The sequence below is a fragment of the Ambystoma mexicanum genome, chromosome 9 (assembly GCF_040938575.1).
Source record: "Ambystoma mexicanum isolate Mex_15411 chromosome 9, UKY_AmexF1_1, whole genome shotgun sequence".
Lineage (NCBI taxonomy): Eukaryota > Metazoa > Chordata > Amphibia > Caudata > Ambystomatidae > Ambystoma > Ambystoma mexicanum.
Window position 1 is genome coordinate 235,623,451 of NC_090931.1, and position 243,793 is coordinate 235,867,243.

At 45.5% G+C, this 243,793-nt stretch overlaps 1 long non-coding RNA gene across 1 annotated transcript; it reads right to left on the reverse strand.

Moving 5' to 3' along the window:
- Nucleotides 1–53,670: 53,670 nt before the first annotated feature.
- LOC138489623 (uncharacterized) lies at nucleotides 53,671–222,087 on the reverse strand. The gene is made up of 3 exons (XR_011274835.1): nucleotides 221,956–222,087; nucleotides 206,142–206,358; nucleotides 53,671–54,240 (listed from the first exon to the last, which is right to left on the reverse strand). It is a non-coding gene; the product is annotated as an uncharacterized lncRNA (long non-coding RNA).
- Between the last annotated feature and the right edge of the window lie 21,706 nt (nucleotides 222,088–243,793).

The following is a 243,793-nucleotide window of genomic DNA, read 5'->3' on the forward strand; positions in this document are numbered from 1 at the left end:
AATAGATGCAAGTGTGCATTGGGACTCTGACTCACCCTGGACACCCTTTATAGATATTATAGCAGGAGTGCAAGCTAAGAACTAGAATCACAGGAATCTTTTGAATTGGACTTTAAAAAGTATTGATGTGCTAAATATGGCAAATTTGGAATTTTAATTCCCCCTTCTGAGCTGTAATCAAATCAGCATAAGGGGTCTCCTTACTCCACTGTGCAGTCGAAAGATCATTGTGAGCATTTGTCTGGGACCTAGTGATAGCAGTGACCTGGATTTCCCCCAACAGGGACTCTATTTCTATTAGATCCCCTTAGATGGCCCCGGTTTTGGCCAGCTGATCAGCTAAGTCATTTCCAGTTTTGTCTGGTCCCTCTACTTTGGAATGACCTTTGATCTTCTTCCAGTAGATGGTCATCCCATTCGATGTGACCAGATCATCAATATTTTGGATTAACTTCCCAGGTTTCAGGGGTTTGTTATTGGCACATAACATGCCTCTGGTTTTCCAATTAACCAGGTGCTCCAGAAACCCGTTCCGTACATAATCCGAATCTGTGATTATGACCAGTTCGTGGAGTTGATGTTGGACAGCAGTGAGGATGGCTTGATGCACAGCCATCAACTCTGCTACCTGACTACTTTGGGGAACGATTTTGTACCCAGCGGAGGGTTCTGGAAACTCCTTCACCCATGCATTCCCTTCGCCGGCCACCAGTTCTTTCTCCCCGTTGTTGTCAACATGGCAAGAGCATCCATCCACATAGACAGTGGGCATTCCCTCACACTTGTCTTCTTCAAAGACTTTGTGGTGGGAATTAAGGTATGCCTCCATGTTGTCCTTGATTTTTAGACTTTCGTCCTCAAGACAGTTTTCTCTGGCACAATCATGCAAGTCAGCCAGACCTTAAGCGAGGGGACTCTTCTTGTTTTGGCCATATCTGACCTCCACAGGAAAGCCTTGCATTGACAGAATCCAGGAAGTAATTCGGGAATAACTCACATTTCTGGCCTGGATTCTGTCACTTTGGAGGTATTGCAGAGGCTGGTGTGGAGTCTCCACTATGATGTGTTCCCCCTGGATGAACGGGCGGTAATTCTTCAATGCCCACACCGTTGCCAGGAGTGCCTTCTCACAATCGTTGAATTTCTCCTCCACAGAGAATAAAGTTTTGCTCGCATAGGAGATTACTTTATTGACCTTGTCATGCTTTTGGTATAATACTGCAGTCAAGCACGTATTAGAGAACACTGTCTCCAGGAAGAACTCCTTGTTTCTGACAGGGTAAGCTAGGCACGGCGCTTGTGAGAGGCTTCTTTTGAGCTGTCTTACTGCCTCAGATTGTTCTGGACCCCATTCCCACTTGACCCCCCCTTCAAAAGATGAATCAGGGGTCTAGTGATCTCTGCGTAGCCCTCAATGAACTTTCTGCTGTAATTAGTCAGTCCAAGGAGGCTCCTTAGTTCCCGCAGATTTGTGGGATCCTTCAGTTTCTGAAGTGCTTCCACTTTCTTTTCTTGGGGACAGAGACCCTGAGGAGTAATCTCATGCCCCAAGAAATTAACACAGGTTCTACACCACTGTGCTTTCTGAAAGGAAAGTTTTGCTCCGGCGGCCCTCAACTGTGTCAGAACATAACAGATCTCTGCTATGTGTTCCTCCACAGATGAACTTTTGATGAGGACATCATATACATAAGCCAGGTTACCCCTCACACCCAGGTCGGGCATGGCCTTGTGCAGGAAAATGTTGAATTCATTGCCAGAGTTGAGGTATCTGAAGGGAGTCCGGGCCCATGTGTACTGCTGGCCCCCAAAGGTAAAAGTCAGTTTGTATTGGTCCTCCCTACTGACAGGCACGGTCCAGTATCCATTGGTCAGGTCTATTGCAGCAAATACCTGTGACCCCTGAATCTGGGCCAGCCCTTGGTCAATGTAGGGCAGAGGCCATTGGGAAGTATGGACCCGTTTGTTGAGCTCCCTAAGGTCGGCACAGAGTCTCCACTGGCCATTTGGCTTCAATATTCCCAGCACCGGATTATTGAAGGTGCTGTGTACTGGACGGATTATTCCCCGGGACTCAAGGTTCTTAATTATTTCAGTAAGGGACTCCATGGATGCGAGAGGCAAGCGATATTGCTTCACAAACACTGGAGTCATGCCAGGGTCCGTGGGAATTGTTTTTGTGTGGATGTCGGTACGACCACAGTCATATGAGTCTACCGCAAAGAGATCTTGGAAATCCAAGAAAACTTGTTTCAACTTTTGCTTCTGTTCCAGAGTCACACAGGCATCAGCTAGGTTGACTCTCTCTTCCACCATCTGCCTGAAGCCTGGAAAGACTTCTGGTTTCGCTATCTCTGTGGCCTCCTCCAGCTGGGTGGAGAAGTCCCTGGTCAGAGTGCTGTTTTGGACTGGAGGCTTCAGGTGGGAAAGGCAGCCGTCATGGACCTGGAAAATCACCTCATCCCTTCTGAAGTCACAAGTCACGTCTTCCTTACCATAAGGACAAGAAGTGTACTCCAGGAAGTTCCCTCCATGCCGGGTAAAGATCCTGTCTGGTGTTGTATTGTCATCACTGTCACTGTCAAAACAGTCCCTGTGGATTGGTCCTAACAGTTCATTTCCTAAATCAATGGAGAAATGTCGGTCATCAATCGCCATTCCAATAATGGTGCCTGCGGCTAGAGTAATACTCTTTAAGTCGCTGTTATCCACCTCTATTGGAATGGTGTCATGATCTATGTTGACTAATGGTGTTGGGTTTACCCCTAACCCTTGCTGTTGGAGAGAAGCATTTAGATGAATATAAGCATCAGGGTTTTTCAATTTTTGTCCTCCTTTAACTTTCACTCCCAGGGAGAATTGTCGGGTCCTTTCTGGGATAGTGACTTCCTCTTTAATCTGAATTTCAACTCCATAAGGTAGCAATTGAGCTGACCTAAATGTTTTTTCTTGATCATCAAAGCCCATGGGATTATCCGCTAATCTGGACCAAGCTTTGAAGTTTATTAGGTCCAAACTAATGGCAAAGCAATTGAGAATGTCACTGCCTAAGTAAAAGGCGGCAGTGATGTCTCGCATGACCCAACAATTATGGACTATGCTCTTGTTGCCAATCGAGATTTTGAGCATACACCTGCTTGACAGGAGATGTTTCGAATTGGGTGTTTCCAGATCCATTTCCCATTTGTCTATCAGTTTAAATGTGGGAATGGCTGGATCTTTTGGGAGTTGGCAGAACATGGCTTCGCCGATGAAGCTCTTACCGTTGTTCACACACACTCGAGCGAGAACAGAGTCCTTCCCATCATTTAACTGAACAGGGATGAACAACTGCTCTCCAATTTGCTGAATGTCAGCCAGGCTCTGAGCTGATTTCACATCTTTCGGCACTATAGGAGTGGGAGTGTCTGATTGTGTATTGGTAAAGAATTTCAGAGTATTTCCTTCCAGTGTGGAATACCACCTTAAACTGGAAGGAAGGTTGATTTTCAGAAATAGAGGGGACCCCCCATCACCAGTCTGTTGTCCTACTGCTATTACTGTCACATCTGGAATTTGGTTGTTCTGGAAGTGAAATTCTACTTGGTCAGATTTCTGTTCAACCATGTGGCAAGTGCCGTTTAAACTAACATGGTTGACACTCTGTTTTAATTTTATTGGCCGGCTAGTCTGGGTCCAGAGGACCTTGTTTACGCAATCTATTAGGGGTGACAACCTTCTCAGGAGGTCATTCCCCAGTAAACAAGGGGTGCCCTCTGGAGTCACTACTATGACCGGATGTTTCACCTTGTGTCGCCCAATTTTCATGTCCAAACATGCAGTCCCCTTGACAGGAATTTCCTTCCCGTCAAAGTTCTGGAGTTGTCCAGGAAGAGAGGTGAGAGGAATACGATAATTCTCCCCCCTTCCTGCATTTACTTCATCAAAGGCCCTTTTGTACAGAAGGGTAGCTTGGGATCCAGTGTCCACCAGTGCCAAAATTGTACCCTGCCCCTGTACTTGTAGCGGGGAATAGTATCTTCCCTCCTTTTCCTCAAGGGGGCACATATAATGCACATTTTTGGACAACTGGAGGGCTAATTTTCTGGTTTTGGACATGGCGGGAGAAGAGATTTGGGCAGAATTCTGTGAAGAGCCTGGGGAATCTGAAAGGAAAAGTTGGCAACTGTAAATGGTTTTGGGTTCTGGGCCGCCCCCCCCTTTTTGGAGGCAGTCACCTGGATGGGTTTGAACCAGGGGTTTTCGGTCTTGTTGGTTCTGGGATAGAATGATGGGCGGCGACAGCTCAATCCCCACATCTACCCAGTCTATTGATTCAGTTTTAGGTTCCCCTGGTTCCGGTTCTGGGCCGCCCCTGCCTTTTTGGAGGCAGTCACCAGGATGGGTTTGAACCAGGGGTTTTTGTGTATTGTTGGTTCTGGGATAGGATGATGAGCGGTGACAGCTCAATCCCCACATCTACCCAGTCTTGATTGGAATCTCTTGCGACCCATTTTTCCTTGGGAGGAGTTCCCCCATCTCTGAAGGAGAAGATTCTTTTCCCAGCATCCTCTGAGGATCCCTCTCTCTCAAATTGGAAGACCTGTACCTCCTCCACAAAGTGGGTCTGTTTGGGTCCTTTGTTTCTCCTACCTCCTCTCTGCTCCTTGGGTGGCAGACCTTCAGGGGTAGGAGATTTTGTTTCCGGTTCCTGGTTTTCCAGGGGCTGTTTACAAGTTGGGAAGGAAGCTTCCTCCAAGGCTTTACACCCCCCTTTCCCTTGTGCCTCCTCCCTGGGAACCGGTGGGTTATCGGGGTGCTGCCCCCGTCATTGTTCTGGAGCACTAGGTCCAGAGTTTGGGGCATTCTGTGCTGGCATGCCCATCTGAGGGTTCTGTTGGGCCCTCAGCATGCGGCCCAAATCCTGTGCCATGTTCTGAACCTGGCGCTCTAACTGGGAAACCCGCTCAAGCTGATACGGGGTCCGGTTTTCTCCCCTGGGCTGATCCCGCGAAGGGTAGCTATCCCTTCTCTGGTAATACCCTGGGTTGGGAAGATTTGGGTACCCCTCCACCCTTGGCCTCCCCTCTCCCGGATTCGGTTGTCTGGGCTCAGGGAATTGGGGAAAGAAGGATGGATGGTTTTGGGGTTGGAAATTGGGTGGATACCTGGGAGAAAAGTTCTGCCCAGTGTTTGGGGAATTTCTGCCCTCCTGTGGGAAGTTAGGAGGGAAGTTCCCTGGGTTAGGTGCTTGGGTGGATCCCCTCCTTGGCTTGGAGGAGTCCACACATAACCCAGGATTGGTCTGTTTCCCTTATAGCGGGGACTTACATAGTCAGGGGAGCGGGGGACCCCATTTGCGGGATTACCTCCTTGTCTCCCTGTCTGTGACTGGCCCGAGGGCCTTCTGGGCTTAGAATTATTTTGTGCAGGCAGGTTTTTTAGGCCCCCCATCTCCAAATCTAAAACAGGGGCAACCTCCTTTACCTCCGCCACCTTGGCAACAGCAGGGGTGCTGTTGGTTTTGTTTTTTTTGGCTGATTCTTGTTTTCCACCGGTTTCTGCACCTCATAGATGCGGGTGGCTTGCTCAATGACCCAGTCTAAAGATCATTTCTCGTGAAAATCTCTCACAAGCTGGGTCATTATGTATTTGGGGAGAGCATGGAAAAATGTGTTGATGAATTCTCTGCTGTCCGTGTGCACCCTTCTGGTGGTCTGCGCAAAGGCACGCTTCAATTCTTGCACAAATTCTTGTGGGGCCTGATCCTCACCACATTGCAAATTGTAAGCTGCCTTGCAAGCCTCTTGGGGATTTCTATGCACAGAAAAGTGTTTCAAGATGGCCGCCCTATAGGTGGACCATCTTGAATGATTTTGGTCCTCCAGCCCCGCAAAGAAACTGGAGTATTCTGGGGAGAATGTCCATTTGACGTACTGGATGCAGCTACTGCTGTCCTTCAAATGGAAGGTCTCCATCATTTGCTCAAAGAGCTCCAAGTGTTCCCACGCAGAATACTTGGAGTTCTTGTGATAAGGCGTGATGACACTCCTGATTGCCTTAATCTGTTTTAAGGGGTCCTTAAGCAAGGCCCTTTTTGCCTTATTGGCCTTTTTGGTTCGGGTAACCCTGGTCCATTCATCCTCCGACTCCGAAGCACTGCTCCCAGAGGTGCCTGTCTGATCTTCCAGGTTTTCCCTGATTCTGCAAGCCTGGGAATGGCTGGCAGAATGTGGGGACCTGGTCTCCTGTGTCCTGTGACGCTCAGAGGAGTCTTCAGATCCCTCCTTGCTACCAGGATTTGCTGGGTACCCCCCACTGACCTAACTGGGCAGAGGTTTTCAGGATGCCCTTAGTGGGCCTACTCTCCTGGGGTTCCCCACTAAATTGCACTGAGCTTGGGTGCCCATACCCGGATGCCCGCCCATCCATTCCTGGGTGGTACTGGCCTATGAGCCCCATCCTTTTGGCTGGATAGTAATCTGCCATCCCTGTGGCCCTGTGCTCATGTGCGCCAGGGGACATGAGGGTGGCAGAGTCCAGGGACTGGGAGAGATGAAGGCCTCTGGTACTAGGGCTCCTGAGGTTATGCTCAGGTGTTTCCCTTTCGCAGCGAACTTCATCCCTGTCAGCCCCTGCTCCCTGTTGCAATGCAAGAGCCTGGGCTTTCAGTTCCTCAACCAAGGCCTTACTAGACTCTATCAGTCTCTCATGCATGGCTACCTGTTGCTGGAGCCTATCATTGTGCTGACAGAGAGCCTCATTCTCTCTCTGTGCCTGGAGTACTGGGCCAGTCTTTGCTGCAGGAGGGTTACCTCCTGAGTCCCATCCCTACTGGCCTGCTCCTTTCTCGCCAGAGCATCTTCCACCCTCCTGGTGTGCTCTAGCAAGTTGTGATGCTCTTTTTGGAGGTCACCCAGCCCCTGGAGGGCCAAGTGATTTTCTTCAATTTTTTCTTTTAATTGGCAGACTTCCTGGCCTAAGGTGTCCCTTTCCTGACTAAGAGCCTGCCTCTGTGCCGCCAGGTCGTCCCTCTGCCGTTGAAGGGCACCAGCTTTCTGGCGCTCTTCATCAAACCCTGCCTGGGTATCCAGGTCTTTCAAAATCATTTTATTGTTTTCCTCTTTCTCTCTGTCTAGTTGGATTTGCAGCGTGGCTACCTGCTCTGTGCATGCCCTGTTGAAATTGATCTTTTGCTCCAGCTTTTTCTGGCACTACAGTAAGGAGTCCAAACTGTCTTGGTACTCCTTCTGCAAAGCCAGGATTCTGGTATCCTGGTCACCCTTTTCCTGTTGCAGGATATCCATATCCTCCTTTATTTTACTAATGTACTGCCTACTATCATTTTCTGACTCCTGGCTCCTCTGCAGCCTCTGCTCAGAAGAGACCAGATCAGATTGGGCCTTCTCTAATGCCATCAGTTGCCTATTTGCCAGATCTTGGCCTTCAGCACATTTGTCCTGCATGGCTCCCATATATAGATACAAATATGCCGCTATCCTGGCAATCTTATTGTGTTCATCTTTGGCCTTAGAAGCCATATATGGTTCACTCAGGACCACATGTAAGGGACCCTGATCTCTCCACATATCTGATCCAGTTGTAGTGACCTGTTGTGTGATCGCCTGCAACCATACATTTTGGTCCTGTTCAGACCATTCACCTCTCACAAACAGTTTATGTAAGAGGTGCTCCCTAGCTATCTTCATATCTACCAAGGTCGTCATTCTGTAGATTGATTTCCTTCCTGACTTACAGAAGTTTGTATTTTATTTTGCAAAACAGACCGTTTCCTTAGAGCGTTCCTTTGAGGAGTGCTTTACAGCGTAACACAGCGTGGTGATCTAACCGGATATGTATCCTGTCAGCTGGCACACTGTATTAATCTGCACAAGTGATAGATCTAATCCAGAATCCCCGGCTACGAGCCCCCACTTTGTTAAATGACTCCAATCAAGCAGTCCAACTTAGTCAGTGCCTTGTCTGGGATTGCTCAAGGGAAGCCATTATTTATATATTTTTATGTCCAGTTTGTGTACTCTGGATGACAACCCTTATATAACACCCCTCTCTTAGAATCCCCCTGACCCCACTGAACCAAGAAGTAAGTTTGTTTTGCAAATTTAAAGGTTTATTTGAGAATTAAACAATATATATATCACACTTTTATAATAAATTAATAATTGATATCACACTTGTGAATAGGAGCAGTAATCAGCAATAGGTAATCCTACAATAGCACAGTTCTGGTGACTTGTGACTAGGAACAGGGGAATAAGGTATCAGAGAATGCTTTATGGTTTCAAGGAGATGCAAAGATAAATAAAAGCAACACAGGAATAAACTTGATATGATTTCAGCAAAACATAATATAATCACTTTCCCCCTTTTGGCAATTCACCCCCCTCTATGCAATGTAAGGAGGTGGAAGTGACACACACAGTTCTTCAGGAATACAATCACAGTACAATCCCAATTCAGTTCCCCCCTAGCAAGCTTAGATCACAAGGATGATTTTAAACACAGGCAAAATCCTTTTACATGTGGTGGCAATGAAGTGAAAAATATACTCAAATTGCTTTTAATTCCCTATAGGAGGTTCAGGGTGAGTGAGAGCTACTTTGTATTAGTTCAGGATCACTTTAGCAATGCTCTATGAATGATTGTCATGTTGCAAACGAATTTCAGCAAAGGAAAGCAAGGACAAATATTTTTACACGTGGCTGAAATGAAGCAAAATATCAAATTGCGGCAATTTAGTCGTGTGCGTCGAGCGCAATTACGGAGGAAGTATAAGGAGTAGAAAGTCGCTTCTGGGTTCGTTGGAAAGCCCAGAATCTTAGCTTTAAGATGAAAGTTTTGTTCCTAGGACAAACAGTTCCGGAGATACGGACGATTTTGTGAAGGTAAATTCTCAAAAGAAAAGTCAAGCTCAGAATGACAGATGACAGTTTTCAGGTTTTAGATCACAGAAGGAACACAAGATTTCTAGGATGCAGTTCTCAATAGGTTAAAATAGTTTGAAGTAGATTATTTTAAACTAAGAGATTGGGTTTTGCACAGTTCTGGTGGTACTCACACTATATTTTGGACAGGAATGCGACTTCACCACGGATCAGGTCAGGATTGGACTGTGGTTCCCTCGCCACGGACGGTCTCTGCCTGGTTCTGCTCACAGCGATCTGAGTCAGCTCTGCTAGCGGCACTGCACAGCGGTCTGGATCTCTGGTTCTGGCAAAAGTACTTGGCACTGCACGGCGGTCTGGTCTCTGGTTCCGGATACAGCTCTGCTTTCTGGGTATTTCTGGCACAGGGTTTTAGGCCAGAATCAAACAGCTCAGCCCGGCTGTTTTACTCTGATGTGCCCCTTGTAAGTCTGGGGTGAATCAGTTTGCAAAAGATTTTGAGGCCTGCTGACAAATTCTGAAGTCTGAATTCAAAGTTCTGGTCTCTGTCTGGATTTGAAGTCTAAGTGCTGGATCTGGTGTCTTATGGCAAAACGCTCCGCAAGAAATCAGCTTGAAGTGGGAAGTGAAAAGTCCCTACCTGTCCTGCACAGTCTCCTTTTATGTGTTTAGAAAGTGAGAGGGTCGGCTCATCTTTTATGCCCAACCCTCTCAACTTATCATTGGCCAGTTCCTCCTCTCTCCCTTGATTGGGGGAACTGGGTTGTGAGTCAGAGTGATGAGGTACGTTTATGGTCAGAGGATCCTCCCCTTGTCAAATTGCACACAAATCTATTTCTGATCCAAATACATATTTATCTATGTACCATTTTTCTAATATTATACGTCCAGTTAACATATTTTCTGTAGCACCAAACCATCCGATCCCTGTCTTTGTAAGATGTTGTGTCCACTTATGACAGAATTCTGCCCTTTTCATCCAGATAATGACCTCTAAACCTTTCCAGATTTTACACAAATGTGCACCAGGGATATGGGTTTCAGATGATAAAGTGTCAGATTTTTAACATGCATACATTTGGAGTAACAACCTTTTTTCCGCTACTATCCCCAAGAACATACCACAGGGTCCTAACACCTCTTAAAATGTGCACAGAAAAATCACAAGAATGATGATGTTATTTATAGAATTTTTACAAGTCCGCACTCTGAATTATCCATCTTTTTAAAATTATGCTCTGGCCCCAAATGGGTGTGGTTTTCCAAAGCACATGGTGGAATTTCTGGTTTATCCACTTCCCCCAAGCTCAGCTGGCTCACAGATGCAGTGCCCCTCCCCGTTTCCTTCCAAGAGGAAGCCATTTACGACCCCCCTAATTTAACATTTGCCTGGGCCAAGGACAGTGCTTTGTTTAGTTTCCTGCAGTCCCCAGGTGCTCCTCCCCTGATTCAATCAGGGAGGTGTCATGTCCTTTTGGTGGGGGCAGCAGAATGCAGCTAGGCATGGGAAGAGTGGCTGAGCAAGTTTCACTGCTGTCGGGGGTAGTTGCCGGGCAGAATTCACTCTCTTCAAGCCAGGCTTCAGCTAAATGTCACTTTAGTTCCCAGTTTTCTACATTCAAACTAAACTGACAATTTTTACACATGCAGCTAGAACGCTGATTCTAAGTTCATAACTATGACATTTCAACAGTTGCAAACTATGTGACACTCAACAGTAGGTCACTCATTTATTTTAAACATTTAGATTTTAGTGTCTTTCAGTCCAATTTCACTTCAGCTGCTGACATCCACAGCTCAGCCAGTTTTGTTATAAACATTGTTTTGGGCTCTTTCTCTTTCCAGATTTTGTATGCACACAAGACTACATTCTGCCAAATGTCTGTTGGTGTTCATTGAGATTTTTGAATATCTTGCAATGTTTAAAATAGGCATTTTTAGCTTGCATTTCAGAGAAACAAAGGTGATTTCAACGCGCTTTTTTTATTTTAGCCACCAGCACTGCTGTTTTTCCTTTGGCACACATTTCACTCACGGCACTCCTGGCCCCTCACACTCGCACTGGTGGGTGGCAGGTCAGGGGACCATTTTGCTGTGCCCAAAACTGCACGGTTCTCGAGGATTCTGGTGCAAATGTGGGCTTTTCCGCCCTCTTGGATTTCCTAAGCCCACAGCACAAATGTAGCAGCATAATAATCCAAAAGTGGGTCAGGACACCCAACACCATTTAGGCCTACAGTGTTAGTTAGCCATGATATGATAATGATATGATATGGCATTAATAATGCGCCTATACACAAGTGTTTCAAGGTGCGACGAGGCAAGAGAGGGGGAACAGTGGGGAGACAGAGACAACGATCCTACTAGGCCAGGTGTCATTCAGATCACGCAAGTGCATGGGTAGGGGGAAGGGGAGAGTGCAGTACATGGGAAAAAGAATAAATAACAATAAGTAAAAAAAAACGGCCCATTGGTGGCAAGTGCAAGGATAAGTGCAGACAGCAGGTGGTGGTGGGACTGTTAGGGATACAGAGAACAGTCCCAAGTGCTGGGGTTGCCAGGAAGGCAGTGCATGGGTGCAACTGGCAGGAGGAGGGGACCTGGACCCGAGATCAGAGGTTGGTCAGGTAACCAGTGCAGAATAAGTTTCAGCCAGGAAGTCATCAGGGGAGAGGAGGAGAAAAAGCAGAAGCAAAGAGAAAGGTTTTGACGTGCTTCCAGAACCGGAGATGTTTCTCCTCAAGTTTCAGAGAGGAAGGGAGGCCCCAGCCGAAGAAAGAGATCTACCGGAGTGGCGGAGAGTGGCAGTCTTGGTCTGCTTTCCACACTTCATTCCAGTCTTTCTACAGTGCCTATCCAGTCTTTCTACAGTGCCTTTAAAAACCTACTACCTCCGCGGAGCGGACGCGGAGTGGCGGAGAGTGGCAGTCTTGGTCTGCTTTCCACACTTCATTCCAGTCTTTCTACAGTGCCTATCCAGTCTTTCTACAGTGCCTTTAAAAACCTACTACCTCCGCGGAGCGGACGCGGAGTGGCGGAGAGTGGCAGTCTTGGTCTGCTTTCCACACTTCATTCCAGTCTTTCTACAGTGCCTATCCAGTCTTTCTACAGTGCCTTTAAAAACCTACTACCTCCGCGGAGCGGACGTGGAGTGGCGGAGAGTGGCAGTCTTGGTCTGCTTTCCACACTTCATTCCAGTCTTTCTACAGTGCCTATCCAGTCTTTCTACAGTGCCTTTAAAAACCTACTACCTCCGCGGAGCGGACGCGGAGTGGCGGAGAGTGGCAGTCTTGGTCTGCTTTCCACACTTCATTCCAGTCTTTCTACAGTGCCTATCCAGTCTTTCTACAGTGCCTTTAAAAACCTACTACCTCCGCGGAGCGGACGCGGAGTGGCGGAGAGTGGCAGTCTTGGTCTGCTTTCCACACTTCATTCCAGTCTTTCTACAGTGCCTATCCAGTCTTTCTACAGTGCCTTTAAAAACCTACTACCTCCGCGGAGCGGACGCGGAGTGGCGGAGAGTGGCAGTCTTGGTCTGCTTTCCACACTTCATTCCAGTCTTTCTACAGTGCCTATCCAGTCTTTCTACAGTGCCTTTAAAAACCTACTACCTCCGCGGAGCGGACGCGGAGTGGCGGAGAGTGGCAGTCTTGGTCTGCTTTCCACACTTCATTCCAGTCTTTCTACAGTGCCTATCCAGTCTTTCTACAGTGCCTTTAAAAACCTACTACCTCCGCGGAGCGGACGCGGAGTGGCGGAGAGTGGCGGAGAGTGGCAGTCTTGGTCTGCTTTCCACACTTCATTCCAGTCTTTCTACAGTGCCTATCCAGTCTTTCTACAGTGCCTTTAAAAACCTACTACCTCCGCGGAGCGGACGCGGAGTGGCGGAGAGTGGCAGTCTTGGTCTGCTTTCCACACTTCATTCCAGTCTTTCTACAGTGCCTATCCAGTCTTTCTACAGTGCCTTTAAAAACCTACTACCTCCGCGGAGTGGACGCGGAGTGGCGGAGAGTGGCAGTCTTGGTCTGCTTTCCACACTTCATTCCAGTCTTTCTACAGTGCCTATCCAGTCTTTCTACAGTGCCTTTAAAAACCTACTACCTCCGCGGAGCGGACGCGGAGTGGCGGAGAGTGGCAGTCTTGGTCTGCTTTCCACACTTCATTCCAGTCTTTCTACAGTGCCTATCCAGTCTTTCTACAGTGTCTTTAAAAACCTACTACCTCCGCGGAGCGGACGCGGAGTGGCGGAGAGTGGCAGTCTTGCAGTCATGACAGGCAAGCCGGCAAAGACGCCCACTCTACCGCAGGCACAATCAGACCGAGAAGACGCCATGAGCAGACGCTTGAGAAGTGCTAGCGTGAGTTCTACTTTCAAAAAAAATACAGCTATAGCCACGCTAAACTCCCCCCTCGATACAAGTTTGCCTCAGGACGATTCCAGTCTAGATTCAACACAGACAAACTCACCAAAGAAGATCTATGCCACAGCCCTGACATCAACGACCATAAATTCTCTCCTGGGCCAGGCTATGAGTGCACAGGACTTACCTAGTAATACACGGATATCGCCGCCCAGGGGGTCTCCCCTGGAGGTTAGAGAGGAGTCGGAGGGGCCTGTGGACGATTCAGCGAATGCACGACAGCGTACGGAGGCTCCGTCTCCCTCCCCCCATCCGCGTCTCTCCCCGGCCACGACCGGTGCTCCGCCACCTCCCAGAGGGGAGGTGACGTTGAGATCCCGGAACGGGCTGTCGGAGGATGGCGCGGATGCCGAGGTGGTGGCGAGGCCGCAGACGGGGCCCCCCCTCGGGGCCGAGGAGGAGATGGTGGCTCCAGACGGGGCCCGACGGTCCTCTCCGGCGCTGTTGATGGGGCGCGATCCCGCCCGACTCTTGGCCGCCCAGGTGGCCGCCTCACTGCAGATCCCGCCCTCGTCAGTGTTGACGGTTCAGGCCCAGATTCACCAGGGGGTGGGGAATGCAGTCATCGAAGAGGAAGACACGCAGATTTGGCCCAATGCGGACCTCACATCAGCTTTTACTCGAGCTAATCAGAAAAAAAGACCACGATTTACGGGTGTCCCCCGGAAAATAAACTATAAACATACACAGGAAAAAAAAAAGAAATCGAAAAAAAAGATTGCTACTTCTCCAACAAAGCAAGATTCAAACGTCCAGGTCGAATACGTAAACAAGACCTGTAACGTAAACCCTACAAAAAATTCGAAAAAGGGAAGTAAACAACATCAACAACCGTTGAAGCTCCTGACGGACTTCTTTCGCAAACATTCAACAGCCCTCCAAGGATTAAGACAAGACTTGACCGATGAGGAAATATTGGAGGCGACCTCTGAAAGCTCGCCCCCAAACAAACAACGTAGATTGAATTCCTTACTCACCGTTCCACCATTGAGGCAATCAAAAGCAGTAGACGACCTCAAACCAACCAAAGAAAACGACCACTCCGTAGATCTCTCTCCAACTATGTTGGTCTCCCAAAAACTGACATCTCAATTCACAAACTGCAATACAACGATGGAAGCTGCCACATCAACGTCATTAGCACAGGGGAGGCCAAACGGCTTAGACACTACCGTGGTCGTGCTGGTGCCAACCGAGGTCAACAGCGATCCATCGTGCCCCAAAGAGAGAAATTCAACACACCCGGTCACTTTGCAGCAGGAAGGAGCTACCCAGGAGACGCTCCTAAACGAGCCCATGACTAACCAAAATCTATCTATCACAGCCAAATCTCCAATGACCTTCCCTATTCCCACAAAAGAAATCTCAGAAAAACAAGTCCAGACCGGTCAAGTAGAGGAGTTGATACCAGGGAAAACTTCAGCGAGCAAGCCCCTTCCCTTGAGGAGTGACGAATGCGCTAGACCGTACAACTCATCCCCGGAGCTCTCGCAGACGAAAAAGCCTCCTCCTGTGCACAAAGCCAACTTAATATCTGAAAGGCCCTTGGACACCTTTTTCTCCAACCTCGATACTTACAACCTCCATAGAAGATACTCACTAGATCACCCCCCCAGAAGGTCAAACTCAGGAATTACACCAATAAACCCATCGACCACACGGTGCAATAGCCCCCCCGCTCAAAGTTCAACAATCCCAAATGATCCTCCACCAAAAAAACTCGACATGTGTACTTTGATGTCGGCCCTGACAATTGCTCTCGCCCCATTTACTAAACTTTATGAGACTATCGGCGATACCCTGAAGGACCAAACATCACTACAGGCGGCCATGTCAACTAAATTGACTCTCCTAGAAGGATATATAATGGCTCGCGAGCCGAAATGGCAACAGGGAGATCTTCCGGAACCACAACATCTCTCATCATCAACTTCCAAAGGAAACGACTGTGAAAAAGAAGCGCGCGTGCTACCCATCCATATATTACGCGAAGCAAAATCCACTCAAACGGTAGCATTTATAGATTTAACAACGTCCTCCAATTCACAATTAATGGCCGAAAAAACTATAAAAGATCCCCTTGAAAGTGTAACAAAACTCACGAGTAATGCAAACCCTGAAGCATTAACTCAAAACCAAGCATCTTCTAAGGGTAAATTACCACCACTGATAAAACGGTTAGTAACTCAATCAATTCCACAGCCAATATCGAAAGGCAACAAAAGACCACCCCGGGAAGAAAACGACCAACCTAATCCTTCACCGAGAGGGGTCCAAGAGTTCTTAAATCACGAAGAGCTGATGAATATTACACAACACTTAACAGAGAATTTGATATCTCCTCCAACAAAAGAAAAACTCAGATTCGACACAGCCACACCACTGGCACAACACCAAACTAGATCGAACGCAGAGGACCCAGGACTCGACTCCCCACCCTTTACCCGAAAGAGCAGTAGAAGGACCATCACCAAGAAACAAGACGACGACAGGAAACATCACGTTTTCCACGGTCACTGCGACATAAGGAGAATGTCGTCACCCCAAAAGGGTGAAGACCGATCGCGCTCTTATCGTCAGCTGAAACGAAACCACCATTATGACGAAACAAACCGTGCTCTTTTCGAAGCCGGACAACTACCAGCTCGCCCCGATAGAACCTACAACAGACACATGACAACGAAGAAGACACCCAGAGCCCTATCGCAAAAAGACTCTCACATTAAATGGATTCTGAAGCTCGAGCAAACTCAAGATAACCAAGACAAAGTCATCCTTAATAGAAGATCAATCCTTGACCTTTCCAGCTACATTCCCAAACTACGTGCGCTGAAATCTGCCGACATCCAGATAGTCGACCCGAGTCATAGGCACCACAAGGCAATTTCCCATCTCTATATCTCATCCTCTGCTACGAATAAAACACTAAGAGCAGCAGTTGAAGATCTTCAAACTATGGGGTACGATTTAAGAGAATCTACAAGGGAAATAAAATCCCGTAAAAACGCAACACCTGAACCTACCACGATACGCTCAAAGGGGAAAACCGACATAAAGCATGCTCACAAACAGCAGCATGATAGTATAAAAATTACTAAAAATATCAGAAGAAGGAAAGATTCCTCAAACCCAGCGATTTTGAAATCCCCGGTATCGCATAGAACCATCCAAGAAGAACGGCAACCAACAGATCCAAGGAGAATGCAAAGAAAGGTCCAAAACGAGACCTACGCTAATGTGGTAAAACCAACACCAGTCTCTACTCTTGGGACTATGTGGTCCTGGTTGCCTAAGGCCCTGAAGTCCCAGCGTCAAAAATAGCCATCAGCGAACCACATCAACGGCGATACGCCCAACGACCATCACATTCGGACACACGACCGAACAAAACTATGCTCATGGAATACCAGAGGCTTTTACCATCTCACCACCTCAAGCGCAATCGATTGGCAGGAATACGACATCATCTTCCTCCAAGAGACTTGGTTGCTCCACCCTCCGATTATCGATGGATTCGTGACCCACATAGCCGCAGCTAAAAAAGGATTAACAGGCAGACCAACCGCCGGCCTACTGATCGCAATTCGTAATGGCCGTGGTCTAACGAATATTGAAAAATTGAAAGAGACCCAAGATACGCTGATGATAAAGCTAAACTGGTCATTCGCAACAGAGCAATCGGAGGGCTACTCAAAGTCGATGGTCATCATCACTACATACTGGAACCCGGCCACGACTAATACTTCGAAATTTATTAAAGAAATGGAAAGAAACATCGATGGGATCCACTTAAACCAAAAAATCGACCACATTCTTATATGCGGGGACCTCAATATTAAATGCCACAACCTCGACAATCCACCTCTTGCCGAATCGAAAGATCCACTTACCGACCAAAGGGCATCTAAATGGCTAGAATTAATGGAATCAAGATCTTTCCTAACCTTGACCACGCTTTTCCCGATTTAAAGAGACCCCCAACTTGGGAAAGAGCCAACTCTAAATCTACAATAGACCACATTTTCGTCTCGCGGCCTCTACTAAACCTGGTAACTACATTCAACGTGAAAAGAACAGAGGAGAGTGATCATAACCTCCTAGAAACTACTTGGACCTCAGTGGCGACAAACAAGATCATGATGCCAAATAACATCGACTTAACACCACAAGGCACCAGATTGAAAATGACGGAAAAAGCAATAAACTCGTTAACAACGACGTACAAAGCTCTCACAACACAAAATCAGCAGCCACCGGCTGACTATACGCCTCTGTTGGTAGCCTTTAGAATCCCACGTGGAAGTAAAAGGGAAAACCACCCGCAGTGGAGGCACACATTCGATAAACTTATACAGGAGAAAAAGAGAGAATTAAGGAGATCTAAAAGACTCGCCTTGACATTAAACCAACCCGTAGCTGCCTTAATAGCTGAAAAAACCTACAACAATTGGCTAAGAAGTTATCGACATAACCTGTTCCAGCAAGACGCGGAAAATATCCTTAGGGCAATTAATGGCAATCATGCCAGAGACTTCTGGACCCTCATCCACTCGGCTACTCCGGGTGCCCTTCCTGACCAATTAAATGGAATCACGGCGGCAGTATGGGAGGCCCACTTCGCAAATCTATTCAAAGAGCCAACACCTATTGAGAATAAAACATCCGAGACCACCTCTCCATGGATCAACATCACCGACAAAGATGAGATCCTGTCACAGATAAAGAAATTAAAACCATCCCGCGCCCCTGGCCCGGACGGGATAACAAATGTCGATCTTAAAACTCATCCTGAAGCGTGGTCACACCTCTTGAGTATAATCGTTTCGCGCTGTGTAACTTCCAGATCAATACCGCCATCGTGGACCCGTGCGAACATAGTCCCGATCTATAAAAAGAGTAATAGAGCCGACCCAGCTAACTTCCGTCCAATAGCCCTTTTGGATTCAATAGGGAAATTATTTGGATCCCTCCTCTTGCAACACTTCCTCAGATGGGCAACCAACGCCCCCTGTCAAGACAACTTTCAAACAGGATTCAAGAAGAACCTGGGTACGAACGCGAACATCATGATACTGAACATACTGAAAAACAAGATATTCGAAGGCAAACCAGATTTATACATCACGTTCATTGATCTAACACAGGCCTTCGATAAAGTGAACCGTACCAGACTATGGCAGAAACTAACCAACTGGAAATGTCCACCAGAGATCCTGAATCCGATCAAAGCCTTATACTCAGATACATCAATGAGAGTAAGGCTAAACCAACAAGGGTTCCTGTCGGAGGAGATAAAAACATCGAGAGGCGTAAAACAAGGCTGTCCCCTCGCCCCCGCGCTCTTCTGGACTTACTTGGGGGACTTTCAAACCTCCGAAAAACTAATCCGTTCCTTTCCACCTAAAATGGGAGGAACTTTGATTAGCCGTCTATTCTACGCCGACGATTTGATCCTATTGGACCAGACTCCGATAGGCCTCCAACGGCAGTTAAACAACCTGCAAAGGTATACGGAAGAAAACAACTTGGAAATCAACGTGTCCAAAACTAAAACAATGAGACTCCAAAAAATTCAACAGAAAGCAGAAAAGACCATCCTCTGCCTCGGCTCGACCCGAATTGAAACGGTGTATAGTTTCAAGTATCTGGGAGTCACACTAGACAGCTCTGCGAATGACAAATCAATGCAAGAAACCCTCATCGACAAAGTCAAGAACCTATCGATCCAGGGAAAGGCAATCGATCTTAAATTCGGTCGATACTCCATAATCCCAGTAAGGGACTTCTAATAAAAGAAGGTCATCCCCACAGTAACCTACGGTACAGATGCTATGCCTAATCTACCGGCAAAACTGTGGCCTAAATTGGAGGCGCTATTCTGGAGGAAAATCCTGGGTCTCCCGAAATCGACACCGATAGCACCGCTCAGGAGAGAACTCGGCTTGCTATCCTTGAGTACCTCGGTGGCGTTGAATAGCGTCCTACTATACAGGAAATGCATCATGCCAGGGACCCCATACGCCTATTGCCTGATAAATCAGGAACTGGAAATGAAATCATGCAACTCACTGTTGAGATGGGAATCAACCATGTTGGCCCTCCTTCACTCAGCCGAAAGTTGTAAGGAAGAGCTGATAACCAACCCAGTTAAAACTTCTAAAAAAATTAAAGAGTGGGACTGGATCCAAACCATAGAATCAGCAAATAAATGCAAACTTACCAGCCATCTTCCGCCGTTCTTCAAAAAACAGGACACACTGCAAGTATACCTTAAACTTTTTCCAAGTAGAGCAGCTCGGCTCTATTTTCTGAGAATCCGTTTAAATCTCTTGGAGACAAACGAGATCTTGGCAATAAGAGGCAGATCAAACACAAGCCAATGCCGTCACTGCAAAGTCCCAACAGAAAAAGAAACGATTCGCCACCTCCTGTTGAACTGCCCTAAGACTCGAGAGATTCGTTATATTTATTTGAAGAACTGCATCTCCGACTTCACAGCAACCGACGAGGAAAACTGTTGGAATAAGTTGATTGCAGGCGACAAACCGGGCTGGGCTTTGGCTACTGTAAACATTATGCAACACATTATCAACTTAATGTGTTCTGTAGAAGCACAGCCGCTAGCTGCCCGCCTGTAGAACGCGCAAACATAAACCAGTTACAAGCCAGATCTCACTTGATCCAATGTTTTCGCCTGCTTGCCAAGACTCTAGACGAGTTATTAACAGCCGTTTGCCTCCTTCCTCGTTGAGACTCGATACCTTCTTGGAACCAGATACTAAACATTGAAAAATATTTGAGGGGAACTTCAGCTACTAATTTTTTTTGTTTTGTAAAAAATCCGAAGTGATTAAACACAATAAAAAAAAAAAAAAAAAAGAAAGAGATCTACCACCAACTCGTTCCTTGGTGAAGCGACTGACCCTGAGGGAGTTGGAGGCGGATGTGCGAAGAGCTCGAGAAGGGAGATATTTAGTAAGTGAGAGTTGAAGGTATTGAGGCTCCAGGCCCCAGAAGGCCTTGTGGATAATGCAGAGGTTTTTAAACTTAATCCTCGCACCCACTGGGAGCCAGTGCAGGGATTTCATCCCAGATAGATACAATCCCTGGGCTTGAGGCCAAGGACAAGTCTCACAGTCCTGTTCTGGATGGGTTGCAGAGGGTGGAGAGTAGAAGCAGGCAGACTTATAAAGAGGCTGTTGCAATAGTCCAGCCTAGAGAGTACCAGAGCTCTGGAGTCAGTGAGCTTCTGGGGGAAGGAGAGGAAAGGAAGAATACCTTGTAGGAGATGCAGCTGGTAGTGTGACTTCTTAGAGATGTCAGAGATGTGAGGAGAGAAGGAGAATGTGGAGTCGAAGACCCCGGGGTTTTTAAGATCACAGGTGGGAGTAGGAAGAGGGCCAGCAGAGGCTGGCCAGAGAGTGACAGGAAAATAGGGAGCGGTGGTGCCGATGAGGAGAATCTCGGTCTTACTGGCATTAAGCCAAAGATCATTGGTGGCACACCACTCCTGGATGGAAGACAGACAGTCAGAGATGAGAGAGGGAGAAGAGGTGGCTGAAGGAAGCCTGAAAATTAGCTCAGTGTCATCCGCATAGCGCTGGAAGTTGGAGCAGAGCACAGTAATGTGGTGGGCAAGAAGTGCCAGGTATTGGTTGAACAGCCAGGTAGAGAGGTTAGACCCCTGGGGAACACCACAGGTAGAGATAGAGATAGAGGAGAGGAAGGACTCAAGTTGAACCTGGGAGGGTCGATCAGAGAGGAAAGAAGCCAGCCACGCCAGAGCCTGACCGGTGATGCCCAGGTTATCACGGAGACGGTGGAGCAGGATGACATGGTTGACCATGTCAAAGGCAGAGGAGAGATCAAGTAAAATGAGGACACGGGGGGTGTAGGAATCAAGGTTGGAGAGCAGGTCTTCACAGATATTCAGAAGAGCAGTTTCCGTGCTTCTGGCAGCTCTGAAACCAGACTGATGATCATGGAGACAACCAATAGATTCAATGTGAAGATTGAGTTCGGAGATGGCCAGCTTTTCCAGGAGTTTGTCCAGGAATGGACTGATAGAGATTGGGCGATAGTTAGCTGGGCAGGACGGGTCGGCAGAGGGTTTCTTAAGAAGACGGTGCACAAGGGAGTGCTTCAAGGGGGAAGGGAAGACTCCAGTGGTGAAGGAGTGGTTGCAGAAGTCTGCCAGAGCAGGAGTTAATGTGGTGCTTGATAGTTTTGGAGGAACAGGGATGGGCCTGTTTTGATGAGACGTTCATAGATCAGACTTGTTTAGAAACCTCATCTGGGGAAAAAAGGGGAAAGGCAGAGAAGCAGGGAGGAGAGGTGGCCGAAGAAGGGCCGGAGGAAGAGCAGGGAGTTGAGGGAGGAAGGGGAGAGGCTGAGAGATAGGACAGGAGTTTTAGAGATGAAGTGAGAAGCCAGTGTCGTGCAGAGGGCCTGGGAAGGGACAGGAGAGGTAGAGACTGCAGCAAGATTGGCCAGCTCCTTGCAGATTTTAAAGAGTTCAGCCGAGTTTTTAGATGCCGCAGAGATGCGGGCCTGGATGTGAGCTCTCTTCTTGGTGAGGATAGAGAGCCAGTATTGCCTTTGGAGCAGGCATCAGGCCAGTTTGTCAGAGGATGTACCTGGAGCATGACATTTCCACTCAGCCACCCTGCAGTTATGTTTGAGGGTGACAAGCTCTGAGTCATACCAAGAGTTTCACTTAGCTTTGGGCTTCAGGTGGATCCTCATGACAGTGGCAAGAACATTGAGAGTATCAGATACAGCAGAGTGGAGCATGGAAAGGGCTGTGTCAGGGTGTGAGTCAGCCAAAGGGGGGGGGGGTGAAAAAAGTAGCAGCGAAAGCCTCAACTGACACGCGCTTCATGGGTCGGATGACCGAGAAGGTGGGTGGCAGTGATGGAGTTGGCTTGGCTTGAGGGGTAGAGAAGGTGAGATGGGAAGAGAGGAGAAAGAGATCACTCCATGAGACAGGAGTGGTAAGAGGGATAGAAAGGGAGAGGTCTGAGGAGATCAGAACATCCAGAGTGTGACCTGCAGAGTGAGACAGGCCAGAGGGGAGAATAGTGAGTGAGAGAGACTTGCAAAGGTCACAAAAGAATCTAGAGGAAGGACAGGAAGCATCCAGGTGGATGTTGAAGTCTCCAAGAAGGAGGAGTTGAGTGGCTGAGATCAGGAGGGAAGAGGAGAGGTTCGCCAACTCAGAGAGGAAGGACGAGATCTGACCAGGTGCCGATAGATAGTAGCCACCATAAGGGAATGGCTAGGAGAAAGAGAGAGAGAGCTTGCAGACGAGGCATTCAAACGAGGAGGTCTGCATAGGAATGACAGAGGATGGGATCCACTCAGGGAAGATCAGGGCTACACCCCTTCTGGCTGGAGCAGTTGGACATGGGTACGGAGAGGATCTTGTAGCCATCAGGGAGGAGAGTGTCAAAGCTTGTGACAGAGCTGGCCGTGAACCATGTCTCAGTGAGAACTGAGGACATTCAGGTTGTGTTCCTCCAGAAGGCGGCAGACGTCGGAAGAGTGTTTGACAGCTAGCGAGAGTTTATAGTGGCAATATGGAGAAGGTTGCCATCCTTGAAAGACTTCTGGGGAGGGGTACAAATCAGAGGTACGCCCTGCAGAGGTATAGAAGAAGCCTGAGGGGGGGCAGAAGAAGAAGGAGGAGAGGGCAAGGTAGCCAAGGAGGAGGCAGCAGGGGGAGGCGAGGGAGCTGTGGAGGCAAGAGGGGGGGACAGCAGGAGAAGAAAGGAAATTGATGAGGCATAGGAAGCTTCCATCAAAGAGGAGAAGGTTGGCTTCAGGGCCTTGGACCAAGACGATACCATTCAAGTAAACATTAATGATGACCTTAGAGGAGTGGAAGGAGGCCTGGACGGCCTCTCACCGGGTGCCCCCATTAATGGGAGAGGAAGAGAAGAGAGAGAGTACAGAGACCATATGCAGAGTCCATAGGTCTGATAAGGGAACGACAAAGAGGATGTCAATGAAAGTCTGCCTGGAGGAGGCGTTGGTATAGGTGTCAGCGATAGGGAGGCCTGGGTTGGAGACAGGATATCCTTTTTAAACTTCTTCCTACCAGATTTAATGAGGCGAGCAGGATAGTAGATAGAGAAGCAGTTAGAGAAGATAGGAGAGACAAAGGGTACCATAGAGTAGGTAGGGAGAGGATAGAAGAGGATTGGAGAGAGGGAAGAACACTAGGGAAGGACACAGGGCAGAGTGCAAGCAGAGAGGGCAGAGTGCAGGCAGAGAGGGCAGAGTGCAAGCAGAGAGGGCAGAGAGAGGCGAGACAAGTTGACAATTGGATAGGACGACAGACACTCAGATTTTAAAGACTAGCACATGCAATTTTAAGGACAGGAGAACACACCTGGTTGGAGAATCCTAGATAGAGGATAAAAGGTCTAGGTTTCACAATGCAATTTTAAATAATTCAACAATGCAATTTTAAATAATTCCACAATGCAATTTTAGAGTAGGAGAAAAAACGCCTAGGTTTGAGAGTGATAAAAATGGGGAGAAGGCCTAGGTTTCACAGTGCAATTTTAAACACTTCCACAATACTTCCATATCTACCAATTCGGCTTACTGTGTTAGTTAGCCATATCTGGGATTTAGGCCTACTGTGTTAGTTAGCCCCATCTGACATTTAGGCCTACTGTGTAAGTTAGCCATATCTGTCCTTTAGACCTACTGTAGTAGTTAGCCACATCTGGCATTGCTGTAGAGTCCTCTATCTGGGTTTTCTCCCACTTCCCAGGTGTCCCAAATCTAGGTTTTACTGCTTTTATTGTTGAATCCTCAACCTAGGCCTCTCTCGCACTTGCCAGGTGTCCCAAATCAAGGTGTTGCCACTTTTGTTGTTGTGTCTGGGCCTTTCTCCCAATTTGGACCCAGATTGGGAAAACACTGGCAGATATGGTAACACCTACCTATGCTTATTAATCATAATCAGCATTCACTGCGCTAGTTTAAGGTAGGCATTTTGAAACTAGCCTCAATGTGTAAGGTAACCATACTTTGCATCAAGACAATTGTTTTAGTCAGCCACAGTTTGCATTTGGGCAGTTATGGATGAGGTAGAATTGTGACGATTAGCCTTGTGTCACAACTAGACAGAATTGTAAAAATGTGCATGCTTCACATCAATATAGCATTGTGAAGATTAGCATGTATCACATCTAGATAGAATTGTGAATATTAGCATGCCCCCATCTATATAGAATTGTAAAGATTAGCATGTGTCACATGACTCACATCTAGACAGAATTGTAAAGATTAGCATGCTTCACAACTAGATAGAATTATGGAGATTAGCATGCATCACATCTAGACAGAATTGTGAAGATTAGCATGTGCGCCAGGTAGATAGAATGGCGAAGATTATCCTTGCACCACATCTAGATAGAATTGTGAAGATTAACATGCGTCACACCTAGACATTAGTGTGAAGATTAGCCTTGCGTCACATCTAGACAGAATTGTGGTAATTAGCCTTATGCCACATCTAGACGGACTTGTGAAGATCAGCATGCATCACATCTTGATAGAATTGTGAAGTTTAACCATGCTTCACTTTTAGATAGAACTGTGAGGATTAACCATGCATCACACTCAGAGAGAATTATGAAGTTTAGCCATGCGCCAGACTTAAATGGAATTGTGAAGATTAACCATGCGTCCCATTCAGATAGAACTGAAAAAAGTAAGCATGCATCACACTTAGATAAAATTGTGAAGTTTAGCCATGCGTCACATTTAGATAGAATTGAGAGGATTAACCATGATCACACTTAGAAAGGTTTGTGGAAATGAGTCATTTATCACAACAGATAGGACTGTGTAGATTAGCCACATAGAAGAATTTATCGAGTAGCCAAAGCACTAATTCATCCCACTTTTACTTCCTCATATACACCACCCAAACACTATACATGCCCACTGGGCTAGCCAACCTATATCTAACACACACCCAACACAAGCAACACACACAACAAACAAAGCCGGACATTGGACCTTACCCCTACGGATAAAACGAGCCAGTGCGCACAACCCTAAAGACCAGCAATCTACACATAAACACACAGACACACCCTAAAACAACAAACAGTCACACAGAAAACATCTCAGGCATTGGACCTTACCCGTACGGATACGACAAGCCAGTGCATGCAACCAACCATCTGCAAGCCAACATACACAGACACCAGTTTCTCCTGGTTCTGACCTATCCTATCGTTCTTCCTTCACTAACCAACCCTGCCCTCTTTCTTGCAGAGCCACGTGAGGGCCTGAAGACTGCCCTTGGTTGGTATCGGTGCATGGTATAAATCAACATAAAGTAACCCTGTCACCCACCCATACATACAACACCCCTCCTTTAATCCACCCCCAAGACCATATGGTGACGTGCCCACCCAGCATAGCTAACAGCAGTCGTGTCCCAAAAGACATCCATGAAGGGCAGAGAACAGTTACAACACCTCCGCAGCATCAGGCAGAGACAATACTTGCAAGACCGGATGCAGCTGCTATTCTCATGTTCACCCACAAGGGGGCGGAACACACAATGATGAGCTACAGAAGAAATTGGCAGCCACCCTGAACACACCTTTGGAATGCTGGCTCCCTTTAGGGAGCCATGCTTCCAAAACCTCATCAAAATATTTATTTTGGGTGAAACACATACAGGATGCATTTCATACATTATTAATACATTCCTCGCACTTACTTTAGACGATTAGATTTAAACATGTTTTACATAGCACTGTTCATACTTTCCACAATATGTTATCTTGCATATTAAAATGTTGCGTTATGGCAATATTGGTAACATTAAAATATAATGAGGCTATTTTTTAAATTGAAGTAAATTGCCCCTATGGGACCAGATACCCTTTAGGTAATTTTCATCATTTGAAAGGGTGACCGACTCACCTTTACGCCTCCCTTTTTCACTCTGCAGTGCAAATGATTAAATGCCCTCTGCTATTTACACGTAGTAGGCAGTGTTTACAATGGATTTTTTACAGAATCGGCCTGTTTAGCACCTTCATGTACGCTCCGGGGACTTGGAAAATCCCTTTTGGCAGAATTGATCTTATTAAGTACAGTATCAAGGCTGAAGTAAATGCAAGACATAGCCATGTGCCACGATTTTGGAGCACTGTTAGGACCTTGTTCCAGTCATTTGGCCTGTTCTTATTTGACAAATATATATTTGTTTAAAAACCAATCAAAGGAATGTTTAACCCTCACCATCCTCAACAATTTAGCAAACACTCGTGCAATAAATTGCCATCACCTGCTAGCCCCTAATGAAGCTAAGTCGTCCTTTCTATGCCTGAAAGGTAGAACTTGCTACTGCATTTTGCACTGGGATAATCTTTGCATTTCTGTAAAATAAAAGTGCTTCCCAAGATAGACGATTTGCATAATGTTTTATAAATTGGATCCATAACAGACTTTCTGAATCGTGCATAGAGAGGAAGTGACACATAATGGCCTTCCCTGTTCGTATAGCAAAACTCAGTGGGCCCGATTCATGGAATATTTGCCCGGTGCAAAGAGACTTTGTGCTGCTGACACAACCCCTGATTCATGGAACCGTGCAAAGTGTATTTTTGCGTGCAAAGTCCGGGCAATCTAGAGGAAACATTTAACACAGGCAGAACTTTGTAGCAGGAATGTCTTTGTAGCAGGAAGTTGTTTTACTTTGTGGCAGGAATGTCGTTTACTTGGTGGCAGGAATGTCGTTTACTTTGTAGCAGGAATGTCTTTTGCTTTGTAGCAGGAAGGTATTTTACTTTGTAGCAGGGAGACGTGTTACCTGGTAGCAGGAATGTATTTTACTTTGTAGCAGGGAGGTATTTTACTTTGTAGCAGTGAGACGTGTTACCTGGTAGCAGGAATGTATTTTACTCTGTAGCAGGGAGGTATTTTACATTGTAGCATAGAGGTATTTACTTTGTAGCAGGGTGATCTTTTGCTTTGAAGCAGGAAGGTATTTTACTTTGTAGCAGGGAGGCGTTTTACTTGGTAGCAGGGAGATCGTTTGCTTTGTAGCAGTGAAGCAGGGAGGTATTTTACATTGTAGCAGAGACGTATTTACTTATAGCAGAGTGGTATTTTACTTTGTAGGAGGGAGATGGTTTGTTTTACTGTGTAGTAGGAATGTCTTACTTTGTAGCAGGGAGGTATTTTACTTTGTAGCAGGGAGGTATTTTACATTGTAGCAGAGAGGTATTTACTTTGAAGCAGGGTGATCTTTTGCTTTGTAGCAGGACATTATTTTACTTTGTAGCGTTTGCTTTATAGCAGTGTAGCAGGGAGTTATTTTACTTTGTAGCAGGGATGTGTTTCACTTTGTAGCAGAGTGGTATTTTACTTTGTAGGAGGGAGATGGTTTGTTTAACTTTGTAGCAGGGAGGTGTTTTACTTTGTAGCAAATAGGGTTTTACTTAGTAGCAGAGAGGTGTTTTACTTTGTAGCAGGGTGATCGTTTATCATTACTTTGTAGCAGGAGTGGGGCAGAGTGCTGTGATCTGCCGTGGTCGTGCTGAGCTGCTGTGCCGAGTAAGGTTTCAATTCCCATTGTTGGATGGTGATGCTTTTGTCCAGGAGTCACCAGCAAACATATTTTAACTGCAAAACTGCACGCAGCACCCTGCGTAGTGGTGCAAAGTGGTGTGGTCTGCCGTGGTCGTGCTGAGCTGCTGTGCTGAGTATCGTTTCCGTTACCATTGTTGGAAGGCGGTGCATTTGCCCAGGAGTCACCAGCAAACATATTTTACCCACAAAACAGGGGGAGCGCCGCACAGAGTTGTGGAGAGCGGTGTGGTGTGGTCTGCCATAGACTGCTGGGGATCCGCACCACGGAACCCCCACACACCTTGTCGAAAAACATTTGCAGCCAGAAATCCATCTCATCTTAAAGTAACTGGTAAACAATTTGTGGTCACGGCACGACAGCAAACAACCATTGGCAGCTAGTTCACTCTTTTTTACTGTGCAAGATATCCAAAAATGTTAAACAAAACACGACCCTAACGGCAAGAGTGATATCTAAGCAGAAAACCGCAAAACCGCCTTTACCTCACGCTTATGCGTTCAGGAGCCAGATTAAACGCCAGGCGGCTCCAACAACATAAAAACCAAAAACGAAAAAATGCACAGCAAAGAAGAATGCGAGGCTGTGTAATGGAAAATTCTCATTGCTGATAGCACAGCAGGCCAGGACAGGAAACTTGACACGAACTTTAGGGGCAGTGCCAACACAAATACCAAGACAAGTTTTTTCTCACAGGTGGCGGCTGGCCTTGGAAATTCCAAACACGCAAGGCGGCCTCCCAATGCAGCTGCTTTCCAACTTTCAAGCAGCACCATAGACAATAACAGTTGATTCTTAAATGTATGTCTTAATTTTCCACGTGAATCCCTGGGAGGTGGGACTGCAAACATTGAATCCGCCGTACAAGCCAAGTGGCCTCATTACGGGGTGGCTGGTAAAACCCACGGGTAGGTGGCGTGCTAGCGCTGACCCCGTAACATTGTTTCCACCACCTGCCATCCCGGTGCCACGGGGATATCGTAGGCAGTGGAACGGTTATTTCCTATTCCCATGGAAATGGAATACCAGAAAAGCCTGCTGGTAGGGGCCTGAACTCCAGTTAGCTAAGGACAGGCGTGCCGGGAGTTCTGTGCCCCTATCGGCACGCTCTTCATTTGGAGGTCCTGAAGGAGTGTCAGTACGTTGCTAGTGGCACCCTTATTTCCGGACCGCAAAACTTGTAATGAAGACTAATATTTCGTAACGGTTTATTGAGAAGCCACCCTCAACACAGAGAGTTCCTACCCGCCCCACTCAAGTGGTGACACAACAAACTGTTTAACAGATAATTTTTTCGTGCCTCCAATGGTGGGGAATGCCTCCATCGTCCTTATGTAATACCAGCGTTGGCTGGCATTTGCCTAGATGGGGCTGTTGCGCAGGACATGTGGCATTCATTTTGTGCACCCTCGACTCCATCTTTTCTGACTAGGCCTCACTGCGATAATACGAAAAAGCTTCTCTCCCCTCAGCAGCAATACGCACACCGCACACAAAGCCCCCACCCTTTCTCACTGCGTCTGAATGCTTCACAGCTCTATTCTCACGCTCGTGCCGGATGTAATTGCAGCAAAAACAAATGTAACATCTCTCTCTTCCTCTGAGATCACTGTCCCGTGTGTGAACCGGCTTGAGCCAGGCCCTGTAGCCCATCCATCTCCACAAACCTGCCCATGCCCCCTCACCCTCGCTATTGGAAAATGACTGCCTGTATAACCCTGTGTCCTTGCAAGGTATTCTCTTGATGTACCAGATATGTGACCCCGCCATGATGCCCACCCTAGCATGCCCTTAGCTAACATCAGACCTTTGTCACAGTATATTGTCTCCCACTACTAACAAAAGTCAACCTGCCTCAGCCTCTTTTATGAGTCCAGACACTCAGCGCAATCAATGTTATCATACTGGTCAAGACCCTTAACCTGGTACCCCCAAATAAGTCCCAATAAGTAATGATGTAAATACACAAATGAAATGTATAGGTTTGCGATGATTTGCTCAAAGGAGTTGTGATTACTTTTATCTAGTGCATGTTTTATTAGGTTGTATTATGTTAGCTTAGTTAGTGGTCACCCCGCCTCACAGCAACCTGACCCTCACCCTGCCCAGACAAAGGCAGATGGACCTCGTGATGCTCGCCCTCCCACCACTGGACAACCAACCCGGACAGGGCAATACCCAAGGGACCATATGATTCCATACTGCCTATCCAATCCTGAACTGGCCTAGCACCCTATGTTAGTTGCGTCATCTATGACGATGTTTCACTTTATATTGTCATGTACTTGTAATTTTTGCCAGAGCGCTCTCGGGCAGCAGAGTTCTCTGGGTGCCAATTCTAGATAAAACATTCAAACTCTCGCAACCTGTCATCTTAGCCTTATTCCCCACCTGGGGTGTGTCTCATGTATTTGTATTGCACGTGGTAAGATGGGGACGGGCTCTTACATTTGGTGACCCCTCATGACGTGATTTGAGACAGGTGCCCTGAGGCCAGAGCCGTGCGGCGAGATCCGGGACGCCCCCCAGCAAAACCGTCGCCTCCGCAGTCGACCAGCCTGTGAGCACAATGAGAAGGGTACAAGGGTTCCCGTTTATCGAATACCCAACAAAAAAACTGCTCGCCGAGGCGGGCCACGGCTTGGTTGGGGTGCGGACCAAATTGTGGATAGACTGTGAACGGTGACTCTCAGACCACCCGACTGAACACGTGAGTACCAGTTGTGAAAGTTTCCAAGAGGTAAAGGAGGGGTTGGGGAAAAAGGGAACAGGTGACAGAATGGGCAAGACGAAAGGTAGGGTCTGTGTGAATGATACTGATGCTTTTTCTGATCTATCCTTTATATGGCCATTAGGTTCTGTGGAGATAAATAAGGTAAAAGAAGAGTAAGGGATCCAAGCCCCAACGCGGTAGAAGGCGGTGCCGCATAGCATTGTCTCGTCCAGTGCAGGTAAATAAGTGAAGATAAAGAGAAAACAGTAGGAGTCTCATATATTTAGTAGACTCGGAGTAGTAATTTAGAATATTCTTTTTCTGTATGAGCAGAATTCTTGGTGAGGTAGTGAGAAGGGGGTCAGAGGTGGGGAGTGCATGAGAAAGTTAGAGCAAGGGGTAACAAACTGAAGTAATTAAAAGAGGGAGTCAAGTGCACAGGTAGTCCATGTTACATGTTACATGTTTCATGTTTTTACGTGCGTCAAAGTGTTAAATGTTGGTCTGTTAGTAAATGCTTATGTGTCTGAAAGTTGAAAACACTTAAGGTTAATTAAGAAAACTGACAATGCAATGTGTACGTAAATGAAAAATATTTTGGACATCTATAAATGATGAATATTGACAGTTGAAATAATTTACGGTCCCAGTAAAATGGTGTAAGTGAGAAGGTTGATGAAATATTGTTGGTACCAAAAGCTAAAAAGAAAGTTGAAAAGAAGTATTGGAGCAAAGAAATTGTTAACTGAGTGTCCGTGCACCTGCGCGCAGGAGATTAAGTAACCGCAAATAAGGGTCATAAATACATTATCATGGGGAACAACACCACTAGCACATATTTGCCAACACCTCCCTTTGTATAGTGAAAAGATACAGAAATATCACGATCAGTGGGTGGCGGAAATAAAAGGAGACAGCACAGCACGCATATGACCGGAGGGAGGGTCTTTTGAAAAGAGGGTACTGGATCTAGTGTCTACACACTTGCTGGTAAGGTGTAAGGGAAAACAGTTACAGAACAGAAGGGAAGTGCTAGATCTGTGACGAATGTTCGAGGAAGTAGCACCCATAAGTGAGGTAAGTAAGGATACGACAGCTGAGAAAGAGAAGGTGCTGGAAGAGGGAAGCAGGGCCACGGAGGGGAATGCACGACAACCACAGCAAAAAATGACACTACTAAAATATACCCACTGATGACAAGGCCTGCAGTGGGATACAGTGAGCCCCAGTATGTGCCCATGTGCCCCACCCACACCACTCCGGCAACGGCATCAGCCACCGCACCACCCCGTATGACAGGGGAGGGCTCTACGGCCCAACCAGCGCCCCTCTGGTGAATTTAGCACGACTAACGGGAGATTTAGACAGGCAACTTGCACATGCACAATTGGAAATAACACGATTAAGAGCGTTATGTGATAGGAGCCAGATGTTGCCAGGGGGAGGAGGGTGCCACCATTGGTGGAGGCAGACCACAGGCCTCTGCCAAGCATTTGTCATGGTGCGTGCTCCAAAACCCCTGGAGCTGTTGGGCCTGTTCCAGTCCCCGCCAACCAGATGGACTTGGCAGGCCCCAAGGAAGTGCCCCAGAGTCTCATGGACTCAGTCTTGGCACCGTTGGCGCCAGGCTCATGAAATGGGCTGAATTTATGGACTACTTAATCTATCTGCCTGTGAGGCTGAGCCTTCTGCTTAATCCAGGGTGTGGCAGAGGGACTATTTTTCCTGAGAGACAGGGTGTGGTAAAGGGACTACTTTACCTGGAACTACTTACAAGGCTATATAAGCCACACCCTGCAAGCAGAACACGCTTCGCGTTATTCTGCACTCCTGCAGCATAACACTCACTGTGTCTGCTCTGCCCTCGAGCTTCTTCAGCCACGCCCGTTGGTGCTTCCATCCATCGGTGCCTGAAACAAGATAAGGAGAAGGACAGGAGTTACTACAGCGACAAGCCCTTACCTGCAATTCCGGCCATCGTTCTCATCTCCGGCTGGTTCTCTGATTGCCACCCCTGTTGGAAAAGGACTCCCACGCAGATTCCCGATACTCACCTGGGATTCTGCATCCTCCGGGTTTCTTCGGAACGGTTCTTCCATTCTTCATCTTGGGGCCGTGCCACGCCTGCAAAAGGGAACAGAAAACAGCAGGTTAGTCGCGCACCATACAAACGAACATTTACTCTGTCATCCAGCGCCACTCATTCGCACCTATACTCACCTGGAGGCCATCAGTTCAGCATCCGAGGAGGGCCGAATCTTCTCCCGGACGACGCACGAAACTGCATCTGTAAGAAAGACAAACACGTTTAATGCCTTGGGACAATATGAGCATCTATACCAAGCTGTTATTGAGATAGAGACTCACCTGATTATCCAAGCATTCCGAAAAAGCAGCAACAGCACTCTGGAAAAGTGAAGTAACTGCACCCAGAGGAAGACTGAGCCTATCGCGCCCCTGCTGAAGGTCAGGCAGGACGGAGCGCCAATCTCACCAAACTCATAGGTGAGCAGGAGAGGAGTCAGACACCAGGAGGTGGCAGGTAGTGGGGCCAATCCAACCTACTCATAGCTAACTTCTTGTTTCAACATTACAGGCTAACGCCTTCTGGGGAGATAACAAGGGAGAGGACACCACTATAGCATCAAAACTACACCAGTGCAGTTCCCGGTCATACGACTACGTGCTACGCCCCCGTGGAGACCAGGTGAGCGTGACAGAATGCGAAGCCCTCTACAAATTCTCTACCTGGGCATCACGGAAACCTCAGAGACTGACCAACTGGGCCAACATTTGGGGGAACTCAGGGCTGAGGTACAATCGGCCTGGCAGGAGACAACTGCTTTAAGGAGGGAATTGATCGTGGCTAAAGACCGTACCGATGAGCTTGCTAAACAACTGCTTCAATCCCAGGCAGGGCAAACACCGTTGCCTGGATTGGTGTCAACGGTTCCGACTACACCCAGCAATGCAGTTCAAGTGGTCCTTCCAGGGGCCGTACCTTTGGCACATCCAGAACGCTTTGCAGGAGACCCAAAAAGGTATGCGGTTTTTATGAACCAGTGCCGACTTCATTTTCTATGTAGGCCAGGGGCCTTTCCAAATGACCAATCAAGGGTATCCTTTGTATTGTCTTACCTCGGTGGCAGTGCTGCGGACTGGTCGATTCCTCTAGTTAATCAGGACAATCCCATCTTGCGAGACTTCCAGGGGTTCCAAAGGAACATGGAGAAGTTGTTTGCCCGCCACTCTCAGGGTCAGGCATTGGATAATGAACTCTTGTCCCTGCGCCAAGGCAACCAGGATCTGTTGTTGTACATTGCAACCTTTAATAGACAGATAGTAGAAACCGTTTGGCCAGACGATAAGAGAACAACTCTGTTTCACCGATCTTAAGAGGGGAGCTGAAGGACGTTTTAGCCCAAGAGGTCAACCCCCCTAGTGATTGTGCGGAATACATAGATCTGGTGGTTCAGCTTGATCATAGACTACAGAACCGTAAGGCGGATCGAGCTAGGATGGACACTCGGGTGTTTGTGCGCCCAAAGGAGAATGCATCCAAGACTTCCGACGTGGCCGAACCCATGCAAATTGGGGGGGGGGGTGCGAGGGCCATTAACCAAAGCAGAAAGAGACAGAAGAAGACAACAACAGCTATGTTTGTATTGTGGCTCTGCTGGCCACTTTCTTCTAGACTGTCCTGTAAAGCCACCCAAGAAAGCAGTCGGAGTTGCCGGCAAAGTGGAAATGGAGCCGGAGTCGGAAAACTTCCTCGCTCGACAAGCGTAGAAGTCCGCTTGCCGAGCGAAAGGAAGGACTCTCAGACCTCGCACCTCGTCTTGCCAATGATCCTCATAAATCACCAACAGCCTTCTCAAATGCATGCAGTCAGAGCATATATAGATAGCGGAGCCATTGGAAATTATATGGATCACGATTTGGCTACAAGGATGAATCATCCTCGGTGCGAAAAGGCAACTACAGATTTAGTCACCACTGTCGATGGAACTGAGATCGCGTGAGGGCCAGTAACGCACTCGACAACAGAAATGACACTTTTGTGCCAAGACGTACATCAGAAATACATCGTATTCGATCTAATCAAAGCTCCACAATTTCAAATAATTCTGGGAATGCCATGGTTAGAATCTCACAATACTTGCATCGACTGGCGTGCTAAGAGGCTGACCTTCTCAGTCGAATATGCTTGTACCTGTTACCAAACAAAGGAACCTTTGGTTAAGGAAGTAGCAACTGTCTCGAATCAGTCTAATCCGCTACCTCCAGAATACCAAGACTATCAGGACGTTTTCCAGAAAGATTGAGCGAATACCCTCCCCCCCATAGATCGTACGATTGTCAAATCGACCTTATACATGGCGCTCAGATTCCATGTGGCCGAATCTACGCACTTACAGAGCCTGAAAATCTGCATTAAAAAAAGTATTTGGACCAATACCTGGCTACCGGCTTTATCCGCCCATCCAAGTCCCCGGTAGCCTCGCCTTTGTTCTTCGTGCCTAAAAAGGAAGGAGACCTTAGGACTTGCATCAATTACCGCGCATTAAACCAAGTCACAGTTAAAAACCGTTACCCCTTGCCGCTAATTCCTGAACTTTTGGACCAAGTTAAAGATGCCCGAATCTATACCAAGCTCGATCTTAGAGGGGCATATCATCTGGTACGAATAAAAAAAGGGGACAAATGTAAGACCGCCTTCCGCACCAAATATGGATTATTCGAATACCAGGTGATGCCCTTTGGTCTTTGCAACGCCCCAGCGGCGTTCCACTACTTCATGAATGACGTCCTGCGTGAATTGATTGATGTGTGTGTCGTAGTATACATAGACGACATCCTGGTATATTCATCGTCTGTACTGGAACATGTGAAACACGTCCGTGTAGTTTTGGATAAACTTCAGCAACATAGACTGTTCGCAAAACTGCAAAAATGTTTCTTCCATGTTACGGAGGTCAAATTCCTTGGGTTTGTCCTAACCCCACATGGTGTACGCATGGATTCCCGGAAGGTCGACGCCATACTCAACTGGCCTTCCCCAACCTCGATTAAAGGAGTTCAAAGTATGCTCGGATTTGCGAACTTCTAACGCCGCTTCATTCCAGGCTTCTGACAGCTAGTGCATCCCATTACCTCTCTACTACAAAAGAGCAAATGTTTCCAATGGTCAGAGGAAGCCAAGAAGGCCTTTCAGGACATGAAGCAAAAATTCATCTCAGCCCCGATCTTGAAACACCCACGTCCAGACCTCCCTACGTGGTTGAGACCGACGCTTCCAGTTCAGCAATGGGAGCGGTCCTCTCACAAAAAGATCCCGAAACGGGTCAACTCCATCCAGTGGCCTTCTGGTCACGAAAATTCACGGCACCTGAATTGAATTACGCCATTACGGACAAGGAACTTCTGGCCATTAAGGCGGCCTTCAAAGCTTGGCAGCATTACCTTCTGGGAACAAGACATACAATTACAGTAATCACTGACCATCGCAATCTACAGTATTTGAAGGTGGCAAAGGCCCAATCATCCCGCCAACTCCGATGGGCATTATTTTTTACCGAATTTGACTTTGTGATCACTTACCGACCTGGTTGTCGAAATGCCAAGGCTAACGCCTGCATTGGGGTAGACGAGGAATCCACCAACCCAGACCCAGTGCCCATCATTCCCGGAGAAAAAATATTAGGAGTGACAACATCTCTAACCTTAGACGACATCCACAAAGAAATCACACATCTCATGGATACAGACACTCTGAGAGACTGGTCTACTAAAAGTGTTCATCATTCGGTCTCAAACCACTTACCGTATTTTCAGGGACGTCTCTACCTACCCAGTAAAGAACTTCAGGAGAGGGTCATCTCCATTTACCACTAATCACTGGTTGAAGGCCATCCTGGGATAGCTAAGACCGGAGCCAAGAACAAGCGATACTATTGGTGGCCAACATGGAGTAAAGACATCAAGCAATTTGTATTATCCTGTGGAATTTGCGCACAAAACAAGGCCTCGAAGAAAAGATTACCAGGTCAACTGCAACCACTGGATATTCCGCCTACGCCTTGGCATAAGTTGTCTCTTGATTTTATAACTGACCTTCCCCCTTGTAACGGGTTCAACACAATTCTGGTGGTGGTGGACTTATTTTCGAAAAAGGCTCATTTCATTCCACTGAAAGGCCTACCCTTAGCCGCAACCTTGGCTAAAGAATTTTTAGTGCAGATAGTCCGAATACATGGATTCCCTTCCATCCTAATTTTGGATCGTGGCAGCCAATTTATCTCACGCTTTTGGAAAAAGTATTGCGAATTAGCGCAAATCGATGTAAGACTTTCCACCAGCCACCATCCCCAGACTGATGGTCAGACTGAGAGGACCAACCAGACCCCAGAACAATATCTCAGATGTATGTTACACCAGTCTGAAAACAGTTGGAAAGACATTTTATGGATAACCGAGTACGCCTACAACAACTTTCTGCACTCCAGCATTGGTAAGACCCCCTTCTACACCATTTACGGTTTGCATCCACTAACTTCCAATCTTGACTCACCTCAACCTTTGGAAATGCCAGCAGTAAAATGTTTGCACTCTACCATCACCCAAGCTTTAAAACAAGCAACGGATCAGCTGAAACAAGCCAGGGAAAGGTACAAGAAGTCAGCAGACATCCATAGGAGTGAAGCTCCAAAGTATCAAGTTGGAGATGAAGTCTGGCCGGCATCTAAGCACTTACCCATGAAAGGAACCCGAACCTTCAACCCCAGATACATAGGCCCATACACCATTAAGGGCGGCTATCATCAATCCGGTAGCAGTGAAGCTGAATTTACCCTCACACATGAAAATTCATCCCGTGTTTCATGTATCACTTCTAAAACCAGTACAACCAGGAACCCGAGTTCTGAAACCACCAAAACTGACCATGGCCGACGGAGAACCCGAATTTGAAATCAAGGATATTCTGGACTCGAAAATCGTCAAATCAAAACTGTTTTATCTAATAGACTGGAAAGGATATGGACCACACGAAAGATCATGGGAACCCAATGAACACATTCTTGCACTACGATTGTTGAAAAGGTTTCATCATAGTCACCTGAACAAACCAGGACCAAGGGGAGACCCCACCTTTAGGGGGGCCTTGGGGGGTAGTGCTGTCATGGTGCATGCTCCAAAACCCCTGGAGCTGTTGGGCCCGTCCCAGTCCCTGCCAACCAGAAGGACTTGGCAGGCACCAAGGAAGTGCCCTAGAGTCTCATGGACTCAGTTCTGGCGCTGTTGGCGCCAGGCTCATGAAATGGGATGAATTTATGGACTACTTAATCTGCCTGTGAGGCTGAGCCTTCTGTTTAATCCAGGGTGTGGCAGAGGGACAATTTTTCCTGAGAGCCAGGGTGTGGTAAAGGGACTACTTTACCTGGAACTACTTACAAGGCTATATAAGCCACACCCTGCAAGCAGAGCACGCTTCGCGTTATTCTGCACTCCTGCAGCGTAACGCTCACTGTGTCTGCTCTGCCCTCGAGCTTCTTCAGCCACGCCCATTGGTGCTTCCATCCATTGGTGCCTGGAACAAGATAAGGAGAAGAACAGGAGTTACTACAGCAACAAGCCCTTACCTGCAATTCCGGCCATCGGTCTCATCTCCGGCTGGTTCTCTGATCGCCGCCCCTGTTGGAAAAGGACTCCCACGCAGATTCCCGATACTCACCTGGGATTCTGCATCCTCTGGGTTTCTTCGGAGCGGTTCTTCCATTCTTCATCTTGGGGCCCCGCAGCGCCTGCAAAAGGGAACAGAGAACAGCAGGTTAGTCGCGCACCATACAAACAAACATTTACTCTGTCATCCAGCGCCACTCATTCGCACCTATACTCACCTGGAGGCAACCAGTTCAGCATCCGAGGAGGGCCGAATCTTCTCCCGGACGATGCACGAAACTGCATCTGCAAGAAAGACAAACACGTTTAAAGCCTTGGGACAATATGAACATCTATACCAAGCTGTTATTGAGATAGAGACTCACCTGATTATCCAAGCATTCCGAATCAGCAGCAACAGCACTCTGGAACAGTGAAGTAACTGCGTCTAGAATGAGCCTACCGCGCCCCTGCTGAAGGTCAAGCAGGACGGAGCGCCAACCTCACCAAACTCATAGGTGAGCAGGAGAGGAGTCGGGCACCAGGAGGTGGCAGGTAGTGGGGCCAATCCAACCCACTCATAGCTAACTTCTTGTTTCAACATTACAGGCTAACGCTTTCTGGGGAGATAACAAGGGAGAGGACACCACTATACCATCAAAACTACACCAGTGCAGTTCCCGGTCATACGACTACCTGCTATGCCCCTGTGGAGACCAGGTGAGCGTGACAGCATTGCAGGAGAATCAATGCCAGCGCTGCCACAGCCGGTGCCAATACAAAGAGGGCAAGAGCAGGAGTGGCAATCAGGTGAGTTTCTGTTCCATTTAAATGCGAAACCCGTGAGAATATTACCGGCAACAACCCCAAATAGCCAGCACAGGGAGGGTCAATACGAGAGGGAGCAAGAAGAAGTAGAAGAGGTATGGAGTGATTTAGATGAATATAAAGAAGGGGTAGCGGCGGCGGGGTCTCCGCTGCCATTCCCATTCGACCAAGAAGATTAAAGGGCTGCACCAAAGTGGTAAGGGAGGTTAAGACAACAAGTAGGACATATGCTGGTGAGTAAGACAAAGAAGGGAGTGGTAAGTAAAACAGGAAGAAAACACAAACTACAAATGCGGCTAATACATAAAGGGGCAAGGAGGCCGCACTACATTCCGTGGGCCCAAATGGATAAGAACAACTTGTTTAAACTTCTCCCCCCGCTTTCAGGTGGGGCGGAGAAATGGATACACACATTTGAAAAGAACACAGCAGATGTTCCATTAGCAATGGGGATGTGAAGAGTTTGTTGGTGTCCGCTGTTGGTGATCAAGCAGACACAGTGTGGGTGAAGGCGGGGTTCCTGGGAGTGACGATGAGCTGTGACCGCCATGATGGATCGCCATTCAATAACGTTAGAGCACAGGTATGGGATGCACTGCGGAGAACGATTCCAGACACTCCAGATTTACACTTAGTGATGCAGTGCACGATGGAAGAGGAGGAGGAGCCTACGCAATTCATCCTCCAGGTACAAGACCTGTTGAGAAGTGAAATGGGTACGGCGTTGGATCAATCCACCGCCTTGTTCTATTTCATAATTAAAAAAGGCCTCCCGAAGGAGGTACAGAAGGCCTTCGATAAAATAGCTGGGATAGAAGCCAAGGGCTGGCCTGAGATCCAAAGCATAATTGTGCACTATTGTAGGAGGATCAAAGAGAGAGAAAAGGAAATAGCATAGAAAAGGTTGGCAGACGAAGCAAAGTTAGTGCAGAATAAGTTAGTGAAGGTCACAGCGCTGAATGCAGCAACATCAACTGATAGGAGCAGTGAAGGGGATGACGGAGTAGGAAACGCACCAGCCAGAATGGCTGCAACATGGGCTGCAGGAGGACAAGAATAGTGGGAACGAGAAGAACAATATGGAGGGCCCCAATGGCAAGGAAGACCAGCAAGAGGACGAGGTGGGTACAGAGGACCAAGAGGGGGACTCAGAGGAATGGGAAATAGAGGATTTGGTGACCCTGGGATGAGAGGAGAATCACAGGGATCATGTTGGAACTGTGGGAGGTGGGGGCATTATTCAAGAGAATGTAGAATGTGGCCTATGGGTTACTTCCAAGGACAGCCCCCTATGGGAAATTAACAGCAATACGGTCATCCACACCCGGGTAGTCCATACGGGTTACCTATGGGAGAGGGCGGACAAAATGAGCAATATTACAATGAACCCCAGATACCACAAGGACAGCAACCCCAGCATCAGCAGCCACATCAGAGGAGTATACAACAACCTATGGCAAGACAAAAAACAGTAGGGAATGCGAACAATAACATTTTTGCAACATCTGCTAATGGTGCACCTGCACCTTTTCGCGGCGCAACGGTGGTAGGAGATAATGTTTTCTCCGTGCCAGGAACTGAAACGTATGTTGATTAGAACAACCCAAAGAGAGCCCTTGCGTGTCCAGTCCTATCCACTACCCTACGTGCAGAAGAGGAACCACTAGTGGGAGCAGAGATAGGAAAGAAGCAGTTTATTTTCATGGTAGACGCAGGAGCGGAGAAATCATGTCTCATGGAAGGGCGGTTTCTGCTCTCATGGAGAAATTTGGAAATGCAGGGGTTCTCTGGGACTATTTTAAAAGTTCTTTAAACAAAAGGCCTTGACATAATGGTGGGGGGAAAAACAGTGTGCGCACCCTTACTGTATCACGAAGATGCGCCAATAAATTTGCTGGGAAGAGACCTTTTGAGCAAATTAAACATGACAATCTCCTTTACTAAAAGGGGGATAGTGTGTTCGACCCCAGGAGTGTGCCCCGTATGAGCGATGTTGATGATTAGCACCATGACAAACGAAGTTGCAGTAAGAGGGGTACCCATTGACATGGATATGTTCAATTATGGTATCAAGGTCTTAGCACGAGTGGTGCCAGAGATAACGAGGAAAGAATGGAAGGTACCCTCAGACTTTATCTTTCGGCCAATTATAAATGCAGAAATAGTGCCAGGTACCATCTTGTCTATTGATCTAGAGGGGTTCAGGTCTTGAGCAAACGTATCGCAGTGATAGGACTGGACACACATGGGTGTGAGTGAAGAACAGTACTATGCATAGATCCAAACATAATGCTGCACGACTTAACTGATGAAGCATTGTTCACGGACAATGAATGTGATGGGGAGATAATAATGGAAATAAGTATACTGTGTGACATCATGGTCCAACACAGGGAAATACACAACCCTCTCATGACTAGTGTCTACGTGCCACCCACAATATTTGAGAAAGACATGGAAAGGGTCCTACCAGAGATTTCGACCACAGGTCCCCATGATGTAGGGTTATTGCACCGAGTAACACCAATCAAAATAAAATTGAAGCCAGGTGCCATACCTCCAAGAGTTAAGCAGTACGCACTATCGAGGGAAGCAGAAGAAGGGATTAGAGAGACAATAAACGCCCTACTAGAGCAAGGGAGAATAGTGCCATCAAATTCACCATGTAACACAGCGATTTTTCCGATCAAGAAAGTGAAAGGTGGGGCGTGGAGAATGATACAAGACTTACGCCCACTTAATGATGTCATCCAGAAAGAATTCCCATTAGTGCCTAATCCAGCATCAATATTGTGTAGCATACCTAAAGATGCCACATGCTTCACAGTAGTGGATCTGAAGAATGCTTTCTCCTCTATTCCAATCGACCCAAGCTCTCAGTACCTCACAGCGTTCATGCTAGGGGGGAACAGATATGAACATTGCAGACTACCACAGAGATATTGTGAAAGCCCCAGCATTTTCAATAGGATCCTACATGAATAGCTCAGAAACATTGATGCACAATAATACAATACGTAGATGATTTACTTGTCTGCAGCAAGAGTGAAGAGAAGTGCAGTGCCGTCTCCATAACATTGTTGAATTTGTTGGCCACGAAAAGGTACAAGGTAGATAAAGGAAAACTGCAATACTGCCTAGCAGAAGTACTGTACCTAGGGCAACTAATTTCCAAAGATGGCAAGAGGATACTGCCTGACAGGGCAGCTGCCATACGCCATATGATAATACCAAAAACAGTAAAAGACATGCAAAAGTTTCTCAGTATCTGCAATTACTGCCATGCATGGATACTTGACTACGTGGCATACACACGGCCACTGCTGCAAGCGCTAAAGGAATCGCAAAAGAATAGTGTCCCGATAAAATGGACAAATGAAATGATGACACAATACTTCAAGTTGCAAGATCTGATTGCAAACGCACCAGTTCTCTTGAACCCAGATTATGACAGGGAATTTTACTTATTCTCACACTGCAATGATACTTTAATGAATGCAGTGCTAACACAGAAAACTTCATTAGGCCACAAGCCATTGGCCTATTACAGCGGAACATTGGATTCAGTGATGCAAGGCACTTTGCATGTGAACAAGCTCTCGCTGCAGTGGCCTTCGCCATTGAGAAAAGCGCCAACATCGGAATGGGATGCTCAGTGACACTGTACGTGGAGCACTCACTCTTTGCAATTCTGCAAAGATCCAAATCAACCTTAACAACACAAAGGGCAACCGCCTACGAAATAATAATCTCCAGCCCAAATGTCCATGTGGTCAGATGTAAAACAATAAACCCAGCCACGTTCATTACAGAACCATGCACTGTAGAAGACTTGCAGGAACACGACTGTGCTACATATGAGGGAGAGGAGGATGACATCCCCAAAGCAAGTGAAAACGCACTACAAGAAGGAGAAATATACTTCATAGACGGTTCAGCATCAATAGATAGTGAAACCGAGAAAAATCACGTGGGAGTAGCAGTTGTAAGAATGGAAGAAGAAGGATATGAAATAATTATACAAAAACGCCTTCCTTCTCATTACTCCGCACAAGCGGTGGAATTGGTAGCACTAATTGAAGCACTGCGCACCGCAAAAGGATGCACAGTGACGATATATTCAGATTCAGCCTATACCACAACAACAGTACAGTCAGGGTTGTCACGATGGCGACAAAGAGGGTTCCGAAGGGCAGATGGGTCACCAGTACAACATGCTACATTACTAAATGAACTAATACAAGCATTAGCAGAACCATCAGTAGTGGCAGTGGTGAAATGCAAGGCCCTTACCAACAACACAGATGCAATCTCATTGGGAAACGCGGAACCAGACGCAGCAGCAAAAGATGCTTCATATTTCAATGCGCCCCCAACAATTGAATGTATTGCCAAAACTTCCAACACAGAAACATTAGAGGAGGTGTACAGCAATACACTGTTAACACAAATAATAGAATTGCAAAGAAGGGCACCGATAGAAGAGCACTAATTGTGGGCCAAACGAGGGTGCAAGCAGTCACCAACAGATCTGATATGGAGGCAGGAACTAACCAGGAAGGTAGTAATGCCAATGGAATTACTAGAGGTAGCATTTCAACAGCTCCACTTTCTGACACATGTAACAAAGCAACACATCGCAGCAGACATAGAAGAGCATTGGTTCGTTCCGAACCTACAGGAACATTTGTCAATATTTACCATAGAATGTATCACATGTCAAACATACAGTTCAGGAATGACACTAAGAACACTGCGAGGAACACTGCCATACCCAGTGGGCCCATTCAGAGAGCTTCATATTGACTATGCGGACATGGGGGAGAAGTGTAATGGGGCAAGATACTTGATTGTGGTGGTATGCCCCTTCACCGGGTGGGTGGAAGCTGGACCATGTCCCCACCCGCACACGAAGTGTGCTGCCATGTTTTTGGTGTGAGAGGTGTTCTCAAGGTGGAGCATTTGTGACATGATAAGATCAGACAATGGCACACACATTGTGAATGACCTCTTTAAAGAAGTGACATCACTCCTAGGGGTTAAGCACAAACTGTGTTCGATTTATCACCCAATGGCTAACGGGATGGTGGAAAAGATCAACGGCCTGCTCAAAAGTAAATTGTCAAAGTTGTGCAACACACTCACAAAGAATTGGGTGTATTGCCTGCCCCTAGCACTGTTCCAACTCAGAATGCAGCCAAGCAAGACCCATCATTTGAGTCGCACGAAATAGTGATGGACAGGCGTATTCATATGCCACTCTCCCCAGTAAGAAAAGCATCAGATGCGCACAGGGCTGCCACAGTGCTGGGAGAAGAATGTAAGGAATACCTTACACAGTTAATACGCACAGTGCGTAGCATAGCACGACAATTGCACCACCCTTTACAGAAAACGCTGTGACAGATACAGCAATGCCAGCGCAAGACAGTCCGGAAGGACCATTGATGCCAGGGGAAAATGTGCATGTGCGAAGTTTTGTTCGGAGGTGGAACTCTCCAAGATTCCATGGTCCATATGAGGTGATTTATTGCATGCCTACGGCGGTAAAAGTGAAAGGATTGAAATATTGGGTGCATCTCTCAGATGTGAGAAAGGCACGCGATAGTGCAATCACTCAATGTGAGCAAACAACCAGCAGTGAAGAAGCAAGTGGGCAGGAAAAGTGATCATGGGAAAAGTATAAAATGACAGGAGCAGAAGTAACAAAAAATAATGCAGAATGTTTTATGAATCTCTCTCTCTCTCTCTCTCTCTCTCTCTCTCTCTCTGTTTCATATCTATATTCTCCTTCTATCTTTCCGGCTCCTTAGTAAACTTAATGAAGAATACAAGAAACAAACAGTGTACAGGAATGATGCCTAAAGATTAAGATAAAATGATGTTTGTTACAAATAAGTATAAAAGCAATACCGTGCAAAAGAAATATAGAAAAATAGTACCAAGGTGTGCACACCGTAGCTAGCATAACGTAGCAGCAAAAAGAAGGTAAATAAGTAACATGAAGAAAAAAAAGAATAATAATGTAATAAGAAAATTGAATGTTTGCTTGTCACTTAACAATTTTATATCGCCATTCCAGGTGACACAATGACTGAAAGAAATGCACTCACAGGCACCAGCACAATGTTAGTTAGCGATAGGGCAGTTAATAGAGCGAATAAATATTATAATATTGAATGTGGACTGAAATATTCGGCAATATTGTTTTCTACAGTGCTTTTTTTATGGCTTGGTACTACACCGTGTTTTTCATTATAGAGGATGTGAAAAAGGGGGGAGTGGGGCACAGCTAATACGAGAAGGGTCAGTACTTAGATGGACAGATGTGAAAACAAGGTGGAGACATAATTATTCTGTTAATGATTACCCTGCCAATACAAACCTCACCATGTTGCATATTAACCGCACAGCAACAGCCCCCCTCCTTCCACTTGTTGCTATAAGCGTAAGCAATGACAATGAAACAAACAAATATGATGGTGATTACTTTTGGGTAAGTGAACCTAACGTGATACATGTTAATGCACAGACAACCAGAGAACCTACCTCGCAACAAACCATAACGCATTTTCATGTTGCTGCTACTCAAGAGTCCCCAGATTTATCAGCTGGGTACACTGTGAACAAACTTAATGACACAATATGGGCAGAAGTGTTTTCCATACACTATCGAAAAGTAAAACGTATGAATAACCGGGAAGAGGGGAGGAGTAGACGGAAAAGGGGGGGCGGGAGGGAAGAGATATGATATCTACCACAGCCTAGGATTATATGAAATTGAAGATCCCCACCACCCCGACCAATCAAATAAATGGTACTCAGATATGAGTGCCACAGCAAAACAAGCCACGAATGAGAGCTGCTATGTCTGCTCGCTCATACCGCACGTGTCAGGCACACCCAAAATACTAGTGCCACAAGAAGTACCCTTGTCGGACGCCCAGTGGTTAATTCATCACGTATTATGCAGAATTCGAAGCACCTTCCAGGCACACACAGTTACAATAGAGCTACTGCAGAACGAGAGAACATTCACAAGCAGGCACCAAGGAGTAATCTGCATTAAAGAACCATTCTTCGTCATAAAAGGAACAAGATTCACAGAAAACAAGTGGCATGACAAAACGATCGAGTGCAAACCTGAAGCACTCAGAGGACTAACGGAAGAAAACATTCAATGGGTCAAAGATACGTGTGCTCCAGTCTGGTCCCAGCACATTGCAAAACTCACTTGGGTCACAGCACTAGAAAAATCCATCAAGACGCAAAAAGAAATATCACATGAGCTTTGCTTTCATGGAGAAGGGAAGGTGCCTATGGGTGTCAGCAAACAGTGCAACAAAACAATCATTATTCCGGACATGAAGAAAGGCACTGCTGCGCTCATGAACATGTACTGGGTCTGCGGTAAACAAGCCTACCTGCATCTCCCGGCTTCATGGAGAGGTAATTGCGCCCTAGCCACTCTACATTCAGCGCTGATGGTAATCCCAGAAAGTCATATCCAAGGAGGTGAAGGTTCGGCTGGCATATCGGCAGCAGGGCAATCAGCTGGCACATCATCAGCGCCCCAAGTAGCAATAACAGAGCCTCCTTCGCATGACCTGTTGTCAGAAAGTGACCTAAAAGACAGACTCTCTTGCACAAGGAGATCATCAAACTATATCTCCACTGAATTATCTGCTCTTCTTGCCGAGATCCGGGCGAAGTATAAACTCTTCAATTCTGCAGAGTCATTCTTTGCTTCCCTCTTAACTCCAGGGCTCCAGGCCCGGACTAACACCAAGTGGTTACAAATCATCCACTGGGAGCTGATCCAACTGGCCAACGACACTGAAGAAGGGTTCAATGTGATCAAGGTGGAACTTTGTGCGTTGCGCCTAATGACAATGCAGAACCGGTACATCCTAGATCTCCTCACAGCAATGGACGGCGGTGTTTGCCGAAAAATTTGGAGCACATGCTGTACATTCGTACCTTCTGAAGATGCAGACAATGGGACCCTCTCCCACTTCCTCTCAGCCTGGGGGAGAGGATGTCGAAAGAGGGAGGAATAGAACCAAGCAACTGGTTTGACAATATGTTCAGCTGGGTACCATCCTGGTTCAATGCTGTGTTGAAAATGTTTGTTCCTGTCATCGTCTTCATTCTGCTATTTTTCTGTGTATGCCAACTAGGTATCCGATGCTGGCAAAATCTATGCCTAACTCAACTATGATGATGGTAACACTGGGCCGACAGACAACGGTAACAACTATGATAGACGCACAAATGCAAACTGGAGAACCCAACCCACCCTAGTATCGCATGACAGCTGTATACCGCCAGAAGGGGGACAGGGTTGACAACCTATACCACACCACCATAAAAGAACCAAGAGAGCTGCAATGGTACAATGAAGTATGGGTGGACCTGGATGGGGATGGAGGGATATACATGATATGCACCCCAGATGAATACGCAAGGAAGGGCCACAGCCTGAAAACTGTATGTAGAGCATGGATGCCCATAAAAGGTACACCTGCTTGGGATGAAGCGGTAGCTGAAGCTGAGTACTATCGAAGTGAGAACAAAAGAGATAATAGTTTGTTACTTCAGATGTAACGAAAGGGGGGAATGTGTGGGAGTGAGTGGCCATTAGGCCCCCCCTTCCCCCATGCATTCAGTACAGCTTGGACCATGTGCCTCCAATGGTGGGGAATGCCTCCATTGCCCTTATGTAATACCAGCGTTGGCTGGCATTTGCGTAGATGGGGGTGTTGCGCAGGACATGTGGCATCCATTTTGTGCACCCTCGACTCCATCTTTTCTGACTAGGCCTCACTGCGATAATACAAAAAAGCTTCTCTCCCCTCAGCAGCGCCGTGCACACCTCGCACAAGGCCCCCACCTTTTCTCACTGCATCTGAACGCTTCCCAGCTCTATTCTCATGCTCGAGCCAGAAGTAATTGCAACAAAAACAAATGTAACATCTCACTCTTCCTCTAAGATCACTTTCCCATGTGTGAACCGGCTTGAGCCATGCTCTGTAGCTGATCCATCTCCACAAACCTGCCCATGCCAACTCACCTTTGCTATTGGAAAATTACTGCCAGTATAACCCTGTGTCCCTGCAAGGTATTCTCTTGATGTACCAGATATGTGACCCCGCCATGATGCCCACCCCAGCATGCCCTTACCTAACATCAGACCTTTGTCACAGTATATTGTCCCCCACTACTAACAAACGTCAACCTGCCTCAGCCTCTTTTATGAGTCCAGACCGTCAGCGCAATCAATGTTATCATACTGTTCAAGACCCTTAACCTGGTACCCCCACATAAGTCCCAATAAGTAATGATGTAAATACACAAATGAAATTTATAGGTTTGCGATGATTTGCTCAAAGGGTTGTGATGACTTTTATCTAGTGCATGTTTTATTAGGTTGTATTATGTTAGCTTACTTAGTGGCCACCCCGCCTCGCAGCGACCTGACCCTCACCCCGCCTGGACAAAGGCAGATGGACCTTGTGATGCTCGGCCTCCCGCCAACTGGACAACCAACCCGGACAGAGCAACACCCAAGGTACCATATGTATCTATACTGCCTATCCAATCCTGAACTGGCCTAGCACCCTATGTTAGTTGCGTCATCTATGACGATGTTTCACATTATTTTGTCATGTACTTGTAAAGTTTGCCAGAGCGCTCTCGGGCAGCAGAGTTCTCTGGATGCCAATTCTAGATAAAACATTCAAACTCTCACAACCTGTCCTCTTAGCCTTATTCCCGACCTGGGGTGTGTCTCATTTATTTGTATTGCACGTGGTAAGATGGGGACGGGCTCTTACAAAATCCAGCTGCATCTCGGAACACTCTGGAAAGATAGGGCAGGGGTCTGGTCACTCCACTCTCAAAGATGGCTGTTAGGGAGAATTCTCCAGAATGGCTAATTTCCCTTACCTGTTGAGTTCCTCAGCAGCTTCGCTGGATTTCTAGGGTTTCATTGCTTTGCCTGGTAAGAGTGTGAGCCTCTTTTTCCCACGTGTACATGTGTTTTGCTGTGTGTTGTAAATTTTTCTGCTCATGGGCTATGGAGTCTCACCCAACCAATAGGGATCATCTTTTTACTGTGTGTCACCCAGCACCTTTAGTGCAGTGACACAGGGTTGTCTTTTCAGACTTTGCATTTTAAACTCTATTTTCTGGGACTGACTGCTGTCTCCCAAAACATGTAAAGTTACCATTGACTTTACTAGTCTTTTTAAATTTACAGACCCAGTACACCCTATCTTACAATAGAGTACTGGAAGGGTTAATAGTTATCCCCTTTTGTCTGATTCTCATGGAACATTAGTATGTTCCCCTTTCTCTAAGATTTGGCTGGTGGCATTGGTATCTACCATTTTTATTCTACCGCAGACTATGAAAATAGACTCGGCATGGTTAGAGGCTATGGTGGTAGCCTCAAACTCAAACCCGGTAATCCACGTTTATTTTAACTTGGTTCCAGTCAAGTTATTTCACCATATCTTTTTGTAAAGGTCTTTCTAGTGTTTTACTCTGTGTGCCAAACCAGTTTGGTTCCTTTGTCCGCCATCCTTTGGCGGGCTTCTGCACAGATACCCTCCTTAGGCGCCTGAGTGTCTGGGTGGACAGGATGTGAGGGAGGGGTCTGAGGCCCCCTGCACAGGGTCTCCTTGGAAACCCAAGTCACACTCTTGTTTGATTGGCCAGGTGGCTGTCCTGCTAGGACAGCCACCCTGCTGCGTGATTGACAGCCAGGCTGTGTGAATGGGGGATTTGGTGCATAAAAAGCCAGTCTCTGGGACTGGAAGGCAGAGTCACCATTCGAACGAGAGAACCAAGGAGAAGCTGAAGGAAGACGGCGGCTGCAACTGCTGGAGACCCGGTGAAGCCCTGCTGCAGGTCCGAATCGCCTGATACTTCCTCGACAGAGGAGATCTGCAAGGAATCTTCTCCCCTTGAGCTTGGTGGAAACAACTGGCTCGCCAAACACCAGACACCTGTCCTCATCCTGGTCGAATTTGCTGGCTGTGCATCGCTGCAGTAGATCGTATAGCCAGTGGGAAGAGAACCAGTTTGGGTTTTAAGGAGTGCACCTTTTATTCGTCATTTTGTTCTGCTCGTGGCTTCTTCCCTGGGCAGTGAAGAACCCTCCAGCCATCCTCCTTCTTGTCACCACTAATAAAGCTTCAGGAACCGTGAGTCTGCAGGAACAGCCAGGAACAACTACCTCAGCTACACCATTCTTCTTCTTTTAAGGTACTGTGCAAACTCGGTCATTCTTTCCATCTGACCACAGTGAAAGTGCTTGAAATCTGCCGACTCTCTGAAGGCTTGGCTTTCTCTTCTCATTTGAATAACTTTTCCTTGACCAACTTCGTTATGAACTCTTGGCAAAGACTTAACCGCAAACTACTTTGAACTATGTGATCCTCTGCAAAGACTCTGAACCATTAACATTGGCCCACATCTATTGACTTGAATCCTAGTTATAGTAGCCTTTTCTAGATTGCCCTGCCTATAACTTGTTGGTGCTATTGATTTTGAATAACCTTGGCTTTTCTCCCTTCTAAATTACTGGAGTGCCATTTTGCTCACACTTCATTTTGAAAACAAAGAAAGAGGGGGGGGATTTGCCCCATGAGCAGAAAAGGAGGGGACAAAAGACCAAAATAACACCGTAGATCCCTTACTGCTATGTATCAAAATCAACATGATTAAATTGTTCAAAAAAGTACCAAACTCTGGTATCATGCATTTTTATGAAATTCTCTAAAAGAGAATTTAATAAAAATGCATGATACCAGAGTTTGGTACTTTTTTGAACAATTTAATCATGTTGATTTTGATACATAGCAGTAAGGGATCTACGGTGTTATTTCACACTTCATTTTGAGCCTAACTTGTCCAGAATTGATTGGGTGTTATTGTAGTATATTCAGACTGTGCTTTTCTGCTGCTTTATGATAGTGAACTTTTTTATAACTGATGGTGTAAATAAATGTATATTCTTTTACTCAGAAACCTTGAATCAGTGTTTGTTTGAATCATAGTAATTGTTGTCCTTTGTGTTATCTCGTGTACTCCTCACTTTACTCTTGAGATAAGTCTGGCTGCTCAGCCATCGCTACCACTTTACTGTGTAGTACAGGCTTGTACCAAAGGTGAAATTCTACTTACACTTGTAGTCTTAATTGTGTGTGGTGTTCCCAAAGGGTATTGCATATAATTCTGCCTAACAATGGCCTCCCGATCTCCATCATAGGACCCAGTCAACTTTGAGGCCTTCCTAGAGATAGACAGCTCCACCCAGATGCACTCTCAGCAATCTCCTCTGATGTCTCCTTACAGCTGTCAGATGGTAAGTTTCAGCAGCCTTTCTGATGGTCTGTCCCTTGTCTGTCTGTTCCTGTCATTCTCCTTTTACTGTGTCTCTGCCCTAGTGCAGTCACCTTATATAGCAGCAATGACACCACCAATTTTACAATCTTGGGGAAGTACCCTGCAATAATCCCTGCTGCTGAGATTGGATAGTTACCCTTCTCTCTCATCTCAAACCAAGCCTCCATGTCAGGATTGGTTTAGGGGTTTGGAGCAACATATGGCCATTCCCATCATCCTTTCTTCTCATTTCAACTTTTTTGGCAAAAACTAGTTATGTATCACAACTTCATAACTTTGCTAGAAACCTCCAGACTAAACATATTTTCTGTTTCCGCTAATCATAGGAACTAGATAGCACCTTGGCTTCATGTAAATATCTGCTAGACCTGTAAATATTGTACATTATAAATCATACATTATATTATGTTATATGTTCGCTTACTTCTATGCATCTGTAACAATGTCTGCAAATATCTGGCCAGCACCCAGATACCTATGGGTTAGGCGCACTTTACAAGTGTTAAATAAATAAATAAAATGGGGAATTAGATAAGCCAACCACCAAATCTGTATCATGTAGCACGGCCATGTTACATATTTCTGCCGTTTCCATAAAAAGCACAACAGTTATGAATATGTAAGTTATTAAGCATATCCCTAATTTCAATTTCCACCCGCTCACCTACTGTCACATTTGCAACATGTTCAGATTAGCCAGAAACCTAGTCTAACTGGCCCTTACAGTTCCCAGAGTCACAGGAAGATGCATTTTATATTCCCAAAATCACCTGGAAATTACATTAAGATGGTACATAGATGAAATCCATCCGCCTTATGATGGCTGAGAAAAAGGCCTAAATGATAATCGTTTTTAAAAATAAATTGGGAATGGTCATGTGGGACAAATGGTCCGGCTCCTGCTTCCAGCCATTTGTTTTCACTGGGTCAGCTTGTACATTTATCTGTCTCCTTTGTGTTGGAAGCTAGCTCTTTGAAGTGGGTGCCCCCATTTTCACACATATTAGTCATGCTCCAACCAAGAATGTCATTTCTTGAAGTCCCTGCTTTCAGAGCCAGCAGGTCTGGAGAACACTGAATTTCAACGCCTTTAGCAGGACATTTTCATTGCGGTTGGTCATTAGCTTAGAGATGTGACATTCAGGCTGGAAGTGGGAGATGTCCTTGTGAAGTTTTGCCCACAGCCAGTAAAAGGGTCTGCCTTAGGCTGACACTTTCCATAAAGACAAAGTGGTTCTTCAAATGTCACTGGAGTTTTGTTGGTGAAACGGTTGTATAAGTTTTGGCCGTGGCACAATTGTCCGTGGCCAAATTAACCGTGGTCAAGTGAATTTTCCCACAGCCAAACCTGCCCTAATTAGAAAAAAACACCAACCCCCACACCCACCCACTAATTACCTTTTTGCCGTCCGTACATGTTTTGAACCTGCAGCGTCAGATTTTTTTTGTTCCCCGCCTCCAGACCTCCGGAAGCGGTGGACCCCCCTGCTACTATCAAACATGGGGAGCAGGGGACACCCAAATTGGTTGTTTCCAAACGACCAAATGGTACTAGGCAAATTCGTCCAGATGTACCATACGGTCAATTGGAAAAAACATTTTGGGTAATACCGGTGAAACATAATATACATTGCTCTTTGTCAACCCACACATCGGCCCTCATTACAACTCAGGCGTTAAGGGTTTAACAGCGCCGTCGGCGCCGTTAACCCTTAACGCCTGATTACAAGTGTCCCTTTGCGGGTTGCTGTTTAACGCCTGCTTTTAGCAGGCGTTAAAAATCCAACCCGCAAAGGGACTTTGGAGCTAATTACGGCACTGTAATTTACGGTGCCGTAATTAGCGCCTTCCCCATTCCCGTTATGCCCTATGGGGGCAAAAATGGGAATGGGGAAGGACAAATGGTGAATGGGGAATTACCGCCCCACTCACCTTGGAATGGGGCAATAATTCCGCCATCCACCATGGTGGAATCGTAACCTTAGCGGCATGGACCATGGTGCTAATAGCACCATGGTCCTCCGCCAAGGTTGTAATGAGGGCCATCATGTTTTGTTTTCCTGACATTTTTCTGTGAGTAGTGATATTTTTTTCACTTTTACTTTTTCAAACCGTCTTTATTTGCACACACATGTGCAGGGCATTTTTGTTTTCAATGTGTAAAAATCCTGTTTTCCATCTGACACAGATCTTTGATTCCTCCTTCTTTTGTAAATTAAAATGCTACTTGTCCATTGGTAACGACAGATAGGCCTCTTTCCACATAGCTCTTTAACTTTACTTGAAAAACAAAAACAAATGCCAGGCCATTTTTGTTTCAGTGTTAAAAATCTTGCTAATCATGTGAATGGGACTTCTGTTTGGGGCCTTAAAATGCACCCCACATGTCCCCTCTGTTCTTCCATGACTCTTTGTTGCGGAAGAGCAGGGCAGAGTGGGATTTCATTGGGTGTAATTTCCTTCATCAGGGAGTGGGCACTCATGTCTCCCCTTCCATCTCTGGGTTGGGGGTATGGCATGGCACCCCTTTTTCTTCCTTCTTTTGGGAGTGGGCACTCCAGCATCCCCTTCCATCTTTGGGTTTGAGGGCATGGCACGGCGCCCGTTTCTTCCTTCCTTTCGAGGTCCCTGGGGTTCTCACTAGACTCGACTCTCACCTCCAGGCTTGAAATTAAGGAGGCTAGTTCTCTAATAAAAGATAGAAAAAGAGTTTCAGTACTTTTTACACATATTTTTCCCCAGGAATATTTACATAGAATTCACAATAACAACAACATACAGTTATAACATGACATTTCCATTTTAGAAAACACATTTTATTTATTTTCTTCATTTGTACAATAACACCAAGTAAATGACTCCGTTTTATATATATGTATATATATATATATTCAGTGAAAAAAACTTTATCAAAGAGACGTTATGGTTAAGTTGCGCTACTAAAAACCTATGAAAATCAGTAAAAAAAAACTTTGTTCTAGGGACGTTATGGTTCCAATTAAAACTGAAAAACACCAGAAATTCGCCAGTTATGGTAAGCTAAGTGTTGTATTTCTTTAAGTATTTATGTAATTCATCTTAGTTGGAATCTTCATTCATTGTATGGGTCACCCTGCCTGCGGATGCGTGAGATGGAATGTTGTCATTCGAGATGTGAGTGAGGTTCGAGGAATGGTGAGAGTGTGGATGAATGGGCCGCGAAGCAGTTGTATGCAGTGCAGGGCGCCGGGTCAATTTCGTTATAAATAAACTTGAGTTGCTGATACCTTGTTAAGAGTCGTGCCAATACTTCAATTGGTGACGAGGATTTCCCCGGCACCTGAGCCCACGACGGAGGAGAGAGCTGTTGCTCTGAGCGAACATTAAAGTTTGTTTGTGGTGTTTTCTTTGTGAAGCCGCCCCAGAGGCAACAAGGTCGGGTGTTTGCATTCTCAGAGTGGAGGTTTTCTACGGAGGACTTTGCGGTGACGCGCGCGCGCATAGGACAACTTTGTTTTGTTTTGTTTTGGTAAACATTTTAAAAGAAAGGACATTGTTGAACGTCACGCACGTCACGTGACGCAACACCATTTTGTCGCAAACAAGGAAGTCATGCGTAGATGTTGCGAGACAAGCTTCAACCTCATCCCAGTACTTAAAAAAAATATATATACATATATTTTTTTTTTGTTTTTTGCTTTCTGAAATTCGGTTTCAGCCACTATTATAAAACTCCACAGTGTAGCATTTCTTTGGGTTTCTGTTGGTACTCTTGTTCAGAGGAGAATTGCCTCGCATTTCGGTGCTGGACTGCCTCAGGGCAGGACAAAGACTGATATGTCTGGGATATTTCTTCTCTGTGAAAGATAGTGAGCTAAAGACTCTGGGTAAGTCTCTCGTAACCAGGACTAATGTCTGGCAGAGGGACTCCCAGGACCCCCCTTGTTAAATCTGCATTTCTTTTGCAGACAGAACTTACATTAGCCAGAGACTGGATAAAGCAATTATCAGTGGAGTGGACTCTACCGGAGTGTTTGGGAAATGCATAGACCCCGACATCTATCCAAGCTATAGTAAAAAAGAAAAAAAATTGACTCATGAATTATTTTTTTGGGAGAGAGTAAATTTGGAAGTAGGTCTTTGGACACCATTCAAGAAGAAGTTAATGGTAATCATCAAAGTGTAGAGTATGGCGATGCAGAGTATTAGTATTCAACCACCAGCGAGTTTCCTTCCTACCCCTGGTCAGCCTATAGTAGTTTGGTCCGAATGGAAGGAGTTTTGGTTAAACTACATTCAGACAGTGGAACAAGAAGGACTGACTTCTCGCAAAAAGAAGCTTCTACTATTCCATGCTTTAGGTTTGGAGGGTCAAAGGAAATATAGAGAGCTTCTGGAATTATCAGTCAATGAGGCTGGTGATAGTGATGAGCACGATAGAGCCCTGAGACAATTGGATAAATATTATGCCTCAGAGACGAATGTGGCAATCAATAGGTACAATTTTTACACCAGGGTTCAAAAAGAGCAGGAAAACATAGAAGAGCTGTTAACGTTTGTGGTGGGTCAGTGTGGAACTTTGATAGGGTCAGTAAATGGAATTGGAAAGGTGAAGGTAACATGGAAGAAAGGATGAAGAAGAGAGATAACAAAAGGGCTATCGAGCTATTTGAGGATGATGTGTGCTCACAATATGGTGTCATGAGTGGGCAACAAGGAGGTGAAGTGGGAGAAGTGTATGTGTATCGAGAGAACAATTCTGTTGTTGTTGGTGATGGAAGGATTGTTTGAGATGCAAGAGTTAGGAAACTACCTGTTTGGTCCAAAGATTACGCCATGGACAATTAATTATGTTGGTTCATGGGATTACGTCTTGGACAATTATTTGCATTCTATTGTAACATATTTATTGGGAGCCATGTATATATTTATTCTTGTGAAATGTTTTGTTTCTTTGTTTTTTTTGTGGTTAACTTCTGGTTTATCGTTTTGTTTATTTATTTTAAGGAGGGGGATAGTGTTGTATTTCTTTAAGTATTAATGTAATTCATCTTAGTTGGAATCTTCATTCATTGTATGGGGCACCCTGCCTGCGGATGCGTGAGATAGAATGTTGTGATTCGAGATGTGAGTGAGGTTTGAGGAATGGTGAGAGTGTGGATGAACGGACGGAGAAGCGGTTGTATGCAGTGTAGGGCGCCGGGTCAATTTTGTTATAAATAAACTTGAGTTGCTGATACCTTGTTAAGAGTCGTGCCAATACTTCACTAAGCAACCATAACTCGCGCCACCACCGTGCACTGCTAAGACTAACACACAGGACATCAAAAATGACATCACAAATGTCATTGATGACATCACTGATGACATCACAGTTCTGGTTTCCTCTTTTTCTGTGCACTGACATATGTAGGGCAGGTGGTTTTCTTCACTAACAGCCAGCAACTAAACATGCAAAAGGTACTATGTTTGTAGATCTTACCTTTCTCATATGTTGTTACACTGCTTTCCTTAGGTTGCAGGCACATCATATGATATATATACAAAGGAGAAGCACGAAGCCTGAAACACAGCAATAATTGAATAAGTGAAGGTATGAACACTGTCTGGTAATAGTGCTGGTTTTTTGCTTACTTTACTTTCCCTGCACATTCTTGTATTTGTATGCATTGTAGTCTTGTTATGGTTTGTTTGTAGTAGAACAATTATACAGTAAGGGAGGCATTGTTAGGTACTTATTACATGTTTCACACTATCCAAAACTCTGAAATGAAAGCATTCATCATTTTAGTATCCAACATGGAAGGTTTTGAATATTGCACATCTATGGCGCATGCTGCAGAGAATGCTTACGTGGGTACATGAGTGTGTTCATGTACTAGAAAGAACTCAGTAATGCAATAGTTTTTATAGCAATGCAGCGCTTAATAAAGTATTTACTGAATGACAGTTCTTCCAAAGATCTCTACATTTTCTTTCCAACATTACAATGACAATCCTGTGTGGAGGCTGTGCATGAAAAATAAATGCACATGTGATGTCATCAGTGATGTCATCAGTGATGTCATCAATGACATTAGTGATGTCATCTTTGATGTCCTGATTGTTAGTCTTAGCAGTGCACGGTGGTGGCGCAAGTTATGGTTGCTTAGCTTACAATAACATGTGAATTTCTGGGGTTTTTCGGTTTTACTTGGAACCATAACGTCCCTTGAACAAAGTGTTTTTTTACTGATTTTCATAGGTTTTTAGTAGCATAACTTAACCATAACGTCCCTTTAACAACATTTTTTTCACTGAATTTCATAGGTTTTTAGTAGCGCAACTTAACCATAATCTCCTTTAACAAAGTTTTTTTCACTGAATATAAATATAGATAATGGAAATGTGACAAATGTTTACTAAGACTCCCTTACCTTACCTTTATATAACATAGAAAATACTAAACCCTTTCCCCACTAGTGATTTTGATGTCTGCAGACCGTGCGCATGTCCGCAGGTGCACGCAGTCACCATCAACACTATCCAAAAACTTAAAGGGTATCTTCCATTATTATATCATACAATAAAAACACACAAACATATTCAAAAAGCACCATATACATACATTATATTTAATAATAAATAAAAAGTGGAAATTGTGTATGTAACACACCAACCATCCACTGAAGTCGCATTTCCAATATAATGGAATATACCAAAACAAAATAAATATGCCTCACAGAAACTGCACAGCAAGAAGCAAGAGCATATTTACACACCAGTAACAGTAAAGGTTTGTAAAAAAGTAGTAAGTACACTACATTTATTTCATATACTTATACATTTTCTGTATTATGTACACTAAAACTAATATTTATTTATTTTAACACAGAAATGTCCAGTACTTTGGAATGGCTGGAAGAGAATTTCCCACGAGATGAGATGAGTGAAGAAAGTGATGATAATGGTAGATACAACAGTTCTCTATATAAACCAATTAATAACTATGCCTTTATATGTACTTAACACATTTCTTTAACAGACTAGACAATCAATAAAACTAATATACCAAAAGAGATAATAGAAGATCCTCTCAAACGAATGGAACTGAAAATAGAGTTATTACTACAACACTTCAACCAACTAAAAGAGTGTATTGTGGACCACATTGAAGAAAACATTAAATACAACTGTCCCACATGTTCCTGTTCCCCCTGTCCATGTCCCAGCCAACTATCCCCAAACCCTCCCCACCAAGAAAAATGGTACGATGAAACTTCCATCCCTTGCTCCCCTCCCATACATCATGTCCAAACCCCTAATTCCCCTATATTTGTTTCAGTTTCTGCTTCCCCTCTCTTTCCTATTTTTCCTATGTTAAACAATAATAACATTTGAAATGTGTTCTTAGTATATACCTGTGTCTTTTTTTTTAAAAGGCAGTCAGGGTGTCCGCGGACAGCACGGCTGTCCGGGATGTCCCCAAATACCCAAAATGGGGTGTCCCAAGGACACTATACCTGTCCGTACTGTCCGTAATTAAAATGGAGGTGTCCTTAGAACACACAAGATGTCTGCCTGTCTGTATGTAAACAAAATGGGGGTGTCCTAAGGACAATATACCTGTTCATATTGTTCGTAATTGAAATGCCTATGTCCTCAGAACACACAAGATGTCCGCCTGTCTGTAAAGTTTTGACGCACATTTATTTTATTCGGGGAGTTCAACATTGTTCGTAGAACCCCCACGCACATGCTCATCACACACTTGGGGCCTACAAACATCGCGCCTCTCTGCAACTGTCTGCCGCACGTGTGTCGCACATTTAATTAGTTCGTAGACCTGAACACTGTCCGCAGAACACCCGCGCGCATGCGCACAACCGGCACTACGCATTTGGTGTTCTGCGGACAGCCGTCCCATTTGCGAACGTGTCCGCAACGTCATCATTTGACCGCACCCACGCTGAGTGTCTGTCCTTATTTCCGGACACTGTCGGGGTCTGCGAACATTTAAAAAAAGTGCTTTTAACTAATCCAAGGTATTTTACAGTAAAAGTTCACCATTGCACATGCCCCAGACAATGTCCCTACCAATCTACATACTTTTTGGAACTTTTTGAGCCCATTCTTGATGTTCGAAGTGTTCGGGGACGGTGCGGGTGTCCGAGAAAGGCGCCTGAGCACCCCTATAAAAGGCCACACCCCAGAGCTGATCCTGATTCTGCTTTTGGATTTCCAAGATTTACAACAGGACAATTGTGCAAGTTGCTATTCTTGGTTCCTGGTTATTAACCTTCCAGATGGCATCCCAAATTGCTTCACTGCTACTGCCTCCACATCAGCACCCCCACCCCCTCCACCACCACCACATCCCCAAGGGCCTGCAGAGGGGAACAGGCGTGAGGATGCAGAAGAGACAGGTGAAGAGGATGAAGAGGATGAGTTAGTGGAAGTCGCTACTATTAGCACTCATCATGAGTCTTGGGTGTGGTGGTTATTTACCACCATTGATGGAAAGTCAAAAGCTCATGCGAACAAGGTGATGTGCACTCAGTGTCGCATGGTGCTGAGTCGTGGCAGGCCTGGTTCGTATAGCTATGGTACTACATCAATGAAGCGACACCTAAAGTCGTTCCACGATGTGGCTACTTGTAAGGTTGTACCTTGCGATACACATAGTAGGTTGATTTTCTCTACAGCATCCTCCGTTTCTGCTCCTGCCACCACAACACACACTCCTCTGGGACAGCGCATCCCTCCAGCTGCCTCACAGGCCATTCATGATGCTGTTGACCCTTAACTTTCGAGGGTCACAATGTTGTGCATGTACTGCAACGCAGTACTCTGCAGGGGGGAGAACCTTTGGAGTGTTTTTGAGACTGGGGTCAAGGAGCACCAGAAGAACTGCTACCTACCTAAGTAAGGCCCACTCTACATCTTCCGCTCTCCAACTGCCCTTTTTTTTATCCCCGTGGTTGGTGTCTCTTCCTTACCCTTCTTTCCCCTCCTTTCCTTCTGTGTCATGTTTAAAAAACACAAAAAAATATAAAACAACAAAAACAAAACAAAAACAAAGGCTCTTTTCGGAGCCGCCTTTCACAGTTAAAAAATAGAAGTGACAAATAAATAGTGCAGGGCCCTGTACATTTTTTAGATGTCCACGGGCAGTCCGTGGACATCTAAAATTTTGGGGTACTGCCCTATCAGAACCATTGCACCTCTGGGAGGAAGAGTTGGCTCTGAAAAGAGCCTTTTTGTGGTGTTTTTTTTGTGTTTCGAAAACTTCAAATGGTCAACATCTACAGCAAAATGGATTGCTCCAATTCCAAAAAAGGTCACAATGCATTTTGTATATTTCGCAGAAAAATCTGATTGCCAGCATAAGTAAGATGTACTCCATCTCTGCGAAAATGTGTGTGCTACAAAACATAATGTTTTCATTCTGAAAAGAGGACATACCAACATCTCTCAAAAAGGCACAATGAGCCTTGGTAACATTGCACCTTGCTTTCTCCATTTGTTGACCAAATGAAAAAGAACGCAGCCACATTTGTCTGTACGCAATACGGGCAAAAATTACTCTGTAGTTTGGATACAAATTGCAAGGGATTCCAGACACATGTCCTAAACTGTTCCCTCCACAATGAATAATAATAATGTCTGGATGACGCTGTGTCACCAAAGAAGCACAGAGAGGTACCAAATCCACCCACTTCATTCCACGCACTCCATGCCAATGCACTTCCATATGAGAGAATCATGAGGGAATCCAAGATGTGCAGCCACTCCACAGCGACCTGCATTCACCGCCAACCAATGTATCCACAAATCTCCCAAAATCCAAACAATCTGCTTTCTGAAACACACAGACATAGCTATCTGCTCTTCTATCAGGAAAAAGACCTACTGACAAACTCTCTCCTTACACAACACACCCAGTAAACCTTATTGACCAATCCCTTGTTCTGCTCAGTTTCATTTGCATACCACTCAACCCCAAAATCCCTGTATGTAATACGCGCTGTCCTCTAATAACCGCGCTGTCCGTGGACAAATCAAAAAATCTGAGCTTAGGGGATGAAAAATTAATTAGCGTGCCCCATTTCCCCTTTGAGGTTGGCTTTTTTTTTTTTACAGTTGCTTCAGAAACACCTTTTATTTTCATTTTTTGGGGGATTTTTTGCTTATTTTCCTCCAAAAATCTTCACATTAGCTTCTCCAAAGCAACCCTTATGTTCCAAAACAGCATGGCATTTCCCATAATAGATAAAGAAATGCCATTTTCCTGAAAGTAATCGACATTGCCAGAGTCAATGTTGTCAATGTCGCAAAACAACATGCCAGGTCTAGTCATAAAACCAAACATGCCTCGGTTGACTAAGCACCTGGCAACATTTTGCTGAGGACAAAAAAACAGAACTATTGTCCCATATTGCCCTAGGTGTCACACAGAAAAAAAATAACCTTGGCATTTGGAAGGACTTTCATGATTTCCTGAACCAAATTTTTCAAATCTTGCAACAAAGTAGGGCAACTAACATAGCCCAAATGCACAGCACCACAGTGTAGGACAACTACATGTGGACTATGTAACCTACCCACATCCTGACAAACTACTAGAATTGCCTGCAAATTCACATCAGGCACAGTGCTTCACACCACATCCACTCCTTTTGTGTCACAATAGTTAGCCACATTTCTAGATTTTGCATACGGCTCCAACCCATTCACAAACATATCTCCAACCACCAACGCCCTGACTTTCTGCACCTCCACCATCTTCACTATACACAGCCTCTCTCAATATGAAGCAGAACCTCAACATTGGCTAATCCTCAAAATACACTCCCACTTCATGCTTGGAAACCCCGGATGCAAGCATGTCCTGTCTCCGAACAGCCGCGCTGTCTGCGGAGCACTTAAATAACACTGAGGGCAGCCCTACTACCCTTTCCACTGCACTCACTGCACCATTTCCTCATTGGCTACTTTTAAGCAGTCACACAATCATACACCAATCACATCCAAGAACTCTACATCTAACTCTGTCATCACAGTTCAGCACTTTAAATGTACTATTGATCACTCTCAGTACAATTCGGCTGTGACTGCAAAGCACCTACAGCAACAACTACTATAAAACTTCCCAAGATTTCCACTTCCAGATTGATGCACATCCACATGCATGAACACAGACTACAGGTATGAATATTTTCTACACAGTACATGTACACCTCTTCTAGAAATACAACACATTTCGGGAGCATAGCTCAGCGGCAACGTGCGCGCCTTGAAAGCAAGACGACACAAACCAACACAGATTCGATCCCCGGGTCCGTGCTTAGACACCTCTGGGTGTTTAAGCGCATTATAAATATGCAACTAAGACAAAATAATTACGCAACTAAAAAATAAACCATTCCTGTATCAGCGCCTCAACGCCTGCAGGCTGCATAAGCACTTTAAAAATGTAAAACAAATAAATAAAAATATGAACAGAGTAAATGCCACTGACCATGTATAAATTGTAAAATGAAGTTACTGTCATTTCTCCCTTCTGCTATGATGAAGTGTCACTTGCAGAGCTTTCATCTCTCCAAATGTTTGTTTACACACACACCTATCTAAAAAATATTGTTTCATATTATAAGATGTGAAAAATAACAGTATAATAATGAAAATGACTGTCCATTGTTATAAAATTACACACAGCCAGGATGAGCACATACATCTTCATTCAAGCACACACACACAGACAATATTATTAGAAAGGCCCCCAGATCAAACAACACTACTGCTTCTATATCAAATCCTTCTGCTTTATTACCCAAACCTTCACAAAGGCATACATTGAATGCTTTTATGTACAATCTTTGCCATTTACTCTGTAAAAATAGCACAAAATTCATATGATTATTTGTTCTATCTCGTAACATCCATTAACATAATATTAAAAAAACAAGTGTGCTCTATAGGTTTACTATTAGACTCATTTGAAAAACATATTCAACTAACAGATTCTAAATAATATATATAGGATGCACATAGGCAAAGAATAGTGCAACACAATGTCGACATTAACAAAACTGCTATAAACACACATATGCACTAACTTCTTTCTTTTACACTTTCAGTGAACACCACTCTCCTGAAAAGCAGCAGCGTCTGAAGTACGAACAAGGACTTAGAAGAAACCTACACTTTCCACACAAAAAAGTAAGTACAAAACTAACATAATGTTCTAACTGTTACTCAAACACACTAGCATTTTAGTGTTGTAGAAGAAAAAAACATATTAACCCTTTGCCATTAGTAGTATTAGTGCTTCCCCTTACCAGCTACATGCTGTATATTGTCATCTGAAGCCCAGTATAGTAACACGCAAATGGAAGAATAGCCTCCCAACTTAATGTACCTGCCCATTGCACAATCACACACCTCCACAATCATACTTACCATCATACTCAGACACTCATGCACAAAGCATGCATACACTGCACAACAGCCCAACCCACACTTTCTTTTTTTTCTCCAACAGACCCCAAAGACTGCCTACCAAAAAGCAACGCAGAAGCAGAGCAAATCAAAATAAAAGTGTCCAAAATAAGCATCCATCTCTAGCAGATTTTGTACAAAATGTTCAAACAAAACAGCTAATATATTCATTAAGCGAAAAAAAACAAGCTTCCATTACCAAAACTTTCCCCTCCCCTATCAAAATGTAAAACCAAACAGAAAGTGATTAACAAGACTTCAGCTACCACTACTGCTAACACCAGACCTATAAATCTCGATGTAGTGACAAGTATGCATACCAAAAAAAATGTTTTACAAACATTTGTAAAACCTACCGTGGAAAATTAATCCTAGAAGCTCACGTAGACAGTGCAATCCTTCTCAAAAATAAGTTATTTATTTTAGTTTCAAACAGGATGAAACCACTAACAAAACTAACTACTAAACTACAAAAAAGACTTCTCAATAAACGCAATATCACCAAAAATAGCTTCTTAAACATCTGTGGAGGTGAATGGAGTCACACCACGACCACAGAACCATATTTTAATGAACAAGCATATAAACAAAAGCAAACAAACCCAATTGCCATACATAGCAGTGGACAAGGGTATGAAAAACTTAATAACATCCTTATAGAACAAGACACTCTGCTCACAAAAATATCCCCAGAAAACTCAGCATCACCTACCCAATCTCCTGAACCAAAATGTGCAGTCTACAAATGGCCGTGCACATCAATGTGTAACATTGCCAAAAAATCTTTCAAATCTTTACGCCAGTTCCTCAATCAGTATGTAAAACGCAAAGACAAATTGAAAATGAAACTACTACAAAATATGGATGCCTGTCCAGTGCACAAAAACACAGGACTACAAAGCCATTTGTTAGCCTGCATTTCAGGACCTATATGCAAAAGCAGCTTCCATCATATCAAACTGATAACAACACATCATTCAACTATAAGACATCTAGTCCAAAAACTCTACTATGCTAAAAGTCCTTCTTTAGCACTAGCCAACTTAAATAACAATCTTCTACATGGTACAACCAAACAACTACTCAAAGAAATAGACTATATCCAGAGAAAATATTTTGGAATTGAAATCCACTCACAAAATGAAATAGATGTACAACAAACTAGCAACTACTGTACAAATAGCAACATTCTATTAAACACATACAAAAAAGAAATACTAAAGTTTAAAAGTACCTTAGCTGAAGTACCAAACCATGTGTGTGTGTTGCTGCAGGATTTTTTATAAAAGTACCACAAAAACTATAGACATAACAAAATAGAAGACAAGGAAGATTCCAAATGGTTCCAATTAGCTCTCTACCTTATAGGTAAACAAATACGACATTCCTGACCCCTTAATACTTTGCAATTACTGCACTTCAAAACTTGACAACAACCAAATGCCTTCACGTGCTATCACAAATAACTTGGAATTATTCCCAGTACCAAAACCCCTGCAACAGCTAAATTTATATGAGTGCATCATAATTCAAACAGTGAACCCATTTCAAGCAATAATACACCTCCAACCAAGAACAGCAAAATTACCTCTCTCTGAATTAGTCAAAGGCATTTGTGGCAAAGTAGTTTATTTACCATTAGATCTCACAGAAAATGTACACACTCTAGGAGTGCAAAGGCCAATAGATCAATCTTTAATTGTCTTAGTAAATGGCGTACCTACAAAAGCCAAAAAAAATTGGCAACAACTCATGGACTTACATAAAGTTAGACAAGCCCTGCAATATCTAAAAAAAACAATGAATACTACAAAGAAATTAATATTGAAGAAAACCTGAGAGAAACCATAGACATAATTCAAGAGTCACCGGAAACTGGTCAATTTGAACTTCTAAATCCTACTACAGAATCCAATATTTTAGACCATTTTACAATTCATCCTTTACACTCTAAATACACTATAGATGATGCACTTGAAACTTCCCAAATGCAACAAGCCAAAGGATCTACAATCAGTATATGGGAAAAAAGTATAGAAGCCCGGGCCTTTCCCCTACTCTTTCCTACTGGAAAAGGAGGAAAGTACGATGATAGACCCATACAGATAACAGCATCAGAATATCGCTCCCTATGAATGTGTTCTGATGACCCCAGATTCAGACAAAACGTGGAATACATATTCCACCTTCGCGTTGAAAGTGAACTCGTAACTCTATGTTTGGAATGCAAACATAGATGTGCAGTACATTGCAGAGAATTCCACTGCAGTTGCACGATATGTCACAGCCTACTTAACCAAAGCAGAGAAAACAGAGCTTCAAGACCTCTGGGATGACATATCATCTGACAAAATACTATCACAGAAATTGTACAGTTTAGGAATAAAAATAGAGAATGTGGCTGCTATGAAGCTGCAGACCGCTTAACCGGTACTGCCTTGTATGGAAAACCTGACAATATAGTATGGCTAAGTCTTGGTCCTACTAAATCTAGAAAAAGAGTTCTCAAATCATATGGGGACATAGAAACAATAGCCAAAAATGATCCCAACAGCCAAGACATTTTGAAAAACAATTTACTAGACACGACTACCCAAACAGGAGTACCCCTTTGGAAACCATGTGTCTCTACCACGTAGCCCAAAACTTCACATACAAAAATAATTTTAAACCAGATGAAAAGAAAGGTAGATACAGAGTGGTAAATTGTGAAGGCAGCTTAGTGAAACTTACCAAATATAGCTTAATTAATCATATCAAATTGTCATTAAAAACTCCTCACCATAATGAAATGTATTACATGTCCCTGCTACAACTTTTTAAACCATGGAGAAAAGAAGAAGAGTTACTGGATACATATGACTCCTATGAAGATGCTTTCAAAGCAAATGAAAGCACTATAGCAGACGTAAACTTTACACAGTAACAAACAATGTTGCACAATGAACAGCAACACAAAGAACTCCAGGCCCAACTACAAGTGGACACTCCCGACAGTAGTCAACCTTCTGTAGCAGGAAGCCAAGAACCACGTGGACAGCCGCTAATAGCAAATGAGGAAGAATTAGCCATGACAGAAGTAGAAAAGACCATGGGCCTCATTACACGGACGGCGGTATGGGTTAACGGTTACCGTTAATGGTACCGGAGACCGTTAACCCTTACCGCCTTACTACAAGGCGTTAAAAACCAACCCGCAAAGGGACCAGGGAGCTAATTACGGTATCGCAATTTGCGGTGCCGTAATTAGCACCTTCCCCATTCCCATTATGCCCTATGGGGCAAAAAAGGGAATGGGGAAGGGCAATGGGGGAAGGGGGAATTACCGCCCCACCAACCTTGGAATAAGGCGGTAATTCCCCTTTCCTCCAAGGCGGTGCTGGTATTTTACCGGCATGGACCAAGGTGCTAATAGCACCTTGGTCCACCGCCGTCCGTGTAATGAGGCCCCATGTGCCAGTATGAATATGCTACAGAAGACTTTGCTGTACTGAAATCACAACTGAACAATGAACAGCATAGCATTTTCCAAGAAATAACAAAACAAATTGAACATGGTGTGGAACATGAAAATAAAACCTATACTGCTATATGTGAGTGGTTCAGGCAAGAAATTCTTAATCAAAATCATCAGCAAGTTCCTTCAACAATTGACAAACAACAAACTGTCAGCTGTTGTAACTGCCTACAACATAGGTGGTGTCACTTTGCACCGATTACTACTCTTTCCAGTGGAACACCAAAACAAATTAGACTATTACAAACTTTCCACAGAAGCTGCAATGGAACTACCCAGAGTTTTCAAACAAATGAAAATTCTGCTAATAGATGAGGTGAGCATGGTCTCCAACCTAATATTGGCTTTGATTCACCTCAGATTACAAGAGGTCCTCAAAACACACTACGACCAGCTCTTTGAAGGAAAACACATTATTGTTTTCGGAGATCTTCTTCAATTGACACCAGTGAAAGCTGGACCTATTTTTAAAACCTTAGGGCACAAACTGTGCCGTAAAACTCTTGGCAGCATAGGAAATGTAAACCTTTGGCAACATTTCCAATACAGAGAATTAACTGAAAACATGAGCCAATCTGCAGACCTCACATACGCCAACATTTTAAAAAGTATTAGAGTTGGTGTACTATCTCAAGAAGCACAATCAGTATTAAAAGCCAGGCACATCCATGCACTCTATGGCCATAACTCATGTGCTACTGATGTCATGCAACAATAAGCACACACAAATGTCAACTGTATGATGCCATGATGCCTTGATGCCAACTCTTGCAAGCTGTTCCACAGATAAACTGGACGTACATGGTATGACACTACCCATGTGTCAACAAGCCACAACAAGACTAAATACCCTAGAAAACTCTATCTCCAACACAGCTGGTTTGAAGAAAATATTAAAATTATCTTGAAACTGTAGAGTAATGCTCAAACGTAACCTTGACGTGGAACAAGGACTAGTTAATGGAGCACTTGGTACAGTTGTTGGCTTTCAACCATACCCACGTGACAACAATATTCAATTTGTCAATATTCTCTTTGACAAACTATCAGAAGTTAAAAGGATAGGACGTTCAACAGCCCACTTCCTTCTTTTCAAAGACATGTATGTACGCAGAGAACAATTTTCACTAACTCTAGCATACGCAGTGACCATTCACAAATCACAAGGTCTTACCCAATATAAAGATATTAATATAGATATATTAATAGATATTGGTAGCACAGTCTTTAAAAAAGGCATGATCTGCGTAGCACTATCACGCTTACGTACACTCGACAGGCTATTTCTAATCAACTTTGATGCAAGTAAAGTAAATGCTGATATTCCTTGCATTCTAGAATACAATAGGCTGCGTTCACTCCACATACCCCATCTGAAAACCTATCCTGTTCCATTACAAGCAAAACGTTGTAAAAGAAAACTACTTCAAACTGAAACGATACAGGGTATCACTACAATTCCTCCAAAGAAAAAAAAAGAAACTAATACAATCAAACAAGAATCTAGTGGTCAAAGTAACTCAACTACTTCTTCAAAGAAGCAACACAAACTCCAAACAAATTACTTCCACACAGAACTATCAGGTCCATTTAAATTTTCAAATGTAACTGCTGTAAATTGCTATGCAAATGTAGCAATAAATATTCTATTCCAATTGACACCAATTATTGAGAGCATTTACTTACACAATACACAACAATTGTGTTTGCAAATGTTAGTCCTCCATAGAAATGCAACCACCAATCCTGACAACATTTATAGTGTTCATGGAATAAGACAAGAATTGGACTACTGTGCTGGAATTGTCAAATTCACTATAAGCTCACAAGAAGATCCACAAGAATTTCTAATGTACTTACTACAAGTACTGGAAAACAAAAACATACCTATAAATGAAATCTTTCAGATTTCATACATGTGGAAACATACATACACTCTCTGCAACCATGTGTCACAGGAAGAAGTTTTTAATGAACGCTTTGTGTATGTATCCATGCCTAACTGTGAATCCATTCCATTTCAGCAACTTGTATAAAATGCAAACCATGATAGATTATGTACTATCTGCAATTCAGATAATCGCTCCACCTTACAAATACAGACAAATAGTAAATACGTAATAGTAATGCTTTTACGTTACAATGCAGATGGTACCAAAAACAACTGTAAGCTGACTCGATTCACACATGGTCAAGTATCACTTGGTAAGAAAACCTTCACAACAATAGGTATAATCTACCACGCAGGAGCCACAACCAATGCAGGTCACTAGACTGCATATATAAAAAAGAATTGTGGATGGTTCGAATGTAATGATAGTACCATTACTCTAAAGCAGAGATTACCAGAAAATCTTCTAAATGCTTACGTAATATTCTTAAAACCAAAATTTTATACGTAATCTGTGTATGAACATAAGCAAAAGTTCAACTTCAAAACTGTGCACAATTCGAGTACACAAACATGTATCTAACTGCCCCAAGATTCTGCAACAAGCAAACAGATAAATAAATACCACTAAAATGTAACAAGATATACACAGTTAGAATACGCCAACAGTATCTAACTGCCCCAAGATTCTGCAACAAGCAAACAGATAAATAAATACCACTAAAATCATACTAGGAATATACAGTTAGAATACACCAACAGGTAACTAACTGCCCCAAAACATCTGCAACAACCCAACAGATAGATGAATAGAATAAAAGTAAAAATAAACAGTTAGAATACGCCAACAGGTATCTAATTTCCCCACAAATGTACAACAAACCAAAGATAAAAGATTAGCATGAAACAAGAAATAAACAGTAAAACAATGAAAGAAATGTATTATACCACACCATAGAAGTTTCTTTTTTTTAATACAGCATGATTTTTTTTCCCACAGGGCCAATGATTTAGAAAACAAACAAAGAAACTGAGCAAATTGCACAGTACACTGGTTTGAACTATGGTACTTGTAAAGTACTAAATACGAGGGTCCAAAAATACAGAAATGTCTATTATGCAATGCAATAACTCATTATGAACTACCTGCTCTAACATATGATCTTTTCTTTTATCACAGAGATCGAAATAGTATGTCTGGTCCAGTTACACATATCATGAAAAAACTTCATACAACCACAAAAAACTCAACCAGTAAGTATCCAATAAATCAACTCAGAAAAACTGCACCCCTTGTTACAAACTCTACAATCTTAACTGCATAACCTAGCCAAAACTTCACATACAATCTCTACAAATGAAACAGTACACAAACTTTTGGGTTGTGGATATTTGATGGGTGTTAGATTCTATGGGTGTGTTATGCTGTGGTGGTTGTGGCCAGGGCCTAGAATCTTGGGTGCAGTAGGCCATGCACCCAAGATTCTAGGCCCTGGCCACAACCACTGCAGCATAACACACCTATAATAGCAAACATTTTGACTGTGTTATGTGGGCTGCTTATAGATGATATTAATTATAATCAATGCTGTTCTAACAACCCAAAACTAACATCATACTAAAATAAAATAACTAGCAGTGCTTTCATTATGTCCTCGGACAGCTGCTATGACCGCGGGCATGGCGAACACATCAAGGGCACCTGCCACCTAAACAAATACAATATTTGACCCATCTCTTACTCCTCAACCCTCCCCAAGCACTCCTGCACACCAACACACTCTCCAAAAAAAATTGCAATTTCCCTATGTTCGCTGCCATGCTGTTAGTAGATCCAAGATGGCAGGCGCATCAAAACAATGTGCCGCGCCTCATGCCTCACTCCAGCAAATCGGCAGAAATGTTGCATATCCGCGGACATGATGCAACCCGATCAACCAATCGGTGTTCTGTCCGTGGCGCGAACAGGATAGTGTGTCCATGGAGCGGACATGGATATCACTAATGTTTTTGCTTTAAATTTTGGCCATTTAAAAAAAACTACTGGATGGATTTGCACCAAATTAACAAAAGCACACTTTCGGGAGAAGGCTACCGCTCCTACCGCAAATTTGGTGAAAATCCGTCCAGCGGTTTGAGCTCTAGCTGTGCGCAAAGTTTTTTCCCATTATGTCTATGGGAAAGAAAGACATTTTGGGACCCCCATATAACTTTAACCCCCGCTAACCAAACCTCACTAAAATGCGCAAATAAATTCAGAGAGGGCCATATACTTTTTTGGCAAAGATTGGTGAAGATTCGTCCAGGGGGAGCGAAGTTATAAGCTGCCCAAAAAGTGCAGTGGCTGTGTAATATATATATATATATATATATATATATATATATATATATATATATATATATATATATATATATATATTCTATATGATTTTTCATCCTTTCTTTTCATTCTTCAGACAGTTCCTTTGCTCGACTTTCATTTGGCTCATCAATCAGTCGTAAAGCGTGGCTGGGATGAGAGCTTTTCAACTGGTTGATGTGGACCCATTTTTCTTCTGTCAGTTCTCCTTTTGGGATGTGGTTCTTGTAAGCAAAAGGTGATATTTTATCTACAATTTCAAAGGCACCACGCCAAGATGGGAGGAATTTCCTCTCCTTGGCCTGATTCCTTTGGAAATTGTACAGGTAAACATTGTCACCTATTTCATACTCTTTCTTGGTCATCTTTAGATCATAGTAGGCCATCATTCCCTCAGCTGACTTTTCAAAATTGCACCGAGCATAAGCAAAAGCATGCTGGAGGTGCTTCCTTAAATTTACAATGTACTCATGAGTAGTGGACGCATTTATCAGTGTTTGCTCCTGAGTCCTATAGAGCAGATGCTCTGGTAACACAATTTTGTTCATCCGGTCATGAGCTCAAATGGAGACAACTTTGGTGCAGAAGATGGTGTAGACCTAATAGCCATCAGGACAAGTGGCAATTGGATGTCTCAACTGGGTCCAGAGTTGGCCACACATTTCTTTAAGATTCTCACAATTGTTTTGTTATATATCTCGACCCCCCCAAACTCCAGGTTGAGGCCAGGTGGTAGGCAATGTGGAGTTTTTTTTTTTATCCCCTAGAATCTCCCACATCTTTCGCCATCACCTCACTGGTAAAATGGCTTCCTCGGTTTGACTCAATCCTTTGCGAGAGGCTGAAACGAGAAAAGATGTGGTTGATCATTAGTGCAGCAGCTGTCTCTACCTTACAATTCGGGACTGGAAGACATTCTACCTACTTCGTGAACAAGCATCTCACAGTCAACATGTACTTGTTTCCTCTAGAGGAGCGAATCAATGGCCCAATGAAATCGCCTTCAAATCTGACCAAGGCAGTATCATTCCCCTTTTTTGTAAGGGAGCTCTGTGTGTGAGTGAACTGGGTTGATATTGATCACATACAAGACACACCTTTAAGTAAGTGTTGAGGTACTGGCCCATCTATGGCCAGTAGGCAACCTTGTGCAAGATTTCCAATGTCGTATGAAACACACTATGACCGGCAGTGTCTGCATCATGGGCGTGGTTCAACATCAGGCTTCGGAATGAGCTAGGTACCAACCACTGGTCACAGCCAGATAGGGCTCTCCTTACCAACAAACCATCCTGGATCTGGAACATCTTGGAAAACTTCATCAAACCCACAGAGTTCCTCTTTACCGCATAATCCTACTCTGTTAGAAGAAAGCTTACAGGGTCTTCAATGTGTCGGTATCTTTACTCCACTGGGCTGCCATTTGTATTTCACCCAGCAGGGATTCCAATTCTATGAAATCCCCCTACAGAGCTCTGGTTTTAGCCAGCTGGTCAGCCAGGTCATTCCCAGTCTTATCTGGCCCCTCTATCTTTGAATGACCTTTATCTTCTTCCAATAGATGGTTTTCCAGGGTTTCATTCACCCTGGCATTCCCAATGCCAACCACCAGTTCTTTTTCCCTGTTGCCATCATCATGGTAGGAGCAACCATCCACATAAACTGTAGGCCTCCCCGGACATGTGTCCTCTTCATAGACCTTGTGTGGGGAAGTTAAGTATGCCTCCATGTTGTTGTTGGTCATTAGACTTTCGTCCTCGAGACAGTTTTCTTGAGCATAATCATGCTAGTCTGCCAACTCTTGCACTAGGGGACTCTTTTTGTTTTGGCCGTATCTGACCTGCACAGGAAAGCCTTGCATCGACAGAATCCAGGAAGTCATTCAGGAATTACTAACGTTCCCCGCCCAGATTCTGCCACTTTGTAGATATTGCAAGGGTTGATGAGAAGTTTCAACAATGTGCTCCCCCTGTATGAATAGGCGGTAAGTTTTCAGCACCCACACTGTTTCCAGGAGTGCCTTCTCACAGTCATTGAATTTTTCCTCCAGAGAGGACAAAATCTTGCTTGCATATGAGAGGACCTTGTTGACCTTGTCATGCTTTTGGTACAATACCGCTGTTAGGCAAGTATCTGAGAACCCCGTGCCCAAGAATAACTCCTTGTTCTTTATGGGGTAAGCCAAACAAAGAGCTTGGAAAAGGATTGTTTTCAATTGTTTAACTGCCTTGGATTGCTCTGGACCCCACTCCCGCTTGACTTCGGCCTATAATAAATGGACCAAGGGTCGAGTGACCTCTGCTTAGTCTTCAATGAACTTTCGACTATAATTAGTAAGTCCAAGAAGGCTTCTTAATTCTCACAGAGTGGTTGGGTCTTTTACTTTCAATAAGGCTTCCACATTCTTCGCCTGGGGATTAAGAACCTCAAGTGTGAATCTCCTGCCCTAAGAAGTTCACTCGCGTCTGTGCCTTCTAAAAGGACAGTTTTGCTCTGGCCTTCTGCAACTGGGTTAGAACATAGTGGATCTGCTATATGTTCTTCCACAGTTGAGCTTTGATCAAATCATTATCCACATAGGCCAGGTTTCCACCTTTCACCCAACTCGGGCATGGCCTTATGTAGGAAGATGTTGAACTATTTGCCAGAGTTTATGTATCAAAAGGGGGTTTGATCCATGTGTACTGTTGCCCCACAAAGGTAAAGGAAAGCTTGTGTTGGTCTTCCCTACTCATGGGTACTGTCCAGTAACCTTTGGTCAGGTCAATGGCGATGCATACCTTTGACCTTTGGATCTGTGGCAGCCCCTGTTCAACTCCATCAGGTCTGCACATAGTCGCCATTGGCCGTTTGGTTTAAGGATCCCCAGTACCGGGTTGTTGAAGGTACTGGGGACTGGACGAATTATCCCATGGGATTCTAAATTCTTAATAATCGCTATGAGTGTCTCCAAGGATGCGAGAGGTAACCGGTATTGTTCACAAATTCTGGAGCCATCCCGGGGTTTGTGGGAATGGTGGTTGAATGAATGGATGTGCGTCCACAGTCATATGAGTCCACTGAAAAGATATCTTGGAATTCCAGGAAGACCTGTTTAAGCTTTTGTCTTTGCTCCTCGGTCTCACAGGCATCAGCAAGATTGATCCTTTCCTCGACCATCTGCCTGAAATCTGGAAAGACCTCAGACTTGGCAATTCTGGTGGTACCCTCCAGTAGGGTGGAGAGATCTCTTTTGATGTTGTGGACCTGGACAGGGGATACGAGGTAGTGGCCCCTGACTCTGAAAACTACCTCCTCTCTCCTAATGTCACAAGTCACCTCTTGCACACCGTAGGGGCAGAAAGAGTATACCAGGAAATTCCCCCCATGCCTAGTAAAAATCTTTTATGGAGGAATACCATCGCTGATGTCAAAACAGTCGCCTGGGATTTCATTACCTAAACCAATAGAATAATATTGGGCATCAACTGCCATTCCAATAAAGGTATCTGTGCTCAAAGTAATACTTTGAGGGTCGCTGTTATCCACCAATATTTGAATGGTATTGTGTTCTTCATCTTCTAGAGGTGTCGGATTTAAATATAAACCTTGTTGGAGATGGGAATTTAGGTTTATATATGTCCTGATGTTTGAGGTTCTGTCCTCACTTAATTTTGAGGGGAAGAGTATATTGTCGCATCTGTCCTGGGATGGTAACCTACTCTCACACTTGAACTTCAACCACATAAGGTAGCAATTGAGCTACCTGGAATGCTTTTCAATGTTGTCAAAGCCCATGGAGTTACTCCCCAGTCGAGACCAGACTTTATTATTAATTAGGTCCAAACTGATTGCGAGACATACATTGATACAGTTACAAGTACTTCATAGAAAAAACATGACACCTGAGATGGTAGCTAGATTTAACATTCGGCCTGCCCTTGGTGTGGCGTTGAGCCGGCAATTCTTATGCACATGTTTTGGCAGTGCTCAGTTACACAAGATCTTTTGGAAACGTATCAAGTTGAAAGTGGAAGGGGTAGGCATATTGTCATTCCCATGGACCCCTTGGGCTTGCCTGTTGGGCACATATCCTCACTCGAAGAAGGGTCAGCATGTAACTAAACTTATGAGTTTGACCTGTATACTGGTGAAACGCAGGACAGCCATGGCATGGAAGAGGCTGGAGGGTCTGACTTTTGTGGCTTAGTAGCTTGGTGGCTTGGTGGGTGGACATGAGGAGGTGGAGAATGGCCGAAACCACTGTGTTGTATAAGGCTATCAAACAGGGAGTGCATGAGACGAATGATAATATGATGGCGTTGAATGCTCTAATACAGGCCCTATTTTGCCCCTCAGATGACAGACCTCCTTGACGGATAGCTGTTTTGACAAAGGGAGTACTGGTATGGCTGACAGCGCGTGAGGCATTAGGACGAAACTGAAACAATGGAATCGAGGGGTTTAAACTGCAGCTAGGGCTCATGGAGGTACGGAGGGAGGGATGACTTCAACTTGGTATATATACAACAAGCTGTTTTGCTGTTTGTTCGCTTATGTTGAGACTCTGTTCATGTCTTTTTGGTATACGCTGAAATGAGAGCAATTCCTATTATCAACATGTAATCTGACAAAACATACAATAAAAAGATTTTCTTTTTTTTAAAAAAAATTGTACTCTCATCCTTCTGATCACTCCCAGTACCCTTATGAACCTGAAATCTAGGTATTCAAAATGAGTTACTTGAATTATGCTGTCTCCATTTCTGGCAGCCTTGAGCTTCAATTGCTTAGAGCAAGGACAGGCCACTGCTATGATTTTAAGGTTATTAACTTTAAAACCTCTTCCTTTGATAAAACAGTCAATAGCCTGAAGTTTTTTCTTATTCCTTGTATTCCTTTCAGCATTTTAGAAATCACTGCTGTATTATCTGCAAAAAGAAATAAGCCCATTGTTCTTTTGTTTAGTTTTGGTGTTTTGGCCTGTACCTCTAAAATTATGATAGCCAAATCATAGATATATAACAGCTCATTGATGTATAACAAAACTAAGAGTGAAGCAAGGATGCTTCCCTTTCCGAATGCCGACATTTAAATGAAAGTGAGCAGAGGATTCTCCCCTTCACCGTATCTTGTATGGCGACAAGGAATGAAGAAACTGACCAAGTGGTGCCATAGAAGTTGCTATAGACTTTTATTAAAAGAAAAAACCAAACCTTTCTATCCCTACAGATAAGGGGATTTTCCTACCAAAACTAAAGAAACTTGGGTGCTCGTCAGGAAGTATGTGTAAGTCAAAACAAAAAGGCACCGTCCCAGTCACAAATTTCTTATTCTTATTTTTATTTTTTTGCTTGTTCGACACTTATATAATAAGAACATACTGTTTCAAAGCACCCACAGGGCAGGGAGGGAGCAAGGGCGGGAGGGAAAACATTTAAAAAATGCAATATTTAAGAGCAGAGGGGGGAAAAAGGTAAAAGGGATGAACCTACTATGCCTTGTGAGAATTCAAAACATGCAAGTGCAGCAAGGAAGTGGGAAGAGGGGGTAAATGCTGGGGAGTCCAAGCTCTTGGATGAGCCACAGGTGAAGTGCTGGGAATGTTGCGTGCTACACGGACTGGGGCTGCGGGAGGTGTAAGTGCAAACCTCCAGGGCAGAAGGTGTGTAGATGCAAGTGCTGTGGATAGACAGGTGCTGGGCAGAATTGGTGTGGGAGGTCTGGGACCCGAGAATGCATAAGACCCCAGGACAAAGATTGCAGCAACTGTGGGATTAGCAGAGGAGAGAAGAAGGGAAAGAGGAAGTAAAGAGGAAAGTCTTAAGGAGCTTCTGGAATTTGAGAAGATCCTGCTCAAGACGCAGAGGGAGGGGAGGCTATTCCAAAGGAGGGACCCCGCTGAGGAAAGTGAGCGACCACCTACTCTCTGTTTAGCAAAGCACTTTACACATAGAGTTGGTGCCAGAGCAACATAGTAGTCTAGAAGGAGAGTATTTGGTGAGATAGAGTTGAAGATAGTGTAGTCCCATTGCCCAGAGAGCCTTTTGGATGATGCAGAGGGATTTGAATTTAATCTGTGCAGCAACCGGGAGCCAGTGAAGACTTTTTAGTGCAGGAGAGATGCTGTCCCTGGTTTTAAGACCAAGGATAAGTCTTACTGCCCTATTCTGGATTAGTTGGAGAGGTTGCAGAGTTGAAGATGGTAGATTTAGGAGGAGGCTATTGCAGTAGTCAAGCCTAGAGAGAACCAGAGCTTGGGTCGCATTGAGCTTCTGAGGGAAAGTGAGAAAAGGTAGAATTCCTTTGAGGAGGAAGAGCTGAAAGTGGGACTTCTTGGCAATGTCCTGAGTGTGAGGGAGGAAGGAGAGAGAGGAGTTGAAGATGACTCCAAGGTTTCTGGCTTCAGTTGAAGGTGCAGGGAGAGAGCCCAAGGAGGAAGGCCAGAGTGAGGGGAAGAAGGAGGGAGCAGGGGTCCTGATGGGGAGGATCTCAGTTTTACAGTCATTAAGGCAGAGATTGTTGGAAGCGCACCAGGACTGGATGGCAGATAGGTAGTCAGGGATGATGGAGTGTGCAGAAGGTTCAGCAGGGAACTTGAAAAAGAGCTGTGTGTCATCTGTGTCACACTGGACGTTGGAGGGGAAGGAGGCGATGAGGCGTGCAAGGAGAGCAAGGTAGATGTTAAAGAGCCAGGGGAGAGTATAGAGCCCTGGGGGACACTACAGGTGGAGAGGGAAGGAGGAGAGGAGAAGGTGCCCAGGATGACTTGGGAAGAGCGGTCAGTGAGGAAAGAGGCCAGCCAGACCAGTGACCCTTCCAAGTTACCGAGGGTATCATGGAGCCTTTGTATGAGGATGGAATGGTGACTGTGTCAAAGGCATATGAGAAGGATAAGGAACGCTGGGGAGTTGGAGTCCAGAGATGCGAGCAGTTCTTCACGGGTGTTCAGAAGAGCAGTTTCCATGCCTCTGGATGCTCAGAATCCAGATTGATGGTCGTGGAGACCACCAACAAATTCAGTGTGTGAGTTGAGTTGGGGCAAGGCCACCTTCTCAAGCAGCTTCCCCAGGAATGGGGTGATGGGAATAGGGCGGTAGCTGGCAGGGCAAGTAGGGTCTGAGGATGTCTTCTTTTTCAGGAGTGGGTACACAAGGGAGTTCTTAAGGGGGAGGGGAAAGATCCAGTAGCAAAAGAGTGATTACAGAATTCAGCGAGAGCAGGGGCAAGAGCCGATGTTATCCTTGATGGTCCTGGATGAGCAAGGGGAGACCTGTATAGAAGAGACTTTCATGGAGCGGACAACTCTGGTAACTTCTTCAGGTGTGAAAGGGGAGAAGGAGGGAAAGGAGAAAGAAGGTGGGAGGGTGAAAGGAGATGAGGGAGAGTAGGATGGGTTGTGAGGGAGTGTAGAAAGAGTGGTCAGGATGTCCTGAGTTTTTGTGGCAAAGTGGGAGGCCAGTGCATTGCAGAGGGCATGTAAGGGATAAGGGGAGGAGACAACTATGGAAAGGTTTCCAAGTTCCCTGCAGATTTGGAAAAGTTCAGCGGTGTTGTTAGATGCGCCGGTGACTTGTGACTGTCTCTTTTATTTTGATGGATGGTAAGTCTGTATTGCTTTTGGAGTAGGTGGCAGGCCAGTTTGGCAGAGGAAGAGCTTGAGGTTCGCCGCTTCCATTCTGCTGCACTGCACTTTCATTTTTGCGCCGCAAGTTCTGTGTCGTACCATATGTCATGCTTAGAGGCAGGTTTCATGCAGATCCTCATGACTGGGGCAATAATGTCGAGAGTGTTGGTGATGGACAGGTGGAGGTTGCTGAGGACAGAGCCTGAGGTAATGTCAGAGGTGGGGGGCTGAAGGGGGGGTGAAGGTGGAGGCGAAGGCAACCACAGTCACTCATTTCATCGGTCCGGATGTTAGCAAACAAAGTTGGTGGGACTTTAGGGGGGGCATACAGTGGGACAAAGGGACCAAGGTGGGCGGAGTGGAAAGAATGGTCTGTCCAGGAGAAAGAGGTGACTAGTGGGGTAAGAGAGAGAGGTCAGAGTGTATGATGGCATCCAGAGTGTGTCCATCTAAGTGGGTTGGCCCAGACGGGAGAATGGAGAAGGAAAGCGAGGTGCAGAGGTTAGTGAAAAGCATGGATGCAGAGCCAAGGGAGTCCAGTTAAATGTTGAAGTTACCCAGGAGGAGGTGGTTAGAGGTGGTTGAAAGTAAGGAAGAACAGAAGTCAGCCCTTTCAGAGAGGAACAGGGTGGTGGTACATGGACCGGTAAATGGTAGCAATGGTGAGCGTGGAGATGAGAGAGATGACCAATTTGCAAACCAGGTTTTCAAAGGAAGAATAGGACTTGGTAGGTAAGATGGAAGCAGGAACTTACTCAGGGAATATTAAGGCAACCCTCCTCGCAATGCAGTGAGGTTGAGGCTTGGAGATGATCTTGAAGCCATCAGGGAGGTGGGAGTCAAAGCAGTGACTGAGCTGACATTGAACCAAGTCTCAATAAGAACGAGAATGTTGAGGTCAATGTCTTCAAGAAGGCGACAGATGTCAGAGGAGTGTTAAATTTCAAATGCTCCTACTCTATCCCTGTTACTACAACAAAACACCAAAAAAGTCCAGCTACTGTTTGTAATCCAGAGAATGGCTCTCTTCTCCTGGATGCAAAGTGCCAAAACACCTTTCGAGTTGTTCAAAGCAAATGTTCCATAAAGGTTTGGGTTCTCCGCAACCCAACAGAAAATCTAATAATTGCACAAAGTTCTTGGGAACTACGAGAATGACTCCCTTCTTGAAGCCAGTTCCCCAATGTCTTTCAAAGTTCTTAACGAGGTTTGTAGGTCCATTATGGCAGTTTTCACAATCTCTGGGTTTTGCACTTCTCTTGCTCCACCCCCACTGGGACGACAAAGCCATTCTTTTGTGGAATTGACCTGGGAACTGTATCACAAAATGCTTTACGGTTTTCTCTATGTCTTTATAGTTTACAGAACTGTAACTTCCGGCCGCCTCCCTGACTTGCACATGTTCTCGTGACCATCTCCCTGGAACTCTTCACCGGTTTTGCCCATGGTTGTGGTTTTACACATCCTACTTCAACATCTTCCTTTAGTAGTCCCCTGTGTCTCGACTCCCTCCCCCTCGAGTTGTTGTGGACCACTTCAGCATAGCGGTCGGACCCCTCAGTTCCCACTCCTGATAATCACCTACACAGTTCTGCTGTAGGCTACGGTAGGTGGTCTCAGCACCTCTGTCGGACCAACCGGACCAACAGGTTGTGCCACCACCTCTGAGTCTCTGCAGGTTTATCATGCTGGTTACCAACCTACTCACAAGACACTTCTGGGGCGTCTCGCTATCCCTCTTATCAGCCTTGGACATGAGCCTTGTTGCAGTCTCTTGAAGGCCTGCAACAGCTCTGCAGGCTACGCTGTAGCCTCCTCGGTCACCTGGTTCTCCTTCTGGTCATATCACAGCTTCCACCTTGCCAGAACCACACAGGCCATTGCCGGATGGGTCAGAGGATGACGAGGAACACAGTCCTTCTTTGCTGATCAGTTTAAATGGCAGGGACGGTCCCAGTGTAACACCCTTCCAACTGACAGCAGCTGTTCTAGCCTTCGTCCTACTCGAATGTAGCATTTATGAGCACTTCTTTGTCTCAGTACCTATATCAACAGGAGGGTTTGATGTTTTACAATAACACATGGTTTTGGAGATAATCTTATGTTGATAAGATTTGTGCGTTATCGTCAGCCTATGTGGTGAGGTTTTAGAGGGACCATGCCTCCCAATGATGTCCTCATCCCAAGGAGAGGTGTCCCTCTCAATGAGATACTTCTGCATGTTACCACCCCTAGGGGGACTGTTGGGTAGCGGCCTCACCACCCTAGCCTCACCTCACCACCCTATCCTCATGGAGAGGAGGGGGGAGAGGTGACGCCATTGGAAAGATTGTCACACTTATTATTATACAACAAAGCAATTACCAAAAATACAAGTCTTGATAACGCATTCCAAGGTGTGGGCCTGTCCACAATATCAAAGGTCATCTTTAGGTTTTTGAAAGCTTTGTATATGGTCTCTTTTTTAGCGTTGACACATATTTGCAAACTTATGTGCAAACAAAACCATTCCAATTGCACTATGAATACTTACCTGAACATCCAAAATAAAATTATTATTGACGCAGGCATCCTTATGATATAAAAATATCTTGCCATGCACTTTGGCCAATTCATCATTCAGTGAAATAGGTCTACCATTCCCTAGATCTAGTTTGCATTTTTTCCTATGAATCAGAGCTATTTTTGATGTTTTCCAAGACCCAGGTATACTCATAGTAAACATAATAGCATTCAGTAATACAGTTTAAAAATGTAACCCAATGATAGGCTGTTCACTGAGAAGCTTAATAGGTATTGAACCTACCCCTAGCACTTTATCTGTTTTTTTTTTTTAAATGGAGTGCATGCTACTGCTGCTCCAGAAAACTTCAGAGGAATACGATCCTCCGTAGGAGAACCTCTGATCAAGGAGTTCCTCATGTTCACAATATGGGTTACCTCCTACATATGTTGCTAAAGGTGTTGGCCCAGGCTTGCTCAGAAATATCTTTCTTCAAATCTAAACTGAGGTCAGTGTCCAGGGTAAAAAATTCTACTATTAATCACCAAGAATATTTGTGGTTGTTACTAGCAGATGCCCCAGGGAAGAATTACCTTGAAGACTGCATGTCACTTTTTTCTTCGCATTACTATTTTATATACAGCTCTATGACAAAATTGTGGGCATCATCATCTTTTCACTAGAGGGAGCCCATTTAAATGAGAACTCAGCCCCTTCCTACAACCCTAAGAACAATTAAGAACAACTACTTCCCTAATAAGTTCATAACTTGTAGTTCCCCTACCATTCCCTTAGAAAGTACTGGGGCGAGGAAGAATAGGAGTTACCTAATTGAAGATTCCTTTCCCAGTACTATGATGAGGACAAACCCAAATGACTCACACAGGAGGCCTAACTTCAGTACTGTGATGAGGGGGGCATGAGAATTACCTGTAGGAACCAGGTTGAGTGGTCTAGTGTCTTCCCAAGTCCTATTGACCAGAGCCAGCATACAAGGGAAAACAGACTCAGGAAGTATAAGAGAAGCTCTTCCTGGAAGAGCAAGGAGCAGGAATGTTGTGCTGATCACAAGAAGCTGTGGAGCAGAGTCTCTGTCAGAAGGAGGGGGGCCCTTTGCCTGCCGGCGAAGTGCTGAAGACTGTGGGGAGCGCAGGAGAAACCCTTGCCAAAGGACCTTACAGAGAGCCTAACCCTCCCTGGGGGAACCAGGGGTACCACTTGCTGCACAGCTGCCGCAGCTTTCCAGAGAAGGCGGAAAGACTGTGGAAGCCCAAAACCGAAGCAGGTAGACCCCAAGACTGACCAAAGACTACCGGGAGTGACCCAAGACTTTCCTTTTCACCTCTTCCTTCCCCCTCCCTCCTTTGCTAAACCTCACAGTCGCTGAGATTGGAGACCAGGGCCCTTATGTGTCCACCTGAGCCCGGACGCCCCAACCGCAATCGCCTCCAGCCTCCGCCCGCTCCCAACACTTGCCTTGGTGCCCAGTGGACTGTGCTATCACAGGCCTGCACTTATTTATTGGCAGTTGACCACTCTTACCAGGTGAGCTCTGCGAGTCACTTAACAGTTGCTTGCAATTTACTCCCTATTACTTCCCTCTGTGTTACTCCTAGCACTTAACCCCCTCATCCCTCTCTCTCTCTCTGCACTTGCACGTTCTGAATGCTCACAAGGCCTACTAGGACCGCCTCTCTCTTTCATTGTTATGTTTGCCTTTCATTCCCATGTTCCCTCCCTGTTTCCCTGTGGGCGCTTTGAAACACAATTTCTTGATGTATAAGCGCCTTACAAATGCACAATAAATAAATAAATAACATAGACTAAAGGTACAGGGACTGCTAGTAGGGACAGAAGGGAGCAGCGGGGTACCCTGACCCAGCCAAACAGGGGAAGGAGGGAAACTCGGGTCTGGGACCCGCCCCAAATGAAGTTTACCATCATCAGTCATTTTCATGGTCGTAGTACTTGGCAGGATAGTGGCCCCTTTGCACCTTGTATTTAGTTATTAGTGTGAGGGTGAGAGTTAGGGTTCTGACACAATGGTGGACTTACCTTTATTTATGACATTCTGACAACCCCCTTTAAGATTTGTGTTGAGGCAGAGAAGCTGCTCTTTGCATTAGGGCTAGCGAGGCTTTTTTTCCTTTAATTGAAGTCTATATCCAGAGAAACATTCCAAAACACCTATGGCCACATGTGTATTGGTCAAGTGCACAAAGTGACAACATGAGAAGCAGCACATACACGAAGCACACACCTGTCAATGGTGGCGTGCATGCACTACGACCAATGTGCTCCCATGTAACACACACATGCAAGCATGCATCAAAGCTGTCCTGACATCATGACTCCATGTACAGGAAGAATGGCACATAATGACGTAACTGTATGTTGCAAGTCCATTGGATGACACAGAGGTGATTACCGGCATGCCCATCTCATCCCCACAGGTGCCTTGTCTATCAGCGAGCATGGTGGACCCTCGACATCACAGCCACCCACGCAGAGGAAGATGTCCTCACCCTGCGCCACCACAGCCGAGACAACACCAGCCCCATAATGCATCATACAGGCCTTGTGCCCCAGCCATCATTCACCAAGGCACAGTCATCTGCCCTTATTATAAAATGTATAAAGTGCAGACTATGATCCGAAGACCCTTGCTGCACAGTCATTAGCCACAGAGGCACAGTCACCCGCTCTTGCTGCGCAGCCATTAGCCGCAGAGACACAGTCCCCTGCCTCTGTCATCCATCCATCTGCCCCCTCCCCCAAGATGGGCACTGGCCACCCAACACCAATTCGTCCTATTGCATCATATGACAGGCAATGCAGGACATGCTGTGTGTTCAGGGACTGTCACCCAGGTATGGGTTGATGGGGGTCGATGGGGCTGTGTTGAGATGCACTGGGTATTATGACATGGCTGTGATCCATTCTGGTACCTTTATTGCATTGCTGTGCCTGTCCATCTGTGCTCAGATTGTGATGATGTATCCATATTTTGACACAAGTGGTAGATGTTAGTTGTGGCCACCCACTTGTGCATGCTGATTGTGTCCCTGCATTGGCATGGTGGCTGTGGGACATGCATTGGTGCCAGACAACAACCCCCCACCCCTGTGGCCTGGTACCATTCAGCAATGTGTGTGTGTTGAGGCTTTCACTCACGCAGTAGCCAGGTCCCCTGTCCCCCATAGCGCACCATGTACACAGGCAGGCTGCTGTTCCGCAGAACCATGGAGTGGTGAGTTGATCCTGGGAAGCTGGCACAGCAGTGGGTGATTGCTAGGTCCTCATCGCATATGACCTGCACATTCAGTGAGTGGTACAGTCTATGGGTCCTGTACACCTCCTCAGTTGCTTGGAGAGCCACAAGCTCGATATGTGTGCAGTACACTCCTCACAACACATTTGCCATGCCTGCAAGTGGATGGAAGCGAGCCTTGGTGGTGTTGACCTGTGGCTGTGTGGTTGGAAGGGCAATGTGCACTCCAAGACCTGCACCAGCACTGTTGAAAATGCAGACTGCAAAATGCCATGCAGTTGGCTGACCGAATGCTGAAAAGTGCCTGTGGCAAGGAAGTGCAGCACTGACACCACCTTCAACAGGAGTGGTATGGCTGTCCAGATGCCTGTGCTGCTCTGGATTTCGTCCTGGATGAGCTCCACCAGTTCCAGGATGGTCTCCCTGTTCAGGCGGTATAGGGTATGGATCTTCCCTACAAAGTTGGGTGCCAGGGTGTTGCCCTTGTGCAGGGTATTGGTGCATGCCTCTGGGTTACCATTTGCATTACATTGTTCCTCCTCCTCCTCTTGCCAATAATGTAGCTCCTGCTCATACAGCTACACTCCTACATGCAGCACCTCCAGGTCCACGACTACTTCTACGATAGGCAGCATGGTTGTGTTGGCCAGTGTGTGGTGTGGATGTTGTTCTTTTCAGCAGTCTCAGTGCTCATTGTGTGCAGTTGGGTGCATTGGGTACACCTGAGCCTGTTCTTCCCCACCTGGGCCTGGTTAACGCCTGCTCCACTGTGCCAGTGTTTGCAGCACAGTTTTCCCGGTAGTACAAGCATTTTTGTGATGCTGTCTTATTACCGTTGTGCCGGTGTTTCCGGCACATCTTGTGGTGGCTCCGTAGTTTACGTTCACTGTGCTATTGGGGACGGTAGCACAGTTTACGCTGTTACCGCTGTCATTGGCACCAGCATTGCTTGTCATAGTAGTGCGGTCGGGAAAAAGTGCCGGTAATCAGAAAATTACTGGCACATTGTTTCCGGACCGCACCACTTGTAATGACCCCCATTGCCTTCTTACTTCTTGCTACCAGACATCTGGCTCATCTTGAAGGTTAATATGACCTGCTATCATTATGTGTACCTATTTATAATGATAGTTTTTTATTTAGCTTCAAGCCTTTCAAGTTGCTTGACTCCCCTGAACGGTGTAGATGGTCTAAAAGATAAGTTGCGAATAAAGTAAACTGATTGCAATGGATAAGTAATTTCAGGAGCAAGAAATTAGGGGAACCTGTTTCAACCATGACCATATTTGGATTTACATATATATCTAATCATACAGAAAGCCCTCGACTTGGAAGCTCTCTTGGATACCTAGCAGTGGCGATCCAACCACTACTTATGTATTTGTGTCTTTCCGGTTTTGGGTAGACATGTAATCTGTTAGTCCTCAATTTTATTTCTGCCAATAAGGGTGAACTGGATAACCCAGCCCTTCAAGATGAGTAGCAATTACCATGGAGATGGATGGGGATGCAGATTTTTATTCATACATCACTAATCAAACGACTCAAGTACTTAGCAAAAGGAAAACTGTTTTGATATCAATTATCTAAAACAGGGAGTACAACGAACATCAACGAACTCGCTCGATCCTCTTAATGCATTCTAGTAAAAACTGAGATTTTATACACAAAAGTTGTCATCAGTGACGTTAACCTACGTTTTACTAACGTCATCCTACGTGGAAAACCACAAAAACCTATGAATATGGGTGATAGGCTCTCAGTGAACATCTTAGTATACGATCCATACTAGTATGGGATAATGAGTGAAAGTAATTGGTTACTTAACATCAGGTGGGGCAACTAAGCCCTACCCTAAAAATGACCACTATGAACGTCACTAAATACACAATATCCTATTGGTTACACAACTATATGACCCTTAATTATGCAGTCCGCTATCATTGGTTGGCACTCTAACGTCCGTCTGTACTTTTCCACCTACATCTAGCAGCATGCAGATGCAGCATGGAAAGTATTTTTGTAGTGAAGTGTACAGGTTTTTGTTAGGGCAACTTAACCATAACGTCCACTCAACAAAGTGTTTTTTTAGTGAATTGTACGGGATTTTAGTAGTACAATTTATGTATAAGGTGTACCTAAGAAATGTTGTACTGCATGGCACAGATTTTCAGTAGTGCAACATAACCAAAAGGTTCCTTTAGGAAGGGTTGTTTGGTAAACAATATATAGCTTCCGAAGAATGCCCCATGAAAATATACTGTCGTACAGCACCGTGACATGTCCCAGAATCAATACACACTTACCTGAACGAAGTATGCCTGTTGGGCAATGGGGAAATAGATTTTATATTCATATAGGAACATCCACCTTCAACATTTGCCTTAAACAACGCCAACACGTACTGGTATGCAGCGACGGCGAATGCACTACACATTATATTTTGGTAGGGAAAGTTGTACTTATCTGAAAAAGACATCAGCTAAATGCAGCCTTCCTCCCTATGAAACATCAGCAGTGGTGTAATGCAAAAGCATAAGAAACTGTGTTGCTATCTTGCACATAACAGACGGAAACAAATTGTTGGCACACATACAGTCACTCATATTACCGTTTGATGCCTTTTTGCTCAATGCCGGTCGCATATTACCTTATTGCCTGTCGTGGCAAAAAATAAAGCCACCCGTAAACAAAGTTAATAATGGGTTAACAACGACCTTTCACAGTATAATTGAAAAAATAATAAAACTTGAATACACTCCACGCACTCCTTATTTCTCTGTAAAGTACATAGGCGCAATAATCTTTGCCAGCAATAGTGTAAATTACAAATGCAGTAATGTGTGCTACTAAAAAGGACGTGTACTTGTTGTAATGCGAGGCGACTTTGGCAGTAAGGATCACAAAAGAAAATCCTCTTTCAAGTTGGCCGCCATAGAAAGGGAAGGCGGTTATTGCATACATAGCCCCTCTTCCCTTTCCATTGTAGGTTGCAAAAAGCACAAGGACGTGGCATGACGCAGAACCTGTAAATAAACATTCAGCGACGTACAAGCTAATAAATTACATTTGCAAATAAAACAGAGGAATGGTAAAGAACACGTGACCATTTTACAGGTTACAAACTAGATTTATTTAATAACAAACTTGCAGAGATCATCAGAATAATCGCATAATCAATGCAATGATTACAATGCTGGTTACGGAGGCATTGCAAATGTTGAAGATAAGGAGGCAGTTTTTTTGCGCAAACAAACATTTTGGGGTCTTTGTTGAAGCAGTCGCTTCGTTTCCACAGTTATTTCCCAAAAGTCGTCATGACGTTGAGCCTACAGCACCATAAATGATGTCACGTTGCTCCGAATAACGAGTTCAGCGAATGGACAAAGCGGGTTTACAGTGTCATTCCACATTATTGTTATGGACAGGCAACCGCTGACCAGCAGTTGTATTTGCCTTCCGAAGAAGCCCTCACTCTGGATTTGAAAACCATGGCACGCATAGTACGGCAAAATATACCTAGTCAGGAAAAGTTACAAAAAATAAGTGTCAGTAACCAACCTGTACCAACATTTTTTAAAAGATCAAATAGAAAATGCGCAAAGTGGTACACAAAAATACTTGCTCAAAGTTGACATTTTAGTAATATGTTACTAATGTCCAAATGTAACTATAGGTGGAGGTTAGAAACGGCGAGATTTGCATGCGCCGTAAGAGAAAACAAAATGGCAAGTACACAGAAAGACGATAATTTAGGTATGAAACAAAAAAGAGTGGAGAAATAAAAAAAAATTACGTCTCGTAATTTCAAAGAAGACCAAAAAAACGTGCAAAGTTATACACAAAGCTATGTGGACAAAGTAAGCGTTTCAATTTAGAAATATAAATAGTAAAAAAAGGTTGAGTGCAGTCATACCCTGCAAATGAGCAACATGTGCACTCTGCAACATTACAGGAAAATTGTACAAGGGCAGAAAAATAATACGTTAATTATATTAGCACAATTAGATGGGCAGTTATGTAAAAATAAAGCATGGATTGCTGTACAGTGGGCCAAAGTAAACTTACAAAATATTTACAGCCTCCATTCTTTTTCGGCAAATCAGTCACGAATGTGTTTGCAGCGAAGAATCTTCCTTGACTGATATGCATGTCACTTACAAACTTTGTAAAACATAACCTTATCAATTGCGTTTTTTTTTACCCTTTCATTCTGTGAATAGCGGGCAAGTTTCTCTTCGGCTCATGGTAAAAAAACAATTGCCCCTTTACTTTCACTCGGATGCACGGGCGTACTGAGCGGTCAACCAAAAAAGCAACTTGTGTGGCCTTCACTCTGAAGGCAAATACATTCTTGCTTTGAAGAAACATAATGAAATCTAATTATCAGAACCTTTCCTCCCATACAGCTTCAGAAGCGCTGTTTCAAGCAAACAGTTCAGATGATGGCCTTAGTTCTCAAAACTGTAGAGGCCAATCTGATGGAAATATTAGTGCAAAACACATTTTAATCCACACGCTGTAATTGGTAGTGGTGCAGTGAGCATGAACTTCCATTAAGCGTATCATTTTGCAGACAACAAAACTGCACTTTTTCACTTTGTGCTTCCACAGCTCATTGGGCCCGCTCAAAGGTCACCTTGTGAAATACTATTACTTGAGTGTAAGAAGTCTAATGCTCTCTTGTTTTGGAGCTGTTTCTAGCGGTATCCGCGCACACGAAAACATTAGTAGAAGAGAGGGGGCCACCGAACAAAGCTACCTTACTGTAGCTATTTTGCAAACAATCTCGGAAAGAGCCACATGGTTGTGAGCACAACCTTTTGCCCCCGTTCAGTGTAAGAGGAAAAAAGACGTTTTGAGAACCCCTCCCCCTTATAACTTTCGCCCCCTGCACCAAACATGACCAAACTTTCCAACCAAGGTCAGAGTGGGCGATATATTTTTTTTCCAAAGTTTGGCGACGATTAGTCCAAGGGTAGGACATTTATAAGGCAGCCAAAAACAGTTCTTTCTATGGAAACAGCCACTCCACCAAAACAACACAGTCACTAACGTCCCTCTCGAATGTGCTGCAGTGGGTGCCGGCAGGACCTAGAGGTTAAGATATATGTCCACGTACTTTTGAATGTATAGGTGTACAATGGCTTATACCTCCACCGCTAACAAGGTCGTTACTGGGTTCATGGGCTTCGGCCATGCAGCCAAGACTGTACACCCTCCCCAGAACCATCTGACATGCTAACCTATAGGACAAGTGTATGCACTGCAGTAATATGAAGTGGTGTTTCTGGGCAGGGCCTATGATGTATGGGCTACATGCTGCAGCCATGGAAGCAAAACTCTACATCCGGCCCACAATCACCTCAGTGATGTACAGCAGTACGGGTGTGTTGCTAGGTGTGCTATGCTTCATTTATTCTGGCCAGACACTGCACTCCTACCTGTTTGTACATAGATATTATTGCAATGTGTTCATGTGCACTGGCTTATAACTCCAGTGCTTCTAACTTTGATGTTGGGTGCATGGCCTTTGGCCATGCACCCAACACTGTACACTCTCCCCTCAACCATGTAAGCGATAATCAATACTACATATGTAGCCATGGTCGTGACATGCAGCAGTGATTGTGGACAGGGCCTACAGTCTTGAAAGTATGGCCTTTGGCCTACGGCCTACGGCCATGCATCCAAGACTCTAGGCCCTCTCCACAACCACTGCAGCATGTCACGACCATGGTGGCATACTAAGGAATAAGACACCCATAGGAAAATGTAATGTAATCGGGAAATATACTCAAAATTAATGGTCACTAACGCCACACGTGTCCTGCGAACATTTTCAAGGTGCCTGTACACAGCACAGCACAGACTCAAATAGTAGCCTTATTAGATCCTTCATTTTCTGCACGTACAAACATCCTGAAGAAGGCGCCAATGCAGGTTATCTAGGCCCTGCCCACAACCACTGCAGCATGTCACAACCATGGTGGCATACTAAGCATTAACACACCCATAGGAAAATGTAATATAATAGGGAAATACACTCAAAATTAATGGTCACTAACGCCACGCGTGTCCTGCAAACATTTCCAAGGTGCCTGTACACAGCATGGACTCAAATAGTAGCCTTATTAGATCCCTCATTTGCTCCAAGTACAAATCCCGAAGAAGGTGCCAATGCAGAATATATGATAGACAATTGCCGGCCAAACAAGTACAGTATTTCATCCGTCCCTTACTCTGTGATCCTCCCCACGCACTGTAGGAGAGCAAAACAGTTTTGAAAACAGCATTTCGCCTCTGGTAAGAAGCGTGCTGTCTTCGGATCCAAGATGTCGGGTGCATTCACACATTCTGACGTACATCACGGCTTGCTGTAGCCAATCGGCGCAGACATTGCATGTCCGCTGTGATGACGCCACCCCCCTGGCCAATCGGTATCATGTCTGCGGAGCGAACAGGGAAATGTGACTGCAGAGCGGACATAGATATCACTAATTTATTCAGACATATTTTTTGGTTGTATTAAAGGAAAGTACTAGACGGATTGTCCAAGCCCCTGCTCCTGGCACAAATTTGGTGCAAATCCGTCCAGCGGTTTCACCTGTAGCCGTGCGCAAAGTTTTTCCCCCATTCAGTCTATGGGAAAAAAAGACATTTTGGGACCCCCCTATAACTTTGCCCCCCCTGACCCAAACATCTCCAAACGTTGCAAAAAAATCAGAGTGACCCATATACTTTTTTTTCAAAAGTTTGGTGAGGATTCATCGAGGGGGAGCGGAGTTATAAGCCACCCAAAAAGTGCTCTTCCTATGGAAACAGCATATATATATATTTTTTTTTTACAAAAAAAAAATGTTTATTGACCTGGCCTGGAATTGTTCATCTATCTAATGTTTCTTTAAAACATTTTTTTAATTTTCATTGTTTATATTATCCAACTTTTTTTGTTTAGTTGGTGAACTTTGGCTGTTTTGCCCCAGTTTTTTTCTGTGGTTAGGGGGCTTGAAGTTTGTGAGTACATGATTGTATCTGTACCCTCAAACTCTAGTGGTTGATATTGCTCCTCCACTATATAATTGCTTGTACCTTTTTCATAATAAGCTCAAATATTATGCCATGCACTTGCACTGTATGATTACCTAACCTTCTTCAACTAGGCTATGCTGCTAGAGTGATACGTGTCTGACCTCATGCTTTTGCACTTTATACAGTAGTATGCTACAGGCTTTCATCTTAAAGGTTGCATTCACTGATTGATAAACTTTCAATGAATAGTGCACTTGCACTTTATGATCATTGAACCTTTCTAACTAGGCCATGCTGCTAGAGTGACAGGTTTACGATCCACTGCACTTGCACTTTATATTGTAGTTTACTACATGTTTTATTATTGAGACTGTATTCAATAGATTATTTTTTAAATCCTCAATGATATGCTTATGTTAACCTGGTTGACTAGGCTACTTGGTTAGAATGATATGCTCATGGCCTAATGCACTTGCACTTTATATTGTAGTTTGCTATATGTTTTTATCTTGAAGGATGCATATAGGTTTGTCCGAGCTGTGTTCTTATCATGTACTATATATTATATACGACCATGGTTAGCGCAGATATGCACTTGCATTTCATACTTCTATATTTTTGTATTTATATTTGCTAGCTATTGGCACGATTAGCCTCCAAGCTTCCATAGGAAGATATTTGTACTTTATGTCACAGCTGCGGTCTTTATATGAATTTTAATTTTTGCTTGTGTGTACTAATTTACGTACAGCAAATGTTATTTACAATCATTATATTGCCTGCTCCTTTCATTTATTCACCTTACATTTCCACATTTCTTATGTGGGCTTTTAACGTGCTTTGCATTTTACTGCTGTGTCTAAACTTGCACTCTTTATGGTTAATGCAGCTTTTGACTACATTCTAAAATGGCCGCCATGGTATCATGCAAGGTTGTGAGCTTGGGTTTGTTGGCAACATGGAAGAAGGACCAATCTGCAATATCTACCTTCATTTTCTACACGTTCTCCTAACGTGATCAAGCGCTCAGGGAAGCGCGAAACGCGTCGTTAAGGACACTGTCTAGGCGTCCTGTATTGCTTGCTGTGTGTTTTTGCCTTGTATTTTTTACCTCCCATTAAACTCGGTTTTTCCTCTTAACTGGATTCGAGTTTTTCTCATTTTTGTTGGGATTTATAGACCTCATGCATGGAGTGCAGGTTTTTTCCATCCTCCATGTGTTAACAGATATATATATATATATATATATATATATTACACGCCGTGTAGTTATGGTTAAGTTGCTAATCCCATAGGAAGAGCATTTTTTGGGCAGCTTATAACTTCACTCTCCCTGGACGAATCCTCACCAAACTTTGCAAAAAAAAGTATATGGCCCACTCTGAATTTAATTGCACAGTTTGGTGAGGTTTTTTCCAGGGGTGGCAAAGTTATAGGGGAGGTCCCAAAATGACTTTTTTTCCCATAGACTGAATGGGGAAAAAACTTTGCACACGCCTACACTCCAAACCGCTCCGTCCAGTAGTTTATTAGAAAATGACCAAAAAGTAGGTCACAGAAAATGTGTGATATCTATGTCCGGTCCGCGGACACACTTCCCTGTTCACTCCACAGACAGTGCCCTGATTGGCTAATCGGCTTGCGTCATGTCCGCGGACATGCAACGTGTTCGCTGATAAGATGGTGAGGAGCGTGAAGTGCGTCAGATTTTTGGAAACGCCTGCCATCTTGGATTCACGGACAGCGCCCGATGTCCGCGGACATCGCAGTAAAAACAAATGAAAAAACACAGCATTCCACTTGTCAAACTTATCAAAATAATCCCTGGGGAGGTGAGGGGTGATGAGGATGGGATGGAATATGGCTGCGAGAAGCAAAAAAAAACGAGTGTTTTTTGCAGCGAAAGTCCGAGAACAGTCCTGATGTTCGCGAACAGTCCTGTGAAAGTTCGCCTTAGCATTACAGGGTTGGTGAAATGCAGTTCTTGGATGGCTTATAACTTTGGCGCCACTTAATGGAACTGCATGACATTTTGCATGTATATTCCTGTGCTGATTTTGAGTGAGTATGCAAAGTTTGGTGGGATTCTGTCATCAGGGGGCAAAATTAGAGGGGGGGTACCAAAATAATGTAAAGGCTTATAAATGAGGTGCCATTTGATGAATCCTCACTTAATTTGGGAAACTGATAATACATTTAGATATTAATGTTTTTCCGAAGTTTGGTAGGACTTTGTGAAGAGGAAGCAAAATTAGAGGGGGGGGGTCTAAAAATAATGTAAAGGCTTATAAATGAGGTGCCATTTGACAAATCTACACTTCATTTGGCAAACTGATAATAGATCAAGATATACATGTTTTTGTGAAGATTGGTGGGATTCTGTCGAGAGGGAGCAAAATTAGAGTGGGGGTCACAAAATATTGTAAAGGCTTATAAATGTGGTGCCATTTCACAAATCTACACAAAGGTTTGCAAAAAGATTATAGATCTAGATTTAGATGTTTTCGTAAAGTCTGAATGGATTTTGTCAAGTAGGGGCTAGGTTATATGACGATTGTATGTGCATACATTTGACACTTTTGAAAAAATAAAACATGGGTGGATTTCCGGCAAACTTGCGTAAGGAGCATTGGCGAGGACCTACAAGCATGGTTTTGCAAATGCGCCAGTGTTTTATTATTTGACAAGTGTCACAATGTAGTTACAAAAAATAGCGGTATACCTTTAGTGACTGAGGGGTAGCCTATGGCCATGGGCAGTGGCCAGATTGTCCGGGTAGGTCATGATCCGGACAATTTGGCTACTGGCCATGACCACAAGGGACAAAACATAGGATTAAAGTGGACATGTCCACCTGGGACTGGCTTTGTGGTAAAGTTATTCGAAATTAGGATAGATTTGAAAGGGAAGAAAAATGTGCTTGTGGTAATATGGTCATTGAGTTCTCTTTTTGCCTTCTGCAGGCTGCTATGGAAAGCGAAGAGGGGCCCTTTATGGAACCCTCACCTTCCCTTTCCATGGTGGCCATCCTGGAAAAGGATTTTCCTTCCTACACCGGGACGCCGCAGGCATCCCTGTGTTGGAAGAAAAATCCTATTTTTTAACACTCCGGGTTCCCGCTTTGGGCACCTAGGGTGCTAATGGCCTTCAACCCCCATTTCAGGGGCTGGAATGGGGGGATAATGGTCCAGAGACCTCGTTATCCACCCTTGCTTCGCTTGGGCTGATAACTTGGGCTGCTGGGCCAGTATCCATCGTTCCAGGAGCTGGAACAGAGGATGAACGCCACAATATTCCCATTAGCATAACACAAAATGCAAATGGAAATGTTGGAAAATCTTATTTAGTCTATGTACTTTACTGAGAAATATAAAGTAGATGGAGTCTATACATTTTTTTTTAGTTCTATTTTTTAACTCAGTGATGTCATCTTTGATGTCCTGGGTGTTAGCCTTAGCAGCGCACGGTGGTGGCGCGAGTTATGGTTGCTTAGCTTACCATAACTGGCGAATTTCAGGGGGTTTCGGTTTTACTTGGAACCATAACGTCCCTTTAACAATGTTTTTCACTGAATTTCATAGGTTTTTAGTAGCGCAACTTAACCATAACGTCCCTTTAACAACATTTTTTCACTGAATTTCATAGGTTTTTAGTAGCACAACTTAATCATAATGTCCCTTTAACAAAGTTTTTTTACTGATTTTCATAGGTTTTTATTAGCGCAACTTAACCATAATGTCTACGAACATCTGACTTCATTGCACACCTTCCGGAGAATGTCACATGACCATATGCTGGCGCACAGCATGATGATGTGTTCCTAGAACCCATGCGCACTTCACAATAACATCTGTGCCTCGTGGACAGTTTGGAACTACATTTTCTACTGATGTAGGAACTTGCAACTTCAACATTTCCCTTGCACAGCTCCAACACCTATTCATACTCATGCATTAACAATCTAGTACACAGTACATACTTTTAGCAAAACGGCTATTTTTGTTAAAATGACATCAGCTAAGGCCATCCCTCCTCCCCAAGAGACACCACCACTGCTGTAATCAAGGAGCATGAGAAACACTGCCCCCTAGCTTAGAAATAACACACGCGCAACATTTCCCCCTTTCCACCTGCCCCTCCATATTAGTATTTGGTGCCTCTTCCATCATTTCCCTCCCCACCTTACGTTCTTAGCTCTCCTGCCAAAAAAAATCCACCCAAAAAGAAAAAAATGTTTCCTTTAGGAACCACCTTTCACAGTTCAAACATAGAACTAAATAAAAAAACGCATAGACTCCATCTACTTTGTATTTCTCAGTAAAATAAATAGACGCAATAAGATTTTCCAACATTTCCATTTGCATTTTGTGTTATAGTCATGGGAATATTGTAGCATTCATGCGCCGTTCCAGGGACTGGAACGGTGGATAAAGGCCAGGTAGCCCAAGTTATCAGCCCAAGCAAAGCGAGGGTGGATAACGAGGTTTCTCGATCATTACCCCCCATTTCAGCCCCTAAAATGGGGGATGAACGCCATTAGCAGCCTAGGTTTCCAAAGCGGTAACCCATGCTACTAAAAAAGAGGATTTTGCGTCCTCTACCGGGACGCCTTTGGCGCCCCGGTTTAGGAAGAAAATCCTTTTCCAAGATGGCCACCATGTAAAGGGAAAGCACCAATTCCATACAGGGCCCCTCTTCGCTTTCCATGGCAGCCTCCAAAAGGCGAAAGGAAATCCCTCTAACCATATTAACATGAGCACATTTTTCTTCCCTTTCAAATCTATCCTAATTGCGAATAACTTTAGCACAAAGCCAGCCCCAGGTGGACATGACCACTTTAATCCTATGTTTTGTCCCTTGTGGTCATGGCCAATAGCCACATCATCCGGATCATGACCTTATACCATGACCCCGACATTCTGGCCACTGCCCATGGCTACAGCCTACCCCTCATGCACTAAAGCTATATCACTATTTTTAATTAGAAAACACAGCCACATTTTCAAAACCATGTTTTTCGATTCTTGCCAATGAGCCTCACGCAAATTTGCTGTAAATCCACCCACGTTTTATTTTTTCAAAACTGTCAAAAGAATACACAAATGATTTGTCATATAAGCTGTGTACAAAATCCCAACAAACTTTGTAAACTCATTGGAAATCACGTCAGAAATATTCCACCCATCATCATCACCCATCACCTCCCCAAACATTATTGCATAAGTTTCACAAGTGCAATGCTCAGAAAGTATTTTTGACCTGAGGGTTCGACCATGTATTTTTGTACATACGTTGAGCTGCACCTCCTCAGAGGTATTTTTCCTTTCCTCTCCTTCCCCCAGAAGCTCACTGTCTCCCGAGCCCTGGTTCTCTCGAAGCTGGACTACTGTAACAGCTTCTATCTAAATCTGCCTGCCTCTACTCTCCGCCCTCTGCAACTTATCCAGAACAGGACTGCGAGACTTGTCCTTGGCCTCAAGCCCAGGGATCGTATCTCTCCAGGATTGAAATCTCTACACTGACTCCCAGTGGCTGCGAGGATTAAGTTCAAAACCCTCTGTATTGTCCACAAGGCCTTCTGGGGCCTGGGGCCTAAATACCTTCAACTCTCTCTTCCTAAATATCTTCCTTCTCGAGCTCTTCACTCATCCATCTCCAACTCCCTCAGGGTCAGCCGCTTCTCCAAGAAACTAGTTGGAGGTAGATCTCTCTCCGAGGCAGGGGCCTCCCTCTGGAACAGCCTTCCTGCCTCTCTGAAACTTGAGGAGAACCATCTCTGGTTCCGGAGGCACCTCAAAACCTTCCTCTTTGCTTCTGCCTTCTCCCCCTTCTCCCCTGCTAAATTCTTGACTGAAACTGCACTCAACCTGCAACTGGGCCGCTCTCCACTTGCACTGCCTCCCTGGCAACCCCTGCACTGCGCGACTGTCTCTGTATCCCTACAGCCCCCCTACCAGCACTTGTCTGCACATACCTTGCACTTGCCACCAGTCTGGCCCTATTATTTATCTGTTGTTCCACTACCCTGTACTGCACTTTCCCGTCTCCCTTTCCCCTTGCACTCTTCCCTTCCCTCCACCCATGCACTTGCACGATCTGAATGACACCTGGCCTAGTAGGATCGTTGTCAGTCTTCCCTTTGTTCCCCCCTCCCTGCCTCGTCGCACCTTGAAACACTTGTGTATAGGCGCGTTACAAATGCCATATCATATCATATCAAAAATATTTCCAATTCACCTTAGCTCATTTTTCTTCTTTGAGAAACATACGAAATCTGGCAGCAGGCCGCGTCCATCTTGTGCTATTGTTATCCATTGCTGCATCGGCCTAAGGTAAACTGGCCTGATGTCACTAAATCATATGCCCCGCCCCTGACCCTCACATAACCAACCCTAGTGATAATGAACACCTTTCTCTGTGACGTTCCTCTTCAGCGTAGCCAAATGCGCCCATAATCACGTACGTAACGTGACGCAGAACCGAAAATCAACACACATCGACTAACAACATAGCACGTCACAATTCGAAATATTAAACCGGTCTTTAAAAGAAAACAATAACACTGTACAATTTGTAAAGTACTTTTATTTCACAATAAACTCTCTGAGAACATCCAACTATTGCCATATTCAATCAAATTGCAAATTTGTTTCTTCGCTCGTGATCGAAAATGTTAATCGTGAGGCACACGTTGTTCTTTTTCCATACACAAAGTGTTTGTTTTGATAAAGGAACCGCTTGGGTTGCACATTGAATTCCAGGGCGTCTGCATCAACTTGTGCCTAGACCACCACAAAAGATGTTATGTTACTCCTAATCGTTAGTGCAGCATACAGGAACATGGGCCCTGGCCGATTGTCCCACAAAACAGTCACAGTAATACAGCCGTGGACGACTACGTGCACCTGACGAATGAAGAACCCATCAGTTGGCATCTGGAATCCATGGCAATGGCAGCATGTAGCTATTTGGAAAACATAACAGAAAATATCTATCAATACCCCACCTTTATTACAATATATCTATTGTTTTCTTAATTCGGCATAGAGTTTAAACGAACGATTAGCACACACATCAAAAATGACAAAAAGAACCTGGAAACTGATACACAATTCCATACGGTCATGCATGACATTTTAAAGAAATATTAGCGTTGAACCTGGGTGAATCTAATAGTCGACATACACCTAGATTCTGCACTCCCATAACCACATAAAAAAGACAACCACACAGAAAAATAGTACTTGAGTTACAGTGCCAAAATAAATCTTCAGATAATAATAAGTTAAAGTTCTTTCCGGTGTACAGTCGTCAAAAGCAAACTTACATTATATTTACCGTCTCCATTCTCTTTCCGTAGCTCAGACCGTCATGCGCAATGCGCTCGCATCAAAGATTCTTCATGAACTGATTTTACATGTTCCGTACCCACTTTTGGAATGTATAACCTTATCAAATATGAATTGTTACAAACCTCCTCTCACTCAATCTGCACGAAATATTCCCTTTTTCTCAAGGTCAAAAAACAATTGACCCTTCTACTTTCTGTCCCATGCGTGGGCTTCCTTAGCTCGAAACCAAAAAATCAAAGCTGGTGACCTCCTCTCAGAATCTAAATACATTCTCACTTTGCAACAACATGGCTCAACGCATTCATGAGAACTGGTACTCGCATACTCGTGCAGGACCACTGTTTACATCAAACACTGCAGGTGGCTGGCTCAGATGCCAAACTCTAGGGGGCGCCAATCTAACTCCAATATTATTTTAAATACATTGTAACACAGACACATTAGTCCTTCGCCGGTACTTGACGAACATTATATTGAGGAACACCTCCAAATAGGGTGGCCAACTTTGTCACATCCCTTTGCGGGACAAAAGGTGGTGATGACATCACGGCGTTATTCACCTGGCAGAATCAATGCATTGCACCCGCAGCTACTGACATGACAGGCCTGCAAGACTGTCACGTCAGTAGCTGTGGTTGCAATGCAATGCAATAGGACTCTTATTTACAGATTAGCTGCCACTTGCCAACCACTGTTATTCCCATTCACAGGAAATGTATGGATATGACCCACTCCCCGCTCGGCCCAACCCCCAACATGACTAATTGTGACTCCTGACTTACTCTGTTAGATCACAAATTGTGCTCAAACAGAGCAAGTCGGGACAACCCGCGTCCCGCAGAGCCACTCGGACAATCCCGCAAAGTACGGGACAATTGGCGACCCTACCTCCAAATATACCGTATGACTTTTGTGACAAAAAAACACCACTTTTCTCTTCTCGATGCCACATCCCATCCCATCCTCATCAACCCTCACCTCCCCAGACAGTATTTGATAAGTTTAAGTGCAATGTTGTGTTTTTTATATGTTTTTGCAGCAATGTCCGTGGACACCAAAACACGGATCAAAGATGGCGGGCGCATCGGAACAATCTGATGCACTTCACGCTCCTCACCATCCAATGAGCGAACGTGTCACATGTCCGCGGACATGACCCGCCTGATTAGCGAATCGTTATCTTGTCCGCAGAGCGAACAGGGAAGTGTGTCCGCGGAGCGAACATAGATATCACTAATTTTTTGAGACCTACTTTTTGATTGTTTAAAAAAAACTACTGGACGGATTTTCACCAAATTTAAAAAAGCTGCTTTCCGGACCAAACCGCTGCTCCTGTCATAAATTTGGTGAAAATCCGTCCAGCGGTTTGATCTGTAGCTGTGTGCAAAGTTTTTCCCCCATTCACTCTATGGGAAAAAAAGAAGTTTTGGGACCCCCCTATAACTTTGCCCACCTGTAAGGATAACTCTTGTATGTCAGAGTAAAGACACTGAGCCAGAGAGTAGATTTGTGGGTTATGTTTGTTACCCAACACTTTTATTTAACAGGAACTCTTTTTTCTTTCTTTCTTTTAGGAAAAAGGATGCATCTTGGTGCAGGTTTCTTCAACACGTCTCAACCAAGGTCTTCTTTCTCAGAGAAGATATTCAGGTAGGTGGCCTGGAAGGTTTTCACTGTCCCACTATTCTTTTATTACATTTCTCTATTCCTGTCTCTTTTCAACAAGTTCTATTAAACTGCTTTCTCTTCTTTCCTTTCAAGTCTGTTCCTTTATCTCTTTTCCTATCCCTCTTTTACTTATATGTTTCTATTCTTTATTATAGACTTAGATTTAACTGACTTCTTTTCTTCACCTTTAACACTGTTACCTTGTCTCTTTTCTCTTGCTCTTTATTACAGTCTTTGCTTTAGTTGCTTTCTTTTCTTCACATTCTACAATGCCTTTTCCCCTACATTCCACCCTTCTCTTTCTGTAGTATGAATTCTCTTGAAAAATATAGCATTCTGCCTTTAATATTCTCTTATTTATATGAGGTGACGACCACAGAACTAAGCACAATTGACAAAACAGTACATCGATAGTCACTCAGTAACTGGCAGTGTAGCTTCTTTTCCGTTTACAGAATCAAAGGGTTTTCCTTCCTTTAAACACTTCTGAAACTGATGCTGTCAAGTCCATGTTACGATCCTTCATTCACTTTCACAACTCAGGATTCACGTACCTTTCTCCGTGATCTGCCTTCTCAGCTACTTGCTTCAACCTCTGTCGCGATGTCAGTTTCTTTTCGTGACCTTTTCCGATCAGCTGTATCCGTTTTCAGCATCTTGCTGAACGCGCCTCCTCGGTCTCCTCTTTATCTCCTCCGCGATCCCATCTCATCGAGGCGTCAGCTGCAGATCAGCTAATGATCAAGCAGCGCTTCGCTACGGGCCGTGAAAATGAGAGACACACCTCTGCCAACATAACTTCTCAGACAGCGTAGCTTCTATCTCGTCGAGCATCGGATTCTTCGTTTACTACCTCATGCTGTGACGAGCATTCGCCAAGTCAACTGGAAAAACCTTTATGTAAAAATAGTGCAACGGGCGCGACAAATTCAGCAACACTTCTTTAATATTTCTCCTTCACCGTCCGTCTTCAATATGCCCACACATAACCGTCACTCTCTGTGTCTCCCTCTTCCTCAACGGTCATCTAGCAACCAAAAATCAAGCAACCCGCGTTTAGAAAAAATCACATGATGAGGCTTCTTACCTTCTTAACATAAACACAGCAGGATACTAAGACACTCGGGGTACTAAAGCACTTGCTTCTAGATTTATACTTATTTTAATAACCACTAACCAGTACCTTGTACCTTGTCACACCCCCCTGGACCAAACCTCACCAAACTTTGCAAAAATTATTCAGAGTGGGCCATATACATTTTAAGCAAATTTTGGTGAGGATTCATCCAGGGGGAGCGAAGTTATAAGCTGCCCAAAAAGTGTTCTTCCTATGGAAACAGCAACTTAACCATAACTACACAGCCACTACTATGGCTGTGTAATATATATATATATATATATATATATATATATAGGCGCTTGCCGCAGTCTATTCACTATAAAGCTAGCCTCAGGATTACTTCATCTGCTTGTGTTCCTTTTGCATATGTACACATGTAAAATAGCTTGATGTCTACATCTGTTTCTGTGGCATAAGCTTCTTCATCTCAATCCCGAGATGTCACTTATCCTTGGTACTTTCTTGATGCCTTATAGAATATCTTCATTCTCTTGTCTCTGCATCTCTTCTATGTACGTCGGCTCAGCTCTGTGTGACGTATACTGGTTATGGTTGGTGACGTTACCACTCTTCTTTGCCGTTTATTTGCTCTGCTTCTTCTGGAATCTAATTTAAACAACCATCATATTTTCTCATATGCAGGTAGGGTTTTCTCAATGGGAATCTTGCCCCGAGGATTCCCTTCGGCCTTTGTCGTTCCAACTGTTCTGTGCATGTCATATACTCTGGTTTCCAACATACAGGTAATATGGGCGGGACGGTTAGGTGGGGGTACTTCGCTCCTCCTCTACACTGCCCCCTCTGGACGATTCACCGAGCACTCTCTCATCATCCTTCACATCCAGGCATCCTCTTCTGAAAAAGAGCTTCTTAGGGATACATATTTTTATGATGCCTTTTAGGCATCCTGCTGATTTGACGTGCTCATCTTTGTTCCATGTCATGAGCATGCATTGCCCACTTGGACTGCAATAGATCCATCTTCCTACATACTTCTTATGATTCTTTGGATACAGGAACTTCGTTCCCTCAGGTGCATGGATACTGGCCTTCACGAAGTCTCTCATTACTTCATCTGTCAGGTCTTTGGCTTTCCATCCCAGTTCGGCATTGATCATGATCTTTATCCCTATTGCTCTCTTTGCCGTCTTCTTGCATTACGAGATTATTATCTTGATCACACAGAATACAAGCAACACCAACACGATCAGGACTCCAAGGAACTTAAACATGTCTGCCATTCATTGTGGAAACCAAGAAAAGAGCGATCCAAACCAGCTATCATCAGCAATGTCTTCTACTTCGTCTATCATTTGACCATGGAGCTTCGTCAGCATGTCTATGGCCTCTGTCAAGGTTCCATTCTCACCATCGTGAGAAGGTATAAATGTGCAACATGATTCTCCAATTGTTGCACAAACACCTCCATCCATTGCTGTGATCATATCCAAGATGTATCTGTTCTGGAGAGTCGTCAGTCACATGGCTCTCATCTCTTCTCTGATTGCATAGAATCCCTTTATAGTCGTGTTGATCATCTGTAGCAATTCACATCTGGTGATCTGCAGCCGCTTGGTATTTTCTTCAACCTGGATTCTTGGCATGAAGATCATCATGAATACTGACGAGGTCTGGCTGAACAGCCTGTGCTCATATGGAATAGCATCAAAAGCTTCTATGGATTTTGCTGAAAAATAGTTCTCTCTTTTCATCCTCTTCATCAGCTCCATAAATCTCCTCTTCCTCAGGTGAGCATCTGCTTTTGGAAAACTGTCAAGACTCAAGTCACTTTTAGGAATCACCAATGCTAGAACATGGACATTCACTAGTGAGCATCATCCTTCCCAATCCTTGGGTAGCTTAATTTATGCTGTGGATCCACAAGCCCACTAAAGATTCATGATTACTGCAGTTCCATATATCATTCCTGGTACATCAAGGATTCCACCACAGTTCTTATTTTCTCCAACTTTTCTTTTACCATTATTTCTGAAGCATAGTTTTGTACTCTCCAAGGGCACTGTCTGCAAGGGTCCTCCCCTGTCTTCGACCCAAGTCAGTATCTTAGCAAGTCTTGGCCATAATGGCTTGCAGCCATTCTGTACGATGTCAATGGCAGGTTTATAACAACCAATGACCACCCAGGCTCTGCAGATTACAACTCCTTCTTCCAATTTGTCTGGTGATAACACTGATCTCCAGATCTGCATCTGTCCTCTGCTCTTTCATCTTCAAACATCTTCTACAGATGTTCCTATACTCTCCAGTTTTTATTTACTTCTCATCTTATTCCAGCTCCTTTTACTCCAGGCTTCTCGTATCTGATCACATGATTCTTAGTATTCTTGTCTTTGTATCCTTGATATAGCCATCTTCATCTTGAGCTGTCCATTCAGTTGCCCATTTGAGGTAGGCATCTTGACCCATGAACTGGCCTCTGGTTCTGCAAAGTGCTATGTGCTAAAGACAATGAGCTTCTGGACATTTATTTCAATAACTATGCATATTTTAGACTTGCCCATACTATAAGGCAGGAGTGCAGATACGAAGCATTCCTGCTTCGAAGCCCTTCTTCCCACTTCCTTCATATGTTGATACCATATGTTATTTCCCAGGTGAGCTGTACTGTCCAGGTAATCATTTAGTTCGAAAACATCTTCCTTGGTGCTTCTTTTAGGCCTCATTCTTCTCATATGACCTTCTATAATCATTTCATGAAGTTTGTCAGCATAACTCCTTCTAACTGGATCAATCTAGCAGTGGACTGGGTACACCTATATGTGCTTCCTGAGTAGGAGAATGTTCAGAAAGTTTCATCCTCTCAGCATACCTTTTAGGCATAAAAATGTCTCACAGAATCTCCATGTGTGACTTCCTTTTAGAAACTACACTCGGGTCATTTATCACAGGATCAGGTGTCATGACCACTGTCAGGGGCCACAAGCTGTGCCACAAGCAAGCCCCCATATTTACTCCGAGTGCCTCAAGACTTCTGCAAAAAGGCTCCTGGAGCCAGTCCTGGTGCATCTGGCACCAGGCTCATGTACTGTAAAGAGATACTTACCAGGCTTACTTTCAATTGACTACATGGGTCTTTAAATCCAACATGGAAGCAACCACACAGCCTAGTTCATAAGAACCAAGCCATGCGGTCTAGTGTTCTGGGTGTGGCAGGCCTGGAACTACTTTCCCTGGTACTATTTTACCTGGGCTATATAAACCACACCCAGACTGCAACTAGCAGCGTGACACTCACCGTGCCCAGCTCCTGGTCTTCAACATCTTCCTGTAGCCCTGCAAGAACAAGAACAAGATTATTCTGTCTTACCTGAGAATACACGATCCAGCACTCAGCATCTCAACCGGGCTGCAATTCGTGGAAACCAAGAGAAGAAGAAACATCACTCACCTGTGAGTACTAGCTTAAGCACTTCCGGCTAACTGCTACCACAGCTGCTGCTCGAACATCGCGACCTCCAACGAGAAAAGAAGAAAACAATATTAGAATGCGTGTGCTTCCAAAACACTGAATTCTGTCAGTCTCACCTGAATTCCATCACGCTATGCTGCGCTTCCATACGGAGCACCACAGCAACATCCTGCAAAGGAAAAAGAGACGTATTCAGGTTCGCTGTCAGTTTTTAACAACCGCACATCGCTTAACTTACCTTAACGGATTCCGGGGGGCCAGTTTTTTCATCGCGCTCTCATCCACTCGCAGCACCACAGCAGCCTGTAAGGAGAAGAAGAAGAAAACACAGGTTAGCTTTAAAAGACAATAAAGGCACCACGCTTCACGCTTTCTCTTACCTAAAAACGTGCCTCTCCATCCCACACGCCAGCAGCAAGACCTTCGCACCTGAAAAGAAGGTGATAAAGACATTAACAAAGTCCCACCACAAACAGAACAAAGACTTCAGATTCGGGATCACAGCAGGTCTGGGCCCAAGGAAGGCACACTGCACCAGTGAAGCAACTCGGGCAGCTCGCCAACAAACGTCAATCGCCCCTGCACAAAAAACGCAGGACAGATAGCTCACCCTACAAATAACTAAGGTGAGGAAAAACCAGTGGGAAGGGGATCGGTCAGAGGGAGCTAGGAGATTCACCCATTAGAGACAGTTATCACAGGTCCTCCCTTCTGTAATTGCAGATTCATTATTCAGCACTGGGCAACTACGCATCCAGGGTTCCAGATCTCAGAGCCTTCCAGACGCCCCCGGGGATATCAAGTGAGCGTAACATCAGGTGCATTTGCATCCATTACTTGTGTGGGCTCACCTTCTCTCAACCATTTCTTTTGCCTCTATTGTAATGGATGTCTCTGGTGTCCAAAAAGAGGCTCTAAGACACTTCATGCATGTGAACAATTGTTAGTAACATTTATCTCAGGCCCAGGCAATTTGTCATCTTTCTTTAGAACAGGAATGACTACATAGGGTCTTGGCTGCCTAGTAGTTGTCACGATTGTACCTTCCTTCTGCTCAGGAAGATTCACAGGAATCTTTGCTCCATTTACATTTATGCGATATGACGTACGCACTGTGAGTGAGAGCAGTATTATTGTGAACAAGATACAAGCATAAATGATGCGTAAGTACGACCATATACAGCAACGACTTCTTTCACATCGTGGACGTCTGCCAGAATCTGGCATGACAATATTGCTACTAACACTTCCCATCTTTATTGCCTAAGGAAGGAAACAGTAACTAATACAGTAACATCATGTACTGCTTCTGAAAGCTGCTGACTCGGCTTAGCAACTTATCCTTGATCAGCCGTCAGTTTTATCTGGATTTTTTCCTCCAAAAGTTTCATACAGAGTGTTCTCAAGCTACTTTAGTTGTTTAAACCAACTCGATAACATATACCAGTTCCCAGTCAATGCCTCGCATCTGCCTTAGACCAGACGACATGATGAATTTCTTTAAGCATGAATCAAAAGTTCTGTCTGGCCAGCAACCTCTCGATCTATCCCTCGTAGGAAGGTTTCACTCTCACTTGGAATATGATGTCTCTCAAGATTTTGTTTAATGCTGCATTATTTCTTGGATCCCTTAGGTATGTATGCACATCAGTGTGTCTTCCAACAAGCTGTGGGCACTCTTCAACCAGGTAATAGAAGACCAAAAAGACCAGTCTATGTGCGTTATCAGCTTATAGGGGCATGTGTCCTTTCCCCGCTGTATTCAGGAAGCTGCAGAATTTCCTCGTCATAGACCTTGTCTGCATTTGCTTAGGTTCTTCCCTGACGGTTGTTTCTGAAGGGTGCAGGGGTGAGGGGGTCTCTCCAGTATAAACATTTATGTCACCTAGAAAGGTCCAAGCACATCTGCCTTGAACTCTGACTGCAGACGGGGTGACGTCTTCCACAATGAAGGTGCTGCTAAATCTGGGCTTGTGCCACTTCCTTGTAAAATTGCGGATTAGGACCGCTTCTCTGGGGAATAGTTTGGGAACACAAAGTTCTTGAATTATACTTGTTGAAGCATCTCCTTCTGTGTTCTGTGCTGCCCCACACCCTTTTTGCCGTAGCTAACCTGAATTGACGGAGATACTTGAAGTCATACACATAAGATAGTCACATAGCTCCATTCCCAACAATTCAGAGGTAGGCTGAGCATTACTTCTAACTTTGGATGGAGGTGTGAGGGATGTCATCATTCGCCGGCTGTCACTATCTCATGGGGGATGAGGTGGTGGTCCGAGCTGGTTGGTTCCGCAATGCATATGATGCCAGTGGTAGGCAATGCAACCACCCTTTCTTCAACGTAAGCTTCAACGTGGCTATCCATTCTTTAAGCAAGCCGTTGAGTCATTCACAGATCCCATTTCCTTGTGGATGATAAGCTGAAGAAAACGTATGATTTATACCATGCAACAAGCTGATCTGCTCAAATGTTTGATTCACAAAATGTGGGCCATTGTCTGACCTCATTTTGTCACATATTTCTCATGCCTGCACACATTAACTAAATTATCTTCCCTCTGCACCCAGGATCTTATTGTTGACTCTACCACACTTATACTGTATGACTCGGACTCCGCCCCAGACCACATTCAGATGTTACCAGACAACCTTGACTCTGCCTACCTTAACGTAGGAAAAGGTTACCAGACTTAGATACAAGTCTTGGTTTATGTTATAACACGAATGACCTTGAAGCACAAGGATTTCAGTTATGCATGGTGCATTAGAAAAAGTATTAGCCACATTATGTAACCGGGGTGTAAGCTCAAATATCGGGTACTGACTGTAAGTAACCAGGCTACTAGGATATTTAACCTCATCCCATGCTTCCTATTCTTTGTACATATGTCATACAAGCACTTTGAAGAGCCCCCTTGCAAGTTCACACATTATAAAACTCAAACATTTATTTGCCCTCTAACGATTTTGAGTAAACAAATGTCATGCTCAGTGTCACCTTCTTTAGCATTGCTAACATTGCCCAATGAGTAGAGAGCAACATTGCAATATCATTTACTTGGTCTGTAATGGATAATTGATAGGGACTCTGCCTGGCATTATTCATATATAAAATTAGGGCAACAATATTCACATAACTAAAATGCTTTTCACACAATCTGCAACCTTTCAAAGTTTTCAGAGTTCCATGGGGCATAGACCTTAACAAATTATATGTTAACTCTCTCCTACACAAAAATGGTTTCACTGAGCACTTGTCGAAATATACTCAACAATTGAAAGGTGGGGTATGTTGCAAACAGTCTCGTAAGCACTTCATAGTAATTGTGCACATGCAGATTTATGACATTTTCTTAAACTGCACATAATATCATCATGAGGCTTTAAATTGGATTTGCTTGCAAAGTATTGTGGGTATGCAAATATCCCATTTAGAGTTTTACTTCTACAATCCCTCACTTTTTACAGAGTCCTGTCAGCTAATATTGGAGGCTAGCACAGGAGCCCAGGAGAGGAACGGGTGGAAGGGAACAGGAGAACACTCCTTTGGGGTGAAAAATAAATCCGCTACTTTCAAAAACCAAATCAGATGTTTTGGCAGTACTGTACAGTGATGAAAAAGTGTTTGTTTGCTCAAGGCTAGCAAACTATATTAAAAGCCTAGGAAACAGCACGTTCTATTTCTTTGTATGTTCAGCTGCTGGGGACTTTTCAATATATTCATGGGTTTGTATTTATTGCTTCTATCATCACCATGCATCTTGTTCAACTGAAGAGGGGTACCTAGTTAAAGAAGAAGGTACTCATTATGCTGTGGGTGTGAGCATTGCTGCTATTGACTTAAAGGGCAAATATATGTGATTTTCTTCAACGGGGTGCCAGAAGAAACCTTGTTGATTTTTGTATAGGCTGTGGTGATCAAGGGTGGGCAAAACTATAGGGTGTATTATGTGCCCTGTAATTTCACTTCCTATGTCAGGGTTACAGTCAGGGCTTCGATACGATTTTACACCATACTTGGAATCAAAAGATTTTTCAGGGAGTAAGAAAGTTGCCAGTAGGGATATTTCATGCTTATTGAAATATGTTCTTTCCGCTTAAAATTCCTCTTGAGATCGGGCAGTTACATTATTCAAGTTCCTACCAATGATACTGCTCTGCTGGTCACTGATTCGAAATGAGATCAGAGGAACTTTGTGGGTAGAAGCAGGTGATAGATTCCTATATGTTCATGGTTTCCCATTTTTGGTGGGTGCATTGCCCTTTTTTTTAGTAAAATAGTATATGCCTACTAGCTGTAAGGCTGGTTTTGAGGGTGAGATCAAGGCAGTAGAATGGAGACCAAAAAACAATGAGGAGGAAGGACGATGCAGCGGAGTGTGAGAAGGATTGCTGAAAGCATCTACGAGGAAATAGTAAAAATAATAATTGACAAAAAAAGAATTTACAATAAGTGGTATGGTTAACGCCCTGAAGAAGGAGATACACTCCGAAATGCATTGGCATTAAAACAACTGTACACAAAATGAAACAAGTCTGCTTCTTATTTAGCAAAACACCCAGCTGTTGATGCTCCTCAGATTCAGGATTATACTCTTGAAATTCTTCTAAGTGGCTCTAAATACGATTTTAGATATCCATGAGCGATGATCTCTAAGCTTATTAAACATTAAAACAAACACAATCTGAACAGTGAGCTCCAGAAGAGCTCCAACAGAGAGCGCCGGACTTAGCTGGATATGTTCATCCAACTTTTTCTCATATGGTTTTGAGTAAATGTCACAACTCGCAGAACAACATAATGTGGATAGTAAGCAGAGGCCCAGGAATGCAGATCATCATATTCTGTGGTGCAGTTATTCTGATGCAATTATCACCCTTACATAAATTATGAGAGGCATTATCTCCTGGCCCTTGAATTACTCCATTAAAGTGGCACATGAAATCTTATTGCCATGTTTTCTGGCACATTCCTTTCAGTTGCAATTATTCCATTTGCAAAAATTGCATAATGTCTGAATTTTTTGACAACCACATCAGTGATTAGCGATACTTGTTTTTTGTAATAAACATGAGTTTTTCTCAATGGCATTAACCACTTTCTGCATTGTCTCTGAGCAGTGTTGACAAATGAATAGCCACAACTAAACCTATTGTTTATCCTGAGCATGCAAAGCTTTTTTGTGCATACACGTTTTTCTCTCTGCGCAGTAGTACTTTTGGTAGGTACTATGGACTGGTTGAGGAGCTCTCCTTATAATCACATACAAAATATTTGATTTTTTAGCCTATATGTTTGGAAAAAGAGTTGTAAGATGCTCCTTTTACAATGATTTGTAAAGAATTGTGGTGGTTGGGAAAGCGAAATTTCCTTCCAAACTCTTCGGAGATCGTATCTCACTAACTATGAATGCTCACAAAGTGGCTTACATCGTTATTCAGTTGTGCACATGGAAAATAATGTGTGCACGAAGGCTAATCATTTCCGCACTTAGGGAAAAATAATTAGAGGGAACATTGATCTCTGTCCATCATTTTGATAGATCCTTGAAGAACCGTCAATAAAAACTATTTCTCCACTTGTCAATGCATTTTCTTTTATCCTAGGGATTTCATCATAGAACTCTTCATAGTTTCATCATAGAACTCTTCATAGTTTGAACAGTCATGCACATGCTCGTCTTCTGCCAGTGGTTCAGCTATAAACATGGCAGGATTCACTATTCTGCATTGAACTATTTTGATTGCCGGATTTGATATGACTACCTCATAGGCGGAAGCCCTTTGAGAAGTCAATGTGCCTTTTGGTTTCTCTAAAATGGCAAATACTGCATGTTCAACAAATAACGTCATGGAGCACCCCATCACTATGCTTGCAGCCTTCTCTATGGCAAACGCGGTGGCTGCCAAAGATTGTTCGCACGGAAAGTGATCCCTCATTACTGGGTTTAAGATCCCACTGTAATATGCAAGGGTTCTACCCCAATGTGGTTCTCTGTGCGAGGACTGTTGTCATAACAGTGCCATCTGTATGTGAGAATAAAAATAATTCCTCAGGATAATTATGACTCCCTAAAACTGGAGCTGTGAAAATTGCCTTTCTCAATTCGTCAAATCCTTCTTCCATTTCCTCAGTCCACACAATATTTTCCTGCGTTGCCTGTGCTTTCTTTAAAGCCTGTAATAAAGACCATCATTATGAGCTGTAGTCAAAGACGAATGCTCTCACATAGTTACATAATCCCAGAAATCTCTGCATGTGTTTTATCATGTTTGGCTTTGTGGTTTTCAAAATAGCCTCAGCTCTCTCAGGAGTAACCTTCTTTCCTTCGTGTGAAATCACTTGGCCTATGTATAACACTTCCTGTTGACAATACTGTAAGTTCTCTTTGTAACCTTATATCCTTTGTCAGCAAGTGTAACCATCATCTGAACAGAATAGCATCTGCACTCTTCCTCTGAAGTGCTGCAAACTAAAATGTCATCTACGTATTGCAACACAACACTTTCTAAATCAATATTGCTTAAGTCCATCTGGAGGACTCTATTGAAAAGCGATGGAGACTCACAATACCCTTGAGGTAGACGAGTACTTTTCAGGTGAGTTTATCTGAACGTAAATGACATCAGATCCTGCAAGTCCTTGTGCAATGGGATTGAGAATAACGCATTTTTCAAATCAATCACAGTAAAATATCATGCTTCAATAGGTATATTACATAAGATTGGAGCAGGATTAGAAACTAGAGGGAACTCAGCCTCTACAATCTGGTGTATCAGCCTCAAATCTTGAATTAGCCTTCATGACCCCCCTTTCCCCTTTTTCACAGGACAAATCACTGTATTACAGGGTGACTCTGATGTCACTGAGATACCCTGATCCATCATGGTGGAAATTGTCTTAAAAATACCTTCATCTGCCTCTCAAGACATGGGATACTGTCGTGCTTGAGGTAAAATTGCTCCTGGTTTCAGTTTAATCTTCACTTCTCCAACCCCCTTCAACAGGCCTATATCATGGGGCATGTGGTCCATAATGAAACTGGCACTTTCGCCAAGTCTTCATCAAAATACTTCGGACGTTTTTGTGCGAACATCATTTTCTGAGAAACTTCTCGTTTGATTGTTCTCATCCAATAAGTAATACTCATGTCAAATATCACTTTGTCATCAGATGGATGATCTCCAAATAGATCATCATCAGTGATGTCAGTCAATTTGTAACCTTCTCCGATGGCAATTACTGCACACCATTGTCTGCCCTCATCATCATTTCCATCAAGCAAAGCCATTTCACCTCGCACTATTGCTGCTTGTAGCACTAAGGGAAAAACTTGTCCTCCTTCTTCAAGCATAAGTATTTTTGGTCTAAATAAAAATTCATCATGTTTTCTCATAGCTCTGCCTACTAGGCCTGTTAGCCATGGCAACAGAATGTGTACTCCATAATGAAAAACCTCTGGTTCTAAAGGTGTTGCTCTCATGGCTATCTGGCCTGCAAATGCCATAATAAATGCACTCACGTTTAAATAGTGCATTCCTGGTGTTGAACACACTATGCCTTCATCACTAAACGAGATTGTGTTGTTCAACTTTGTCATTAAATCTCGACCCAATATATTGACAGTTGTCTGCCTTGAATATAGCAATGGTACCAACTTGTCACACTCTCTTATACAGACTGGTAATTCTTCAGTGAAAGGAAATCTACTTGTAGCTCCTGTGAAACCCTGAGTATTCATGGCATTGCCAGACATTGAAAACTTTCCCTCTCGTATACATGAGCATGTTGCACCTGTGTCTACTAAAAACGAAAAACGTTTGCCTCCTATATTGACGCCTACCTTCGGTTCCTCATGAGGATTCAACGTCACGGATAGTATTGAACACATCAAGTCTCCAAGTGAGGTGTCCTGTTGTGGGTACAGCCTCACTCCGTTACCTGTAAAACGATTCCCTCCATCAACAGTAACACCCTGTATTCTAGGAGTCATTAACTGTCCTGTGCTCATGCTCTGCTGAATCTGCATAGGTGACTGATCTGACTGCCCTTGTGGTGGATTGACTGCTACCTGCTGTGTTTGCAAGCCTTGCTGCACTCTGTGCACTTGTTGCTGCTGCATCGTTTGATTCTGAAGAAACCCATCTCCATTCTGCTGCGAATGTGCAGGTGGGTTTGAAGTCCCCCCTCTTAAAAAGTGGCCATTTTGCATGAACCCTTGACTTCTACACATGCAAGCAAAGTGCCCTGTCATCCCACATGTCCAACATGTAGGATGTCTCCTAATCTGCCCATCCTGCATGTTTTGATTATCATTCTGCATATTCTGAAACCCACCCGGATTATTCTGGAAGTCTCCCTGATTATTTTTCCAGTTCCCTTGATTATTCTGAAAGCCTATTCCTCAGAATCCTCTCCTTCCTCATGGAGTAAAATCCATTATTGCCTTGATCGCACTGCCTTTGATTATTCATCTGAGGCATGCTCGCTGTCAGGGCTGGGGCACTTGGGGGAGTTAAGAGGACAATGGGGCAAGTAGCAGCCCTTATTGGGGCCTTTGGGGGAGTTGGTGAAGCCCTAAGATGCCCTGCCAGGTTTTCCAGGCGTGTTCTCCAACTTTTCTCCAGGTGCAAGGCCCAGGGATGGAGAACCGGCCGGAAACTACACTTCCCAGCAGGCCGTGTGCTACACGAGCCTGCTGGGGGAAGAAGGACCACACCCGCACTCATGCACATGCGCAAGCCGCGCCCTGGAAGTGCTGCTCACAATCCTGGCTACCAGAAAGAGAAGTCGTGTTTCCCCCGAGCTCCTGTAGGCACGCTTACGCGGGGTCGCCCGCCCACCTGCATCCTCACCCCAGGCCCCGCATACAATATAAGGCTAAGTAGAAGTCCATTCCTATATTTGTGAACAGCTGATTCTTCATCGGAAGGGAGACGCGCTTCGCACCACTGGGGAATGTTAACTGTTCATTGCCCAGAGCCACGAAAACCATAGGAGGCGCGACCGAACAAGCATATTAACCCTTGCATGATATGCATGACTAATTAATCCCAGATTACAGTTTTAGACAGGCGGTGAAGTAACCGCACCTATGACCAGCTTTTAACCCCTCAGGGAACGTTCTTGAGAATGGCATACCACACGCATGTGTACTGACTTTACCTTGCTCATTTCAGCTGCAAAATGAAACGAAAAAGTATGACGGCGCAGCGGCCCATCAATACGAGAAGGCCAAAGGACCTTGAACTCATACAGAAGCCAAAGCTAAGTGAATTTGCACACTGTGTGCGCATTGTTTGTTGCTATCCTTGCATGGGGTAATGTGGGGGATCTGTTGCCTTGCTAATTTGGGGCTTGCCTACATGAAGGAATATGGGGAGTCTGTTGCCGTGCTATGAGAGGTCTTGCCTACATTAAGTAATGTGGGAAGGGTGCTAGAGCTGCCCGTGTCTAAGGGTGGCAGTGTTCAGCCAAGTGCTGGTGTAATAACGTAACTGCCGAGGCAGGTACTGGTTAGAGGCTCCAGTACAAAGGACTCCAACTATAGTGAACTCATAGAGTAAAAGTGGAGTGAGTGTGCAAGGGCGGAGTCACTACCACTGGAGCCGGAGCAGGAGTCGAGGAGCATGTTTGCCTAAGTCCCCCTACCCATCCATCACATTTCCCTAACCCTCTTTCTGGTCTCCCTGAACTCCCTCTACCTATCCACTCAACGGACCCTAACCCTCTTTCCCCATATGGTTGCGTGGCCTGTGGTTCTAACATCCCAGGTGCCAAGACCCAATGGGGAGGTAGGCGTTTGTGCTGCCTCTGCGCCAGTCAAGAGGATCGAGAACCTGATACAATCTGCTGTGAATTCGATCCGTCTACACTAGTCAACATTGCTCCTTCAATGGCATATTTGGACAGTTTTTTCTGTGCTAATTTTGCCTCTTTGCCTTTTCTTACATCATCTTTCTTGCAATTCATTTCCTGCAAAAGTCTGCAATAATGTGCGATGGTCAGCTGAATTTCCAACCACGGTTTTGCTTCCATACCTAGTAACTTCTTGAGCTGCTTTTGTACAGGGTCTGGCAGGCCTTGGCACAATATATGATAGAACACAGGTATGTCTCCAAGACCCACTGCTCTTGGAAATTTTGAATGTACACAAGCGGATCATCCCCTTCTTGCATCTTTTTCATCATTATAGCTCCCATATTGAATGTGTCCAGATACAGTACTGTAAGCGCTATCCAGAATGCCGCTCTGCAGTTATTGAACAGTACTCCATCATGAGCAGTGTTAACTATAGTAACACCAGCATATCCTGCCCTTGACCAAATATCATCAGCTCTCTCACCAATGATGGCAATCAGGAGACCCTTATTCTCCCCTATAGCCAATGTATTTCCTCCCGTCATCTTTTCTAACTCATGTATCCATTTCCCAGGGCCAGAAGTTAAACTCTGAAGTTTACACCTTAAATTATCCTTGTCCATCTGGGGACACAGTATATACTTTGGTCTGGCCCCCCTTTTTCTAGCAAGGAAAACTGTGAAGCCCCAAACTCATTCTCATTTCTCATCATGTGTCTGTCTACCGCAGGGACAATATACCCACACCGCCTTCTTCCTGGCGGCGATCTTAATCTGCGCACGTATGGTGTCGACTCCCCCCTCTTACCATGGAGTTGCCCTTTAGGTTGGTCTGACTGTGTCAATGGTTCTGACGCCCTAGGTATAGGTGTGTTTAAATCTGACCATCTTACTTCGTTATCCATTGAAAAACATCCCTCAGGACCACATTAATCCCCTCTCTCTTCCCCATGGAAGGTGTCTCTGTCTTCTTCTGACATTTCTTGTGCCCAACTTGTGCAACTTCTCTCCTCTTCATCTCTATTCAGTGTCAGTCTATCAAAGACAGCTCTTTATGCTTCGTACTCATGAGGCTCCCTCTGTCTCGTACAACGGAGTGCTTTCAAGTCGATAATGTTTTCCCTTCCCCTTTGATTCTTTCTGGGCTTTCATTTCATTATATACTTTATCTATCACTTCCCCAATGCTCCTAGAGTCAAACTTGTCCTCTTGATTTACTCTAGATGAGCATGATAATGATCAAGATCGCTTGCTTTCTGCTTTCTTTTACGTTCCATATCATCTTCAAATTCTCTTTGTTTCCTTGCTTCCTCTCTGACCTTGCCTTCTTCTTTTTTCTTCATATCTCTCCTCTCATTTGCCCTTCGTATCTCCTCATCCTTTCTTCTCTGTATTCTTTTTTCCCTCAACTTTTATTCCTCTTCTTCCATTCTTTTCTAGCCTTTCGTGCTCATCGATTACTCTCTGTCTGTTATCACGTTTTCTTTGCTCCTCTGCCCTTTCTTGTTTTCTCAATTGCTTGTTTTGATATAACTGCTCTCGTCTTTGTGTATCCTTCCTTTTCGCTCCTTCATCTTTCAACCGTTCCTCTCTTTCTTTATCCTTTTTGTCTTGCTTGTCTTGATCTTCCCTTTGCCTTACATCAATCGAGTTTAAGCACAATCTGACCACCCATCCATTCATTCTGTAAGAGCGCTAACTCATCAGTTTTATCTCTTTCTCCCTTCCATCTCTTTATTTTATCTTCCTATATCTATAGATGTGCTTTCTCGATCGCTTCTCGCTTTATCACATCTCTCCTTGTCCCTTGGGACCTTAGAGATTGCATATCTCTCAGTATTTTTCTCTGGACCCTCGTCACTTCTTTGCGTAGGTGACTCATATGCCGGGTTGCTATACCCTGTTGCAGCCTTAAGCTCCCTTCATGAGGATAGCCACTTGTCTTTCTTATTCTCGTCTTCTATTTCAGACGGGGCGGGGGGCACAGAGGGCTCCTTACTCCCCTCTTTGCATATATTGATTATCCAATCTACAGGAGGCGGCTCTTCTCGCTCCTCTTGGTATGTTTCCAAAGCTCTAAACTAGTTTGTTGCTTGTCTAGCTTTTTTCGCATACATGCTGCATGCAAATATGTCGTCATATGCTGCAGAAATGCCTACGAAAGTGACCCTCCTTGTGGCCACGGCATGAACATTTTATCTGCGCTTCCTTTAACCCATTTTGCACTATACTGTCTAAGCTTAGGTGCATGTTTCGGCAATTATTTGCAGAGGTGCACAATTGGAGTAACATCCTCCATTCCTAACCCTTCACTCTTAACCTGTTTACCAGTCGCTTGCTTTAATCACAGATTTAAAAAATATGTTTCAGAAAAATAACACAATATGAGCGTGCACCACTCGTTGCAAGCTTCAAACTCTTTAAAATAACGTTTTTTACTTTAATCTTGCTAAAAAAAACACCATCAACTTCAATTTTTAAAACAATCAATCTGTTTTTTCTGCTTATGAAGTCATCATTTTCATAATCACAGAAAACAAACAGACAAACTCAACAGGTCACATATATTCTTCTCCACAAACTTCTTTAAGACCTGTCTTGCCCTCTAAAATACCCCATATAGAGTTTAAATCAACCTCTTTAAGTCTGTCTTTAACCAGACTCGTTGTCTATGCTTCCACTATGGGATTTTAGGTTTAGATTTCTTCTGACACATTTTTAAAACGCTGGCCGGGACGTACTCTATTTATCGTGGCCTCTCTCACGATCCCTCTATTGCTTGGCCACACTTAAGTCAATGTCTATTCGCTATATATATAAAACACCCTTATTCTCATAATATATTTATCCCGCCTCCCTCTGTTACTCACTATTCCCTTCTCTTACTTCTTTTCTTCATTCATCACCCATACGTTTTGCCAACTCTCTCATTTTTCACTCACCACTCGCATTTTCGTCTTCTGACACTCGGGATCGTACGCCTCTTTTACTGCCTCTTCAACCTTCTGTCCGATCAGCTTCTCATAGACGTGGGAGGGGATTCTGTACAAACCAGGGGACCCACCACACTGCGCTTGCAAGCTTTTGACTTTTACACTAACCACTATCTACAGGGAGCGTCACGTCCTTTCAGCTGAATGGCAAAGGTCGTTCGATATTGCTGGGACTCTAAAGTTTACTTATGTCGATGGCTCTGAACCATCCTCTCTGCTAGCACATGAACTGGATAACAAAGCCCTTCAAGATGAGTAGCAATTACCCTGGAGATGGATGGGGATGCAGATTTGTATTCATTCATCAATAATCAAAACGACTCAAGTAGTTGGCAAAAGGAAAACTGTTTTAATATCAATTATCTAAAACAGGGAGTACAATGAACATCAACGAACTCGCTCGATCCTCTTACTCAATGCATTCTAGTAAAAACTGAGATCTTATACACAAAATTCGTCATCAGTGACGTCAATCTACATTTTACTGACGTCATCCTACATGGCAAACTACAAAAAGCTATGATTATTGGTGATAGGCTCTCACTGAACATCTACGTTTATGATTCATACTAGTATGGGATAGTGAGTGAAAGTAATTGGTTACTTAACATCAGGTGGGGCAACTAAGCCCTACCCTAAAAATGACCACTATGAACGTCACTAAATACACAATGTCCCATTGGTTACACAACTATAGGACCCTTAATTATGCGGTCATCTATCATTGGTTGGCACTCTAACCTCTGTCAGTACTTTTCCACCTATATATAGCAGCATGCAGGCTGGCCATCCAGGTGCTGGTGAGCTCACCTTAACCAATGCTTCCCACCAATTAGCATTTCAATCCATCATCACCTCAGTGGTCTACTGTTAATTAGGCTTTGAAGCTCGGCCTTGAGAGTGTTTTTAGCTCTATGACATTCAAGGAGTGAAGGCACGCTCTGTCCTCGTGTGTAGGTGTGACCATCTCGTTCGTCCAACTTCCTTCTTCCACGTGACTGGAGACCATGAAATCAAGCTTCTAGTGTATTTAAAATACTCTTTTTTAATGAACCTCTGACATCTTTCTTGTTTTGTTCATGCCTTCTGAACAAGAGTTCTGTTCTTTCACATGATTTGTATCCAATGTCAGTTTACTCCAGTTTGATAAAACCTTGGCTTCTTGGCTCATCCAACCCTATCTACTGAGATTCACTTTGTAATTCAATTGTATTTTTTTAACTGCGACATACTAGAAATGAGGCCTTCTTGCTACTGTCCAGCACTGCTATAATGCGTAGTGGAATCATCCATCCTTTACTTGTCCATATATATATATATATATATTCAGTGAAAAAAACTTTGTTAAAGTGACGTTATGGTTATGTTGCGCTATTAAAAACCTATGAAATGCAGTGAAAAAACTTTGTTAAAGGGACGTTATGGTTCCAAGTAAAACCAAAAAACCCTTGAAATTCGCCAGTTATGGTAAGCTAAGCAACCATAACTCGCGCCACCACCCTGCACTGCTAAGACTAACACCCAGGACATCAAAGATGACATCACAAATGTCATTGATGACATCACTGATGACATCACATGTCTGGCTCACTATTTTTTCTTTTGCTGACATATCTAGGCCACATGGTTTTCTTCAGTAACAGTCAGAAACTAAGAATTTTATTTTATTTGTAGACATATCCTTCTAGTAGGTTCTTACAGTAATTCCCTTAGAGTACAGTCACATCATATGAAACATGTACATATGGGAAAACACAAGCTTGAAAGACAGCAATCCTTTTTGTGCATAAAGATAATCACTAGACTTATGAGCACTTTCTGATAGTTCTGTTGTTTTTTTTATGGCTGTACTTTCCCTGTATATGGTCATATTTGTATACATTGTACTCACACTACTTTCCTTAGGGTCCAATCACATCAAGTGATACATATACATAGGGTAAATAGCAGCTTTGAAACAGAGCAATCATTTATTTGCATGAAACTAATCAGTTAAGTTATGAATTGTTTCTGCTACTACTTGTGCTTTTTTGCTAACTTCACTTTCCCTGTATATACCCATATTGGTATGTGTTCTTGTGTCTTTCTGTTTTGTCTACAGTAATGAAATTATGTAATACATGGGTTTTATTAGCTACTTATTACATATTTCACAGTACACAAAAATCTATTAAGAAAACAATTATCATTTCATTATTCAACATATTAACATTACGAATATCATACCTTCATCTTGTACGCTGCACACAATGTTATGTTTCTGTATGAGTAGCTTAGTATACTAGATAGAACCCCATAATAGGATGCTATTTATATCAATGCATCGTTCAATGCACTTATTAGGGTATATTTCTTGCAATGATTCTTGACACTTTTTTCGCAACATAATAAGAATCCCTTCTACACATATTTCATGAGAAGTACATACACATGTGATGTCATCAGTGATGTCATCAATGACATTTGTGATGTCATCTTTGATGTCCTGGGTGTTAGTCTTAGCAGTGCACGGTGGTGGCGCGAGTTATGGTTGCTTAGCTTACCATAACTGGCGAATTTCAAGGGTTTTTCGGTTTTACTTGGAACCATAACGTCCCTTTAACAAAGTTTTTTCACTGAATTTCATAGGTTTTTAGTAGCGCAACTTAACCATAACGTCCCTTTAACAAAGTTTTTTTCACTGAATTTCATAGGTTTTTAGTAGCGCAACTTAACCATAACGTCCCTTTAACAAAGTTTTTTCACTGAATTTCATAGTTTTTTAGTAGCACAACTTAACAATAATGACTTTGACTTTATATACATGTCATATGAAACTGACTAGATCTCTTCTTATGAACTTGATGTCCGCGAACTTATTTAATGTTCGCGGACATGTTCGGAGAACAGTACCACTACATAAAAACTGTGGGGGAGGTGGTGGGGTATGTTTGATTGTTATATCATAATATAGGAACATTTAACAAATTCAAAAAGCAGCACACAAACACATTATATATAGTAATACATAAGAAATGTAACCCATATATGTAACACACTAACCATTCATTTAAATACAATATGTTCTGAAATGGAATATACCACAAGAAGATAAATTGGCTTCCAACATAATTACCTCACAGACACAACAGAACTGAGAACAAGACCAGACCCTCTGAATACATAGAACTTATCTTACCAGAAATAGTAAGTGTACTTCATTTTACTCATATATTTATAAACTTTCTGTATTAGATTAAAAAATATATTCTCTTTTTTTTTTTTTCTCACAGAAATGTCTAGTACTGTGGAATGGCTAGAGGACAATTTCCCACATGAAGAAAAGTCACAAGATAGTGAAACTAATGGTAAACACTTTATAATATAAACCATTTATTTATTATTTTTTTATATGCATTTAACATATATATTATTTTTTTGTACAGAGCATACCAAAATAGAAAAAACTTCAGAAGACCCTGTTATGGATAACAGTCTTGACAATATAGAAGTAAAAATGGATGTATTGTTGGCTAATTTGAATAATTTAAAAACTTTTGTAGAAAATCATTTCAAACCAAAAACCTCATACCATTGCCCCACATGTACTTGTCCCTCCTCACCATATCCCTGTCAATTATCCCCAAACCCTCTCCATAATCCAAAACGTTTTGCTGAGACTTCCATCCCTTCTTCACCTAATACCAATCATATTGAAACCCCAAATTCTCCTGCTTTTGTTTCTGTTTCTGCCTCACCTTCTTTGTCATAAATTATTAATATATGTTGAATAAAGTTTAATTTTTATATTGTATTGTGAATAGTTTCCGTTTTTTTTAAAAAAACAATAAAAGTGTCCGCGGACAGTGCGAGTGTTCTGAAATGTTCGTACATAAACGAAAATCGAGGTGTCCTGAAGAACACCACACCTGTTCGTACTGTTCGCTAGCAAGTTGAAACTGTTCTAAGAACACACGTGGTGTCCTGAAATGTTCGTAAAGAAACAAAAATTAAAGTGTTCTAATGAACACTATATCTGTCCGTAATGTTCGCTATCAACTTAAAACTGTCCTAAGAACACAATTGGTGTCCTGAAATGTTCGTAAATAAACGAAAATGATGTGTCGTGAACAACAGTACAACTGTTCGTAGTGTTCGCTAGCAACATGAAAGTGTACTAAGAACACACGCGGTGTCCTGAATTGTTCATAAACAAACAAAAATTAAAGTGTCCTAAAGAACACTATACCTGTCCGGTACTGTTCGCTAGCAAGTTCAAACTGTTCTAAGAACGCTATTGGTGTCCTGAAATGTTCGTACGTAAACAAAAATGGAGGTGTCCTGAAGAACACTATACCTGTTCGTAGTGTTCGCTACCCAATTGAAACTGTTCTAAGAACACAATTGGTGTCCTGAAATGTTCGTACATAAACGAAATTACACGTGTCCTAAAGAACACTATATCTGTCCTTACTGTTCGCTACCAAGTTTAAACTGTTCTAAGAACACACGCGGTGTCCTGAAATGTTCGTTTCACGTGTGACGCACTTTTAATTACTTCAGAACCCGAACAGTGTCCGTAGGACATCAATGCGCATGCGCTAACCAATCTCCGTGCACTTGGTGTCCTGCGGACAGGCGCTTCCTTCGCGGACTAGTTCGCGAACTGATCATATGACCGCTCCCACGCTCATCGTATGTCCTGAAATGCAGACACTGTTCGTGTCCCCAAACAATTTAAAAGTACATTTTCAGTTAATCCATAATATTTTTCAATGAAATCTCACCATGGCACAAGTCCTACATAGCAATCTTGAGTTTCTATATACCTTTTGAAACTTTCCGATCCTTTTTTTGTGTTCGATCTGTCCGCGGACACAGCGCATGTCCGCGAACCGCGCACAAGCACCCCTATAAAAGACCACGCCCAAGAGCTTATTCCCATTGTGTTTCTGGCTATTCTTCAGAACACAGTGATTTTTGCTGCCACCTGCAGACTACACCATCATTGAGATGGCATCCTTGGCTGCTGAACTGCCACTTGGTGCTGCACCTGCTTCAGCACCACCGCCACCCCCTCCACCACCACCACCTCCCCAAGGGCCTGAAGAGGGGAACAGGAGTGAGGATGCGGAGGAGGAAGAAGAGGATGATGAGAATGAGGTAGAGGAAAACCCTACTACTCGCACTAGGCGTGAGTCTTGGGTGTGGCGGTTATTTACCATTCATGGTAATGTTCCTAAGGCTCGTGCGAACCATGTTACCTGCAATGACTGCAAAATGATACTCAGTCGCAGGAAGCACGGTAAGTACAGCTTTGGGACCACTACTATGAAGCGACACCTGAGGTCATTTCACTCTGGGGCTATTCGCAGGGTTGTACCTTGCGAAGAACGTAGCAGGTTGATTTCCTCTACTTCATCCTCTGTTTCTGATCATGTCACCACAAGGACCACCTCTGTGGGACAGCGTCTTCCTCAAGCTGCCTCACAGGCCATACAGAATGCTGATGACCCTTACCTTTCGAGAGTCACAGTTGTATGTATGTACTGTGACACAGTACTCTGCAGGGGGGAGCGACTTCGGAGTGCTTTTGAGACTATCGTCTCAGAGCACGAGAAGACCTGCTCACTACCCAAATAAAACCCACTCTTCATCTTCCTCTCTCAGCTCGCCCTTTCTTATCCCTGTGGTTGGTGTCCCCCCCCTTTACCCTCCTTTACCCTCCTCTCCTAGTGTGTCATGTCTGAAAAACCCAAAAAAATACAAAATTACAAAAATCAAAAAAAAATAAGGCTCTTTTCAGAGCCACCTTTCCCAGTTAAAAAATAGAAGTGAAAATAAATGAAGCAGGGCTCTTTGTATTTTTTAGAAGTCTGCGGACAGTTCACGAACATTAAATAAATTGGGTTGCTACTCCATCACAAACATTGTAATTTTCTCTGGAAAGAAATGGTGGCTCTGAAAAGAGCCTTTGGGAGGTGTTTGTAAGTCAAAAATTGTAAATGCTTAACATCTACTTCAAAATCGCTGTTGTAATTCCAAAAAAGGTCGCAATGCATTTTGTACATTTCTCAGAAAAATCTGATTGCCAGCATAAGTAAGATGGACTCCCTCTCTGCGAAAAATGTATGTACTACAAAACATAATATTTTCATTGTGAAAAGAAGACATGCCAAAATCTCTTAGAAAGGCACAAACAGCCTTATTAACATTGCGCCTTGCTTTTTCCATTTGTGGACCAAATGAAGAAGAACGAAGCCACATTTGTCTCTGCGCAATCCGTGAAAATATCACTTGAGAATTAGGAAACATGTCCATAACCTTCCTAAGTCCTTCTTTCATAGCAAATTGCAAAACAATTCCAGTCACATGTCCTAAACTGTTCCCTCCACAATGAATTACAATTATGTCTGGATGTTGCTCTGTCTCCAAAGTAGCACAGAGAGGTAGCAAGTCCAACCACTTCATTCCACGTACTCCATGCCAGTGTACTTCCACATGTGGGAATCCAAGATATACGGCTACTCCACAGCTTTCTGCATGCACCTTCAACCAATGTATCCACGAATCTCCTAAAATCCAGACAATCTGTTTTCTGAAACACACAGCCGTAGATATCTTTTGTTCTCTCAGCAAAAAGAGTATCTGAGAAAATCTCTCCTGGCACAACACACCCACAAACTTTCCTGACCAATCCCTTTCAGTGCTTATTCTCATTTGCATGACTTCTGAACCCAAAAATCCCCGGATGTAACTCCCGATGTCCGCGAACTACCGCCATGTCCGCGGACATATCGTAACATGAACAGCCCTTCTACCATTTCCACTACACTCTCTCTGCCATTACCTCATTGGATGTACCTCAAAAATCACATGACCATGCACCAATCACATTCAAGACCTCTACATCTAACTGCATCATCATAGATCAGCACTGCAAATGTACTCTGAATCTCTCTGAGTACAAGTGTCATATCATTGGCAAGCAGCATCTACCAGAAATACTGTACAAGTCTTCAAGATTTCTACTTGCAGCTCCATGCTTATCCATATGCATGAACACAAACTTCAGGTATGCATATTTTCTGTATAGTAGATGAACACATTTTCAAACAGACTTTTACCTTGTAAAATCTGTAAAATGAATTTACTGTACTTTTTTCAATTTCCTAAAATCAACTATCACTTATAAACCTTTATACTATTTACTTTCTTTATACACACACACTCAAATCATGTTAAACTAACATTTGTTAAATGAAATATATAGACTACATATATTCAAACAAAATTGCATGCAAACACAATCTATGTTTAAACCTTTATAAAAATACTTATACAATTTCATATTTTTTGTTTTTATTTATTTATTTACTTAATTACTTTAAATTAGACATGACATTGAGGCGCTATTACCTAGAACAGTTTACTTACAGAAATAGTGGTATTCACTAATATATTATAAATTTCACAAGACATAGTAAAGATATTTTTTTTTGCTACAGTTAGTCATTCAATACAATTTGTTCATTAAGAACATATCATATGTACTGAACTGATGCAATGTATCTTATGTAAATAAATTAGTTTAATGGTTTTAAAAAAAGGCACTGAGGATTTCAATTAAAAAAATCAATATCCAAATTAAAAACAGTGCTATAGGGGGCGTGGCCAACTGCGCGATGCAGTAGACGTGTGCTCTCGGAGCTCCCGCGACCGCGGCCTAACATCCTGGTAGATTCGACCGTTTGCAGTGCTTGGGGGACCCCCAAGATAAGCCCCCCCAGTGCCCGATACCCTGGAGGGCATCTGGGGCGAGTTCCAGCCCGAAACGCCCAGGAACCACGGAGGCAGCAGCGAACGCGGGGAACGCCGGTGCGGCCCGAGGAGGAAACAAGATGGCCGCCGGGGTGCGCTCTGGGTGAGCGGATCATCCCTGCATCCCCGTAGCCGGCGGGGACGAAGCGCCAGAGTGCCTGTGCGGGTTGGAGGCGCAGGCGAGCCCCCCCGAGGGAACCTGTGAGGGAAGCCGCCCGCCCGGTCGAAGAAAGGAGCGGACAGCTGAACGCTGCGAGGGAGTCCCGTGCACGGCCGAGGCGGCCCCGCCGGTGAGTGCCTCCTGCTGTTGCTGGGGGGTCCCTGCGCGAGACTTGCCCCGCCTGATCGGGAGACCCCAAATTCGCTGGGAATCCCGAAACCCGACATCCTGAGAGGCCGGCACGAGCACCGGGCACAACTCCCCCCCCGGGAGCAGCCATCTTGGAACCCACGCCTCCGTGAGGCTTTGTTTGCTTCCCCCCCGACCCCTGGGAGTTATTGGGTGATAACGCTGAGGGAGAAGGCGGCCCTGGGGCGCGCCGCCGGGCAACGCCTGGAGGGACGGCTGGGGGTTTCTGCTGCAGTCGAAGGGGCCATTCGGGTCTCTCCTGCCCCCCCCCTGGGACTACAAGCACCGAGGATCTGATAACAGAAGGTGGGGATACGCCGATACGCGGCCTCCATCCCAACGGGGTATAACAACCCCCTAGCGCCGGTGGTCGGGCCAACACATCCACTGACACGAGTTCGCTCTCTACGCCCTTCCCTTCCCCCCACCCGCCTCGGTCGGGGGGGCTGCCTGCGTCCACAGAAGGTGTGGGCAGCGCTCATAACCCAGCGCAACTGTCCTGGTGGGGCTGAACCGGTGTGCAAGAGGGCGCCCGTGAGGCAGTGACCATGGGGAAAGACAAGAGTAGAAGGCCGGCCACGCAAAACAGAATCGACCAATATACGGTTCCCCCATCGCAACCTTCTGACACTCCATTGCTGCCGTCGGTCGAAGAGGACTCTACACCTGGGCTCTCCCTAAGGGATGTTATGGCAGCTATAGCGGACTCCCGCTCATCGATGGAGCAAAAGATGGACGGAATCAGTCTCGACGTCTCCCTCCTCCGACATGACCTGCAGAAACTATCGGCACGCACCGGGGAGGCGGAGCAGCGCATCTCCAACACGGAGGACGGGTTGCACGTAATACAACAACAGCTCCAAGGAGTCACCGCCAAACTTAAAACTCTGGAAGCCAAAGTCGAAGAAGGGGAGGGCAGATCCAGGCGCAATAATATCCGCATCCTCGGTATCCCCGAGAACGCTGAAGGCCCCTGTATGGAGCTTTTCTTGGAGCAATGGCTGATGGACCTGTTCGACCAACGATCCTTTTCTAAATTCTTCTCTATAGAGAGGGCACACCGAATGCCCACTGGCAGACCAGTGCCCGGTGCTCCACCGCGAACGGTGATAGCAAAGCTACTGAACTACCGGGACAGAGACGCGCTACTGCACCTCGCACGAACCAAGGGCACGACCACATTCAACGGGTCCAAGATAGCCTTCTTTCCGGACTATACCCGTGAGGTCCAGAAAGCGAGGCAATCCTTTGAGAAGCTGAAGCGACAGCTGCAAGCGATGGGAGTCAAGTACGACCTGCTCTTCCCGGCCCAGCTGAAAATATATCATAAGGGTACAACAGTCCACTTCAACGACCCAAGGGAGGCCTGGCGTTGGGCAGAGCAGCACATAGAAGGGGACTGGTCGGCGCCCCGGCCCAACAGGGACAGAAATCCTAGACCACCACCGGCACATCCTCCACATCCTCCAGATCCGGGTCAACCACCCTCACCGAACCAACCGGCGGCGGCCGGAGATTGAACAGGACTGCTCCCTACGGAGGGGTCTGCCCCCACAAGCGGGAGCACGCCCTAATTGATGTTGCAGGGGGTGTGGGAGAGTACCACAGCACTGCTACAAGTTGTCCAGGTCATTAATAGTGCGGTCTGCGGGGGCACTTCTTCCGTTGTAAGTGGGGAAAGCAACGGGGGCCCCCCCCCCCTCCATTCGTTAACTTTTTCTAGTGTTAAGCTGTACAGGGGTTTGTAAGGCTGTCACCTTACATTGTTGAGGGTCAACTTCGTGTTGGGGTGGAGTATGGGGTGGGGGTGGGAAAGGAAAGTTTCAATGGGTTCACTGTTACCCCGGGAGCAATGCGTCTCCGCAAGCTCCGAGGTTTGTTGAAGTTCACGGCAATACGAGGCTACAAATGGTTCAGGCAGCACATCACTCAGCATTCATGGCACATACTGCGATACACCACTGTTGACGGGGATGCCCTCCTCGGAATACACCTGGTCAATCTCTTGTGTGAGTCCTTAGATGGCACCTTTACAACCCCAGTCGACTCCGACTGAACATCCCAAGTCTCTCAAGGTGCTCACCTGGAACGTAAATGGGATGGGCTCGGCGATCAAGAGGCGCTTGATTAAACATATTCTTAGTAGACACTCCCCCGATGTGGCCCTGCTATCCGAAACCCACTTGGCGGGTTCGAAATGTTTGCATTTCCAACGCACAAACTACAGGGCTGCCTTCCATGCGGGATATACAATGGGATCCAGGGGCACTCTCATCCTTATACATAAACGTGTCCCTTTCACCCTCCAGTGCTTAGAGCAAGACCCACAGGGCCGCTATGTGCTGATCCTTGGTACGCTTGGGAACGTAAGGGTCGCCTTCGTCTCGGTGTACTCCCCGCCCGGACTGGGGCAGGAGCTACTGGACGAATTGACTGCCCTCATAGGTAAACACCAACCTGACGAGCTGTTTCTGGGTGGAGACTTTAATGATGTCATGTGCAATTCCACTGATCGTACACATCTCAGACATCGCAACCCGGACACTCCCACAAAGCTCTCTACCTTTGCCTCTGCCTTGGGCCTGGGTGATGTATGGCGGGAACTGCACCCGGACGTCAGGGGATACTCCTTCCACTCTGGTGCCCACGGTTCCCTCTCCAGAATTGATTATCTCTTTGTCCCACATACAGATCTCTATAAGGCAACGGCGGCGGAATTCCTTCCCCGGGGCATCTCAGACCACTCGCCTCTGCTGGTGGAGATCCGCACGCGGGGTGCTTCCCCCCCTAGGACATGGAGACTGAATACTTACTATCTGGGTTTCCCCGAACTTGTTGATCACCTCACTGAAGTCTCTACCGAGTATTTTGAAATTAATGACAACGGAGAACAGGATCCAGTGGTGGTTTGGGAGGCCTATAAGACCGTTTTGCGGGGTGCCTTGATCTCCTGGGTGGCAAATAATAGGCGAGAGAGGCTCCGGGAGGTAACAGAAGTGGAGGGTGAACTGGCCCAATGCGAGAATAAGCACACCCTTGACCCATCCCCGCAGACCCAGCTCTCCCTTAAACGAGCCACCGAGCGGCTCCGAAACCTCCTATTAGATAATGCTAAACAAGCCCATTGGGACTCCAGAGCCAGAATCTATGAGCACGGAGACAAAGCTGGCCGAATGCTAGCCTGGTTGGAGAGGAGAGATGAGGGACAACGATGTGTTCGTGAGATCGTCAACTCAGGGGGTGAAAGGTGTCAGTCGGATGCAGAGATAGCTGAGGTTTTCGCCCAATTTTATGAAACACTTTATCGGGCTCCGACCTCGCTGCTGGACCCGTCCCCTCTAAATGACATCCCATTCCCGACTCTCTCAGTACAACAAAGGGTGAGGCTGGATTCTGATCTCTCAGAGACCGAGGTGGCTGACGCACTAGCCCAGCTGCAGACCGGGAAAACGCCAGGCCCGAACGGGTTTCCGGTGGAGACGTGGCAGAAACTGGGAGGGGTCAGCATAGCGTCATCTCTCCATAAAATGTTATTGTCAGCCCGGGAACAGGGTGTTCTCCCGCAGGATCTGTGCAAGGCCACCATCGTGGTCATCCCCAAACCGAACAAGCCCCAGGAACACTGTGCCTCCTATAGGCCGATCTCGTTAATCAATGGTGAGGCTAAGGTCCTCGCCAAGCTCCTGGCCAATAGGTTACAATCAGTGGCCGATACCCTAATACACCCGGACCAATGTGGCTTCATGCCACACAAATCGACCCGAATGAATCTGCGTCGACTCCACTTAGCGTTAGAGAGGGCTCCCGCCATTGACATTCCGCTTGCCCTTCTGGCAGTTGACTTTGAGAAGGCTTTCGACTCGGTCCGATGGGATGGCCTCTGGGAGATCATGGCACGTATGGGCTTTGGGGAGGAGTTCATGGGGTGGGTGAAATTGTTGTATACAAATATATGGGCGGAGGTCAAGGTGAATGGGGGGACCTCTCGCCCCTTTCGACTGGGACGTGGCACGCGGCAGGGGTGCCCCCTCTCCCCCCTTCTCTTCGCCCTGGCGATAGAACCATTGGCTATATGGCTTCGCCAGAGCACATCCTGGATGGGATTCAGATGGCCAGAGGGACACGAGGACCGGATATCTTTATATGCGGACGACCTCCTGTTATACCTGGGAGACCCTGCCCGAGCTTGCCCCATAGTGACCCAGATTCTTGTCCGATATGGGAGATTTAGCGGTCTAAGGATCAACTGGAAGAAATCTGTTTTCTTCCCAGTGAAGGGAGGAGAACAGCCCGACCCACAGGAATGCCCTTATCAAATAGAACAACTTGGTTTCCGATACCTTGGGATTTGGATCACATCGAACCTAACTGATTATAGCAGGCACAACCTCAGACCAATCCTGGATCGATTCTCTAATGATGTACAGCACTGGAAGCTTCTTCCCCTGACCCTCATGGGTAGAGCCGCTCTTTTTAAAATGTTGGCTCTTCCGCGATTCCTTTACGTCCTTCAGAACGCCCCTGTGCAGATCTCGGGGGCCGAATTTGGCCGGGTGGTAACTCTCCTTAGGGAGCTCTTGTGGGGTGGTGGACAAGCGCGCATAGCCCTGGCTACACTTCAGAGGTCGATCTGGGAGGGTGGGATCGGAGTGCCCCGCCTCCAGACCTACTATTGGGCCTCACAATTAGTGGTGGTCAATGACCTACTGCATGGGGACCGGGAACTACCCCACATTAAGGCCGAGGTGGCAACCATGCATGACACCGATCCACTACAGCTACTGTACGACACCCCCCCTAGATCCTCCCCACTAATGATGAGGGCACAGATCACTACCACTTGGAGGCAAGTTCACAATTTTGTGGGATGGGGGAACAAGATATCAGCGGCGCAACCCCTATGGAGAAATGCCAACCTGAGGGAAATGGCGAGGTTCGAACCTTGGCCGTGCTGGGTGAGAGCTGGGATACAGAAAGTGGGAGATGTTCTTAGCGGTGAGAATCTTGCCCCGTTTGCGGTCCTGCAGCACAGGTTTCGGCTCCCTGACACCGAAAGATACCACCATATGCAAATGTCCCATGCCCTAAGAGTCCACATAGCGCTGGACGACAGCATACCGGAGTACTCACCTATAGAACGTAACATTCTACCTGAATACATCCCCTCCAAATGCACATCCATTCTTTACAATGCCATTACATCCTTTGCGACTCCTGAATTGATCAGCTTAAAGGCCAAGTGGGAAACAGATGTAGGGAACATTGACCCTGAGGACTGGGTACGGGTACTAATGCACCCCAGGGAAACTGCCATCTCCTCGAGACTCAGACTAGTGCAACTTAAAATATTACATAGAGTGTATTATCCTAGAACTGCACTGTTTGGATGGAAGAGGGCAACAAACCCAAATTGTCTTAGATGTGGGAACGAGGAGGGGACCTTCTTTCACATTCTGTGGTCCTGTCCCCGCATCCGAACTTTCTGGGGGGCCTGTTGTCGGGAACTGACCCGGATACTCTCCACTTCAATAGAACTTGACCCGAAGGTCCTAATCCTGGGAGCGCCAGGGGAGTATGAACTGAATAAATGGGGAGAACTCTTATTGCATACGGCGACGGCCCTGATGAAGCGGAACATTGCACAAAAATGGGGAGTCCCCGAATCTCCGACGATGGAGCAATGGGCGATAGACATGGACACATGTGCTATGTTTGAAAGACGGGTCTATAATGCAAGAGGCTGCCCCAACAAAGCCTCTAAAATATGGGCGGCATGGGAGGAGGGAGGGCCTTGAGGCGTGTGGCCTTGAGAGATGCCCTTTTGAATATTTACACTGTGAATTGCAGGTGTGTCCCCTGTGAACGGTAATGATATACTACTACTGCTGAGTGGGTCATGTGGGCCTCATCTGATGTAGCTGCCTCTTTTTTCTCCTCTCTCTTTTCTTTCTTTTGCGCCTCTCTTTTGGTTTTGGCCTATCATGTCTATGTTATGACTAAATGAAAATAAAATGTTTTATAAAAAAAAAAAAACAGTGCTATATACAAACAAAGTTACTAATTTGAAGCTTTTACAATTGCAGTGAAGGCCAGTTTCCTGAAAAGAAGCAGCCGAATTCGAAGAAGAAAGAAAAACTAAGAAGTTACCTGTTAATTTTAAAAAAAAGTAAGTAAAATATCACCATAATATTTGTATTATTAATCAAATATACTATAACGTTAATACGAGCTATTTCGGTTTCTAAAAATAATTTGTACCATTTTGTCCAAAAATTTCCATGTCTTAAACAGCGATTTACAGCCAGAATGGCTCACAAATTTCTATTTTTGGACACACAAATTACCCAACTGAACCACTACAATTTTCATATTATAGAACAAACAACTGTTTTAATTGTATACATTAGATTTACTATTTGTACTTTTCCACACCACTAGCTTACTTTTTTTTGTCATCTGAACCCCAGTTTAGTAACACATAAATTCAAGAATACCTATCCCTACTAGTTTTAGTTCCCAATGCACAATCACACACCATTACATACATCTTTATCATCTTACTCAAACACTCATGCACACAGCACACATACATTCCAGAACACCCCAACCCATATCTTCTTTATTTTTTTCAACAGACCCTAAAGAATGCCTACCAAAAGTCAAGTCCGTAGAAAGCAACGCAAAAGTAGAGCAAATGAAAATAAAGGTGTCCAACATAAGCATCCATCTCTAGCAGAATTTGTAAAAAAAAGTTGAAACAAAACAGCTAATACAATCATTTAGTGAAACACAAGAAGTTTCAAGTACAACAACTTCGCTTCCTCTATCAAAATGTAAAACAAACCAAAAAACAATTAACAGAAAATCAGCTATCAGTACAGATAAAACTACTTCTTCAAATTTTAATATAGTGCAAAGTAAGCATACCAAGAAAAGTATTTTAGCCAAAATATACCATCACAAAGTCCTTCAAAATCTTATAAAAACAGGAGAGAAATCAGGTTCAAAGCTTAAAACCCATCGTAGGAAATTAATCTTAGAAGCATTGATGGACAGTGCAATTCTTCTCAAAAGAAATTTATTTATTTTACTGTTAAACAAAATGAAACCACTAACAAAACTAATAACTAAATTACAAAAAAGACTTCTCAATAAGCGAAATATCAACAGAAAGAACTTCTTAAGTATCAGCGGAGGTGAATGGAATCACACTACAAGCACAGAACCATATTTTAATGAAGAAGCGTACAAACAAAAGCAAACGAATACAATTGCCATACATAGCAGTGATCGAGGTTATGAAAAAGTGAATAATACCATAATGGAACAAGAAGTACTTCTTACAAAAATATGCCCTGAAAACTTAGAATTACCCCTCCATTCAACTGAATCAGAACGTCTAGTGTACAAATGGCCATGCACGTCAATGTGTAACATTCCCAAACAATGTTTCAAATCTTTACGCCAATTCCTCAATAAATATGTAAAAGGCAAAGACAAAATCAAAATTAAATTACTGCAAAATATAGATACCTGTCCAGTGCGCAATACACAGGACTACAAGGACATTCATTGGCCTGCATTACAGGACCTACTTGTAAAACCACTTTCCATGATATCAAAAGGATATCAACACATCATTCAACTATAAGAAATCTAGTCTATAAACTGTACTATGCTAAAAGTCCTGCTTTAGCACTAGCAAAGTTAAATAACATCCTTCTACATGGTACAGCAAAAGACCTACTTGAAGAAATTCACTATATCCAGAAAAAATATTTTGGAAGTGAAAGCCATTTACAGAATGAAATAGCTTTAAACCAATTAAGCAACAATTCTACACATGGCAACCTTTTGCTAAACACATACAAAAAAGAAATACTAAAATTTAAAAGTACATCAGCTGAAGTACCAAACCATGTATGTGTATGTTGCCGTAGAATTTTTTATAAAAGTAACACAAAAACTGTGGACCTATCATACAAAATAGAAGACAATGAAGATTCTAAATGGTTTGAATTAGCTCTCTACCTTGTAGCAGAAAACAAATATGAAATAACTGAGCCCTTAATACTTTGCAGTTATTGCACTACAAAACTTGACAACAACCAAACTCCTTCACGATCTATCACAAATAATTTGGAATTATACCCAGTACCAAAACCTCTACAACAACTTAATTCATATGAGAGCATCATAATTCAAACAGTAAACCCATTTCAAGCAATAATACGCTTTCAACCAAAAACAGAAAAATTACCTCCCTCTGAATTGGTAAAAGGCATTTGTGGAAAAGTAGTTTATTTACCTTAAATCTAAAAGAAAATGTGCATACTCTAGGAGTGCAACGTCCAATTCAGCAATCTTTAATTATATTAGTAAATGGAGTACCTACAAAAGACAAAAAAATATGGCAACAGCTGGTAGATTTATATAAAGTTAAACAAGCCTTCCAATATCTTAAAGAGAATAATGAATATTACAAAGAAATTAATATTGAAGAAAACTTTAAAGATACAACTGAAATAATTCAAGAAACACAAGAAGCTGGTCAATTTGAGCTACTAGATCCTGCTACAATATCAAATACTTTAGATCATTATACAATTCATCCTTTGCACTGTAATGACACCGTACAAGATGTACTGGAAACTTACCAAATGCGTCAAACAAAAGGATCGCCAATCAGTATATGGGAAAAAAGTATAGAAGCACGTGCTTTTCCTCTACTCTTTCCTACTGGCAAAGGAGGAAGGTATGATGATAGACCTATTCAAATATCAGCTTCAGAATACCGCTCATTACGGATGTATTCTGAAGATCCCAGATTTAGACAAAATGTGGAATACATATTCCACCTACTCTTTGAAAGTAAACTAGCAACTTTATGTTACGGAGTTGCACACATATTAAAATCAGGATCACACTTTCAAAATATGACAGCTACACAATTATTAGAGAAAGTGCAACAAAAGGATGAGGTTTTACAATCAAATATTACAAATCTATTAGCAAATATGCGTGGTACTGAAGAGTACTGGTTTCGACGTCATGGAGATGTATGTTGTATGGTCAGAAACCTTGGCCCACCCACTTGGTTTGTTACATTAAGTTGTGCAGAATATGCATGGGAAGATTTACATGATTTCCTATGCATATCAAATAAAAACAAAACAAAAATAGATATTCAAACACCTGGAGAACTTTGTTCTTTGGATCCTGTTAATGTTTCAAGATATTTTCACCATCGCTTCATTGCTATGCTACATTTTATTTTTAATAAAACTGTTCCTCCCCTTGGAGAAGTGCAACACTTCTTTTGGAGAAAGGAATACCAAGCCAGAGGAGCACCACATATCCACATGCTTTTATGGATTAAAGATGCTCCTAAATTTGGTCAAGACAGTGATGCCACTGTTTTACAGTTTATTGAAAAATATGTCACTTGTGAAATTCCATCAGAAGCCACAAATAGTGATCTTCATGCACAGATTTTACAATTTCAAAGACACAAATGTGGAAAATATTGTCGTCGCAAATACAAAAACAAAGGCAAATACTACACCAAATGCCGATTTGGTTTCCCTAGACCAGTTACAAATACAGGTCAAGTTAACAACCTCATGTCTTCAGTTAGACATAGTGTTAAAGGTAAGTCACCTAAAAATACATATTACATAAAAAGAAAAGAAGAAGAAAAATATATCAATGATTATAATGCAATCATTGCCCACTTATGGAATGCAAACATAGATGTGCAGTACATTGCAGACAATTCTACTGCAGTTGCACGATATGTCACAGCATACTTAACTAAAGCAGAAAAGACAGAGCTCCAAGACCTCTGGAATGACCTGTCATCAGATAAAACAGTATCTCAGAAATTATACAGCTTGGGCATAAAAATGCTCACCCATAGAGAATGTGGATCTTATGAAGCAGCTGATCGTTTAACTGGTACTTCATTGTATGGTAAATCTGAAAATATAGTATGACTAAGTCTTGGTCCAGCTAAATCTAGAAAAAGAGTTCTAAAATCATATGAAGATATAGAAACAATAGCCAAACATGATCCCAACAGCCAAGACATTTTAAAAAACATTTTATTGGACACATACTACCCAAACAGAAGTAATACTTTGGAAAACATGTGTCTATACCAAATAGCCCAAAACTACACATACAAAAATAATATGAAACCTGATGAAAAAAAAGGTAAATATAGAGTGACAGACTGTGAAGGCAGCTTAGTTAAACTCGCTAAACCAAATTTAATTAATCATATCAAATTGTCATTGAAGACTCCTCAACAAATAGAAGTATATTACATGTCCCTGCTACAACTCTTCAAACCATGGAGAAAAGAAGAACAATTACTAGATAACCATGACTCATATGAGGATGCTTTCAAAGCAAATGAAAGCACTATAACTGATGTAAACTTTACACAGTACAAAACAATGTTGCACAATGAACAGCAACATGAAGAAGAACTCCAAGCCCAACTAGATAAGGATACTCCTGACAGTAGTCAACCTTCTGTAACAGGAAGCCAAGAACCACTGGGAGAACCACTAATAATAAATGAGGCAGAATTAGCTATGATAGAAGTAGAAAACACCATGTGTCAGTATGAAGATAAGGAAGACTTAACTATACTACAATCAAAACTAAACAATGAGCAAAGTAGCATTTTTCAAGAAGTAACAAAACAAATTGCACATGGTGTAAAACATGAAAATAAAGAATGTTCCTGCCATAATTATAAACCTATACTACTGTACGTCAGTGGTGAAGCTGGTTCTGGCAAAACATTCCTAATCAAAATCATTAGTAAGTTCCTTCAACAATTGACAAACAACAAACTGTCAGCTGTTGTCACTGCCCCCACAGGTTTAGCTGCCTACAACATAGGTGGTGTTACATTACACCGATTACTACTATTACCAGTAGAACACCAGAACAAATTAGACTATTACAAACTTTCTGCAGAAGCTGCAATGGAATTACGCAGAGTATTGAAACAAATGAAAATGCTACTAATAGATGAAGTGAGCATGGTATCCAACCTGATGTTAGCTTTGATTCATCTCAGATTACAAGAAGTACTCAAAACAGACTATGAAGAGCTCCTTGCAGGAAAACACATTATCGTTTTTGGAGATCTGCTTCAATTAACACCAGTAAAAGGTGAACCTATTTTTAAAACATTAGGGCACAAACTCTGCCGTAAAACTGTTGGCAGCATTGGAAATGTCAACCTTTGGCAACATTTCCAATACAGAGAATTAACAGAAAACATGCGCCAATCTGCAGATCTAACTTATGACAACATTTTAAAAAGTTTGAGAGTTGGTATACTTTCTAAAGAAGCAGAAGCAACATTGAAAACCCGGCACATTAATGCACTTTATGGCGATAATGCATGTGCTACAGATGTTATGGAACAATTAGCCCACAAAAATGTCAATTGTATGGCCTTAATGCCAACTCTTGCAAGCTGTCTCAAATTCAATGAAATAATGTTAAGTAAAGAAATGCAACCAATAATGGAAATTAGCGCCACAGACAAACTAGATGTACATGGTATGACACTACCCATGTGTGACCAAGCCACAACAAGACTAAATAATTTAGAAAAATCAATCTCAAACACAGCAGGCTTAGAAAAGATGTTAAAATTATCCTTAAATTGCAGAGTAATGCTTAAACGTAACCTTGATGTGGACCAAGGACTAGTTAATGGAGCACTGGGTACAGTTGTTGGCTTTCAAACATACCCACATGACAACAAAATTCAGTTTGTCAATATACTCTTTGACAAACTTTCAGAAGTAAAACGGATAGGATGCTCAACAGCTAGATTCCTTCTCTTCAAAGATATGTATGTACGCAGAGAACAATTTTCTCTAACTCTTGCATACGCAGTCACGATTCATAAATCACAAGGTATTACCCTAGACAAAGCAATGATAGATATTGGTAACACAGTCTTTAAAGAAGGCATGAGCTACGTAGCACTATCACGCTTACGTACACTTGACGGTCTACTTCTAATCAACTTTGATGCAAGTAAAGTAAACGCTGATATTCCTTGCATTTTAGAATATAATAGACTTCGCTCACTATACACTCCCCATCTAAACACATATTCTGTTCCACAAAAACTAAAACGTTGTAAAAGAAAACTAAATCAAACAGAAATGCAACAGGACGTCACTGCAAATCCTCCAAAGAGAGTAAAAGAAACTAATACTTCATCAAGTACCACAAACAAAAAAGAATCAATTAGAGAAAGTAAACCAGGTACTTCTTTAAAGAAGGAAGACAAACTCCAAAAAAAGCAGTTAGATACAGAACTACCTGGACCATTTAAATTCTCAAATATAGTTGGTGTAAGTTGCTATGCAAATGTAGCAATGAATATTCTATTTCAATTACCACCAATTGTTGACAACATTTACTTACACTTTAGAGACCCATTGTGTATGCAAATGTTAGTACTTCATAGAAACGCAAAAAACAATCCTGACAACACATATAGTGTTTATGGAATAAGACAAGAATTGGACTATTATGCTGGAATGGTGAAATTCACTATAAACTCACAGGAAGATCCACAAGAATTTTTAATGTACTTACTACAAGTACTGGAAAACAAAAACATACCTATAAAGGAAATCTTCCAGATTTCATACATGTGGAAACATACATGCACTCTGTGCAACAATGTGACACAAGAAGAAATTCCCAATGAACGCTTCATATATATATCAATACCAAATTGGGAATCCATTCCATTTCAGCAACTTGTACAAAATGCAAACCATGGTAGATTATGCTCTACCTGCAATTCAGATAATCGCTCCAAATTAGTAATACAAACACATAGTAAATACGTAATACTAATGCTTCTACGTTACAATGTAGATGGTACCAAAAACAACTGCAATCTGACTGGATTCACACATAGTCAAATATCACTTGGTAAGAAAACCTTCACAACAATAGGTATAATCTACCACGCAGGAGCCACAACCAATTCAGGGCACTACACGGCATATATAAAAAAGAAATGTGGATGGTTTGAATGTAATGATAGTACCATTACTCTAAAGCAAAGACTACCAGCAAATCTTACAAACGCTTATTTGATGTTCTTAAAACCAAAATTCGATAAATAAACTGTATTTAAACCTAAGTAAATTTGTGTTAAAATAATATAAACTGTTAGAATACTCCAAAAGCTATCTAACAGCTCAAAGATTCTACAACAACCAATGAGATAAATGAATACCACTAAATTAGGCCAAACAATACACAGTTAGAATACGCCAATTGGTATCTAACTGTCCCTAAATTTAACAATATCCAAATAGATAAATCAAAACCACTAAAATATATTAAAAAAATAGACAGAATACGCCAATTGGTATCTAACTGCTCCACAATTTTATAATATCAAAACAAATGAAGAATCTGTTACTGCTCCAAAAAAAATACAACAAAGCAAAGTATAAAGCATTAGCCAGAAACAACAAGTGAACACTGAAAACAAACAAACAAATAAACTGTAGCATAACAGAAAAAGGTTTTTTTTTAATCCAACATGGATTTATTTTTCTCCCACAGACCCAATGATTTTAGCAACAAATACAGAAACTGAGCAAATTGCACACTACTCTGATTTGTACTCTACTAAATATGAGGGTCGAAAAAAAATAAAAGTATTTTGCTTATACAATGTAATAAGTCATTACAAAATACTAATACTAACATGCTATTTTCTTTTATCACAGAAATGAAGAAGAAAAACATGGACTCCCATTACTAGACCAAACAGTAAGTATACAATAATAATGACAACCATAGCAGCATATCACATCCATAGTATCTAATACCTTTGTTCCTTATACATTTGTTTTTCACCCAAAGTTATTAGCAAATATGAATGTGATATGCTGCGGTGGTTGTTGCCAGGGCATAGAGTCTTGGGTGCATGGCCAAATGGCCATGCACCCAAGACTCTATGCCCTGGCAACAACCACCGCAGCATATCACATCCATAGAGTCAAACATTTCAACTATGATCTATGGGAAACTTTTAATGTCCGCGAACAATGTGAGTGTTCTTAGAACACTTTGAACTTGCCAGCGAACAATACAGACACCGTTTTCAGGACACCCCCTACAAACATTTCAGAACAACGCGATAGTTCTTAGAACACTTTCAACTTAACAACGAACAATACGGACAGCGTCCTCAGGACACCCCCTACAAACACTCCCGGACACCGCGAGTGTTCTTAGAAGCGTCTTCAGAACACCACCATCTTGTTTATTTGCGAACATTTCAGGACACCGTGAGTGTTCTTAGGACACATTCAACTTGACAGAGAACAATACGGACAGCGTCCTCAGGACACCCCCTACGAACATTCCAGGACACCGGGAGTGTTCTTAGAAGCTTTTTCAGAACACCACCATCTTGTTTATTTGCGAACATTTCAGGACACCGCGAGTGTTCTTAGGACACATTCAACTTGACAGAGAACAATACGGACAGCGTCCTCAGGACACCCCCTACGAACACTCCCCGGACACCGCGAGTGTTCTTAGAAGCGTCTTCAGAACACCACCATCTTGTTTATTTGCGAACATTTCAGGACACCGCGAGTGTTCCTAGGACACATTCAACTTGACAGAGAACAATACGGACAGCGTCCTCAGGACACCCCCTACGAACACTCCCCGGACACCGTGAGTGTTCTTAGAAGTGTCTTCAGAACACCCCCATTTTGTTTATTTGCGAACATTTCAGGACACCGCGGGTGTTCTTAGAACACATTCAACTTGACAGAGAACAATACGGACAGCGTCCTCAGGACACTCCCTATGAACATTCCAGGACACCGGGAGTGTTCTTAGAAGCGTCTTCAGAACACCACCATCTTGTTTATTTGCGAACATTTCAGGACACCGCGAGTGTTCTTAGGACACATTCAACTTGACAGAGAACAATTCGGACAGCGTCCTCAGGACACCCCCTACGAACACTCCCCGGACACCGCGAATGTTCTTAGAAGCGTCTTCAGAACACCCCCATTTTGTTTATTTGCGAACATTTCAGGACACCGCGGGTGTTCTTAGAACACATTCAACTTGACAGAGAACAATACGGACAGCGTCCTCAGGACACCCCCTACGAACATTTCAGGACACCGGGAGTGTTCTCAAAAACGTCTTCAGAACACCCCCATTTTGTTTATTTGCGAACATTTCAGGACACCGCGGGTGTTCTTAGAACACATTCAACTTGACAGAGAACAATACGGACAGCGTCCTCAGGACACCCCCTACGAACACTCCCCGGACACCGTGAGTGTTCTTAGAACAGTTGCACTTTACTTGCGAACAAAATGGACACATATTGAGTCCTTAGAACACCCCCCAGTCAGTTTATTTAGAACATTTCAGAACACCCGTGATGTTCGCAAACAAATCGAACACAAAAAGAACGTCTAACACATAAAAAACACAACTTTCATCCTATCTCATATACTCCCACCCTCCCCAAACACTCCTACACACCAACACACTTTACTAAATACACTTTTTGAACAAAGTTTCACCGCGCTGTCCGCGGACGTCCGCGAATCCAAGATGGCGGGCGCTACCGAAAAATCTGACGCGCTTCACGCTCCACGCCGTCCAATCAGCGAACACGTTGCATGTCCGCGAACATCACGCAAGACGATTGGCCAATCAGGACACTGTCCGCGGAGCGAACAGGGAAGTGTGTCCACGAACCGAACACAGATATCACTAATTTTTTTTTACCTACTTTTTGGTCATTTTAAAAAATACTACTTGACGGATTTTCACCAAATCCGTCCAGCTGTTTGGGCTGTAGGCACGAGCTATTTTTTGTTCCCATTCAGTCTATGGGAAAAAAAAAGTTTTGGGACCCCCCCTATAACTTTGCCCTCCCTGGATGAATCCTCACCAAACTTTGCAAAGAAATTCAGAGTGACCCAAATACCTTTTTAGCAAAGTTTGGTGAGGATCCGTCCAGGGAGGGCAAAGTTATAAGCCACCCAAAAAGTGCTCTTCCTATGGAAACAGCAACTTAACCATAACTACATGGCCACTACCGTGGCCATGTAATATTGGCGCTTGCCGCAATCTTTTCACTATAAAGCTAGCCTCAAGATTACTTTGTCTGCTTGTGTTTCTTTTGCATCTGTACACGTGTAAAATAGCTTGATGTCTACATCTGTTTGTGTGGCATACGCTTCTTCACCTCAATCCCGAGATGTCACTTATCCTTGGTACTTTCTTGATGCCTTATAGAATATCTTCATTCTCTTGTCTCTGCATCTCTTCTATGTAGATCAGCTGAGCTCTGTGTGACGTATACTGGCGATGGTTAGCGCACCCAAGTAAAGCCTAAATAAGGCTGTTTGGCTGTTGCATGCTGCGCGATTCGAGGGAGACGCCGTCAGCAAGAGGAAGCCTCTGTCCGTGGAAACGCGACTCGTGTATCTAATAAGAACTTAACAAGTAAATATTGACTTAACTCTATTTTGACAAGCTTGGGACTCTGGTGCCTTTGGAGCAAGGACTCTGTGCAAGGACGCTTTTGGTGTGTCTCATTGTGTATTCTTTTTCTTTGATCGCAGCATCGTTGTGTGCCTCCTGGCCCTGCCCAACCTACACCCAGAAGGCCTACATTTACCTGGGTAATAGTGCACTTGCGCGCGCACCCAAGTACAGCCTAAGTAAGGGTGTTTGGCTGTTTGGGTGGCAGCTTGGGCAGGGAAGCGGGTGTGAAATCTGTACCACTTCTGACTTCGGCGAGGAGAGCCCTGTCTGTGATAGCATACATTTCTTCAGCGGTAAGCCATATGCTGAATCATACGTTCCTAGTGAGCGTTGCCGTTCTGCAGATTTGTTACGAGTACATAGCGTGTGTAAAATGACACGATTAATGGGCAATTGACTAGTGTACCTTGATGTACTGCAGGTTTGTTAGGAAGATATAGAGTGCGTAAAATGGCATGCTTTACAGTGATTTGAATACAGTGCTTTACTGTTGTGCAGGTTCTGGTACACAGAGATTGCTTGTGCTTTAAGTACAAGAACTGACTGCCTGATTGTTTAGAATACAGGGATTTAAATATAGTGCTTTACTGATGTGCAGGTTCTGATACACAGAGATTACTTGTGCTGTCAATACAAGAACTGGCTGCCTGATTGTTTAGAATACAGGGATTTAAATATAGTGCTTTACTGATGTGCAGGTTCTGATACACAGAGATTACTTGTGCTGTCAATACAAGAACTGGCTGCCAGATTGTTTAGAGTACACCACCCCTGCTGCCTCGCCTTGGTGTACGTGCAATTGATTAGTAAGGTATTCACAAAAACAATTGGGGCACTGAATTTCAAATTAGCAGGGTAATGTCCCCACTATCCTGTAGTTTAACACAACAAGAGGACAAAACACATCTGTGTATGATTATACTACAGCAAGAGTTTTAGCACAGTCTCAAAGTGGTCAAAATGGGCAAGGCTTGGAGAGAAGGCAGAAGGATAGAGCGATTTTCTTTCTAGTCCTACCTACCCCATGTCTCAGGCTAGATTGTGCATGATGCACCGCTTATCTAAAAGGGACAGCATAAGAAAATAAAAAATAATTCTTATTAAATACTTAATGTGTAAAACATTCAGCCTTGTCCTACCTCGACCACACACTTCCATGTTGCTCAATGTGAGGGAAGAGAAAAGATGTTAAAAAAGAAAATAGAAGAACTGTGGTTGCTACATCTGGGAGGCTAAGATTGGCCTACCCTTGTTTTTGAGCAATCTTTTACTTTCCCCACTCACTGTTAAGACAATTAACTCTAAAACAGAGGGTGAGGACTAGTTCATCTTCGTCTTCTTTTTCTTTCTTTTTCCTTTGTTTTTTAACCCAAGTTCCCCTAGGGGTAATGAGACAATCTAAGGGTTATTAAATCATTATTTACCCATAATAGATTACTGAACAAATGCCTTAGGTGTTCTTTTTTTTAACATCTTTTCCCTTCCCTCTTGTTGTGTTAAACAATTGATTAGTAAATCTGCTGCACTGCGGTTTGGTATGAAGATAGAGCGTGGGTAAATGACACGATTCACAGGCAATTGATTATTGTGCCTTTTTGTTTTTTTGCTGGTTCTGGTACATAGATATTGCCTGTTCCACCAGAATAGGAACTGACTGCCTGATTGTTTAACATATACCACTCCTGTTGCTTCAGCCTGGTGTATGTGTGATTTTGGCTGCTATGAAGCATACTAAATACACATACCACAGGGCTGTGCCACTTACTGGAAGGGAAACTACGACGGGGGTACAAGCGTTTGATGACATTTTGTCCGCTCCATTGATGTTCACCCCAGTGAGGGGAACAATGAAAATGGCGCTGGAGTTGCCTTCTCCTCCATCTCGCCCTGATGATAACGTGCTAGAGGCTGGCAAGTTGAATGTTTGAGATGCATCCTTACTTCTGTTAGACTCTGGAGCGGGCAAAGGGGGTGATATTAATAATGATAACGTGCCAGAGGCTCAATGTTGGAGATGCATCCTTACTTCTGTTAGACTCTGGAGAGAGCAAAGGGGGTGATATTAATAATGATAACGTGCCAGAGGCTCAATGTTGGAGATGCATCCTTACTTTTGATAGACTCTGGAGAGAGCAAAGGGGGTGAAATGAATAATGATAACGTGCCAGAGGCTCAAAACTTGAATGTTGGAGATGCATCCTTACTTCTGATAGACTTTGGAGAGAGCAAAGGGGGTGACTTTAATAATCTACCAAAAGTGTCCGGTAGACCTATTATATACACCTAGACGAGAGAATGCCAGCACAGGGGGAAGTTGTGCTTCATCCGAGCCTTCTCCTCCGCCTCCGGTTATGTGTCCGATTGATAGTTCCCTATTGGCCCTATCCCAATACCCGGTGAGCCAAGAGGCTGCTGGGAGATTACATCCCCCCAAAAAGAGAGACTGCCTCAGGGCGGTAATTGGGAAGAGAGGAATGGTGGTATGCTCAATGTACAAATTCTAGTGGAATTACATTTGCACTCCCTACTAATTGGAAATCTAATCAAGGCTGTGGACATGCCGAAATGTCAGCACGTAACGACTGAGAAAAGAATTGTCACTATAACGGGGACCAATATAGAAAAACCTCAGGTTAAGTGGGGGGTTGTAGTATTGGGAATGGGAGAATCTGGGCTCCCAACATCTGTACAAACCCTGAGGATCAATTCCAAAATCAGAGATGGTTTGAAGTGCGACACTTCACCTGGGACACATAAAACGGAGCAAGTGTGCTCCTCGTCACCCAAAACTAAGGAGGGATCAACTAAAAAAATAAACAAGAAAACCAAATAGAAGTTGGGGAAAGATCAGAATAGGGCATCTAAGAAAAATTGGCACAACCTGATTAAAGAAGATGTAATTGCTACCCACATGGTGAAAAATTTGGACACGACAGAGGAGGAAGAGTCGATATATCATAGGGATGGAGGCTCTTTGGCAGTTGACACTCTTACTGAAACCATGAAAAAAAAGGTAAAACTTAAAGACAAAGAGGTGTGCCAAAAGGTACCGTGCCACCACAGAGCAATAACTTGACAAAGGCTAGTCTGTTTAACTTTTTTCCTAAAAAAAAAACTGCTACAGAATTACCAGTAAGTTGGGTGGGGTCTACGCTACAAAAAGAAACTATTAATATAACGGACATTACCGAAACCCTACCTGGAATTGTTGGGAATCGAGTCCCGGTTCTAGTAGGTAGGGGTGGAATTGTGCTGCTATAAGCAATATGAGCATTCCCCTGCCCTTGTCAATAGCTGCTCCCTGTGATTACAGAAATGTATCGCCTGCTCCTACTCTAAGATTTTTGGAGATAAACCTAGTTTTCAGTCAAATGGTCCGGGTGCGGTAAAACATTTTAGAGAGCCCCCACAGGTGGTACCTGAGAGTCATGCAATTGAGGCTAGTGGGAATATAGCAGCAAATGATAAGGATCGACCTACGCCAGAGAACAAAGAGGGAGAACCATCAGTTACTCAACAAATAGGGAGGAGAGTAATAAAATTAATACTGGATGAACATCCTAAGTTATCCACAGTCCCTGAGACCCAAGAGTCAGTACTAACCAAAGACTCAGGGGAAAGTAACATCAAGAGGGTGGGTGGTCAGCCGGAGATGGTTTTGGCTAATACTCAATTGGAAAGTAGGGTCTATACTAAACATTACTCTCAACCTGAAAGCAGGGGCACTAATAAAATCTGTGCCTCATGTGACGAAATACAGTTGAGACAGCCGCACCGTGGGCCTACTTCTCTGAATCCATGGAGAATGTTGGCGTTGTTTAACGGAATTCCAAGTCTTACTCTTATTTCTTCAGGGGACATCAAATTAGTTGATTTTGTGCACCCTGAAAGATATGACTATGTGCGGTTAGTTTTTCATTCCCGTGCAATTTATGAAGCAGATCTCCTGGAGGCAGAATCCTTCCACAAATTTGGCTACGATCTATACAGCTTTAGTAGAGGTTTTTTAAGTAACAATGATGGAACCGAGTTGCTGGATTCTAAGGAAAGGGTATGGAGCATTCCGAGAGGACAATAAACAGGACTAAAGGAGGTGAAGAGTCAAATGACTCGAGTCTTAGGTGGCGGGCATTGACTCTTCGAGAATCTATATCACATCTCCAGGGTTTGAAACCAAATAGTTAATGTGGACGGTAATTACACCCTGGTGTCCTGGAACACTAGGGGACATTGGTTCCTAAAAAACTCCCCGGAAATGTGTCTCTATCTATCAAGTTGCTCTAGTTTTTGTCTGCAAGAGACATGGCTTACATGCCTGTATGTCCTAGATGGCTTTATAGTGTATTCTGAATTAGCCACCAAAGGCCAACTTGGTAGACCCTCTGGGGGTTTGATCACTGCTTTCGGATTGGATGGGGGACCCATAACTAATAAAGTCTTTCCAGTTGTCAAATGGTGCTTAGCTGTATTGCTGCAGTTAACAGACTCCTCGGGTACTGGTAATTATTTGGTGATAAATATATACTGGAATGTAAAAAAACAACTTGATAGATTCCTTAGAATCCCTTGGGAGTATTTTAGAAGAATGCCATGAAATGTGTCTCGACCTGATGATTGTCGTACCTGGCGACTTTAATGTTGAAATACCTGGGTATATGGAAGGAGGGCATACCACAGGAATAGATTTGGATCCCAGGAATCGCATTCTTAATAATACTAGTGATGGGGATCTCTGGGCTATATCTCCAAATCTCATCAAGGGCAACTATGGTGTAATTTCTTTGAAGTATATACTGGCGACTTACTGAGTGAGTCGATTGATCCCTCTACTTGGTTTAATGGTACATTTTCCACATGAATTGATTACATCTATCTCTCAACATCACTATTTGCCCTTGTTACGTCATTACGTCTGATGAAAACTGCCTACAGTGATCATAAAATTTTGGAGATACAATTTGGAGGGCTCGGGGGAACATGGAAACAGGGAATGTGTACATCTGCTTACTTGGGTCAACACAGCTAAGACTTGCATTGTATGGCAACACGATAACGTTGTTGAAACTAATGGCATCTTTCAATCTGATGTTATACATTCGAACATAGGGAAACAATTAGCGCTGTACACTACTGACACATTTTGTAATTATGTGCAAACTACCATCAAGAACACAGCATTCACTCTGGGCACAAACCAAAAGAACATAAAGCATCTAGATGCCTATGATTCAGGGGTGAGATCATTAAAACATAATAGACTTAGGGAGCTTGGGTATCTCCTTAAACAACATCTCCCTCTACCAGAGAAAGTGGTACTGAAAAAAAACATCAGGAATAAATAGAAGAACAAAATGAAGGCGCATAGAGCGAAATGATATCAAGCGGACGGGGAAATAATGCTTACTGCATTAAAGGACCCGACTGCCAGATCCTTCTGGGCTCTAGTAAACAATATGATGATGTCCCAGGTTAAAGTACAATCATGTGCCATTTCGGAGTCACATTGGAAAGGGCACTTTGGTGTCATTTGTGCCACCTCTAAAACTGACAAATAGTTGCCGGCCTCTGTTATAAGCTGCCCATGGACTTTTTCAATTGTACATGAGGACATTAAAATCTTGCTGCAGAAGGCGTCATCTTCTAGGGCGGCCGGATCCAATGGTCTGGCAAATATCATTTTCAAAGGCAATATAAATGTGTGGTCAAAAATTCTTTACATGTTATAGATTGACTTAGTTAGGATATGTGTCATTTCGTCAACATGACACGTATCTTTTATAGTACCTGTGTAAAAAAGGTGACCGTTCCCGCCCAACCAATTATTGGCCGATAGCACTCCTAGATGCAGACTCGAAAATATTTTCGGATCTTGTTCTGAAGTAAATCCAAGAGTGGGCGCGGACAAGTAACATCCTATCTAGGCTCCAATTTGGTTTTCAGAAACATGTAGGCACTGACGCTGCGGGTGTCTTATTGAACATACTGCAAGACAAAGCATGGAAGCCCAATAGTGTCCCTGTATATGTAGCATCAATTGACCTCACTATGGTGTTCGATATGGTCAATAGGAGCATACTGTGGGGAAAACAACATCTAATTGGCTTACCTTCATCTCTGCTCTCGATTTTTATACCACCTGCATGAAGAGTGAAGGGTCTAAGCTACGGGTGCTTTTAAGCACCACAGGAATACTGTCACAACCAATTAACGCTTTGAATGGCCTGAAATAGGGTTTGCGTTTTCGTACCTACAATTTTTAACTTATATGTTTCAGATGCCGAGGGAGTATTAGAAGTGGCTGCCTTCATAACACCGACTGTGGAGGGTTCTAAGATCTGCTGGACCACATACGCTGATGATTTTGTTATTTGACCATACCGCCAGAGGTCTTCAACGCCTTTTGACAGTATTCAGAGACTACACAGTGGCTAATTATCTGTTGATTAATTGTAAAAAAAACTGTAATACTACGCCTTCATTGTAGATCTGGTAGAGCGAACACAGTGTGGTTTTTCAATCATGGAAAACTGATAGTTATACCCTACTTGCGCTATCTGGGGTACCCTATATTTGGAAAAAAAAGGAAGTCACATTCCAGGCAATACCCAGAAGGGAAGCTCAACTCCCAAATATTGCAGCTAAAAAAAATGTATACTAAATATGGGAAATTCTCCTTTGTATCCACCTTGCGGTATTATAAATGCAAACTGATCCCCCAGTTTTGCTATGGCCTTGATCCTTTTCCCAGGTGGGCCATTGAAGAACTAGATAAATATGAAGCACGCTTATTAAGATCTGTTCTTAAATGTCTACCAAATTGTGTATCCCTGGAAGCACTGCGATATGAGTAAAGATTACCTTCTATGAGAAGCTGATTACCAGTCCAAAAGATACCCTATATGATTTGTTGGGCAATGGTAGAACCAGTGGAAACTGTATTTCTGGCTCCATAAAGGACTTAACAACTGAGTGCCTGGCCTTGCTGAATGAATCTAGGGCAACGTGTGAGCTACTCATTTTTAATCTAAATAAATGTTAAAAAAAACTCTCCGAGCAATTTGACTGGATTATCACGAGTGATAAAGTTCTTGCAACAAAACTATATACACAGCTGGTATCTAACTCTAAAAGAGGGGGTATCATGGAGCCATATTTGACCATATTTCCGGACAAACTAATACGAAATGATTTTATGCGCTTTAGATTTAATGTAATGATGACCAGAGAGATCTCAGACATAAGAGAAAAGGGGAAAGAACTCCCATCATTATGTCGCTTTGGTTGTATCCCGTGGTTGACAGGATCACTGCAACATTTATTAATCCCCTCTAATTCACTGAGAAAGGATCGAACAGAACATTTTCAAAAATCTGTGACTAATCCTGAATATGTTGATCTTGACAGGCTATGGTGGGAAATGCTGAATGGAAAGGAAACCTTATTACAGATTACGGTTGTTAGGTTTCTGAAAAATACCTGTAAATTATCACAAATAACAACTGGAGAGTAATATGACTGTATGCTCTGGGCGACTCTATAGCTAGGACGACTATAGATTGACATGCAGAAGAAATCTATTTGATGTTGAGTTATAAAGCCGTAGCAGCGAAATGCACAAATGGAGTTTATATTTGTTGATGCTAGGTGTGTTCTTCTTATTTAGTGCAGTGTTTGATTCTAAATATTTTAGTCAAACCTTGTTTTTATTAGTATGTTTTATATTTGAGTATGTACTTTCCTGGAATTCTATTTTTCTATACATTGAATTGTTTTGTAAAGGTTATGTTGAAGCAAAACAAATAAATAATAATAGTTACCACTCTTCTTTGCCATTTATTGGCTCTGCTTCTGCAGGAATCCCATTTAAACGACCATCATATATACAGGTATGGTTTTCTCAATGGGAATCCTGCCCCGAGGATTCCCTTTGGCCTTTGTCGTTCCAACTTTTCTGTGTATGTCACATACTGTGGTTTCCAACATACAGGTGATATGGGCAGGACGGTTGAGGTGGTGGCACTTGGCTCCTCCTCTACAAGGGCCATCAACGTTGTTGGACAACTCTGTCACATTCCAGATCACAATACTAAATGGTGCTGCCTGCTTCCCAGACAAAGCTACCAGGTGTTTTGATGAAGGGGTTCATACAAATGTTTTTTTTAATTTTTATTGTATTTATTTTTACATTTTTAAACGCACATGTTGGGCAACTAGGCGCTGGTTATAGAACATAATGCAGATGGGAGAGAGAGAGAGAGGGAGGGAGGGGGAGAGAGAGAGAGAGAGAGAGAGAGAGAAAGAGAGAGAGAGAGAGAGAGAGAGAGAGAGAGAGAGAGAGAGAGAGAGAGAGAGAGAGAGAGAGAGAGAGAGAGAGAGAGAGAGAGAGAGAGAGAGAGAGAGAGAGAGAGAGAGAGAGAGAGAGAGAGAGAGAGAGAGAGAGAGAGAGAGAGAGAGAGAGAGAGAGAGAGAGAGAGAGAGAGAGAGAGAGAGAGAGAGAGAGAGAGAGAGAGAGAGAGAGAGAGAGAGAGAGAGAGAGAGAGAGAGAGAGAGAGACAGTTCAGGCTAGTTAAAGAGCCAGGTTTTCAAGAGCTTTCTGAAGGCCCTATATTAGGGTTCTGCCCTGGTGATTATGTTAGCCTTTGGGCATTGGAATTGGGGGGCTGAGGCTTGCCTAAACGAAGGTAATTTACATGAGGCAAATGATTAGATGTCTGAAGTATTCAGGAACTCTCAAGTGGAAATGCTCGAAAGTTTATGGATAATAATTCTCGGTCCAGTTTACTATTCATAAGAGATATTGGATAACATCACTATTGTCTTCTTATTCATTGGAAAGCATGCCTTTACATGCCTTACCCAATTGACCCCGTTATTCAAGTGTGCGACTTGGTTTCCCTGGTCACTTTGTTTGGGCTGGTTACAATTCGATATAGAGCTTGGGTGATCTCTATTAGAATGTGCTACACAAGAGGCAACTCACCCACCCTTGTGCCCTTTCTTAATACTTAGGCAGCATGCACTCGTTTTGTTCAAACAAACATGATGGGTTTTGTGTGCCTGGCTATTAATTACCTCAAGAATTTGCCAAAATACGCCTTCTGAATTAGCATTAGCAAAGTCCTCCTTCTAAAAAAATAAAGAAACTAATTGACCACGGGTTGGATCGTCAAACCAGCCAGTGTCGAGTTATTATTTTTTATTTGTTAATTAGATGCTGGCAAATCCCTAATTTAATAGATAGTTAAGAGTGATTCCAAATGGCTCAATTTACCTTTGACATGGCGCCAACTCTTCTCGCAACTAAGAAATGCTATTGCGCTGATCACTCACTTATTTAGACATACTAATCGTTACACTATAAGTATTACCACAGTGGCCACGAACACCCCTTGGAGGCTCTGGATCTGTCAAATACAAGAGACACGAAGCACAAGAGCAGCCAGTAAAGCCAGTGCAGCCAGTGCAGCCAGTGCAGTAGCAACTCGCAAATGTCTACTTGTGAGCGTGGCATCTTTATCAACTGGCTGTAGCATGCATTGGGATGGCTTTGGAAGTGAAGCAGTGTAATTCACCGAATCTTCAACTGTAAAGGGAATAAAGGGATTGCTAAATTGTACCCCTTGAGCATTAATTAGTATCTCGCTATTTTCTTAGGAACCGTGATCATGATAAGTCTGAATTGTCCCCCTTTGCTCTGAATTATCACGTAAAGTCTCAACTATTCAGGTAAAATTCGCTCCCCTCTTGATTAGGGTCCAGAGGAATTTAATATCTAACCAGACCTTTAAGTGGGCGGGCGGGCTAGAGTGAGAGATTCACGCTTTAGGAAAAAATTGTATTGGCTTCTAAGGTGATTGCTGCATCTCTTAGTTAAAGGGATGCCTGGCAGGCTTTGGCACCACCATTGAGGAAGAAAAGGGGTGGCTCCAACACCTGCCAGGCATCCATTTAGCTAAGAGATGCAGATATCATCATGCTATTATCCGGGATGCTAGGATGAGGATCCAGGCATCTCTTAGTTAAAGGGATGCCTAGCGGGGGTCGGTGTCTCAATGAAGGAAGAAGAGGTGTTGCTTCTTCCCCCACCAGGCATCCCTTTAGGTAAGAGAAGCAGGGATCATCACCCTGGCACCCCAGGTGAGAGGGTGATGATCGCTGCCAAGGGATGCCTGGAGGGAGACGGTGGCATGTACCTAAGCCGCCAGCCTCCTACTAGGCCACGCCCCCTTGCATAGGTCCCCTCACCTCGATTTTTAATGCCACTTAAAAGCTCTGCCTAGCTAAATCATCACTTGAGTCCTAGGCATCAAGCATCCCCTTCCTTCCCTCCTACCCCTCGTCTCACCCACTGGAACCTTTTGAACAACACACCCAAATGATAGTTTAGATCAATCGGGGTCATGATCCTGAAGACCTTTTTTTTTTTCCTCTCTGGTCACCCCCATCCCCCTTTACTGTTCGGGAGGTCTTACCCGTTTCCCCACTCTCCCATTGCATGGGACACCTGTATTTATTGTTATTTTTAAATAAACTTGATGCAAAATACTTTACCGCAGAAACATTGCCGTGCCCATTTAGATTGTATTGTGTTCCCTTGGCACCATGATTTTGAGGTACTGATACTGGTTCTGGTGGGGGGCAGCTGCTGCAGCACCTACAAGAGCTAAGGGTCTGTCATGAAAATCCTTGCCCACTTATTTGGTTACATTGTGATAGACGCCTTCTTGGGAGACTTGCACATTATGACTGAAAAAGAAAAAAGGAAATACATTTAGATTGTTCCATCCGGAAAACGATCTCCACAGTTCCTAGGTCCGGTGATAGAAGTGTACCAAAAAAGTAGTGAAACGGGGACTACGGCGGGGAACAGAGTAGGAAGGAAAGGGGCAACGTGCAACACATTTTCTCAGGGTTGCAGTCATGCTGGTTGACAACTATTGGAGTTGAAAGAGATTTCAATTTAGTTGTAACTGATAACAGGTAGTAAAGGGGAGAAGTGTACTTTAACTTCATAAAGAACAGTTCCGGAATGGTGAAAATGGTTGCAAAAAGTAGTGCATATGTTAACTGTATAAAATAAAAGTAGTGGAACACCGCTCCCGACAATTCCGGTTCACTTTGACCACTGCCTAGATCTCAGCCAATTGATATGGCAAATCGAAGCAGAGGACAATCAGACTTGCGAAACAGTACAAATATGGGCTTCAGAGAGGTGTGGCTGGCAGCCGCATGGAGCAGGTGCGAATCTAAAGACCTCCGTGGTGCCCCGAATCCTGAATGAAATACTGAGATGAAAAGGCCTCCCCAGATCCTGAAAACTACAGAGGGGCAGCAGTGCGGTTCCCAGAAGTCTCTGCTGTGCCCTGGCGTGAGGCTGGAGTGAAATAGGGTGGCGGCCGCTGCCTACCCGAGGCAGTGGGAGGTGTGAGTTCAGGAATGAGGAGGCTTGCTGGGGCCACAGGCGCATGCCCGTGGGGGGAGTGGGATTGGGTGCTCTCCGTCCATCTGTATGCACCCATGGCAGGGGGGTCCCCGGGGCCCACGAAGAAGTGGTGGATGGTGACCGCAGCAACCTGGATGAGGTGAAGTGTCCACATGCGGCCTTAGACCGGGGCTGCCTGCTGCAATTGGCTGCACCGGAGCAGGTGGTATCTGCACATACAGTCAAACACACACCTGGGAGCCTGGTTGTTTGCGTGCTGGGCAGCTAAACCAGGGCCCAGGATGAGAGAGGGAAAAGCGGCCATCAGGCAGAGCCTGGTGGGGCAGACTGACCCACTGGGGTGACACCCAGTCCCCCCTGCTCAGTGAAAGGTCCGTAGGAGGGAGAGCAGCCTCTTGGGGAGGAGGAGGAGACGGAAACCAAGGAGGATACCTGGGAGCCGCCTGGGCAAGGCGGGAGCTGAGACAATAGGGGTAATGTCCATGACAAAGGTGGCGGAGGGTGGGTGGGTGCTCTGCTCACCTGCCCCTCCCCATTAATTATGAGGCTCATTATAAATCAGGGAAGACTGCCTGGAAGCCCGGGTTGGGGGTAACTGGGAAAATATCTCACAGGCCTCCGCCAGAAAAGGTGGTAATGAGTGTGGCGTGAAGAGTACAAGCAGGGCTGGCCTTAGAATCCGCAGTGCCCAGGGGCAGAAATACAACAAACTGGCGCCCCTCCCCTCAACCTGTGCACTCTTAGTCATGGGGCAGGGAGTGGGGGGAACATCAAAAACCTCAATAGGCACCGCAGGCACCCTATTGTTATTAAATGTGCTCTGCAGAGCGCATTTAATTTCAATAGGACGCCTGCCATGCCTTCTCCCACCATGCCTGCTCGGGGTAGACCTTGAAAGAGCTGGCTTGGCAGGGGTCTAATGGCGGGGGACTAATTCCAGAGTGCCCCGGGTGGTCGCCTGGCCCGCCCTGCCCTAAGACTGGCTCTGAGTACAGGGATCTCTATTACCTGCCATCCGAGGGGGGGACTCGAACCATGATAAGAGCCTGGCATAAAAAGTCTCCCAGGCCAACACCATGGACAACTACACCCCACATGTGAGGAGCAGGGACTCCGCAGGGCTGCTACGACCCCGACCAGACTGGAGTGGATGATGATCAGTCACAAACAATGCAGATGGCTCAGCAAAAGGGAGAGGAACCCTCACTGGCCCTGATTCTGGAAGAGATCAGAAACAGCAGGGCAGAATCAGAGAACAAAATCTGAGGTTTGGACGCCGATATCTCACGGCTTCGTGCGGATCTAAGGGAGGTGTCGGACATTACCAAAGAGGCAGAAGGTAGAATCTCCAAGCTAGAATATGACGTGGCAGCAACAAAGAGCCAGATAACCCTCCTTCAAAGCTCATTGGCCAGGCTAGAGCCCCAAGCAGAAGACGAGGAGGGGCACTCCAGGAAAAACAACATTTATATCATTGGATTTCCTGAGAAAGCAGAGGGAGAATCAATGGAACTATTCCTAGAAAAATTGCTGCATGAAAGATTTGTGGGGTGGGTGGGTTTATCCTCCTTCTTCTCTATCAAGAGAGCACACAGAGAGCTGGCCTGGCTTCACAGAAGGGACATTTCCACTAGTCACTATAGCACAGGTCCTCAATTTCAGAGATAGGGACGCTATGCTGCAAAAAGAGAGGCCTGGTGTTGGTCGGCAACGCCAGAATGATGCTGATCCCTGACTTTACCAGAGAGGTCCAGAGACAGCAACAGTTGTTTGAGGGGGTAAAACGTGAGCTGTAGGAAAGGGACATCAGATATATGCTTCTCTTCATGGCAAAGCTGATGGTGGTAACAGAGAGGTGATCATTCTTTTACAAAACCCATAGCGATGCATGGCACTGCCTAGAAAACAGCAGGGGATCAGGCTTTGCCAATGCACGCTGCGAGAGCCAGGCTATAGATGACTGGGCCGAATGGTCTAGGACTTGTGTTAAGGCATGGAATATTCTGAAGGGGCTAAGGAATGTGTTGCATTTTGAGGCACTGACTGGAGTCTGGGGCTCGGTGAGGGAGAGGGCACATGTTGCAATGGAGGGGGAACAAGGAAAGAGGGGGGCACTAACTAAGGGGTCTGAGGGAAAATTGTTACAGAACTGGTAAAGGCTGGGGATCAAGGAACAGTCTCTTTTCAGTTAAGTGTTACATTATGCTGCCTGGTTGGCAGCATTCCAGGTTATTGGTTACTTTGGGAAACTCTCGATTTGCGATCGGTTAACAGGCTTATGGAGTCGGGCTATGGAGTAGGGTTAAGGGACTGGGGTGGTCGACAGATGCTTCTAGGGGATGGAAGTTTGGGGCGAGGGGATTAGCAAGGGAGGCACAAGGGTTTTCAGTGGAAGGGTGGAGCCCAAAGGGCAACCAGCCAGCAAGGCTCTGGGAGTCCATGGTTGTTAGGCATGCCTAGTTAGTGCAGATCTCAAACTTGGTTTCAGTGGGAAAACATACTGGCTTTATGTTGAAATGGGGGATAAAATGTTGAAGTTAATATTTTGGAATGTGAATAGGCTGGAGGACAAGGTTAAAAGAGGGGCGGTATGGTAACTCCAACGTCATAGCCCTGATGTGGTTATGCTTCAGGGGCTCACCTCGGGGGAACCAATTGTCAATTTCTGGGAAAGAGTTATACTCTACAGTGTTCCACACAGGTTTTGCGAGTGGCTCCAGAGGGATAGTCATCATAATCAGGAAAATGTGCCACAGGTTACCAAGCACCTTCAGATAGATAATGGAGAGTGCTACATATGTGTAGTGGGTAAGATGGGCCAAGAAATTGTCTCCCTGGTAAATGTGTATGCCTCTCCCTCCAGCAGAGATGGCTTGTAAGGGGAACTGACGTCAGCGGTGGGGCTGTCATGCAAAAACAACACAACACTGTCCCTAGGTTCTTATAAAGCCTTTGATTCCATAGATTGGAGGTAGATGTGGAAGGTCATGGCAAGGATGGGCTTAAGCCCTGCATTTATTGGCTGGATACAGCTTCTCTATGAAGCCCCGATTGCATGAGTCAAGGTAAATGGGTGTCTCTCTGGGCCGTTTCCACTGTCGTAAGGGACAAGGAATGGGTGCCCTCTCTCCCCGTTCTTATTCACTGTCCAGATTCAGCCATTGGCAGAGGCGGTGCGGGGGGATAGGTTGTTCTCAGGGCTTGTGCAGCCAGTGTGCCAGGTGGATAAAATATCCATGTTCACGGACAACATCCTTTTATACGTAAGCAACCCTGAAACCTCAGTACCTAGGGTAAGTGAGTTGTTCCGCAAATTCAGCTTGTCCAGCGGCCTGCAGATCAGCTAGAAAAATCGGTGTGTGGGGGTGCCATGATCGTTGTGTGTAAGGGTGTTCCAATACCTGAGGGTTAAGATTGCAGAAACAAGGAAAGAGTTTTCCAGGTGGAACTGGGATCCGGTATGAGCCAATTTTCTGAAATGTGGAAAGTTGGGCAGATCTTCCATTATCGCTCATAGGAAAGATGGCACTCTTCAAAATGAAAGCCTTTCCCATGTTTTTATACATTATGCAAGCCGTATGAGATACCAACGGCAGATTTCAACAAACAGGACAGAGGGCTCAGGAAAATACTACCGGGCTCCGCCACTCATAGAATAGCCCTGATACGTTCAAAAATTCTACTTGGGAGGGTAGGTTCAATCTGCCTAACTTGCAGACGTGCTTTTGGGCTACACAGCTGGTGGCGGTGAACGATTGTTTCTTCTTGGGGGGAGTGATCCAGCCATTAATTTAAGAGCAATCAGGGATGGGGCGGATAACCCCTGATCAAGCCTCATATGGAAAAATATTCCTGGGGACTTCCCCCAGAGGAGAAGGTTGGTGGTAAAGGTCTGGCATATTCTAATGGGTAAAACTAGGGAAGGAGATAAACTGACACTGGACCAACCAATATGGAAAAACAGGCAAATTCCTGAGTTTAAGGCAGTACAGGGACACCGGGGCTGTGTAGAAAAGGGCTATCAACATAGGGGGATGTGGTGAAGGTGGGGGACATAGTGTTGTTCCAGGAGGTGAAGGACACTTATGGGATACTGTCGACCATGGTGTTTCAATATTTGCGGCAGCGACACTCTGTCCTTCCTCGGTTTAGGGAACGGCCAGAGTTCCCTAGGGATTTACCTCTGCTAAGGCTCGTTGCAATCGAAAAATGTAAGACCAAGCCGATTTCCATGACTTACAGATGGATAGTTGGTACTACAGCAAAATCACTTACAAGGGTACGGGAAAGATGGGAGAATGACTTGGGTTTCACTGGAGGAGGGGAACTGGGAATATGCCCTGGGGGCTACTAACAGGATAGCCATTGACATGAGATTACGGGCCATTCCGTACAAGATCTTCCACAGAGTCTACTACACCCCCCGACTATTACACAGGATGGGAAGAAGGAGATTGATAGGTGGCCCAAATGTAAGATAGCAGTGGGGATGTTCTACCACATGGTCTGGATGCATAGCAAGATATCTGGGTTCCGGGGGGGAAATGATGGAGGTAATAAACACATTAGGGGAGGAAGATCTGGCATTGGACCCGGTGATGTGTCTGCTGGGGATATGAGGGGATGGTATCCGGTCATTGCGCCCGAAAACCAAAGCATCGACAGCCAACCCATCTAAAAAAATGCATCGGAAAAAAAAGCATCTAATGCATTTTTTAGATGGTAAAGGGTTTAGTTTAATAAAAATTGGTTCTAAAGGTTAAAAAAGGGGTGTTGGGGGGCCCCATTAAAAAAAAAGAAAAAAAATGCATTAGATGCTTTTTCTCTATGCTTTTTTCTCTATGGTGTGGCATTAGATGCTCTGGCTGTCGATGGTATGACTATGAACCTGAGGGGATACCTCTCTCTCAGCACAAGAGCACTCTGATGCATTGGCCAAAAGAGGTGTAGCGATTGCGTGGGGGGAGAGATAGTCCTACTTTACCGCTAAGGGAGGAGTGCATGAAGAGATCTATGAGCCTAGAGAAATTGGTCTGCCAAAACATGAGAAGGTGTGGGGGAAATGGTTGCAGCACAATGAAGAAACATCAAGGACAATTACGGCTGACACCAGAGAAGGGAATTGGTTTGAGGGAAGGGAGAAGACCAAATTCCAGTGGTAGGGAGAGAGGGGTGTGGGATCTGAGACAGGAGGAACAGGGAATTTGCTATTCGGTTTTCTTTTATGGGTGTATGTTAAGGCTTAAGATGCTGATATGTCATTTTTGTATTTTATGCCTGACTTGGTCTTGATTTATCAAACCCTAATAATACAATAAAAAGCTGTATATAAAATATTTGGGCATCGTCTGACTGGCTTGTGAGACCTTAGTCCAATACCTCGCCCTCGTGATCAAATCTTTATATAGTTGGCATGAATCCAAACAACCTAGTTGCAAGAGTTGTTGGTTGTCTTGACCCACGTTCAAGATATTATGCTACAACATTTGGTGCTGTGGGCTTAGAAAATCCAAGATGGCGGAAAAACCCACATTTGCGCCAAAATCCAGGAAAACTGCGCAGTTCGTGCGCACACCAAAACGGTCGCCTGACCTGCCACCCACCAGTGTGAGCGTGAGGGACCAGAAGCGCCATGAGCAAAATCAGTGCTAAGGAATATGATGCTGTTCAAAATGTGTTGTTATTAATGTCAAAAATGGGTGCAATACTGGTGCTCACCACTACCAGAAAGCTGGCGTTTTAAAACCACCAGACACTTGTGTAAAACTGAACAAATGAACCTAAACCAGGCCAAAGAAAGACTTGCTAAGAGGTGGATACAATGTAAAACTATATTCTGAAATGACGGGAAGGAAGTAATTGTCTAATGTATGTATTGAAAATAGCTGGGGATGTCAGCAGCTTAAGTGAATTTGAGTTTAAAGCCACTAAAATCGAAATGTTTAGAATAAATGAGTGACCTACTTTTGAGTGTCACATAGGTTTCAATTGTTTAAATGTCATAGTTTTTAACTTAGAATCAGTATTCTAGCTGCATGTGTAAAAATTGTTTGGTTTGAATGTAGAAAACTGGGAACCAAAGTGACATTTAGATGAAGCCTGGCTTAAAGAGATTGAATTCTGCCTGACAACTACCCTCGACAGAAGTTGAAACTTGATCAGCAGCCATGTTCCCAGGCCTGGCTGCATTCTGCTGCCCCTGCCAAAAGGAGATGACACCTCTTTGATTGAATTAGGGGAGTGGCACCTGGGGACTGCAGGAAACTGAACAATGAGCCTTCCTTGGCCCAGGCAAATGTTAAATTAGGGGGGGCGTAAATGGCTTCCTCTTGGAAGGAAATGGGAGGGGCGCTGCATCTGTGTGCAAGCTGAGTTGGGGGAAGTGGACAAACCAGAAATTCCACCATGTGCTTTGGAAAACCACACCCCTTTGGGGCCAGAGCATAATTTTAAAAGATGGATAATTCATAGTGCGGACTTGTAAAAATTATATAAATAATATCATCATTCTTGTGATTTTTCTGTGCACATTTTAAGAGGTGTCAGGACTCTGTGGTATGTTCTGGGGAGTAGTAGCGGAAAATAAGGTTATTACTCCAGATGAATGCATGTTAAAAATCTGACACTTTATCATCTGAAACCCATATCCCTTGTGCACATTTGTGTAAAATCTGGAAAAGTTTAGAGGTTGTTATCTGGATAAAAAGGGCAGAATTCTGTCAAAAAGGGATCGGATGGTTTGGTGCTACAGAAAATATGTTAAATGGACATATAATATTAGAAAAATGGTACATAGATAAATGTGTATTTGGATCAAATATAGATGTGTGTGCAATTAGACAAGGGGAGGACCCTCTGACCCATAAACCTACCTCATCACTCTGACACACAACTCAGTTCCCCAATCAAGGGAGAGAGGAGGAATTGGCCAATGATAAGTTGAGAGGGTTGGGCATGCAGAATGAGCCGACCCACCCACTTTCAAAACACATAAAAGGAGACTGTGCAGGACAGGCAGGGATTCATTCACTATCCACTTTCTTGTGGGACGCTTTGCCTGGAGACTCCAGACTTCAAATCCATCAATCTCCAGAGACCATAACTTTGAATCCAGACTCCAGAACTTGTAGCAGAGAGGCCTGAATCCACACGCTGAATCCTTTTTCAGCAGGCCTCAAAATCATTTGCAAATTAATCAAACAGCCGGGCTGAGCTGTCGGATTCTGGCCTAGACCCCTGTGCCAGAAACACCCAGAAAGCAGTGCTGTATCCAGAACCGCAGACCAGATCGCTGTGAGCAGAACCAGAGATCCAGACCAGAGATCCAGAACCAGAGAACCAGTACCAGAAACCGCCCCGAAGTCCAGTCCATCCTGTTGACCAGATCCGTGACGAGGCCCATTCCTTCCAAAATTAGGAGTGAGTACCCAGCTAGAACTGTGCAGAACCCATCTCTTAGCTTAAATTAATCTGATTCAAAACATTTGAACCTGTCCCGAACTGCATCATAGAATCGTGTGTCCCCTCTTCGATTTTCAACCTGTAAAAGTGTCATTTTGCCATTTTGATTCATTATTTAATTTCTGAAAATCTACCTTCACGAAATCGTCCGTATCTCTTGAACCGTTTGTGTTAGAAGTGGGATTCTAAGCTTTCCAACAAGCTCCAAACCGACTTGCTACTCCTTACAGTTCCTTCGTAATTGCGCTCGAACCACGCGACTAATTTGCCGCGATTTGACATTTTGTTTCATTTCAGCCATGTGTAAAAATATTTGTCTTTTGCTTCCATTACGGAATTCCGTTTTCAACCTGATCCCTGAATCATTGATAGGGCTGGCCTGAACTGATTTAAAGTATCTCTCACTCACCCTGAACCTCTAGAGGGAATTAAAAGCATTTTTAGCATATTTTTCACTTCATTGCCACCACATTAAAATATTTTGGGCCTGTGTTTAAAAATCATCCCTGGTTCTCTCAGCTTGCTGGGGGGAATTGGAACTTTGTATTGCATTTTTGTTGGTATTCTTGAAGACTGTGTGCTCTCCTTCCATTTCCTTATATTGCATAAAGGGGGGGAGTGAATTGTCAAAAGAAAAACCGATCACATTATCTCTTGTTGAAATCAAATCAAATTATTTCTCTGTTGCATTCTGTCCCACCTTGCATTTCCTTGAACCATATGAAGCATTCTCTGCTACCTTAGAACTCTGTTCTTATTCATAAGTAACCAATAACTGTGCTACTGTAGGATTACCTATTGCTGATTACTGCTCATATTCACAAGTGTGCTATCAATATTAATTTATTATAAAAGTGTGATATATCTCTATTATTTATTTTTTCAAATAAACTTTTTTTTAATTTGCAAAACAAACCTACTTCTTGACTCAGTGGGGCCAGGGGGATTCTAAGAGAGGGGCGTTATACAAGGGTTCATCATCCAGATTATAACCTTGAGCAATCCCAGACCAGGCACTGACTTAGTGGGAATGCTTGATTGGAGTCATTAACAGAGTGGGGTCTCGTAGCCGGGGAGTCTGGATTAGATCTACACTTGTGCAGATTAATACAGTGTGCTAACTGACAGGATATATAAATTCTGTTGGATCACCATGCCGTGTTACACTGTAAAAACACCCCTCAAAGGAACGCTCTAAGGAAACGGTCTGTTTTGCAAAAGAAAATACAAACTTCTGTAAATCAGGAAGGAAATCAAGTTCCAGAATGACGACCTTGGTAGATATCAAATTAGCCAGAGAACACCTCTTACATAAGCTATTTGTGAGAGGTGAGTGGGCTCATCAGGACCAGGCGGTCTGGTTGCAGGCAATCGCACCCCAGATCACTGAAACAGGGTCAATATATGGAGAGATCAGGGTCCCTTACATGTGGCCCTGAGTGAACTATATATGGCCCCTAAGGCCAAGGATGAGCACAACAAGATTGCCAGGGTAGCAGCATATTTATATTTACATATGGGACAAATGTGCTGAAGGCCAAGATCTGGCAAATAGGCAACTGATGGCATTAGAGAAGGCGCAATCTGACCTGGTCTCTTCTGAGCAGAGGCTGCAGAGGAGCCAGGAGTCAGAAAATGATAGTAGGCAGTATATTATTAAAATAAAGGAGGAAATGGATATCCTGCAACAGGAAAAGTCTGACCAGGATAACAGATTTCTGGCCTTGCAGAAGGAGTACCAAGAAGGTTTGGACGCCCTACTGCAGAGCCAGAAAAAGCTGGAGCAACAACTGGACTTCAATAGGGCATGCGCAGAGCAGGTAGTCACCCTGCAAAGCCACCTAGATAGGGAGAACACAGAGAGCAATAAACTGATTTTGAAAGACCTGGATAACCAGGCAGAGTTTGAACAAGAACGCCAGAAAGCTAGTGCCTTTCAAAGGCAGAGGGACGACCTGGCGGCACAGATGCAGGCTCTTAGTCAGGAAAGGGACACCTTAGGCCAGGAAGTCTGCCAATTAAAAGAAAAAATTGAAGGAAATCACCTGGCCCTCCAGGGGCTCGGTGACCTCCAAAAAGAGCATCAGAACTTGTTAGAGCACACCAGGAGGGTGGACGATGCTCTGGCAAGAAAGGAGCAGGCCAGTAGGGATGGGACTCAGGAGGTAACCCCCCTGCAGCAAAGACTGGCCCAGTATTCCAGGACCAACCAGGAAGCGCAGAGAGAAAATGAGGCTCTCTGTCAACACAATGATAGGCTCCAGCAACAGGTAGCCATGCAGGAGAGACTGATAGAGTCTAGTAAGGCCTTAACTGAGGAACTGAAAGTGCAGGCTCTTGCATTGCAACAGGGAGCAGGGGCTGACAGAGATGAAGTTCGCTGGGAAAGGGAAACACCTGAGCATAAACTCAGGAGCCCTAGAACCAGAGGCCTTCATCTCTCCCAGTCCTTGGACTCTGCCACGCCCATGTCCCCTGGCGCACATGAGCACAGGGCCACAGGGAGGGCAGATTACTATCCAGCCAAAAGTATGGGGTTCCTAGGCCAGTACCTCCCAGGAATGGATGGGCGGGCATCCGGGTATGGGCACCTAAGCACAGTGCAATTTAGTGGGGAACCCCAGGAGAGTAGGCCCACTAAGGGCATCCTGAAAACCTCCGCCCAGTTTGGTCAGTTTGGGGGGTACCCATCAAATCCTGGCCGCAAGGAGGGATCTGAAGACTCCTCTGAGCGGCCCAGGACACAGGAGACCAGGTCCCCACATTCTGCCAGCCATTCCCAGGCTCGCAGAATCCGGGAAAACCTGGAAGATCAGACGGGCACCTCTGGGAGCAGTGCCTCTGAGTCAGAGGATGAGTGGACCAGAGTTACCCGAACCAAAAAGGCCAATAAGGCAAAAAGGGCTTTGCTTAAGGACCCCTTAAAGCAGATCAAGGCAATAAGGAGTGTCATCACCCCTTATCACAAGAACGCCAAGTATTCTGTTTGGGAACACTTGGAGCTCTTTGAGCAAATGATGGAGACTTTCCATTTGAAGGACAGCAGTAGCTGCATCCAGTACGTCAAATGGACATTCTCCCCAGAATACTCCAGTTTCTTTGCGGGGCTGGAGGACCAAAATCATTCAAGATGGTCCACCTACAGGGCGGCCATCTTGAAAAATGTTTCTGTTCAACAGAATCCCCAAGAGGCTCGCAAGGCAGCCTACAATTTGCAATGTGGGGAGGATCAGGCCCCACAAGAATTTGTGCAAGAATTGAAGCGTGCCTTTGCGCAGACCACCAGAAGGGTGCGTACGGACAGCAGAGAATTCATCAACACATTTTTCCATGCTCTTCCCAATAACATAATGACCAAGCTCGTGAGAGATTTTCACGAGAAAAGATCTTTAGACTGGGTCATTGAGCAAGCTACCCGCATCTATGAGGTGCAGAAACCAGTGGAAAATAAGAATCAGCCCAAAAACCCCAAAACCAACAGCACCCCTGCTGCTGCCAAGGTGGCAGAGGTAAAGGTTGCCCCCGTTTTAGATTTGGAGATGGGGGGGCCTAAAAACCTGCCTGCACCAAATAATTCTAAACCCAGAAGGCCCTCGGGCTTGTCACAGACAGGGAGTCGAGGAGGTAGTCCCACAAATTGGGTCTCTCGCTCCCCTGACTATGTAAGTCCCCGCTATAAGGGAAACAGTCCAATCCTTGGTTATGTGTGGACTCCTCTGGCCCAAGGGGGGGGTCCAACCAAGCGCCCAACCCAGGGAACTTCCCTCCAGACTTCCCCCGGAGGGCAGAAATTCACCAAATCCTGGACAGAACTTGTTCCCCAGGTATCCACCCAACTTCCAGCCCCAAAATCATCCATCCTGCTTTCCCCAATTCCCTGAGCCCAGACAACCTAATCCGGGAGAGGGGAGGCCAAGGGTGGAGGGGTACCCAAATCTTCCCAATCCGGGGTACTACCAGAGAAGGGATAGCTACACTTCCCGGGATCAGCCCAGAGGAGAAAACAGAACCCTGTATCAGCCTGAGCAGGTTTCACAGTTAGAGCGCCAGGTCCAAAATATGGCACGGGATCTGGGTCACATACAGAGGGCTCAACAGAACCCTCAGATGAGCATGCCACCGCAGAATGCCCCAAACTCTGGGCCTGGTGCTCCAGAACAATGACGGGGGCAGCACCCCGATAACCTGCCGGTTCCAAGGGAGGAGGCACAAGGGGAAGGGGATGTAAAGCCTTGGAGGAAGCTTCCTTCCCCACTTGTAAACAGCCCCTGGAAACCCAGGAACCGGAAACAAAATCTCCTACCCCTGAAAGTCTGCCACCCAAGGAGCAAAGAGGAGGTAGGAGAAACAAAGGACCCAAACAGACCCATTTTGTGGAGGAGGTACAGGTCTTCCAATTTGAGGGAGAGGGATCCTCAGAGGATCCTGGGAAAAGGATCTTCTCCTTCAGAGATGGGGGAACTCCTCCCAAGGAAAAATGGGTCCCAAGGGATTCCAACCTAGACTGGGTAGATGTGGGGATTGAGCTGTCGCCGCCCATCATCCTATCCCAGAACCAACAGCATCAAAAACCCCTGGTTCAAACCCCTCCTGGTGACTGCCTCCAAAAAGGGGCGGCGGCCCAGAACCGGAACCAGGGGAACCTAAAACCGAATCAATAGACGGGGTAGATGTGGGGATCGAGCTGTCGCCGCCCATCATCCTATCCCAGAACCAACAATACCAAAAACCCCTGGTTCAAACCCATCCTGATGACTGCCTCCAAAAAGGGGGGGTGGCCCAGAACCGGAACCAGGGGAACCCGAAACCATTTCCAGTTGCCAACTTTCTCTTTCAGATTCCCAAGGCTCTCCACAGAATTCTGCCCAAATTACTTCTCTCTCAATGTCCAAAACCAGAAGGTTAGCCCACCAGTTGTCCAAAAATGTGCATTATCTGTGCCCCCTTGAGGAGAAGGAGGGAAGATATTATGCCCCGGTACAAGTACAGGGGCAGGGTACAATGTTGGCACTGGTGGACACTGGATTCCAAGCTACCCTTCTGTCCAGAAGGGCCTTTGACGAACTAAATGCAGGAAGGGGGGAGAATTACCGTATTCCTCTCACCTCTCTTCCTGGACAGCTTCAGAACTTTGACAGGAAGGAAATTCCCGTCAAGGGGACGGCAGATTTAGACATTAAAATTGGGCGACATAAGGTGAAACACCCGGTCATAGTAGTGACTCCAGAGGGCACCCCTTGTTTACTAGGGAATGACCTCCTGAGAAGGTTGTCACCCCTAATAGATTGCGTAAACAGGGTCCTCTGGACCCAGTCTAGCCGACCAATGAAACTAAAACAGAGTGTCAACCATGTTAGTTTAAACGGCATGTGCCACATGGTTGAACAAAAATCTGACCAAGTAGAATTTCACTTCCAGAACAACCAAATTCCAGATGTGACAGTAATAGCAGTAGGACAACAGACTGGTGATGGGGGGTCCTCTCTATTTCTGAAAATCAACCTTCCTTCCAGTTTAAGGTGGTATTCCACAGTGGAAGGAAACACTCTGAAATTCTTTACTAATCCACAATCAGACATTCCCACTCCGATAGTCCAGAAAGATGTGAAATCAGCTCAGAGCCTGGCTGATATTCAGCAAATTGGAGAGCAGTTGTTCATCCCTGTTCAGTTAAATGATGGGAAGGACTCTGTTCTCGCTCAAGTGTGTGTGAACAACGATAAGAGCTTCATCAGCGAAGCCATGTTCCGCCAACTCCCAAAAGATCCAGCCATTCCCACATTCAAACTGATAGACAAATGGGAAATGGACCTGGAAGCACCCAATTCCATACATTTCTTGCCAAGCAGGTTTATGCTCAAAATCTCCATTGGCAACAAGAGCATAGTCCATAATTGTTGGGTTGTGCGAGACGTCACTGCCACCTTTTAATTAGGCAGTGATATTCTCAATCGCTTTGCCATTAGTTTGGACCTAATAAACTTCAAAGCTTGTTCCCGATTAGCGGATAATCCCATGGGCTTTGATGATCCAGAAAAAGCATTTAGGTTAGCTCAATTGCTACATTATGCAGTTGAAATTCAGATTAAAGAGGAAGTCACCATCCCAGAAAGGACCCGACAATTCTCCCTGGAAGTGAAAGTTAAAAGAGGACAAAAATTGAAAAACCCTGATGCTTATATTCATCTAAATGCTTTCCTCCAAAAGTAAGGGTTAGGGGTAAACCCAACACCATTAGTCAACATAGAACATGACACCATTCCAATAGAGGTGGACAACAGCGACTTAAAGAATATTACTCTAGCCACAGGCACCATTATTGGAATGGCGGTTGATACCGACATTTCTCCATTGATTTAGGAAATGAACTGTTAGGACCAATCCCAAAGGACTGTTTTGGCAGTGACAGTGATGACCATACAACACCAGACATGATCTTTACCCTGCATGGGGGGAACTTCCTGGTGTACACTTCCTGCCCTTATGGTAAGGAAGATTGTGACTTGTGACTTCAGAAGGGATGAGGTGATTTTCCAGGTCCATGAGGGCTGCCTTTTCCACATGAAGCCTCCAGTCCAAATCAGCACTCTGACCAGGGACTTCTCCACCCAGCTGGAGGAGGCTGCTGAGATAGCAAAACCAGAAGTCTTTCCAGGCTTCAGGCAGATGGTGGAAGAGAGAGTCAACCTAGCTGATGCCTGTGTGACTCTGGAACAGAAGCAAAAGTTGAAATTTTTTTCTTGGATTTCCAAGATCTCTTTGCAGTAGACTCATATGACTGTGGTCGCACCGACATCCACACACAACAATTCCCACGGACCCTGGCATGACTCCAGTGTTTGTGAAGCAATATTGTTTGCCCCTCGCATCCATGGAGTCCCTTACTGAAATAATTAAGAACCTTGAGTCCCAGGAATAATCCGTCCAGCCCACAGCACCTTCAATAATCCGGTGCTGGGAATATTAAAGCCAAACGGCCAGGGGAGACTCTGCGCCGACCTTAGGGAGCTCAACAAACAGGTCCATACTTCCCGATGGCCTCTGCCCTACATTGACCAAGGGCTGGCCCAGATTCAGGGGTCACAGGTATTCACTGCAATAGACCTGACCAATGGATACTGGACCGTGCCTGTCAGTAGGGAGGACCAATACAAACTGGCTTTTACCTTTGGGGGCCAGCAGTACACATGGACCCACACTCCCTTTGGATACCTCAACTCCGGCAATGAATTCAACATTTTCCTACATAAGGCCATGCCCGACCTGGGTGCGAGGGGTAACCTGGCTTATGTAGGTGATGTCCTCATCAAAAGTTCATCTGTGGAGGGACATATAGCGGAGATCCGTTATGTTCTGACACAGTTGAGGGCCGCCGGAGCAAAACTTTCCTTTCAGAAAGCACAGTGGTGTAGAACCTGTGTTAATTTCTTGGGGCATGAGATTACTCCTCAGGGTCTCTGTCCCCAAGAAAAGAAAGTGGAAGCACTTCAGAAACTGAAGGATCCCACAACTCTGCGGGAACTAAGGAGCCTCCTTGGACTGACTAATTACAGCAGAAAGTTCATTGAGGGCTACACAGAGATCACTAGACCCCTGATTCATCTTTTGAAGGGGGGGTCAAGTGGGAATGGAGTCCAGAACAATCTGAGGCAGTAAGACAACTCAAAAGAAGCCTCTCACAAGCGCCTTGCCTGGCTTACCCTGTCAGAAACAAGGAGTTCTTCCTGGAGACAGGGTTCTCTAATACGTGCTTGACGGCAGTATTATACCAAAAGCATGACAAGGTCAATAAAGTAATCTCCTATGCGAGCAAAACATTATCCTCTGTGGAAGAAAAATTCAACGATTGTGAGAAGGCACTCCTGGCCATTGAAGAATTACCGCTCGTTCATCTAGGGGGAGCACATCATAGTGGAGACTCCACACCAGCCACTTCAATATCTCCAAAGTGACAGAATCCGGGCCAGAAATGTGAGTAATTCCTGAATTACTTCCTGGATTCTGTCAATGCAAGGCTTTCCTGTGGAGGTCAGATATGGCCAAAACAAGAAGAGTCCCCTCGCGCAAGGTCTGGCTGACTTGCATGATTGTGCCAGAGAAAACTGTCTCGAGGACGAAAGTCTAAAAATCAAGGACAACATGGAGGCATACCTTAATTCCCCACACAAAGTCTTTGAAGAAGACAAGTGTGAGGGAATGCCCACTGTCTATGTGGATGGATGCTCTTACCATGTTGAAAACAACGGGGAAAAAGAACTTGTGGCCGGCGTAGGGAATGCGTGGGTGAATGAGTCCCCAGAACCCTCCGCTGGGTACAAAATCGGTCCCTGAAGTAGTCAAGTAGCAGAGTTGATGGCTGTGTATCAAGCCATCCTCACTGCTGTCCAACATCAACTCCACGAACTGGTCATAATCACAGATTCGGAGTATGTACGGAACAGGTTCGTGGAGCACCTGGTCAATTGGAAAACCAGAGGCATGCTATGTGCTAACAACAAACCCTTGAAACGTGGGAAGTTGATCCAAGACATTGATGATCTGGTCACTTCGAATGGGATAACCATCTACTGGAAAAAGATCAAGGGTCATTCCAAAGCAGAGGGACCAGACAAAACTGAAAATGACTTAGCTGATCAGCTGGCCAAAACCGGGGCCATCCAAGGGGATCTAATAGAAATAGAGTCCCTGTTACGAGAAATACAGGTGACTGCTATCACTAGGTCCCAGACAAATGCTCACAACGATCTTTCAACTGCACAATGGAGTAAGGAGACCCCTGATGCTGATTTAATTACAGCTCAGAAGGGGGATCCAATAATTGGTAAGTTTTACCAACACATTGAGGACCCTGAGAACTTTCCCCTGACGGATACCGATTACATTGGGAAAGAGGACCTTAGAGTGTTGATGAAATGTCCAAAGATATTCCGAATCCAAGATGGTTTGTTGGTAAGGAAATCCCAAGCTGGCCATGATCAGTGGGTGGTCCCTACCTCATTCCAAAGCCTGATGGTAAGTCACGCCCATGATGCGGCCACCGCCGGTCATAGGGGGTTTCATACAACACTTGAGATCTTAAGAGAGGTTGCATACTGGCCACACATGGGGCAGGACCTCGACTAATACTTGAAGGGGTGTCTTGTGTGTGCACAATTTCAGCCAACATCCCTCACACACCGGGCGCCTCTCCAAAAGAGGGGGGTGACACAGCCATGGTCAGATTTTCAAATCGACTTCGTAGGCCCTGTGATTCGCTCGTCTAGGGGAAACAAGTACATGTTGACGGTCACATGCTTGTTTACCAAGTGGGTGGAATGTCTCTCGGCCCCAAACTGCAAGGCAGAAACAGCAGCTGCCCTGATGATTAACCACATCTTTTCCCATTTTGTTCTACCTCAAAGGATTGAGTCAGACAGAGGTAGCCATTTCACCAGCAAGGTAATGACAAAGATGTGGAGATACTAGGGGTGAAAAGGAAGCTACATATTGCTTACCGGCCAGCCTCTTCTGGTGCAGTGGAGAGATACAACAGAACCATTGTGAGCATATTAAAAAAGTTTGTGGCAGATTCTGGGCCAAGTTGGGATATTCGATTACCTCTGGTCCTAATGGCCATCAGATGTACCCCTTCATCTGCAACCAAAATGTCACCATTTGAGCTGATGACTGGACGCAAGATGGTGCTTCCCCAGCATTTGCTCTACAGGACCGAAGAGCAGACGTTGATCAATGCCTCCACAACTCATGAGTATGTGGAGAATTTGAGGAAACACCACCAACATGCTTTTGCCTATGCTTAGCGAAATCTAGAAAGATAAACTGATAGCATGAAGACCCATTATGATTTGAAAACTTCCAGGAAAGTATATAATGTGGGAGACCGGGTCTATCTATACAATTTCCAAAGGAACCAGGCCAAACAGCGAACATTTTTGCCTACCTGGAAGGGACCGTTTGAAATTGTAGACAAGATCTCGCCAGTAGCTTATAAGATCTGCATCCCCAAAGGTAGTCTGGCGGAAGGGGAAGACAAGTGGGTACATATAAATCAGCTAAAGTGTTGCCATCCCAGACACACTCTGCAACTGGAGGAATCCTCTGGAATCCCAGAGGGGGCCGCTCCAGAGTAATTCAGTTCCAACCCTAAAATATCCCGCATATAGTCTCTAAAATATCATGATTCTGGCATGAAAATGTTTCCTGTTCTATCTTGTTTTTTAAAATAAGACTGCAAAATGTATCCGGATGTATAAAATGTATATGTTCGCCACACCATTATTACTGGTGGAAAAATGTCTAGGAATGTGTATTGCCGCTTTGCTTTTTCATCCTAGGAGAGATGAAACCATGTATACTGACCAAGGAGAACGACCAGGGGACCGGGAACAAAGATCTGAGGGGCCCGGGGTACCGCCCAATATTCCCATCAGGACAGGCTAGGAGAACCGATCGATCCAACCGGATGGAGGAAAAGATGCTGAACTGTGCCATCTGCGGAATTGGAAGAAGATGATGCGGACATCCCAGCGCGTGGATCAAAACATCCTTTGCACCCGACTCCCCCTCGACTCGAAATCAAAGTGCAGTCGGGCGGGGGGGCTTGTTGCGTGTCTTGACCCACGTTCAAGTTATTATGCTACAACATTTGGTGCTGTGAGCTTAGAAAATCCAAGATGGCAGAAAAACCCACATTTGCGCCAAAATCCAGGAAAACCATGCAGTTTGTGCTCGACGCACGCGACTAAATTGCCGCGATTTGACATTTTGTTTAATTTCGGCCATGTGTAAAAATATTTGTCTTTTGCTTCCATTACGGAATTCCGTTTTCAACCTGATAACCATCCCTGAATCATTGATAGGGCTGGCCTGAACTGATTTAAATTATCGCTCACTCACCCTGAACCTCTAGAGGGAATTAAAAGCATTTTTAGCATATTTTTCACTTCATTGCCACCACATTAAAGTATTTTGGGCCTGTGTTTAAAAATCATTCCTGGTGCTCTCAGCTTGCTGGGGGGGAATTGGAACTTTGTATTGCATTTTTGTTGGTATTCTTGAAGACTTTGTGCTCTCCTTCCATTTCCTTATATTGCATAAAGGGGGGGAGTGAATTTTCAAAAGAAAAACCGATCACATTATCTCTTGTTGAAATCATTTCCAAATTATTTCTGTGTTGCATTCTGTCCCACCTTGCATTTCCTTGAACCATATGAAGCATTCTCTGCTACCTTAGTCCTCTGTTCTTATTCATAAGTAACCATGAACTGTGCTACTGTAGGATTACCTATTGCTGATTACTGATCATATTCACAAGTGTGCTATCAATATTAATTTATTATAAAAGTGTGATATATCTCTTGTTTAATTTTTCAAATAAACTATTTTTTAATTTGCAAAACAAACCTACTTCTTGGCTCAGTGGGTTCAGGGGGATTCTAAGAGAGGGGCGTTATACAAGGGTTCATCATCCAGATTATAACTTGTCATAAAAATATATAAATAAGGGCTTCCCTTGATCAATCCCAGACCAGGCACTGACTTAGTGGGAATGCTTGATTGGAGTCATTAACAGAGTATAATCCATAATCATAGGTAACAATGACAACCTCTCTACCTATAACAATCCAAGCATCCTCATCCCTCCCGGTGGCCGCCATATGTAAAAAGGTACAAGTTACTTACTGTAAAATCTGATAAAATGAGGAGCCTGGATTTGTTATCATTAGAGAATCATTACAGAATCATTACTCTTTGCTATGGAATCATTCCATTATTGCATTCTGTTTAGTAGTACATGAAGAAGTAGCATCATTATACTATCCACATTATTAGACTGCCACTTTGTATGCATTAGCCATTTGCATTATGCATTTGAAGAGATAAATAGGCCCTGTTGTATGAAGGGTTTGCTTAGTTATGTTATTGCCATATATGACAGAAAGAGATGCTTTTAGAATGATGTATTATTCATGTATTGTAACGCTCACCTGATTCCCACGGAGGCGCCGGTCTTGGCAGGATGGTGTCTGTGACTCGAAAAGTGAAGTGCAGGACTCGATTGGCTTCCGGGGCAGAGCCTCTTCGCACTGTGTGTCTAACTCGAAGAGTGAGATATCTGCAGGTGAAAGAATATGGGGTTAATGATCTGGGGTTGTCGGGTATCTCTCTCCCTTTCCCTTCCTCGCTTTTCCGTGGAGCCCCAAGGTCAACGTGCTCACCTTAGATAGGTGAATGCTGGACTCTCCATCTGCGTCTGGTGCAGGGTGCCGTTGCCAGTTCCTTCACTGGGTGAAACGTAGGCCTCTTGACCTCAGAGGATTGATACCGTCGTTAACTGCACGAACGGTGAGTTTCCGGACACCTTTTAAGTCCTTACAGTCTTTAGGTGCGTGGGCACGTTAATGTGGAACAGGGCTCTGTATAATGCTTTTTCTATTTGTCTTGCAGGGCTCTTGAGGTAGAAGATGGTGTGAAGAAAGCCGAAGTTCGGGCCAGAGTCTTGGAATGACGCGCTTGGAAATGCGTAAGTAAATGCCGGTTGCCTGCCTTTCAAAAGCTCTCTAACTGTCTCTTTTCCCTTGCAGTTGTGAGTTCGGGTGTTGAAGAGACGCTGGAAACGCCGGAGTATTTGCAGGCGCCCTATTGTGGCGGGCGCGATGGCGCGTAAGTAAAATACCTGTCTAATGTCTCTTCTTTTGTCTTTCAGGTGCAGGATTGCAGCGTTGAAGAAAACCGGAATTCGCGGAGTGCCGGTAAGTAATTCCACACAGGAATAACTATGCTTTTGTCTTCACAGGCGGAGGAGCATCGTGAAGAGATGGTAGCTGCCGATGGATCAGGTGAGGAAAGCGCTGTGCGTGACGGTTGCCGTGCTAACCTGTTGTTTCTTGTCTTTGCAGGTGCTACTGAAGGCTGGATACAGGAATGGTAAGCGTTTGTTCTTGCAGGTTCAGGATCGGAAAGAAGAAAACTGGAACAGACACGGTGAGCGTTCTGCTGCAGATGCAGAATAACGCGAAGCACGTTTCATCAATCGGGTGTGGTTTAAATAGCCTTGGAGTGATGAAGCGTCTTCCTCCACGGCCTCGCCTAGGTAAGAAAAGAGTTCCTGTTCCAGAAGAGTTCCAGTGTTGTATCCAGGGAGTGGAGCTTGCCCCACCCAGGTAAGAAAGTAGTCCCGGCTCACAGAGGATTCCTATGTGGCTGGTAAGTAAGCAGCATGGTCTGCTGCAGGTAAGTCCACCCAAGCATCTTCATACAAATTATGAGCCCGGCGCTTCCAGTGCCGGGACCAGTGACTTTGATGAGCCTGGTGCCACCGGCGCCAGGACATGGTCCAAAAGGTCCCAGTGGGGACCGGCTGGTGCCTAGGATGAAGGTTAGGGGCCTGCTTCCAAGGACGTTGGGCTGGTCCTAGCTCCTTGGAAGCAGTGATCATGACATGTATGTAGCACTTAGGCTGAGAGAGAAATGTGCTAAGCACTAGAGAGAACGAATGAGGCCTGGAATGACACACTGTCATATTTGAAATGCCATGTAGAGCCATTTAGAATGACACAGTATATTTGTAGTTACACATTTAGAGATATGTATATTTATTATGTATGCACGTAGAGTGTGCACTTAGAATGAGTTTGCATATAGGTAGCGCTTGCCATTGCGAGAGAAAGAGTAAGTTATATTGAAAGCATGGCTCCTAAAGCCATTTCTGGAAGGAGACACACAGAAGCGCCGCGGAGGTCAGAGAGATTGTTATGAGTTAGTGTACCAGGAATTCGTAAACAGTCTGGTTGATAAGAGGTCGCCTTTGCCTTATTGTACAGACAGCCTGGGCTTATCAGCATCAGCATGGCTTGGTGTGCCGCGGAGACAGCAAAGGTGGGGAGGCTGTGCCACATGGGGAGACAGAGAGAAGCCTTCTCAGGCAAGGAGAGGCTTTGAACACAGGCACAGAGAGAGGATTTTGTGATGCCAACAGAGCCAACAGTGGAGAGAATGGGTATGAATGGCAGAATAGATGTTGTTTTACAGGCACCGCAAACAGATAGGCCATGAAAGAGATATGATGTGCAATGTCACGCTGACAGAACATGAAGTGAAAGTACATTGCAGAACACAGACTTCAAGCACGTTCATATTTATAGAATGTTGATAGAGAAAGAGACATTCTTACCTTAGAGAACGAAGTAACCATGGCAATGAGTGTGTCATGGGATACTATAACCAGAAGTGAAGAGAAGGGAGCTCTGGTAGTTGCTGTTGGAGATGGTGATAGATGGAGTTTTGGATGGAGCTGCCCTCTGAGAGATAGATCGAGAGACGCAGTTCTGAGATTGAGGGAGAGGTGTCTTGGTGCAGCAGAATCCGATGGCTTTGGGAGATCGAGAGCTTGGCAGAGCTTGGCAGTTCGAGTGACCAGATCTTGAGAGGCAGACACTGACTGGCTGATTGCAGAGTTGTGCAGAGAGGAGAGACTTGACAAAGACAGAGCTGGAGAGGAGAGAGATGCACATGCAAATGGGAAGTATGGTTTATGGCCTAGACTGACTGATTGATTAGAACAGACACTCACACAAAGAGCTTTGGGTTTGAGAAAGGGGAAATCAGACAGAGATTGTCTTAGATAGAGAATGTGAAGCATGGTGTGGATTGGAGAGGATTGATCCTGCATGAAGGAGAGGGATGATGACGCTTGCATTAGAATGCATTAGAATCACAGGCTTGCATCACAGGCTTGCATTAGAAGCCTGTAAGGTTTATAGGTATCCACTGCATGGTAGATTTGCACCAAAAGTATAAAAGTTAAAATTAGATAGTTGCAATAGTTTTAGTATTGTTTGCATAATGCACTGTTGTGCATATATAAATGTATTCTATTGTTATAATTGAATCGATTCATGTGTGTTCTTTGTGTCTTGTGTTATTGTGTCTATAGGTCTATGTATGTTAGGAGTAATATAGGAGTAACACAGTGCACATAGGACCTGAGATACAAAAGCAGGGGGGTATAGTTATCCAAACCCCCTAGGAAATTGTCTAAGACCGGTGCATGGCTGCTCAAAAGACGATGGTAGGGATTGGTTTTACGGACTAACACTTACCTGTAATTCCTGTTCTCCAGCATTGGTATTTTTCATGGGTTCACAAGCTCATTGGGTATTCCCTGTCGTCAAGCTGGCAATTCTTGGTAATGTCAAAGCAGTTTACCTTTAAACTTAAAAATGCTTGTCACTTTAGTAGTCTATCAGTGTCACATTGGGTCATACTGCCGCAGCCAATGAGACAGGTCCTCCTTAGCTCTACCCCTGGTGGCCATCTTCAGATTTGAAAGCGCATGTAATGTGGCAGTAGGAACCAAGAAGAGCCAGAGAGGGGTAGGTGGGAGGGTTGCATGTGAATCCATGAAAGTTACCAATTCTGGAGACCAGGAGTTACAGGTAAGTAACTTGTTCCTTCTCTAGCATTGTATCTTTCATGGAATCACATGCTCATTGAATATGAATATATGGCAGTACATGTACACAACCAATGGGAGGAGGCATAGTTCTACAGAAGCAATTAAACTCACCTCTGGAAAACTCCCATCATGCAAAAAGGTTGTGAAGCACTGCTTTGCCGACCGAGGACACCTCCCTGGAATCCCCATCAATGCAGTTGAACCTTGTGATGGTATGGACAGACCTCCATATGGCTGCCCTACAGATGCTTAGCAGGGGAACACTGGACAGGCAGGCTGTAGTCGATGCCACGGCTCTGGTCGAGTGTGCGCTTAGTCTTCCTGTCAGGGGCCTGTTGACCAGCTGATGGCAGTGTGAAATGCAAGCTAATAGCCATCTTTTAATTGAAGGCTTTTCCCTTGCCCACTGGTCCGAAAGGTGGGACAGCATAGAGGAACAGTCCCCCCCTTGGGAATGAGAAGGTGTCCCCTAGACTCCCTGTTTGGGGATAACGACTGGCAAAATGGGTACACCTCCTTTTGGTAGCTCTGGTGAACAAGTTGTTTTCTGGGTTCCACCATTGAGAGAAGAGGCAGAGAACCTGGAGCTGGTGAAGCTCCCATTCATAGCAGGACCAGAGCTCCCTGCTGAGAGAGTCTGCAATGGTATTTTGGATCCCTGGTAGATGGAAGGGGAGGAGGTGCATTGTATATTGTGCACTAGTGTCCACTTTCATTAGGCTTCTGCTTCTGTGGACAAGATTGGAGAATGGGTCCCCCCTGCTTATGGATATAAAACATGGTGGTCATGTTGTCCATGAAGATGCAAACAACTCTGTTCTAAAGTTGCAGTTTAAAGGACTGCAGGGCCAGGAACATTGCTCGTAACTCTAGGATGTTGATGTGTAGGACTGTGTCTTCGAGTTGCCATAGCCTTAGGGTATGGCACTGTCCTTTGTGGCTGCCCACCCTTCCAGGGAGGTGCCTGTGCTAACTGTAGCCTGGTGTATTAGAAGGCAGAAAGGAGCACCCTGTGTGAGATTAGGGTGTTGGCTCCACCATTGGAGAGCTTTGCGGAAAGATTCTGCAAGAAGAAGCTTGTCCTCCCAAGGTCCTGATATTTGTTTCCAATGTGAGTCGAGGAATTCTTGAAGAGGTCTCATTGGCGAATTTCCGAAGGTAGATGCCCACTTAAGAAGGAGAAGATCACTTAAGTTTCTTAATGAACCAAGAGAGAGAATTACTTTTCAGCAAAATCAATAGAAGCATATGAGTCTATTCCATATGAGCACAGGTTATTCAGCAAGACTGTGTCAATCTTCATGACTATATTCATGCCTGGGATCCAGACGATGGTCAATTCTAAATGGTTGCAGATTACAAAACGGAAGCTTTTGCAGACCGTCAACACCACCATAAAAGGAGTCAAGGCTATCAAGGAAGAATTGAGGGCCATATGATTGATGACCATGCAGAACAGATGTGTCCTTGACATGATCACTGCCACAAAAGGAGGAGTTTGTGCCAAAACCGGGCCATCATGTTGCACATTGATACCTTCTCATTAGGACGAGAATGGGACCTTGACAGAGGCCATAACTCTGCTGACGAACCTCCACAACAAGATGGAAGACGAGACAGAGGACATTGCAGATGATAGTTGGTTTGCATTTATATTCTCATGGGTCCCACAGTGGATGGCGAGAATCTTCAAGCTTCTGGGAGCAGTATTAGTGATGGTGATGTTTGATTTCTGTGTGATAAGGATAATAATTACACAGTGTAAGAAGACAGCAAAGAAGGCCCTAGGAATGAAGATCATGATCAATGTTGAGTCAGAGTTGGGACCCAAGGAGTTGAATGATGATGATGTTAGAAAATATATAGAAGCCAGCATCCTAGCACCTGAGGGAACGAAGGTCCTGCATCCAAGAAATCACAAGAAGTATGTAGGACAATGGGTCTATTGCAATCCGAATGTACAGTGCAGTTACATGACCTGGAGTGTGGATGAACATGTAAAACCAGCAGGTTCCTTGAAGGGGGTGATGAAAATCTGGACTCCAAGGAAGCCCTTCTTCAAGAGGAGATATCAAAATATGAAGACCGATGAAGATGTGGTTGCTGACTTGACCAGGGGGGAGTGTAGAGGAGCAACTAATTGCCCCTACAGGAAGTCCCGCCCCCTTCCAGCCATATGTTGGAAGCCTAAAATTGTGCCATGCTTAACACCAGCAGTTACGACTATTCACAATGAATATTCAAGAAAAGGTATCCACTGAGAAAACCCTATCAAATGTATCGTCAAAGAGATGATAATCTGATGGAGGAGCTCCCCGAAGGAATATGAGAATGAGACAGAGAGGAGCTTGTGATGTCATGAAAGACAAGCGTGATGCACAGAAAAGACTGGCTGAAGAAGAGAATGTATGGACCTTACAGAAACTATTGACAACGTTGAGAATCGAGTAGCTTTCATATGCGGAAAAGAAGATTGCACGTGTGAAGAGCACTGCAGAAAATGCAAGCCGTTCAATAAATGTACAGATGCTGCAATGCAAGTAGATCAAGTAATCTTAGGAGCTGGCTAAAGTAGTGAATAGACTACAGGCAGAGCCACCATTACATAGAAACTGGGCATTGGTGTCAGATATTTAGTAAGCTCAAACCCATGGAGAAGAGCCGAGAGTTGTGTCACAGCAAAGAATTAGCCAAGACCGTGGATGAGTCTGGAAGGGCTGTCTAACCTGGTGCCAAGGCTGATGCAGCCAAGACTGGTTATATATTCTTGAAGGCAGTAACCGTGAGATGCTGAATCATCCGTTGTTAATGTGCAAATAACAACCACCATGAATGCCATGTTTTATTCATTTAAGAACATGAAATTCTGTAAAATGGACCAAATTGTAGTCTCCTGTCACGTGAGTCAAAGATGGAAATAGAGTTTCCAGAAGCATGCTCACACTCCCTTATATTCCCAGAGACATGGATACTTTGGAAGGCCAAGTTCAAAGACAATCTTCATGGCAGAAGGCATGGGTGATGAGAGATGATGGGCTAATTGGGTGAGGAGGTAACGTCATGTCCACCTCCTGGCACCTGGAGTCGAGCTTACATGCTGCTAGTAAGCTGAATGTTCTAGAAGGGCACAAGCGTACCAACCAATTGTAGAGGGAAATATAACTAAGGGCCTTATAGTTTGAAAGCCAATTTTATATTGTGTACTTAACAAATATTGAAGATTACTTTAACTAGGGGGGGGCATAAATTGTCCACCTGACAGTAGGGACCCAATCACAACCCAACCCCTTGTAGAAAGTATACTTAGATATTTCCTTTGAAGGAATCACAACCCCTCGTAGGTTTCTCTTATTTGCCATGCAGTATGATGTCACGTATGATGACTTTTTACTATATAAATGTGATTTGTTTTTATATGATACGCTGAGAGCTTGTGCGATGTCAATTGATGTCCATTGTAACTCCTTGTTTTGGACAATTGATATTAAAACAAAAATCTTTGCCATCTTCCTGAGTTGGTTCAATTATTTGGTGTAAGAGTTACTTTGCCTCCCATCCACTGCATGACACGCTACCCGAAAAGCGCCTTAAGTTGAAAACTCTGCATCAATGCTAGTTTCTCCTGTATGCCTGCGACCTTCCCTTGTATCCCTCCTGACAGCATGTGTGTGATGCTTGTGGGTGATAGGAGGATCTGTATTCTCTTGAATTCCTTGAGAATCGTGCTTTCCCTGATCCAAAGGACTGGCGGCATTGTTCGAGGGTGGCTAGCTCACGGGCAGTGTCCATGTCCGCTTTGATAGCCTGCAAGGTCTCATCTACCGTCTTACCAAATAGGTTGACCCCCAGGGAAAGGCATATCGACCACCTTCGATTGAACTTCAGGTCCAAAGTTGGTGGCCTTCAATCATTGTTGGTATCACAACATAGCTCTGTTACCCATCTGCCAAAAACCAGTGTCGGAGATGTCTAGCGCCATGGTGATGGCATGGTATGTGGCCTCCCCCTGATGCCGTAGTGCAAGAGCTTCGTCACGTTTATCATCTGGAAGGAATTCCAGGATGGGTCCCATTTTGTACCAAAGCATATGATCATAACGTGAGGGAATCACCATTTAATTTGCTGCTTTGATAGTAGTTGCAGCAGTGGATATAAGTCTCTTCCCAAAGGCATCAAGCTGCTTCCCTTCCTTGTCCAGGGGGAACCATACAGAGCAAGTAAGGGTTGGCAGATCATTTTCATGCTGCTGCAGAGATGACACAATCTGGGTAAGGTTGAGTGCTTAATCATTTTAGCACCAAATCTGGTACCTTGTACTTCTTCGCCAGGTGGTCCTTTTTTAGGAGTGCCGAGAAGGGGTTCTTCATAACAAGGAGACCATCCTCCCAAATATCGTCTAACATTTTGATGGATATCACAGACTTTCTGGAGGATTCACGCCTCTGATAGAAAAAAACCTTCTTTTCTCTGCTCCTCTGCTAGAAGATCTAACAGTTCAGCTGCTCGTGCCAAGAGGGAATGGAATGAAAGGGACCGATCTTATGTGGCGATGAGTCTCTTGGTGACAGATTGGTTGGCTCACCATCACCTGGCACCAGGTCTTCAAACTCATAAGTGGTGTGTGTGTCTCGAGGCCCACCAGTGAGATCATCGTCATCTTTGGTGTCAGTGTCAGTGAGGGTGGCAGGTGACAGAGGGTTAGAGGACCGGGGGGGGGCGCTAATCCTTCTCTTTAAGGGAACTCTTGATGTCGCTCTTGAGGAGGTAATGATGGAGAAGGAAGACAACGCTGTTGCTCTGAAACCAGAGATTTAAAGGTAAACAGTATATACAGGGACAAGTCTCTGGGAGCAAGAGGAGTGCCCATAGGTACCGGTGTGCTTGGCAGTGCAGGAGGAGGAGGAGGCTGAGTTGGGGTTTGTGGAAGAGGATTTGGTTTCAGAGGGTCGGGTGGAGGCATGCTTGGAAGAGGGGCAAACCCTTCTAGCACCACCTTATGGTTCAAAAAGAGTCTCCAAAGGCTCAACATCTGAATTTTCACCCTGCCAAAGCAGTTGCTCAGGTAGAGCAGTAGACGGACAGGAGGTTGTAGGCAGTATATAAAGAGCCAGTGAAAATAGTGGCTGAGCCCATGTAGGCTTTGGTAGAAAAGCCAAAGCAGGTGGCACCTCCCTGTTGACACTTACTCCTTATGGGAATGTAGACACCAAGGGTCTATGGGCCAGTGTTACAGCCAGCGCAGACAATGGTCTGGGTGGAACTGTCAACAGAGTAGTAATGGTCATGCTCATCGTTGATTTAGCCATCGAGGCGGTGGTTGTCGATGTAGAAGATTTTGGTTGAGTATGGGTCATCGACATGGGGTAGTTGATGAGTTAGTGGTGGACAAGGTCTTTGGGCGACTATGGGTCATCAATGAGGTATTTGTGGACATAGTTGTGGTCGAGTGTCACTTCTCCAATGAGTGTTTAGACAAAGAAGGTTTAGGCGCTGCAACTGTTGATGAGGTGGCCGTAGGTGTAGATGGGATCGTCAACGAGGTGGTCAATTGGTGGAGCAGCCTTGTCACATGACCCATGTCCCTTCTTTGCACTCTTCCTCTGGGAAGATTCCACATGGGACCTCGACCTCTTGGAAGAGGGAGTGCGCTCTAAGGGTCTGCTGTTCCTGACAGAAGCATAACTGTGGAATGAAGCCGGGTCCGCGGCCCAGGTACCCTCCTCCAACTATGTCAATAACCTGTGATGGCGGTCTTTGGGGGTTTTGGATGAAAATTATTGGCCGATGGAACAGCCATTTACATCGTGATTAGGACATAGGTGGTGCAAAAACCTCTCGCGAAGACCCTCAATGTAGACATTCTTGAGGTTGCATTTGGAAAATGCCTTAAAAAGGCTTTCCTTCATTGTTTATGCCATGCTGTGGACCAATGACAAAAAGGCCGCAGACCGGACTGGAACTCTGTCGGCAGGAAACGTGAAAATAATCGAGGACTCCGAACACTTTGACGTGCAGTAAAAATCAGAAAATGTCCACCAGAGGTGGAGCTAAGGAGGACCTGTCTCATTGGTTGTGGGCAGTTTGAACCAAAGGGACACTGATAGACTAATAAAGTGACAAGCAGTTTTAAACTTCACATTACCAAGGATTCCCAGCCTGATGATGGGGAATATTCAATGAGCATGTGAATCCATGAAAGATCCAATGCTGGAGAAGAAATGGCAACCAGACAATTAGAAACAAGAATTTACAAAAATCTCCATGGTAGCTTATGGCTTTGGTATGGTTGAAAGGGGCTGTGGTTGAGCTGAAGAAGAGCGGTGGAGATATTTTCAGATACGTTTTCAGAGCAAAAGGCAGAGATGACCTAACAAGCCCAATATGCCCAAACAGCCCAGGTCCTTCCCGTGGGCTCACATAATGGCTTAAGCCGCTTTTCTAATTGAATGGCATTCCAGGCTCATTGGCAGCCCTTAAGGTTTCAGATGTTGATTCTACCGTCCTTGAACTGTCAGGGCATGCTGATCTGCTTTCGTGTTGTCTTCAGGACAAGTCGCCTCAGTCTAGAATGCATGGACAAGATGCAGAATAATTCCTGGGGGCGTGGCTGTGAATAATACTGGAGTAGATCACAGACCGGTGCCAATGTATTTGCATGAGACAAAGCGAGCATCTAAAAAATGCATGTATCATTAAGCCAACGCCTTCTCCATCCACGTGAAAGGGGAAGGTAGAAAAAAGAGAGAATGTTTGACACACTGTCGGGATAGGTCTACTCTTCTTCAGACTCAAACTTTCTTCCACCCTTTGAGGCCCTTTTTTGGTGCAAAACACTTTGGGCCTCATTATAAGTCAGGCGGTAAGGGGTTAACAGCACCGGTAAAGGTGCCGGCGCCGTCAACCCCGTACCGCCTGATTATGAGGTCCCCTCGCGGGACCCGCTCTGCACGTCTGGTTTTACGCGAGGGGAAGAGGGAGGAAACAACGGGCCGCTCGTAATCGGCCCGTTGTTTGCTCCCTCTCCCATTCCCATTCCGCCCTATGGGGGCTGAAATGGGGATGGGGAAGGTCCAGGCCGGGTTCCTGAAGGCAGGAATTACCGGGCCCTCCAAAGTCGGAATGGTCGAGTAATTCCCCATTCTGGGAACCCAGACCCGATTTTGGCGGCAGCCATGCCGCCAATTGCGGCATGGCTACCGCCAAAGTCGTAATGACGGCCTTTGGCTTCCTAATTCCCTACTGATTGCTGCCATACGCTATGAACTTAGCATAACATCTCTACAGGCAAGAGCAGACTGGAAACTCTTGTCATTATGCCAGAAGATCTTATGTTCAATCAAGGGCTCTTTCATTGAGGATTTCAACAACATTCTGCAAATTGAGGGATGTGCTTGGGCTTGTTCAATTAAGAATAGATGCAATACTATACTTAATAATATTAATACTTCTCATGAAGATCTTGTGAATCTCCCAGCAAAAGTTAAAACTGCCCTTTATTATTTTGACTGGATTAACACAACTAACTTGTTGCATTGATATCCTTCATTAATTGTTCTTGGCACTGATCACAAAAAGCTGGGCTTTACTGCACCCTTTTTATGCATCTATCCTGGCAGGATCACCAGGTCCATCTTTCTACGATTTTGTTGCAATCTTCTACTCACTATACAAACTCTTGAACAATATCACATAATTTCTTCCGAACAATCCATCTGTCGTTTTTGTCATTTACCAGGTACACTTGAATCCTGAATTCATTTGCTAACTGAATGTTTAGGATTGGAGTACATCCGTTGATCATATTAACCATATAATAATACAAAAAAATTATGAAATAATAATAATAAAGTGCAATGGAAATGTCCTCGAGGGTTCCATGTCAGAATTGCAAAGTGCCCACATGTGCTACTCCCTGAAAAATTTGCAAATAGATTCATTTTGTTCTGTTTGATTAATTTGTGTATTTTATCTTTTAGGGGATTTTACCCCTAATACGCCTCCTTTGCTCCCACCCTTTCCCTACTTTGTATCTCTTTTCCCACCTGTACTTGACTTTCCATACCGACCATATATGTACATTTTCGGTGTGGCAATTCGGCAGAATTGGGTCGAAAGATTTGAGTTCTCATTTTCTTTTTTTAATCCACCCTAGAGCTATTGAGAGCACTCCTAGAGCTTGGGTGGGGAATACAGTGCAAACAAAACAATATTTCGGAGCAGGACCTAAAAAGGGTCTGCCACCGCTTAAGAATTGCGAGTATCTAAGGAACCTTTAAAAGCCATACAAAAAATATAGTAAAATAAAAATGATTCAGATAAAAAAAATCAACTCAAAATATACCAATGCACGTTCAAATTGCTGTAAGACAGCTCAGGGGGCTAACATGCCTGCTGCACAGGATGCTGTCAACCCATAGATAGCGGTACAGTCACCATCCGTCACAGAAATGGTCGTACTTGCAGGTTATTCATATTACAAGGAACATAAAAGAAGAGGACGTAGTTACAAGTCAGATAACCGTTCACCATTGCTAAATGTGGCCGTGCGGCGCAAGTGGTTGAATTTTAATGGCATATCGCCAATGTAAAAATGGAATAATGGAGTACACTGTTTGATGAGTGTTGCTAATGGTTGTAATAAACCAGGGGGGTAGGACCAACATTTGAGGTTCCCTACCCATAGGTCTCAGCAAATATTTGTGATGGGTTATGAGCCATGGCATCATAAACTGCAGATTAGTGCACGAGTGAGAGCGTTGTTGAGAGGTTGCCATCAAGTGATCAAAATATGTACTCTCTCATAATAATGTGCTTAATTTGTGTGGCTGTACGGAGTCTGAAGCCGGCTGATTGTCGCAAAAGAGGTGCTACATTGCACTGGATTCAGTGAGTTGGGTGATGTCGAGGTTTCAAGGATTTGGGGCATGAAGGGAATATCAGAAATTGGACAATAGTTTTCAAGTCATTGGTGTGAAAGAAGGGGGTCCTGTCTGAGAGGATAGAAGGATCAAGCATGCCTGCGATGGAGTGGCAGAACATGCAGTCTTTTGTTTTTTTTGTATTTGTTTAATATTTATATCACGCACCAAACACTGAGGTAACTGGGTGCTTGAAAGCTTAGGTTTACATACATAAGAAGGCAGACAAATTACAATCAGGTGTGAAGACAATAAATGGAACCCTGGTTACAGGTGGGTCAGATAACAGGAGAAGAGGTTCAATCAACGGGTAAAACAGCAGATGAAAAGCGATAACGTGCCTATTCAATGAATGAACAACAAATTGATGGTATCTTAGTGATGAGGCATGTTGCTCAGCCAATTTTTTATGCTGGCTTTAAAGGAAAGGAAGGAAGGTTCCTGTCTAAGAGGGATGGGGATGGAGTTCCATCGTTTGGCAGCTAGCTTCTCCTCTTTTATCAAGGTGGCAGGACAGAGTTCGCTTTGTGTTCCTGATACTTTCATTTTCCTTGTTCAGCCTTTAAATCTCGACTGGAGAGCCTTGGTTGACATGTTTACGAGAAGCTTGGGGCATCTGACTGTGGGGTTTTGCCCCTGATAGAGAACTGAATTGTCTGATTTGTTCCTTGCAGCATCCCCCATCTTGTCTGTAAGCTCTTGTGGGGGTGTGCCAGCTGCCGTGGAATATTGTGGTGTGTTGGGGCCCTGAACATTCTGATCACTTGAGAGGCGCTATTGAACACTGATGACACTCACCTTTGAAAAGGGTTCCTGGTTTCGTTTTGACATTGTCTATCTGATAACATCTAGTCTTGGTTTTCCATTGTGTATCTACATTGCTCAATAGTCTCTTTTGAGTATTCAGTATTTCATCAAACCTCCTGTTACTTCTTTTATTAAGAGGGTAAATGTTTACCGTGTACAAGGACCAACAAGTGGGCACTACTGAATGATTCCTAAAAATGACTAGTTAAATCTACACTCTGTATTCTAATTGGTTCAAGAAGCAACCTGATGAACCCTCTGAGCACTAGGGTACAACATAAGTCACAAGAAACCCAAATGACAACTTTGAATAACCACATGCTCACTTATGGCGCAAAACTGGCCAACTAATGTTTGCAATGTTCTTATCAATAGTATGGCAGGCGTCTCTTCCATTCATGGGCAGACGGAATTTTGAAAGAAAAGGGGAGGACTGCGAAATTGAATTTGTCAGGAGAACTGCACAATTCAGCTTGGCCGGCATCACCACTTGGAAAACAGAGTATATTCTGTAAGGGTGCACAGTACATTGGGGGTTACCCGGAAGACGGAAATGCACTGGCTGACCCCGATACTGCATGCATACTGCCTCATTTAATTTATGAAATAAAACTGTGTGTGTGTTGTTTGACACATTATCTGATGATTTATTATCAACTCAAGAAGTATTGAAATGAACATTGCAAACATTAGTTGGCCAGCTTTGCGCCATAAGTGAGCACGTGGTTACTCAAAGGTGTCCTTTGGGTACCACGTACGGGGAGCCTTTGCTCCTTGTACTTACCTTTGCTATCAAATGGTTTCCGAACCTCCACAATCACACAACCCTTATACTTACCCCTTCAGGGTGGACCCGTGACTGGCCAGACAGGTAGTGATTATTGGGGCATGGAGCAGATATGGATGGGAAAAAGGAGAGGAAGTGATGGAGAAGACTGTATATACGCTAGAGAAGACTTACAGATATGATACCCAGAGCCTCCTCTGGCTGGGTTGTGATGTGGGTGTGTCTAGAGGTCGGTGTGGTCAAAGCGGGAGGTCAATGGTAACCAGAAGGAACTCGAGCCACTTCAAAATCAATCTCACCAAAAGCAAGATCTTTCAAATTAACTTGGGCCTGGTGGAGTGGCACCGTGATTGGTGAGTCGGTGGGCGGAGCCACTACGCTGGTGCTGTCCATCAAGTATTGGCGATGGGAGGGCTACTGCATAGCAATTGCTTATTTAATGTGCAAGTCCGTGGTGACGCTCGAAGACATTTCAAACCTTTTCCAGTAGGTTAGTACAGCAAAACGCTGTTATCACTTCTTGCTTGATTTATTCCAATCCAGTTTACATGGGACTTCCAACACAGCTCCAAAGCAGACTATAAAGGGTTAAGAATACTACAGCACATAGCTGTGACACCTTTTGGACGCCAGGCCTTTCTGTCTGGCAATAAATGAATAATGGAAGTATGTAATGAAATAATAAATGGCACAGATGTTTTTCTATGGGATAAAATAAGGGACATGTTTTATTTGAGTGAGAAAAGAATAGGCTGCCCAGAGCAATGCCAGTGCTTATGGTTAATTCAAAGAGATCCAATCATCAGTTTTTGCTGTTTAGCGGCTCTCCCTCCATGTGAGAGGGTACGGCCAGATAGGAGTCCCTTGCTTGCTGCACCTAGGGAATTAAGCTGCATCCCACTGGCGAGACCCAACAAGGCCAAAATATCCTTGAGGTTTCTGGTGTTTCCATGCTGGAGAGATGTGGCCTAACAGTCTGGAGAAACTGCTCCAATTGTGTCAGAACAAACATTGATTTGCATATTGCTTGTCCTCTTTGGTAATGATGCTAACAGACTATACATCAATGTTTTCTGAGGGCGCATAGAGCACTGTCAGTGGTTATATTTTATTCAACGCCTTCCACCCGTCTCTTTTTGGACCAAGACAGGAGTTAGCCGACAGGTGATGCGTGTTCACTCCGTTACCCTTGAATCCTTCCAACACTAATACAAGATGCTGAATCCCTTCTGGCTCTGTGCTCTACCCTCGGGTCAAAGGTTCCATGTTCATCGCACTGCCACTCCCAAGAGCAACCTAATCCTCATATCTCAGAGGAAACCCTCTACCCCATGCCATCTGGACCTGCATTTCACTGGGTACCGGTGTAGCCGAGTATGCGAACTCTAATAAACCCCAGAGGCATCCTGCTAATATTTCCATGATTGCTTTAGGCCTGTCCCTGACCCCTCTTGCTCCCTGGGAAATCCTTACCCTCTCTTGTTTGTTGTGGTGCTAAGTACAGCCCATGCTACCTTAATGTGTCACACAGATGAGTGGCCTATAGCTATGAGTTGGGCAGCGCTGGCAATAAGAGCCGTTGCATGAGCGCATGTGTGCCTCAGTTACTCACCTGAATACGAAGCTGGGTCAAGAAGCTGCTCGTAGCAATGCCCCATGATAGCCCAGGCTGACCCAGAATGTGGGCAAGCCAAGCTCCTCTCTTTTGGAGAAGTGAATCCTGGGACAGATTTGACAACATAAGAGGCTGCTGTCTGTTTTAACATTGAAGCAACATTTTAGTTTGCAAGGTTTGTGGTCGGGTCTTCACTGTTACTTCTTACAAGACCTTTTGTTGTTACATCCTGAAGCCATCGGGGGCTCCTGCATGTGCTTCTTTCTGGGCTTGGGCACTCTTCCCTCCTGTTATGCAGCATTTTCGGGTAATAAGGTCATTTCCATTCTCTCTGGGCTTTCAGACTCACTTTTGCCTACACGCAGTGATTCGGGCAATCACCCTGAATGGCTGAAGGCCAGAAGGTGAACTGGTTCAAGGGCAGGATCCATCTAGTTGTTCTGGAACACATTCTTGAATTTGTTTCCCTGAGTTGAGACAGCACTTAACTCACTCGAGGATTGTGGATTACAAAACGTTAGCTGTAGCTGCAGACATGTGGCCGTCCTAATCTGTGACCTAAAATGTATTGTTTACCCCCTCACTAGCACTTTTGTCTTCACGCCCAAACACACAGACCAACTAAGCCACTTCATCACAGCAATTTAAAATCCCTCCCCACAGGCAGTGAACAACAGAACTCTACAAACAAATCACATACCAGTGCCCCAAGCAATGCACCAAAGCACCACAGGCACACAATGCTCCCATCTGGACACAAATGCCTTCGTTCGCTTGATAAAGAACACCGGGAAACAGACCTACACAGAGTACCTGTGAACTTCCAACGTGCTCACATCAACACAGCAGCAACGCTATCTCGTGTTTTCCCTCTCCCCCTACTAACCTAATACAACCACCTCACCCTCTTTTAGATTTGCCAGAGCGCCTAGAGACCATGCAAATGGCAGTGGCGCATGGTATGAATCCCAGTGGCGTAACATAACAATCAATAATTATACATTTTTATTTTATTTATTTATTGGACATTTTTATGGAGCAGAAAGTGTTTCCAAGTGCCACAAGACAAAAGGCAAGTCAAGAAAGGGTGCCGAGGGCAAGTGCAGGTAGGCAAGTAGGCAGGGGGGAGACTGCTCGAAGGAGGGCCTAACCCAGTGGGACTCATAAGGAACACAGACAGCGAGTGGCAGCAGCAGGAGGAGCCTAGCATGTTAGGGGTGAAAGAAGGAGGAGGAGAAAAGGAAGGTCTTGAGGAGCTTCCAGAACTTAAGGAGATCCGGTCAAGACAGAGAGGGGCAGGGAGGCTGTTCCAGAGGGAGGCACCTGCAGAGGAGAGAGATCTACACCTCCCCACTGTCTGCTTGGAGAAATGTCTAATTTGCAGAGAATTGGAGCTAGAGGGTCGGAGTACTAGCAGGGAGGTACTTAAGGAGAGAGTGTTGGATGTAGAGAGGTTCCAGGCCCCAGAAAGCCTTGTGGATGATGCAGAGCATCTTGAATTTGATCCTTGCCGCCACCAGGAGCCAGTGGAGGGATTCTAGGGCTGGAGAGATGCCACCCTGGGCTTGAAGCCAAGGATACATCTTGCAGTCCTATTCTGGATTAGTTGAAGAGGGCGGAGGGAGGAAAGAGGCAGATTAAAGAAGAGGCTGTTGCAGTAGTGAAGCCTTGAGAGAACCAGAGTTCTGGATAGAGTTTCTGAGGGAAGGTGAGGAAAGGGAGATTGCCTCCGAGGAGGTGAAGCTGATAGTGGGCCTTCTTGGCATGGTCACCGATACGTGGTGAGAAGAAGAGAGAGGAGTCCGAGATGACACCCACATTTTTAGCCTCACACGACTGTGAGGGGAGAGGGCCCAAGGAGGGCAGCCAGAATGTAGGAGGGAAGGAGGGGGTAGGAGTCCCAATGAGAAGGATTTCAGTCTTACTGACGTTAATGCAGAGATCATTGGCAGCACACCATGCCTGAATAGCAATCAGACAGACAGCAATGAGAGCGGAAGGAGAGGAGGAAGAGGAGGGAAGCTTAAAGGAGAGCTGTGTGTCATCAGCATAACACTGGAAATGAGGAGAGAAGGTGGAGATCAAATAGGCAAGAGGGCAAGGTAAATGTCAAAAAGACATGGCGAGAGGAGAGAGCCCTGAGGGACACCACAGGTCAAGAGTGAGTTAGAGGAGGTAAAAGGGCACAGTTGCACTTGGGAGGGCCGATTTGAGAGGAAAGAGGTGAACCAATCCAGTGCCCTGTTAGTGATACTGATGGTATCGCGGAGCCGGTTTATGAGAATGGAAACCACTTCCATTCCGCCGCTTTGCACTTGTGTTTCAACAAAGCTAAGTCGGAATCCTACCAACTATTGCACTTGGAAGGAGGGGGTAGGAGTCCCAATGAGAAGGATTTCAGTCTTACTGACGCTAATGCAGAGATCATTGGCAGCCCACCATGCCTGAATAGCAATCAGACAGTCAGCAATGAGAGCGGAAGGAGAGGAGGAAGAGGAGGGAAGCTTAAAGGAGAGCTGTGTGTCATCTGCATAACACTGGAAATGAGGAGAGAAGGTGGAGATCAAATAGGCAAGAGGGCAAGGTAAATGTCGAAAAGACATGGCGAGAGGATAGAGCCCTGAGGGGCACCACAGGTTAAGAGTGAGTTAGAGGAGGTAAAAGGGCACAGTTGCATTTGGGAGGGCCGATTTGAGAGGAAATAGGTCAACCAGTCCAGTGCCCTGTTAGTGATACTGATGGTATCTGTCATGATCTCTGCTTCCAAAAGATCAGGGTTTTCCCAACTCCCTTGGAAGCAGATCCATAACCCAGGTTCTGAGTGCCAACCAGTCCCAATTGGGACCTTTTGGACCCAGTCCTGGCGCCAGTGGCACCAGGCTCATAAATATGCCCAGTCCCAGCGCTGGAAGCGCTGGGCTCATAATGCTTGGGTGGACTTACCTGCAGCAGACCATGCTGCTTACTTACCTGCCAGTTGAACCTCTGATCCTCTTCTGTTTGGGACTACTTTTCCTGTTGGGTGGGGCAGGAGCCACTCCCTAGGTTCAGAACACTGGAACTCTTCTGGAAAGCAGGAACTCTTTTCTTACCTAGGCGTGGCTGTGGAAGGAGACACCTCAGCACTACAGGAGGCTATTTAAACCACACCCGATGGATGAATCTTGCTTTGCGTTATTCTGCATCCTCTGCAGCAGAACGCTCATCGTGTCTTCTGCATCTGATCCTGGGCCTAAGGAAAAAGGCTTACCATCCTGAATCCAGTCTTCAGCAACACCTATAAAGACAAGAAAGAACAGGTTAGCATTACGGTCTTCAGTGACAGCTCTTCACTTACCTGGTCCATCGGCTGTCACCAACGCCTCGCGCTGCATTCCGGCATCTGAAAGACAAAGGCTTACCTACTCTTCGTGCGCTCCGGAGGTCTTCACACTGCATTCCGGCATCTGAAAGACAAAAGCTTACCAACTCTTTGCACGCTCCGGAGGCCTTCGGCGCTGCATCCCGCATCTGAAAGACAAAACAAGGTTTGTTTAAAGACATTGGGGAACTTTAATACTCACGTGCCATTACTCCTTTCCACATCTAACCCAGTGGGTATTCCGGCACCCTGCAGCCGCTCCGAACTTGTACCTGCAAAATAAAAAGACAGTTAGAGCGCATCGTGAAGCAGGCAACAAGCGCTTACTTACGTGCTTCCAGGCGCTTCTATTCATCACACGGGCTCCATCTTCAACTCACTTCAGCCCGTCATCCGCCATCGCCGGAACCCTGCAAAACAAGAAACATCATTACTAAAGACTTTAAAGACATTAGAATTACTCGAAACTTACCGTTCGTGCAGTAAACGACGGACAGCAGTCCTCTGAAGTCAAGAGGCCTGCTCCCCTTATCCAATGAAGAAACTGGTTACAGCACCCTGCCCCGAGGCAGATGGAGAGCACGGCGTTCACTTACCTAAGGTGAGAGCGTTAACCTTTGGGGTTCTACAGGAGAAGAGAAAGGGAAGAAGAGAGAGACATTCAATAACCCAGTTCCTTAATCCCATATTTTCTATCTGCAGACATCTTACCCTTCGAGTCAGACATACAGTGCACAGAGTTCCAGCCCAAAGAGCCAGCCGTGTGTTACACATCACCTTTGAAGATACGGTATACGCCCAGTCAAGACCGGCGCCTCTACGGGAATCAGGTGAGCGTTACAGAACGCAAAGCCTACCACAAAACTCCCGTCCAGGCGCTATGGAAACCTCGGATACCGACCAGCTAGCCCAGTTACTTGGGGAACTAAGGGCAGAAGTGCATGCAGCCCGTCAGGAAACGAACGCTCTAAGAAGGGAACTGATTATTTCGAAGGAGCAAACAGATGATCTCGCTAGACAATTGCTACAGTCACAAGCCGGACAGACCCCGTTACCCGCATCTGGGGGAAATCTTCCTTCTACATCCTCTATGAATCCAGTGCAGATCAACCTACCTGGGAATGTACCTCTGGCTCCGCCCGAACGATTTTCTGGTGACCCAAAGAGGTTTGCAGTATTTATCAATCAGTGCCGGTTGCATTTCTTATGCCAGCCAGCAGCCTTTCCAACTGATCAAGCTAAAGTAGCTTTCGTGCTTTCGTACCTTAGTGGCAATGCGGCAGACTGGTCGATCCCTCTAGTAAATCAAGATGATCCGGTCCTCCATGATTTTCAAGCTTTTCAGCTCAGTATGGAAAAACTGTTCGCAAGACATTCACAGGGGCAGGCCTTGGACAATGAGCTTCTTTCGTTGCGACAAGGTAATCAAGACCTTTTGGCTTATATTGCGTCTTTCAACAGACTGATAGTGGAAACTCAATGGCTTGAGGACAAAAGGATTACGCTGTTTTATAGAGGTCTACGTGGAGAGCTCAAAGATGTGTTAGCCCAAGTAGTGAATCCCCCACAAGATTGTTCGGACTATATAGACTTAGTCGTTCAAATAGATCACAGACTGCAGAACAGGAAGGCCGATCGTTCCAAGTTTGATGCTCGAGTATTTTCCAAACCGCCAACTCCTTCCAAAGGAGTAGACTCCGGGGAACCCATGCAAATAGGGGGTCTGAAAGGTCCTCTAACACAAAAGGAGCGGGAAAGGAGAAAACAGTTGCAATTATGCCTCTATTGCGGAAACTCAGGGCACTTTCTTCGAGACTGTCCGGTGAAACCTGCCAAGAAGGCAGTAGGAGCTACAGTTACCAAAGTTACAAACTCTGAGCAGGGAAACGACCTCGCCCGACAAGAATAGAGGTCCTCTTGCCGAGCGTGAAAACCAGTTCCGTGACCTCGCATTTCGTGATACCTATGGTCCTCATTAGCCCTGATAATCCGGATCGATTACATGCAATTGAGGCTTACGTCGACAGCGGTGCCATCGGCAATTATGTGGATCATGAAATGGTTTTGAGGATGAATCTAACTCTTTGTCCCAAGGCTGTAAAGGACGTCATTACTACGGTGGATGGTACGGAGATAGCCTCCTGGCCAGTAACGCATACCACTCAAGAGGTGACGCTAGTAAGTCAAGATGGACACCATGAGAAGATTGTGTTCGATGTGATCAAGGCCCCTCAGTTTCAGATTATTCTAGGAATACCTTGGTTAGAGAAACACAATCCTCTGATCGATTGGCGAGCAAGAACGGTCCAGTTTCCAGAATGTGTCTCTACTTGTCACCCTCCACCTGGTGTTGCACTGGCAGCAATTTCTTCAGAGACTCCCCAGTTACCTCCCGAATACCTAGAATACCAAGATGTTTTCCGGAAGGATCAGGCTCTCTACCTCCTCATAGGTCTTATGACTGCCAGATAGACCTGATACCTGGATCTACTCCTCCTTGTAGTAGAATTTATGCCCTCACAGAGCCTGAGAACCTTCACCTTCGACAATACCTGGATCAATACCTGGCAAATGGGTTTATTCGTCCTTCCAAGTCCCCTGCTTCTTCAGCTTTGTTCTTCGTTCCAAAAAAGGAAGGAGACCTTAGAACTTGTATAGATTATCGCTCAATGAACCAGATCACCGTTAAGAATATATATCCGTTACCTTTGATCCCTGAACTCCTGGACCAAGTCAGAAAAGCATGCATATATACAAAGCTGGATCTTAGAGGAGCTTACCACTTGGTACGAGTAAAAGAGGGCGATGAATGGAAGACGGCCTTCCGCACCAAGTATGGGCTATTTGAATATCAGGTCATGCCCTTCGGACTTTGCAATGCCCCGGCCGCCTTTCAATATTTTATGAACGATGTCCTCAGAGAGCTCATAGATGTGTGTGTTGTTGTTTACATTGACGACATCCTCGTTTATTCTTCATCGGAATCTGAACATCGGAAACACGTGAAAATGGTCCTCGAAAGATTGCGTCAACACAAACTTTTCGCTAAGTTGGAAAAATGTGTTTTCAACGTGACTGAAGTTGAATTCTTGGGATTCATATTATCACCTGGCGGAGTGCGTATGGATTCAAAGAAGGTCGATGCAGTTCTCAAATGGCCATCACCATCCTCTGTAAAAGGTGTGCAAAGCATGTTAGGCTTCGCTAACTTTTACCGCAGGTTTATCCCCGAATTCTCTCGAATAGTCCAGCCCATCACTGCCTTGTTAAAGAAAAACAAACGTTTTGAATGGTCTACCGAGGCGGAACAAGCTTTCCAGGATTTGAAGACTAAATTTATCTCTGCACCAATCTTAAAACACCCTCGCCCCGAACTCCCCTACATCGTGGAAACTGATGCTTCAAGCCTTGCCATGGGGGCAGTTCTATCACAAAAGGACCCGTTAACCAATCAGTTGCATCCCGTGGCATTTTGGTCCCGCAAATTCTCGCCTCCTGAAATCAATTACACGATTACTGACAAGGAACTTCTGGCTATCAAGTCTGCCTTTAAGGCTTGGCGGCATTATCTGCTGGGGGCCCGACACACCATTACTGTGATTACGGATCACCGAAACCTTCAATATTTGAAAACCGCAAAAGCCCAATCCTCTAGACAACTCCGTTGGGCATTATTCTTTGCCGAGTTTGACTTCATAATTACCTATCGACCTGGTACAAAGAACGGTAAAGCTGATGCCCTTTCTCGGATGGGAGTGGAAGAACACTTGATCAACCCTAAACCTGTACCAATCATTCCCGAACAAAGAATTCTGGGTGTAATCGCCACAGAATCCATAGAGGAAGTTAAGGATAAAGCCAGGCAACTTGTAACTCCAGCAGACATACAGAATTGGCATCTGCAGGGAAAGGACTTTGCAGTAAAGGACAATTTATTGTATTTCCAAGAACGATTATACCTACCCAGCACAGATTTACAGAAAAAAGTAATCTCTTGTTATCACGATTCTTTAATGGAAGGACATCCCGGTATGGCCAAGACCTCAGAAAAGATCAAGCGCTACTTCTGGTGGCCGTCTTGGAAAAAAGATATCAGAGACTTTATAATGTCCTGTGGAGTATGCGCCCAAAACAAGAGTCAAAAGGAAAGACCAGCAGGCCTCTTACGCCCTATTGACATCCCACCTCGCCCTTGGCATACGCTTTCTATGGACTTCATCACCGATCTACCTCCATGCTCCGGATACAATACGATTCTAGTAATCGTGGACTTATTCTCCAAGATGGCGCATTTCATTCCGCTCAAAGGCTTGCCAACAGCAGCAACTCTGGCCCGAGAATTTCTCGAAAACATCGTCCGACTGCACGGTTTTCCTTCGGTTCTAATTTTGGATCGAGGTAGTCAATTTATTTCTCATTTTTGGCGAAGTTGCTGTCGGTCGGCTCAAATTGATGTGAGACTATCGACCAGTCACCACCCTCAGACCGACGGACAAACCGAGAGGACCAATCAAACTCTGGAACAGTATTTACGCTGCATGCTGCAACAAACTGAAAAAACTTGGAAAGACATCCTTTGGATAGCCGAATATGCCTACAATAACTCTGTCCATTCGGGAACTGGGAAAACCCTGTTTTTTCTTTTGTACGGCAGTCACCCTCGAACCTCGGAGTTGGATCCCCTCCAAGATCTTGAAACACCAGCAGTAGACTACCTGCATTCTACAATCACCCAAGCCTTTAAGGAAGCTGTTTCTCACCTTCAAAGGGCTAAAGAATAATACAAGAAAGGAGCAGATCAACATCGGAAGGAAGCCCCTCAATATCAAGTAGGGGATCAAGTCTGGTTATCCACCAAATATCTACCTCTAAAAGGGCCACGCACATTCAACCCAAGATACCTTGGTCCCTATTCCATCACTACCATAGTAAACCCAGTAGCGGTCAAGTTGGACTTGCCCCCGCACATGAAGATACATCCGGTCTTCCACGTCTCTCTATTAAAACCCGTGCAACCTCAAACCCGACTAACTAAATCTCCAAAACCTATCCTAGTTGATGGAGAACTCGAGTTTGAAGTCAAAAGCATTCTGGACTCCAAGATCTCCAAATCTAAACTATTTTACCTAATTGACTGGAAAGGCTACGGCCCCCAAGAGAGATCCTGGGAACCTGCTGAATATGTCCACGCTCCTCGCCTAATCAAAAGATTTCACCGAACATTTCCTGGCAAGCCAAAACCCCCGGAGAAGCCCGGTTTGGGAGGGGCCTTGAGGGGGGGTACTGTCATGATCTCTGCTTCCAAAAGATCAGGGTTTTCCCAACTCCCTTGGAAGCAGATCCATAACCCAGGTTCCGAGTGCCAACCAGTCCCAATTGGGACCTTTTAGACCCAGTCCTGGCGCCAGTGGCACCAGGCTCATAAATATGCCCAGTCCCAGCGCTGGAAGCGCTGGGCTCATAATGCTTGGGTGGACTTACCTGCAGCAGACCATGCTGCTTACTTACCTGCCAGTTGAACCTCTGATCCTCTTCTGTTTGGGACTACTTTTCCTGTTGGGTGGGGCAGTGTCATGATCTCTGCTTCCAAAAGGTCAGGGTTTTCCCAACTCCCTTGGAAGCAGATCCATAACCCAGGTTCCGAGTGCCAACCAGTCCCAATTGGGACCTTTTGGACCCAGTCCTGGCGCCAGTGGCACCAGGCTCATAAATATGCCCAGTCCCAGCGCTGGAAGCGCCGGGCTCATAATGCTTGGGTGGACTTACCTTCAGCAGACCATGCTGCTTACTTGCCTGCCAGTTGAGCCTCTGATCCTCTTCTGTTTGGAACTACTTTTCCTGTTGGGTGGGGCTGGAGCCACTCCCTAGATTCAGAACACTGGAACTCTTCTGGAAGGCAGGAACTCTTTTCTTACCAGGAACTCTTTTCTTACTTAGGCGTGGCTGTGGAAGGAGACACCTAAGCATTACAGGAGGCTATTTAAACCACACCCGGTGGATGAATCTTGCTTTGCGTTATTCTGCAACCTCTGCAGCAGAACGCTCATCGGGTCTTCTGCATCCGGTCCTGGGCCTAAGGAAAAAGGCTTACCATCCTGAATCCAGTCTTCAGCAACACCTATAAAGACAAGAAAGAACAGGTTAGCATTCCGGCATCTGAAAGGCAAAGGCTTAACATCCTGAATCCAGTCTTCAGCAACACCTATAAAGACAAGAAAGAACAGGTTAGCATTCCGGCATCTGAAAGGCAAAGGCTTACCTACTCTTCGTGCGCTCCAGAGGTCTTCACATTGCATTCCGGCATCTGGAAGACAAAAGTTTACCAACTCTTCGCACGCTCCGGAGGCCTTCGGCGCTGCATCCCGCATCTGAAAGACAAAACAAGGTGCGTTTAAAGACATTGGGGAACTTTAATACTCACGTGCCATTACTCCTTTCCACATCTAATCCAGTGGGTATTCCGGCACCCTGCAGCCGCTCCGAACTCGTACCTGCAAAATAAAAAGACAGTTAGAGCGCATAGTGAAGCAGGCAACAAGCGCTTACTTACGTGCTTCCAGGCGCTTCTATTCATCACACGGGCTCCATCTTCAACTCACTTCAGCCCGTCATCCGCCATCGCCGGAACCCTGCAAAACAAGAGACATCATTACTAAAGACTTTAAAGACATTTGAATGACTCGAAACTTACCGTTCGTGCAGTAAACGACGGACAGCAGTCCTCTGAAGTCAAGAGGCCTGCGCTACCTATCCAGTGAAGAAATTGGTTACAGCACCCTGCCCCGAGGCAGATGGAGAGCTCGGCATTCACTTACCTAAGGTGAGAGCGTTAACCTTTGGGGGTCTACAGGAGAGGAGAAGAGGAAAGAGATAGGGACACCCCAACAACCCCAGTTCATTAACCCCATATTTTCTATCTGCAGACATCTTACTCTACACGTCAGGCATACAGTGCACAGAGGTCCAGCCCAAAGAGCCAACCGGGTGCTACACATCACCTTTGAAGATACGGTAGTCGCCCAGTCAAGACCGGCGCCTCTGCGAGAATCAGGTGAGCGTTACAGGCAGGAGCCACTCCCTAGGTTCAGAACACTGGAACTCTTCTGGAAAGCAGGAACTCTTTTCTTACCTAGGCGTGGCTGTGGAAGGAGACACCTCAGCACTACAGGAGGCTATTTAAACCACACCCGATGGATGAATCTTGCTTTGCGTTATTCTGCATCCTCTGCAGCAGAACGCTCATCGTGTCTTCTGCATCTGATCCTGGGCCTAAGGAAAAAGGATTACCAGCCTGAATCCAGTCTTCAGCAACACCTATAAAGACAAGAAAGAACAGGTTAGCATTACGGTCTTCAGTGACAGCTCTTCACTTACCTGGTCCATCGGCTGTCACCAACGCCTCGCGCTGCTTTCCGGCATCTGAAAGACAAAGGCTTACCTACTCTTCGTGCGCTCCGGAGGTCTTCACACTGCATTCCGGCATCTGAAAGACAAAAGCTTACCAACTCTTTGCACGCTCCGGAGGCCTTCGGCGCTGCATCCCGCATCTGAAAGACAAAACAAGGTGCGTTTAAAGACATTGGGGAACTTTAATACTCACGTGCCATTACTCCTTTCCACATCTAACCCAGTGGGTATTCCGGCACCCTGCAGCCGCTCCGAACTTGTACCTGCAAAATAAAAAGACAGTTAGAGCGCATTGTGAAGCAGGCAACAAGCGCTTACTTACGTGCTTCCAGGCGCTTCTATTCATCACACGGGCTCCATCTTCAACTCACTTCAGCCCGTCATCCGCCATCGCCGGAACCCTGCAGAACAAGAAACATCATTACTAAAGACTTTAAAGACATTAGAATTACTCGAAACTTACCGTTCGTGCAGTAAACGACGGACAGCAGTCCTCTGAAGTCAAGAGGCCTGCTCCCCTTATCCAGTGAAGAAACTGGTTACAGCACCCTGCCCCGAGGCAGATGGAGAGCACGGCGTTCACTTACCTAAGGTGAGAGCGTTAACCTTTGGGGTTCTACAGGAGAAGAGAAAGGGAAGAAGAGAGAGACATTCAATAACCCAGTTCCTTAATACCATATTTTCTATCTGCAGACATCTTACCCTTCGAGTCAGACATACAGTGCACAGAGGTCCAGCCCAAAGAGCCAGCCGTGTGTTACACATCACCTTTGAAGATACGGTATACGCCCAGTCAAGACCGGCGCCTCTACGGGAATCAGGTGAGCGTTACAGTATCGCGGAGCCGGTGTATGAGAATGGAAACCACTTCCATTCCGCCGCTTTGCACTTGTGTTTCAACAAGGCTAAGTCGGAATCATACCAACTATTGCACTTGGAAGCAGGCTTCATGCAGATCCTCATGGCAGCGGCAAGGATGTCAAGGGTATTGGAGAGGGAGAGGTGAAGGTTAGTAAGAACTGAGTCAGTGTGGGAGTAAATAGTAGGAGTGGGGAGGTGAAGGAGGCAGCAAAAGCAGTAACTGACACTCGCTTCATAGGTCGAATGACAGAGGAGACTGGCAGTACAGGCGTAGGCTTAGCCAGGTAGCCCAGGAGCTCCAGATGGCAGCAGAGGGGAGCGTGGTCGGACCAGGAGAGAGGAGAAGTGAGAGAGTTGGTGAGGGAGATTTCAGCAGAGTTGAGCGCATCCAGGGTGTGTCTGGCTGGTGGGTAGGCCCAGAAGGCAGAACAGTGAGGAATAGAGAGTTACAGAGGTTGTGAAGTGTAGAGTGGCTGCATCAGGAGAATCAAGAAGAATATTGAAGTCTCCAAGGAGGAGAAGCTTTGAGGTAGAGGACAGAAGAGAGGAGGTGAGGTCAGCCCACTCCAAAAGGAAGGGGGAGATTGGCCCAGGAGCCCTGTAGATGGTAGCGAGAGTGAGCGAGAGGGTAGGAGAGACACAAAGCTTGTAGACAAGACATTCAAAGGCGGAGTAGGATTGAGTTGGTGTGATAGAAGTAGGGACCCATTCACGGAAGACAAGGACCACTCTGCCTCCAGACCGTTTTGACCTGGACTTGGAGAGGATCTTGTAGCCCTCAGAAAGGAGGGTGTCAAAAGCAGTGACAGAGCTGGTATTGAAACATGTCTCAGTAAGGGCGAGGACATCAAGGTCAAAGTTTTCAAGGAGGTGACAGATGTCAGACGAGTGTTTGACAGCAGAGCGAGAATTGATGGTAGCTAGGTGAAGCTGGTACAGGTCTTCCGTGGCGGGGTACACAGGAGTAGTACACCAGTCGGTGATGTGATATGATAAGGCATTTGTAACGCGCCTATACACAAGTGTTTCAAGGCGTGACGAGGCAGGGAGGGGGGAACAAGGGGAAGACAGACAACGATCCTACTAGGCCAGGTGTCATTCAGACCGCGCAAGTGCAGGGGTAGGGGGAAGGGAAAAAGTGCAAGGGGAAGGGGGAGGGAGGGGAGTGCAGTACAAATAAGTAGAATAGAAATAAAATAATAAATAAATAGGGCCAGCTGGTGGCAAGTGCAAGGTAAGTGCAGACAAGTGCTGGGGGGGGAGTTTAGTGATACAGAGACAGTCCCGCAGTGCAGGGGTTGCCAGGGAGGCAGTGCAAGTGAAGAGTGACTGGGCCCAGGACCGAGGTCGGTGAGAGTGGCCCAGTTGCAGAATCAGTACAGTATTGGTGAAGAATTTAGCAGGGGAGAGGGAGAGAGAAAGCAGAAGTGAAGAGGAAGGTTTTGAGGTGCTTCCGGAACCGGAGATGGTTCTCCTCAAGTTTCAGGGAGGCAGGAAGGCTGTTCCAGAGGGAGGCCACTGCCGCGGAGAGAGATCTACCCCCAGCTCGTTGCTTCGAGAAGCGGCTGACCCTGAGGGAGTTGGAGACGGATGAGCGTAGGGCTCGGGAAGGAAGATATTTAGGAAGAGAGAGTTGAAGGTATTTAGGCCCCAGGCCCCAGAAGGCCCTGTGGACAATGCAGAGGGTTTTGAACTTAATCCTCGCAGCCACTGGGAGCCAGTATAGAGATTTCAGTCCTGGAGAGATACGGTCCCTGGGCTTGAGGCCAAGGACAAGTCTCGCAGTTCTGTTCTGGATGAGTTGCAGAGGGCGGAGAGTGGAGACAGGCAGATTAAGATAGAGGCTGTTACAGGGGGACGGAGAGGCCAGAGAGGTGGCAGCCAGAGGAATGACAGGAGAAGGGGGGAAGTTAATGAGAGATGGGAGGCATCTTTCAAGGAGGAGGAGGTTGGGCTGAGAGCCCTGGGCCTTGATAGTGCCATTCTGGTAGACATTAATGATGCACCTGGATGATAAGCCAAAGAGAACTTACCAATGGTTTCCACCATTAATGGATGAGGAGGAAAAGGGGGAGAGGATAGAGACCATATGGGGATTCTATAGGTCAGGAGAGAGGACAGTAAAGAGGACAGTAAAGAAGATGTCAGTAATAGTCTGCCTGGAGGAGACATTGACTTAGGTGTCAGCATTGGGCAATCCTGGATTGGATACCGTGGGCCTCATTCCAAGGTTGGCGGTAAGGGGTTAACAGCGCCAGTAATGGTGCCAGTGCCGTTAACCCCTTACTGCCGCATAACGAGGTCCTTTAGCGGGTCCCGCTAAGGGCAGATGGTTTTACCAGGCGCCCTTAGTGGGAGCCCCTAAAGGACCAGCATGGTAACAACCTGTTGTTAGCATGGTCCCCATTCCCATTTATCCCTATGGGGGCTCGAATGGGGATGGGTTCCCTAAATGGGGAAATACCGGGTCCTCCAAGGTTGGAATGGGTCGGTAATTCCCCATTCAGGGAACCCGGACCCGGTATGCGGTAAGGGGATAGCCATGACGCTAATAGCACCATGGCTACCTCCAACCTCGTAATGACCCGCCAAGACTGCTTTCTTCCATTTTTCTATCCAGGCTTTGAGAGAGGGGTGGGCAAGGTGATAGAGTAGCCATTAGAGTAGATAGGAGAGATGGCGAGAACCATGGTTGTTGGGGAGGGGGACGGGGAGCAGATGAGGGGACGGCACAATGCTCGAGGACTCACCAGGCAGCCTAGCAGCAAGTCAGTTAAAGAGAAATCACTTGTAAAAATGAAAACAGTAAACCAGGAATAGGGCATAGGCTACAAAAGGCAACAGGGAAAAAGAACAGTTTACAAATGTGGAGGCGCAGTCAGTAAAGTGAACATTCAGAAATGGTAGCTACGGGCATATAAAAAGGTCTAGCAATTGGCAAAGCAGTATTTTACATATAGAATTCTGGTTGAGTTACACAAATAGGTAGAAAGGCCTAGTATTTTTGCACTGACCAAGGAGTAAGAGCAACTGGATTGGATTTTTATTTCTGACCACAACATGCAGGACCACAGTGCACCAAGGAAGATAAAATACAGGGAGATCGGGGTCATACAGCAAGGAAGGAGCAACAGATGCAAAAGGCTCACAGCAAAACCAAGAGAGTAATATAGCAGAAGCAAGGAAGCCCAGAGAATACGGACACAGGCAAAGGGCAAGGTAGGCTCCAAAGTCACACATTTCATGAAAGTCAGGCAAAGTCAAGCAGAGTTATTGCAATATGCACAAAATACTGGTGCATTTGGGGCTGGTGACGCATTAGGCACATAACTGAAGCTGCAGTAGGTGAGGAAAGGACTCCAAGGAAGTGTGCAAGCTACCAGCAGCCCACAACAAGGCCCGACACGCGGATGCAGCAGGGCCCAGCAGGGCCAAGGTGAAGAGCACCATGCAGCAAAGCAGGGACTGGAGCAGCAGTTATCGGAAGAGACTGATACCGCATTGCGAGGAAAGGGGGGCAGCAATGCAGGGTCAGGCACGCAGGAGCAGTCAGCTATGGTATGGGTGCCCACAGAACAACAATGGAGAACTGCACCTGGTGTCAACATAAGAACAAATGAGAACCGCACTTGCGAGAAGCCGATGAAGACGTTGTAGCCGATGAGGACATTAGCAGGATGGACATGAGCACTGGAAAAATAGCTCTTGTGGGCAATGGGGAACGAAGCAAATTCCAGGGACTAAGGTCAACGGAAGCCCACGTCACAGCGCCCAAAGCTACCAATCGCCAACCACACTCTCCACACTCCGTGCCAGAGGGGAGAATAGGAGGAGGATGTGTGATGTGGAATTGGTGCAAGGGCGATTAAAAGACAGAACGTAGCGGTTGGCAGAGAAGGGTTAAACATACAGTGTGGGCTGGGGTGGGGGGTGCATGGAACCCCACCAGGAAGCAGCAGTGCGTGGGTCAATGTGACCATGGGGAGGAATGGTGCGGCAACTAGATGTCTGGCCACACTTAGCTTCAGTGCTCTCTTGGTGGTATTGGGCACAGGGCAGGTTACTCCATGGTCACCTTGCTGAAGACTTGATGTGGCAATGCATTCGTTTGAAGATCTAGTGTATAAAAAATCTTCAGAAGATAACAAATAATCTTTAAAGTCTGTTGGATCCCGGCTCCAAATACACCAGTCTCTGTGCAGATGTTTTCTAAAGCACCATTAATGGAGAGATGATATACCACAAAAAAATCTTTTGGATTACAAAAGAAACGTCAAGAAATATTTATTGAATATCAGCAAAAACCACTTCAGATACATGTGGGCACCGCAAAAATGTGGATATCACACGCGCACATGACGGACACCTCCAAACTCACGTTTCATAAATTCACTCTGGGCATTGCAACTGACTTTGTTAGCATGCACTATGTAAGAAAAGGAATAATATTTGATCAGGTGAGCCTGCCCTGCCCTTTAAAGGTCCCTTTCCCAGCATGAAATGTGTCAAGCAATTACTATTTTACCTATTCACTGGGGGCTTTGCAACTCACTTTCCCAGTATGCAGAGGTTCAAATTCTGACAATTCATGTACGCCTTCGAGACCCACTTTCCCAGTGTGCAGTGGTTTAGATCATGAATACTTGTACTCACACACAGTTGAAACAACCTTTGCTAAGGTGATCTGCGGCCTCTTCCCAGCATGCCATTGCTCAGTTTTACTTCTTGGAAGGCAGTTACCCACTCTCAATCGGGGCTCTCTTCTTTGTTCTTCTTCTCTCTTTCTATCATCCTCCCACAGTGATAGCACAGTTCGATCTTTGCTTTGGGAACTCTGGTTGGCATCCCAGGGTTGAGCTTTACATGTTGGCTAACAATGGTATATAAAAAAAAAAAGAAAATTACTAAATAAGGTAGATATCAATTTCCAACAGTAAGGCCATCCGTTCAAAATTACAGAAAATATAAACAATTTATTAAGAATCAACTATAAAAATACAACAATCAATATTAAAGAGCAAACTATTTTTAAAAAACCTCTGTTAAAACACATTCATAAAACTTCATGACAAAAAAACCCTTATTTTTATAGGGAGATTTACCAAATAGTCTCCATTAAAGCCAATTGTTTGTAGAACAACATCAAGTTTTTGATCTTCTACTTGTAAACAATTTTAATTTGCATCAATACATAGATAGGTCTGATACCACTAGACCCTCAAGCTCAACATGTTTCTGTCCTCAAAAACGTGTTGGGGGACATTCATCAGGAGGTATGTCACGTTATCAATAGTTCCAATAAAAAGTCTTCGTAAATGAAGTCCTAATTTATTTCTGAATGGCGTAAGGGTTGGTGAGGAAAATATAAAAACAAAGGATAAGTTCTAAATACTCAAGTTCCTATGCCAACATTTAAGTTGACACTGCTAGAAAAACAATGGTACTCACATGGGTCTGCCCCTCAGCATTTGTCAGCCTCCAGTTTTTAGTTTTAGCTATTAGGGGGCACTTAAGCGTCACCTATGACCCAAAACGTTTGCATTGAAGTACAAATAGGAGGGAGACAACATTTAAGGGAGGACACGCAGCTTGAGGGTCTGATTTTGCTATTTACCCACCAAGTGACTGCCCATGGTCTTGTTAATCCCTATGGCCATTCTCCACCCACTCCCTTCCCAAAACACACTCTCCTGGGATCTCTTTGAGCTAGATCTATCAAGCAGTAACATCAAACTTTGGCCTGCCCGTGTTATTTCTTAGAAGTCTGTTGCAAGCTAATAGCTTAATTACATCTTTAAATACACTACTGATATAATTAAAATGTCTTACCAAGTGTGCCTTTAGCTACTTGATTTATCTGGTAAAAAAAGAAAGTTGACAAAGTCAACCTTTTTGGCTTGTGTATAGGTATTAGATAGTGATTTGCCTGCCACGGCTATCACATGCCCAGATAACACTACAATGTTCCCACTGTTGCCATAAGATAACGAGGTAGAACCATTATGGCAGGGCCTGGCAAATGCCTATCCCATGCCTACATTGCCCAGTTACCTGCTCATCCTGCCACCCTCCTGCACTGCCTCCGGTCACCCCTTGCTCTGGGGTCTGTATCTGTACCCATACCACCCCTCCCCCCCCCACTTTTACTCATCAGACATACCCTGTCTTCTGCCTTAAACCCAGCACTTGCCACTTGCTGGCTGCACTACTACTGTTTGTTACCTTATTATTAATTAATTAATTTCTTATTATTTATCTGTTTTGCTCCATTGCTCCGCACTGGGCCTAGTAAGATCACTGTTTTGTTCTCCCCTGTCCCCCTCCCTTGCCTTGTCGCACTCGGACACCTGGGCTTTGTTTATATCTATCCTGACTATCAGTTGTTTGAGCGCCATGATGCCTTGAGTGATAAAGCGCTATACAAATAAATTGATTGATTGATTGAAACACTTGTGTACGAGCGCAATATAAATAAATTATCAATATCAATACACCAAAGCCAAAACTGTTGGTTTTGCCAGTGCTTTTTCTCCTCATCTTTGTTTCACTCCCTCTGGTGCCTCAGTGTCAGGTATATGGTGGGAACTTGAGTGAGGGTCTTGCTTGTCGTACTCTGGTATTTCTGCCAGTCAGGTAAGGGGAGATGGGTTCCTCTTTTGGACATTTTGCTACTGCAGTCTATTCACCCCCTCCCCATCCCGCACAGCAGCTGAATGAGGATCTCCCCACCTTCTTTCTCCTGGTCTTTTCAGTCCATCGGTATGCCATGAACGGGGGAGAAAAAAAGTTTTATTTTCCTTCTTTCTTCAAACTTCTCAGAAATTACTTTCTTCATAATCCCACATGGGCAGACATCATCACATGCAAAATCTGTTGAATACATTTAATCATGACCACAGTACACTTTGGCACCCTAAGAAGAATACAGCAAACATCATCGACAAACCAAGATCATCAATATAGGGCTGTGGATAATCAGGGTTCATAACCTGAGTCAGGGTACGACCAGTCTCCCTTCCAAGGACCCTCCATCACAGGAACCTGCTGGCCCATATGGAATTAAAACGTATTCACTGAATTCCATGGCACATGTCTTCCTGCAGTGCACTCAACCCATTCACGCCTAACTTTTGGATATTGTTTACAACTATTAATGTTAATTCCATAATATTTCTCGGTTGGTGGCAGCATCTGCAAACTATGAGAGCTGGGAATATAGCTCAGGGGCAACATGTTTGTCTTTGACACAAGACAACATAGAGCAACACAGGTCGGAATCTCAGTCCTGTGCTTCTGGCCAGCGCCTTATGAAAGATTCATCAATTAATTCCTATCCACATGACTGAGATTTCCCTGCCTGTTGAGAGTGAGCCTATCCTGTTGGAACACTTTCTCACAAACGTGAAATTAGAGTAATGAAAGTTTTGTGCTGACTTTTGCTGGCAGAGACCACTCCAAGAAACAAGGAAGTGTGGTATCATAAAGTATCCCACCAAAGTGCCCTTAAATTGGCTTGGATAGAATTATCAGGACAGCTCTCGCAAGACATAATGGGCCAAACTCTCAAAACCTTTTAGGGTGTAAATGCACATCTTATCATTTGCACACAAAAATAGAACATACTCTGAAAGGTCATGAAGAAAACAAAACTGGCCATTTGAGACCAGCCTACTCTCACTTCTCATCACAGAAGTTAAAATCAGATTTACCAAATAGTCAAAAAACTGTGGGGTTTAATGATAGCCCCAGCACACGAAAGGAAAGTCCAGCTGATTTGAAATACATTGTTATTATGGCAAGGCACACTAGAAAAAATGACAGGCCTAAAACTTTAAAACAGCGAAAGGGCCTGGTGAATGAAAATATGTGTCTTGCTGAAAATGACACCATTCTTTTCAACACAGAAACTGACATCATTTTAAATATAAATGCACATGGTAAATGACAAAATGAACAGCAGGGCTAATTTCAGTTACCACACCAATAAACCACTGCTGAACAAAAAGAAAAACACTGATTCAAAAGGGCCTTGCATGTACTTAGAAGGCCAAAAAAAGAAAGAAATTGATGTTACATGAAAAGCAGGGTTCTCTAACACTGACACTCCAATGTCCAGAGGCATGTGCAATTCGCAAAAAGGAAACATTTCGACAAGAATGAATCTATTATGATGCTCAGATGAACAGCGATGTGGAAACATGTTGAAAATAATAGTAAGGCCCCATATCTAAAGAGAGATATTGTGACAAGTGAAGTACAGAATTCTGGTCAGTGGGGCTGATCTCAACACAGAGATTCAAATTGTCTTCCCCCATTGCAGGTCTGTTGGGCTCCTTATCTGGAAGGGAGATCTCTTTGAAGCTCCAGCATGCTAGGCATTTACGATGGCCCTGATCCAAACAGGACTTGCCTGAGTAGGTGAAAATGTAAATAAAATGCAAACTATTAGATCAGAATCATGGTCAACTCAAGATTGTAAGGACAAATGGCAAATGCCAGCATGGCCCCAAGATGTCAGAGACAATCTGGTGACAGAGATACACATCTCTGGGGTGTCCATAAGCTCAGCTTTGGGCTCCTTCAGAGTGATTGATCATTTTTATTGCAGGCCAAACCAACATTCAGCCCAGAGATTTTAAATGCTCTGAACCACGTTTTTTCAAGGAAATGAGACCAAAAACCAAAACGGAAACTGCAATATATAAAAATATATGGTCAATGACTTACATTACAGATGTCCTTTTATTCAATAACTTTCAGATCGTAATACTTACAGAGTTGTGGCAGTTCTCAACTTAAATGTATTTTTCAGACAATAGTATTAATATGGCTTTCATTCTAATGCAATTTTGAGTTTTTTAGTTACATAGAAAAAGGTGTTTCTAGCTGCCCTGCAAATGTCCTGAATTTGAAAGTTGGGGAGCTGATGACTTATTAAATTATATATCTGGGTCAGAGGTTTCACTTTCCCAACTGTGTTTATTTTTCACATAAACAGTGAAAAACCATAGCGTGCCCATGCAATAACGTGCCGAAAGGAAAGCATGCTCCACCTATGCATCATGGTTTGGAGAACATTAATACCTATATATTATGGAATCTTTTGGTAAATTACACATTTCTGCTATGTAGGGACTTATTGGGTAAAAAGCTGTCACTTAAAAAAATGGTAAGCTATAGAAGGTGTGTACCTCTACTTCACTTCAATCATGAAACTCCCAGGGCCTATCTGTAGACAGGGGACAGACTTCGGGGGTGGAGAGAGAAGTACATGAGTAATAATGTGTGTGAAATAATAAACTGGTACCTCTTAATTGTAATAATTGGAGGTGTGACTTATACATTAAAAAACACTTTCTCTCTGAAAAACGGAACAAAAGGTCAAGGAGGGACAGAAACACCTGCCTAACACCATCTTGAAGGGAGAGCTGCTAAGCATCTTGAAGGAGAATTGCCCCTAATTCACATGGGGGTATCCTCAGACAGCTGCCTGACCTGACTGGGGTGGAGAGGCATACAATAGATGGAGCCTTAACTTTGCATGGGAGAGCCAACTTAGGGATGGATGCTGGGACTATCTCTGACAACAGCCTGTGACCAGACCCAAGCTGTTCCCTCAGAGGAGCCTGGCTGTCTCCACTGAGCATCCCAAAATAGAGGTCCAATGTAAGTAGAATTGGCCTATTTGAAACCAAGTGTGTGGGAGAGATCTTCCTGCCTTAATATCCTCCCTTCACAGTGGGTGGAGGGGGCAGAATGTGTAGACCCTTAGCATATTTGACTGAATATTGTCAATGGGGAAGTTTGAAGGATTAGAGGAATTTGAAACCCCCAACCTCTTTCCTAGCAGAATATAACTTATAGTCACATAAAGTAATTGGGGTGTCCTTGCCACAACACAACATTGATAATCGTCTTCATTCCCAAACCTTGTCTTTAAAACAAAAGGTTCTTGCCACAAAATGAAATTCCAAACTGTCACCACTCCTTAAACCTTTCCTTGAAAGAAATGGTTGTTCCAGTCCCAAAACAAAATTCCCAAATGTTACCACTTCCCAAACCCAGTCTTTAAACAAAAGGTGTTTTTGTCATGAAACAAACATTCCAACTGTCACCACTCCGTAAACATTGTATTTAAACAAAAGTGGTGCCCTTGGCCCAAAAAGAAATTCCTAAACTGTCCCCACTCTATAAACCTGACCTTTAAACAGGAGAGTGCTGCATATCACTGATGCCTGGGATTTTGATGCTGGGGAGAGGCCCTTTGCAAAGTGAAAATAGTGTAATTTCCATTGAACAACATACACTCTCTACTGTGAGTAAGTGACCCTGATAGCAGAACGATGTTGCATTGCTTTTGGTTGAAAAGGAAATAAGGTGCTATTTACCACATGTGTTTTTACAAATCTGTGTTTTCAAAACTGCAAGCATTTCCAAGTGTGCAGGAAATTAAACAAAGGACTGCATGTACAAAATGTAACGTATTCCAAAGTCAAAACTGTACTTTGTTTTCACTTTAAATGTTATCAAGTCATATGTGCCTGTTTATTATGAAAAGGAAAGTTCATCATGTGTTGAAACTTGTTTTGTGCCACAGAGAAGGCAGTGTGTATAACCATTAAAAGATCTATTGGACATAAATTATAAATACATAAATATTGTGCCTATACCTCTGCCTGGTTCTTAGCTCATTGTTGACACAGGGGAGGGATCTACATGGCTCTATATGAGTCACAAATAGGGCTAGCTGAACCTAGAATAAATGTTATATTGAGGGCTCTCTTAATTGGGGGTAAGATGCATTTTAAAGCAAATCCCATATTAGTCTGTACTACACAGTTATGTGGTAGCAGTGGCTGAGCAGCCAGACTTATCTCAAGAGTTGAGTGAGCAGTAGAACAAGTTACACATAGGCCAACAAATACAGTGGCCCTCATTACGACCCTGGCGGAAAGTGACTGACCTGACCGCCATAGCGTAAATAGCGTTTCCGCCATTGCACGACGGAGCAAAGTGCGGCTAATTCCGACCCATCGGGCACGAGCACTACGCCATGGCGGAAGTGCAAAGTCCGCGATGGCGGAAATGTCCCCAAAACGGCCCTCACCGCCGCCGTACGGCGCCCTAGGTGCAATTCCGCCACCCATCTTAGCGGTCACCGCAATGAGCGGCAATCGGAAAGTACGGTGACCGTAAATATACGGAAACGGAAGTAAAAACATGGTCCCGGAACGGGAAACAGCACGCCGTACACCTATAAAAACACAATTTCCACACAACCATTAAAAATACTACCCTGAGACTCATCCCAACCCGTCATCCACCCTAGTGAAACCAATAAAAATGGGAAAAGTAGCGAAAAAAGCGTGCGACCGCAAGCGGCAGGTCCACTTCTCCCGTGAGGAACTCACCGTGCTCACAGAGACCCTCCAGGAGAATGCTGCCGTCGTCTTCTCGACGCAAATGACCAGGACGGCACTTGCGAACAAGAAGGCCATATGGGCCCTGGTGGCACAGCGGGTAAGTGCGGTGGGGACCGCACCCCGCAACCCACAGCAATGCAGAAAGCGATGGGACGACTTGCGGATACGCGTACGGAGCATACTATCCGCCAACCGTAACATTGCCACAGCTACCGGGGGAGGATCGGAATCACCCATCAAGTTGACCCCCTGGGAAGAAATCTGTGCCTCCACCATTGGAATGGAGAGTATAGAGGGAGTCGGAGGGATGGAGAAAGGAGTGCAGACATCCGAAGAATCAGGTAGGTGGGCCAAATAAAACAATGCTAAATCCACAATGTCCAATCATGTGAAGTACCATGTGTCCACATAGTGCAACAGTAACACATGTCCAGGAGAACGTCCACATACATAGGCCTGATAGCACACTTTAAAAGTCACATTAAATACATAAATAATTAAAAATCCTAAAAACACCCTCTACACCTGCAGCAGGCACACCCTAACTGCAGGCTGCAAAACAACTGCATCCTCAATCCACACAAAAATGAAACCACCTCCAAGGCCCCAACCCAAATCACCCTCAGGTACCACCCCAATGCATGTGATACATTGCCATTCCAATTTCCACAGACCCATTAATAACGCTCGCCCTCCTTTACTCCACCACAGGGTCCGATTCAAACAACGAGCTCCAGGACACCCCTACCAGCACACCTGCAAAGAGGGCCAAGACCAACGGCCAAAGACCCTCCACCTCAGCTGCACGCATCAAGACACGGCAGCAGCACAAATCAAGTGGCAGCACACAGGAGGGAACTTCAACAGGCACCCCAGCAGCCAGCATGCCCACAACAGCACCACCACAGGTCCCCCCAATGGATGCCACAGAAGGCACTGCTTCTGGTGGCAGCAGCACCATAGGTGACACTGCATTAATGGCAGCATGCTCCGACACAGAAAACGGGGATGTCGAAGTAAGATCCATCCATGACCTGTCTCAATCCCCCTGTCTGTTCCATCCCGTACACCATGAGGATACCACGCAGGGGCACCCACAAGACGACGACTGGCCATCCCCCACAAGCCCTGTGGCAAGGCAACATGAGGTGACCAGCCCCTCTGTGACACCACCGCAAATGGCCATGGCACAGCAGAGGCAACAGTCCCTCGACCAGGTGATCGTGCAACAGCAGCAACTGGCCACGCTCCTCAAGGACCATGCTGATGAATGTGGGGGTACTAAGGCAGCCATAGAAACATCAACTGAGACACTTAGGGCAGAAATGGAGAGAAGTACAGAGACACTAAGGGCACAAATGGAGAGAAGCACCGAGAGCCTGAGAGTACAAATGGAGAGAAGCACCGAGAGCCTGAGAGTACAAATGGAGAGAAGCACCGAGAGCCTGAGGGGGGAACTGCATGCGACGTCCAAAGACGTATGTGCTAAACTTGCCGCTGTGCGCCGTGTGCTCACTGAGCTCTCACAAACCCTTAGGGACATGCATGGACGTGAGCAGGCAGAGACATCATCCGTTGCAAGTTCCGTCCAGGGCAGCCCCCAACGTAGATCTGGGAGGAACCTGCGCTCCACAGGCAGGGGTGCCCCTGATACCCGGAGAGGGGGCTTGCAATAGCGACTGCCCACTGACAATGAGCATCTTTGGACACTGGTGTTCGGGGGGGAGGTAGGAGGGTGGAGGGGGTGTGTTGGGCTCACTTGGGTGGCGGGTCGATGGGGTGTGTAACATAATTTCACATATGCCATAAACAATGCACGATCATCCGATGAGATGTGTGGACATTGATCTTTGTGTACGAGGCCATTTTAGGCGTACAGACCATATTGTGCATGTTCCAGACACACACAGTGCCACAAGTCCCGTGTCCATGTATCAGCCACCAGGCGTGAGTGCTAGAAGCATGCATCTATGATATGCTGACGAATGTCACGGCCCTCCTGTACCTCGCAGACTCCTTGAGGTGCTGCCACATCCCCACCCTCATCATGACCATCTTCAGGTGCTTGCAGTTCTGCGTCAGGGGGCATGGGCACATTTCTACGTACGCACATGTTGTGTAGCATGACACATGCCATGACCATCTTTGCAACCTTCTCATGGCGGTACAGGAGTGCCCCGCCAGACCTTCTGAGGCAGCGGAAACGAGTCTTCAGTAGGCCGAATGCCTGTTCTATGACTACACGGGTACGTGAGTGGGCATGGTTGTAGTCCTCCTCATGCTGGTCCTGTGGGTTCCGGAGTGGTGTAAGGAGCCATCTCTTCAGTGGATACCCGGCATCACCTGTATGTGGACAATAAAGGATGTTTGTGGAATGACATTGCTACGTACGCACCCCCCCCTTCCTGCCAGGTCATTGCCGCATCACATACCCCACATTATCATGCTTGAAATGAGACTCACCGAGTAGCCAGGATCTGTTCCCTGCGTGTCGCTCCATGTAGCGTGGTATTGTAGAGTTCCTCAAGACCATAGAATCATGGGTTGATCCAGGAAATCAGGCACAACAATGTGTAATGATCCTGTTGGAGTCACACACCATTTGTACATTCAGAGAATGAAATTGTTTTCGGTTGCGGTACTGGGCCTCCATGGCATGTGGGACGACCAATTCCACATGGGTGCAGTCGATGGCACCAATGCAACCCGGTATGCCGCCAAGTGCATGGAATCCCACTTTTGTGTTCGTAATTTCCTGCTCCGAGCGTGGTAGAGAGATGTAGTCGTCTGCGTGCCTCAGGAGGGCATCGAACACTTGCAATAGTGTCCGTGAGAACACTGGCTGTGAAATGCCATGTAACTGTCCGACTGTGTGCTGGTAGGTGCCTGTGGCCAGGAAGTGGAGTACAGACACCACCTTCAGTAGGGGTGGGATGGCGGTTGGGCTATCTATCATGCTGACAAGGTCAGCCTGTGTCATGTCCACAATGGCGGTTATGGTGTCCCGGTCCAAACGGTAGAGGGTGTGGATCTGCTCATCAGTGAGGTTGAACGGATGTGCTCGGAGGCGTGGGATTGCGGGCTGCCTGCGTGGTGGTAGTGGCTGTGCTGGCGGCCCTTGCTGGCCCTGCCTTGCCCTCCTCCTCCTCCTGCGTCTCCTCTGTGCGGCCGGTTGTTGTAGTAGTTGGTGTTCGTCTTCTTCTTGACGTTGGAGTACTTGCAGTGCTATCAGGTCCCCCAGGGCCAACATTGCTAGTCCTGCCGGTAGCATTTCGGAGTGGGTGTGGTTGTGGGAGGGTGTTGGGTGTGCAATTTATGTGTTTTCAGGCTGTATAGACTCCACCTGTGGTGATTCATTCCACCTGTGCAAGCTGCAATCCCCTTTGGGCGAGCACGTCCCGCACACAACGCTGCAATTCGACGAATGGCATCTTGCTATTACAATCATGTATTTGTTCCCGATGGCAGTGTAATATTGGTTCATATGTTCATTCTGCTATGGTCCCATTGTTTCACATACTATCTTTGCAGTCGCGAACAGACTTGTGAAGGGTCAGTGGAATGTAGTACTCGATTAACGGTGGACCCTCATGCAACACTGTACCGAGGTTCACCGACGGGCGGGGCGTCCCATTTGTGAGTGAAGCCAGTTGCCATTTTCACACACTGCCGCACTAGATGGATGAATTTGTGATTTCAAGCGGTCACAGATGCCTTTTCGACGTGATGTTGCAAATGAGGAATTCGAAGGACGGCGCTTTCGGTTTTCAGCTAGCGGCGAGGAGATGCCCACAGGTCTGACTGCAAATATAACGTTCTATTGTTCAATGTCCTTGGGACAGGGGCCATGGCGAGAATGCAATGATTGATATGAATAGTATGGGATGCGCAATAGCGTAGTGGACGATGAGGCCGGACGTTCCCAAATACATGTTACTTCACAACACTGGAATTACGGGCTGGAGCACAGTGGATTTTGCAGACTGCATAACGCACAGACTCAATGGAAATTTCACATGTTATGTGAGTATAAAATCAGGCGTTTTCATTACGGGATGAGGGAATGATGTATGGATGCATGGACAGATGATTTAATACAGAGTTTGCCATGTACAGGGCTTTTTGGAATCTATCCACCTCCCCTGCGCTATGTGATGCAGTGCTGCCATAGTGGGACCATCGTCTATCTGCCCTTGTTGAACCCTCCCTGTCTCGACGCGCCTTCAAACACTTGTGTCTATGCAAGTTACTAATCCCATCTAATGGATTCTGTTTTAACAGACGCATGCACATAAACACTCGTTTGTAATAGTGTTTTCACCTCGATATATATAGTTATGATTCGCAAGTGGTTTTGGGTGGAAATAATCCTTTGGAGTGGGCTAGCATGCATATGGCTGTGGATTTAGTGTGATCATTGAAGTGAGTAATTCAAATGAAGTTCGGATGCCCATACTATTCTTTTTCATTTCATTTGGGTGACAGGTATCTCCTCCCCTTTTGCCACTGCCATCTGTATGCCACTCCTGCAGATGGATTTTACTCCCGACACCTGCTGCTTCGTGTTAATCAGTGGAGCACCATTACGATCTTATGGGACGATCGCCAATGGGCCACATGCCCTTACGCAGTACTAGTGGCTAGGAGCAACATTTCAGCCTTTCAGCTGGACTAGTGCCTACCTAATGGGACGGCCCTGCGGTTCTAGGCGCTTCCATGTTGCCTTTTTGAACGTGAATGTAGCCCCTGTGTACCATGAAGGAACAGGGCGTCACACAAGAAGAAGCTGGTCATTTATTGCGGATGCAGCCCACAATGATGAAATATATTTTGGAGTTCATGACCTAATGGCTGTATGGGCTTGGTGATTTTGTTGTGCATTAAATTTCTATTCTGATATGAACCGTGTAGCGTTCTTCTTTGCAAGTGATCTAGCATATTCCTATTTGTGGAGCGATGTATTGTGAGGAGATCTGCATTGGGTTCCAGCTTCGGAGTATAGTTGCGTGGTACTGTACTGGGCGCGTTTGCCTACGAAGCCCAGTGAGGTCAGGGATAGGGGCTGCCATTATGACTGTTTTAATGATGTCATGCTCAGGGGCGGGGGATTAGCTTTTGTGTAACAGATGCCGGTCAGCCAGGTGGATTGGTGGAATGATGTGATTATCAGAATATGGCTGGTCACAGGTGCCTGTGTTTGCGTGCGTTTCTTGGAGGGAGACTGAGGTCATGTCCATTTTAATGACTTCTGTATTCGTGCCATCTGTGCCCTGCAGCTCCCATTGGCCCCTCTTGAGATGGCCTGGCTGCTCAGTCACTCTGCCAACTTGTGTGGTACATGCTTATGCTGATGGTTGGTTTGTTTACTGGCAGGAGTACAGGGCTGGTGCAGTCTCACTCAGGATACTGCTTTGAATGTTGCCTTACACTGGTGTCAGTCGATGGGGGGGCCTGTTTTTGTTTGTCTCATTTTTCTGTTCATGTTGCTGGACTTGACCCTTCACATGCCTGTGCTGCATCAGTGCGGCAATGGTGCCATGGCAAATATGGATGGCCACTCACAAGGCACTTGGAGCCCCTAGATTCATTTGTTGGTTGGCAGGCATGGATGATTTGTACATTTCACTGGTTGCATTGTGTGACTTCATTGCACCTACGAGGAGTTGTACAATGTGGCCAGGGAGTGGTGTACAGGCACTCAGTAGGGCCGTTTACGGTTGGTTCGCGATGCCGTACTTCTCACCATGGCGGAATGGTACTTTCCGCCATGCTTGATGGCGTTAGGTGCATGTCCGCTAGGGTCAGAATTCGCGTACCGTTGCGCCATGGTGGTAATTACGGTTTGGCATGGCGCGCGTGCGCGTACTTGGTGCAGTTAGCGTTGGCGTTCACTACGGTGTCGCTAATGGCATCGTACTTTACGGTGACGGGTCATGATCGCACCGAGCGCTATTCGATGGCGGTATTGCATTTCCGCCATCGTTTTTCGATTTCCGCCAGGGTCGTAATGAGGGCCAGTGATTCAAACAAACACTTTACTCAAGGTTTCTTGGTAAAAGAATATACATTTATTTACACAGTCAGTTTGAAAACATTACACTAGCAAGAGCAGCACAATATCATAAATATACTACAAATACACAACCAATAAGTTACTGAACAAGTTCAGCTCCCCTGAAGTGGGAGCAAAATGGCACTTCAGATACTTAAAAAAAAGGGGGGCTAAAAAGACAAGGTTATAAGAATAGACAGCCCAAATACTTTCATAGGCAGGGCAAACGCTTTCAGTAAACTACAACCAACAATTCAGTTAATAGGCCTGGGCCAAAGTCAATGGTTCAGAGTCTTTGTTTAGGATAGCACAGTTCTGGTAGAAAACGGTTAAGTCTTTGCCACAGATTTTTGAAAAATTTGGCTAGGCGAACAATTTGACGAATGTTTAGGGAAGGACAAGCCTTCGTAGTCGGGAAAGTTTCACAAACTTTCTCCGTGGCCGAAAAGATTTCCTGACTGCGTTTGCACAGAACCTTTAAAGTGAAGAAGAGCAGTAGCTGAGGCAGTTGTTCCTGGCAGTTCGAGCAGATCTCGCTGTTCCTGAGCTTCAATCGTGGGGACAAGAAGGAGGGCGTCGGGAGGCTCCTGCACTGCCCCGGGATGAGGCCACAAGCTTGGCAAAACATCAGTTTAAGAAGTGAGTGCCTTAAAGACCACAAACTGGTATCCTTCCCACTGGCTATCCGGTTTTCCACAGCACTCTGCAGAAAATTTGTCCAGGAGGGGATGGTGTCCAGGCGGCTTACGAGTTGGTTGTTCCCAACAAACTCAAGGGAAGAAGCTAACCTTGAAGGGCTTCTCTGTCGATGGAAAGTTTCAGGCAATTCGGACCTGCAGCAGGGCTTCACCGGTCGTCCAGGAGTTGCAGCAGTCATCTTCCTTCAGCTCGTCTTCGGTTCTTTTGGTTCCAGTGTTCGACTCTGTCCCACCTGCTTTTAAACAGTTTTCCCCAATTCATTCCAGCCTGGCTGTCACTCACACAGCAGGGTGGCTGTCCTTGCCAGACAGTCAGCTGACCAATCATGCCAGAGTGCATTTAGGTCTCCTAGGAGACTAAGCAAAGGGAGTTTCGGGCACCTCCCTCACATCCTGTCCATCCCAGACATTCAGGCGCCAGAGGAGGGCTTCAGCACTGAAGCCCACCAAAGGCCAACAAACAAAGGGACCAAATCTGTTTGGCACGCAGAAACAAACACAAGAACGACCTTTCCTAAAAGAAATGGCGAAAAAAGATGACCGGAGTCTGTTTTTACAGGTAGGTCTTGGCCGCCATATTGAAAAACATGGCTGACCCGATTTTTAGCTACCGTTGTTCGCGGTCGGGAAAAATCATGGTAGTTTGATCTAAACCACTGCCACGAGCCATTTGAAGTAGGAAAGGGTAACATTTGACTGTTGCATGAGTGTTTTGACTCAAGGGAAGCTAGGCAACCCCTCCAGCACTCTATAGGAAGATAGTGTGTGTTGGGTCTGTAAATTTAAAGAGACTAGTAAAGTCAATTTAACTTTACATGCTCTGGGAGACAGTAGTCAGTCCCAGAGAAAGTATTTAAACCTTTGGAAGTCTGAATGACATCCCTGTGCCACTGCACTGAAGGTGCTGTGTGACACACAAAAAAAGATTATGGCCCTCATTACAACCCCGGCGCTAAACCATGGCGCTATTAGCACCATGGTTGATGCCGGTGTTGTAACGAGTCCGCCATGGTGGAATGGGGAAATACTGCCCCATTGCAAGGTTGGCGGGGCGGTATTTCCCCATTCGCCCCATAGGGCTCAATGGGAGTGGGGAAGGCGCTAAGTACGGTACTGCAAATTGCGGTACCGTAATTAGCACCGAGGTCCCTTTGCGGCACCCTACTTTAACGGCTGGTAAAACCAGCCATTAAGGTCGGGTCCCACAAAGGGACCTCGTAATCAGGCGTTAAGGGTTTAACGGCGCCGACACCTTTTACTGCATGGTTAAACCCTTAACGCCAGGGTCGTAATGACCCTCTATGCCTAAGGAGTTTTTTTAAAACTCCATAACCAAAGAACACAAAAGTAAAACACACATCAAAATACATGGAAGAGTGGGAAAAAAAGGCCCACACTCTTCCCAGGTAAAAAAATCAAATCCTAGAAATCCAGCAAAGTGGCTGGGAGTCTCAAAAGGTAAGGGAAATTAGCACATTCTTGAGAATTCTCCCTAAAAGTCTGCTTATTTTCTTGGCTGTTATTTGCAAGTGCCGTGGAATTCAAGAGTAACTAAAACACACAGGGCATATCAACCTAAGGGACCGTTCTTTACATATGGTGCACATCAACCGCTTCATTCAGTCCAGTATATACTGCAGGCTAGTCCAAAGATCCACTGCTAGACACTGTGTAGAACATGCCTAAACTGCGTGGGGCCTAATCTATCAGCATTTACTATTACGAAACGCTGGGTTTGTCAAGCAGTATCACATTTTCAAGGATATCTGGAAATTAGCTCGGGCCCAAATTGATCTGGAGCTAAAATGATGCTCCATAAATGTAATAACATAACAGTAGAACAGAGAAGGCTGATGGATCGTCGCATTACATCAGATTGGGAACAGCTTTCAGGCAAGAGCCCAAGTGGAGCAGAAAGATCAAGCAGGCCTTGTTTAGTTTGCTACACAGCAACGAGGAGAGCATGTGATGCCGGGAGTTCTAGGGCATGGGAGAGAAGCGACCTTCAGAAATGATGGCAAGCAATAAAAATAGGGGCGGAAGGATTAACAGTGCGCATATAATGAGCAAGCGCGCAGCCTCTTCTGAAAAAGGGAAAGCAAGCAAGCAGCTGTTTCTGAGCTGGAGCCAAGCACAACACCCCACCAATGCCGATGACGCGTTTCCTCCCCCAGCGGCTCTGCGGAGAAAAAGATCTACTGGGGATTGCACAATGGGCGAACCGGACCACCATTTAAGAGCTGCCCGCCTGCCACAGTGCTCCGTTAATACGCATTTGATTTAGTTAAGCTCACCTATGGATGACTACAAACCCACAGCTGCCACAGAAGTGTACAATCGTAAGACAGCCAGGGGCCGGGGCTTTCAATTCTGTATCATTTGCATTCTGTGTAGCTTCCACTGAATAAAATGGCCGAACGTAAAAAGCAAAGCCCAGACTGGAATAGGGTGCCCGCAGGGCATGAATTCATGTGCAACTGGGGGAGGGGAAGTGGGTGAATGAGAGTGAAAATAGGGGAACACTCGACAGACTTCAAAGGGCACATGCGGATCGGGATGCCGGCTGCATGCCAGGCCCCAGGAAAGGGGCTGACTGCCCACATCTGTTTCCTCCTAGACTATTCTGCTCCCTGATTTGTGGGGCACCATTGCCACCCAGAGGCGGCTTCAGGAGACAAGTTGGAAGCAACGCTTAGTAAGTAGCAAGTAGCAGTGATAACAGAAACAGCCTGCACTTTGCATGCTCGAATTCTATGGCAGGGCCAGTTTAGATTTTCATCCTGCCCTGGTTGATAGAGTAAGTACCATTCACAGAGTGGGTAATAATACCAGCTGTTATCACAGTACTTAGAAGCTGGAAGAGTCTGCCATGAAGCACTATATAAGAGCACAATATTACACTGCATTGTACAAGCACTGTCTCTGTTTGCGACTGCTTGCGGCCTACTATGACCACTTTTTAAAAAACTTTATTCATCTTTTTTCCATAAACAACATCTTACATGGGTACACACAAACAGGAAGAAATTGAATAGAATACAACCCTGGCATCGTCGTCAATACAATGAACCAATATAAACAAAACAAAGAACACTAGTCCCAGAGACAAAGAGTTCGTGAACTGCGCCTAATGCATCCCCGATCTTGTTACCCCCCCACCCTCAAGAGTGAAACACAAACCCCACCCAACGCCATGACCTCTATTGTTGATTTGCCCCTCACCACGATAGTACAATCTGAGACCTGAGGTGGTCTGAGGTCTGAGTGACTTCCTGAGGCGCCCCACACCTCATCTACAATGTCCACTTAACCTCCATCTCCCACATTGCTGCCCCTCAGTCCCCGTTGCCACGACCCTTCCAACCGGGTCCTGCCCCCCAAGCTGTGGCAATGAGTCATGTTCTCCTTATTCCGTTCACTCTTGCCTTCTGCTCTACCCTCTTATCTCCATTCTCCGTTTTCATTCGTTTCCCTCTGCTATCCCATCCCACTGGTCCGCTCAGTGACCCTGGCATACTGATCACTAGCAAACTAAATATGAATAATCTCATTTCTATTCCTCTGTGCCCCCTCCGTCCTCGTCCCAACTGCCCACTTCACCTTCCTCAATCCTCATTGGGTTGCCAAATGCAAGATCTGTTTGCAACAAATCCCACTCCATTCTCAGCACTTTCTTTCATCTTAATTTTCACTGTCGCTGCGTCACTGAAACTTGGAGTCTCCCATCTGACTCCACAACCCCTGCATCCTTGTTTTGCTTGAGCCTCCAAGTTTGCTCACTCCCTCCAGGCCTCCAGCCGTGGCGATGGGACTGGCATTCCAGTACACTGGCCCTACATTCCTGGATCTTGCTCTCTGTCTCCGCCTCAGTTCACCCCCTTTAAATACCATTAAATTTCCTTCTTAAAACTCCACTTTCTTAGTTTCCTCGTTATTTATCCCCCCCCCACATCCTGTCCCTTTTAAAAAAAAAAATATTTCTCAGACAGTCATGTCACAAGCAGCTGGCGAGGGCACCACATAATGCTCTTACAGAGCGTTCGCCATTTTGACACAATAGCAAAGAGTCATAAAACTGAAATAAACTTAACAGTACAATAACCATAAATTCCAGGTCACATCCTATTAGCCTACTTTTTCCATGGGGACCACCCCTCTGCCCGCCCCCTCGCCCCTGGCTTCCGCTAGATACAGTCTCACTGGAGCCCATATGTCGTTGGGTCTGCATGTAGCTACCATAGTAAACACGTAGGGCCTCATCCCGAGTTGGGCGGTAGCCCTTAAATCCGGCGGCAACGCTATCAGCGCCGGATTTAAGGGTCCGTCGGATCCCGAGTACAAATACTGCTGGCGCCATTACAGCCAGCTGTAAAAGCATCGGCCGTAAAAGCGCCAGTATCCATTCGTGCTAAAACACAGCAATCATGAGTCTGGCATAGGACCCACCCATGCACAACACACCCTCCCTAACACCAGTACACCAGCAGGAGCAGGCAGGAGACAGCACTAAGGGCCCAGGTGGAACCAATGCAAATCAGAGGCCTACAAAGGACCCACCCATGCACAACACACCCTCCCTAACACCAGTACACCAGCAGGAGCAGGGAGGAGACAGCAATAAGGGCCCAGTTGAAACCAATGCAAATCAGAGGCCTACAAAGGACCCACCCATGCACAACACACACTTCCAAACACCATGCTACCATTTGGAGCCGGGAGCCTTGATGTGGACTTCTACCTGCTGCGCCTGGAGCTACAGAGGCCATCCAACCAGGCCAGGGCCCTGGGAGCACAAGGGGTAGTGGGGGTGAGGAGAAGGAGGAGGAGAGCAGCACCAGCAAGGCAGCCAGCCATCCCTAGGGTCAGGCCAACACCCTGGGCCCTGACTGATGGGCAGATGGTGACCCAGTATAGGCTGGGCAGGGCAACCATCACCCAGTTACTGGACACAATCCAGGCTGACATCGGCAGCCGTATAGCTATCAGCACTGCAGTGCCCCCGCTCGTGAAGCTTGTGTCCATGCTACAATTTCTCGGGACTGGCAGCTACCAACACACCATTGCCATGATGCATGGCATGGCCCAGTCCACCTTCAGTGCCATTCTGGGACAGGAGCTGGATGCACTGCTGATCCATGTGAATGAGCACATTGCATTGCCAGTCACACAAGCACAGGAGAACTAGCTGAAGGGTCAATACCATGCCATTGCCCAAGTTCCGAATGTAATAGCAGTCCTGGAATGCACACATGTAGCACTCGTACCACCCCAGACACATGAGGCAGCCTACAGAAACCGGAAAAATTACCATTCCCTGAATGTGCAGATAACATGTAGCCCTGACCTCACCTTCAGCCGCTGCTGTGCCCGCTACCCAGGATCCACCCACGACTCCATGGTCCTGCGCAAGAGTACCCTGCCAGCGTACATGGAAATGCACCGAGGCCAAAACACACTGATGCTGGGTGAGTACACATGTAGTCCGTAATGAATGTTGAATTACATCTGATGGGGCTGGTTATACACAGTGAAATCCCTGCATAGCACTAGCACTGCAACATACCCATTCATGTACCTTGCACAAGAACCCTTCGACATGTCCAACACAGCAGAACACACCCAGTCTGGATGGCAAAGACATGTGGCAGCACAGTTACATATGGAAGCCCTACTACCACAAAGCCTCCTATGTGTGTTGCAGTATAGCTTCCCACCCTGACACAGCACAGTCATCCCACCCTGGCCACCCGACAGCCATGCCAATGTTACACGAAAGTAGGCACATCGACAAAAGCACTACACAAACCTAGTCTGATTAACGACAATGTACATCCCTGAAAAACTGACCCCTGATTTGCCAATCATATGCCTGGATAACAGTACACAACAGTGCCAACCAGAACATGCAACAGCACCCAAAGGGAATGCCAATGACACATGGGCAAACCACATGTCGCATGCACATGCAGATAGAAGGGTCCCCTCCTCCAGTGACAAGGGACAGAGCACTGTCACATTTAGAAACAGAGGCATTGCAAGTTGTAGGTACTCCATCAAATCAATGCCGTCCCTAGCACAGCACATTCCACAATGCAAGAGACCAAATGACAAGTAGGCCGCATGAAATACATGAGTGTGATGCACATAACAACTCACATATACATAGCTACACAGCTGTATGGCAACCTCACACCATGCATGTCCTGGAAGTCAAAGGGGTGTATGCCAACATTGCAATGAGACAGCATGACCTCTTCAACACGAACTTGATCCTGCTGGCAATGTCACTGATGACTGAGCCGTGTGCACCCACTGAACCTACCTTGTCCTCATACCTGCATTCTCTCCACTGCAGGTGATTCTGGATATCCCCAGTACACATGGCTCATGACCCCTGTGTGCCATCCACACACTGCAGCTGAGCGGGCATACAACAATGCCCATGAACGTACACGCATCTGCGTGGAGAGGGCATTTGAACTGCTGAAGGCACGCTTCCGGTGCTTAGACCGTACGGGAGGGGCATTGATGTATGCACCTGAAAAAGTTGGTAACATTGTACTTACATGTGCCATGCTGCACAACATTTGCTGTTGCAGGAATGTGCCACTGCCCCCCAATGCTCATGTGCAGCCACCAGAGGATGGGAGTGAAGATGATGATGTGCCAGAAGGTGCTGCATGTGCACACAGGAATGGGGTGAGGGAGGGGAGGTTGGCCAGACAGGGCTTGATTGAGAATTATTTTTGATACGGGTGATGGCTACATTCTGCACATGTGACTTAGACATTAAAGAGCACTTGATCACAATCAGAACTGTCCATGCATTGTATGAATTTTAAACGTGATTTATTTGAAGATTGTCAATCCCCCCACCCCCAATGAACACCCAGCACACAATTCCCCCTCCCCCAATGAACACCCAGCACACAATCCCCCCCTGCCCTCAATGAACACCCAGCACACAATCCCCCCTCCCCCCAATGAACACCCAGCACACAATCCCCCCTCCCCCATTGCAGGTAGGTGCATGTTCTCAGGACACCCACAACAATGCCATGTCCGACTATGATGGTCGCGGGCACTTTCCATGTCCTGGCCCCTCTGGTGTGCGGTATCTCAGGTGGCACAATGAACGGCGCCTAGGCGAAGGCTCAAGGGATCCCTCCGTGGGTGTAGTGGAGGTTGATGGGACTGACCCGGTTGCCTGCAGATGCTGACGGAGAAGGTTGTTTGATTCCCTAGTCTGCTCAGCTAGTGCAGATACTGCCTCGCACAACTCCCGTACCCTTTGGCCAAAACCTGTCAGGGCTGAGGTGCATTGCTCCACCACTCTCCGTGTGCGGATGTTGTCTCGGGCAATGTACCTACAGCCATGCCGTATGGACACGCTGATGGCCTTGATGTGCCGGCTTTGCACTTTGGCCATGGATTCAACTTTTGCCTGTTTGGCCTCAATTATGGCCAGATGTCCCATCACAGCTGCTCCCGTGACGAAAGGTATCCCTGGTGTGGCAGGTACCGGCCTGCCAGTTGTGCGCTGTTGGGGGGGGCTGCTTGTGGACATGTTGGCCGCTTGGATGGGGCTGCCGGGCTCTGAGTCCCGGTCTTCAGGGCTGCCATATGATGGTGTGTCTACATCCGGCTCTGGCGTGCGGACACAATGCACACGGACACGTGGGATTTGTGCTCCCTGTATGACTGGCCCTGAGGTCCCCTGTGGTGTGCCCATCCCTTCGGCGTAGCTGCTTCTGAGGGAATGCAATTGTCCTGCCTGAGGCGCAGCTGGAGGTGTCAGTCCCATATCAGGCTCTGACCCACAGGTGACTCCCTCTGCATCGGATGTCTGCATGGTGGCTTGTGGTGAGCTAGGCGCTGACACCCTGCAGCCATGTGGGTGCTGCAGCGGTCTGGTTGGGCTGCGGTGTGGTGATGTGGGATGGGTCCGGCATTGATTCGCTTCCGCATGGCCCCTTTGCGGGGTGGTGGTGCTGGTCGAGGTACGCTGCCTCGGGTGCTGTGATGGAGTGGCCTCCTCACCGTCATCGTCATCCCGTGAAGATCACTGTGTGCCTGTGGGGTACATAGGGTGTGGATTGAGTTCAGAGCAACCTACATGAGTATCAAGCAGTTCATGCCATCAAGTGGGATTGTAGGCAGCAGCAATTATGCATGGCACTTGCATTTTGTTCAATCCCCATGTATTGATTGGTGGAATGTGTGTGTGTGGAGGAACACTGCATGGAAATGTTTGTGTGCCATCATCACATGCGGGATTGGGATGCACCATGGTGAAGGTCCAGGGCGTGTATTCATGCACACTCACATTCAACGTAGCTGTTCCATGGCTGTGGATGTCTGTCCCCTGCACCTTGTATTGATGCACTGCACGTGCAGGGGTGTCTAGGCGGCACTACGGTTCAGTGGTTCAATGGCTCAGTTATGGGTGTCTACAGTGCCTCACACACATTTCATCACATTCATTCACTCAGGGTCTGCATGTGTGGTCCTTTCAGATGCATGCATATGGTGTGGGACTCACCTGCTGTCGGCTCGATGCCAGTGCCTGCCTCCGCTCCACCTATTCCCTCTATGGTGCCCATGTCGATTAGGGCAGTCATCTTATCCTCCCAGGGTGTGAGTTCGGGTGGTGGTGGTGGCCCTCCTCCAGTGCCCCTGCTTGCACTCCTGTGCTGTGAGAGTATGCCGCGGATTCTGACACGCAAGTCATTGAGGCGCTTGCGACAGTCCTCGCCATCCCGGGGCACGCGCCCCACTGCAGACACCCTTTGGCTGATGTTCCGCCAGATCTGTGCACGACGCTGCACACTTGTCTTGCGCTGCTGCAGTTCATCATGGTGGATCTCTGCCTCCTCCACCAGTACAGACAGCTTCTGGTCACTGAATTTAGGTTTCCTGACCCTGTCCAGGGCTGACTTGCCCCTAGTGAGCTCCTGTGACATATTTCACTCTTCCCAGGGGTGGATGGCTTGCAGGGGCTGTGATATCCGACGGATTGTGATTTCCAAGATGGCCACCGCCTTATTTCCCGTTCCGGCGGTGACACGTTTCCCGCTTATGGCGCGCGTTGTTAGCGCAGTATGGCGGTAGTGCATGGTGAATGGATTTACAGGTTCTTGGGCCTCTTTCCCGTCGAGCGCTATTTGCGCTACCGCCATGTCCCTGTGCGCATGCACGCAAACTCGTGATCTGGCGGACTATCCGCCGGGAGCTTGGCGTTAGCGCTAATTACGCTCAACAGGAAAACCGCCTCATTACCGCCCAACTCGTGATGAGGCCCATAGTCTTCTTCCCTCTCATTAGTGAATACCAATTCCCGTAGCCACTCATCTGTATTAGGGGCATGCTTTGAGTTCCAATACCATAGAATACATTTCTTAGCAATTTCACACACAACATTAAAGAACCGTTGTGCCTTATTTGAGATCTTACCAATATCACTCTAAAGGAACTTGAGCAGCCTCAACACTGGTTGAATTTTCAATATTGCACTAACAACCTCTGCAACATTGCCCCACAACGCTAGGATCGGGGGGCACTTCCAGTACATATGGAATGAGTCAGCCTGTACCTCACCACACTTCACGCATTCACCACTCGCACTGGGATCGATCTTTGCCAATTCGGCCGGGGTGTAATGTAAGTGGTTTAACACCTTACATTTTATCAGACGGAGGCCTGCATTCATAGAAATTGCTTTGGTCAATTTACAGCATCTAGACCATTTGTCGTCCTCCAATGTTTCCCCCAAATCTGTATCCCACTTACCTCGCATTGTGTTCCTCTACTTCTAGGATGTATGAATTATGTTGTATAGTCTGGAGATACCGTGCCTGACCCAGTCAGCGGCGACTATCGATGCGATGCACTCATGCGTTTCAGGCTCGAGAGGGAAGGAAGGCTTTATACGCTAGCATTGTAACACCCAAGGGCCCCTCCCCCTCATCAAGAAGTCCTCAAGGGGCATGAAGCGCCCCTCCGGGAACATATCCCCTTTGGTCAGCTGTGCCTGCACACCACAAGATCTCTCAAGATCATTATCGAAAGTGGGAGGGATGCCAGGAAAACCCCACAAACGGACAGCCTTGTGGTATGGTGTCTGAATGTCTAACTTACAAAATATTCTCTACCATGAATTAACCATTGTTCTTGTTGGGTAAAAGTGCAGGAGTCTATGTACCGGTCTCTAAAGATGACCGATCGCAAGTCAATGGGTGACGCCCCATATCTTTCCAAAGGCAGATGTACCGCCAGTGGCCCATCAGAATACCAATGACTGGCAAAATGAGCCTGTGCAGCTAGGTAATAGAGCTCAAAGTCTGGGGCTGCAAGTCCCCCCCCATTTGTATGGCTCAGTCATTTTATCCCAGGAGATTGTGCTGCGCTGTCCCCCCCAGAGAAATGATGTTGCCAGCAATCTGATTCTGGTAAAGAAATGATGCTCCGGCCATTTAGGGATAGTACTAAAATAATGTCATTGTTTCGGGAGCACTACCATTTCCAATAGGGAGATCTGCCCATATAATGTAATCGGGAGAGCCGCCCAAAGCTTTAGGTTAGCTGCCAGAAGTTGTAGGTAAATCTCATGATTATCGGCATATAGAGATTGGTTAGTCCTGGAAACGACGATTCCCAGATACCTAAAATGTAGAGGGACCCAACGAAATCCCAATAGGTCAGATTTGGCCCTATTCATTCTGTAATCTGAATATCGTGTAAAGGTATTGATATCCTCCATGAAAGGGCCGAGATTCTGCTCAGGATCACGAGTATATAGTAGTTCATTGTCCGCATATAGTGAAATCACGTGCGGGGGACCCGCAATCCTAACCCCCCGCCACCGGGCCCATGGGCCTCCCTGATAAATGCTGCAAGCAGTTCAATCGTGAGGGCAAACAGCAGGGGGGAGAGCATAATAGGACAGGGCAGACCTTGTATTGTTGGTACAGACTCTGACAGTCAGACCAGCATATAATAACCACACACAGCGAGAGTAATAAGGGCCAAAACAGAATCGCTGGAGCACCTGAAATAGGTATCACCACGAGACCGAATTGAAAGCTTTTTCCACATCCAGGGATGTCACAACAGTCCGAGCCTGGGGGATAATCTGTGACAGCACACAAAATAGATGCCTCAGGTTCAGAGCTATAGATCTGGTGGGAATGAATCCCGACTGATCCTGGTGCATCAGATATGGCATGTGAGGAAGCAGACGCGTAGCCAAGATATTTTCAAATTCTTTTGCATCTGTATTGATTAAGGACAATTGTCTGTATGAAGCGACGTCATGTGAGACCCCCCAAATTATGTGTGCCCCATCAGTGTGTGAAAGTGTGTCAAAGATCTGGTGATAGAATGCAGGGTCATCTACATTTGGACCACAGGTATTTACAAGGAAATCCTGGCTACTGGCCAAGGTGCCCCACACTATAACACATCTGCCTTATGGATCCACACTGCTCCTGGACACCTGGAATCCCAAAGAGTGATGTATAAGGGTTAGTACACCAGGAGCCTAAGAGGAGTAGTCTGTGTAGAACTGTAAAGAATGCCACCTGCTCGCAAATTTCTCATGGACCCTCCCAAGGGCCTGAGTTTCCTGTAACATAAATATTTTTGCCCAAGCCTGTCGACATAGGCTCGTATTCCTGGCCTTTACTGGATTATTGAGCCACCGAATGTTCCATATCAGAAGCTTCATTGGGAAACCTCCCATTCTCATCCCATAACCCACCATGGGAGGCTGTATCCACCACCACCCTCTCATTGCCCATTAACTGTGCATATGCAACTGACTTCTGTCTGACAGTTGAACATTTTAACTTTTGAACTCTCCACTAGCCCCCCTCCCTCACCATCCACCCTAACTTGACAGTGTACCCCCTATCACACCACCCTCGGATCCTCAGGGAGCACAATGCGAACATCACCTTGACTTAAAGCTTTACAGCGTCCAGCATTGCGTCCATTGTAGCACAGCAGAGCTTGGAACACAGCAATAAAGCAACCAATGACCATTGTAGCATTTTCTTTCAGTCACCCAATAGTGGTTATGCCGCTGAGGATTCTCGATCCTTCTGTCCCGTGCCCGGGACTCGACCCCCCGGGATCAATATAGATCGCTCAATGTACAGCAACGCCTCCTCTGGGGATTCAAAAAAATGTGCCCTCCCACCATGTTGCATGCACAGTTTGGCTGGAAAAATAATGGCATATTGTATTTGCCTGTTAGGTAGCAGGCGCTTGAGAAGATCAAAAATGCCACTGGCGGCTTGGACTCCCAAAGAGAAATCTGGGTAAATGTGTACTCTTGACTAATCAGGCTGGAGAGCTCCCTTCTCCCTCGCCAGCTTCATGATCAAGTTTCGGTCACAATCATTTAACAATCGTGCAATGATTGTGTGTGGTGGCGCCCCGGGTTTAGGAAGCTGTGCCAATGAGCAATGCGCTCTTTCAACCAAGAGCTGCGCTGAGAACTGTGCATCATTAAATAAAGATTTCGACAACCACTCCACAAAAGGCTCCATAGGTCCTTGTACTGATTTCTCGGGAATCCCACAATCCTTACGTTATTCCGGCAGGAACAGGATTCTAAAACATCACATTTCATGCATACTGCCTATAATTCCTTCCTGAATCCTTATAGATACCAGCCGTGCATCCCCACCTTGTCCTCCACATTGCCGACCCGAGTTTCCACCTCTGTTATCCAACCACTTTCCTTGTCTATTTTAGTACTTAGGGAGTTGATGATGGCCCCCCTCTTGCATTGCTGTAATTTAAGGATCCATGGTGGAGCTCCCATGGGGACCCTACTCACCCTCTCCTACTGCTGTCTCGACTGCTGCCGCACCTCTGTGTGGGGTGCTGGTATATGAGTCCATGGGGACTTTCTTTCTCTTCCCGGTGCCACGGGTCATATCTGCAGGGGTCCACAGCAGTGCACCCCAGTCCCTGATGACAAGGGTGTTCACGCACCAGTATCTGAAAAGAGGCTGCCCCAGTCAGAGTCCATATAATGGCACTTCCCTGCCCCCAGCCAGCCAGCAGGAATAGGCCTCCAGTTGTCGCTGAACCCAGGCCAGGACGGAAACAACAGTACCTCCCAGCTGCCCCACACACAGTCCAGTTTATCTAGAGCTCACCAGGTCTGTGACGACAAAATATCCCAGCAGCAGCAGTAATGGCAATATCTTTAGTGTATCTGTGCCGTTACAGCCTGCAGACCCCTCACTAGGATGGGCTACCTTGATAACATCAATCTATTACTTGCGACACAGAAATTCTGCCAACTAGCTATTATTGAGAAATATCTCTCCTCAAGACTAGACCCTTTACCTAATGCTGTTAGAACAACTTCTCACTGGCTCTGACGCAACTTCTTACAAAGTCACTTTTGACACTTCTGCATTAATCGAGTTAGCAGATTCAGTTAACATTATACCTTTAATTGAGCAGGGTCCTGACGTGATCTCTTCTCACCCCGCTATTTCCACGGATGTTTATCCACCTCCCGTGGCCATCCTACAGAACGTGGAAGAAGACGATGCCGGATCAGCCTGAGAAAAATGGCCCCTCATCTTCTGACGCGATGGATCTAAGCACAAATAATTTGCTTATGGAACCACTGTCAATAACGACAGCATTTGGACTTTTAGACCACAACTGCCTGCTCCATATACTTGGGGAAATAGGGGTGCAGTACTTCCTCTCTCAGCGCACATCCAGAGTCTGCTGGGGTTTTTAACTTGTACATCAGGCCATTGTGTGACTTCTTGGACGACCTTAATGTGTTCTTTACAAATTATGCAGATAGTACACAGTCCTTGAGCTCTCTGGAGATTACGAACTTGACTCATCCAGCTTGATTACATTGCGGCGTGGATGAACTCAAATTGAATGTGCCTCAACAACAACAAAACTGAGTTGTTGACATTCGGCCCAGCACATGCAAGTTCTAAACTTGATCCTAGATACCTGTCTTTTTCCATACATGACTGCTGCATTCAGGTCTCTAAGAGAGTTAAGACTCTAGATTCCCGTAGATTCTCTATTAAACTCTAATGCACATGTGAATCAGACTGTGCGAAACTGCTCCTACAACCTCCGACTACTGAAAAACATATGACCCTTCCTCTCTGAGTCCAACTGTGCAGCCGTTGCTCGCGCAAATCTTTTGTCCAGGCTGGACTATGGGAATGGCCTCCTAATCGGCACCCACACCAAAAACATACAGGCAATGCAGGTAATACAAATCAATGCAGTTCGCATTGTCAAGAGAAAATCCAGAAGAGACCATGGGCCTCATTCCGAGTAGGGCAGTAAGGGTTAACGGTCACTGGTAACGAGACCAGTGCCGTTAAACCCTTACCGCTCTACTACGAGTTCCCTTTGCGGGTCCTTCCTTAACGCCTGCTTTTAGCAGGTGTTAAGGACGGGACCCGCAAAGGGACTCTGGGGTCAATAACGATACCGTAACTTACGGTACCGTTATTGCCGCCTTCCCCCATCCCATTGAGCCCTATGGGGTCTCAAATGGGAATGGGGAATGGCCCTGGTGAAAGGGGAATTACAGGTCCCTCCGACCTCGGAATGGACCGGTAATTACTCCATTCACCAGGCCGGAGTTTGGACGAGTTCGGAGGCAGCCATGCCGCAAATAGCAGCGTGGTTACCTCCAAACTCGGAATGAGGCCCCATATCTCGTATTGTCGACGGGACCACCACTGGCTCACTATCATTGCCCGACTACAATACAAGAAAGCAACTCTTGTCCATAAAACCTTATATGGTAACCTTCCACCCTACATTAAAAATGGTGTGTCTACTTAAGAACCCCTAAGGAGTTTACATTCATTTACACTCGCTTTGGTCAGAAATCCCAATTTCAAACGTGCAAATAGCATGGGAAGATCATTCCCTGTTCAGGCTGCGAACATTTCGAACTCCCTTCCATCAGATCTAAGGCTACTTTTAAAGATTTACAAAAATTCCATCAACACCTGAAAACCTTGTTATTTCACTTAGATCAGCGGTATTCAAACTGTGGGGCGCGACCCCCCAGGGGTCCGCGGGTGTATCCCTAGGGGGCCCTGAGAGCTCAGCATGAAATATAAAAAAAATATATAGAAAATAGGTCGGGCTGAAGCATGAAACTGTCTCAGGCAACAATGAAAAAGTGGCCTGCAGTTGTAAATGGATATTCATTCCTTTAGTCACAGTAAGCTACCGGCACCGTTGCTACCGTACCGCCATAGTAAGAGTTGTGCTCGCGGGTGCCTGACAGCCCACCGGGTCTGACCTGGCAGGCCGTGCGGCACCCGCGAGCACAGCTCGTCGGATGCACCGGCACCGTTATTAACGGTGCTGGTGCATCCGAGCTCCCCATTCCCATTGAGCCCTGTGGGGCTCAAATGGAAATGGGATCTACCAGTACCGGCACCCGCGAAAGGGCAATTATCGGTCTGCCTAACTCGGCATGACCCGGTAATTGCCCATTCGGGGGTGCCGGACCCGGATGCAACTCCGGCAGCAGCTGTGCCGGTTTTACCGGCACAGCTTCTGCCAGGGTTGTAATGAGGCCCACTGTTTCAATAGTACCCAAGGGGGGGCTTTGTGTTAAAATGTAAGTAAATTGTGATATATTCAGCAACAATGGTCAAAATTACTAACTGCATAGTTAAGTAACTCATCAAACTGATCCACATTGGCCAAAATGGTGGCCCATTTTGACTGGCCCACACTAGCATTTTACATTTTTGGTACAGGCATTGCCCTATAGGCCAGTCCGAGCCTGGCGGCTCATCCATAATGGCGAGGGGGCACCCACCCAGTGGCCCCTCACCCAATATGGAGGAGCTAAGGAGCCAGTCCAGTGAAATAGTGAGCACTCCCTCAGCTGCTTTTTCCAGCTGATGGAGTGCTCCTGGGCTGGCTGAACTGTCAAAGGGAAACACTGTTTCCCTTTGACAGTTCAGTTTAGATCCCCAGCCGCACATGCTCACGGAGCCATGCAAGTGCTGGGGCGTTTTGCTTCGCCAGCATTGCATAGCTCATTGGAAATGCTGGCTGGGGCACTGCATGTCTGTATGCTCCTGCGCCTCCTCACACATACGGACAGAGCAGCCTGGAGCAGGGTGTTTCAGCACCCACACGCAGGCCAATGCAGAATATACGTTTATGTTCATTGTTTTTATTTAAACATGTGTATGGATGCGTGTATGCTTATGTTATGAGTGAGTGAATGGTGATGGATGCTCGTGTGAATGATAGAGTGATTGCTGTATGAATGTCCAGCGCCTTGCATACACACATAATCATGTTGATTGTGTTGGGCCCAGGGGACAGGGAGGGTATCTTTTTACTGGACATCTATTATAGATGTCCAGTAAAAAATGTCATGCCTGCCCCATGTGCCCCCCAGCACCAATTGCAAACTGTTTGGCTATTTACCAATTTTTTTTATTAAAAGTATGCTCTACAAATCAACATTTTAACCCATTATTTAAAAATAATTCACAGTGGGAAACCCCCCTGAACCCCTGTTTATTGGTTCGGGCTCCCCCACTATGCTCGGTCGCTATGGCATTTTTGGGGGAAATAGTTATGCCCCTCCACTTAAAAAATCACCAGCCGCCACTGGCCCTCAGACTGTGATGGGAACAGTATAGGGGCAACCCAGGGACTATGGTGGGAGCACAATGGGCAGGAACCATGGGATAGTGGTGGGAGCAGGGTGAGGAGAGCCCAGGGTGTGTTATGGGGTGGGGAGATCTCAGGGACTGGATAGGAGTGGGATGAAGGAGCCCAGCGACTGTGATGGGAGCAGGTGACGGCCCGCAATATATACTGCCCATTTGGCATTTCTGGGGGGTCCCGAGTTGCCCAAATGTTGCTCAGGGGGGCCCCGGCCAAAAACGTTTGAAGACCACTGACTTAGATCCTTCACTGTCCTTTGTTAGGTCCCAGCCTGTGCCTTTCACTTGTCTCATTTTTTTTTTTTTTTTAAATTTCTTTATTGGTTTTTCAGCACATATGAAACAGTGGTTAGACAATGCAATATGTATGAATCAGGAACAACATGTCTTAACATACCCAACCTTCCCGCCCCTCCCCCCTCCCTCCGAGACCACAGTGAAGTCCTCAGATTTCCTTAGGCACGAGCCGGGTCGGGACTGTCAGTGCTGTTCGAGGCGCCGTCATGCGTCACTGGGTGGAGTAGTGGCACCGTTAGCGCTACCCATCGGAGTAGATCTGCGCTGGAGTCCAGCCTTTGTACCTGAATCGCCGTTTCCCAAGCCGCAGTCTCAGCGGCTAACCATCTCTTGAGGTCGTCCCACCAAAGGGCTTCGCTCGGCCCCCCTGCGCTCTTCCAACCCATGGCTATGCGCCTTTTTGCTGTTATGTATATCAAGTCAGTGAGTCTATTTAGGGGCTTATTCTTGCTGTTTCGCTTGTAACTCCCCAATATGCAGGCTGCTGGCTCCTGGATCTCCACCTCAATCTCAGCTGTCGCCACTTTTTCTTTCACTCGGGCCCAGAACCTCTGGACTATCGGGCAGCTCCAAAACATGTGGGTCATACCCGCCCTTGGCTCGTGACATTTGGGACATGTCTGGATCGTGGCTCCTTTGAACTTAGATATGGCGTCGGGCGTGAGGTAGGCTCTATTGGTGATGTACAGCTGAATAAGTTGGAGGCAAGCATTTCTGGAGACTTTTTTATGGTAATGGGTTATTTTCTCCCATGCTTTGTCCTCAAATTCGAGGCCCATTTCACTCTCCCATCTACTTTTGCATTTCAGTGCGTCCTTTGTCGTGCTCTGCAGTAGGGCTTCATACATTCTGGAGGTTTCATGACCTCCTTCGGCAGTATCCAGCAATGATTCGATGGCTTCATTCTCCATGAGTTGGTTGGCGGCCTCTAGCCATCTCTCCTTCAGGGCCTTCATTACTGCTCTGTGGAGCAAGAACTGGCCCGTGGGCAGGCCCGTGGACTCGCTGAGGTCAGTAAACGTCATGAGCTCTTGTTCATGGATGAGGTCTCCGAGTACCGCCACCCCATAGGGTTCCCACTGAGTGCGCGTGTCTGTATATCCCCATGAGGGTTTCACCATGACGGTCGCAATGGGGATCTGCGGGGAATATGGGTCTGTCACCCCCTCTGCCTTGCAGGCTCGCTTCCAGAGCTGAGTTCCAAGTTTGATTAGGTAAGGGTGATGTTGAAGAGCCCCCTTCTCGACCCAAAGTAGGTCTCGGAGTAGCAGTCGCGGCAGGGCCGGTTGGAGGAGTCGGGTGTCAGTGGTGGCTTCATCCGCCATCCAGTGCGTTACGTGCCTCAGTTGACTAGCCAGGTAATACAGTTCGAAATTGGGGACTTTCAATCCCCCCCCTTCTCATAGGGTCTTTGGAGAATGTCCAGCGCCACCCTGTGCCTACCCCCCCGCCACAGGAATCCCCTACAGAGCTTGTTCAGGTCTCTGAAAAAAGCGGGGGGGATGTTGAAGGGGACGTTAGTGAAGCAGTGTAGTAGGCGTGGGAGCGCTACCATTTTGAGGAGTCCCGCCCGCCCAGCCACAGAGAGAGGGAGCTTCCCCCAAAATTCCATGGATTTTGCAAGTGCGTCCTTTGCCCTAACCATGTTAAGGATGTGTTCGGTACTCGGGTTGCGGTGTATGGTAACACCCACGTATCTAAAGGATGTTACTTGCCACTGGAGGTCTAGTGGGGGCAGGGATCCGTACTCCCCGCTATACAGTGCAGCAAGGGGGTAGAGGCAGGACTTATCCCTATTTATCTGTATGCCTGTGTGTGTGTGGAAGCAATCTAATGTCTCCAGAATGTAGGGCAGACGGAGCTCGGGATCATGCAGGTAGAGTAGCATGTCGTCTGCATACATGGAGATGAGATGTGACACCCCGTCTAGTTCAATGCCTCTGTCACCATATTCCTGACGGAGATATGCGGCCACCGGCTCTGCAGCTATGATATAGAGCATGGGGGATAAGGGGCATCCCTGCCGTGTGCCTCTATGGAGGGACCATTTGTCAGAATAAGTCTTGTTGGTGCGCACCCTGGCGGTGGGATTAGTGTAAATCAATTTAGTCCATTTAAGGAAGGCGGGTCCGATCCCCATCCTGACCATGGTGGCATACAACCACTCCCATCTAACCGAGTCGAAGGCCTTGGTGGCGTCAAGTGACACTACGGCGTATTTCTGGGATTTCCTCTCGGTACTATATATGATGTGGTGTAACCTACGTAAGTTTTTTGCTGTCAACATTTAACATAGAAAGTGGTCTATACGACCCGCAATCTGTCCCATCTTTACCAGGCTTCAGTATGGGAATTATTATTGCTTCACTCATGGAGTTCGGGAGGGAGCCTCGCTCGAAAGCCTCGTTATATACTTGTGCAAGCAGGCGGGCGAGGGTCTCCTCGTATGTCTTATAAAATTCCCCAGGGTGGCCATCCGTGCCCGGCGCCTTTCCGGAGGGTAGTGATCTGATTATTGCCTTCACATCATCAGGGGTAATCGGTTCGTCTAGGGCTTCAGCCCGTTGCGGGTCTAGCCTGGGTAACTTAATGCAATCTAGGGCGTCTTCGATCCCGGTGTCGGATGAGGGAGGGGTCTGGGAATAAAGGTCACGGTAGAACTCAGAAAAAACCTTATTAATCTCTGCTTGTGTGTGCGCGGTGGTGCCATCGGGTTTGCGTATGTGGCAAATGGGGGTGCTAGGGGTCTCCCTTTTGTACAGCCAAGCTAAGAGTTTGCCAGGTTTATCTCCCAGGGCGTGTGACCTTTCTATATGTTTGGCATAATTTAATTTCCCCAGTGTCTCCCAGTGGGACAGACAGGCTTGTCGCAGTTTGATTATTTCCTGTAGACACTCGGGAGTCATGTCTACCTTGTTCTCCAGCTCCCCCAGCTTCTTTTCTGCGTCTACCAGGGAGTTCACAATGGATCTCTGAGCCCCTCCCCCCGCTGCTAGCATGTCCCCTCTCATGACCACTTTATATGCCTCCCATGCGGTGCTAATACAATCTACACTGTCTAGATTGTTTTGCCAGTATTCGTCTGTGCTGTCTTGTATGTGATCCCGGAAGGCAGCATCCAGCAGGGCCTCGGCCCGCAGTCTCCACGTGGGAACCGGGGGTCTGGGCGGGAATACCTCCCACGTGACTATCAAGGGGGAATGGTCTGACAGTACTCTAGGTAAATACTGTGCTTCACAAAAGGTGGCTTGCTGCTCCTGACTGACCAGCATGTAGTCCAGCCTGGTGTGGACTTTGTGCGGTGGGGAGAAGAAGGAGTATTCTCGTCGCTCCGGGTCTAGTTCCCTCCACAGATCACAGAGTGATAGTTGGGTCATTAGTTTGGACAATATCTTGGCTGGGGGGATGGGCGGGAGTGTTTGGCATCGGACCTGTCTTTAAGTGGGTCAAGGGTGCAGTTGTGGTCACCGCCCCAAATCACAACACAGTTTACATATGGGCCTAGTCTGGAATATAGGGAGTAGAAGAAGGGGGTGGCGTCGTGATTAGGTGCATAAGTGCTTACCAGGCACAGGTCTCTCCCCTCCACCATACCCTGCACAAGTGCCATCCTACCCTCGTCATCCGTCTTGGTGCTCGTTATCCTGAAGGGGACGGTCGGGTCGATCCATATCAGGACCCCTCTTGCGTATGAGGAATAGGTGGATCCGATCATGGTCCCTCGCCATGTTTTGGCTAGCGCCTTCAGTTTCTCCTCCATTAGGTGTGTCTCTTGGAGCATAGCAATTCCGACCTTGCAGCGTCGCAGATATGTGTGAATCCGGCGTTGTTTCACATAACTGTTCATGCCTCTGACGTTCCACGTCATTATTTTTATTGTTTCAGCCATAAGCGTAATTGTGCCCAATGTTCCCCCACTGTCTCAATCGGGGTCCTGTTAGTGGTGCGTCTGTAGTGAGGTCATCCCGAGGTCTCGGTATTTCTTGTTCAAAAGTCCCAACGTGGGTGTAACTTCCCTGTATTTCCCTCCCCCCTGATAAACTTCCCCAACATAGAACTGGTCCAACGGAGCGATCCTCGTCATGACTGTCCCGTTTCCGCTCCTTGAGACCAAGCATGGTCTTCGGGTGCCCTACGGGCGGGTAAATGTACCCTGATGAAGAAAAAAAACTCCTGGGGGTTGAGGGAGCTGTTGCTTCGGTGTTCCGCGTAGTAAGATCAATTCAGCTGCTCATAGGGCTCGATTTATTGTTGCTGTGCACTTGGGGTAAGAACCGTTCCTCTGCAGTCGTGGAGGGTGGTTCAATGCGGCTTACGTCTTTTATCTTCAATGTCCGGTAATTGCTGCTCGTCCATCCAGTCTCGAGCCAGTGCCGGGGTGTCAAACAGGTGGGTTCTATTTTTATATATCACCTTTAGCCTAGAGGGGTACAAAAGCATGTATTTCACTTCGGCAGCTTTCAATCTGGCCTTGGTATGTATGAACTGAGCTCTGTCCATCTGTACTTGAAAGGTATAATCAGGGTAGATCGCAATCTTGGCTGAGTTCCTCAGGATCTGACCCCCTGAGCGCGAGAATGCTAGAATGATCTCGCGGTCTCTATAGTTTAGTACTTTTGCTATCATAGACCTAGGTGGGCCGCCTGGTGGAGGTTTCTTAGCGAGTGATCTATGTGCCCTTTCGATGGAGAAACCCTGTGATAGCTTCTCTGCTCCAATCTCCTGCAGCAGGAGGTTCTCTATGTAGTTGGTGGGGTCTGGGCCCTCGATGCCCTCCTGTACGCCAAGCAGTTGGATGTTATTCCGGCGAGCCCTCCCTTCGGCCTCCTCTGCCCTGTCCTCCAGGTTCTTGACCCTCTGCCACAGGCCATCCACGTCGTGCAGGAGCTGGGTTTTCGCTTCAGTGTTTTCCCGTACCTGGGTCTCAAGTGCCTCGGTCCTGCCCGCTAGGGAGCGGACGCCCTGGCGTAGGAGGCCCAGATCTATGGCCACAGCATCGATTTTGTTCACCATTGTTGCCTGGAATAATGTGATGGCCTCCAGGAGTTGGGTGTTGCTGGGTTCAGTTGGCGCTACAGTGGGGCCTGTTTCCTTACTAGCCGTTACCGTGTCTGGACACCCGGGGTCGGGGGGTTCATTGGCTGTATAAGCGTCCAGGGTGGTCTGTCGCTGCTTGGACCTAGCTCCCCTTCCCGTTGATCTATCCAGGCCAGACATTCCTGCGGTTCTGTGAACTTCAGGCGCCGGGACGGGTTCCACGACAAAAGCTCCAGGTCTCAATATGTGAAGGCGTTTGGTGCGCCCCTGCTCCCGGCTCCCGGATGGGGCGGTGTGTGGTCCAGCACCGTGGGGGGACAGACGCCAGCTCCCCCAGTCTCCCCGGGGCGCTTTCAATCCGCCTCAATGCTAGCGCCATCTGAGATATAGGTGTATTGCGCGGGGAGGGGTGCGGGGTTTGGCCCGGCTGGGCAGCACTCCGCTGCGTGTGGTGGGGCTCCTTCTCTAGTGTCCGGCGTTGAGGGTATCTTAGAAGGGGCTGGTATATGGCTGGTTTATGGCGCGCGGGGAGGGCCCCCGTTCCGCTCACCTCAGGTGGATGGAGTTTCTGTTCCAGTCGATCCCCTCTCTTCCAGGCAGCGATTGCGGTCTCATACGGGTCCCCAGGCAGACCACTCCCAGTCTCCGGCCGGCCCGCGTGCCTCCGCTTCCCTCCTCGGGCCGCCGGGCGGGCCGCCGGGCGTCAGGGCCACGCAGGCCGCAGCGGCGCCGATGGCGGGTCGAGTCCAAGAGCGGGGTAGGGCAGCCGGCGTCCGCACCCAGACTGGTCTCCCTCTCTCTTCCCTCACCTCAGCAGGCGGGTCCGGTCTGGTCCCCGATCTCGCCGGTCTCCGCCGCGGGGCCAGCGGGCGCCTCCAGCCGCTCTGGTCGATGACGCAGGCCCGGCAGGGCGGGCGGCGCCGATGGATCCCCCGGCGGGACGAGTCCAGGAGTGGGGCAGGGCAACCGGCGTCCGGTCTGGTCCCTGATCTTCGCCGGTCTCCGCTGGGGGGCCGACGGCGCGCCCCAGCGGCCCAGGCAGCGCCCCCGCTGCACCTGCTTCCAGCGGGGCTGGTCTCGAGCCCGGCAGGACTCCTCCCGACCGCTCTCCGATACTCCTCCTCTCCGAAGTGCAGTGAAGGTCCGCCGCTTCCGCGGATCGCTGGGCCAGCGCAGGACTCCCCAGGCTCAGCAGGAGGAGGCCGCCATCTTGGCCTCGAGTTACGCGGGTTTTCGCCAGCCGCGTTTAGGTCTTTAGGGCTGCAACCCTCGTGTGTGGGGAGCTCCGGGACCTCTCCCAGGCTTCAGCAGCTCGCGTGATGTTTCAGCGGGTTCGGATGAAGCTTCGGTGTCCCATAGAGCGGCTTATCATTACCCTTCGAGCGGAGCTCACCGAAGACGCCCCCCCTCTTGTCTCATTTATTACTGTTGCACCTTCTGTTTTTGTTAAGGCACCCCGATGCCCGTTGGCTTTCGGCATCCCATAAATGGATAAGTAAATAAATAAATAAATAAATACATACGTACATAAAATACAGTTTCCCAGCAGTGTCAGTAAAGGTAGAGCATGCACTCAGCTCCTGTGATGCTCTGGCTTTCTGCTGTTGTAGGGGAGATGATAAGCCCCAGCTGGAGCTGCAGCAGCCACAGTTACCACACACCTCCGGTGGGACAGCACCACAGGCGGCCCCACCGGGCCACAGTAAAGTAAACGATTGTACGGGCCAGCACAGGCCAACAGCGCCGATATTCCCGCAATGGCCCGCAGAGGCCAGCAACGCCCGCTTTTCCTGTAATGTGGCGCGCTGCGATGCGGCAGGCAGGATAATGCAGCGGTCGTGGTGCCTGCTGGGCCTACAGACCCAAGCTACTCCTCACTGATGAAGCCCAACAAGGCCGAAACATGTTTGGGGATGCTTGTGGTCTCGTGCAGAAAGGATGTGACCTAGCAGTTCGGGCTGGACTGCCCCTTTTGGGGTGGGACCAAGCCTGATTTGCATATGGTCTTTCCCCATCTGTAATGGCTTGGCAGGCAAAGAACGATGGTCTGGAGGGTGCCCAGAGCAATGCCAGTGGT